The 280438-nt window shown below is 47.3% G+C and overlaps 12 protein-coding genes and 1 pseudogene across 50 annotated transcripts; 4 read left to right on the top strand and 9 right to left on the bottom strand.

Annotated features, from left to right (window-relative positions):
* The first annotated feature begins 18171 nt into the window (after positions 1 to 18171).
* On the top strand, positions 18172 to 22851 carry SMPD1 (sphingomyelin phosphodiesterase 1). Of its 3 annotated transcripts, none has more exons than XM_033207544.1 (6): positions 18172 to 18777; positions 19255 to 20027; positions 21073 to 21244; positions 21472 to 21548; positions 21751 to 21896; positions 22053 to 22851. In XM_033207544.1, the coding sequence occupies exons 1-6, from the start codon at positions 18472 to 18474 to the stop codon at positions 22460 to 22462; spliced, it is 1884 nt and encodes a 627-aa protein (XP_033063435.1). In that variant the 5' UTR covers positions 18172 to 18471; the 3' UTR covers positions 22463 to 22851. The 3 variants fall into 3 exon arrangements, with proteins under 3 accessions (XP_033063435.1, XP_033063434.1, XP_033063436.1); XM_033207543.1 differs by having other exon boundaries at positions 19255 to 20066; XM_033207545.1 differs by having other exon boundaries at positions 18225 to 18368; positions 19255 to 20066.
* A 127-nt stretch (positions 22852 to 22978) lies between these two features.
* Positions 22979 to 47282, bottom strand: APBB1 (amyloid beta precursor protein binding family B member 1). 10 transcript variants are annotated; one of them, XM_033207535.1, is made up of 15 exons: positions 46609 to 47282; positions 37895 to 38626; positions 31541 to 31731; positions 31385 to 31441; positions 31216 to 31301; positions 31042 to 31105; positions 30449 to 30598; positions 29957 to 30084; positions 29852 to 29857; positions 29452 to 29566; positions 29223 to 29307; positions 28866 to 28949; positions 23946 to 24061; positions 23635 to 23811; positions 22979 to 23553 (listed from the first exon to the last, which is right to left on the bottom strand). In XM_033207535.1, exons 2-15 carry the CDS (start codon positions 38610 to 38612, stop codon positions 23386 to 23388), a joined length of 2145 nt encoding a protein of 714 aa, XP_033063426.1. In that variant the 5' UTR covers positions 38613 to 38626; positions 46609 to 47282; the 3' UTR covers positions 22979 to 23385. The 10 variants fall into 10 exon arrangements, with proteins under 10 accessions (XP_033063426.1, XP_033063428.1, XP_033063424.1 ...); XM_033207537.1 differs by having other exon boundaries at positions 31541 to 31716; XM_033207533.1 differs by having other exon boundaries at positions 29452 to 29857.
* A 17472-nt stretch (positions 47283 to 64754) lies between these two features.
* HPX (hemopexin) lies at positions 64755 to 74604 on the bottom strand. 2 transcript variants are annotated; one of them, XM_033206614.1, is made up of 10 exons: positions 74426 to 74604; positions 74217 to 74275; positions 74033 to 74104; positions 73731 to 73852; positions 71934 to 72087; positions 70999 to 71211; positions 70606 to 70737; positions 65487 to 65617; positions 65241 to 65403; positions 64755 to 65101 (listed from the first exon to the last, which is right to left on the bottom strand). In XM_033206614.1, exons 1-10 carry the CDS (start codon positions 74506 to 74508, stop codon positions 64842 to 64844), a joined length of 1389 nt encoding a protein of 462 aa, XP_033062505.1. In that variant the 5' UTR covers positions 74509 to 74604; the 3' UTR covers positions 64755 to 64841. The 2 variants fall into 2 exon arrangements, with proteins under 2 accessions (XP_033062505.1, XP_033062506.1); XM_033206615.1 differs by having other exon boundaries at positions 73731 to 73849.
* Positions 74605 to 82182: 7578 nt separating this feature from the next.
* On the bottom strand, positions 82183 to 107106 carry TRIM3 (tripartite motif containing 3). 7 transcript variants are annotated; one of them, XM_033206601.1, is made up of 12 exons: positions 106915 to 107106; positions 98741 to 98908; positions 91597 to 91828; positions 91224 to 91375; positions 90837 to 91017; positions 89833 to 90565; positions 89608 to 89711; positions 84811 to 84978; positions 84431 to 84599; positions 84106 to 84176; positions 82880 to 83020; positions 82183 to 82756 (listed from the first exon to the last, which is right to left on the bottom strand). In XM_033206601.1, exons 2-12 carry the CDS (start codon positions 98869 to 98871, stop codon positions 82604 to 82606), a joined length of 2235 nt encoding a protein of 744 aa, XP_033062492.1. In that variant the 5' UTR covers positions 98872 to 98908; positions 106915 to 107106; the 3' UTR covers positions 82183 to 82603. The 7 variants fall into 7 exon arrangements, with proteins under 7 accessions (XP_033062492.1, XP_033062493.1, XP_033062497.1 ...); XM_033206602.1 differs by having other exon boundaries at positions 106889 to 107079; XM_033206606.1 differs by having other exon boundaries at positions 91602 to 91828; positions 106915 to 107079.
* A 2234-nt stretch (positions 107107 to 109340) lies between these two features.
* Positions 109341 to 114268, bottom strand: ARFIP2 (ADP ribosylation factor interacting protein 2). Of its 3 annotated transcripts, none has more exons than XM_033206610.1 (8): positions 114052 to 114268; positions 113136 to 113236; positions 112789 to 112885; positions 111959 to 112077; positions 111557 to 111778; positions 110859 to 111016; positions 110537 to 110711; positions 109341 to 110091 (listed from the first exon to the last, which is right to left on the bottom strand). In XM_033206610.1, the coding sequence occupies exons 2-8, from the start codon at positions 113232 to 113234 to the stop codon at positions 109936 to 109938; spliced, it is 1026 nt and encodes a 341-aa protein (XP_033062501.1). In that variant the 5' UTR covers positions 113235 to 113236; positions 114052 to 114268; the 3' UTR covers positions 109341 to 109935. The 3 variants fall into 3 exon arrangements, with proteins under 3 accessions (XP_033062501.1, XP_033062499.1, XP_033062502.1); XM_033206608.1 differs by having other exon boundaries at positions 113136 to 113276; positions 114052 to 114164; XM_033206611.1 differs by lacking the exon at positions 113136 to 113236 and having other exon boundaries at positions 114052 to 114251.
* Positions 113992 to 129647, top strand: TIMM10B (translocase of inner mitochondrial membrane 10B). Of its 5 annotated transcripts, none has more exons than XR_004436059.1 (4): positions 114256 to 114374; positions 114576 to 114683; positions 114861 to 115105; positions 127850 to 129647. XR_004436059.1 is itself a non-coding variant. In XM_033206612.1 (3 exons), exons 1-3 carry the CDS (start codon positions 114339 to 114341, stop codon positions 115035 to 115037), a joined length of 309 nt encoding a protein of 102 aa, XP_033062503.1. In that variant the 5' UTR covers positions 114253 to 114338; the 3' UTR covers positions 115038 to 117439. The 5 variants fall into 5 exon arrangements, 2 of the variants coding, with proteins under 2 accessions (XP_033062504.1, XP_033062503.1); XR_004436061.1 differs by lacking the exon at positions 127850 to 129647 and adding an exon at positions 115655 to 117439 and having other exon boundaries at positions 114576 to 114671; XR_004436060.1 differs by lacking the exon at positions 127850 to 129647 and adding an exon at positions 115655 to 117439.
* On the bottom strand, positions 120421 to 122162 carry LOC117081035 (annotated as a pseudogene).
* A 120-nt stretch (positions 129648 to 129767) lies between the features above and the next one.
* Positions 129768 to 205034, top strand: DNHD1 (dynein heavy chain domain 1). Of its 7 annotated transcripts, XM_033206600.1 has the most exons (42): positions 129768 to 130903; positions 131183 to 132020; positions 135896 to 136069; positions 141751 to 141954; positions 142033 to 142143; positions 144151 to 144307; positions 152612 to 152866; positions 152977 to 153114; positions 153248 to 153299; positions 162459 to 162724; positions 162815 to 163058; positions 166984 to 167141; positions 167604 to 168096; positions 172604 to 172731; positions 172833 to 173031; positions 173422 to 173516; positions 174103 to 174310; positions 177133 to 177258; positions 177579 to 177676; positions 177797 to 180683; positions 180880 to 181057; positions 181227 to 181419; positions 181598 to 181886; positions 189912 to 191520; positions 191699 to 191907; positions 192113 to 192317; positions 192393 to 192495; positions 196197 to 196346; positions 196601 to 196783; positions 196913 to 197344; positions 197553 to 198024; positions 198889 to 199182; positions 199432 to 199584; positions 199778 to 199956; positions 200086 to 201051; positions 201246 to 201432; positions 201646 to 201768; positions 201857 to 202058; positions 203018 to 203109; positions 203256 to 203405; positions 203626 to 204431; positions 204645 to 205034. In XM_033206600.1, exons 1-42 carry the CDS (start codon positions 130771 to 130773, stop codon positions 204993 to 204995), a joined length of 14490 nt encoding a protein of 4829 aa, XP_033062491.1. In that variant the 5' UTR covers positions 129768 to 130770; the 3' UTR covers positions 204996 to 205034. The 7 variants fall into 7 exon arrangements, with proteins under 7 accessions (XP_033062491.1, XP_033062487.1, XP_033062485.1 ...); XM_033206596.1 differs by lacking the exons at positions 172604 to 172731; positions 172833 to 173031; positions 173422 to 173516; ... (24 more) ...; positions 203626 to 204431; positions 204645 to 205034 and adding an exon at positions 168466 to 171432 and having other exon boundaries at positions 129768 to 130361; positions 130644 to 130726; positions 130830 to 130903; positions 167604 to 168171; XM_033206594.1 differs by lacking the exons at positions 172604 to 172731; positions 172833 to 173031; positions 173422 to 173516; ... (24 more) ...; positions 203626 to 204431; positions 204645 to 205034 and adding an exon at positions 168466 to 171432 and having other exon boundaries at positions 129768 to 130361; positions 130644 to 130903; positions 167604 to 168171.
* Positions 205035 to 223530: 18496 nt separating this feature from the next.
* On the bottom strand, positions 223531 to 228083 carry RRP8 (ribosomal RNA processing 8). The gene is made up of 7 exons (XM_033206581.1): positions 227668 to 228083; positions 225502 to 225865; positions 224797 to 225250; positions 224574 to 224703; positions 224320 to 224426; positions 224137 to 224233; positions 223531 to 223916 (listed from the first exon to the last, which is right to left on the bottom strand). The coding sequence occupies exons 1-7, from the start codon at positions 227764 to 227766 to the stop codon at positions 223797 to 223799; spliced, it is 1371 nt and encodes a 456-aa protein (XP_033062472.1). The 5' UTR covers positions 227767 to 228083; the 3' UTR covers positions 223531 to 223796.
* ILK (integrin linked kinase) lies at positions 227965 to 235089 on the top strand. 8 transcript variants are annotated; one of them, XM_033206583.1, is made up of 13 exons: positions 227965 to 228086; positions 228520 to 228654; positions 232270 to 232435; positions 232617 to 232712; positions 232919 to 233015; positions 233105 to 233188; positions 233292 to 233377; positions 233517 to 233626; positions 233730 to 233857; positions 233949 to 234070; positions 234157 to 234256; positions 234369 to 234499; positions 234679 to 235089. In XM_033206583.1, the coding sequence occupies exons 2-13, from the start codon at positions 228566 to 228568 to the stop codon at positions 234826 to 234828; spliced, it is 1359 nt and encodes a 452-aa protein (XP_033062474.1). In that variant the 5' UTR covers positions 227965 to 228086; positions 228520 to 228565; the 3' UTR covers positions 234829 to 235089. The 8 variants fall into 8 exon arrangements, with proteins under 8 accessions (XP_033062474.1, XP_033062473.1, XP_033062481.1 ...); XM_033206582.1 differs by having other exon boundaries at positions 227974 to 228086; positions 228474 to 228654; XM_033206585.1 differs by having other exon boundaries at positions 228011 to 228086; positions 228542 to 228654.
* On the bottom strand, positions 235058 to 236886 carry TAF10 (TATA-box binding protein associated factor 10). Of its 2 annotated transcripts, none has more exons than XM_033206591.1 (5): positions 236166 to 236886; positions 235888 to 236042; positions 235605 to 235669; positions 235406 to 235520; positions 235058 to 235228 (listed from the first exon to the last, which is right to left on the bottom strand). In XM_033206591.1, exons 1-5 carry the CDS (start codon positions 236410 to 236412, stop codon positions 235139 to 235141), a joined length of 672 nt encoding a protein of 223 aa, XP_033062482.1. In that variant the 5' UTR covers positions 236413 to 236886; the 3' UTR covers positions 235058 to 235138. The 2 variants fall into 2 exon arrangements, with proteins under 2 accessions (XP_033062482.1, XP_033062483.1); XM_033206592.1 differs by having other exon boundaries at positions 236181 to 236886.
* A 105-nt stretch (positions 236887 to 236991) lies between these two features.
* Positions 236992 to 243721, bottom strand: TPP1 (tripeptidyl peptidase 1). The gene is made up of 13 exons (XM_033206580.1): positions 243638 to 243721; positions 243450 to 243521; positions 243032 to 243171; positions 241870 to 242020; positions 241544 to 241671; positions 241218 to 241396; positions 240904 to 241102; positions 240563 to 240751; positions 240242 to 240311; positions 239679 to 239799; positions 239408 to 239566; positions 239101 to 239226; positions 236992 to 238921 (listed from the first exon to the last, which is right to left on the bottom strand). Exons 1-13 carry the CDS (start codon positions 243679 to 243681, stop codon positions 238781 to 238783), a joined length of 1719 nt encoding a protein of 572 aa, XP_033062471.1. The 5' UTR covers positions 243682 to 243721; the 3' UTR covers positions 236992 to 238780.
* Positions 243722 to 245552: 1831 nt separating this feature from the next.
* Positions 245553 to 279418, bottom strand: DCHS1 (dachsous cadherin-related 1). The gene is made up of 21 exons (XM_033206579.1): positions 279291 to 279418; positions 263519 to 265426; positions 258356 to 258544; positions 258027 to 258258; positions 257650 to 257886; positions 256282 to 257307; positions 255867 to 256060; positions 255563 to 255659; positions 255305 to 255462; positions 254234 to 255098; positions 253910 to 254149; positions 253690 to 253815; positions 252859 to 253068; positions 251013 to 251891; positions 250776 to 250889; positions 250393 to 250604; positions 250149 to 250303; positions 249825 to 249955; positions 249427 to 249710; positions 248948 to 249086; positions 245553 to 248612 (listed from the first exon to the last, which is right to left on the bottom strand). Exons 2-21 carry the CDS (start codon positions 265304 to 265306, stop codon positions 246001 to 246003), a joined length of 9888 nt encoding a protein of 3295 aa, XP_033062470.1. The 5' UTR covers positions 265307 to 265426; positions 279291 to 279418; the 3' UTR covers positions 245553 to 246000.
* Between the last annotated feature and the right edge of the window lie 1020 nt (positions 279419 to 280438).

Genomic DNA, 280438 nt, shown 5'->3' with positions numbered 1-280438 from the left:
TGTCTGTCTGGATGGCTTCTAAATTATCTGTAAAATAGAAGGCAAAATCAATAAGTGAAAGTGGGTAGTGTGAGGGCAGAGGATGCAGAGAATATGAAAAGATCTACAAAGTTATGAGAAAGTTATTGTAGAAAAAGAGCAAGCTGACTAGAGAAACATGGAAAAATTACCAGGCAGCACTGAGGGACCATGTGAGTCTGGGGATCATGAATTTATCATTATATCACTTTTTCTAGCTATAGAATTTACTGTAACAATTTCAGCTACTCTGGTTCAGAAGAAGAAAATAAAAGTGATTGGGATCATTTGAGACTGGAGTTCAGCCAGATGAAAATGACAGAGGAGAGGGGAACGCAGGAGCTGAGCGTATCTGCGAAGGAATTACTATAATGTTAGATTACAAAGTATTATTTTAAATGGACAGGAAGCCAGGAGCAGGTGGGTAAACAGAGAGAAAAGGAAGATAGATTGGATGCATTGATGAAGTCAGAGAGCTATTGCATTGGGGGGGTGCCCATCCACCACACCACTCATGCACTCGTGTGCACACAAATGTGCATGCACAATCACATATATTGGTTTCCTAGTTTAATTTCTGTTTGGAAGCTGAAAAATATCCCCCCCAAGGATTAGCTTCTTCATAGAATAGAGATGGTAAAATAAAATGTATAACTGTCTAGTTTTCAGGACTAGATTTCACCCTTGTTCAGCCTACCCAAGAACGGGGCTGAGACACTTCCTTCCACATTACACTCCCCTTCCTGTGTGTCAAAGATCTGACTGCTTCAGTGGAGCTTACAAGTATCCTGAGTCATTTTAAGTGAATTTCCACATGAGACAGTGTGGTTGGAGTGTGGCAAGATCTCAGGACACAGAGAGGTGACCTTCATCCTATGTAAGATGTAGGCAGCTGTGGATGAAGAGCCTTCTCCCAGGAATGACTGGAAGATCATCTGTCAACACTGGTGACATTGGGTGCTCATGTGACTGTTGACAGAAAGTCTGCAGGGGACAGCTTCTGTGCTGCTTCCTCATGCTAACTGATGGGGGGAGGCAAGTATGTTATTCTTGCCCCTATCCTCTCCTGAGCTGGAGTCTCCTGTAGGGCAGGGCCTTTCCTACTAACAGGTATATCCCCAGCTTCTTGGTCTGAACCTGACACAGAACAGTGTGTGTGTTGGCAGGGGTGGGTGGGAATAAATGGATGATTCCCTGACAATAGACAGAGCTAAGTTATTGTCATTAAGTAAATATTCCCTACATCTTCCACAGGGCAGGGTGGTGAGGGGCAGTTTTTAACATTTAACTTTTCCTTCGGCCTCCACCTCACTGTAACCATAGATTTCCTCTCTCCTGACAATGAACAGTGTGGATAAGGCATGGAAGACTGGGGAAGTTATCAGCTAGACCTCATTAAATCAATGATAGTCAATACAGATGTAGCATCTACTATGTGTAAGGCTGTAGATACTGTATAGTTGGTGATGAAATACAAGATGCAACTTTATAAGTTTGCCTCAGATACTAAAAGTCTTCCTCTGTCCTATCTGTTGATCTAAGTACTATCTCATTGTATCTTCACAACCTTGTATTATCTCTTATCTCCATGTCACACAGAAAGAAATTGAAGCTCAAAAACTGATATGCTTTGTCCAGGTCACACAACTAATAAGTGGCAGAACAAGGATTCTAATCCAGATAGCTTGAGTTTAAATTGCAGCCCCTTGGCTGGACGCGGTGTCTCACGCCTGTAATCCCAGCATTTTGGGAGGCCGAGGCAGGTGGATCACCTGAGGTCAGGAGTTTGAGACAAACCTGGCTAACACAGTGAAACTCCGTCTCTACTAAAAATACAAAAAATTGGCCGGGCGCGGTGGCTCAAGCCTGTAATCCCAGCACTTTGGGAGGCCGAGACGGGCGGATCACGAGGTCAGGAGATCGAGACCATCCTGGCTAACACGGTGAAACCCCGTCTCTACTAAAAAAATACAAAAAATTAGCCGGGCGAGATGGCGGGCGCCTGTAGTCCCAGCTACTTGGGAGGCTGAGGCGAGAGAATGGCGTAAACCCGGGAGGCGGAGCTTGCAGTGAGCTGAGATCCGGCCACTGCACTCCAGCCTGGGCGACAGAGCGAGACTCCGTCTCAACAACAACAACAAAAAAAAAATACAAAAAAAATACAAAAAATTAGCCAGGCGTGGTGGTGGACGCCTGTAATCCCAGCTACTCGGGAGGCTGAGGCAGGAGAATGGTGTGAACCCAGGAGGCGGAGCTTGCAGTGAGCCGAGATCGCACCACTGCACTCCAGCCTGGGCGACAGAGTGAGACTCCATCTCGAACAATAAATAAATAAATAAATAAATAAATAAATAAATAAATAAATAAATAAATTAAATAAATAAATTGCAGCCCCTACTATTGGGGGTTCTACATACACTGCATTGGAATTGCCTGACAAGAGAAAATTTCTTCCAGATTTCGGCTCTTAAATGTATAGATTACCAGCTTTCCAGTAATCCCTAAAATTTTCACAAGAGGGAGACCTTTCCCCATCAGTGCTAGACTGCTGTCTGGCATTTCGAATTCCATTTGCAGTTTCATAGACAGCTCAAGAATTGGCTGGCCACTTGTACAGATTATTTGTACAGGTTTCCTGACACAACAAAATGTAGATACCCTAAGCGAATGCCTGCTTAAATTACCCCAAATTAACTAGGAAGTTCTCTGTCCCAACCAGGCAGCAGTTTTTTCCCTCTGCCAGTCACTCTCCAAGCCAGGCACTCAGTTCACCACAGAGGCAGGGCCTGTATAAGCTTTAGATCTTTAAATACCTTTCCCTCCCCAAGTTCTAGTCATTATCCAATAGCCTAGAAGCCTCCACAATAGGTTTCAGAAGTTCTAAAACGTTGTCTCACCTTTCCCACTACCAGCCCTGCAGAAAACTTTGTTCACAATGAAATTTTCCACCTCCTGGACCTCAACCATCACCACTATCCAAGGGCTTACAGAGTGTCTGAGCAACAGATATGGAATCCTATCATTTCATACCAGGAACCACTTTTCAGCAAAAGAGGTGTAAAGTGGGCATATGACTATTGTGTCCACTGGTCACATTACAGCAGACCACTTAGAAACTGCCAGCCTAACACAGTGATAGAATCAGCTGGTAGATGCACAGCTAAAGCACAAACATGGAAGTAATTCCTAGAGAGGAGGAGGTGCCATCTTCTAGCATGCAGTATACACTTTGAACCAACAACCTGGTGTTCTGTTCCCAAAAGGTAAAACATAAGGGTTCAGAACCAAAGAGAGAAAGCAGGTATGGCCCTGTTCGCCATCATTCCCAGTAATCTAAGTGGGAAATTTGTGATTTCTGCCCCTACAACTCTAGGCTCTGCTGCTTTAGAGGCTGTGATTCCCATTGGGGAAATGTGTCCAGCAGGGGAATGGGTTATGGTTGTTGCCTAGGAACTCTGGGTTCCTGCGTGCAGAGGCCAGCAGGCAAGAAGAGGCATGATCATGGTGGCTGTAGAGTTGATCCTGATTTGACAATCAGGATCCTGATTGCTGATCCTGATAATACAACTGTTAGAAAATGGAGACATGGGGGAATATGCTTGGCAGCCAGCTGGCCCACTTGGGTGCCTCTTGGTAGTCCCTGCCCTAATTTGATGGTAAAAAGACAAGTGCAGCAGCATGGCTTGAGAAGAGCATGGATACTGGGGCTCAGACCCCCCAGGGAGAAAGTTTGCATCACACCATCAGGTAAGCCACTGAAATCAGCAGAGATGCTCACTAAAGGTGAAGGAAAGCTAAAATGAATAAAAGAAGAAAATGATGAGTATCAGTTGCTGTCCTGAGAGAGGCTTCAGAGAGCTATAATTCTTTCCACTATCTTTCTTCTGACTTCCACCATGAAGAGAGACTCATTAGCATGCTAGAGGAGCTGTTCCAGACTTCCGTGAAATGAATCCAAATGGCACAAGAGGTAGTCTGTGGTGGACACTGTGATGTGCCACATGACCTCCCTTCAGGAACAAAGGGCTTATTCCCCCATGTAAACCAAAAATAAAATTCTAAGCCCCCTGACCAACTGATAGACTCCCCTCTCTGCCAAAGACATTCCAATCTAAACCAGAAAATCTAATTCAGGCCATGATCGAAAGTGGGGATTGGACATGCCTTATCATACTCTCCTCCCTTCAGAATTGGGAACAAGTGACCAGCATTAACATTTAAAAAGGTCTGGCCAGGGGCAGTGGCTCACGTCTGTAATCCCAGCACTTTGGGAGGCCGAAGCAGGTGGATCACGAGGTCAGGAGTTCAAGACCAGCCTGACCAACATGGTGAAACCCCATCTCTACTAAAAATACAAAAATTAGCCGGTCGTGGTGGCGGGTGCCTGTAATCCCAGCCACTTGGGAGGCTGAGGCAGAGAACTGCTTGAACCCGGGAGGTGAAGGTTGCAGTGAGCAGAGATCACACCACTGCACTCCAGCCTGGGCAACAGAGCAAGACTCCATCTCAAAAATAAAAAAAAAAATACTAATAAATAAATAAAATATCTTAATGGGGAAAACCTACATTCTGTCGACAATCCTTTTTTTTCTCCAGGTCTCTCCTCTGATCCAGGAGAAAATTAAGAGTCAGACACCTGTTTAAGTCCGATAAGAGCTCTGATGCCTGCTACATGGAGGTTTCATCTGCAAGATAAAATCTTGGTCTCCAGGTCGGGCTTGGTGGCTCACACCTGTAATCCCAGAGCTTTGGGAGGCTGAGGCAGGTGGATCACCTGAGGTCGGGGGCTCAAGACCGGCCTGGCCAACATGGCAAAACCCCGTCTCTACTAAAAATACAAAAATTAGCCAGGTGTGGTGGCAGGTGCCTGTAATCCCAGCTACAGGAGAATTGCTTGAACCCAGGAGGCGGAGGTTGCAGTAAGCTGAGATCACACCACTGCACTCCACTGAGCAAGGCTCTGTCTCAAAAAACAAAACAGAACAAAAACAAACAAACAAAAATCTTGGTCTTCACAACACCTCCTTATCTTAACCTAGACATGCTTTTTATTTTTTATTTTTTTTATCTTTTTTGAGACGGAGTTTTGCTCTTGTCACCCAGGCTGGAGTGCAATGGCCCGGCCTTGGCTCACTGCAACCTCCACCTCCCGGGTTCAAGCGATTCCCCTGCCTTAGTCTCCTGAGTAGCTGGGATTGCAGGCACCTGCCACCATGCCTGGCTAATTTTTTGTATTTTTAGTAGTGACGGGGCTTGACCACGTTGGCGAGGCCAGTCTCGAACTCTTGACCTCAGGTGATCCACCTGCCTCAGCCTCCCAAAGTACTGGGATTACAGGTGTGAGCTGCCATACCCTGCCGACATTCCTTTCTATTGATTCCAGCTCTTTAGATAATAACTCTTTTCAACCAACTGCCAATCAGAAAATCTTTGAATCTGTCTATGACCTGGAGGCTCCTCTCCCCGACTCCCCCAACCTCCACTGCTTCCAGTTGTCTCGCTTTTCTGGATCAAACCAATGCACATTTTACATGTATTGATTGGCCTCTTATGTCTCCCTAAAAGATGTAAAACCAAGCTGTAACCTGACCACCTTGGGCACATGCTGTGCGTGTGCTCTCAGGGTCTCCTGGGGCTGTATCACAGGCCATTAGTCGCTCACTTTTGGCTCAGAATAAATCTCTTCAAGTATTTTACAAAGTTTGCCTCTTTTCATCAACACCCAGCTGTGAAACCACCTTTTCAAAAATTATAGCTGAGGAAATGATGACAGTAAAAGAGATATGACCTAACTGACTCCACCTTGCTTCTAACCTCCAAGCTGTCCTTGTTCATTCCTGGGCATAAACCGAACTAACCTTGAGAAGGAATTTAGTTTATAGCTTAAATTTTTTTTTTAGATGGAGTTTTGCCTGGGGTGGAATGCAATAGCATAATCTTGGCTCTCTGCAACCTCCACCTCCCGGGTTCAGGTGATTCTCCTGCCTCAGCCTCCCGAGTAGCTGGGATTACAGGCACCTGCCACCACACACAGCTGATTTTTGTATCTTTAGTAGAGAAGGGGTTTCACCATGTTGGCCAGGCTGGTCTTGAACTCCTGACTTCAGGTGATCCAACCGCCTCCGCCTCCCATATAGTGCTGGGATTATAGGCATGAGAGCCACCACACCAGGCCTTATACCTTCACTTTTAAACAAAGATGGTAATAGCCCTTTCCTGAAATAAGGCCCCTTCTTGCCTGAACCAAACTGCCTTTGTAGGACTAACAAATTAGCTACAAGATTAGAAATCACAGTTTGGGAGCCATGCAGCGTTCAGCTGCAAGAGTCTGACCCTCCCCAAATTGCTCTTGGAAATAATATCACTGTTGTAAAACCTAAGATTAGTGCTTGAGATATTTTCCAGATCCTGCATTCTGATGCACCAGCTGATACCACCCAGACCAGTAACCTGGCTCAGCCAACTCTGCAATCCCAACTAGGAACAGAAAACAGCAAGAAAAACTCACTTTGACACCCTATGATTTCATCTCCAACCTGACCAATCAGCACTTCCCACTTCATGAGCCCCTATCCACCGAATTATCCTGAAAAACTCCAGTCCCTGAGTTCTTGGGGAGACTGATTTGAGTAATAATAAAACTCCAGTTCCTGGTACAGCCAGCTAATTACTCTCGCTATTGCAATTCTTATCTTGATAGATTGGCTCTGTCTCTGCAGCAGACAAGGAGAACCTGTTGGGCAATTACAGCTGCTCAGAATGGTCTCAACAGAAAGTCATCAGCTCCCTACAGGGATTTTCCTAAATGAAACAAACTCTCTCATCCCATTTCAGGACAACTCTGAAGGGTCATCCCAACTTCAGTGCTCCTATGGGGTCCAATGAGACCTCTCTGAGACAGCATCACAGATGAGCTTGCCCATTTACCCAAGTCTGCTTTCTTCCCTTTCCTTTCACAAGTGTTCATTTCAAGAGCACTTTCTAATACAATTCTCTCACATTAATCTCTGTCTTAGAACCTGATTCCTAGAGAACAGTGTCATTCATGTTGAGGGAAGAGGGACTTTTGATCATCTATCCAGAAGGATAAGGGCGTGTGATATGGCAGCAAGTGATGGTTCCATCAAAAACAACAGGTATGACAACATTGTATAAAAGAGGATGTGATCAAGAAAGATGTTATTGTTATTGGGTATGTGCTAAGGTCTTGGAGATCAATAAAATTTGGACCATGGGGTCATCGGTGTCCTCCATAAGGAAAGACAGAGTGAATCTCTGTCCTGAATCTACTGTCCTGAATGGACAGTAACAATGAAGGAGAATGAGGCAACTTGAAATCCCTGACAGGGAAATGGGAAATTACGTTTCATAGCAAATCTACCAGGCTCTTTCATGCCTTGTACTTTGTTCATGACATCCCTCCTCCCTCCTTTTCCTACTGCCAAAATTTGAATGCTTGAAGATTATAGATCCAAGCCTACAGTTATGGAAAAGAAGTAGCTATCAGGAAGGAAAAGTCTTTTCCTCTATCCTTTTAGGTTCAGTGGCTGAGGCCTGTAAATTAAACTGGCAAAAGACAAATTTACAGGAGAAAAGGGTTTATTCATATGCACAGGGGAACCACAAAAGAAGTAGCTGGCTCATCAAATGGTTGAAATTATCCGGGTGTAGTGGCTTATGCCTGTAATCCCAGCTACTCAGAAGGCTGAGGTAGGACAATCACTTGAACCCAGGAGGCGCAGGTTGCAGTGAACTGAGATCACACCATTGCACTCCAACCTGAACAAGAGTGAAACTCTGTCTCAAAAAAAAAGGAAGGAAGGAAGGAAGGAAGGAAGGAAGGAAGGAAGGAAGGAAGGAAGGGCAGGCAGGCTTACACATCTAATTTAGTAGGAGAAATGGAAAGGGGAGGAATGTTCTAGGGGAGAAAGAGGTTTCTTAAGGAAAGAAAAAAGGGTTTTTAAAAGAACAAACGTCAGACCAGAAAGTGTGTGATACTGTGGTCTATGCCAGCGTGAGTGGTCTTTCTGTCTTCTTCAGAGTCATTAAACTCCCCTGAAAAGGGTATTTATGTTGAGTTTACTCTGGGTCTCCCCCCTCGGAGTGGAAGCCTTGCTGAAGAGGACATATATGGCAGTCTTCATTTCTGATAAAAGAAAAATAGCTCACGGCCGGGCGCGGTGGCTCAAGCCTGTAATCCCAGCACTTTGGGAGGCCGAGACGGGCGGATCACAAGGTCAGGAGATCGAGACCACCCTGGCTAATACGGTGAAACCCCGTCTCTACTAAAGAATACAAAAAACTAGCCGGGCGACGAGGCGGGCGCCTGTAGTCCCAGCTACTTGGGAGGCGGAGGCAGGAGAATGGCGTAAACCCGGGAGGCGGAGCTTGCAGTGAGCTGAGATCCGGCCACCGCACTCCAGCCTGGGCGACAGAGCCAGACTCCGTCTCAAAAAAAAAAAAAAAAAAAGAAAAAGAAAAATAGCTCAGAGCACTCTGAACTATTTGAGGTATGCAAAATTTATCAGGCCCAGAGAGACAAGAGTATGGGACTTCAGTCATACACTCCACCCCTTACCCCCCACACTTGTTCCCACAAAACCAAGAACTGGGGTGCAATTGTTTGTTCCTAGTCAGACATGCCTCACCCTTCATCTTCACATTCCTGGGATTTGTGATACAAAGAACAAGGTATAGTCAATCAATAGCTTATGTTATTTTTATGTAAATTCTTGGTCAACAACTTAGTGTCTATGAAAAGAGTGAAACTCTGTAAAATATTTGAAGAGATTTATTTTGAGGCAAATGAGTGACCACAGCCCCTGACACAGCCCACAGGAGGTCCCGAGAACATGTGCCCAAGGTGGTCAGGGTACAGTTTGGTTTTATACATTTTAGGGATGTATGAGACACATCAATCAAATTTGAGAAATACACTGGTTTGGTCCAGAAAGGTGGGACAATTTGAAGCGGTGAGGCAGGGGAGAGGGGGGCTTCCAGGCTATAGGGAAATTTAAATATTTTCTGGTTGACAATTAGTTGAGTTTGTCTGAAGACCTGGGATCAATAGAAAGGAAATGTTCAGGTTAAGATAAAAGATTGTGGAGACCAAGGTTCTTTGAAGTCTCATAGTGGCTGCCCTTAGAGACAACAGTTGATAATATTTCCTATTCAGATCTTTAAAAGGTGCTAGACTCTCAGTTAGTCTCTTCAGGATTGGGAGGGCCCAGAAGAAAAAGATCTGTCTGTGTTATTAGAGATTCTTTACAGATGTAAATTTTCCCCCATAAGGGACAACTTTGCAGGGCCATTTCAAAGTGGCCAGGGGAGGTGGCTCATTCCTGTAATCCCAGCACTTTGGGAGGCCAAGGCAGGCAGATTACCTGAGGTCAGTAGTTCGAGACCAGCCTGGCCAACGTGGCAAAACCCCATCTTTATTAACAATACAAAAATTAGCTGGGTGTGGTGGTGGGTGCCTATAAACCCAGCTATTTGGGAGGCTGAGGCAGGAGAATCCCTTCAACCCGGGAGGGGTAGGTTGCAGTAAGCAGAGATCACCCCATTGCACTCCAGCCTGGGCAACAAGAGTGAAACTCCATCCCACCCCAAGACCAAAAAAAAAAAAATATATATATATATATATATGGCAAAGAAACAAGTTTTGGGGTAAATATTTTTATTTTCTTCTTTGTCATGTAATTTTATGCTAGAGTCAGACTGAAAAGTCAGTCACAATATATAGGGTTAAATAAAACCCATCTGATGAGAATTTATGGTTTGTAGGGCATGACTACTCAGACCCTTTCAATAGGAATTTGGGCAAGATAAGAAAAAATCAGAGGTTTGTCCTCATTAGGAATTGCCTCTTCTTTAAAAACCCACTTGTGACTTCTGCTAATTGGGAGCATATACTCAGGGCAACTTGAATCTTTGCTTCCAAGTGCAGTCTTCAAACTTGGCCCAAATAAACTCTCTATAAACAAGGGAGGAGACCACTCCTTATATTCTCTTATGCCCAATTTCTGCCTCCAAAGAAAGAAGAAGTAAAAACTAAAAGGCAGAAATGAAATCCACAAGCAGACAGCCCGGCACCACACCCTGGGCCTGGTAGTTAAAGATCGACCCCTGACCTAATCAGTTATGTTATCTATAGATTACAGACATTGCATAGAAAAGCACTGTGAAAATTCCTGTCCTGTTCTGTTCCATTCTAATTACCAGTGCATGCAGCCTCCAGTCACGAACCCCCTGCTTGCTCAATCGATCACGACCCTCTCAAGTAGAGCCCTTTAGAGTTGTGAGCCCTTAAAAGGGACAGGAATTGCTCACCCCGGGAGCTTGGTTGTTGGAGATGTGAGTCTTGCCAAAGTTCCCGGCTGAATAAAGCCCTTCCTTCTTTAACTCGGTGTCTGAGGGGTTTTGTCTGCAGCTTGTCCTGCTACACTTACATTAAGTTTGCCTTAGATTTTTCCCTTTAGGTCAACATTTCCCAGAAGTTTTAATCAGATGAAGAAAGCTCCCAGATGGTTTATTTCTGCCTCTATTGAATCTGAAATATCTTCAGCTTAAAATAATTGTTATACCAACTCTGGTGTTCTGAATGGATCCCCACACAGCAAAGAATAGAGCCAGAATGTTGCATTTGTGAAAGGAAAATAAAAACTCAGGACCCCAGTTCACTATGCCAAAAGGAAAAAAAATAAACTGAAAACTGAATCATGCAAAAAGCTGCCTTTCCTTTTGTTTCTAAGCAGATAGCTACAGACAAAAGGTTAAATATTTACAAAATTAGCCGGGTATGGTGGCGCATGCCTGTAATCCCAGCTACTCAGGAGGCTGAGTTAGAAGAATCACTTGAACCCGGGAGGCGGAGGTTATGGTGAGCCAAGATTGCACCATTGCACTCCAGCCTGGGCAACAACAGTGAAAACTCTGTCTCAAACAAAACAAAACAACAAAAACAAAAAAACAAAAGGTTAAATATCTCCACAGGCATATTTACTTTATCTTATGTAAAGTGCCAGATGAATACATAATTGAGTATTTCCCTACCTGCTCCTTTTCTCTTGCGACATGTGGATTACCATACCCTTCCTCTTTCCCTCCAGTTCACTTTTCCCCTTTAAATATTGAAGCCCTCAAAATCATCTTTGGAGAAAGCCATAGACCACAGACTGTTTCTGCAATTCCATGTTTATTTCTTCCAGCCATGTCCTTAACCTTGGCAAAATAAATTTCTAAATTGATTGAGACCTGTCTCAGACATATTTTGATTGACACATTCAAATTCCTGTTCCAGCATTTACTAGCTAGCTGTGGGATCTTGAGCCACTTACTTAATCCTACTTTCCTTCTCTGTAAAATGGGGATAATTATACTCCTGACTTTGTTGTGGGGATTAAGTTAATGCAGAGTCCTCAGAAAAGTACCTGTAGAGGGTTATTCAGGCCAAGGGCCAAGGTTGAGGACTGCAACCCAGGGCACACTTGCAAGTTGTCTCGGGGGAGGGCTCTGGACAACAAAAGAGGGGCTCACATTTGTAAAGAATAAAAAGATGAATTAGGAGAGGAAGTGATTACAAAAGTTGTTCATCAGGAATTCTCACTGTTTACAGAAATAACACAGGTTATACATTGTTTAGTGCTTGGCTATACGTTGTTGAACTATCAGGTGTATGGCATTTAATGGCTACTTAGCATAGCAGGTCGTTTCAAAAGATAATTACTTAGCTCAAAGAAGAGGGAGAGTGACTGTTGTTACATTTTAAATGCCTCTCTGGGCCTGATAGTTTAAAGGGCCTCATCTTCCTCAGATAAAATGGTTTTTGTTTTGTTTTTTTCATAGTACATAATCTTAAAAATGCATGGTAATGATTACTGTGAGTACTCTATCTGAGATGATGTCCCCAGAACTGGGGGGAAGAAAAAACACTTGTAGAAAATTATCAAAGGAAAGAACTGACAGGACTTGATAGCTCTGAGGATCCCTCAGAAGCACTCGCCAAACAACTTAGGGTTTAATTGCTGTTCTGCCACTTAACTTCTTTGTGCCTCATCCTATCTGTAAGGAGGGGTAATAATAGTAGTTGTAGTTGTTAGGCAGGAATCTAGACCCAACATGGCGGCATTACCCAGCATAGCAGGCCTTTTATTAAAGACTCCCTTCACCCTTGTACACACCTGCAGACTTACATGCATCAGAGTTCCGGCTGGGCAGTCACACTCCCCCATGACCTGCAGCTCACCTGCATTCCACAAGTTTGTAAACAGCAGTTTTGGTTGACAGTTTCCAAAGACCCCTTCCTCATGACCCTTACTCAACTCCTGCCCTAGTAGTTTCAAGACCCCCCAGGCCCTGTTTGCACAACCAGCTTCCCTACCTCTCAGGCTATAAGAAGCCCCTACCCTCCTCCCTCAGCGTGACTTCCTCGGCCCGCACCTTTGGACCGAGGAACCTCGCCCGCAAGCCCTAATAAAGGCTATTCTTACTGCCATTTTCCTTGTGTCTTCATTCCCGGTTCTGCTCCAGCCTCAGTTTACCTTTACATTTGGTGCTGAAACCTGGGAGGAGACCCCCTCCCCGCACTCCTGCTGGGTCGGGCAGGCTCTTGTCTCCCCGAGCCGGGATCCCCTCCTCAAGCCTGGAGCGGTCTCACCAAATTTGACTCAATTCGATCACTGCTGGGTAAGTTATCCCCCAGTCCTAAAGGCTCCCTCCGGGAGTCCCTGTCCAAAACGCGCAGCTGCATCAGGGGCTCTCTCTGGTCAGCTGTGACCTCGGCACCGGGGACTAGGAGACGTCCAACCTCCCCGGGAGCCACGGTACCCTGTACTCCACGTGGCAGTGGGAGGACGCTCCCATTGCCTATGGACTGCCTGCCTTGAGACCATGGGAACTACCCAGTCCAAACCAAACTGAAAATCTCCTCTGGGGTGCCACTTGGTGAATCTCCAGACTTTAAGTCTCAACCAAGACATAAAACGAAAGTGGCTCATTTTCTTCTGCACAATAGCATGGCCGCAATATAAATTGGATAATCAGTCTCAGTGGCCTGCAGAAGGCACTCTAGACTTTAACATTCTCGCAGATCTGACCAACTTCTGCAAGACACTAGGCAAATGGTCCAAGATACCCTACGTTCAGGCCTTTTGGGACTTGTGTTCTTGCCCAGATCTCTGGGCCCAATGCTCATTAGCTCAAGTTCTGCTTGCAAAGTCTCTTCCCTCGAGCAAGGAGAGGGATGATTCCTCCTCTTTTTCTGAGCCTCCTGACACCCTATCCCGGCCACCCCTCCAGTCTCCTACCCAACCTCCTCCTTACCCTGACCCACCGTTATCCCCGTCCTTGTCAATGCCTCCCCACCCTTCCCCTGCTCCTGTGCCCTTACCAAACCTGACAGATTCTGTCTCCCCTACCTCCACCTCCTCCCCTTCCTCACCTGTCTCAGCCCATACTCGGTCCAGGACCTACCTCCTGCGTCCCTTACGAGAGGTGGCAGGTGCCGAAGGAGTAGTCCAGGTCCATGTGCCGTTTTCATTGGCAGGCTTGTCTAAGGTTGAGGAGTGTGCAGGCTCCTTTTCGGCCAATCCTACTCATTATATCAAAGAGTTTAGGTATCTATGCCAGGCATATGATCTCACTTGGCATGACCTTCATGTCGTTATGACCTCAACCCTGTCTCCTGAGGAGCAGGAACGCATCCTAGCGGCAGCCAGGCAGCATGCTAATCAGGTTCATTTAACTGACCCTGCCATGCCAGTCAGCACTGAGGCAGTGCCCTCGGCTGAGCCCAACTGGGACTACCAGGTAGGGCAGGCAGGCCGCTGCCACCGAGACATGATGGTTCAGTGCCTTCTTGCCCGCATGCAGGCAGCCTCTAACAAATCAGTCAACTTTAACAAACTAAAGGAGGTAGTCCAAGGCGCATATGAAAATCTGGCTGTTTTTCTTAACTGGCTGACTGAGGCACTTATTCAGTACACCCGCCTTGACCCTGCCTCCCCTGCAGGAGGAACTGTCTTGGCCTCATATTTCATTTCTCAGTCAGCCCCGATATCCAAAAAAAAATTTTTTTTAAGGTGGAGGAAGGCCCTCAAACTCCCATCCAGGACTTAGTCAAACTGGCCTTCAAGGTCTACAACTCCAGGGAAGAAGCAGCTGAGGCCCAGTGACAGGCCAGGCTAAAACAGAAGGTACAACTCCAAACCCAGGCTTTGGTAGCAGCCCTGAGACCGGCTGGCTCCAGGAGCTCCCAGAAAGGAGGTACTACCCGAGTGCCACCTGGTGCCTGCTTCAAGTGAGGCAACGACGACCACTGGGCCAGGCAGTGCCCTAACCCAAAGGAGCCAACTCGCCCCTGTCCGAACTGTCGGCAGATGGGCAACTGGAAGTCAGACTGCCCCGGCCTAAGGACAGTCGTTGCGTCTCCACATGACGACCCTCCTCCAGGTATTGGAGGCGCCTTCCAGCTCCTCGACACCGACGAAGATTGAAGAGGCCCAGACTCGGGGACCCCTCTCACTCTCGCCGAGCCCAGGGTTATGCTCCAGGTAGCGGGTAAGTCCATATCCTTCCTTATGGACACGGAGGCTACCTACTCTGTTTTGCCTTCCTTTAGTGGCCCCAGCCACCCCTCCATTGTCACAGTCATGGGAATTGACAGCACTCTCTCCACCTACCACCAGACTCCTCCTCTGTCTTGCCGCCTGGATGGCTCCCTCTTCTCGCACTCATTTCTTATCATTCCTTCGTGCCCAGTCTCCTTGTTAGGACGAGATCTCCTCTCCACGCTAGGGGCCTCAGTTCACTTCTGACCCAACCAGTCCCCACACCTCACGTTCCTCTTCCCCCTTCTCTCACCTGACAAACCCTGCCAGGCTGACCCCCCCACTGCCGTTTCCAGTCCCTATTAACCCTAAGGTGTAAGACACCTCCACCCCGATCATTGCCCAGCACCACACTCCGGTCCACATCCGGCTAAAAGACCCTTCCAAGTTCCTCTCTAGACCCCAGTTCCCCATCTCCCTTGAACACCAACAGGGACTAAAACCTATCATTACACGCCTGCTCTGACAGCACATTCTAGTTCCCGCCAACTCACCATGCAATACTCCTATCCTGCCTGTACGGAAAAGCTCTGGGGCCTATCGCGTCGTGCAAGACCTACGCTTCATCAATGAGGCAGTAGTCCCTACCTTTCCAGTTGATCCTAATCCATATATGCTCCTCTTGTGCGTTCCCCCGACACCACTCATTTCACTGTCCTTGACCTGAAAGATGCCTTCTTTACCATCCCTCTACACCCAGACTGCCACTTTCTGTTTACCTTCACATGGGAGGACACAGACACTCATGTTTCTTCCCAGTTGACCTAGACTGTCTTGCCTCAAGGGTTCCGAGATAGCCCCCATTTTTTCGGACAGGCACTGGCACAGGACATTCTCCTCTGCCCCCTAACCCATAGCACCCTTCTACAATACGTAGATGATCTATTACTATGTAGTCCTTCCTGGGAGTGCTCCCTTGCAGACAGTGCTACACTTCTAAATTTTCTAGGTGACTGAGGTTATCGGGTTACCCTGGCTAAGGCTCAACTTTGCACCCCTTCTGTCACCTACCTAGAAATTCTACTCACACCCACTACAAAAAGCCTTATGGCAGATAGAATAAGCCTCATTAAAACTCTCCAGCCTCCTCAGGATGCGGAAGAGATCTTGTCCTTCCTAGGACTAGTAGGGTATTTCAGGCATTGGATTCCCAACTTTGGGGTCCTAGCCAAGCCCCTCTATCAGGCTGCCAGGGAGACACCCACGGGACCGCTGTCCAACCCCTCCTTGGTTGCCAACTCTTTCAAGAAGCCTCAGGACTGTCTCCTTTCTGCCCCTGCTCTCTCTCTCCCCAACCCCCTTCTTCCCTTTCATCTATTCACCGAGGCGCGCCAGAAGGTAGCCACCGGCCTCCTAGCCCAGCCGGTTGGATCCACATACCAGGCTGTGGCCTATCTCTCCAAGCAGTTAGATCCCACAGTCCAGGCTGGGCAACCTTGTCTGCGAGCCCTGGTGGCTGCCACAGAACTTACCCAAGAGGCCCTCACTTAGGTGGTGGCAGTCGTCTGTGGCCGGTTAAGTCCTACCCTTTCTAAGCCCCTTACTAATCATTGGCTTCTTGCTACTCATAGCTCCCTGTGTCCTCCGCTTCATCCAGAACCACATGAAAGAAATCTCCCAGGTCACTTTCAATCAGATGCTGCTTCACCCCATACCCGAGTTCCGACCTCCGAAAAACCCGATGACCCATACCAGCAGGAAGCAGTCAGATGAACACGTCGCCCCATTTTCTTTTCTTTTTTTTTTTTTTTTTTGAGATGAGTCTCGCTCTGTCACCCAGGCTGGAGTGCAGTGGCCGGATCTCAGCTCACTGCAAGCTCCGCCTCCTGGGTTTACGCCATTCTCCTGCCTCAGCCTCCCGAGTAGCTGGGACTACAGGCACCTGCCACCTCGCCCGGCTAGTTTTTTGTATTTTTTAGTAGAGACGGGGTTTCACTGTGTTAGCCAGGATGGTCTTGATCTCCTGACCTCGTGATCCGCCCGTCTCGGCCTCCCAAAGTGCTGGGATTACAGGCTTGAGCCACCGCGCCTGGCCCCATTTTCTTATTAGAAAGAGGTCGGAATGTTAGGCAGGAATCTAGACCCAACATGGCGGCATTACCCAGCGTAGCAGGCCTTTTGTTAAAGACTCCCTTCACCCTTGTACACACCTGCAGACTTACATGCATCAGAGTTCCGGCTGGGCAGTCACACTCCCCCATGACCTGCAGCTCACCTGCATTCCACAAGTTCGTAAACAGCAGTTTTGGTTGACAGTTTCCAAAGACCCCTTCCTCATGACCCTTACTCAACTCCTGCCCTAGTAGTTTCAAGACCCCCCAGGCCCTGTTTGTACAACCAGCTTCCCTACCTCTCAGGCTATAAGAAGCCCCTACCCTCCTCCCTCAGCGTGACTTCCTCGGCCCGCACCTTTGGACCGAGGAACCTCGCCCGCAAGCCCTAATAAAGGCTATTCTCACTGCCATTTGCCTTGTGTCTTCATTCCCGGTTCGGCTCCAGCTTCAGTTTACCTTTACAGTAGTGACCAAGGGAAACTTCCCCTTCACCCTCTGAAATTCTGCTGAAAAATCAACCCACAAAAAACGGATTAATTGAAGAAAAGGCATACAAATTTTATTAATGTATCCACGGGCAACCAGAGTGACTACCCACTTCACAACTGAGTTCAGAAGCTTATGTGCCATCCAGGCAAAGCAGGTTATGGGAGTGAGGGGAAGAGGAATTCTGCTGAGGGAGAAGGAATGGATCAGGGAACAGATTAACTAGTAGATGATCATGTGAAAGGGTCTGTTCAGGTGTGATTATATTCTTGGTTTTATAGGGAGGGGAAGAAAAAAACAATTATTCCTTTTGATGGGTCTGGATGCTAGGTAAAGGCTTTGGGAGAAAGGGGGTGGGCGTAGGAAGGTCAGAGAGACCTTGAGGCTTAACTTAGTAAGTCAAACCACCACAGTTTGGGTATGGATTTCTGGGCCCCAATATAATAGGTACTTCTTAGCGCTGTTGTGAGAATTGAAGATTATTAATTATAAAGTGCCTGGATTGGTGCTTGGCACATCGTAAACAACTCCATAAATGCTCGCTTTTACTGTCGTGGATACACAGAGGTGGGAGACCCAATTGGGTTCCAGCTCATGTTATTGGCCCCATGGCTATATGGTCTTTAGGGCTTCCTAGTCTCTTCACCATCTCTAAGGTTTGGTTTATTCATCTGAATCAAAGGTGAGTGATTCTCAGGGTGACTCAAGGGTGCTGGTGCCAGTGGCAGAGCATGGGAAATCGAGGGAAGGCGCCTTCCTGTCAGAGGCAACACACCCAGTGGGAGGATCCTGCCGTCCCTGCTCTCTCCTACCCTCCTTTCCCGAGCTAAATGCTGGGGTCGGTCTGGCAGCTATCCCGGGAATCTGAGCTCGGATTCGGACAAAGGAGGCGTCTTTCACCAACCACATCACATGGAGCACCAAAGCACGAGTACGGCCTCCCGCGGCTGTGACCTCAAGGCCGAGCCCCTGGTGACCTCAGGGAGAGTCCCCACCCCCACGGCCCTTGCGCCCTAGGGCAGGGCGGGGGGGCGGGGAGAGGGGGCGGAATCCGGGCGGTCGCGGGACCGCCCAGCCCGCTCCGCCTCCGCAGCGTTGACAGCTGCCGGCCGCCGGGAGATCAGCTGCTGGAGATCAGAGGAAGAGGAAGGGGCGGAGCTGCTTTGCGGCCGGCCGCGAAGCAGTCAGCCGACTACAGAGAAGGGTAATCGGGTGTCCCCAGCGCCGCCCAGGGCCCTGAGGGCCAGCTAGGGCCCAGGCCGGTGGGGACGGGACAAACGAACCAGCCCGGTGTAGGAAGCCTGACAATGCCCCGCTACGGAGCGTCACCCCACCAGAGCCGCCCCAGGTCCGGCCGGGAGCAGGGACAAGACAGGACCTCCGGAGCCCCCGGACTCCTTTGGATGGGCCTGGTACTGCTGCTGGCGCTGGCTCTGGCTCTGTCTGATTCTCTGGTTCTCTGGGCTCTGGCAGAGGCTCATCCTCTTCCTCCCCAAGGCCATCCTTCCAGGTTACATCGCATAGTGCCCCGTCTCCGAGATGTCTTTGGGTGGGGGAACCTCACCTGCCCAGTTTGCAAAGGTCTATTCACCGCCATCAACCTTGGGCTGAAGGTGAGCGCTGAAGGGGTTGCAGTGGAGGAGGCCGAAGAGAGTGCTGGGGCTGGGGGCTGGGGCTGATGCTGATGCCCTGGGGTCAGAATGCATCCCTGATGGAGAGGGTGGCATCTACAATCCGTCACTGAGTTTGCTCCCCTTTGGGGACACCTGTGGCTACATGCCACCACCACCCCATTGTGACCTTTGTGAAGTAAGAAAATAATGCAGACAGTGCCTGAGAAAGTCAGCTTGTCAAGCAAAGGCCTCATGCCACAGGCTGCTGAGCTAAAGAGGAAGTGATGGCCTGGTGCTGCCTGAGTTACAGGGTAGTATCTGGAAGGCAAAGTTGTGCACTGAGCTTTCTTCACCATGGTGCACTGAGTCCTGCCCAGCCCCAGTTTGGAAATGGAAGCCCAAGGGGTGGTGGCCAGGGGTTGGCCTGGTTCCTCTGCTCTGCCTCTGATTTCTCACCATGCACTCCTCCCACTGCAGAAGGAACCCAATGTGGCTCGCGTGGGCTCCATGGCCATCAAGCTATGCAATCTGCTGAAGATAGCACCACCTGCCGTGTGCCAATCTATTGTCCAGCTCTTTGAGGATGACATGGTGGAGGTGTGGAGACGCTCAGTGCTGAGCCCATCTGAGGCCTGCGGCCTGCTCCTGGGCTCCACCTGTGGGCACTGGGACATTTTCTCATCTTGGAACATCTCTTTGCCTACTGTGCCAAAGCCGCCCCCCAAACCCCCTAGCCCCCCAGCCCCAGGTGCCCCTGTCAGCCGCGTCCTTTTCCTCACTGACCTGCACTGGGATCATGACTACCTGGAGGGCATGAACCCTGACTGTGCCGACCCACTGTGTTGCCGCCAGGGTTCTGGCCTGCCACCTGCGTCCCGGCCAGGTGCTGGATACTGGGGTGAATACAGCAAGTGTGACCTGCCCCTGAGGACCCTGGAAAGCCTGTTGAGTGGGCTGGGCCCAGCCGGCCCTTTTGATATGGTGTACTGGACGGGAGACATCCCTGCACATGATGTCTGGCACCAGACTCGTCAGGACCAGCTGCGGGCCCTGACCACTGTCACAGCACTTGTGAGGAAGTTCCTGGGGCCAGTGCCAGTGTACCCTGCTGTGGGCAACCACGAGAGCACACCCGTCAATAGCTTCCCTCCCCCCTTCATTGAGGGCAACCACTCCTCCCGCTGGCTCTACGAAGCGATGGCCAAGGCTTGGGAGCCCTGGCTGCCTGCTGAAGCCCTGCGCACCCTCAGGTACTTATCATCCATGGAAACCCAGGAAGGGAAAAAAGGGTGAATGAAAGTGAAGGGAGAAGGGAACCTGGGGCATTGTCTCTGATTGCTCTAGCATGAGTCCTTAGTGCTCTTCACTTGGCTCCCCTAATCTGACTCCACCTTCCCTTTCTACTCTTGCCACACCAGGCTATTTTTTTTTTTTTTTTTTTAGTTTAGTTTTTGTAGAGACAAGATCTTGCTATGTTGCCCAGGCTGGTCTCAAACACCTAACCTCAAGCAATCCTCCCGCCTCGGCCTCCCAAAGTGCTGGGACTACAGATGTCAGCTACTCTCCCGGCCCTCCTTTTGTTTGGAGGGGGGCAGGGATGGAGTCTTGCTCTGTCGCCCACGCTGGAGTGCAGTGGCACGATCTCAACTCACTACAGCTTCCACCTCCCAGATTCAAGCAATTCTCCTGCCTCAGCCTAACAAGTACCTGGGACTACAGGTGCATGCCACCACGCCCTAATTTTCGTATTTTTAGTAGAGATGGGGTTTCACCATGTTGGCCAGGATGGTTGTGATCTCCTGACCTTGTGATCTGCCCACCTCAGCCTCCCAAAGTGCTGGGATTACAGGTGTGAACCACCGCACCCGGCCTTCCAGCCCTCCCTTTCTACTCTTATCTCCAGCCACCCTCCTTCAAAGGTCTGGCAGCATAACCTCTCCATGCCCCAGCTGTGTCTTTGCTCATGTTGGCCCTCTGGAATTGATTTCCCGTTTTTTAACTGCTCCAATTTTTCCCATCTTATCCATCTCATGTCATCTTCCCACTGTGTGGCCCTTGCTTCCCATTCTAGCTCACTCTTATACCTCCACCATACTCCTGGAGTCCTCTGCCCTCAGAGCCTTTCTTTTGTGTCACACAGACCCAATAATTAGAACTGTTTGGTCTCCAGCTAGACTGTGAGCTCTTTGCAGGTGGGGAAGATGTCGTGTATGCTTTTACCCTCCACCCAAATGCCCAGCACAGGAGGAACAGGATTGGAACAAGTGTTGACCTCTCATGTTTACTTTGTTTCAGAATTGGGGGGTTCTATGCTCTTTCCCCATACCCCGGTCTCCGCCTCATCTCTCTCAATATGAATTTTTGTTCCCGTGAGAACTTCTGGCTCTTGATCAACTCCACGGATCCTGCAGGACAGCTCCAGTGGCTGGTGGGGGAGCTTCAGGCTGCTGAGGATCGAGGAGACAAAGTGAGGGGAAGTGGTGGGAACACAGTGGTGCTGGGGGACAAGCAGGCTTCTGTCGAGCTGGAGCACCTCTGGGCAGAGAAGTTTGATTTTCCTGGCATTCGCAACAAGTGTTCCCTGGGGGTTCAGCCCATGGTCACTGTTGAAAGCCTTCATTCAGTCCCCCTCTCTAGCTAGGGCTGCCTGGACCCCTGGATGCCCTGATTACCATCCTTAACTCTCCCTGCTAGGTGCATATAATTGGCCACATTCCCCCAGGGCACTGTCTGAAGAGCTGGAGCTGGAATTATTACCGAATTGTAGCCAGGTAGGAGGGAGATGAGGGTGGGAGTAGGGACAGGGTGAGTGTCTGAAGGCTGAAGATTCCCTTGAGCATCTCACCATCCCTGTTGTCCCATGGAGTGGGGAGACTCCTCACTAGAACAGGTTGGAGAAAGAGGGCATCCTATCTCCCTAGATCTCTTCCTACCCCTCCCTAGAATCTTCTGAATGTAGTATCTTCTGGCCAGGTATGAGAACACCCTGGCTGCTCAGTTCTTTGGCCACACTCATGTGGATGAATTTGAGGTCTTCTATGATGAAGAGACTCTGAGCCGGCCGCTGGCTGTAGCCTTCCTGGCACCCAGTGCAACTACCTACATTGGCCTTAATCCTGGTGAGTGAGGCAGAAGGGAGCTTCCCTTATCCTGGAGTTGGTGGGATAGAGGAAGGAGGTTAGAGCCAGAGCCTGCAAAGCATGGGCAGGATGTGTGGCCCCTCCCTGGAGTTGCCCTTGTTCCTTTCCCCTCCAGTCAGTCCCATTTCCTTGCAGGTTACCGCGTGTACCAAATAGATGGAAACTACTCCGGGAGCTCTCATATAGTCTTGGACCATGAGACTTACATCCTGAATCTGACCCAGGCGAACACACTGGGAGCTATACCACACTGGCAGCTTCTCTACAGGGCTCGAGAAACCTATGGGCTGCCCAACACACTGCCTACCGCTTGGCACAACCTGGTATATCGCATGCGGGGCGACATGCAACTCTTCCAGACCTTCTGGTTTCTCTACCATAAAGGCCACCCGCCCTCAGAGCCCTGTGGCACGCCCTGCCGTCTGGCTACTCTTTGTGCCCAGCTCTCTGCCCGTGCTGACAGCCCTGCTCTGTGCCGCCACCTGATGCTAGATGGGAGCCTCCCAGAGGCCCAGAGCCTGTGGCCAAGGCCACTGTTTTGCTAGGGCCCCAGGGCCCACATTTGGGAAAGTTCTTGATGTAGGAAAGGATGAAAAAGCCCAAATGCTGCTGTGGTTCAACCAGGCAAGATCATCCAGTGGAAGAACCAGTCCCTGGGCCCCAAGGATGCTGGGGAAACAGGACCTTATCCTTTCTTGGAGCTGGTTTAGCTGGATATGGGAGGGGGTTTGGCTGCCTGTGCCCAGGAGCTAAACTGCCTTGAGGCTGCTGTCGTTTCACAGCCATGGAATAGAGGCCTAAGTTGACACTGCCCTGGGCAGACAAGACAGGAGCTGTCGCCCCAGGCCTGTGCTGCCCAGCCAGGAACCCTGTACTGCTGCTGCAACCTGATCCCGCCAGTCTGTTAAAATAAAGATAAGAGACTTGGACTCCAGACCCCTGTGTGACTGTACCAATTTCTTCCTTCAAGCAGGCAGGGCAAGGAGATCTTTGGAGCAAGATCATAACTGAGGCACAGGGTAATGGGGTTGATGGTGTGGTACAGGCATAGAAGGCACACAGCAGTGCAGACAGACTTTATTAGTGATATCAATACAGTAGAGGTGCCCACGGAGCAAAGGGAAGGGACCCATGCCTGGACCAGTCCCTTCCTCCTGCCCCTGCTGGGTCCCAGGAGGATGAGGCCTGGCCTGGGCCAGTTCCTCCTGTTCCACCTGAAACACATGGGGATGGAGAGCCAGGGCTGGCCTTGCTTCCTGCTCCTCTTGTTACCACACCAGTGTTATGACTTCCTTGAAGGGATTAGATCTCTCCCTCCCCAGCTCCTAGGCAGGGAACCCTAGCTACTGGTGAGGGGCATATTTGGGAGGCCTGAGGCCTAGGAATAGCCTCTAGACCCCTACCTGACCCACACCCTTTAGTTCCCTGGGGCCCGACACAAGCAGGTGGAGGGAAGGCAGAGGCTTCTTCATGGGGTATGGGTCCCCAGCCGTTTGGGCTTCAGGGAGCCCCACAGCGACTGAACACCCCTGCGGACAGTCCACCCTACACGCCGTGCCACGGACTCAGCAGGGGGTGCTGGGAGGCAGGAAGTGGAGGCCTGGGAACGGGCATCCAGACACTTCTGGTAGCGAAGCTGTGGAGGCAAGCGGGGCAGTCACTCTCCAGCCTGCCTCACATTGGGCCACGCCACCACCACGCCACCCTACCGGCTTACCATGCATGCAGCCTGCACAGCCTCTGAGAGGCTGGCAGCATTGGGCTCGCACCAAAACATGTGGCAGCAGAAGGAGGCTGGGCCGGCAGCCATGATGAATGCAAACGTGTGGACATCTCTGCCCACGGCCAGGAAGGAGAGGAAACGCACCCGACACTCTCCCAGCACTGCCTCTGTCTGCATGGAGGGAACTCAGTTAAAAAGGAACACCACCCCACACTGTGTTCCACAACCATCTTAGCAGCTCTTCCCTTCACCCCGTCTCCCCTCCACGGCAAGGCAAAGCCACGACTTCTACCCCAGCTCTTTACCTGCTGGTGCAAGATGGTGAGGGTAGCAGGAGCCACACTGACATGACTTGGGGTCCACTGCTCACGGCTGCTGGAGGACAGGACTGACTCGAGGGCCCCATTAATCACATCTACCCCTAGAACATATGGACACAAGACACCACTGAGGGTAGAGAGAGGATACCCCAGCTCTACCCTAGAACTCTAGCTCCACCCAGTCAAACCCAGGGCCTTTGCCCCATCCCCACTTTGCCAGCCTACATCTTGGACAATGCTGTCCAAGTATCCCTTCCCTGGGGCCCCTGGCTTCAGTAATGGACATTTTCCTACTTTTTAAAATCTTGAATCCTAGGCTCGTTATTTTCACTAGCTCTGCCTATTCCTCCACACTTGTGAACTGACTGACCTCCCAAAGTTCTGACTTCCCCAAATTGTGCTCTCTCAGCGCTCATCACACTCAGACACCACATTGCTTCACACCACAATAACTCCCAAGTCAGCCCCTACAGGCCAGTCCTCTCCCAAGACCCAATTATTTTTTAAGTTAATCTATTTGAGGAGTGATTACTCTGTATCACACTGTGCTAAGTCATCACAGTGTATTACCTCATTTGTGCCTACACAACAACTTCACAACAGATTATTTCCATTTTACAAATAAGGAAATGGTAGAGATAGGTAACATGCCTTAGGTCACATCAAGGAATGGGGACTTGAGCTCAGGCAGTCTGATTTCAGAGCCTGGGTTCTTAGCTATGCCTTTCTCCTACCTCTTCTCTATATTACTAGTTTTCAGAACTACAAAGGCTTTCAAGATCTTAGTTCTACTCAAGAATGTCTATAATGTGCTCAAGGGCCAAGGAACCCAAGGTTCCTGACTTTTAGATCAATCAGATTTCCCTTATAATGCATGTTCTCCTCCACCTCAAACTGCTGTTAAACATTTCCCCTCATGGATCCCACTTTTGCTTGCACTCAGCAAAGCACCAAGGCAGGAGCTCATGGTGTGGTGAAGGCATCAGTTCTAGTCCCCACACTTATAAGCTGGCCATGTGATCTACTGTCTCTGCACAATGCCAGTGCAAAAGGCATATGACTCCATGGTCCACTCCCAGGCCCTCTGCCCCTTTTAGTGCCTCTCAGCTCCCACTAGGAGCGGACCATGTTGACTCTTTGTGGGCAGAGGACAAATGTCTTCCTTGAATGTCTTCTCCCATCTTGGCCTTGCTCATCTTACTTCTGGCTGGAGCAAGGCCAAACTGCTCCCAAAAGCATGCAAGTCTTCCAAAAACTGGCCTCCCCAGAGCTGTCAAGCCTCATATTTTACTGCTCCCTGAGCTTCAGATGATTTGTGTAGCATTATTATTAACAAACAATCTTGGCAAATGGCCTGCAAGGCAGATGGGGAATACAAAGCAAGAGAAGATAATGCCCTTGAGGGACACAGACTGCAACTGAGGGAAAAGCCTCTGTCCTGAGTGCCCTTTCCCCGCTGGACTGAGAAACTCCAGACTGTCATCCTTCAGGGCTCCGACTAGGTGTTCTCTAGGAAGCCATCCCTGCTGCAGGGCAGGGAGAAGACAACTCTGAGACAACTCTTACCACAACATCTTGTAACTGCTGGCAAACTTTTTTCCACCCTGGGCTTTGGCCATCTCAAGAACAGAAATGGAATTTAATTAATCCCTCTGTCCCCAATTCTAACACAGCGCTTATTTGCTGAAGAAATTCCAGATGCATGAGCAAGTCACTCTCAAGGCAACATGAGCAAATGCACCCAAACTGGTAAAACCAAGTGTCACAGAAGTGGATGGGCCAGGTCATATTGCAGAGTGCTTAAAAAGCCAGGCAGAGGGGTGTGATGTTTATGACATTTAGGCCAGGGCAATTGGAAATCTCAAAGTTCAGTTGTGTGAAAGGGACATCGAAGTCAAACTGCTGAGTAGATGGGGCAGTGGGAGATGGAGCCCGGCCTCAGAGTCTTAGGAGGTTTGGCAGGGAAGCAGTGAAAGCAGTGGAGCAAGGTATGGAAAAAGGCGGTCAGATTTGATAACAACTCAGGACTAAAACCTACACCGTGACCTTGACCTCCAGCCCCACATGCAATCCCCCTTATCCTGCTGTGCTTTTCTTTTTTCTTTTCTTTTTTTTTTTTTTGTATCAGTTGTTGCCTTCTAATATACTCCATGGTTTACTCATTTTATTGTCTGTCTCTCCTTGCTAGAATGTAAGCTAAATAAAAGCAGGGATCTTTGTCACTTTTGTTCATCAATGTATGCCAAGAAGCTAGAATAGTGCCTGACACGCATCAGGCACTCATTACCACTTGTTGAATGAATGAGTGATTAATGAATGAATACTGCAGCTTCTGGAGGGGCTAATGTTAAAAAAAGGAGGTTAAAAAGGAGCATAAGATAAAGCAGGAAGTAAGTTTAGAGGCCACTTGTCCAAAAGTGTGGAGCTGATGGAGCAGTCAAGGGTCACAGGCAGTTGATCTGGCATAGGGAGGACCTGAGTCAAGTGGTAGATGGAAAGAAGCACACATGGGAATGGGGGTAACAACCGGAAGAGCCAACAAGGGTTTAGAAGTTGAGGATGAGAAGGAAGAAAGCAAAGGCATAAGGGTCAGCATGCTTTTCTCAACTCTAGCTCCAAGTCTTTGGCAGTGCTACTGAATCCAAATGAAATATCCACTCCACTCTGCAAATCCAAGCCTTCTTTCAAAACCTCAGTTCAATCCCCACCTTTTCTAAGAAGGGTCCCCTCTTTCAATGTAAGATTTTGGACATGAAAGTCAGCACGGTATGAGGGAAAGTGCAGAGAATTAAAGATGACCAGGGTTTGACTCCTAGGTCTAGCTTTCCTGGCCATGTAATCTGAAGCTAGTCTCATTTATTCATTAATTCATTTTTTTAATTCATTCATCAAAAATCTGTTGAGTTCTTCCTATGTGTCTTTTGACATGATACGCCACCACTTCTTCAAGTAGCCTCTTTTCTTCTTCCTGCCTCTCTCCTGTTGTCACTATCCTTGGCAGTTTCATCCTCCACCCATCCACTGAATGTTGGAGGGCCTCAAGCCTATGACTAGCCTCATTTCCCTTCTCACTTCAGGATGCCCACTTTCCAGGGTCAAGCTACTCTACATCCATGGCTTTGATTATCTCTACAACCCAGTAATGCCAAAACTTCTATCTCCAGCCCAGACCTCTCCTCTCAGCTCCAGATCTGTGAATCTAGCTGCCAACCTGACTTTGCCTCTCAGTTTCCCCAAAGGCACCTCAAACTCAGCATGTCCAAATGTTAGCTTACAATCTCCACACTCAAATTGGCCTCTTCTAACATCTGCCACCTTGAAAGAAAGAATCCACTATCCAGAAGGTCCAACAGCCAGGAACCTAGGAGTCACCCTTAATGCCTCTGTCCCTCACCCACACTGAACCAATCACCGAGGCCTGTTGACTATACCTGTTGAAACAGCTCTGGAATCCATGCACTCCTCCTCAGCTCCATTGTTGTCCAAGATACTCTCATTACTGGCCAGGACTACTGCAAGGGCCTCCTAACTAAGCTGCTCACATCCACCTCCACCGGCCTAACAGTCCCCTCCATGAAATAGCCAGAGTGAGCTTTCAAAATTCAAATCTGATTAAGGCAAGTGCACTCTTGGAGACTTCAATAACTCCTTGCTGCTCTTAGGATGAAGAAAAAATCATTAACATAATCCCTGAGATCCCTGACCTGGTAGCCTGGCCACTGCCCGGCTCTCAGCCTCATCTTGCATTGGCCTTCTTTCAGTACCTTGGAAGTGCCAAAGTGCCTCCCACTGTAGATCCTGATCTTCCCCCATCCTACGCCCACCTCCATTCCACTTGACTGCATTCACTTCTATTCATTTTTTGGATTTCAGTTCAAATGTCACTTTCACAGGGAAGTCTTTTACGACCCCAGACTAGATGAAATTCCTCTGTTATATCTTGCTACTTTCTCTCAAGGAATAACTCACACATTTATTTGTGTGCTTATTTTATTAATTCCTGGTTTTTTTCTACCACAACCTTCTATAACCTCTATGAAAATGGGACTGCGGCCACTGTTCTCCCAGCGCCTAGTCCAGGGCCTGCCACATGGTAAGCTTCAAAGGTATTTGTTAAGTGAATGAACAAATAAATAGCAGATACTATGACAGCACTGAAATATAAGAGTTAACCAGATCAGGCCAGGCACAGTGGCTCAAGCCTGTAATCCCAGCACTCTCAGAAGCCGAGGCGGGTGGATCACTTGAGGTCAGGAGTTCAAGACCAGCCCTGGCCAACACAGTGAAACCCCATCTCCACTAAACATACAAAAATTAACCAGGCCTGGTGGCGGGAGCCTGTAATTCCAGCTACTCAGGAGGCTGAGGCAGGAGAGTTGCTTGAACCCGGGAGGCGGAGGTTGCAGTGAGCTGAGATCATGCCACTGCACTCCAGCCTAGGGTACAGAGCAAGACTTGTCTTTAAAAAAAAAAAAAACCTATTTGCAACAATAATGTATGTGACAATTATGCTCACTGTTTCCTTCTCCTGATACTCCCAGCCCACAGCTCATGCTGTAACACTTAACCCAGCTACAGGCTGCTATCTGGTGTCTCCAGTCATCTAATAGCTGCCTCCCAATCCCACCAAAGCTTTTCCATGGGATGAAGGAGTGGGGTCTCCCTCTGTGCCTGGTTCAGCACCACTCACGTGGCTGATGCTCAGCGAAGGCATGCTGACTGCTGCTATAAGCAGGACAGTGAATATAGCTAGGACAGAAGTACAGGGAGGTGGGATGCATTTTAAAGGGTAGGGAGACATGAAGCATGAGGAAGGTCTGGTAGAAGAAGTATTGGAAGGCAGAGGGTAGGGGCAGAGCTTTAGGATCAAGGTAGCAGCCCCTGGGTACAGAAGGACACACATACCAACAGGTTTAGCAACAGGTACATTCCCCAGGTAATAGACTTGGAACTTCTGGACCAACTCATTCTTAGGCGCTGGGAATTCCACTATGGGAAAGAAGAGAAGGTTGATCATGGTGGCAAACCTTGCTCACACCCAGTCCCCACCAGCAGGGCATAAGCTAGACACTTGCCCAGCCGAGGTCCTACTTCCATCTCGTCCCCTGCCTCCCTTTAACCGGAGTCCCTCCACTTATTGGAGTATTCAGTCTTCATGTGTTCATTTTTCTATCAGCGCTGTCCAGGAGCTCATGCCTTTCCTTGAGTCGCCCACTTTTGCCAACAAATTTGAGCTAGACCTGGAGGGGTTTTGACACTGACCTTGGAAAGGGACATCCACAAGTTTAGAGTGGTCCAGGGAGAGTCCATTTACCAAGCAGCGGGCATTACGCCGATCGGCCATGATCTGAGGAAGGAAGGGAGGCGAGGAGCCAGGGAGAATCTATTAGAGCCTCATTGCCCTGGGGCCCCCCCACCCCACTCAGTAACCCCAACCACACCCTTGTAGAGTGAAGGTGACAGCTAGTCCAGGGAGTGGAGGGGGCCGTGCCTTAGAGCAGATCTCATGCAGGCTGGTGGCGATGTTCTTGGCAGGTGCCTCACAGCGAAACACGTGGCACTTGAGCATCTGGGTCAGCTTATCACGAGCTACGTAGGCAAAGTCCCTGTTGGGGGAGGGGCACCTCAGTGTCTCCCAGTACCATCCAGTGCCAAGCCTGGTCCCCACCCCACCCACGTCCTCCCTGCCCGTCACAGCTCCTCCAGGGCTTCTGCCCACAGCTGGTCCCCCATAGGTGCTGTCTTCTGGAGGGAGGGTAGACAGGCAAGCATGCTGAGATGGAGGGTAATGGTGGAGCATAGCGGGTCGGAAGGGGCAGGGCAGAAGAGGGGAGCTTGGGTGCTTCCAGGCATCTGGTCTAGGTGCAGGAGGGGGAAAATAGGCACAGTACCTCTCTCTGGGTCCAGCAGCACAAGAGAGGCAAAGAACAGAGTTAGAGAGGAGGACTCTGATGCTGGATGAACTCCCACCCTGGAATCCCAGGCCCTGTTCCCACCTTCCACTGTCCCGCCCAACGCCCCACACGCGGATGCTGATGATGGGTTGGGCGTGCAGCAGTGCCTGGCTCTGTGGCTCCACTAGCTTTAGCGTCTCGTCCTCCAGCTGTAGTAGCAGATCCTTTCCCTGCAGGCCCAGAAGCAGGCACTCAGTGGGACTCCAGCCAGGATGGTGGCTAATCTCTTACTCCTGCAGCTCAGGGGATGTCAGCCACAGCTCCGGGGCCCCTGCTTTGGTGTCAGACCACCCGCCCTGCAGGCCTCACGCTAGTGGAGGTCACGTGTCATCTCTCACATTGACTCCACTGTTGTTAGGCTACCAACTCGCAAGATCCTAGCCTGGGGTCACTCATCCATCCCACAGGGCTGCCACTTAGGGAGGGCCAATATGCCCCTTTCCCAGCCTGCTTGTGGGCAGGTCAGACCTCCCATCTCTCATAATTCCCTTCACACTCTCTCACAGTACCACCCCCGCTGGCTCAGGTCCTTACCTCCCCCCAGCCCCCAGACATGGGGTCATGCAGGTTGTTTTTGTGGTAAGAGAGCTGACGGATGCAATTGTTGACTGCCACACTGCTGCGTCCAGGGGCCAGCTCCTCCTCGGTCATCTCTACCCAGCCTAGGGAGCGCACGGCGAAACACTGCCAGACACAGAAGAGGGGCAGGAGGTAGAGGATCGGAGTCAAAACTGGAGAGCCCTCAGCACAGGACACAGCAGAGTTCCTGAATACAGAGTATGGCAGGAGGCAGGGTGTTCTGAACTAAGATGGAGAAGCTCCCCAAACAGGATGTGGTTAGGGAGAGGGGGATGTGGTGAGGGTGACGGAGATATCATATGAGACCCTGGCTAGTACTAAAAAGCATCTGAACCAAGACTACGAGGGCCCCCAACGTGTCTGTTGGGCTGGTTGATTTAAAAATTGGAAGTGCCTCCAGCTCACTCACAGGGCTCTTTGCTGAGACTGGAAGAACTCCTAACTCAGGACCTGGGGACTGCACTGAGACCCCTCAGAGCACAATATTAGGGGCTGTCCTACACACAAGAGGGCCCTGGTCTCAGAATGGGTGTCAGTCTTGAACAAACCTTGATCCCTGGGTTGGTATTCCGTGGGGGAAGCTTCTCCTCCTCTTGGGGCAACGGCTCTGGGCTGGAGGCAGATGGTAATACTTGGCACAGGGCCCCCATAAATGGAGCTGTCCCAAGGCCCCTTCCAGACAGATCCATCCCACTGCCAGCCCACTGCATCTGGCAGCTCACCTGAGGCTCTGAGCTGGGAAGGTCAATGTCCCCTCCTCAGGTTCCTTCAGTCCCAGCTCCACGGGGGCCTCATCACTGGGTTCATCCTTGGGAAGGGGATTGAGGAATCAGGATCAAAGCGATGTACCTCCTCCAGCTATCCCGTGGTAAAGCAGGTCCCCTTACTCACCTTCCAAAACTCTCCATCCTCAAAGCCTTCTCCGTGAGCAAAACCTGTCCAGGTGAGCTAGGAGGAGGGAAGGGAGTAGTGAGCGAGTGTCCTATCCTACTCCAGCAGCACATACTCCCTCCCCTGGCCCAAAACCAACAGGCCTGTAAGCCTCACCTGGGACTCCTCTTGGGGGCTGCTCCCTTGTGAGGGAGAGGCCTGGCCGGGGGGTTCCCACTGGGTGGTCCCTGTTGGGATGTGCCAGTAATAGGTCCCTGAGGTGTCCTGGACCCTCATCCATCCAGCCGGCAGGTCGGAATCCGTCTCGAAGGCGGTGGGGTTCCAGAAGGAATCTGCCAGGTGGGAGGCTTGATGAGAGTCAGCCTTCCTAAAGAGCAGACAGCTGGTGCCTATGCCCAGTCCCCTCTGAGACCCCATGGTTGAGAAGGGGTGGAGGAAAAGCTATACCACAATACAATTCCTGCTTCTGCCTAGAGCCTATAGTCTGGAGTCACCACATGTGGGGCCACCAGTAGAGGACATGGCTCAGGTCTCCTTCTGGGCCCTGTTGGTGGCTAATGTGGCCACACTGCAGAAAGGAGGAAGGCAGGGAAGGAGGAAGGAACGGAGCAAGGAAGGTTGGGTGACCCCAATTAACCACCTTTCATACATATCTCTATCTCAGTGAACACGAAGGGGAACACTTTTTAGCTCCTGCACACATACATGTACACACAGACACACAACACATACAAGCCCTACCACACACCTGTGTAGCCACAGACACCAGGGTATGCAACACAGAAAATGCCAGCACAGATGGCAGGTATCACACACAGGTGCACATATACGTGCATGGGCAAACACACACACCAACCTTAGCCATACACTTATGCAGACACCACAGAGGCATGCACATGCAGCTAAACATACGAGCCCCTGTCACACAGGTGTGCAGATACCACACCACAGTGGCATCTAACACATGTGTGGGTACCATACATACAGGTGGACCCACACTCAGACACACGGCATACATCAAACCCTGCCAAATGTGTGCAGACACCACAGACGCTCACTTCCTGACCCTTGCTGTACACAGTTGCAAGCAAACATGTCATGCACATACACACATACCTCGCATCTGTGTCATTCACCCTTTTCTGCCGGCAAAGCCACACCACTCCATCCCTGTAACCCGCTCATGCGTCCTCTAACTCTTCTTTCCCTGTCAGCCCCACCCCACATGATGCCCAGCCTCGTGCTGCCCCTCACCTGGGCTGCTGTCCTGCAGGATGATGGCCAGGAAAAAGTCCTGGGAGAACGTGGCGCTCATTCCCGGCCCCTCCTGCCTCCACCCTCCCTCTTCAAAGCCCCTCCAGCCCAGCCAGCTGGGGCTCACAGCCTGGTGCTGGGCTGCAGAGAAAAACTCATCCCGCCCCCTTCTCACCAGGGCAGAGCGTCTGCCAGGCAAGATCCTCCCCCGCTTGAAGCTTGCTAGGGAGGGGCCAGGACCACCATGCTAGGGAATCTCCTTGAGGGGGTGGGGAAGGTAGGAGAAAGGGAGGTTCATGAGACCCCAGCCCCTCCTGCTCACACCTCTTCTTCCTCACCCTGGCTCCCCTCCCCCAATCCTGAATCTCCATCCCACCCTCCAGTGGTTATCTCAGTGCCTAAGCCAAGCCCCGTCTTAGGGATACCAGGAGACAGCCCCTCAGGAATACCCCACCTGCCTGGGGCCCTGCTGGGCCTATAGCTCTCAGCATAAATAGGGTGTGGTTTCAAGGCCTTCGGGGATCCTGCCCCTGTCCAGAACCTGCACAGCAGTTTGAACCCAAGGGTGGGCTTTGAGCTCCTGAGCCCCAGAAAGCTTGAGGCTGGGCTTGGGGCTTCCCAGCACCACCCCCCCACCCCTCACCTGCCAGGGCCCAGCTAGGCTGCAGCGTCTCCTCGGCAACCGCAGCACCAGGACCGGCTGGGAGCGCCCAGACTGCTGACGTGCTTCCTGTTACCAGGGAAACCAGGAATCCTGACTGGTCCAAGAGGCAGCACTAAGGGACAGGCAGTCCCAAGACCCTGGCTGCTGGGCAACCAGACACAGCAGGGCTGGAAGTGGGCGTCGTTACTCCAAGGTGGCTGCACACCTGATGAGTTATTCAGGCAGGGTGCTTCACCATCTTCAGCTTCCAAATGACATGGGCCCACAGACACCCAAAGAGGAGTGGCTCTTGCCCATCCACCTGCTAGGCAGCCATCACCGCTTCTCCCCGCCCCCACTTCCCCCTAACTCACACCCTATGGAATAAGGTTTTCAATAGGCGCCTGAAACTTAACTGAGGCTCAGGGAATACCTGCTGTTCCCCAGAGACCCTCCATTGCCTCAGGACTCTCGTGCTAAAACCCTCCAGGAACACCACACCTAAGGCCTCCATGCCCTCCACAGCCACAGTCTGCTTCAGGAGGGCTGGACACTTCTGGAATCTGGGGACCAGTTCACCATCTCCTGAGTGACACACACCAACCCATCTGCCATCCCTGACAGCCTGCACCTTCCTGCTTCAAAGAGCTTCATCCTTCCGATCTGTCCTGGAAGGGCAGCTTCTCCCCGCTTGGCCATCTGGGAGGCCCTTCTGGAGCCTGGCACATCTCCCTCCAAGCACAGCCCACCCAGGCCTTTGCTTTCACATACATGCATTTATTCCAGAACATACACCTTCACTCCTGCATCGATTCATGCAGACACTTACACATAAAATATATTAAATGTTCACATATCATTCCTTCCTTCCTTCATTCATTCATTCACAAATGCCTTTAGTGGCAAAGCCAGGTGTACTCACTTGCTCAGGAATCAGTGATTCACTTAATGCTCTCCCCTTCTCTCCACCCCACATAACTAACATAGCCCAGGCTACTAGCATTTTTTTACCTGGATCATTGCAAAAACATCATTAACTGGTCTTTCTCTTCCTGTCTGGTCTTCTCCAATCTCAGCTGCACACTACAGCCCAAATGATTCTTCTGAGATGCTAAACTAATCAAGTAATTTTCCAACTTAATCCTCTTAATTATTTTGCACTGCCCTCAGGATAAAGTCCAAATTCCTCCCCAGGTTTTATGTGTTGTCATGAACCCCTGTCTGCCTCTCAGGCTTACCTCTGGCCACTCCCCTTCTCTCTCTTGGCTTGGGACACGCCCCTTGTCCTCTCCCAGCCCACCTCCCTTTCTCGGGATTTTCACCTGGCTATCACCTACCTCTCCTTCAGACATCAGTATATATGTCCCTTCTAAAACTGACCCATTGCCCTCTCCCCCACCACTCTCACAGGCAGGGTCAGGGGCCCCTCCTGGACTTCCCCAGCCCCAGAGAGCTCATCGTACTGATCATAACCTCCTGTTTCTTTCTTTGTCTCCTCACCAGGATGTCAAGGCCAGGAGGGCAAAAACATCTTTGCCTCACAGTCTACATTTCCAGCATTTAGGACAAGGCCTGGAGCAGAGTATGAATTCAACACAGGTAGTAAAGTTTATTCATTTATCATTCATTTAATTCATGAATTCATGCATTTATGCATTCAATCCATAGCTCTATAAATATCCTACAATAGGAAGGAGAAAATAATTTTTGTTCAATTCTAGCCTCATTTCTGCAGAAGCACAAACCTTCTCTGCAGCCCTCTTGGTCATAGCAACACAGTCATAAAAGAGTAATCAGTGACTTGGCCCCTTTCCTGGGCTGGCCCCCACCTCTATCCTCAATTCACAAAGTTTCCACCAGTGCAAGATCCTTGAGAATCCTCTCGCCCCTCCAACATCCTTGCTGAGGTCACTGCCCAGCAAACCCATCCCAGCTCTTCAGCAATACTATCCTCCTATTCCTAGAAGCTTCATAGGTTATTCAGAGTTGCAGCCACCACAGTGACCAACCCAGGGGCAACTGAGCAACTAGGCCTCTATCTGGTCACTGACTCATACCTCCTAGTCTTGCAAACTTGCAACCTACAACCTGCAGACCGATGCAAGCCTCAGACAGACTGTGTGTGGCCTGCACCGTGCTTTTTAAAAAATAGAATTTGTCATTAACGTTTAGAAATTGGGCTATTTTACACCAATATCTAGTTTTCAGTTTCCCTTTAACTGGCTGCATTGAGACTACATTTTTCCTCACCCCAATCCCACATGTAATCAGCTGGAGTGCAGGAGGGGCTGTTCCTTTTAAAAGGAGTTGAGGCAATGACTGCCAAAGGCCACTAACATCACGAAAAGAGAGGCAATCAGACTTTGCCTTTGGTAGAAGTATTTAATACCACCTATGAAATATTCTTGCAAAAGTAAAACACAAAAATGCTCAAATCTGAATCTGATCAAGGCTCTAGAACTAACTACCAATTTACAGGAAATCCAGGGGAAGAGGAGCATGGTAAATATGACCACAGGAGAGAGTCTGAAAAATCCAGACCATAGAAAACCCAGGACAAACAACATGATTCTTCAGTTAAAAAACAAAAGCAAAACTGCAAGCAAAAAACAAATAGACAGAGGGGGAACTTGATCAAACGAAACTTTAAGAGATAGATCAGGCCAGACATGGTGGCTCACGCCTGTAAGCCTCGTGCTTTGGGAAGCCAAGGTAGGAGGATTGTTTGAGAACAGGAGCTCACGACCAGCCTGGGCAACATAGTGAGACACTGTCTCTACTTTTTTTTTTTTTTTTTTTTTTGAGATAGAGTCTCACTCTTATTGCCCAGGCTGGAGTGTAATGGCTCAATCTCGGCTCACCACGACCTCAGCCTCCCATGTTCAAGTGACTCTCCTGCCTCAGCCTCCCGAGTAGCTGGGATTACAGGCGCCTGCCACCATGCCCAGATAATTTTTGTATTTTTAGTAGAGATGGGGTTTCACCATGTTGGCCAGGCTGGTTGTGAACTCCTGGGCTCAAGCAATCCGCCCACCTGAGCCTTCCAAAATGCTGGGATTACAGGTGTGAGCCACTGTGCCCAGCCTCAATCCAGCCTTTTTAAAAACATAAATATCAACTGGATATTTAATGAGACTAAGAGATTATTATTAAATTTTTGTAGGTACATTGATATTATGGTGGGTTTTTTTAAGAGTTTTATCTTTCAGAAATGCAAAAGTAAACTTTGTTGTTGTTGAAAAAGGGTCTCTGCCATCCAGGCTGGAGTGCAGTAGCACAACCATGGCTCACTGTAGCCTCGACTTTCTGGGCGCGGGTGATCCTCTCAGGTCAGTCACCTGAGGAGCTGAGACCACAGCCGCTGATGCCACCACTCCCGGCTAACTTCTTTGTATTTTTTATAGAGGCGGGGTTTTGCCATGTTGCCCAGGCTGGTCCTGAACTCTTGGGCTTAAGGAATGTGACCATTTTAGCCTTCCAAAATGCTGGGTTACAGGTGTGAGCCACTGCACCCAGCTGTAAACATTTATAAATAAAAGTATTTGCTTCAGAATAACCTACGCTGGGCCTAGGAATGGAAGACAGCATGTAGGTAGCAAGATTAGTTATGTATTGATAATCGGTAAAACTGGGTCATGGGTAAATCAGGCTCATTATTCTTTTCTTTCTACTTTTGTATATGTTTGAAAATGTCCAGAATGAGTTTTTCGAAAAGGGATGGTGTGCAGCCCTAGGCTCATCTGAACTGCACGTTCTCTACAAAGATGGCACAGTTTGGGGTATGGGTATGGTGTCTGCTGCCTGGTGAGGATGGGGGTCTTTCCTAATCTTTCTTAGACCCCCATCTACAGAAATCCAGGGTTGTGACTATAGCCCATTATCTCCACCCTTTGTTCCTCAGCTTTTCCTGTATTCTCTACATGACATTAGAAAATGTGGAGACTCAGCTGATTTAAATGGGACATATTTAATTATTAAGCCCTGGAATCCTAGTATCTATTCTCCGCCCCCTACCCAAAGGGTTTTCTTTTCTAACTTTTAGTCAATATCCTACTCCTGACAGCAGCTCCCCACAGACGTGACCTGTTAAAACGGGGCAGACTGTCCCAAGTGCACCTAAGTGCACTGTGCTCTGTGCTGTGGTGGCAGTGTAACACAGGGCCAAGAGCTCAGACCTGGACCCAGACCTGGTTTAGATCTCAGCTATATTGTAATCTCAGCCTGTCTGTGGTCTTGAGAAAGCTACTAAATCTCTCCGGGTCTCTTTTTTATCTGTAATACGGGGATAATCATAGTATTTACCTCACAGCTTTACTGTGAGGATAAAGCCTGAAAATGCTGAGTAGAGGGCCAGTTACCTAGTCAGTGTCCAGTAAACAAACTAGTCCACTTATCAACCATGGTGGCATGCATAATGAACAGATCTATCCATCCGGGCATGCATGATGGTCAGATCTACCAGAATGTCCAAGCACTCTCTGAACGAGAAAGCCTGCTGTGGCCTCAGGACATGGGCTCTCAGCTCACATCAGGCTGGCACTGGCCTCTATATAAGAGGCCTAACCTCTGCCCTCACACCCTCCCACATGCCCATGTCAAGCTCCACAAGGTACCTGTGTCCTCTGGGGAGCCATAGGAGGGGCTGCCCTGGGATAAGGTAGCCCAGCTTGAGTCCTCGTCACTGGCTGCACTGTTCCGCATGCCAAACAGCAGGCTGGCACTCTTGCTGTGTTCCCGGGGCCCATCTGTAAGGACTTGGGGCCTGGGAGGGGCCTCCACACTCTCCAGGGGCTCAGGCAGCCCTGGGGGAGAAGATAAGTCCTCCTCCTCCTCTTCATCATCATCATCCTCCTCCTCCTCAGCCTCCCCTGCCGCCTTCTCCTCTCCCTCATCTGGCCCCTGCTCTTGAGTGCTGATGATCAGGCCAGATCCTCGTAGGCCTCGGTTGGCCGCGTTGTGGGCTGAGAGCTCCAGCTCAGAGTACAGGTGTATCAGGCCTTTGGGGCCCAAGGGTGCCATCTCAGGCTCCTGGCTGGCCTCCTCCGCCAAGGTCAAGGTCACATTGCGATTCTGGTCACGGTGGGCTGTGGCAGCCCGCCGGAGTTGGTTCTGACCCTCTTTTAGCCACTTGGCATTGGCAGGGCCTGGCTCAGGCCCACCACCCTCCCCCATGGTGCTACGCAGGTCCTTGGGTCCCACAGCTGTGGCCTGCAGCTTGGCGTTGAGCAGCTGGTTATGGGCAGCGTGCAAAGGCAGGGGTAGGCTCAGTGTAGGGCCTCCGTGGCTGTTGGCATTCATGGCCGACTGGCTCAGTGATGATGGAACAGACATGGCCTTGGCAGCTCCTGTGGGGTGGGGAAGGGAGATGCTGTTGAGCCTCCGGTCCAGAACAGCAGCATCACAGCTTTTGCCCCAGGGCTATGCCCTGTGCCTCCTCATCTCCCTGCACTAAGCAGGCTAGCACCCATGGCTCTCTATCCTATGAGAATGACTGGGCTCATCTTCTGTCCCAGCACTATCGTCCCCATCACAGGCCAGGCCCAGGTCTGAGGCCCACCCCATCCCTATATCCCCTGCCCTGAGCTTTCTGGGATGGCACAGCTGGTGCCTGCTCTGCCCTCGATCCCACCAGCAGGGCCTCCACACAATGGCTCTCTGTGCCTCCCCACCCCCCAGCTCATCCACCCGGGGCTTACTGTGCCAGGAACACCGCTGGAGTGGGACTGGCTTGTGTGTTTTGGACACTGATCACTGACTGCCCCTCTCCTGCTGTACTTCCATCCCAAGCCCCACCACTGTAAGCTCCTCCGGCTGTGTTCCTATTTCCATAAATCACTCAGCTCAACCAGCCCCCGAGCCCACCCCATACTAGGGACTGTGAGGACAGGAGCAAACAAGCTGCAGAACCAGCCCTACAGGGCATGGCACAGGAAGGCAGGTCACAGAGGGAGGGTGCTCGGCTGCAATTCATGGCTCCTCTGGCCAGATGAAGCTACATCTTGGTGACAATTTCCATGAAGTAGCTCCCCTTGGGCACCGGTCCCTCTGCCAGCCCTTATAATGCCCTGTCCTGGATCACTATGGCAGCCTTTCCCCTGGGCCCTTCAGCCTTTCAGATCTTTGCTTTTTGGGGTTTTTGTTTGTTTGTTTGTTTTTGTTTTTGAGATGGAGTCTTGCTTTTGTCACCCAGGCTGGAGTGCAATGGTAGGATCTCGGCTCACTACAACCTCTGCCTCCCGGGTTCAAGTGATTCTCCTGCCTCAGCCTCCTGAGTAGCTGTGATTACAGGTGCCGACCACCATGCCCAGCCAATTTTTGTATTTTTAGTAGAGATGGGGTTTCACCACGTTGGTCAGGCTGATCTCAAACGCTGACCTCGTGATCCGCCCGCCTCGGCCTCCCAAAGTGCTGGGATTACAGGCGTGAGCCACTGCGCCCGGCCCAGCCTTTCAGATCTTTGACCAAATGTCACAGCCTCAGTGAAGCCTTCCCTGAACACCCATTTTAAAACCACAGGCTACCTCGGTCCCTCCTCAGCAATCCCTAATTCTTCCCCAGCACCTGTCACCATCTGACAAGCCAATTTGTTATTTACTTTGTCTAATGATTGTCTCCTCACGACTACAATTTATAATCTCCGTGTTGGTGAGGATTTTGCCTTTTTGGTTAAAGGCCTAGTGCCTAGCATAGTCCTGGCACAGAGCAGGACCTCCATTAATATTTATTGAATGAATGTATGAATCAGTCCCCATTTCCTCCAGGCTTCACTTTGGCCTCTCCTCTGCCAGTGTCAGAAAACACTTTGGTTGTGTTACTGCGCCTCATGGTGCCCCACACAAACTCCACCTACCTTTCAGGGAAGTGGACGTCCTGTTCCACAAGGCCAGCTCCCCTCCCGACCCCTCCCTCTGCCTCCTCACAGCCCTTTGTGGCTCAGCTTCTCGCAACCGTTTGAGTCCCAACTACCCTTCCAGCCCGCCGCCTAGGGACCCACCCTCGGCCCCATTCTATCCTCCCCACTCTCCCTGACCTTCCAGCTGCTCTGCTGCTCTCCTTCCCAGACCCCCACAAGAAAGTGCTCTCTCCCTGGACCCTCACCAGCCCCCGATTTCACTTATTTCTCCCTGACCAACCACTGCCCACTTCTCTCTCATCCTGAGCCCTCCATGCAAGCCGTCCTTCAGACAGCCCCTACCACATTACTCTCTCCTCCCTCGATGGCCTGATTCTCTCTTCCTACCCGACCCTTCCACCAACACACAATTCTCCCTCATTGACCATCCCAACAAATACTGCACTGCGCTCTTTCTAATTCCCATTGTACAGACCTTTCTCCTTGATGTCTTATCTGAGAGTTCCCTATCTCCCTGTTCCTCCATAAAGGAGTTCTTTCTTTCCCCGACTCCCCACTACCTCCCTTCCCTCTGTGTCCTCAGCACTGAGCTCAGGTGTTGCAGCTGCCTGAGCAAGGCTTGCCCATCTCTCCAGGCGCAGTGTGCCCAGGCTGGAGTGCAATGGCATGGTCTCGGCTCACTGCAACCTCCGCCTCCTGGGTTCAAGTGATTCTCCTGCCTCAGCCTCCTGGGTAGCTGGGATTACAGGTGGCCACCACCATGCTCAGCTAATTTCTGTATTTTTATTTTTTTTAATTTTTTTTTTTTAGCAGAGATAGGGTTTCACCATGTTGGCCAGGCTGGTCTCGAACTCCTGACCTCAGGTGATCCATCCGCCTCAGTCTCCCAAAGTGCTAGGATTACAGGCTTGAGACACTAAGCCCAGCCCCATAGCTCACCTTTCTATGTCTCTAGTTCCTCAGACCCTAGTGCGATGCTGCCCATACATCTGTAAAATGAAAAAGGTTTATGCGCATGTGTCTGCCTCACGTGTAGCTGTTGATCTGCTCAGTGTGACTCCTCCTAGCCAATGAGAAAACTCATGGCCACTGGAATAAATGAAGAAAAAAATAGATAGCTCTGCCTCCTCCCAGAACCACAGTAATCTTCCAAAAATGGAAACCAGATTGTGTCACTCCCTGGTTCAGAAAATTGGAGGGCTCACCATTGCCTTTCGGATAATGTCTGCACTCGTTAGCAGAACACCCAAGAGCCCCCTTGAGCCAAACTCTATAACCTGTCAGACCTCTCCCCACCTCCCACCTCCTTTATACCTTATACTCCAGCCACAAGAAGTGTGGCAGATTCTGGAACATGTCGCACACTCTTAAAGCCCTAGGTCTTTGTTTATACTGCTCCCTCCGCCTGGAATTCTGTCTCCCCTTGTGAGAACCTCTGCTTGTATTTCAAAACTAACCTCAGCAGTCACAGCTCCTAAGCAGTCTTTCCTGTTCTCTCCCCACCATCAAGTGACTATTCTCTCCTTCGTGTCTCACAACATCCAGGACCACATTCGATCAAAATATCTGAGACGGTGTCTTATTCTATTTCACATTCCCATTACCAAAGAGAGTGCGCCGTGTGCCGCCACAGACTGGGCTGTCACGCAGAAGGAACGAAAGGATGAACAGGACAGACACAGGGGCTGGGAGGATCTATGAAGCTCAGAACTGGCTGGGAATAAATACCAAGAAAGGCTGTGTGGCCCAATGGGCTGGAGAGGAGCAAAGGGAGCATTTGGGAGGGTGTCAGAGAATGCCAAAGGGTCCCTGAGAGGGAAGTAAGATGGGACAGGAATCCTGGAGAGGTGAGGGCTGAAATCTAGGAAAAGGGAGTGAGGGAGGTAGCTTAAACCAACATCTTGGCTCAGACACTGTTCAAGAGTGGCATCTCCATGGGTTTCAGGAAGTAGAAGACTCCATGACTCTGCCATGCTCAGAGGACCTTAAGGATGGCAAACTCTTCTCTGAAGGAGTGGTGTACAGAGCCAGGTTTCTCAAAGGCCAGGCTGAGACTGACCTCCTTGGCATTAGGAGTTATGATCTGAAAAGGGTGCGTGTGCTGTGAGGCTGAAACAATGAAGAGCCAAGTTGACTTCAGGGCAGCCCTGCCAATCTGGTCACCAGGCCAGAAGTATTAGAGGAGGAACGGGGAAACTGTTTAAGTGCTGAAGCCTTAGCATCTAGCCTGAGGTGGTGTGGTCACCAACACCCCACTGCTCGAGGTCAAAAAGATGACCTCAGTCCAATTTTTTTAGAGAAGGAACACAACCTAATCTCTCCCCTCTCACTGGAGTTACCAAAGGATGCAAAGAGCCAAATGGGTTCTGGCTCAAGGCAGGGAGCTGGGCAGGGGCCTCAGGGCAAGAACTGAAAGAAGTAGCCACTAAGCCTGAAGATCCTGGTATCAGACCACAGGGGTTGGGGTTAAGTCTTGCTCCAAGTCAGAAGTTGTCTAATTTGACAGCTTACCATATGCCAGGCACTGTGCTAGACACAGGTGAGAGTGATGAATAAAAAAAAAATGGTTCTTCCTCTGGAGGAGTTCTCAGTTTAGGGGGAAACAGTCATTGAATAACTTGTTACAACGCAGTGTAACGCCAACATCTAGAACAGTGCCTGGCACCCAGAGCATTCCCTATTTGTTGACTGAATATCATGAAGGTGGAAGAGGAGGGCATTACAGGAACCTGGGGCTTGCTATAGCCAAGACATCAGCGAAGGCCTGCCTGGGACAAGGACATAACTCTCTGTGGGCCACCCCTCTCAGAGGATGATCTCCCCTCCTAATTCACAGAGGAAAGGGAAGCCATCCAACTGGGGAACATCTTGAAACATAAAAACCTAACCAAACTTCAGCACCTATCCCTTTCTTTCCTTCCCAAAACCAACTGCTTCACCTATCATTTGGATTCTTCCTATGATGCCTTTCCAGGAATTTTATACCACTGTTTATCTATTTTCTCCTCTATATAATCAACCTCTCCTTCTCAATAGGATCCACTATCTCCCAACTTGACCTGACACTCCTCTAGAGCCACTCACTGCTCTTTCCTCCCCCATACAGGCAAACTTCCTGACAGAGTTGTCTCTACTCACTGTTGCTACTTCCTCACCTCCCACTCACTCCTCAACTCTTTCCAAATCTGCTTCCACTCCCAACACGACTCAGACACAGCTCCTAGCAAGGTCAACATGACCCCTGTGTCATTCAATCCAACAGACACAGCCCTCATCTTGGTTGTCCTCCCAGCAGCATCTGACCCCATGAATCTCTCATCCAGCCTCTATTCGTGGACTCCACACTCTCATCTCCACACTCCTCATCTCATCTCATCTCATCTTTTACACTTCTTGTTACTGTTTGCTGGGTTCCTAAACTCCTCTGCTGGCTCATCTTCCTCTATTGGCTATTACATGCTGGAGTTTCTTATGGCTTATTCTCATGCCCTTTCCTCTTTCTTATCCTATAATCAGTATAAATAGTCATTCATGCCCACAGGTTCAGTTATACACTGATGATTTCCCAATTCAAATCTCCATTTCAGACCCCTCACCTGAGCTCCAGACAAGTACATTAAACTTTCTACTCAACATCTCCACTTGGATGTCTCAAGCTAATATACCCACTCGTGTTTCCCCCTCCCACACACTAACTGGTCCTCTTTCAGGATCCTGCCTCATGGAATGATACAATCCATCCTATTCTGTGAATCTGAAGTAGGGGTACATCTTGACATGTCCTTCTCCAGCACTTGCTATGTTCAGTCCATCCATAGGTACTGATGATTGCCTCTCTGAGAAAAATTTCTGAACTGCATCTACTCTCCACATCCACTACAACCAAGGACAAAGACCTTAAGACAAAATTCTTTTTTTTTTTTTTTTTTTGAGGTGGAATCCTGCTGTGTCACCTAGGCTATAGTGCAGTGGCAAGATCTCAGTTCACTGCAACCTCTGCCTCCTGGGTTCAAGCGATTCTCCTGCCTCAGCCTCCTGAGTAGCTGGGATTACAGGCACACACCACCGTGCCCAGCTAATTTTTGTGTACTTTTAGTAGAGATGGGGTTTCGTCATGTTGGCCAGGCTGGTCTTGAACTCCTGACCTCAAGTGATCCGCCCGCCTTGGCCTCCTAAAGTGTTGGGATGACAGGCGTGAGCCATTGTGCCTGGCCCTTAAGACAAAATTCTTTTTTTTTTTTTTTTTTTTTTTTTTTTCTGAGACGGAGTCTCGCTCTGTCCCCCAGGCTGCAGTGCAGTGGTGTGATCTCGGCTCACTGCAAGCTCTGCCTCCCGGGTTCACGCCATTCTCCTGCCTCAGCCTCCTGAGTAGCTGGGACTACAGGCGCCCGCCACCACGCCCGGCTAATTTTTTGTATTTTTAGTAGAGACGGGTTTTCATCGTGGTCTCGATCTCCTGACTTTGTGATCCACCTGCCTCGGCCTCCCAAAGTGCTGGGATTACAGGCGTGAGCCACTGCGCCCAGCCAAGACAAAATTCTTAACATGGCCTAAATTTCCTGCTCAGTCTGGCGCCTGCCTTCCTCCTCCCTGCCCCTGGCTTTGGTCACTCTGCTCTGCAGCCTCAGTAACCTTCTTCCGATTCCTCAAAGACATCATGTGTTTTCCTTCTACAAGGTGTTTGCACATGATTTTCATACTGCCTGGGACCTCTTCTCCTACTCTCTAAGCTGAATCAACTTCTACTCACCCACTATATTTTAGTTCAAATGTCACATTCTCAGAGAAGCTGACCTCGACCCTCTCTCCCTATCCCTGTGACCAGTTTAGCTGCTGCTCTTGTGCGTTCTCAAGGCACCATACAGCTTCTCTTCATGGTATATATTACATTCATAATGTTATTCTTATTTGATTTTTCTCCTAGATTGTCAGCTCCAAGGACTCAGTCTCTTTTGCTCACAGTTATATCTTCAGGATGTATATAACACAGTGCCTGGCATATATTAGGTGCTCAAATCATATGTGTTGCATGAATAAGTGAGTGGAAGCATTTTTTAAAGGAGCACTCTGGGTGCTGTGTTGAGAACAGTTAAAGGGAGGTAGGCAAGAGGGTATGCTATTAAAGTAGTCAAGGAAAAAAACAAAAGGTGGTGGCCCAGATTAACTTTGGTGGCAGTGGGAAAAGAGCAAAATGAATGGATTTGAGAAATATTTAGGCAGTGGTGACAGAACTTGGTGAAATGAGATGCAGAGGGTGAGAGAGGGGTTAATCTCAAGTCTTGCTCATGACTCCACATTGGCAAATAGCCATTTCTGAGATATGAAGAAAGAACATATTTGGAAGTAGGGTACAGAGAAAACCAGGGCAGATAATTTAGCTTGGAATCTATAGGTTTGGAATTCCTGTTTGTCTTTCAAGGAGATGTCAAGAGAGCAGCTGAATATATGAGTCTGGATTTCAGGAAAGAAGTCTGGGCTGGATATATAAATTTGAGAATCATTAGCATATATATGAAATTTGAAGCTTTGGGAGTGAATAAAATATCTGGGGAGAAAGAACAGAGAACGAGAGAAGACAGCTCGGGACAGAGCCAAGAGCCTTACCAGCATCTAAAGAGAGTAGGAGAGGAAGCAAATGAGATTGAGAAGAGCAGACAATGCTGTAGGGCAGAAAGCAGGAAAACGCTTCAATGAGAGTGAGTTGACATACCCCACCGAATACTACTCAAAGGTAAATGAGATAACAGTGTCTACTGGAGTTCTCCACAAGGAGGTCTCCGGTGACCTTGTCCTGGACAGTTTCAGTAACTGTCAGGGACACAGAGTGGAGTGATTTTAAGAATGAATGGGAAGTAAGGAAAACAGCAAGCGTAGACTCTTAAGGGTAGAGAGAGCTGGGACTATAGCTGGAGGGGCTCAGAATGCAAGAGATACACAGGCGGATACAAAACAGGTTAGGAATTGGCAGTGGGAAAACTGCTCCTACTGAGTATTCCTGCTAGTGCTAGGCCTCCTGGCTGAGCTGTGGACACAGCCGCCCCAGGGCACACCCCTCGGTCGCCGAGGGCAACAGAATGCGGCTTGACAGATCCAGGGCCTGGGACCCCTGCTGGAATCGGCGCGGCCTGCCAGCCCACTCCACTCCACGTCCCCTTCCCGGCCCTGGGCCTCCCCTCCCCCAACCCCCACCGCCCCTGGTTTCGCGTCCTCCATACCCGCCCCTAGTCACACTGAGGGGCAGGAGGTAAAGGGCAGCGGAGGGGGCAGTGTGAGGGCCCGAGTGGACCCTGCGATGGTGGGTATGAGGGGACGCTCCGTTGGCGCGTGGTGAGAGGGCAGCCCGGGGATGGGGGATGGGGGATGGGGCCGGCCGGGGGACCCGGGCTGCCGCGGGGTAGGGGCTGTAGGGTCCGCCGGCCGCTGGGGATCGGGACGCAGCCACTGGGGCTGGGCCAGGGCAGGGACAGCTCCTACCTGCGCGGCGAGGCCCGGGCCCAGATGACGGAGGTGGCTCAGGCTGCGGGGTTCGGGCTCCGCCGCGGCTTCTCCATCACAACATCCCCCGCCCAGGAGCGCGCGGGCCGCGGGGCCGCGCCCCGAGCGGCGGAGGCGCGCGCGGGGGGAGGGGGAGGGGCGCCATCTTGGGGCGGGCGCGGGAGCGAGCTTGGCGGGCGCGGCACTTGCCGCAGCTTCCTGGGGACCTCACCCTGTAGGAGACCCTAGGACCTCGGCGAACCCCGCGTTCCAGCCCTTGCAGCAGATATCCCTGCAGCCGATTCCCTGGGACCCCCGCCTAGCGCGGCGCCATCCTCCACTACGATTCCACAGACTCACCCTGCGCGCCCGGCAGGGCCCTGGCCCCGCACCCCCGCCGGGAGACGCGCGGACGGGGCTGGAGCCCGAATGGCGGTGGCGGTGGCGGTGCTGGTGCCTCGCCGCTGCCGCGCCGGGAGGGATTCCGGGGAGGCAGCCTGCTCCGCTCCTGCTGCACCGCTACCCGACGTCCTGGTGGGGAGGCTCTGAGGACACAGCGTTGCTGATAATAATAGCTGGTATTTATTGACCACTTACACCTTGCCGGTCTCGGTGTTAAACTGTTGACGCGCATTAGTCTTCACATCAGCCCTGTAAAATCACCAGAATTATTATCCTCATTTTTCAGAGGCTGATGCTAAGATTAAGACAGGTAAAGCGACTTGCCCACAGTCACAATAAGTGATGAATTTAGACTGTAACTCCAATGTTTCTTGACACTGAAAGACCTCTGCTGCTGAACATAAAGCTGATATCAAGGCCTGGAAAATATCAAGAATACATTGCTCCCCCGTAGAAATTCACAAGGAAGGGGATATTGTGAATGAAAAGTGTAAAGATGTAAGGAAAGATGGTGGGGTGCAATATTTACTACAGGCCCTCCCTGGATACATCCCAGTGCTCAGATCAGTGACCCAGAGGCCATCAAGGATAATGAGAGGTTATATTACCATCCAGAAAGCCCTACATGCTAATCCCTCTAAGGTGCCTAAAACTAAAGATGTCCAAATCTGAGTTCGTTCTTTCTTTTTCTTTCTTTCAAGGCAAGGTCTCACTCTATCACCCAGTGGCAAGATCATGGCTCTCTGAAGCCTCAACCTCCAGGGTTCAGGTGATCCTCTCACCTCAGCCCCCAGAGTACCTGGACCACAGGCATGTGCCACCGCGCCTGGCTTTTTGTATTTTAGTAGAGATGGGGGTCTCACTATGTTCCCCAGGCTGGTCTGGAACTCCTGTGCTCAAGCGATCCTCCCACTCAGCCTCCCAAAATGCTGAGTTTACAGGCGTCAGACACTGTACCTAGTCTGAGTTCATTGTTTCATCCCCCTTCATTAGTCTTCTAAGGAGTTTCACTGGGGTGAAAAAGAACCCTCTTCAACACACACACACGACACAACACACATCCCACACTGGACACAGCTCCATTCCATCCATTCCAGTGAATGACACCAACTACTGGTGGCTTCTCAAGCCGGAAGCTTCAAAGTAATCTTTGAATATACTTTTATTTTACTTGAGGTAAATATAAATGTTTTAATTTTTTATTATGGAAAATTTCCAATATATGCCAAAGTAGACAGAACAATATAATGAACCCTCATATACCTATCGTTCAGTTTCAACAATTATCAACTCACGGCCAATAGTTTATAATGATTTGACAAATGCCTATGATATATGAACTGTGTATTAGGTCCCAAGCCAGGCGCCAGGGATCCAAAGACAGAATCAGATTTGACTGCATCTCACCTGGAGGAGATGACATCTGACCTGGGTTCTTGTAAGATGAAGAATTACCCAGAAATACAAAGGTGTCTTCATTCATTCATTTTCTTTCAGCAAATAATTACTATGTGTGAGGTACTGTCCTTGGTGCTAGCAACTGGTCAAGAAACAAGATAGTTCTCTCATATAGCTTGAAATTTAACAGGGGAAAGAGACATTAAACATGTAATTAGGAATGTGATGAGTATCTTGAAGGAGACGTACAGGGAGCTATGTGAGTGGGTTTAAGTTGGCCTGGGAAGTTTAGGAGGCTTTCATAGGAAGTGACAGTTCAGTGAGGGAAAGGGATGAAGGGTCAGCCAGGAGAAGAGAAAAGTATTCCAAGTAGCAGGAGAAGTACAGGAAGGTCAGTATGGGTGTTGATATAGTTTGGATATTTGCCCCGATCAAATCTCATGTTGAATTATAATCCCCAGTGCTGGAGGTGGGGCCTGGTGGGAGGTGTTCGGGTCATAGGGACGGACCACTCATGGCTTGGTGCTGTCTTCCCCATGATGAGTGAGTTCCTGTGAGATCTGTTATCTAAAAATGTGTGGCATGACCGGGCGCGGTGGCTCAGGCCTGTAATCCCAGAACTTTGGGAGGCCAAGGAGGGCGGATCAACTGAGGTCAGGAGTTCGAGACCAGCCTGGTCAACATGGTGAAACCCCATCTCTACTAAAAACACAAAAAAATTAGCCAGGCATGGTGGTGGGCACCTGTAGTCCCAGCTATTTGGGAGGCTGAGGCAGGAGAATAACTTGAACCCAGGAGGCGGAGGCTACAGTGAACTGAGATCACACCACTGCACTCCAGTCTGTGCATCTCAAATAAATGAATAGTGTATGGCACCCCTCCCCTCACACTCTCTTGCTTCTGATCAGCCCATGTGGGATGCCTGTTCCCACTTTGCTTTCTGCCATGAGTAAAAACTCCCCTGGAAGCCGAGCAGATGCTGATGCCATGTTTCCTGTATAGCCTGCAGAACTGTGAGCCGATTAAACCTCTTTTCTTTATAAATTACCCAGTCTCAGGTATTTCTTTATAGCAGCACAAGAACAGCCTAACGCAGGTGTGATAGTGGAGAATCGCATAAGATGAAATAGGAAGGTGGGAAAGTACCAGATCAAGGAGGGCCTTGTATGCTGGGCTAAGGGTTTGACCTTTATTTTAAGGGCAATGGAAAATCATGGAAGGGTTTGAAGCAGGAGAGGGGCATGTTCACAGTCGCATTTTAGAAGATCGCTTTCAGCTCCTGAGGAAGAATAGATAGGAGGAAAGCAAAATTGAAAGAATGTAGACCAGTTAGGAAGCACGAGACCAGGTTAAAGATGATGTTGGCTTGGACTCTAGTGGTGGGACTAGGGATGGAGAAAATTGCATAGGTTTAATAAATATTCAAGAGGTAGAATTCCCAGAAATCAGTGATCAATTGGTTGATTAGCTATGGAATTGTAGAGAAAAAAATGATATCCAGATTTATTTTTGATAAAATAAAAAAAAAATCCAGAAGTATCACCCATTTACAGATAGCACACCAAAATATTTGTCTTCCCAATCTCATTGAGCAGGAAGGCTGCAGTATTCAGGGAAATCTCTTCGGGTAAGAAGGACACAGATTGCATGATGAGGTTGAAGGAAGGAGTCTAATTAGCTAGGGATGCCCATGTGCAGTTCACATGGGCATCTTCTTCCTTATGTGTTTGACCCACAGGCAGTCTTTCTGAATTCCTGATCTTCTCTGAGGTCTGCAAAGTCTCCTGACCAATGGGGAATCAACCTGTGCCTTTCACCCATCCTTTCTCTACTATAATCTCTTCCCTCTTCTGATGCTTTCTATGCTGTGGGAGCAACCAATGAATAGCCTATGAGCCACTTCAGATGCTGCATATGGTTCTGACCAATGTGGGTTCCTCTGAGGCAGCAGTTTTGAAAATTATTACTTTGGACCTATCAGGAAAAAATTGAATTATAAGCAAATCCATCTACAGTCACTTACCAAGAGTAGTGGCTTTATGCTATTTGGTTTGGTAGTCTAGCTAATTAGCATTACTAGACAGTTGGCACCCAAGTAACCTATATGAAAGTATAGAGCTTTCATCTCTATTAAAAGTAAAGACACTTCTGGAATGAAGGCAGCGTTATCCTCCACTATATATAAATACTGCTTTGGTATTGTAATTTTTCTTATGATTGATCTGACACACCTCTTTTCTTCTTGATGGTGGTTTTCATTTGGAACATGTATAAGGAATAAAGTCTTCCCACATACTACATGAAGTGGAATTCCTCAGTCAAATTCAAGACCTGGCAAAAATTTTCTCAATCCAATACCCTTCTTCACCAGAACTATTCTTTTGTTTGTTGGTTATGAAGAGATGGGGGTCTCACTGTGTTGCCCCAGCAGGTCAGGAACTCCTGCACTCAAGCAATCCTCCCACTGTGGTCTCACAAAGTGCTGGGATTACAGGGGTGAGCAACCAAGCCTGGTTCAACAGGACTATTCCAACAACCACCTAGAAGAGTATAGGGTGAGAAGAGAAAAGGAATGAAACTGAATTCTGGAATGCCAGTGTTTAGGAGCCAGCACAGAAAAAGACAGTCAAAAAGAAACCTGAGAATTAGCAGAAGGGTAAAAGAAGAATCAGGGAAGAGTACTGTCATGGAAGAAATCCAAGAGAGGAAAGACTTTCAAAGGTGAAGAAGTGGTCAACAACATCAAATGCAGAAAATATTTCCAATAAGGTCAAGGCAAAAAAAAAATATATATATGTCCTTTGAATTTGGCAACATGGAGGTTATGGATCCCCATGATTTGATCTGTATTAGCAGAAAATGGAGGCAGAAGCCACAATGCAATGAATTGAGCAAATGGAAAATGAGGAAGTAGAACAAATAAGTGCAGAGCCCCCTTTTGAGAAATTTGGAAGAAAGAATAGACAATAGTTGCAAAGGGATGTGAGATTCTCCTACATGAATCCTTGAAACAAAAAAAAAATTCAGTTTTTGCAGTGTGGAGGTTCCTCAAAAAACTAAAAATAGAGCTACTATATGATCCAGCAATCCCACTGGTGGGTATATATCCAAAGGAACTGAAATCAGTATGTTGAAGGGATATCTGCATGCTCATGTCCAAGACATGATATCAACTTAAGTGTCCATCAATGGATGAATGGATAAAGAAAACGTGATTATAGACACAATGGAATACTATTCCATCTTTAAAAATGGGGATATCCTGTATTTGTGACAACATGGATGAACTTGGAGGACACTATATTAAATGAAATAATCTAGACACAGAAAGACAAATGCTACGTGATCTCATTTTTTTTTTTTTTTTTGAGACGGAGTCTCGCTCTGTCACCCAGGCTGGAGTGCAGTGGCCAGATCTCAGCTCACTGCAAGCTCCGCCTCCCGGGTTCACACCATTCTCCTGCCTCAGCCTCCCGAGTAGCTGGGACTACAGGCGCCGCCACCTCGCCCGGCTAGTTTTTTGTATTTTAGTAGAGACGGGGTTTCACCGTGTTAGCCAGGGTGGTCTCGATCTCCTGACCTCGTGATCTGCCCGTCTCGGCCTCCCAAAGTGCTGGGATTACAGGCTTGAGCCACCGTGCCCGGCCTGATCTCATTTATATGTGGAATCTAATGAAGTTGAACTCATAGAAGTAGACAGTAGAATGGTGGTTGCCAGGGGCGTGGGGGTGTGGGAGGGGCAGGGGTGGAAGGGAATGGGGAGTTGTTGATTAAAGGGTACAATGTTCCAGGTAGACAGGAGGAATAAGTTTCAAGATCTATTGAACAACAAAAAGGCTAAAGTCAATAGCAATGTATTGTATATTTCAAAATAACAAGAGAATAAATTTCAAATGTCTCACCATAAAATATTGTAGGTAGGTGAGGTGAAGGATATGTTAATTAGCTTAATTAATCATTCCACATTGCACACATATATCAAAACATCACATTGTACCCCATAAATATATATTATGACTTCCAATCAAAAATAGTATTAATAATAAAAAAAGGAAATTAAAAAATAAAATGAAATTTTCTGGTAAAATGAATCTCTCAGGTAAAAGAAAATATTCTGTTTTGTCTTTTTGATAAAAAGATAGTAGAGACTTGAACATTGGGTGTAAACTACTAAAAGCTATCAGTAGATATGATGCATTTGAAAAAAGAGAAAAAAGATGAGAGATCAGGGGATCCTGGAGGTGATGAGAGAGGGTGGGATCAAGGGCTCACATAGGAGAACTGGACACCTTACCTTCACAGACTGAAGGGAGAGGGGTGAGCACAGGGGTGCATGTAGAGCAAAAGGTGGGAGTAGCAGAGGTTGAGGTATTTAATACCTAGTGATATCTCTTTTTTTTTTTTTTTTTTTTTTTTGAGACAGAGTCTCGCTCTTTTGCCGAGGTTGGAGTGCAGTGCACAGCCCTGGCTTACTGCAATCTCTGCCTCCCAGGTTCAAATGATTCTCCTGCCTCAGCCTCCTGAGTAGCTGGGATTACAGGTGCCTGCCAGCACACCTGGCTAATTTTTGTATTTTTAGTAGAGACAGGGTTTCACCATGTTGGTCAGGCTGGTCTCAAACTGCTGACCTTGTGATCCGCCCACCTTGGTCTCCCAAAGTGCTGGGATTACAGGCATGAGCCACCACACCAGGCTGATATCAATACTTTTAAACTCTTTAGCTGAGGAAGAGAAGGAGGGTTGGAAAGGGAACAAGAAGACCTTCACAAAGTAAGTATTATCCCATCATGAACATCTGTTGTTGCCATTATTATCTGCCCAGTAACCCTTCCCCCTTTTACTGGTAATAGCACATCTGTTGTCTTTGGAGACCCATCCCCTCCCCACTCTTTGTCCATGTGGTTCAGATGGGAACCACTGCAGTCCCACAACCCACTTCAGTGCTACGTTCCTAATCCAGGATTGGCCTATCTAAGTTAAAGTGATCAATTCAGAGATAGGCACATGACAAAATTTGAGCCAGTGAAAAATCAGATCCAGGAATTTTCCTGGAACTATTCGACAAGAGGTACTGATAGAACATAAGCCTGAGGGACAACTTGCCACAAGGAAGGATGAACCTTCCTAAGAATGAAGCTAACTCAAAGAAAGCAAAGCAAGGGATGGAGACAGGTGCCTAACAATATGAATTTAACCTGTAGATTTACCTTTTCCATGAAGTTGAAATCTGACCATAGATTTTTTTAGCTCTTTAAATCAATAAATTCCCTTTTTGCTTACATCACTTTAAGTTGGATTTTTTTTTTTTTTTTTACAGCGTCTCGCCTTGTTGGCCAGGCTGCAATGCAGTGGTGCAATCTAGGCTCACTGCAACCTCTGCCTTCTAGGTTCAACTGATTCTCCTGCCTCAGTCCCCCAAGTAGCTGGGATTACAGACGCCTGCACTACACCCGGCTAATTTTTTGTATTTGTAGTAGAGACAGGGTTTCAGCATGTTGGCCAGGTTGGTCTCAAACTCCTGACCTCAAGTGATCCACCCGCCTTGGCCTCCCAAGGTACAGGGATTACAGGCATGAGCCACTGCGCCCGGCCTAAGTTGGGTTTTACTACATGCAACCAAGAGTTATAATGCATGTGAATACACATAGCAGATATTGTCTATTGGTGCTCATTCCCACGGAAGGTTTTCTATAATCTTCTCTGCACCGCCAGGGCTGGAAATCTGAAAAACACATTTCTCAGACTCCCTTGTCAGCTTGGCTCCAATTAGGTCTGAAGGGAAGAGAAACGAAAAAGCCCTTCTGTTTCTGGCAGTGCCTCTGGCACCATCAGCAGCAGTGGCTCCTGCCTAGCGAAAGTGGAGGTGGTTGCATAGCATCAGCAATACAAACCCCAATAGCATCAGTAGCTGGTGCAGATTCATGGGCTCCAGCTTCTGGATCTTTGGGTGATAACTTTTCTCCTATTTGCTCCTCTAAATCCAGATTGGTAGTAGCTTCCAGATTTTGGGGTAACTGCTTTCCCTGGTTATGGTCTCCAAACCTTCTTGCAACTTTGTAACAAACTCCTTGCATTAAATCTTTCTCTACTTAGATTTTTAGAGTGGTTTCTGTATTCTTATTGAACACTGATTGATACAACATACATTCTTATTTGCATACTCATACACACACACACAAGAAGCTGAGCGGTTAAAATTCTCAAATCTAAGCAGTAAGTGGCTTGGCTGGGATTGGAGCTCAGACATGTCTGATTCTAAAGTTTTCAAACTTTCTGACCTACAGTTGGTTTTTGTTGTTGATTTCTTTTTCTTTTTTATACTTTAAGTTTTAGGGTACATGTACATAATGTGCAGGTTTGTTACATATGTATACTTGTGCCATGTTGGTGTGCTGCACCCATCAACTCGTCAGCATCCCTCAATTCATCATTTATATCAGGTATAACTCCCAATGCAATCCCTCCCCCCTCCCCCCTCCCCATGATAGGCCCCAGTGTGTGATGTTCCCCTTACCGAGTCCAAGTGATCTCATTGTTCAGTTCCCACCTATGAGTGAGAACATGCGGTGTTTGGTTTTCTGTTCTTGTGATAGTTTGCTAAGAATGATGGTTTCCAGCTGCATCCATGTCCCTACAAAGGACGCAAACTCATCCTTTTTTATGGCTGCATAATATTCCATGGTGTATATGTGCCACATTTTCTTAATCCAGTCTGTCACTGATGGACATTTGGGTTGATTCCAAGTCTTTGCTATTGTGAATAGTGTCGCAGTAAACATACGTGTGCATGTGTCTTTATAGCAGCATGATTTATAATCCTTTGGGTATCTACCCAGTAGTGGGATGGCTGGGTCATATGGTACATCTAGTTCTAGATCCTTGAGGAATTGCCATACTGTTTTCCATAATGGTTGAACTAGTTTACAATCCCACCAACAGTGTAAAAGTGTTCCTATTTCTCCACATCCTCTCGAGCACCTGTTGTTGCCTGACTTTTTAATGATTGCCATTCTAACTGGTGTGAGATGGTATCTCATTGTGGTTTTGATTTGCATTTCTCTGATGGCCAGTGATGATGAGCATTTTTTCATGTGTCTGTTGGCTGTATGCATGTCTTCTTTTGAGAAATGTCTGTTCATATCCTTTGCCCACTTTTTGATGGGGTTGTTTGTTTTTTTCTTGTAAATTTGTTTGAGTTCTTTGTAGATCCTGGATATTAGCCCTTTGTCAGATGAGTAGATTGCAAAAATTTTCTCCCATTCTGTAGGTTGCCTGTTCACTCTGATGGTAGTTTCTTTTGCTGTGCAGAAGCTCTTTGGTTTAATCATATCCCATTTGTCAATTTTGGCTTTTGCTGCGTTGCTTTTGGTGTTTTAGACATGAAGTCCTTCCCCATGCCTATGTCCTGAATGGTACTACCTAGGTTCTCTTCTAGGGTTTTTATGGTATTAGGTCTAACATTTAAGTCTCTAATCCATCTTGAATTAATTTTCGTATAAAGAGTAAGGAAAGGATCCAGTTTCAGCTTTCTACTAGCCATAGCTAGCCAATTTTCCCAGCACCATTTATTAAATAGGGAGTCCTTTCCCCATTTCTTGTTTTTCTCAGGTTTGTCAAAGATCAGATGGCTGTAGATGTGTGGTATTATTTCTGAGGACTCTGTTCTGTTCCATTGGTCTATATCTCTGTTTTGGTACCAGTACCATGCTGTTTTGGTTACTGTGGCCTTGTAGTATAGTTTGAAGTCAGGTAGCGTGATGCCTCCAGCTTTGTCCTTTTGACTTAGGATTGTCTTGGTAATGCGGGCTCTTTTTTGGTTCCATATGAACTTTAAAGCCGTTTTTTCCAGTTCTGTGAAGAAACTCATTGGTAGCTTGATGGGGATGGCATTGAATCTATAAATAACCTTGGGCAGTATGGCTATTTTCATGATATTGATTCTTCCTATCCATGAGCATGGTATGTTCTTCCATTTGTTAGTGTCCTCTTTTATTTCACTGAGCAGTGGTTTGTAGTTCTCCTTGAAGAGGTCCTTTACATCCCTTGTAAGTTGGATTCCTAGGTATTTTATTCTCTTTGAAGCAATTGTGAATGGAAGTTCATCATGATTTGGCTCTCTGTTTGTCTGTTACTGGTGTATAAGAATGCTTGTGATTTTTGCACATTGATTTTGTATCCTGAGACTTTGCTGAAGTTGCTTATCAGCTTAAGGAGATTTTGGGCTGAGACAATGGGGTTTTCTAAATATACAATCATGTCATCTGCAAACAGGGACAATTTGACTTCTTCTTTTCCTGACTGGATACCCTTTATTTCTTTCTCTTGCCTGATTGCCCTAGCCAGAACTTCCAACACTATGTTGAATAGGAGTGGTGAGAGAGGGCATCCCTGTCTTGTGCCAGTTTTCAAAGGGAATTTTTCCAGTTTTTGCCCATTCAGTATGATATTGGCTGTGGGTTTGTCATAAATAGCTCTTATTATTTTGAGGTACGTTCCAAGAATACCGAATTTATTGAGCGTTTTTAGCATGAAGGGCTGTTGAATTTTGTCAAAAGCCTTTTCTGCATCTATTGAGATAATCATGTGGTTCTTGTCTTTGGTTCTGTTTATATGCTGGATTACATTTATTGATTTGCGAATGTTGAACCAGTCTTGCATCCCAGGGATGAAGCCCACTTGATCATGGTGGATAAGCTTTTTGATGTGCTGCTGAATCCGGTTTGCCAGTATTTTATTGAGGATTTTTGCATCGATGTTCATCAGGGATATTGCTCTAAAATTCTCTTTTTTTGTTGTGTCTCTGCCAGGCTTTGGTATCAGGATGATGTTGGCCTCATAAAATGAGTTAGGGAGGATTCCCTCTTTTTCAATTGATTGGAATAGTTTCAGATGGAATGGTACCAGCTCCTCTTTGTACCTCTGGTAGAATTCAGCTGTGAATCTATCTGGTCCTGGACTTTTTTTGGTTGGTAGGCTATTAATTATTGCCTCAATTTCAGAGCCTGCTATTGGGTCTATTCAGGGATTCAACTTCTTCCTGGTTTAGTCTTGGAAGAGTGTAAGTGTCCAGGAAATTATCCATTTCTTCTAGATTTTCTAGTTGATTTGCGTAGAGGTGTTTATAGTATTCTCTGATGGTAGTTTGTATTTCTGTGGGGTCCGTGGTGATATCCCCTTTATCATTTTTTATTGCGTCTATTTGATTCTTCTCTCTTTTCTTTTTTATTAGTCTTGCTAGCAGTCTGTCAATTTTGTTGATGGTTTCAAAAAACCAACTCCTGGATTCATTGATTTTTTGGAGGGTTTTTTGTGTCTCTATCTCCTTCAGTTCTGCTCTGATCTTAGTTATTTCTTGCCTTCTGCTAGCTTTTGAATGTGCTTGCTCTTGCTTCTCCAGTTCTTGTAATTGTGATGTTAGAGTGTCAATTTTAGATCTTTCCAGCTTTCTCTTGTGGGCATTTAGTGCTATAAATTTCCCTCTACACACTGCTTTAAATGTGTCCCAGAGATTCTGGTATGTTGTATCTTTGTTCTCATTGGTTTCAAAGAACATCTTTATTTCTGCCTTCATTTCGTTATGTACCCAGTAGTCATTCAGGAGCAGGTTGTTCAGTTTCCATGTAGTGGAGTGGTTTTGATTAAGTTTCTTAGTCCTGAGTTCTAGTTTGATTGCACTGTGGTCTGAGAGACAGTTTGTTATAATTTCTGTTCTTTTACATTTGCTAAGGAGTGCTTTACTTCCAATTATGTGGTCAGTTTTGGAATAAGTGCGATGTGGTGCTGAGAAGAATGTATATTCTGTTGATTTGGGGTGGAGAGTTCTATAGATTTCTATTAGGTCCGCTTGGTGCACAGATGAGTTCAATTCCTGGATATCCTTGTTAACTTTCTGTCTCGTTGATCTGTCTAATGTTGACAGTGGAGTGTTGAAGTCTCCCATTATTATTGTATGGGAGTCTAAGTCTCTTTGTAAGTCTCTAAGGACTTGCTTTATGAATTGGGTGCTCCTGTATTGGGTGCATATATATTTAGGATAGTTAGCTCTTCCTGTTGAATTGATCCCTTTACCATTATGTAATGGCCTTCTTTGTCTCTTTTGATCTTTGATGGTTTAAAGTCTATTTTATCAGAGACTAGGATTGCAACCCCTGCTTTTTTTTGTTGTCCATTTGCTTGGTAGATCTTCCTCCATCCCTTATTTTGAGCCTATGTATGTCTCTGCATGTGAGATGGGTCTCCTGAATACAGCAGACGGATGGGTCTTGACTCTTTATCCAGTTTGCCAGTCTGTGTCTTTTAATTGGAGCATTTAGTCCATTAACATTAAGGTTAATATTGTTATGTGTGAACTTGATCCTGCCATTATGATATTAACTGGTTTTTTTGCTCGTTAGTTGATGCAGTTTCTTCCTAGCCTCGATGGTCTTTACATTTTGGCATGTTTTTGCAATGGCTGGTACTGGTTGTTCCTTTCCATGTTTAGGGCTTCCTTCAGAGTCTCTTGTAAGGCAGGCCTGGTGGTGACAAAATCTCTAAGCATTTGCTTATCTGTAAAGGATTTTATTTCTCCTTTGCTGATGAAACTTAGTTTGGCTGGATATGAAATTCTGGGTTGAAAATTCTTTTCTTTAAGAACGTTGAATATTGGCCCCCACTCTCTTCTGGCTTGTGGAGTTTCTGCCGAGAGGTCTGCTGTTAGTCTGATGGGCTTCCCTTTGTGGGTAACCCGACCTTTCTCTCTGGCTGCCCTTAAGATTTTTTCCTTCATTTCAACTTTGGTGAATCTGGCAATTATGTGTCTTGGAGTTGCTCTTCTCAAGGAGTATCTTTGTGGTGTTCTCTTTATTTCCTGAATTTGAATGTTGGCCTGCCCTACTAGGTTAGGGAAGTTCTCCTGGATGATATCCTGAAGAGTGTTTTCCAACTTGGTTCCATTTTCCCCCTCACTTTCAGGCACCCCAATCAGACGTAGATTTGGTCTTTTTACATAATCCCATACTTCTTGCAGGCTTTGTTCATTTCTTTTTCTTCTTTTTTCTTTTGGTTTCTCTTCTCGCTTCATTTCATTCATTTGATCCTCAATCGCTGATACTCTTTCTTCCAGTTGATCAAGTCAGTTACTGAAGCTTATGGATTTGTCACGTATTTCTCGTGTCATGGTTTTCATTTCTGTCATTTCATTTATGACCTTCTTTGCATTAATTATTCTAGCTATCAATTCTTCCACTCTTTTTTCAAGATTTTTAGTTTCTTTGCGCTGGGTACGTAATTCCTCCTTTAGCTCTGAGAAGTTTGATGGACTGAAGCCTTCTTCTCTCATCTAGTCAAAGTCATTCTCTGACCAGCTTTGATCCGTTGCTGGCGATGAGCTGCGCTCCTTTGCAGGGGGAGATGTGCTCTTATTTTTTGAATTTCCAGCTTTTTCTGCCGTGCTTCTTCCCCATCTTTGTGGTTTTATCTGCCTCTGGTCTTTGATGATGGTGACGTAATGATGGGTTTTGGTATAGGTGTTCTTCCTGTTTGATAGTTTTCCTTCTAATAGTCAGGACCCTCAGCTGTAGGTCTGTTGGAGATTGCTTGAGGTCCACTCCAGACCCTGTTTGCCTGGGTATCAGCAGCAGAGGTTGCAGAAGATAGAATATTGCTCAACAGCGAGTGTACCTGTCTGATTCTTACTTTGGGAGCTTCCTCTCAGGGGTGTACTCCACCCTGTGAGGTGTGGGGTGTCAGACTGCCCCTAGTGGGGGATGTCTCCCAGTTAGGCTACTCAGGTGTCAGGGACCCACTTGAGCAGGCAGTCTGTCCATTCTCAGATCTCAGCCTTGGTGTTGGGAGATCCACTGCTCTCTTCAAAGCTGTCAGACAGAGTCGTTCAGGTCTGCACAGGCGTCTGCTGCTTTCCCTGTTGTTTTTTTAGCTGCGTCCTGTCCCCAGAGGTGGAGTCTACAGAGACAGGCAGGTTTCCTTGAGCTGTTGTGAGCTCCACCCAGTTCGAGCTTCCCAGTGGCTTTGTTTACCTACTTAAGCCTCAGCAATGGCGGGCGCCCCTCCCCCAGTCTCGCTGCTGCCTTGCGGTTAGATTGCAGACTGCTGTGCTAGCAATGAGGGAGGCTCCGTGGCCGTGGGACCCTCCCGGCCAGGTGTGGGTATAATCTCCTGGTGTGCCAGTTTGCTTAAAGTGCAGTATTGGGGTGGGAATTACCCGATTTTCCAGGTGTTGTGTGTCTCAGTTCGCCTGGCTAGGAAAAGGGATTCCCTTCCCCCTTGCGCTTCCCAGGTGAGGCAATGCCTCGCCCTGCTTCAGCTCTCGCTGGTCGGGCTGCAGCAGCTGACCAGCACCGATTGTCCGGCACTCCCCAGTGAGATGACCCCAGTACCTCAGTTCAAAATGCAGAAATCACCGGTCTTCTGTGTCACTCGCGCTGGGAGTTGGAGACTGGAGCTGTTCCTATTCGGCCATCTTGCTCTGCCCCTCCTTTTTTTTTTTTTTATAGCTAGATGAAATAGAGGTTAAAGGGGGAAAAGAAATAAAAGTATTATCAAGAAAGTTGTTCAAATAATTGTAATTGTTTTTAATAGAGACAGTTTTCCTCTGTCACCCGGGCTGGAATGCAGTGATGCAATCATAGCTCACTGTGGCCTCAAACTCCTGGGTTCAAGTGATCCTCCTGCCTCAGCCTCCTAAGTAGCTGGGACTACAGGCACATACTACTACACCCTGCTAATTATTTTTACTGTTTGTAGAGACCAGAGTCTTGCTTTGTTTCCCAGGCTGGTCTCAAACTCCTGGCCTCAAGTGATCCTCCCAATTTGGTCTCCCAAAGCACTGGGATTAGGCATAAGCCACTGCACCTGGCCCAGATAATCAATGTTGATGTTTAATTTGGGTAGGAGAAAAATAGCTCTTAGGGAATGGAAGACTGTGAGAGTAACAAAGTCAAAGAGCAGGAATGTGGGAGTGAAGTGAGGGAGGCACAAGGATAAGGGGCTGCACTCACAAGAGAGATACTGGAATTTAAGGAATTTCTTCAACAGGTGGAGCAATTGTGAGTGATGAATAGGTGAATAGGATTAAAGTTGTGGCCGTAGTAATTGGGTAGCTGATGTGGGGACATCAGTCTGCAAAGCCTTCAGCAACTGAGAGAACATAGGCGGCTTGTAGATGATGGCCATTGGAATAGTAGGGAAAATGATATGGCTTGTATCCAAGAAGCTGAAGGAGAAGGAATTTAACAGCACAAAAAGGGGGAAAATGGTGCAGAGGTGCTGATACAGCTTCCCATCCACTGGGGCAGTTTCAGGGGAAGAAAGATGGGCCCTAGGGTACAACCTTTTCTCAAGGCTGGAGGTAAAGACATAGAGATGTTTGTACCCATGGAATATGTAAAGGACATAGGGAAGCTTGTTAGATATGGAGTATGACTCTGAAAACGTACCATGGAAAATCAGGGAAGAAGAGGCATGATGATGAGCCGGGAAAAGGGGCCATAGAGCAGTTTGGAAGTGAGATTCCACTCTCTCTCACCTTCATATCCAATCCATTGGCAAGTCCTATAGATTGTGTCTTCTAAATATTTTTGATCTGCCCACTACTCTTCACCATTGCCATGTGTCCAGGCCGCATGACTTACCAGACTAGCCATAGCACCAACCTCCACAATGGTCTGCCCATATCTGCTGGGGTCTTTTTTCACCCATTATCCACTCTGCAGCAATCAGAGAGATCTTTCTCAAATGTAACTCTCATCACCTCACCTTCTTCCTTCTTGTCTAAAATCCCTCAGTTGGTCTCTATTGCTCCCAAAATAGACAATATCCACGGTTCCTAGACTGCCATGGAAGGCCTCCTGTGAACTGGTATGTTCCTGCCTCCCTCTTCAGTCTCATCTCACCAGTCCCTCACACATCCCCTGTACTCCAGCCCTGTGGGGCCGGTTGCAGTTTGCACTCCTTGTTGTCCCTTGTCTCCTTTCCTCTGCTCACAATGCTCCCTGGTATGGTAATGCATAGTAGGCAGTGAATATATATTTGCTAAAGGAATTGCATAAATTTTACTCATCTTTAAAAATTAAACTAAGTGTTTATCATATATGAAGCCTTTCCTAACCCCTTCTTCATCCTAAGTATTGCTGGCTCCACTCTCCTTTGTATATTGAGTCTTCCATCTTAGTGTCTATCTCACTTTATTGCATTTACTCGATGCTTTGTCTGTGTTCCCCTCCTGACTGTGATAGAATGGCAGATTATTGAGGGTAGAATAGCACAATGCTCTGCACATAGGAGATGCTAAATGAGTGAATGAAAGAAGTATAAGTTGGACCTTTTTATGGTCTGAATATTCGCATATCCCCCAAATTCATATGTTGGAACCAAATGTCACTAATGTGATAGCATTAGGAGGGGGAGACTTTGGGAAGTGATTAAGTCACATGGGTTTCAACCTCATGAAAGGGATTAGTGTCCTTATAAAAGAGCCCAAAGGGAGCTACTTGTCCCTTTTCCACCATGTGAGAATACAGCAAAAAGGTGCCATCTTTGAAGCAGAACAAGCACTCAACAGACACTGAACCTGCTGGAGCCTTGATCTTGGGCTTTCCAGCCTCTAGAATTGTGAACAATAAATTCCTATTGCTGCTAGATTACCCACTCTAAGGTACTCTGTCATAGCAGCCTAAATTGACTCAAACAAACCATTTCTGGGAGTTCCCTGGAGAGAAGCTAGAGGATTCCCTGCAAGAGAACAGGTGGGAGGAGAGGAGAAAGGGGAGACTTAGTACTCCTGCCTCCATAAACAAGAGGAAGTTAACCTTGGGTATCAGAGTTGCTGGATAACTATTTAGACACCTCTAGGCTCCCTGGCATGATGCAGCAGTGGCCCCAAGTGTAGTACATTAACTTGATAAGGCCCAGACCTGAAACTCTGGCCTTGTCTCCACCCCTTAGACTAGCAGCCAACCCCATAAGGGTAGCCATCCAAGACACCATTAGGAAAGAAAAGTAAAGCTCAAGATGCTCCTAAGGAGTAGACCTACAACCCAGCTGCTTGGCCCCTAACCTCTGTTCTCAGCTTCAGTCAACTTCCTAGTTAGACCTAATCTGAGACGCTGTCCCCCAGCTCCCAGCCCTTCAGGCTGGAGCCACTCTATAGCCTGGCCTCCCGGTACAAAGCCTTGTGTGACAGTCAGAGCTTGTTAGCTTCTACTCTACCCATCAAAGTCCTACAGAGCAAAGGGCTGACAGGTTGGGAGGGGCTGACCCTAGATCACATGAGGCCATGAGCCACAGTCTAGGTCTATGTCCAGAGCCCCTTCCCAAGAGAGTTCAAGGGATGGGTTTGAATCTATATTCATTGTCACTGGAAGGTCGGTGGCATTCTATCTATTTTATAGGAAAGGAAAATGAGGCTAGGACATGGAAGCTCAGAGTAAGGGCCCTCTGCTAGAATCTCAGGCTAATATTTGAGCCTGAAGCAAGCCAGCCTCCAATCTCAGCTGGGTTGTAAAGGCAGTGGAGGAATAGGGTCTTGTCTGAGACATAGCTACCTATAGTCTAGGCCCAATCCCCAGTTAAATCGTTGTCAGCAAATTTGGAACCCAAAGCCTTCACCAATTTATGACCAGAAAATAACCAAGCACTGCAACCTCCTTGCAGGTGACATGTGCTGGTCTAGATGGTGCAGATACCCAGGAGGCTAATTGGGTAGGCCAGATCCTCTGTGCCAGCAAAGCTCCTGAGGCTCCAGCAAGACTCCCAGGAGCCGTACTCTGCAAATGTGCTTCATGATGCCAGGTCCCTAAATCATTATTTCTCCTCTCTCTCCAGCTTGCCTCTGACACACAGCTGGTGTATTTCTGTTTTCCCGCTTCAACTTCATTCCACTTGTCATGCCTAACTCATGGCAACCCAAGCCACGAGTGGTGTTACTTGAATCACCCGGAACCACAATTTGAGGTCCCCCAGATTGGAGATCCTCCCCTACAACTCTGAGCCAATCCTCTTTGCACATGCTTAGTTGCCCCAGGCCCTGTTGTTTCTGATGCCTTGCGGCAGGGTTGTGGTCATCTATTAGCAAGCTGAATCAGAGTCCTAGCCCCATCTCTTACTTGCTGTATAAACTCAGCTGTTCCTCTTCCTACTGTGGTTCTCTTTCCTCCCACTATGTGTAGATAGTCTGCAAAAAGCCAGTTTATGATCCGGACCTAAGAATCATCTGTGCAGAGATGAGGTTTGCCCTTTAGTCCTCCCCTTCCTTTTTTCTCACAACCTTGTTTGAGCTCAAGAGCCTCAAAGGAGAAGTCGCTACTTTTCAACTCAAAGAAAGACGTAAGATTGTTTCACAACCAAGGTCCCTTGATTCAAGCAAAGAAGCAATCTGTCTTTATTATGAGGAACTGGGGAGGTGAGGCCAGGCCAGACTCATGTCAGAAGGCCCCTCAGTGAGTGCAGCCCAGGAGACTGGTCACTTTCTGGGGCTGCGGAGGGGACTTGGCTGCATTCAGTTTCTCCACATCACTGTAGCAGTACAAATTGGGACCATGGATGAGGTACAAGCTGGGACCATTGGTGGAACATGAGTTAGGGCCAAGGGACTTTTCCACACACAAGGCTCCGTCCACCTTCTCATGGGGCCAAGGAAGCTCTGTCCACGTGGCTTGAGCTCCTGACTTCAGGTCCAGCCACCACAGCCGCCGTCCTGGGGAGAAGGCACCAAACATAGCATGGCTTCCATGTCATGGGGATCCTGACCTAGGCTTTCTCATGCCCTGGTGGGGATCTATGCTACAGACAGGTAAGAGAACAAGCTGCCCCCTAAGCACCCAGAAACCCCTCACCTGCCATGATATGGAGCCGAGAAGATCCAGGGCAGACAAAGGCCGCATCCACAGAGTCCAGGATAATCCCATGAGGGCTCCCGACTTCCTTCTCCAGCCGCTTTGGATAACCGCTTACTAGGGTATAGCCGCCCTTTGTCAGGAAGACATATACCTGAGTGTCCTGGAGGACAAAGGACAGTAATCAATACAGAGTTGGATATGCTTGTCCCAGTCTCCACCTCAAGCCTCTTCCCCAATACACACCTGGACCAGATAGAGTTTTTCTTCCCAGGAAAAGGCAGCATCCACTGTTGAAGGACCCTGGGGCCACTGATGAGCAATGGGCCAGCTATGCCAGCCATCCCGGCTGGTGTCCAGACGCCAGTAGTGGGTCCCTGTAGAATACCATAGGTTGCTCTAGGGCAGCTGGCAGAAGCCCAGGCAGAGAAGAGACTAGTGATGATTGCAGAAATGAGTCATGAGAGGGAGAGAATGCATCCAGAGACCAAGATGGAAGAGGCCAGGTGAGAAGGAGAAATAGAGCAAGACTTGGTCAGTAATGTTGGGCACTGTGGCCTGGTTGGAACTAGAATCAGCAGGTGCCTGAAAGAAAGGCAAGTGTGAAGAACAGTGGCTAAGTTTCCAGGTAAGGCCAACATCATGGGGTTGGCGGGCACTCCCTAAGGATCTCAGGTGTCCATGTGCAGAGATGTGGTTATAGATAATGAGATACAGTGTCCAAAAGTTAAAAAGGAAGCACTGCTTCTGCTGAATGTTCTCACTCTGGCTGTGTTCTCCAGTCCCTCCCTGTGAGGTGGTGGGAGAGTGAGGGAGTAGCTGGGCTAGCACCCCATTTTTCTTCTCCTCTTTTCACAACAACTTATTAAGGAATTATCTACGCTCCCATTTATCTTTTTTCCTCAATCCTCTTCTATTACACTTCTGTTTTCCTCAACCATTGAAATTGTTCTTATCCAGGTTGCTAGTATTCTCCAGTTTGCCAGATCTCATGGTCAATTCTCTGTTTTCATCTGACCCCACCTCTCAGGAGCACTTGACTGCTCGCTACTTCCTTCTCCTGTAAATGTCTTTTTCTGGAACTTGGCTTCTGTGACACCAGGCTCTCCCAGTATCCCTCTTATCTTTTTTGACTACTCTTTTCTTCAACCTGATATCTAATATTGGAATCCCCTAGTTTGGGCCTCTTCTCTTCTCTCTCTACCCTCACTTCCTTGGCAATCTCACCTAGTCCAGGGGCTTTAAATGCCATCTATGTGCTGATGACTTCCAATCTGTTCTTACCAGCTCTGACTGACCTCCCCTTTGAGCTTTAGGTTCCAAATCAGTGCCAATAGGCACCCAAAACCTAATATGTCCAAACTGATTTCTGCTCCCAACACAGGACTCCCTAGTCCTCCCCAATTTTAGAAAACAAAGCCACCAGCCTCTCAGTTGCCGAGTCTGCAAAAGCTGAGTCATTCTTGAAACCTCTTTTCCCTGATTTATTTTTAAATAAATAAAAAAATCATTTATTTATTTATTTATTTAGAGACGGAGTTTCGCTCTTATCCCCAGGCTAGAGTGCAATGGCGCAATCTTGGCTCACTGCAACCTCCACCTCCCAAGTTCAAGCGATTCTCCTGCCTCAGCCTCCCAAGTAGGCTGAGATTACAGGCATGTGTCACCATTCCCAGCTAATTTTGTATTTTTAGTAGAAATGAGGTTTCACCATGTTGTTCAGGCTGGTCTCAAACTCCTGACCTCAGGTGATCCACTCGCCTTGGCCTCCCAAAGTGCTAGGATTACAGGCGTGAGCCACTGCGCCTGGCCTATCCTATCTATTAGTTAATGCTGTCAGCTCTACCTCCAAAATATATCATGCTGACTCCTCACTACCTCTGCTGCTATCATCCTAGTCTAAGCTGTCATCACCTCTAATTTGGACAACTGCAGGAATTGCTAGCTGGGTTCCTTGCTTACATGATTGTACCTTTATAACTTATATTCTGCAAAAAGTCAGAGTGATCTTTTATAAAAAATGAGTTAGAATATATCACAGCCCTATTCAAGACCTTCTGATGACGCCCTTTTATGGTTGAAAACCCTTACCAGGTCTAGGTAACCTGGCCACTGCCTTCCCTGCTCTTTCAAGTCACCCACCTGCTCTTTCTCTGTCTTCCAGCTTCACCAGGCTTCCTTCTTGATTCCTTGAAGTATGTGCTGCTCACCCTCCCTAAAATGCTTTTCCTCCAGCACATTGTGTGGCTAATTCCTTCTCATCACTGAAGTCTCAGCTCAAAAATTATTTCTTCAGAAGAGGGCCCTCATTCTCCTCACCTCTATGCCACTATCCTGTCTTATTTTCTTTACAATCCTTAATATTACCTAAAAGTATTCTCTTTCTTCCTTTCTCTTTGTCATTGTCCTCTCACTTTAGCAGAGCCTATCAGGGCAGGCATCTCGTCTGCCATGTTGACTACTGTATCTCAGTGCCTAGGACAATGCCCACTACTTATCAGATACTCAACAATATTTGTTGAGTAAACACCTAGTGTTCTTGCTGCAACCACAAGTTCTCTTATTAGCTGTGTACTGAGTATATACTGTTGACTGATATATCCACCTCCCCTGGGAGGTCTCCCACTGAAATTACCCTGCTCAGGAACCGTATTTATTTTATTTTATTTTATTTTGAGACAGGGTCTCAATCTGTCACCCAGGCTGGATTGCAGAGGCGCAGTCATGGTTCACTGCAATCTCTGCCTCCCACACTCAAGCAATCCTCCTACCTCAGCCTCCTGAATAGCTGGGACTACCAGTACATGCCACCACACCTGGCTAATTTTTTGTATTTTTAGTAGAGATGAGATTTCACCATGTTGCCCAGGCTGGTCTACAACTCCTGGACTCAAGTGATCTGCCTGCCTCAGTCTCCCACAGTGCTGGAATTATAGGCGTGAGCCACCACACCTGGCCCAGGGGCCCTATTTTGAGAACCAGAGCTATGCTGCTTTGTGCAGTGAAGTAAGTGATGAGTCCCCAATCCATTAATGTAGCCAATACATAGGCTGGCAATCAACCACTTTAATGTGGTGTGGTCTAAAAATATGGACTGGGCCATTCAGATTCCCTCTCTGGAAATCTTACTAGGAAAAAAGAACAACTGAGGGAGGTATCAGTTGGATCTGAGACTGAAAGATCATGAAGTAGTGAGAAGGTGGAAAGAACATGATGGTCCATGTGCAAGCCAAAGTTGTGAAGAAGCAAAGAGAATACATAAATACCTATGAGGGGCCTGGCACCGTTATTTATGCCTGTAATCTTAGCACCTTGGAAGGCCGAGGCAGGCGGATCACCTGAGGTCAGGAGTTCAAGACCAGCCTGGCCAACATGGTGAAACCCCATCTCTACTAAAAATGCAAAAATTAGCTGGGATGGAGGTACACGCCTGTAGTCCCAGCTATTTGGGAGGCTGAGGCAGTAGAATCGCTTGAATCCGGGAGGCAGAGGTTGCAGTGAACCAAGATTGCGCCATTGCACTCCAGCCTGGGCCAGAGAGTGAGACTCCATCTCAAACAACAGCAACAACAACTACTACAACAACAACAACAAAACTATGAGGCAGAGAAAGAAAAAAGATTTACCATGCTGTAGCTGGGTCATGTTGGTGTTTTTACCAAGATAGTGCATTCTCACTTCTCACCTCAGGTAGGAATATATATATATATAATATTATATTATACTATACTATACTATATATATTATGTTATATATATAATATATATATATGGGTTTTGTTTTGTTTTGTTTTGTTTTGTTTTTTGAGACAGCGTCTCACTCTGTCACGCAGGCTGGAGTGCAGTAGCATGATCATGGCTCACTGAAGCCTTGAAGTGGATGGGACTATAGGAACGCACTACCACACTCAACTAATTTTTACATTTTTTGTAGAGATGAGGTTTTGCCATGTTGCCCAGGCTGGTCTCGAACTCCTAGGCTCAAGTTGCTCAAGCGATCCACCCGCCTCAGCCTCCCAAAGTGCTAGGATTACAGGCGTAAGCCACCATGCCCGGCCTGGATATATTTAATATAAAGTGTTCTCTCTATGCTGTGTTCACTCAACAGCAATGGAACATACATGACAACACTTTTCATTTAGGAGTTCGATAGCATTCTCATTATGGCCACATTGCCTTGAAGTTCTGTGATCTCTAAATGGCTTGATGTCTGTCTCTATTTCTGTGTGTTTCCTGTGGCCCTGCTTTCACAAGCTCTCACTCACTCTCTCTCTTTCTGAATTTCATGTTGTCTGTGTGTCCTCCCAATGGGCTCCCACCATGGCTGCATGTTCTCTTGATACTTATATGTTCTTACTATGGCATATGTTCTCAGTTTAATGTTGTATTTTCACTAGAGGTGTGTGTTTCACCTTAGCTATATGTTCTTATTATAGTGTGCGATTGCACATTCCACTGCTGTGGAGATTTGCTGTCCATGTGGTTATGTATTTTTCAACAGAACTTGATAGTCGTAACTGGTCAAATTCGTCCAAGGGTGAGGAGCCAGAAAATTTTTGTGTGAAAAAATATTTTCACTATCATATATTCTTACCACTGTCCTAATTATACATACATCTTAGGTTGGATATTGATATGCTTGCTCACTACTCTTGGGGATATTCTCAACTGGGCAGCATGACTATTTACTGCCTGACTGAACTCAGAACAGCCCCTAGGTATTATTAGATGGTTTTTACCATCTAATACCATTGATGCCACAGGTCAAGGGAGGGGTATCTCCATTGGCTGCTCAGAGGAGAAACCTCCACAGGCTAGTGAAGCCAGCTTCTAAAGGTCTAAAGTACCCAACACTTCTCAGCTGGTTCTCAGCAAGGAGAACATCTCATCCCCAGGCAGTGAGATACCCAGGGGTCTGGACATAGGAACCAGGAACCTGGAACAAGATGGAGTTCTGAAGATAAACAGGGGGAGTCAGAGGACTCAGAAAGATATGCAAGAACAAAGGGAGGCAAGGAGGTACAGAGACACATAGAAGTCCAGGGAGCAAAGGAGAGCCAGAAGGCTCAGCAGGGCATTGAGCAAGGAGAACACAAAGAGTCATAGGGGCCCAGAGAGGTCCACAGACGGCACAGCCATAGGAGGAGATGGCAGACAGGTGGATGAAGTTAGGGGCTTGGGCAATGACAGAAAAGATTGAGAAATATGCCTCAGAGATAAGGGATGCAGAAGGGCATGCAGAAGGATGGGGACAGAGGGGACAAAATAAGTGACACAGTGATGACAATGGAGAAATGTGTCAAGAATGGGAGATACAAGTAAAAGAGATGTGAGAGCACACTGGGGGAGTTGGGGGCATCTCTCACCACTGAAGGCATAGGTGGCACCATGGTTGTCAGACATCAGTGCAGACAAGACTAGATGTGGGCTACAGCGCATATATTCAGGGCCATGGTGGGTACCGTTCCCATGGCCACTCCCATTCCTGTGTCCATGGCCTGGAGAGAGAAATGGGTGAGGAGAACACAGAAGGAGGCCAGAGGTCAGAGTGAGGTCCAAGGTGGAAGAGATGGCTGGGGTTAGTGGGGTGTGAGTTTTCCCATATGAGGGCAATGGGAAAATTCAGAATGGAAATGGGGCTAGATTAAGGGCCAAGGTGTTGCACACGGAGTTAAGGTAGGAGCTAGGACACATGAGATCCATAAGCTCAGGGAAGGTGGATGAATTCTGACAGGTCTCAAGTGCTAGGACTTTCTCACCTCTGCCAGGGCAGGGCATGAAGTAGTCTCGGACATCCAGCGGGTACCTGGGAGGCACCTCTCCCGTGACAGGGTTGAAGCGCAGGAATTGGTTACCCTGGAAGCAGTAGTAGCGGCCCAGCCATCTCAGGGCAGAGGAGCAGTTCCCAACAGCTGACCAGTAACGCTTCTTCATGGTTCCCGTAGCCAAGTCCCAGAACCATTTGTGGTCACCTTTGTCCAATCAATCAACAGGCATTCGGTGAGACCGAGTTATACCCTCCTTTGTGCTTTCTCTGGGTCCCAGGATGGGCCAGATAATGGTACTGACCACATGGAGCTCACAACCATCAGAGAGACAGCTAAAGGAGAGTGATCATACACCAAAATTCAGCAGCAAAGCGCACAGGATCAGTTCAGCAAAGGCAGTGGGGAGACTCAGGGAAAACTTCCCAGGGAAGATGATACTTCAACTGAAATCTGAAATAGGAGTTAAAAGGCACACAACAAGGAGAGATGGAACCCCATAGAGAGGAAAGATTCCAAAGCAGGAAGGAAACTGAGTGTACAGAGAATAGCGTAGGGTTTCTGGAGCTTAGTGTTAAGGTAAAGGTATGATAAAAGTCAAAGCTGAAGGGCCAGTAGGGATTTAGCCATGGAGAGCCTTGTATGTAAGACTAAGGAGGGTAGATTTGTCTTAAGGGTCATGGGGAACCACGAGGTTCAGGGAACCAAGAATGTAATTCACATAGAATTACACTCAGTTACCTTCACCAGAATGACTTCCTCTCCTTCCCTCACTTGACCTCTAGACCATAAGTGGCTTCTCTATTTCCCTTCCTTAAAAAGCCACATAGTGGCTCCACCACCACCATCACTACCACTATTACCATCACTACTGGCATCACTACCAACCCACCACTACTCCAGGTTCTTGGATTCCAGCCTGGACTAACCTTGGAAGAAGAGGATGCCTTCAGCTTGACATTCTCCACGGTGACATTCCACGGCTGCATCCAGTGGGGATGGGATTCCAGGAAATTTGTCTTGGAGCAACTTTGGGTATCCTTTCTCCTTCTTTTCAGGAGGGTATACCCAGATTTTGTCCCCCTGCATTTAAAAGTACTCTCTTTTTGACTGTACATCCCCAGACACTGCCACTCTGCATTTACACACATTTTTTATCTATTGTGCTTATACAATATCCTCCTGTGGCCCCACACATTCTCAGTCCATCTGTGGACAACAATGTTCTGTCCTTTTGCACAATACACACCCTCAGTTTGTGCAAATCCAGTCACTATTCCTATAACACACATACCTCTAGCTCTGTACCCAGACACTCCTGTGGCACATTTATCTGCAACACCATGAGTGTTGACAAACATATCCACAAATGTTCATCCTGCAATCATCCATACATTAGTACATTCATTTCTTCATTCATTCATTCATTCATTCAAGAAACAGTCACTGAATAACTACTATATGCCAGGCATTGTGAGAGGCACTGAGGATGACAAGACTCTGTCTTTCACTTCGGGAAGTTCACTGTACAAAAGCAGAAAGGACTCCTACAATCCTAGCCATGCAACAACCAAGGTGTAGTGTAAAGAGCGCACTGAGAATATAAACAGAGTGCCTAAGTCTGCCTAGAGAACTTGTGGAAGGTTTCACACCACAGAGGAAGCACTGGGCCCAAAAGCTGAAAAATCAGCAGGAAGTTTCCAGGTTGACAAGTGAGGAAAGGGTGTTACCAGCAGAGGGAGCAGCATGCAGAGCCCAAACATGAGGAAGCAGTGTGCTCCCACTTCATGTAGATTTGTATGGCTGGCACACAGTGAATGTGGCCGGGGAAGAGATAAACCTGAGAAGATAACCAAGGCCCAGATCATGAGACCCTGTGTGCACTTGGTTTGTAGTAATCAGGCACATTTTGGGGTCATTTACTGAAACAGGAAACACTGGAGGAAAGGTTGGTTTGTAAAGAAGATGCAAAGCTTCGTTTGGGGGATGTTGAATTTTAGATGCCTGTGGAACATATAATTGGAAAAAGATGTCTGGAGTTCAGAAGGTAGATCTAGATCCAGTGTCCACAGCATAGATATTCCTCAGAGCCATGGTGATGATTGAGATCACTGAGGGAAGGTATATGGAAAGGCTAGGATGGATCCCCAAGGAACATTAGGGAACTGGTTGAGAAAGAATGAGACATTTGAAAAGAGAGAGAAAAGAGGCAGGAGGGAAAACAAAGTCAACAGTCAGGACTTCCCCAACCACACAGCACCTTTGGCAAGGTAGGAGAAGGCACCCCTTCCTCTGAGCAGACACAGCCTGGGTCACATGGGACTTCGCGAGCACAGCAGACTGGATTTCATGCTCCATATGCTCTTCTGGCCAGGTGCCATTGTGTTGGGAACAATTTGCCTTGCCCTTTGAAGAGGACTTGATACAGGGTCATAGAAGGCAAGAGAAGAAATTGCCAGGGAAAAAAGGATGGCCAGCAGTGTAAAGTACAACGGAATGGTGTAGAACTAAGACTAGGACTGAAGAATAGCCACTGGATGGTGTACCTGCCAGGCCCACATGCATGCACACTCCCCTAGCCTGAGCTTTTACAGGAAAGGAGGGCACATGGGAAAGAAATCTGCTACCTATTGCTATGGGCTCCATGCCAAGGCCATTTGGGGGAAGGGTCCCCAGTGTCAATTCTAGACCTCTCCAGCCTGGCCCTGATTTTGGCCCAGCAGTACCTTGATCAGAAAGACACTGTTGTGACCACGACGGAATGCAGCATCCACAGGGCTGGTGAAATTCTTCCATGTCTCTGAGATTAACTCCCGGGCCCATTTGTGACTCTTCCACACAAACTCTCCTGAAAAAACCCACACTCACTGAGGGGCCCAGTGAGAAAACTTTGACCAACTGAAATAGCTTGAGAGAAGCTGTCAGTGATACCCTCAGATAATTCCTAAGACCTCCCACAGACAGGGATACCCTTCATGAAGGAGAATAAGTCTAAGGTCCTAAATACCCCAACCTCAGTCCCTCCTACCTTTAAAAAACAGCATGGTTCCATTGTCATCCAGGGTGGTAGCATCAAAGCTCCAGCCATCTGAGCAGCGTTCTGGGGCGGAGGTAGGGAGATGGTAAAGTAAAAAACAAACAAACAAATGAAGGTGATAAAATGCAGAGACACAACCAGACAGTTAGATAGACTTTGAAAGTCAGGGCCTCACCAGTCACATCTGGGTCTGGCTTGGTCTCGCCTTCAGCAACATTCCCATGGGCACTAGTCCTAGGGAGAACAAGATAGATATCTGGGTCCATTGGGATTGATTCCTTTCCCATAGCTCCTGACCCCAAATTTGACTGAGGCCTAAAAACTGGCCCTACCTTACCCTAGCCCAGAACTCAATCCCTCACTTCTAGTCCCAGCTTTACTCACGGAGGAAGAGGGTTGGCAATGGCCAGAGACCAGCACAGGCTCCACAACCCCAGTGCAACGGGTGCTCCCAGTGCCCTAGCCATGCTGAGCTGCAGATGCCACAGGACAGCTCTGGGTGACCAGTTGAACTCTCTATATAAAGTTGGCAGCAGCACCACCCCCACCTCCAACTCCACTGGAAATGAGCTGTCTCCCAGGACTAAGCCAATATTGGCTGATTACATCACTGCAAATAAGGTCAGGGTCTGGACAGAAATCTGAATCCAACACTCCCTTTTCCCGGCAGCTGCCCCCCAACCCCCTTCAGCAACTTTCAAGCAGTGACTGGGTTACACTGCTGATGTCCAGCTGTGACTCTCATACTGGCAATGGGTCCAGGTGCCCATAAGAAGCAAGTAGACTGAGGATCACCTTTTATGACTGAGTTTATCTCCACAATGGGGGAGGTGAGAAAAGGAGGGAACTAATGTTTCTCTGTACCGTGTCAAGCCCTGCTCTAAGGCAGCTAGAGACAGCAATACTTACTACATTTAGTAACCACACACACAGATAAACTCACTTAGAAATGCTCAGAGAACAACTTTTTCCAAGCTTCATCAGGGGACTTTCTGGGGCATGCTCAAGCCTCTTCAGCTTTATCCTTGGGCTAGTGAGTCTGGGGACAATAATGTCTCACTGTTGTCAAATATCCAAGCCCCATGCCCAGCCTCTCACCTTCCCTGACTGGCAAAGAGCTTTGCAAAAAGTGCCTGGAAGTGAAGGGTTGACAGTAATGAGACAGGAAGAGGAGGTGTCTCTCTTCCAGAGAGTACCACCACTACTAGTAATTAGTCTTTCTTGGTAGTTTCCACCTTGGGGGAAAATGCTTTATTTACCCAACACAGAACAAATAGAACTGTAACTGGGGTTTCACAATATTTATAACTGACTCCTGCTTAAATGCTACCTTCTCAGTGAAGCCTTTCTTGATCACGTTATCTAGCCATTTCAGACCCTTGCTTGTTTTATTTCACTTACTAAAACTTGAAATTCTTTCATCTGTCTACTTATTTGGTGATGGTTGTTGTTGCTTTGCTTTGTTTTGCCTGTCTTGTTTACCATTATATATCCCTGACTCCTAAAATAGTGCCTAGCATATAATAGTTGTTCCAGAAATATTTGTTGAATGAAAAAAATGCAAAAATGCATTTCAAGTACTGAGTAGTGTTGCTAGTGTTACAGTCAAATTTCTGACAATTCTCCCCTGTCTAGGGTAGGAGAATATTAGGAATTGGGGGTAGGTTATGGTAGTAGGCATAATGAGATCTAAGAGTCACAGACGCCCTTTATCTGACAGTCATGTTTCTCTCTCCAGTGTCTCAGCCCCACATCCTTCTCTTCCTGGGATCTCACCTGCTATCCTCAGTACTTCCTGGACCCACTCCCAAAGCTGACCCATTTCTATGAGAGATTTGCCTACTGAGTCAGAAAAGAATTATGGGCAGACTCAGCTATGGGTCAGGATGAGGTTCCAGGACCCCTGCTCCTTAGCCAAGGCTGAAAGAGCCCTGATCCCTCACAAATGGCTCCATACCCCTGACAGTCCCATATATAATCTTACCAAAAGTCTTAGATCCCTTTTCTACTCTGCAAAGTTTCCTTCCAACAGGAAAACAAAGATTCCGGAACCTCTGGAACAACATGTCACCAGGCCTCTACCATTAGGTTCGATGGACTCTCATGACTTACGAATGAAAATGTGCTGTGAACATCATTCCCTCCTCATAGGTCAGTGGGCAAGGCTGGACTCTCTGAGTCCTTGGCAGCCTGGGCAATGCCATCACTGCTACAGCCAATGTCTCACACTCACCTTCTCCCCATTGCAAGGTATGTCTTGTTTCTGGGTGTTAGGCAATGGGAGCCACTATTCCAAGACTCCCCCTTACCTTTTCTTTCCCTCTCAGCCTCTGAAACCTTATATTCTCCCTCCTGAGCACTCCGTAACCCTCCATCAGGAATTTTCTCAACAACTTGTCTCCAGCTGTCAGAACCCTGCCTGAATCCCATAGATTTTGCTGGGCCTGCCTGGGGAGAGGGAAGCTTTCACCCCAAGAAACAAACACCCCACAGAAAACCCATAGTGAGTCTTTAATAGTCCTACTAGCTGACTTGCCAGTCCAAGGCTGCAGTCTCCTTCTGGCCTAACAGGGCTGTTCTGAAGGCATACAGCACATATACTGGATGATCATTTTTCAGCTTGACCCCTTCCCCACATGGCCCTGGTCCGCCTCACAGCACGCCTGGATCCATCTATCCCAGAATACTACTTTATGGTCCCTTTTCACTGCTGCTTCCTAATTCACCTGTGTACCCCAGAATGGCTTAGATACCATTACTGGAGCTTCCTGCTCCACCCAGGGACTAGGCCAGCAGAGTCATCTGCACTGCAGGCAATCCAGGTTGAAGTCAAGTTTCAGGCAGGAGTTGAAAGTAGAAGATTGTATGCATTTGGGAACCGAGGGCTGTGAATATGTTGGCCACCCTGGTGTTGGTCACAGGGTACAAGCCAAGACTTCTCAGGGTACTCAAGACTCAGCAGCCTTGCTTCTCTTCCCTTCACTACAGGAGGCCCCTTCTGTGGGTCCTCAGTCCTTCCCAGGCTTCCTGCCTGGGCTGAGGAAATAAGCTTGTGGGTACTTGGACCTGAGCACCCCCTGGAGGCCGCAAGAATCAGTGCACTTCCGCCCTTCAACTAGAGGCCAGAGCCCAGGAGTTTTTCCTCTCTGAAACTGGCCTCCATAGTGTTCGTCCCTCACTGCTCTCAGCCCTGTCTGTGCAGCCTTAGTGGCATGCACCCTTCTATGCTTCTTTCCCTTCCTCTGCAAACCTTGCTTCCCAGAATGGATTTGGGGACCCTAATGTCTTGCTTCTCTGGGAACTCGAGCCCAGAGAAATTCAACCATCTCTTTTCCTGTGTAGTCTTCTCAATCCTCCTAACCAGCAGCTTTTTGACTTCTCCCAGAAGGGGTCTGAACATGAATCTGCAAATGTTTTCATGGACAGAGCTTCCTCCTGCGTTGCCAAGAGTCATAAGCTGGACACTGACCTACTATCCCTTGGAATGGCTATGTCCGTGTCCAGCCTGCTCTGCTGTTGATGAGTTCTCTGACCTTAGCCATTTCTCCTGGGTCCACTGAGTGCTAGGTGTGGTGGGCCTGAAGCCTGTGAGTGTATACTCCAGGGAGCAGGAATTGAATGTCCCCTTTCCTCAGGGGTAGGAGGCTTAGGGATAAAGCTCCAGGCAGCCAAAGAGCTTGCTAATCCCAGCTGACCCCTCCAACATAAACATTTCCTCTTGCTCAGTCTATAATGGGCCTTCTGAATAGTCCATTCTTGCTTCTCTATCAATAAATAGTAATAATTTGCTCATATCTATTGGATACATGTCTGGCACTTGATATGAATGATATCATATAATTCATATCATAGCACTTGCTATGGTTTGAATGTTTTTGTCCCCTCCAAATTCATGTGTTGGAAGCTTAATTCCCAATGTGCCAGTGTTTGGAGGTGGGGACTCATGAGAGGTGTTTAGGTCATGAGAGCTCTGCCTGATTAATGGATTAATGCTGCTATAAAAAGGGCTTTCAGAAGTGGATTCTCTCTCTTCTGCTTTTCTGCCACGTGATGAATAGCATTTGTCTCCTCCAGAGGATGCAGCATTCAAAATGCCATCGTAGAAACAGAGACCAGGCCCTCACCACACACCAAACCTGCTGGGCACTTCGATCTTGGAATTCCCAGCCTCCAGAACTGTGAGAAATACATTTTTGTTCACTATAAATCACCAGTCATGGGCATTTTGTTATAGCAGCACAAACAGACAAAGGTCGTACTATTAGTCCCATTTTATGAACGAGGAAGCCAATATTAGGTATCTTAGCCACATCACATTGCTAGCAATTGGCAGAGCCATGATTTAAAACTTGGGTGCCTGACTGCTAGGGGCGTATTCCTACAAGGATAGTGTGTTCTTAGCAAGGGGTTTGCTGGTAAATATTTAACAACTGCTCTCTAGAGGGGAAAAAGCACTGATTTGTAACATTTGCTGATTTTTGTGATATAAATACTCCTACCATGGCCAACTTGAAGCTACCAACAAGACATCACCAAATGTATAGTTGGGAAGGGATATACAGTAACACACTGCATGCAATATTCCTACCATATAGATATAAATAATCATAAGAGCACAGGGGATAGTAAAATAATTAGGAAGTAATTAGTTTTAAGTACCGATTATCCTTGGTTTTAATAGAATGCATTTAAGTTTATATAGTTTGATTTTAAATAATAGCTGTGTTTTAACAACCAGCTCTCAAAATTCTAAATTTGACAATCAGCTCTCATGAGCCAGCTCCAGCACCCCAGTTTACCATGCTGCCTTTGTGTACAGGACAAGGATCCCACCTGCTTTAGTCACTGCTATATCTTCAGCACTGAGAACAATGCCTGAAATACTGTATGTATTTAATAAATATTTAATCCTGTTATTCCTACTTCCTAATTATACATAAAATCTGTCCATTTCTCTCTGCCTCTTTAGTAATACGAACACCATCTTTTCTTGTCTGACAATTGAAATAGCTCTTCTACAACACATTCTTTATAACAACCACAGTGATCTTTAAAAATGTATCTGAAATCACCTTATGCTCCTGCCTAAAATGTTTTCTTGAAGTCAGCTGTAATTTTTTTTTTTTTTTTTTTTTTTTTGAGACAGAGTCTCGCTGTCACCCAGGCTGGAGTACAGTGGCACAATCTCGGCTCACTGCAACCACTGTCTCCTGGGTTCAGGCAATTCTCCTGCCTCAGCCTCCTGAGTAGCTGGGACTACAGGCGCATGCCACCACACCTGGCTAATTTTTTGTAGAGATGGGGTTTCACCATGTTAGCCAGGATGGTCTTGATCTCCTGACCTTGTGATCTGCCCATCTTGGCCTCCCAAAGTGCTGGGATTACAGGCATGAGCCACTGCACCCGGCCTAAGTCAGTTGTAATTCTAATGTATACACAGTCTTCAAGAGGAACAGTTTAGAGATGCTATTTTCTGATTTTCATTCTCAATTCTGTTCCTACCCCACAGAATCACTGTCCAGTTTAAAGTTTGTTTCACAGGGTATCCCTTTCATTCTTATCACTTAAACTTTTCGGTGGTTTACTGTTATACTCCAAACCAAATCCAAGCTCTTTACCTTAAATGATCCAAGGCAGGCCTAATTCTCCAAACTTGTTCCTTTCCTCTCTCCCTCCAACCTCCTTCCTTTCTAGCCACTCCTGGCCTCCTTTCAGATTCTCAAACACATCAAGATCTCAACCCCTCAGGACCTTTGTACTTGTTTTTCCTTTGTCTGAAAATCTCTATCACCTCTTAACACAGCTAGTTCCCTACCCACCCGCTCCAGCCCTACAGGTCGCTGCTTAAAGAGGCCTTTCTTATTCACTCTACTTAACACTATATTCTCTATGATTGTATTCTATTCATTTCCTTCACAGCTTGAACTCAAATTGTTATTACACATTTAGTTCCTTGTTGCTTATTTGTCTGCCTTCTCCACTAGACTGTAAGTTTAATAAGGGCAGGGACCATTTCTCTGTATTCCCAGGGCCCATCACTCTGTCTGACTAATAGTAAGTACTCAACAAATACTTGTTCAATAAATAAATGAACCTGCAGACCACAAATGGCCACAGGGCTGTTCTGATCACCAGACAGCCCTATATGAGCAAAGTGTGAACGCTTGAAGGACCACAACATTCTGACAGCAGGGGCTTTGCTGTGCCCCCCAAATCTGTGACAATCATTCAAGACCTGGCCTCCACTGTCAGGCACTACTTTCATCTACTTGGCCCCAAGGCCTGAATTGGAAAGAAAATGCCCACCACGGCTGGATTTAGAAGGAACAGAATGACTCCACCTTGATGTACCTTTTCCATGGCATAGGAAGACTACCTAATCTGAATCTATGGAAATCAGCCCTAGCAGCCTGTTCTTAGGCTAGTAGAAAAGCCATTTGTGGCATCCCACCCAAGGAAGGTCACCCTTACCGCCTTTTTATTCCCCTGCTACTTTTAGGTGTTCACAATGTAAACATGTGAGAGGTTGAGAGCTGGAAGCTTTGAGTTTCCATTCTGTGTTACTGCTGGTGCCTTGCTCAAGATAGGGATGGAGAAAAATAGAGCATCACCTGAGAGCTCTCGGGGAGGACTCCACTGGTGCTGAGCGACTGATAATTGAGCACACCATCTCTGCTGGCCAGGGCATGGGCTTAGGCAATTCCACTCATAATCAGAGCCAGAAGGGCAGGCTCCATCAGAGCGCCTGCACTAAAATAAATCTTCAGGGAGCTCATCTGTCCCTCCACCTATCAGGTTTCTTTCTTGTGTGTGTGTGTGTGTGTGTGTGTTTTGAGGTAGAGTTTTGCTCTTGTTGCCCAGGCTGGAGTACAGTGGCATGGTCTCAGCTCACTGCAACCTATGCCTCCCAGGTTCAAGTGATTCTCCTGCCTCAGCCTCCCAAGTAGCTGGGATTACAGGCACCCACCACCACGCCTGGCTAATTCTTATATTTTTAGTAGAGATGGGTTTCACCATGTTGGCCAGGCTGGTCGCAAACTCCTGACCTCAGGTAATCCATCCACTTTGGCCTCCCAGAGTGCTGGGATTACAGGTGTGAGCCACTGTGCCTGGCCTATGTATCAGGTTTCAGCCAGTGGGCCAGAAAGGACCAGGGAAGTAAATATAACCAAGATTTCCATATAGTCCAAATGGGACCCCCTTGATCTCTACAAAGCCCCCATGGTCTTAGACAGATCCATGGATAGTCCCTCTTATCCTAGCCCCAGGAATTGTGCTATACCAGATCAATGTCTTGATCTTTTCCATGACTTCTCATGATCTACCTTCCCAGATCCAACATTCCCCAAATCTTGTTGAGTGCTTTCTCTGCCAGCCATCATGCTAGGTGCAAGGGGCACAAGGGTGAACAGGGTGCTATAACTTTACCAGTTAGGAGTATGACAGCTACAGATTCAAATCTGGGCTCTGCTCTTCATCAACAGTATGATCTATTTCTGTGAGCTTCAGTCTTTTGTAGAGAGAAATCATAGTACCTACTTGCCAAATCATCACTGACTGCTGCTTTCAATTCTCTCCGGAGATGGCAGCAAAACCCTGGCAGACTAGAGCCCAGGAGAGAATGTGAGGATCCTCATTCCACTGCAGGGAATGGGCAGGAATCTTGGAAAGGTGAGAAAGCGGATACATCAGGGCTCCAGGGATTCAGGGATGACTTTTAAAATTAGCCATGGAGTCTCCTACACATAGCTACCACCTGGGCTAGCCTCAATTCCCTTGCCCAGACTTGGACTTCAAAGTTGCTTTCATACCCTGAAACTGTTCTCTCTGCACTTACTGGCTGTGTGCTGGGCAGAGGTCATTCCCTCCCCCTACAACCCCACAATTCTTCCCAGCCCCAGGGCAGATAGGCAAAGGACTTGCCTACTTCTGTAGGGCCTGGGGATGGGGATATGGCAGGTGGCTCAGGGTCCCATGGGTTCACCCTTTCTTGCTTCTCTCTACGCAAGTTTCAAAACATCAGGACCTGCTTGGGAAGCTGGGTCCCTTGCCTGCCTGCTTGCCCACCTTTTAGTCCAGAGCTAGTCCCACCATCCCATCTCTTCACTGCAGCCCTGCCCCACAAGAACCCAGCAAAAACATCTTGGTGAAGACATTTATTTAATATGGGGGGGTGGGGTATTGCTGTCTCTGTCAGTGTGTATAGGGTGGTAGGGAGACAACTAGAGGGACTTCTGTCCTGGAGTAGGAGGCTGTTCTGGCCCCAGGCTGGGGGATGGGGAGCAGACTGAGAGGGGAGGGGAGGTGTGAAAGAAGGGTAGGGTGAAGCTCTGCACACATCCTTGGGACCACAGTCCAGGCTCACCCAGTCACCAAAGCAAGAACCGAATAAATAAAGTGCAACCGTGGGGGTGGGGGTAGGAGAGGGAGGGCACCGGGCGCACCCACGCCCACAGCCCACATTCAGTGCTGCCAGGTCTGGCCCACCTCCCAGCCAGACCCTCTTTTGTCCAATCACCCCAATGTCTGTCCCTCCACAAGCCAGGCAGGGCCTCTGTGCAGCTACTGGAGGTAGCGATAGGCTTTAAAGCAGTGGTTGCCAGCATCAGCCACCACCACGTGGCCATCCGAGGTCAGTGCCAGGCCCTGTGGACCATACAGTGGTTCTGCAGATGTGTTGATATAGGACAGGAAGGAGCCAGAGCTGTCGAATACCTGGGGAAGGAGTGGAGAATGGAGGGAGAGGCAAGATCAGGCAGATGAGTCTGTTTTGGGGGAATGGGCATATGGGACACAGCAGGAAACCTCCCCCTCATGTCATTTCCAGGCCTTACTCACCTGGATGCGGCTGTTGCCCCAGTCAGCCACAATGATGTTTCCATTGGAGTCCACAGCTACTCCTGTGGGGGCGTTGAACTGCCCATTGCCTTCGCCATGGGAGCCAAACTTGAAGAGGAACTCTCCATCGGCACTGTACACCTGGCGGGGGAAGGGGCTAGGGACTGGGGACCTGGCCTCAGGCCTTGGAGGAGGACAGGGTGAAGCCCCAGGGCTGAGGACTCCCACCCAGATCTACAGCTAGAGCCCAAATCTGCTTCACAGGCTTCACATCCATGTGCCCTACTGCCTACTGGACAACTCTTGCTGATGTCTGTCGGGAATATCAAATCTAACAGCTCATTTTCTCTGGGAAATCAGTTCTCTCAGTTCTCTATCTCAATGACTGGTGCCACCCAGCTGGCCATGAGTCACTCTTGACTCCAATTTCTTCTCTGCCTGATAAGCCAATGAATTAACACAACCCTTGATTCCATCTCAAATCTCTCTCTCAAATCTACACCCTATGCATACACTGCCATGTCTTTCTCATGGTCCAGGCTCACATCATTTCTCATCTGGATCACTGCAAAAGATTGATCTTCCTGCCTCAGTCTTGCCTCAGCCTGAGTGATCTAAGACACCCAGGACTGCATCACTCCCCTGCCTGCAATACTGTGACTCTCCATAGCTCTTGGGAGGAAGGTAAGCCCCTTAAGGGGGAACACAAGCCTCACCCTCAGCTTTCACGGTCTGCTCCTCAAGTTGAGTCTAAACTACTTGTGATTTCTCAAACACACTATCAAGGTTCCCACCTCCATTCTTGGCTCTTCCTGTGTCTCAAACACTCTCGTCCTCCTCTGCCTTCCATTTAATTCCCACTTGTGCTTGAGGTCCTCCTCACATAGTCTTTCCTGAATCATACATTTCAGTATCCCTTCCCACAGTTCCCTGTACCTTCCTATCACAGAATCTATTACATCATATTGTAATTTTTTGGTTACCTTTTTCTCTTCCCTACTAGACTATAATCAAGAAGACACAGAATACATTTGCCTTGTGCATCACTGTATCTCCAGCTTCTAGCATACTGCCTGGGACAAAGCAGCCATGCCATATATGTGTAAATGTGTATTGTTTGAGTGAATGATCTCAAGGGGGAAAAGGAGGAGATAAAATAGAGAGGAGTCTTGTGGAAGAGGAAAGGATGTTGGAACAGTGGTCACGGAGGGAGGGAGGACACTGACCTTCACTGAATGGTTATGGAAGTCCGTTACTACAATCTCATTCTTGTTGTTCACAGCCACAAAATGGGGCCCTGAAAATACAAAGTGGTCTTCAGGGCAGTAAGCTGGGACACCGAGTGGCATGGGGAAGAGTATCTGGGAAGATAAAGCTAGGGAGTTAGGAGAGGGGTGGGATCTCTAGGACTGAGATGACAGGGCTAAAGTATAGGGAAGTGGGATCTCCAGAGCCAAGATGTAAGAGGAGAGGGCCTTTAGAGCTGGGGTATCTAGTGGAGGTCTCTGGAACAGGGGTATCAGCATAAATCTTGGCGCTGTTCCCCCATACCTGCAAAGTGGCGGTCAGTGGCCCCACGGCCCCCAAAACGGCCAACCAGTTTGCCATTGGGCTGGAAGGTAAAGACGCAGCAAGACTTGTTGTCGACCACAATGATATGTCCATTCCGGTCTACGGCCACTCCCTTGGGGCCCATGAGGCGGCCAGCTCCAATCTTGGTCTGGAGGAAGAGAATATCCATAAGAAGTTTTATTCTGACTAGTGGGGATAGTAGTCCTAACCCAGCATCAAAGCAGAACCTTGGGCTGGGGAAAGAACAGCGAGGAGGAGGAGGTAGGTTTGGATCAGTCCAGACCCTGAACACCAAGAGGCACTAGACTGGTCAGTTCAGCTGGACACCAGGGTAAGTAAAGTGACAGCAGGCCTCTCACCTTGAACTTGCCCTCAGGGGAGAAGATGCTGACCCAACGGTTGTCATAGTCTGCCACAATAATGTCTCCATTGGTGTCCACTGCCACACCTGTGGGGCGCTGCAGCTGCCCAGGTGAGCGTCCTCGGACCCCAAAACGGAACTTGAACTGGCCTTCATTGGAGAAAACCTGGAGCAGGGGAGCAAGGGAAGGGAACAGGTAGGAGGGGTGACACTGTGGGCACAGACAGAAGGGAGTAGGATCTTGAGGGAGGAGACCCCCCACCACCATTTATTCAGTCATTCAACAAGCACTTACTGACAGAAATCAAACATGGCAGCAGGTCTGGGGGAATGCAACAGAGATGTGAATGGGGTTGTGAGAACATGAAGGGATAAAGGGGAATGGTGAGAAAAGGCTCCAAGAGAAGATGTCTCAACAAATATCCTAATAAGGATGCCACATAAACCAAATTCGGCCAGAAAAGGAAAAGGAAAGGTATTCGAGCAGAGTGAGCAGATTGTAAAAGGCACAAAGTCAAGTATGGGCACCACTTGAGGACCTGTCCAGTGTGGCTGGACTGCAGGGAGCACCCAGGTGAACAAAAGAAGGAATTATGTTTTATCCTGGGTGTAATGAGGAGTCTCTAAACATTTCTAGGCATAGCAGTGACAAGATCAATTTTGCTTTTAAGAAAGAACATTCTGGCTGTAGGGAGGAGTCAGGCTGCCCAGTCAGAGGCTGTTGCAGTATTCCAGTTGAGAAACGATGATGGCTTGGACCAAGGAAATTGGCTGGAGGGAAGCAGATGGACTCAAGACACATGTAGGAGGTAGACTCATGAGACTTAGTAGCAGACTGGAATGGGGTAGGTGAGAGAGGAGAATCTATACAAGAATTAGTTCATTCAGGCTATGGGGCTGACAAGGAAACCTTCCTCCTAGACAGAGTGAACCTTTCAACCTCTCCCTTCTCCAACCTCCTCCACTTTAGCTGCCCAATATGCTCAGGTCTCTCTGTCCCAAAAGCACCTCCTTTAATCCTCCTTCCCGCTTTAGCTAAGCTTTCTGGCTTTTCCTTCACAGTCAAAACATTACGCACTACGTAAGTCTCATACACTCTGCTTTGTTATAGGCTCTGGGGACACAAGATGAACGAGAGCCAGGAGCGGCCTTGGAGAACTCAAGTTCTGGGCATTGGCCTTGCTCTTGGATTCAAACCTGTGCCTTCCTTAATGGACTGGTCTCCCCGTCCCTGCCCCACACCAACCCCATCTCTTAGTCCTGCAGGGCTGTTTAAACTGGTACCACCAACAGGCGTCCCTTTCTTCTAATGTGGGCCTTCTACTAAGCTCTTCTCTGGCTGACCAGCACAGCTCTTGGGTTCTGCAGTGGTCCCCTGTGGCAGGACAGCACTCATCAGTATGAGAAGGGAGATACCATGAGCTCCACAAGCTAAATAGAAGTGAGGGGGACTAAAAGGTACAGGTTCAGCAGTGAGGTAATGCCTCTCCAGTTTGAGCAGCTCAGGTTCTGGCCCAATACTGATGAGGCTTTGGGATATCTTGTTCTTCCAGTCCAATTCTATCCCACCCCTGACACCTGGCCAACTCTTACTCATCTTTCCATTCTTAGAATTTCCAGGTCACTTGTTCAGAGAAGACTTTAATGACCACCCTCCACCCTACCAAATCAATATGCACACATCAACTTAGGTCACCAGGATATATGCTTTACAGCTCTCTTCATAACAATTATCTTTTTGCAGCTAAGTAACTGTTAAATATCAGTGTCCCCTTCTAAGGATGTAAGCCTCGCATGGCATAGGGACTGCATCTATTTTGTTTGCTGCTGCATTTGCAGCACTGATATGGCATTTGGCACATAGTAGACATTCAACAAATGAATGAACTCCCCAGCTCAATCTCAGACCTGAACTGGACATCTGCACTTGAATGCTGCATAGCTATCTCAAACATCTGCAAAAGCGAATTCATCAACTTAAACCTGGGCCTGCTCCTGAATGGCAACACCATCTACCCAGTTCACAAAGTCCTGCCATTCTTGACATTTGACGACTCAGCAAAATCTGCCATTCTTGCTTCCTTAATATCTCTAGAATCTGCTGGTGTCCTAGTTTGGTCCTTAACATCTCTTTCCTATACCATGGTATCTGAAAGTAGATCCCTGACTTCAGGGATCTCACAGTCTAGTGGGGGAGAAAGACTTAAACCAAAATAAAACAAAACAAAACCAGACAAAAACAAAAACAAACCAGTGATTCCAGTAAAGTATGAAAAGTACAGCAGCAAAAGGCTGAGGGAACTGAGAAGAATGTGATTTAACATTCTGCCTAAGGGAATGAGGGAATTTTCACAGAAGAGCTTATAAAACTGGGAGCTTACACAATTACACAAGAACATAATATATACAAATCAAATCATTCATTCAGAATCACAAAATGTTTTTTGTCTTCTGTCAACTGATGCTGGTTCCACTCAATGAGGGGGTCTGCCTCATCCTCCAACATAGAAGGATCCTCACGATCATGTCGTGAGGATCCCAATCCCTATGTACTGAGAGGAGGAGGCGGGGGGTCAGACCTCATCAGGGAGCCCAGCCCATGCCAGCCCTAAGGACTCCAGAGTAAGAGAAGCAGAAACTCAACTTAGAAATCTGAGCCAGGCTCTTAGCAGTGGCGACACAGAGGACAGGTGGAAGTAGAAGCAAGAGGAGGACTGCCATAGAAGTAGCAGGTGTTTGGAAGAGAGTGGAGCTATACCAAGTGTTCCCTCTTGATTGCCCACTCTGAAACAATGGGGAGGCCAGGTGCAGTGGCTCATGCCTGTAATTCCAGCACTTTCAGACACCAAGGCAGGAGGATAGCTTGAGCCTAGGAGTTCCAGACCAGCCCAAACAATACAGTGAGACCCTGTCTCTACTAAAAATAAAAATAAAATAAAATAAATTAGCCAGGTATAGTGGCATGCGCCTCTAGTCCCAGCTACTTGGGAGGCTGAGGTAGGAGGATCGCTTTAGCACAGGAGGTCAAGGCTGCAGTGAGCTGTAATCATAGCACTGCACTCTAGCCTGGGCAACAGAGACCCTGTCCCAAACAAACAAACAAAAAATAATGAGGAAGCTCAGCCCCCTCACCAGGACAGACAAAGGGGCATTTATCTGTGCATGTGAGCAGGGAGCACACCTGTGTGTGCGCACAACAGAGAAGGGGTCCCAAATCTCAACTTTTATGCCAGGAAGCATTCCCAGCCTAGCGAGTTGGAAAGGAGCTGGAAGGTGTAACTGAGTAGCGACTCAGCACCACCTCATTACTCCCCTGCAATCCCCTCCTCACTATTCAGGCTGGACCCAAATGCCTTTTGTGCTGCACAGGGCCTCTCCATTCCTCTGCTCTTAGAAATAGGGTAGGAGTAAAGGCAGACTGGACAGAACTGGGAATATGGCCACAGAAGAGTCCCTGGCACTTTTAGACTGTTAGGTGAAAAGCAGGGGTCAGGGAGTAGCCATCACTGAGGGAAAGGACCTTAGCACAGCTGGATCAATGATATGAGTACTCAAGCAGGGTCAGGAAGTTTAAACGTATAGGTGTTGAGAAGTAAGGATCTTCAGCGAAAAGTTTTGCTACCCAGTAAAATGTTTCAAAGAAGTAAAGTGCATGGTAGTTAGAAACAATCCCCTATAGGATAAAATAAAAATTCCACACTCCATCTCCAAAACCATTTACAATCTGACCTCAGCTACCCCCAGCTTCTAATAGTAATCTACCTCCAAGCCTGCTGGGCTCCTTCCATTTCCCTGAACCACCTCCTCCATCTCTTTCACACCTGCTTGCCTTTGTTTACAGCCTCCACCTGGATGATGATATTTTTAACAATAGCTAACATCAGAAGTTTCACTAGATGTCAAGTACAGTACATCATTTAACACTTCCCACAACCCTATCAGATATACTTTTCCTAATTTTACACATGAGTTAACTGAAGCTCAAAGAGGTCATGTGACTTGTTAGTATGTGACACAGCTAGATTTCAAGTTCAGGTGTCTGGTTTCAGAGCCAGAGCTTTTAACTGCTCTGCTGTGTCAACTACCCTGGTACCCACTGTACTAGGCTCTGAGTTTTTACTACAAGAAACAGAGAAAGAAAAAGGCACATTTCCTGGCTTTGAAAAGGAGCTCACAGTGCAGCAGAAACCATGTCCATTCGGTGTGGTGGATGCTATAATCAGCTGTATGAGGTTATGGGAGAGGCAGTGGGAGGAACACCTATGAGGTTATGCTACAACTTCTAGCCACTGAAAGATACCCGCTTTGGCCAAGATACCCCCATGTGACTGTCTAGCCAACCTGATAACTGCAGAGACTCCAGACAGACTACATACATTCAGGAGTCAGGCAAGCATGTTGGAAGACAGCAAGGGAGGGCAGGCCTGCATCCTGGCCACCAGGAGGAAAAGGGAGAAAGTAAGAGGCTCAAGGAGAGGCAGAAGGGAAGGAGGAATGAGCCAGATCTTTGCAGTCCAGGAGCTGACCTGGCCTAAGCCATGGCCTACAAAGTAGAGGCTACAAGCATAGTAAACTCTGGTTTCTGACTGAAGGTGCTGGTTACAGTTGTGGCCTATGGGAATGGGGTGGCCGGTGGGTGCATAAGGGGTGATCCTTTGATTCACCGCTCTTAAGGAACGGTACTATCTGCAGGGTTCCATCTTCCAGGAGGTGACCTGTGCTTTCTATCTTTTCAGGAGGCTGTAGCTTGAAAACTCTTATTTTGGTGGTTGAGTCGAGCGGTAAAGGTGCTTACCTGAATACACTGGTTGTTGCTGTCTGCTACCACGATGCGGCCGCTGCTGGCTGCGGACACACCTTGTAAATTGGTGAATTCACCTTTCTCCCTTCCACGACTGCCTGTGGGACGGGATGAGAGGGAAAACAAAAGAATTCACTCAGAGGTCATTTTGAACCTCCCTTCCCTCCCCACCCACTACCTGAGCCTGGCCCATCTGGCTCTGCCCTGGGCTGTCTGTACCAACACGGAAGACGAGCTCATCCTCAATTGGGTTGTCCTTTCGTTTGCCGCCTGTGCTGTACATGGAACTGGGCCTACGCACTGCCTTCTGGCGCACATGGCTGCCGGGGCCGCCAGGGGACTTGACACGGCGCTTCACATCGTCAGGGGAAGGTGGCAGGTCACCAGGACGCAGGGCACGCACGCGGAAGGGGCTGCCGCGCACTGGCTGCCCATAAAGCAGCACTGAGAGGAGCAGCTCGCCTTCCGTTCGCGCTGTGTACACCAGCTCATATGTGCCATTCTTGTGGTCCACCACTGGCACCGGAAGGCGCGTGCCGTCCGGACCGGTAATCTCTGCGCGCAGCTCAGCGCTGCCTGTGCGCACCAACCGCCCATCCTTGTCTTTGGTAGTGACAGTGAGCGAGGCAGGCTGGCCCACTAGCGCCTGGCGCAGGCCCTCTCCGGTGGCCACCGTCTCGTGTGCAGTGGCGCTCGTGGTGAGCAGTGCGCCCAGATTGAGCACCGATCGCCGCAGCCCGTCCACCTCAAGGACCAGTTCCAGCTGTGCATTCTCGTGTGGCCGCTCCGGGAATGCCTGTGCCGCCAATGCCGCCAGCCGCTCTCTCATATGCTTGCGCACCAGCAACACCTCCGGGGCCGAACCCAGGCGCAGTGCCTGCTCTGCGAAGCTACAGCTACTGCCGATGTGTTCCTGACCCTGGCGCAGAGTGTCCAGCTGGGTTTGCAACACCTGAGGAGGGGTAGGGGGAGGAGTGGGTGAGCAGACTGGCACAGGGGGAGTCTCTGTGATTACTGAAGTTGTAGCACTGTGGCATAAAAGAAATACAGGACGGTGCCTGTGGACAGAGGACACAGATGCCCACAGCACCTACTGAGGGCATGTGAGGAGGCAGAATATCTAGGCTGGGGAATGGGGAGCTGGTGTGGAAGACAGAGGAACAATGGAGGCAATAAAACCATCACAAAGGACGATGGTAGGGAAGGGTGAACACAAGACACACCTTCTGTTTGGCCCCACAAATGGTCTCCAGATCTCTGACCAGAGCCTGCTTGCGCTGCTGCAGTGCTTGCTCCAGGTCTTCGAAGGCTGCACTGATCTGGGCCAGGGCCTCTGCCTTGCGCTCCTGCAGCTGCTGGCTGATGCCCCCAACTAAGGCAATTGCTGCAGACAGCTGTGGCAATCTGGAGGGGGAACATCTCATGCCAGAGTTGCTGAGGGTGGCTTTGCAGAAGTTTCCCTTCTCCCTGGGGACCCTATTGCTGCCCTCGTGGAGATCTCCTTCCTGAGACCTCCCTGTGACTTCTATGTCTGCCCTTCCCAGACCCTTTATTCCCCTCCCACACCATCCCTGTGGCCCCACCAGCCCAGGACCCTGCCCAGTGCCTACCGGCCACGCACAGCCTCAAGCTGGCGCTGCAGGGCCGCCTTGTGCTGCTCCACCACATCCCTCAGCAGCACTGTGCCGTGCTCACGATGCTCCCCGGCACGGCACTCACCACACATGGCCGTCTCACAGGCCTCACAGTAAAACTCCATCGTCTGTAGTACAAGGACTCCAGTTGGGTAATGGCTAGACATCACACTTCTTTGTCCCCTCCCCTCCCCACCTGCCCTCCCTGCCCCTTACTTTCTAAGTGCACCCCCTACCTGGACCACTCATCCAGAGCAGTACCCTTTCACCCAGCCACTCGGCACCCCCCAGTGCCTCTCCTCTCCTCCCACCCCAAGTCCCGGCCTCACTGGGCCTCGCTTGGGCCCACCTTGCCTTCATGGTTGGGGCAGGAGAGAGGGCGGCCAGCCACTGCACTGAGGGGGTGAGGGTCCTCTGGGTCGTGGGACCCATCAGATGCCTGCTGCATTGCCTCCATGAGGCTGCTGATGAAGAAGTTGTTCTGCAGTGCCGAGACACCCTGCTCTGGGAGGATGGACGTCTGCCGGCATACTGGACAGGATAGCGTCAGGCTCTGGGCAGGGATATAGTTTTGGAGACACCTGTCCAGGAAGAAGGAGAGTCGAAGACCAGAGTGAATGGGGTAGCATAAGTGCACCCTTCCTTATACTTCCCATGGGTGCCGACCCCTTCCCTCACAGGTGTGCCATTACACTTCATTTTAAAACCTCTCTGCTTGACACATCTCATCTGCCAGCAGGTATAATGGCCTTGCCTCTTACAAGTGAGGAACACATCCCTGACCCCTCTTAGAAGAGCAGACTATCCACATTCCTCACAGTGTGCACACAGGCTCACCTTTCACAGGTGTTCACAAATGCTTCTCATAGGAATGTGCAACTAGGCACCCCCTGCCCAACTTCTTTAACTCATTAAACATTTACTATCTACTCTTGCCAAATTTATGCCAAGCTCTGGGGACAAAAAGATAAAGCACAGTGCCTACCCTTAAAATACTTCCCACCTACAGAGAAAAAAGTCACAGGAATAGTACAGAAGTAAACAACATGATGATTAAGGGAATGGGTCCTGGAGCTAGGCTGCCCAGGGCAACACCCCGTCGGTCACCTGTTATACTGTGTGACCCCTGACAAGTTACATAACTTTGGCAAGTGAAGGACTCTTCCTTTGTAAGGTGGAGAAGTACAGACTTCACAGAGTGTTAGAGGGTTACATGTAAAGTACGTATTTATATTTGAAGAGAATTAAATGTAAAATGCCTGACTCACAATAGCACTATATATGGTAGGCTACTTGTATTACTTATTGTTAATATAAGGAATGATAGATACAGTGATAAGGAAATGCATCTGGCTCAGGTAGGTGAAGAGGGTGTCCAGGAAAGTCTTCAGAGAAGTTGATGTAAACTAAATCTTCAAGGATAAATAATTGTTAGCCTGACCAAAGAAAGGTGCAGGCAGAGGGGGAAGGGTAGTCCAGATACAGAAGGCAGCAAGAAGCAGCATAGTATGAATAGGGAACTGTGAACAGTTTGATGTGGCTGGCTAGAGACAAAGTCCAAGGCAAGGAATGGTGAGAGAAATCAAGGAGCTTAGAAGTTATCCCACCAGCAATAGGAAGCTGCCACAGAGTGGTATAGTCAGGTATACATTTTACCAAGCTCCTCTTCACCACCTCTGTGTGGGGAGTGAATTTAAAGGGAATGAGACAGCAGATGGGGTGGAGGGGGGGCGGGGGGGAGGGCAGCGAGGGCAGTGGCATCATCAGCTAGTTACCATTTATTAAGTGCATATGTGCCAGGTGCCATGCTTTCTGATTTGTGTTTCTGTTAGCAGGAGGAAGGGCAAGTGGCCCAAGGTAACAACAGCAGTGGGTGCTGAAGCCTGTCTTCAAATGCAAAGTATGTGTTTAACCAGTATACTCTTATAATAATCTAGGCAGGAAGTGAGGAAGACCTGGATTTAGGCAGTAGTAATGTAGACTATGAGGTGGAAACAAATTTGAGAAGTGTTTAAGAAGGAGGGAAGGTGGGAGGTGTTGTCTGATTAGATATGGGGAAAAGGGAGGTGATGAGTCTTCATTGACTTCCAGCTTCCTAGCTTAGATAACTGAGTGGATAGTGGTGACATTCACTAAGATGAGAAACATAGAAAGAGGAGTAGCTATAGGAAAGTTCAGCCTTGTCCTGGTTGAATTTACTGTAACAATAAACATCCAGGTTGAGGTCACCAGTAGACAGTTAGGAGAATGAAGATTAGAGACAAGAGATGGGTATGCCATCAACATTTAGATGGCTTTGGTAGCACTGGGAGAGGATGAGATCAGCCAAGAAAGCATAGATGGTGATAAGAGAGAGGGACAGAGCACTCAGCAAAAACCAAATGAGGACGACAAAGAAGACCAGGCCGAGAGGCAGGAGGAGCAGCAGTGTTAGGGCAGAAAAGTGAGTGGTACATTTCCAGGAGGGAATGAGTAGTCATCAGTGTCAAAAGCAGCTGAGGAGTTGGGTAAGGTAAGGACAGGAAAATGTCTACTGAATTTGGCAAATGCGAGGGTACTTTGTCTGTAGGGAAAACAGGGAGGGAGTGGCAGAAGAAGGAAAGCTTGACTGCTGGAAGTTGAGTGAAGGGGAGCTTGAAAGTTCGAATGAGAAGGAGGTTGAGGGGTTGGATGGTGCTAGAAAGGGACAAGATGACAAAGGGTTTTTATCTGTTTGGCATGGGAGTTTTGAGCTTGCTTATGCATGGAGGAGTCAGGAGAGAAGGAGAAGGGGAAGAGACTAGAAAACTGAGAGGACAAGATCTTGAGGATTGGGGAGTGCAGAGGATTGAGGAGTGCCTCCGATTGGCCTGAAGAGGAGGACTGGATGTCAGTCTCTGAATGGAGGAAAGGAGGAAAGGAGAGAAAGATGTAGAGGGGTACAGGGGACACAGGAGAGTGAACGATGGAGGATTCAGGGGCCTGATGATGGCTCAGATTAGTCACTGACGGGAGGGCAGAGGACACTTACTAGAAACAGATATGAGAACTGAAGGCAGCTGTATTTGGGGACCTCAAATTTGTGGAGTGAAGATCTGCATTGTGCAAACTCTCCCATATCCTCAATCTCATGCCTTAATGTTTCCTATAACTTAGGATCTTAATTAAAATCTGACAAACACTATGTGCCAGGCATGATTCTAAGTGCTTCACAAGTATTCACGTATTTAATTTTTTTTTTGTTTTTTTGGTGTTTTTTTGTTTTTTTTTGAGATGGAGTCCTGCTCTGTCACCCGGGTGGGAGTGCAGTAGCACAATCTTGGCTCACTGCAACCTCTACCTCCCAGGTTTAAGCGATTCTCTTATCTTAGCCTCCCGAGTAGCTGGGATTATAGGCACATGCCATCATGCCTGGCTAATTTTTGTATTTTCAGTAGAGATGGGGTTTCACCATGTTGGCCAGGCTGGTCTTGAAGTCCTGACCTCAGGTGATCTGCCCATCTCAGCCTCCCAAAGTGCTGGGATTATAGGCGTGAGCCACCATGCCCAGCCTAACTTATTTAACTGTGACTTACTTTTCCCTGCAGTCCTCTCAAGTAGAGTGGTTTTTGTCTCATACTCCACACTCCTTAGGGCCAGAAGGTGGGCTTGAGCCTTCCCTCTTCCCAACTGGAACATTTCTAAACTATTCAACTCTAACTCCTTTGAAGCTCATGCCTTCTATCTATATCACTCCTTGTTATTGTCTCTGCTAACCTAATGGTTGCCCCCACCTCCATTTGTGGACATCTTTCTCTTAGCTCACTCTCTTCCTCCATTACCCCCACCACCACTCTGTCATCATTCTCAGTGGCACTAACATCCATCCCCCATTGTGATTTCTTAATTCCTTGACCTTCTCATCCTCAATGATCTTTTCCCCCTTCTCATGCTCCCACTAACACCCATTTCTCATCAACTATCACTGCATTTCAACGATTCCACTCTATTCTTCAGCAGCTTTCTTCCCAGCTCACTGAATCTAGTGTTTCCCCATGCAAAATACCTTCTAATTCAGCAATATCCCCTTCCTATTTGTCAAGTGTACCGGGCTCATGATAGCTTCCTAACTGGTCTCCGATTCCACTCTTGCTCCTTTATAATCCATTCTCTCCATAACAGCTAGGGTGAACTTTTTACATCAGATTATTTCCCTGTATGTGTCTGTGTGTGTGTGTGTGTGTGTGTGTGTGTGTGTGTATTTTAAACTCCAATGGTTTCCCATTGCACTTAGAATAAAATCCAAACACTTTCCGAAAACCTACAAGCTCCCCCTTAAACTGCCCTTATTCTCTGCAATTTCACCTCACTCCCACTTTCCTCCTCACTTGGCCACACTGGTTTCTTTTCTGGTATCTGAACATGTCCTGTCTACTTCTTCCTCAAGAACTTTGCACAGATTTTTCTATTGCCTGGAACAATCTGTCTCCTTCTTATCCTCAGAACTCAGGTCAAATGTCACCTCCTCAGAGAAGCTTTCCTTGATGACTATATAGAATAGTTCTCGCCCCAAACACCCCTACTTCTCTCTGTTTATATCCTGCAAAACATTAATACAAGCTGCAGCTCTCATTTTCTTTATTGCTTACTGTCAGTGACCGCCCACTAGAACATACTCTGAGAGCAGAGACCAAGGGATACAGTGAGAGCTCTGCAGTGAAAACTGGATTCAGACCTCAGCCATGTACTTGTTGTGTAGCTTGGAAATATTTCTTTTATTTTTTTATTTGTTTATTTAATTTGAGATAGAGCTTCTCTCTGTCACCCAGGCTAGAGTGCAGTGATGTGATCACAGCTCACTGCAGCCTCTACCTCCCAGGCTCAAATGATCCTCCCACCTCAGCCTCCTGAGTAGCTAGGACTACAGGTGCATGCCACCACACCCAGCTAATTTTTAAATTCTTTTGTAGAGACCACATCTCACTATGTTGTTTCTCAGGCTACTCTGGAACTCCTGGGCTCAAGTAAACCTCCCACCTTGGCCTCCCAAAGTGCTGGGATTACACGCACGAGCAACTGCACCTGGCCAGAGATATTTCTTAATTACCTACTGACTTTGAACCTTAGTTTCCTCCTCTCTAATATGGGGATACCTGGGTGTGGTGGCCTGTACCTGTAATCCCAGCTACTCGTGAGGCTGAGGCAGGAGGATCACTTGAGCCCAGGAGTTCAAGTCCACCCTGGGCAATACAGCAAGACCCTCATCTCTAAAAAAATAAAATTAAATTAAAAAATTAAAACAAGCTGGGCACAGTGGGCCTGTAATCCCAGAACTTTGGGAGGCTGAGGCGGGTGGATCGCAAGGTCAGGAGTTCAAGACCAGCCTGGCCAACATGGTGAAACCCCGTCTCTACTAAAAATACAAAAATTAGCCAGGCATGGTGGCATGTGCTTGTAATCCCAGCTACTTGAGAGGCTGAGGCAGGAGAATCACTTGAAACCGGGAGGCACAGGTTGCAGTGAGCCAAGATGGCACCACTGTACTCCAGCGTGGGTGACAGAGAGAGACTATGTCTCAAAAAAAAAACCAAAAAACAAACAAAAAAATTAAAATAAAATAATAAAATGAAGTTAATAAAGTATCTGTTGCAGGGATTAAGGAAATCAGTATGTATAAATCACTTAGCCAGTCTCTGGCAAACGGTAAGCATCAATACATGGTAGCTATTGTTATTAAAATTTCTCAGCCACTGATTTTCTCCAGGAGTGCTCAGTGATCTGGGCACAGGAGAAAGTGCAGAGACATCCAATTTTGGCTCTGATCCAACATTGAGCTTCTATTGCATGGGCTTTGCAAAGGATAAAGATGTGAAAGAACTGCAGGGGAGCCAGTCGGTCAGCCACATGGTCCAGGATGGGCAGGAAAGAAAGGGAGGCCAGCATGCAGTTGGTGACTGGGAAAAGAGGGAGCAGTCAAAGGGGCTAGACATTTATATTGTATCAAAAGTGGTGTAATGGGAGTGGGGTAATGGGAGCCAGGAGTGGAACGTTGGAGTTTATGACTACAGATAAGATTCTGGATGATAAGATTCAGGGCATGGTTGGGAGGGAGTGTTAAGTGAGGTGGAATGGGGGACAACCCTGAAGAAACAGTTAAGAACCAACAGGCACAAGAGGGTGGTTGTCCCCAGGTTGACAGAAGAACTTGAATGGACAAGAAAACTGAGGACATTTCCAGTTGATAAAGGAGAGTGGGCAGTGGAGCTGGAATCTCAAAGAGCAGGGCTGTCAGGGAAGCAGTATCCCTGGTGCAGAGCCAGGTTTCAACTGCAGCAGAAGGCAGAGGAAAAGTGCGGATAGAGGCAATGGTGAGAAGACCAAGGGACCAGGCCATCCAAGAAAGAACAATGAGAGATGAAGGCCCAAGAGAATACTGTCAAAATACAGATGCGATCACATATAAAACCCTGCAAAGGCTTCATGTGGCTCTCAGGGTAAAGGCAAAATTCCCTAACAGGTCTACAAAGCCCTAGATGGTCTGGCCTCCACCTGCCTCTCCAGCTTCATCCCATGCTACTCTCAGTCACACTCACTCTGCTCTAGCCCCACCAGGCTTCCTCCAGGCCTCTTACCTGACATATTTTCTCATGTCACATGGGTTTTTCCAATGGTCTTCCTTCTGTGCAGAATGCTCTTCCAACTCCCTTTACCTAGTCAACTCCTATTCATCCTCTGAATTGCTCCTCAGGGAAACCTTCCCTGATTCTCCAAACCATAATAGATTCCATATGCCAATTTCTCATAGCTCAGCACTTTATTTGCAGCACTTACTAAAAGTTCTATTTATCTATAATCTGGCTATATGATTATTTGATGACTATCTTTTTCTTTCACTAGACTGTTAGCTCTTTAAGAGTAAGCATTATAAGTGATGGGTACCTTAAATACCCTACTTGATTGTTACCCATTCTATGCTTGTATCACATGTTGTGTATCCATTTTTAAAGAGTAAGGACCATATCTGTTTTTGCTCATCACTGCATACCCAATGCCTAGGACAGGGTCTGGCACATAGTAGTTGTTCAATAAATGAATATTTGTTAAATGAATAAATGATTGATAGAAGCCTAGAGGCTGGGATGGGTTGCCATTCACTCAGTACCTGAGGACAACAATGAGGACAAGCAGGGAAGGACAGACCTAGCTTCAAATATCCTCCTACTAGTCATAAATTGCTGATGCCAAAGCTGGTTGAGTCTCAACACTGTTTGATTTATCAGGTGGTGTCAAAAGCCGCCTTGAGGTTTGGGAAAGGGCAGAGAAGGCCCTATTCTGGACAGGAACCATGGCCCAGTGTTACAAGCTTATGGTTCTCTCACAGGTTCTTGCCCCCACAACCTCATTTCCTGCAGGTTGGGGTTCACCTGCTCTCCTCCCAAGTAAGCATGTTGCTCTCACCTACTAAAGGTTTACACATGCTCCCTCAGGGGAGCCCACAGGATCCTCATCCCTCCCCAGTACACACATCCCCTCACCTCTCACAGAAGGTGTGCAGGCAAGGAAGAACCTTGGGGCACTGGTACCGATCCAGGCAGATGCTGCATACCAGGAACTGCTTGTCCATCGGCTGGACCTCTGGGCCAGGGCTGTCCTCCCTCTTTGCCATGGCGCCCACAGTTGGCTCCTGCCACTCACACCAGCCTCTGTACGGAGAGATGGTCAGCACCAAGGAGTCCAGCACTTCTTCTCCCCACCCAATCCCCGCCACTCAAATCCCCTGCAAAGAACTTGCCCCCACCTCTTCCCTGCTAGGGGCAAGACAGGGCAGTGACTAGAAGGATCAGGGTGATGTGACCCCTGAGCCTGGTGTTCTGTTTAAGAGCACAGACGTAGGATTAGACTGGGTTTCAAACCTGGCTCAGTCTCTCACGAGCTGTGTGAGTTTGGACAATTCATATAACTTATCTGGGCCTCAGTGTCTTAATTTGTAATTACAAGAATAATAATTTGAAAATGTGACATAGTGTATATTGAGTGCATGGTACAGAGATGTCCATTTTCACTGACACACTTACCCTTCATCTCCTCTGCCTCCCCCAAATCCTCCTCTAAGAGACCTGAATGGAGTGTCTCTCCTTTGACTACCTGCAGCTCTTCCATTTATTCCCTGACCCACCTCTTAGCACAACTACCTGAAACTGCACTCTTTTTCACACCCAGTTGGTATCCAGTTCAGGACTGCTTCCTGAATATCTTAAACCATTGTCTCCAATCCCACAGCTACTCCCCCCCTCCAATTCAGGCGACCATTAGTTCTCTCCTGGAATACAGCAATAGCCTCTTAACTGGTGTTCTTGTCTTCTCACTGATACCTTTCCATCTATCTTCCTTGCAGCCAGAATGAAGCTTTTAAAATACAGATTTGATCTTGTCACTACTCTCTGTTTAAATTCCTTCAATGGTTCTCCATTGTCCAAAGTCCTTAAATTGGCCAATGAGGCTTAACTTTGCCCCATACCTTTTCTACAACCTCATGTCTCATGAGTCTATGATCAATCATTCTTGCTGGTTTTTTGTTTTGTTTTTTTGTTTGTTTGTTTTCCTAGTTCCTGGAAAACTCCTTGTTATCTTTTGCTTCTGGGAGATCACCCATTCGTTCTCTCTGTCCTGAGATCCTCTTCCTGGCCCCTTTTCCTGGCTGATGTGACACCTACGCATCTTTCAGGTCCCCATATAAATGTCACCTCCTTTAGAAGACCTTCCATGACTACCCAGAGTCTGGCTTGGGTGCTGTACCTCTGTGTCCCTCAGCACCCTGTATTTACTCCATCCTAACTCTTAGAAGCTATGCTGTGATTTTCTTGTTACTTCTCTGCTTTCTCCATTCCATGCAGTGTTCTTGAGGGTAGGCATTTTATTTATGTACTTACATTTTATTTTATGTTTTCATTCTTAGCACTTAGCACAGAGTCTGACATAAAGATTGACCTATACTTATTGAACTGATTTCAGGAATTCAATAAATATTTACTGCCTACTTTGCACAGGTGTTAGGAATGGAATGATAAAACAGATATGGTCACTGTCCCTGTGGTGGGGAGGTGGTGGCAGATATTCTAAAAGTAAACAATGGTGGCAGGGAAGTGATATAAAGAAAAAAATGGATGCTGTGAGAAAGAACACTTTTGATTGGGTCATCAGGGAAGGCTCTCCAAGGAGGTAACTTTTAAGCAGAATTCTGGGTGGATGGGAGAAAAATGGTATGGGTGAGGGTGAGAAACAACAGGGAATCAGGAAGGGAAATCATTCTAGGCTGAAGAAATAGCATAAAAAGGTCGTTATGCAGAAGGCTCATGGAGAACCTGAAAGGACTGTGTGGTTGGAGCCAAGTCAATAAAAGCAAGAGGTGAGTTTGGGAAGACAGGTGGAGATGAGATCATGAAGGACCTTATAACCACCATTAAGAATGTGATTTTGGCTGGGTGCAGTGGCTCATGCCTGTAATACTAGCACTTTCAGAGGCCAAGGCAGGAAAATCGTTGAGCCCAGGAATTGGAGACCAGCCTGGGCAACATAATGAGACCAATATCTACAAAAAATTTAAAAATTATCTGGGCATGGTGGCACACACCTGTAGTCCCAGCTACTTGGGAGGCTGAGCTGGGAGGATTGCTTGAGCCCAGGAGGTGGAGGCTGCAGTGAGCCATAATCGTGCCACTGCACTCTAGCCTGGGATGAGACAAAGTGAGATTCTGTCTCAAAAAAAAAGTGATTTTATTCTAAGTTGGAGGGGGGGATGATGTGGTTTATAAATCAGTGAAAATAAATCAGAAAGCTACTCTGGCAGCTGTGAGAATTGAAGACAAAGAGAAGCAAGAGTGGAATCAGAGAAACCAGTTAGGAAGCTACCAAAGTTCTTTGGGTAAGATAATGCAGGGTATCATCTGAGCTACAAGCAAAAAGCTGGACTGATTTGAGAAATATTCATTGACCAGGCAAGATGGCTCACATCTGTAATCCCAGCACTTTGAGAGGATGAGGAAGAAGGTTCACTTGAGCTCAGGAGTTCAAGATCAGTCTGGGCAACATAATGAGACTCCATCTCTATAAAAATAAAATAAATAAAAGAGAAATCAAAAGGACATCAAGATGAACTGGGTGTGAGAGGGATGTCAATTATGACTCCTAGCTTTCTCATTTTAGCAAATGATGGGCCATGAATAGAGACAGTGAGAGCTGAGGTGGAGCTGATTTGGGGCATTTTGTTCTATATATGCTAAGTACGATGTGTCTCTGTGATGTCCAGGTAAAGCTGTCAAGTGAGAAACAGAATACAGGAGCTCAAAAGTCTGGGCTGGTTACTGATTTCGGATCACTGGCATATAAATGGCACTTACAGCAATGAAAACACATGAGACCACCTAGGGACAGAGGGCAGACAGTGATAAGAAAAGGGCCTGGCACAAGGGAGGGGAGCCAGCAAAGGTGACTGAGAAAGAGAACCCTGAGAAATGGTAGGAAAACCAAGCGAGTGTGAAACCAAAGAAATCAATAGAACAGTGCAAGAAAAAGAAGGGGTGAAATAAGAAACAGACTGAAAAGTGTCCACTAGATTTGGCTGTGGTGGGGTGACAGGGGCAGAAGCCACGTCAGAGTGACTGAAGAGTAAATGGGAGATGAAGTTAACACAGCAGATGTAGACAATGCATGTCAGGGATTTGGTCATGAAGGGTGGCAGAACAATAGCTGAATTACTCCAAAATAGGCAGTGAATAGGACCAGGTCACCATTGTCTGTGCTGTTAGATGCATTATGAGCCTTTTTCTAAAGACTGTGAATGAATGAATGAATGAATGAATGAATGAATGCAGGAGGGAGTCTAGATTTGGGGAGGGATAGAAGGGCTGAGTTGCTGTGCCTTTTGTTTGTGTAAGAGTGGACCTGGGTAGAGTGGGAAGGGCATGCCTGAAAGTATCCTCTCCTGATGTGGACACTGGCATCCTGATGTTCTCTCTACAGTTGTAATGGGTTCTGGAGTCTGAAGACTTAATATCAGGAAAACATAGCAGGAGGGAGGACAGATTGAAGGTTGGCAGAAGGACCAGGAGGCGGGAGGCAAGCTGAAGCTTCTGTCTGGTGAAGGGAAAGGCTGGGAGGAAGAGCGGGAGTGGTCTGCTGGGTCCTGCTGGGGTAGCTGGATGCCAGGCTCCACCTCTCTCCAAGCCTAGGGGCTCTCCCAGACTATCACACAGGGGTGGGGATTGGGCTACGTCCAAGGACCAATAGCTCCTCCCCACCTCCTCCCCTTCCTGCTTCAGTTCCCCTCCCAGACTTACTGGGCATGCAGCCGCTGAGGCCACACCCCTGCCTGAATCTGAGATTCTCTTCCTCCCGTGGGGTCCTAGCTCTTCCATCCCACTGTGCTCTAGAGATTTGCCCCCAAGATCCTATAGGTGGTGGTTCAAGTGGACTTGTTTATCACAGCAGACACTTATAAGGCCTTGGTCTCAGAGCTGGACTTCACTCTCCTTCCTCAGACTGCCTTCTGCTATCCCTGCATTGGTTATTCCCACCATCCTTTATGGCTTAGTTCTCAAGGCACCTCATTCCCTTATTCAGCATTCACTTGACACTGCTGCTAGGCCTGGGGACACAAAGACAAATAGTCACAGCTCAGCCTTCATGGATTCCACAATCTAATAAATAGGTTACTGCAATGCAAAGTGGTGAAGACCATGATGAGGAAGCACCAATTGTTCCAGGAGTACAAAGGTTATCTAACCTAGATCTGGAGCAGGGATGGGTCCAGAGGTTGGAGGCCAACCTTTCTCCTAAAGAAAGTAACTTTAGTAACTCCTAAAGAAAGTTACTTTCTCCTAAAGAAAGGACAGACGCTGATGGGAGGGCTAAGAAACAAGATGGAGAGGTAGGCAAAAGACACATTATGCAATGCTTTGTTGGGCTTATCAAGGAGTTGAGACTTCACCCTTACCTGCTAGGGGATGAGGGATTTATCCAAAAAGCAAAGGAAAACCTTGGTAGTGGTGAGGGCTATTATGTACAGAGTGACAAAAGTACATTTTTGGCTGCTGTGTGGAAAATAGTTTAAAGGGCAAGGATGGAAAATTAAGAAACTGCCTTGATTAGGAGAATAGCAAAGAGAGGCCAAGATAAATGAATTTTGCAGGAGGATAGCAACAGAACTTGGTGGCTGGGTATTTACATATGAAGAGTTAGGGGAGAAGAAGGAATTAACAGATGATTCTTTGGAAACTCTCAAAGAAGAGCAGTTTGGATGAGAGGATGATAAGTTCGGTGTTTATCTTTTAAGGTTTTTTCATTTTTGTTTTTAAGAGACAGGGTCTTACTCTGTTGTCCAGGCTGGAATGTGGTGTTATGGTCATAGCTCACTGCAGCTTCAAACTCCTGGGCTCAACTAATCCTCCTGCCTTGGCCTGCCAAAGTGTGGGGATTGCAGGCATGAGCCACAGCACCCAGCTAGAGTTCAGTGTTTAATGTGATGAATCTGAGGTGCCTATGGGATGTAATTCAAGTGGAGAGGTCCAGTTGGCAGTTGGCAAGATACGCTGAAGCCTAAGAGAGACATCTGGCCTGGAGACATGAATTTGGATGTTAGTGTAGAGATGGTTCCTGAAGCCATGGAAGTGGATGACATTACCCAGAGAGGGTAAAGTGAGAAAGGAGGGCCTATCCCCAAGGAACCTCAATATTTAAGAGATAGGCCCAGGAAGCAGAGTCTGCAAAGAAGATTGAGAAGGCACAGCCAGAGAAGCAAGAGAATCAGGAAACAGAGATGTCATGAATGCCAAGGGAGACGAGAACTTCATGAACAAGGGAGTGAAATGCTGCAGAGGTCCCATTATTTAAGCCCAGAGAGGCTCTCATTAACCTCAGAGTGTGTGGTTTTCAGAGGTTGGAGGACAGGAAGCCAGATAGATCCAGGGAGTCAAGCAAGAAGCTGATTGTGAACAAATGAAGACAGCCAGTGCCGACTCCACTAGATCCTGGACATCTGCAAAGCATGTGTTTCAAGGCTTTTCAGTTTCTCCAAATTCTCAAACAGCATTAATTTCCCCCAGGACTTCCTCCTACAATCTCACAGGATTCCCAGTATACATGAATTACACAGCTGTGAATGGAGGTAACCAAGGCATTGTTGAAAATGGATGTGAGAGGCCAGCTAGGCTCACTTGCTTGCTAAAATAACTCACGTCTACTCACTAGCTTCCAGGTTTATCTGATCATTTGAGACCTCAAAAAATTGACAAATGACTGCAGGTTACAGTCTTTGGGCTTTCTCCGAAACAAATGAAGCCTTGGATGAGGCAAAATCCTTAAAGCCAATGAATCCTTTAAATAAGATTGGCAGGGAAGCAAAGCAATGAAATTCATGGCCATCTCCCCCAACACTGCCAGACTGAGTAAAGTGAATGAACCATTCAATCAGACTTCTCTGGGCACATTGTGGGCCAGGTCCTTCAGCTGAGAAATGGAGACACAAAGCTGAATCAGACACACTCCCTGTCTTTCACAAGTTTTTAGACTAATGTGAGAAACAGAAATGGAAACACGTAACTACAATGTGATAAGTACCATGATATTGACATGTTCAAATTGCTAGAGCAGCAAACTGGAGGAAGTATCTAACTCTGAGGGTGGTGTAGAATAAAGAAGGCTTCCAGAGGAAGGGGTATTTGAGCTGTCTTGAGGGACAAATAGGACATGGATACGTACATTGGGGAAACAATGAGTAAAGAAACAGAAACAAGAGAAACTAAGAAATATGGACCAGATGGACAGACTGCAAATCTCAAAAAGGCAGAGGTTACACATGATGCTTTTACATCCTAAAAGCATAAAAATAAATAAATCTAAATAAATAAATATAAGACACCACCACTCACCTACCAACACAAGCCAGAACCCTGGCAGTCTTCTCAATTATGCCTTTTCTTTCGCCTTTCAGATACAAGCTATGACTATATCTGCAATTCTGCCTCTGAAAATGTGGCTAGGTTTAAAAAGTGAGGAGATCTACGATCTAGTCTTGACACTGTAGCTAACACCACTAAGACAAGGTGAAACTCTGGGCAAGTTCTGACCCCATTCCCTTACTTGTAAATTGGGAGAAGAGGGGTGCTTTCTCAAAATCTGAGACTCCCAAGGTTCCCTCTCAAGCCAAGAGTCTCTACAGATACCATGAGCCCATGAATAAATCCCATCTTGTACTACCTTGATGATTTGACTTCTAGTTTTCACTGTTAGGCTAAACGTGTTACAGGATGGTCTTAGTTCCCTCCCCTCCACACTCCCCCACCACACTCCCCCCCCACCCTCACCCCCGGTAAATAAATGTTTGCTGAGTTTTAAGTCACCTGTGACACTCTACGAACGCTCTCTATTCTAACCATAGGGTTTTTTCTGCTTTTTCTGAACCTGGGCTGTACTATCTCAACTATGGACTTTTTGCTCAAGTTCTCTCAGCAAGAATGCCATTGTCTCCTAAGTGGCTGTGGCAGTACCTGGCATGCAGGAAGTACTCAGTATATGTTGGTTACAGGAGAGCCCTGTTTACATCTCTGCAGTTCCCTTTCATCAGAGAGAGATGCAAAAGTAATGGCAGTAACAAGACAGTGAATAAAGTCCCAAGAAGAGAGACCTCTGCTTATATAAGGAAGCTTTTCCACAGCAGAAGGTAGCAAGTGCTCTGTCACTGGAGGCATACAAGCCCAAAGAAACAGGGCTCCTGTCAGGCCTGCAGCTCTGATTCCAATTCTGCAGCAAATCATCCCCTGCTTAGGGGATGAATGGGCACCAGTGAGCTAGACAGACTGGCCAGGAGAAACCTGTGATATTTTCTGCACCTGCTCTGACCTCCCAGATGTGATCTTCCTGCTAGGGCCAGTCCTGAGTTTCTGTTGTCCACATCAGAGAACCCCCACACCAAGAACAAACCCAGGGCCTGCCCTCAGTCGAACTGACCTCCCTGGGGTGCAGCCTGCCCCTCCAACCTGCAACCATCTGTCCCTGCAGGTTTGCAGCCCAGGATCTGAAGCCAATTCCAGAAGGGAGGAGGTCAGAACCAGGGAGGGGCCTGGGGTCCTCCAGGCAGGGCTCAGGCTACAGGAGAACCAGAGGGGTCCTTTCCCACAAAAAAACAGCCTCCACATGAGGCTTCCTGTCCACAGAGCAGTGCATGGAGAGGAAAGGGTGTCCTCCATCCTGACTGGTGGGCCTGTGGGTGCCAGAGGATGGAAGGGGCGGGGGGTGGGTAGGGTGGGGGTGGGGAAGCAAGGGGTGGAGGTGTCTGCGCCAGGGAGAAAAGAGCCCTTCAGACAAGCTGGGCCACAATATTCCAGAGTCCCACTTAGCACCCACCACTACCACCACCCTCGGCCGCAGCGTTCAGCACCCTCCGCCAACACACACAAGCTCCCAAACCCCGCGCTCCTCCAAGGAACCATCACCCATCCACCCGCGCCTCCCCGCCTCAAAACAGGGACCTCACGTGAGCAGCCACAGCCCGAAGAATCCCCCTGCTGCTCTCACGGACATGGACACGCCTCACGTGGGCAGAGAGAAGCACAGCTTTTGAAAATCATCCGTGCCCCCACCCACAGACGCTCGGACCCAGACCCGGGCTGACAGGAATACTAACGCACCCTTGGGGCCCGCCCGTCGCACTCACCGCGTTGGAGCAGGATGCGAGGGCAAAGCCTGGACTCCGGCCACTCTGAGGGGCCCGCGACGCTGCTACTGCTGCCAGCGCCCGTCCGCCCGGCCCTGCCTGCGCCTCCGCCTGTCCCCGCGCCGGCGCCGCCGCCGGACTAGCAGCACAGGCCGGAGGGAGGGGCCGGGGCGGGGCTGCGGACCGGCCGGGGGAGGGGGCGACTCCAGCAGGGAAGACCCACCCACGCCCCGCCCACCGCCGCGGAGGCCCCGCCCACCCTACCGCACCGGCACGCCCCTCCCCAACGTCCCAATCTCCTGGGGACTCTGCCTCCTTGGTGCTGCTGGGGAGCCGGCGAGACGGGATCCCGGATCTCGGATCCCGGATCTCCGCCAGCTGCCTCCGGCTCCAGGAAGGGCGGTGTAGTCGGTCTCAGGGACTGAGATGAGAGTCAAGAAAAGGCAGCTGGGGCAGCAGGGATTTCGGACTCTGGGTGCCTGTCCGGGCCGCCTGCCTCCTGGAGGCGTCCTTTCCGTCTTCCTTGGAGTGCTCCTATGGAATATGCTAGTCTATCGCCTGACCAGGAATATGTAGAAACCGTCTGTACCTTAGCACGATCTCTGGGCGGCAGAAGGGCAGTACCCAGAACTCTGGGAGGAGTTAAGGGGTAGAAAGGTGGGGGATTTGATTAGGCTTTGGGTGCTTCAGGAGCCACCTCCTGAGGAAATTCTGGTTCAGACCATCCAGCGACTCCCTTCCTCACACCAAAGACACTGGGCAATTCTCAGAATCATCACCTTGTGCAAAAAGCAGCCCCAAGTGGAAAATAATTACAACAGTTTACAGGGTTATTATGTGCCAGACACAGAACTAGCCACTTTACATATATTATTCAATAGTCAGTAGGTAGCGTCTTTTATTGGCCTTATTTTACAGTAGAAAATATAGGGATCTGGCTCCCCAGACATTAGCCCTCATCACTCAGCTAGAAAGTGGGCAGAACCTGGAGTTGAGCCCTGTTTTTAGGCCCTACAACCAGCATTTGGAGACTCAGTACCTTACATGTTGAAAAATCCCCAGTGACCCGTTAAGTGGCAGCTCATATGAGGACCACCTTCTTTGCCCCAAAAATCAAGCTCTTGTCAGATGACTGCAGGCTGACCAAAGCCCAGAAGACTGCCTGGGAGCTGCAATATCCATGACAAAGGGCAAACTCAGGCCTGTGAGGATCCCTGCACTATGGGAATCTGCTGAGTGAGTCGTCCCCTTCCTCTAACCTTCCAAAGTTGGGGAAAATCCTGAAAAATTCTAGTTTCCTTGGCCAAAGGTGATGACACCTGAGCCCTGACTAAACCGAAGTGCTGTTAGGGAGCTTTCTTGTGACCTCGCCACAAGGTTCAGATTTAAGCTAAAACACCTGATTGCAGCAGGAGCTTTGGGAACTGGGCAAAAGTCCTTAACCAGCCTGCAGTCTTCACCTAGCCATTCCCTCTTCATTTTTCATTCCAAGCAGTTCCTCCTAGTTCCTATTCAGAGCCTTCATTATATGCTGGCCTCTCTGCCTGGGATGCTCTTCCCTTTACCCTGCCTGTTTGTCATCTACTCACCCTTCAGGTCTCAGCTTTTTTTTTTTTTTGAGACAGAGTCCTGCTCTGTTGCCCAGGCTGGAGTGCAGTGGCACAATCTCAGCTTACTGCAAGCTCCACCTCCTGGGTTCACACCATTCTCCTGCCTCAGCTTCCCAAGTAGCTGGAACTACAGGCACCCGCCACCATGCCCAGGTAATTTTTGTATTTTTAGTAGAGACGGGGTTTCACCTTGTTAGCCAGGATGGTCTCGATCTCCTGACCTCGTGATCCGCCCGTCTTGGCCTCCCAAAGTGCTGGGATTACAGGCGTGAGCCACCGCGCCCAGCCCAGTCTTAGCTTCCAAACTGACATCCTCATTTCCACCCCAGTCCATGCCAGATGCCCCTCCTTGGTGCTCCCATAGCACCCTGTACTTCTGTATCCTAATGCTTATCACTGTTTTGTAGTTGCCTGGTTACCTGTCTCTTTCCCCCAATAGGCCCTAGGCACTTGGGCAGGGACCGTGTTTTATTTACTGATGTTTCCCCAGGGTCTAACGCAGTGCCTGGCAAATGAAAGCACTCAGTAAATATTTGCTGTATGAATCAATGCATTATGGTCAGCAAACCCAACCCCCTCTGGATCTGGTGCTCTTAAGATCCATAGCTATCTTGGTGCTGGCTAAAGGACAAATAAAACTTTGGCTCCAACTGGGGCTGGGAGAGAAGACTGGGCCTTCAAACCATCTGTGAAACCTGTCACTTCAGCTGCCTGGCCCCAGCTCTTGACTTGATAGGGTTCTGGTGTATGATTAGACTGAGCATGTTTCCACCCAGGCCACCCTCCTAGAGCCCCCACAAATTGACCTCGCTGGGCCTGCTTTTATGAAAGGTTTATTCCTAGTGCTAGATCCCAATCTTCTTGGGCTCTAAGCACAATTAAACTGGGTGGGTGGGTGAGGGTAGGCCTATTCAGATGCAAGGCCAGCAATGGGGCTCCCCATTATCCCCACCCCTTTGGTCCCAGTCCCCTTCTCTGCAATGGGCACGCATAGAGGAGAGACAAAGGGTATTAGACGCAACATCATTGGCCCAGGGGAGTCTGAGAAGAGCTGCCATTGGCTGACAGGGCATTTTGAGGCTCTGTCATTGGTCAGGGGGCACACCCCAGCCTGAAGAGTGATGCCATTGGCCAGGGAGTGGTTTTGTCATAGCCGTTGGCTGTGGAGTGGAAGGAAAAGATCTGGGAATGAAGCCCTGTGGCCAGGAAGATAGACAGGGCAACAGCTTCTGGGCCTCCAGGCCCTCTTCCCACCATAGCAATGTGGGCAAAACTGGTGTCAGGCCCCAGCCAGAAAAAGGAGCCCAAGCCAGAGGGCAAGTGACAAGGGATGTCCCATGTCCAATCTCCCACACCCTGGGGCTGCCCTTCCCAATGTCCTTCTTGATAGCCAAGGTGGGCTGGGAGCAGCTCACTGCTCCTCTAGCCAGGAGGGTTTCTCAGCTCCTGGAGGCCGCAGCTTGATGTTGAACTGCTGCAGGGTCTGCTCCAGCTGTTTCTGGTTCCCAGCAAAGTAGGCGGACACGGCATTGTGGAAGAGCAGCAGCTGCTTGTGCATCACCTTGATCTGGGGGTCCAGCAGGGTCAGCTAAGGCTGGACTCAGGCGCCCTTTTTGAGGGTCTATGAGCCTGAGCCCAGGCACAGACCAGGGGCACAACGACTCTGCTCTGATGGTGCTTTTGGGGTAGGGGCTGAACTCTACCCAGGGAGTCAGAGAAGGGTCAGTCTGATGGAAGAGACCTCACTGGATTTGTTGAGCCTAAGGTTTTGGTGCCCCAGCTCAGGGGGTGATTTTTTCCGTTATGTTCCTGGGACCAGCAGCCAAATCCTCCAACGGGAAAGGGCCAGGAATTGGAGGGAGGGTGATCTGGAAAGGCCTAGGGGTTGAGGGGGTAACATTCTACTCCCTAGCTAGGCTGCATTTCCTCATTCAATAATGGGGACGGTCTGAGGGGAAGGTTAGTGTCACAGATGGAAAGGTGGGCTAGGGTCAAGGGGGTGGGGTAGGCACCTTGTTTTCTTCCAGGAACTTGAGCTTGATGGCCACATCTCCCCGCAGCTTCTCATACTTGTCCCGATGGGCCTGGAAAGTGGCCTGGGCACTCTCGAGTCGACCACGTGTCCCTGCATCCCGGGGGCCTAGGCTCAGCTCCTCTAAGTCTGTTCGGTAGGCATCATATTCCAGCCTGGGAAGGGGGTGATAAAGGCTGGTCTCCACCCCTTTATCCTCAAGACATACTCTCCTTTCCTTGCTGAATTCTTATGCCCCAATGCCCAAATTTCCACTCATGCCAGCCAACTCCCCAAACCCTAAGCCCTGCCAGTGCCCACACCTGGCAGCCTCATACTGTTTCACAGTCATGAGCGTGTCTTCCATGGTCTTGGTGACCAGTGTGTTGATGCTAGAGACAAAGAAGTTCACAGCTCCTAGCAGCGTTTCCCCATTCTTGCATAGCAGTTTCTGTGTTTCTGCATTGTAGCCAAACTCCTCCTGAGGGCAGAAGGGAGGAACAGACCTTGAATAATACTACCTACCTGACTGGAGCTGTAGAACCCTTCATTCCCCTCCTCCCCAGGCAGGAAACAGCCAGCAAAACTGGAAGAACCAAGGACTGCCTCCAGCAAGGCTCTTTTAGCTAGAAAGTCTGTGGGGTCACCCTGGGGATACCTGGGGTAGGAATGTGGGTGGTGAGCATTCTTGGATAAGTTCATAAGACTGGAACAGTCTAAGAGCTAGTGTGGCAAGCAGGGCAGGGGCTCTGATTAGGCTGAGCACTGAAGGCATTCTCCCCAATGCAGAGAGGGGTTATTTGTGAAGCACCTAGTGTGCCCCCTCCCCCACCCCCTCCAACTTCTGGACCTCTGTACAAACCCTTAGGCTGCCTCCACAGGTGAGTGCTGCTGGGGGTAGGGCTGGGCCCACCCTGAAGGGGTTCTCCCTGTGGGCTGCAGGAGGGAGGGAGGATGAGGAATGACTGCCTGGGAGGGCCCATGCCCAGTTCCCCCACCCTCTTTGGTCTGGGTGAGGCACCTGAAGCTCTGGGGACTTCTGGCTGAGGTCAGCAAAGGCATCACCCAGTGCATGCTGGGTCTGCAGCAGGCTGTAGAGGTGGGCTGTCAGTGCCCGGCCCAGCTGCAGGACACTCTCATACTTGCGCTTCGTCTCACGCAGCAACTCAATCTGCAGCTCTAGCTCCAGGTCCACAGTCCGTGAGCCTCGACCAAATCGTTCTGATAACAGTTGCTTTGTGCACTGATTGGGAAATGGGGGAATAGATCAGAGATCCTAATAGCCTCCCCACACAACAGGTATCTACCCCAGCACCGCCCAGGCTCCTACTCTCAGCCACAGATGGGATATTACGATCATGAGCAAAGGGGAAAAAGGGACCCATAACGAGTTCTGGGGAAGTGAGAGGTGCTCAAATCCTACCTTATAGGTGTTGATGCCCCATTTCTTGACGATGTCAAACTTTTCTCCAGCAATGCCCCGAGCCACCTCATCTCCAGGGCCAGCAGGAGTGGTGCTGTGAGATGGATGGCGGCCAGACCCTAAAGGATCAAGTTCTCTGACACCAGCCTCTCTGATACACCAGACACCTCTGTGGCCCCACCCATGCTTCTCTCCCAGCACATGAAATTGACTTCCCTGAAGGAGATGCTAGAGACAACTGGATTCTCCTGTTTACTAGGAGGAACTCGGATCTTGCACAGTGATAACCAAATCCTGATATACATATGGCCTCCTTGGAGGCCAGAGGAGGGGTTTGCAGGGAGTTGTTGGTGTATAGGGGCAGAGGAAACAGAAGAAAATACACTGAGTTTGGGGGCAGCAGGAGTCAAGGATGGTGGGTCATGATAACAAGAAACCTGGTTGCATTCCCATGTGGAATCTTAGTGTGAGATTCAGGGCTGTTTGTTCCTCTAAACTTTAGAATCTAAAAATTCTGAGAAGCCTCACAAAGTTCCAACTCGGCCTCAAGCTGTAGAGCGGGGGCATTCCTGTGAAGGAGGTCTTAACTTGACACAGGTGGTGGCAGGGAAAGGATGAATGAGCCATTTCAGGGGCCAAGTGGCAAAAGGGAAATGGATGGACAATGCTGGGAGTTGCTTTTGGGCTGAGGAGAGTCCATGGGGTTCCTACAAGCAGAAGTTCCTAAGATCTCCAGACATAATTCAAGCTTTCCTAGACATATCCTATGCTTCCCCAAACCATTCCTGTCCCCTCCTCCACCCAAGCTTCCTGTTTCTAAACATTCATACCTGTGGGGATGAGTCCATCACCAGAGCCCCCATAGCCACCAGACACAATGCTGGTTTCATTGAGGTTGGGTCCTGACACCATCACTTGCTGGAGGTCCTATAGGCCAGAGAAGAGGGGTTGCTTCCGGAACATAGGGACTGCAGAAGCATTTTGGAGGTGGGAACAAGTTTGGATTCAAGCATCATAAAGACATTACACAAGGGAAGTCTGCACAGAATCAAAATGATATGTAAAATTAAGGGAGTCAGATAAGTCAGGGGAAGGCTACTGGAATGGAGGGTGAGAACCCAGGATTTATAAATTGGATTCCTAAATTGAAACAATTAGAAGAATCAAACAGAAGCACCTGCTCCAGCCCATCATCTTCAGGAAGCTGCCTGGCTTCGCCGTTCCCGTGGATAGGGATCTCCATTGTGGCTGCCTTCCCTAGGATCCCGTCCGTCATGGCTAGGAAAGGTATTGGAGTAAAACTCTCCACCCCAGCACCCTGCAAAGCCCAACACAGAAGTTCTGGGCACTGGCCAGCACTCTAGAAGAAGGAGGCCTCCTCTGTCATTTCTTTAAAGGCTGTCCCAGGGTTTAAGTGTCCCAGCATTTGGTCATCATTCCTTTCGTCAGGTATATGTATTTCTCCCCTCCAAAATGCACATTTGTACACAGGCACACCAAAGCACGGTGTCTTCTCACAAGCCCCCAACCTCACCAGGACTCTGGTGATTATTCTACACTCATTCAGGCATTCAGCAGACATTTAGTGAGTGCCTACTATGTGTCAGGCACTATTTGTGACAATGAAAACACAACAGTGAAGAGGGAAAGTATGCTCTCTTAGAACTTATCTCCATGCAGGCGTGTTTATGCTGAGCAGATGAACCCTTTCCAGGGCTCAGGTCTTCACCCCCCATTCAGGTTTGTTCTCCATTGCTTGGCCTTTCTCACTCCTTTAGTGTTTCTTCCCCCTTCCTTCAGGGGGTCTCCCTTCCTCCGTCTCATACACCTCCTCTTCCTCGGGCCCTCCCCACCAGACCTTAGTTAGATCAGTTGGTGTATGTTCCCAGTCTCTGGCAAAAGCATGTCTTTCCCAGGATATCGGTGATCCCTTCCACAGTCAGTTATGTCTCCCAGGTATGTGAGTCCCCGCCCCCACCCCCATACACCTGGACATCAGGTGTGTCCTCATCCTTCCCCAGGGCTCGGGGCATCTTGCCCTCTGGACAGGTTTGTGCGTTCAACTTCCCGTCGCCCAAGCATGTCCCTCTCACCTCGGGCCGGGCCGCTCTTCCCCTCAGGGCGCCAGGCCCGGGCCGCGCGGGGACCTCGGGCTCCAGTTCCCGTCGCGATCCTAGCAGCAGGTCAGGGACTCGGCGGAAGTGACGTCCTCTCCGGGCAGAAGAAGCCGGCCACGTCGCAGACTATAAGGGCGGAGGTGACGTCGCAGCCGGGGCAGGGCGATACTCTACCTTGGTTCTCGAGAGCAGCGAGAGGCTACTTCCGGGGCGGCACCGAGAAGCTGAAACGGAAGTGGCGTAGGGCATGCGCCCGTGGCGTGATGGAGCAGCAGCAGCAGCAACAGCAACTGAGAAACGTGAGTGAGGACTAAGTCATTTCGGGGCCAGACTTTCAGCTCGCATTCCTGCACACATCGCCGAAACCCCATAGAGCCAGGGATCTGAGGGCTGGAAACTTCGGGTTATGGTGCGCGGGCCTGGAAAACTTTGGGCGGCGCGACCTTGAGTAGAAGTGTGGGGCACATATCGCTGAGTTCGTGGTCCCCGTTTTCTCCCAGCTGCGTGACTTCCTGTTGGTCTACAATCGGATGACAGAACTCTGCTTCCAGCGTTGTGTGCCCAGCTTGCACCACCGAGCTCTGGACGCTGAGGAGGTGGGGAACTGTGTAAGGAGGTTACGCTGCAAACAGTTTAGCGGTAGACTGCTTCCCTCCTCACCCCACTTCCCCTGCCTCTGGTCCTGGCCTTCCCAGACCCTCACCCCTAGGCTGTGCATGGGGAAGGAAGGAGGCGGGCCCGACAGGACACCTTTATCCTCCGCTTAAACCCTATCTTCCTTCTAGGAGGCCTGTCTGCACAGCTGTGCTGGGAAGCTGATCCATTCCAACCACCGCCTCATGGCCGCTTACGTGCAGCTCATGCCTGCCCTGGTACAGCGCCGCATCGCAGACTACGAGGCTGCCTCGGCTGTGCCAGGCGTTGCTGCTGAGCAGCCTGGGGTCTCTCCATCAGGCAGCTAGCCATCACCAATCCCAGGAGGGAAGGCCCTGGATGGACCCTCAGATTGAAGGACCCAGTGGACCTTAGGGTTGGTGAATCCTAAACGGAGAGAATTCGAGGTTGCCTGAAAGCTGGGTGTCCTTGCTCCTTTTCCTGGAGCCAATATAGTCGCTTTTTACTCTGTTTGATTTATATTCTGGGCAAGGAAGCTTTGCATGCTTTATTGGCATAATCCTTTGTTCTGTCGTTTAGCCATATCTGCTGGCTTCAGCCCTGGCAGCTGATAAATTGTCTTCTATATGTAGAAGGAAAACCTGAGTATTTGCAGGCATCTGGTTAAAGCAGGGTCTGTGTGTACAATTTTAAAATGAGTAATATGTCAGGCTTTATCTTAGTTTATCTTTACAACAAAACTACGAGTAAGCGGTATTAGCCTCACTAAACAGATGAGGAAGCAAGATTCCAGAATGTACCAGAAGGCCATTTGATACAACAGGAGATTGGTTCCTGCCCAGGTGACAGAAAATGGGAGCTCTGTCTAGTTGTCCTTAAGTCTGACTTCAATGGCTTATAACCGTGAACCAAGTATTTGTTGGTTCATAACTGTTGTTTTGTGAACTATGTCTTATATGTCTAGAATTCTGCTGGATCTAGGGAAAGGAGAAGCTGTCGAAGTACAACGGATCAAAAAACCACAGGGCTTTTGGGCACTGCCTCCTTGAGAAATTAGTGGCCACAGAAGAGAGATGAAACCTGTAAGAAGTCTGGAGTCTTGGAACTTCAGCCATTTCCCCAGGTTGTTACTATCTTAGTATGTACAGTCTTCTCAGGATGAGCAGTAAAACCTTTGAACAAAGGTCTGTGTGCTTGTCTTCACGGGCAATCGGGAAGGGAGAAAGTTGGGGACCATATCTGCAATACAGCCAAATCTGAGGAAGAGAAACTGAAGGGAGAAGTAGATGGCAATGGTTATGATAAAAAGGATAAAACAAAATCTTCGGGACTTCCTTAATGCTACCTTAATGTTTCACTGCTTGTCTAGAATCTCCTAATTCCAGCTTTCCATCATCCGCCCCACATTGGTCTCATTGAGTACATTCTGTGATTTCTAATTCCAGCCTCTTCATTTTTTTCTCATTATTGCCTCCCCTGCTCCCCAACTTTGTGTAATTTACTTCTGTATTCAGCAGCCTGAATAGCATATCATTCCATCACCCCATTTTCTTGCCACCCTTGGCCACCTTTTTGTATCATTCCACTTATTCTGTCTTTTCTATTCCTGCTAGAGAAAAACAGTTGTGTAATGAATGCCACTAAATATTCAAGGCCTCCAACCTCGGCCTAGTCCTCACACCAACACGCACCTTTATGGGTTCCTGGTCCATTTCCTTCTCTAATTACCATGGCAGTTATTTTACACCTTCACGGCTGTCTTTAATCCCATACCCCACGCTCATCAGGTGACCCTGTTTCGTGATTTAGAGGAATTGAAGCTCTTAGACATTGGTTTCCACAGTAATAATTTTAAACCTTCTTAAAACTACCCACAAAGCAGATGTTCTGTCCTATCTACAGAGCAGAAAATTGAAATTCTCAAGTAGGGTATTAAAGTGCAGATCTGACTTTAAAGTCCATGTTCATTTTAACACACCAGGCTGCCTCTTAAGATAGTATTTATTGAGCACCCACTTTGTGTAGGTTCTGATTTTCGTAGATATCATGCTTTATCTTAATCTTTACCACAACTATAAGTAAGAGGTATTAGCCTCACTTAACAGATCAGGAAGCAAGAATCCAGAATGTGCCAGAAGGCCCTTTTATACACAGTTTCTTTTTCTTTTTCTTTTTCTTTTTTTTTTTTTTGAGACAGTCTCGCTCTGTTGCCTAGGCTGGAGTGCATTGGCGCGATCTAGGCTCACCGCGACCTCTGCCAACCGGGTTCAAGCAATTCTCCTGCCTCAGCCTCCCAAGTAGCTGGGATTACAGGCATGCGCCACCACTAATTTTTTTGTATTTTTAGTAGAGACGGGGTTTCACTATATTGGTCAGGCTGGTCTTGAACTCCTGACCTTATGATTCGCCCACCTCAGCCTCCCAAAGTGCTGAGATTACAGGCATGAGCCACTGCGGCCGGCCTATACAAAGTGTCTTATTGAGAAAAGTGGTTCCAATCATGTTTTTTGCCCCCTTTAGCTGCCATCTCTTGAACAGAGATGTTAGGAGGGTAAAAGTTGCTGACCAGGACCTTACCCACTGAGTGGCATTCTGTCCTTGGGAAATATAAATGCAAGTAAAACAGGTTTGAACTTCTTAACTTCCAGAAGACAGGAGGATGGGACCTGTGATACTGTGCTGCTGGTGAGAGGACCCTTCCACATCAACATGTGTGTGTATCCTTGGAATCAACTTCCATTGTGAATTATCTGTGCTCCCGTCCTTCCATGTCACATAATAGTAATTGCTAAAAAAGAGCTAGGAGCATATATCTGTCTGACTCTAAAGCCTTTGCTCTTTGAACTTTGAGAGCTTCTGTCTATACTTAACCTGCCTCTAGGCATGAAAAAACAAGTGTCCATCAGTCTGACCTATCTCTTAATCCCTTTCTTAAAATCTCAATCTCTTGTCCTGGTTCTTTCCTGTTTCTAAAAATGTTCAATGTTCAGGAGAAAAACTTTATTCCTACCACTCTGCCTTCCATAACCTGGTCCTCAGGTCTTGCCATAAAGTGATAGCCATTGGCATAATGGGAGCAATGTGATATTCCAGGCACAGCACTAAAGAATAGATGTTAACAAGCTTTATCATATTATCATAAACATAAACATTGGAGATACTCTGGTGTTCCTGCCATTGTGACTTCAGAACTGCCCACTCCTTTGCGAAGTCTCATTCTTTTGAGGCTGTTCATCCATACAACCCTCTCATTACTTGTCTACCACTCTCATTTAGTACTACTCTCCTGCTAGTTTACTCTGAATAGCTAGCCCTTGGTCTTCCTATCCACTCCTTGATATTTTAACATTTACATAGACACTTTATTTGGTGTTTTGTCTCTTAGTTATTTGGCCCAATCTTTGATGATTTCCACTCTGTCTTGGCCACTCACTCTGTTTGTCATGTCTTGGCCATTATCATCACCACAAACTGCTCTGTCTTCAAAATACTTGCACCTTATTTATTGACCATATTCCTTCCACTTGGTTTATTGAACTATTCCATCATTCTCTGATTTCACTGCAACCAATGCTTCTACTTTCCATTAGTACCTTCCTTCTTTAGCTTCCTGTATAGCTTAAACTAGTGGTTTTCGTGCAATAGGCTGAATTTCCTTGCCTTTCATCTCTTTTTGAACCCTTAAATAAAGTGAAACTTATCTGTACCTGCATTTGGACAGCTAAATGCCACCCAAGGAAACAACTGTGGAGCAGATTGATATCACTGAATCCATGGTTTTCAGCTTCAAATGTAGTCTCAGCCCCATAGTCCTAGATTTTTCTAGTCATTTTAACTTTTCCCTGCAATAACTATTTCAAACCAACATTCTTAAATCTTTTATCACTCCCCCACACCATTATCTTCACTTTATGCAAGTAACTATTTCTTACCTCATAGACAAAAGTAGAAGGTATCGGTAATTCTGTCAACATCCTCCAACTTACTTACCCACACGTATGCATCATTGTTTTTCTTGTCTAAACAAGGCAAGCATACCTCTGTCTAAGGCCAGTGCTTATTCCTGTTTTTGGAATCTTAGTCCTTCCCTCTTGGAGGATCTTTGACTTCCTCTTTACTGAATTCTTCTCATCGGTGTTTAAACATGCTAAAGACTCCCCTGTTAATAAACCACTTCATATCTCATTTCCCCTCCAGTTATGCTTCCATTTTTTCTACTTTACAGTTAAACTTCTCAAAACAGATAGTTTGGGCCTCTCCATTTTACGAGTCATTTTCCATTTGCATTCCTCAACCCAGTCCATTTTGACTTCTACAACCCTCATTCTATTGAAATGATTCTTACCAAGGTCACCTTGGTGATCATCTTCCAGTGGTTATTTCCCAGTCCTTACTACCTCACTTTTCAGTAGCATTTGGTGTAATTTTCTAGTTTCTTATCATTGATACTCTTCCATTGGTATCTTATTGTACTGTCATGGTTTTACTACTACCTCTTTGACCACAGCTGCTTAGCATCCTTTGCAGGCTCATCTTCCTCCCAGCCTTTAAATTTAAAAGTTTCTCTAGGTCCAGTTCTTCTCAGTCTAATTTTCCTAGGACAGTTTCATCCCCACTCTGAACTTCAGTTACTGATAACTTCCAGATCTCCTCCAAGCTGTTTGACATCTCCACTTAAGTATCTCAAAAACATCCCAAATTCAACATGTTTCCTAATAAACTATCCTCTGCCTGGTACTCATCCAGTTGGAGAAGATAGAAGACATTTCCCTTTTTTTCCTATCACTCAATTGCCAAATCTTGTGAGTTTACATTTCTAAATATCCCTGGATTCTCACTACCTCTCTCCACCCTCACCGTAATCTCCCACTAGGATTATTGCAGTTGCTGCGCTTCCAATACACACTTTTGTATCCCTTCAATCTTTTCTTCACTCAAGCCATAAAATAAAAACTAATGCTTAACCTTTGTAATAGCTTTCCATTCTTAGGATAAAAACTGAGATTCTAAATATGACCTACAAAGCCCTGCATGATCCAGCCTCTGTCTACTTCCAGCTTTATCTTATCGGTAACAAACAATGGACTGTCAATACTATTTGCTGAATTTATCAAATCACACTTCACTCTTTCCTTCTGTGCTCTAGCCACACTGGCCTTCTTTCACCTCCTCTAAATTGTCATATACTGTTTCATCTCAAGGCCTTTGTATGTGCTGCTTCCTGGCTTACAATGCTTTCCGCCTTTATCTACTTCTCATTCTTGAGATCCTAGTTACTATTTCCTCAAATAACTCTTCCCCAGACTCCAGCTCCCATAATTCCTCATGCTTTTGGTATATCACACTTTTTTCAATATATTTTTCAAATTTTACTTTGAATGATGTTCATTATAGCATTTGAAGGGGAGGATCTAAATTCACACAAAATGGAAGACTCTAAAATACACCTATTAAACTGCTAAAAAATAAATTGAGTGGTGAGAATACAGCAGAAGTCCAGTTTAGATTCTGAGTGTTGTCACCATGTGATTCTTCCAAACTTATATCTGGAACTCCTGGAAGCTATTTCATATTCTGGTGGAGGGGCACAAAACCACAGCATGAGAAGGAATTAAGTCCTGAATTATTGGCTTCATCACATCCACTCTCTTTACCCCGGAATGGCACAAAACAAACAGTTACCACACCCTGCAGACATTTCGGTGTAAAAGAGGTGATGATTAACTGGGGTGGAAACAGATCATGAAGATCTGTCTAAAAGAGTCCCTTTCAAGTGAGTTTGCACACACCATCAAGCAACAAGCCTATCATGAATTAGGGTTAGGAAACCAAGGTTCAATTCTCAGGAAGTCACAATTTCATTCATTTACTCAATATGAATTTACAAAATGCCTACATATTATCAACTTCCACGTGCAGTCATTTCTAGATAAAAAAGAAAACTGGCTTCTGAGGAGGGGCCACCAAGTTGCCTCCCCAAGTCTATAGCTGAAAGGACGTTTTTTGGAATTGGGTTTCTTCTCTATCTGAAAGGGTAACATTTTAAAACTGAATTATCTTTAGCCTGGAAATCTAACATACTTAGCCTGAAAGTCTAACATTTAGCAATGCTTGCATCCCAAACATACAGTAAAAGATACACTAAATTCTCAAGGTAGCTCTGCTGCAAAATAATGTAAAAGTAAATAATTGTACAGTATTTATGCTCGAAATTTCAGTTCCAGACCTAGTGTGTAACCACTGGCATTGTTATTCTTGCCATCCAGGACAGCTGACAGTGTCATTTTGATACCTGGCTTGAGGGTCTCAGTGTATTCTAAACCTATTAGGCAAGAGTTGTTCACTTAGCCAAGAAGGAGGTGTCGGGGTTGATCAGATACTTGGGTATTCCAAAGTGAGTGTTTGTATTAGTCTGTTTTCACACTGCTGGTAAAGATATACCTGAGAATGGGTATTTTATAAAGAAAAAGGTTTAATGGACTCATAGTTGCACGTGGCTGGAGAGGCCTCACCATTGTGGTGGGAGGCGAAAGTCACATCTTACATGGTGGTAGGCAGGAGAGAAAATGAGAGCCAAGTGAGAGGAATTTCCCCTTATAAAACCATCAGATCTCATGAGACATTAACTACCATGAGAACAGTATGGGGAAACTGCCCCCATGATTCAGTTATCTCCCACCAGGTCCCTCCCACAACACATGGGAATTATGGGAGCCATAATTCAAGATTAGATTTGGGTGGGGACACAGACAAACTGTATCAGTGTTACTGTTTCCTGCTGTCCAGGTGAAATTGACAGTGGTCTCCAACTTGTTATTTACCTTCTGGTAAATGGAACCACCAAACTCTCCCATTTTCACATTAGTGTGAAGTTGGAGTTCATCAGACTCGTAGCCAACTGCAAAGTTGCTCTGGGTCACTCAGGATTTTGCAACCTCAAAATTTATCTGGTAGCCAGCCAGCCACCCTTGTAATCCAGCACCAGAGCGCCCCAGATTGAAGGCCGAGCGATGTCAAAATCCAGGTTACAGCCCAGGTTGATGTGTTCCTGCTTGTACCTGGTGTTGATGTTAGCATTTTCCCCCACTGTTAGGTGACAAGGATGAATCGAGGGTCAGCTTCAGTTCACTTGCAAGATGATCTTCCACAGTAATCTCAGTCCTAGTGTTGTTTGTTTCACTTCGTAAACATCAGGCCATATTCAGTCCATCTGTACTTGGTCTCCAGACTGCCTGTCACTTTGGTGAATTTCAGTGTTGGTTGAGCCTAAGCTTACAAATTCCAATGCATTCTCAGATTTTGTTTTCAAATCAAGTTTTATTAGGCCATATCCATAGCCCTTGGTGAAGACATTCCTGGCAGATTTGCCAAGATTGGCATACTTGGGTGGCACAGTCATCTTCTGCTCAGAGGTGGTGGTGGCAGGCTTGGCGGCAGCTATGGCAGGGGCTCGTCGGGGAGGCATGGAGCAAAGCAAGCAGCCGGTGTGTAGTGCTTTTAATGGTGTTTCATTGTATACCTCATAAAGTCAGAGTCCATGACTGTATTGCTCACCATTGTATCCTTATCACAGTGCTTGGCATATAATGTGTGCTCAACAAATATTTGTTGAATGAACATCCTTGAATCTCCTCCCAGCTCAATTTACTATTAATATAACTAAGAGAAAGGCTTTTTATCAGAAGAGACAGAAGTGAACCTGCATATCTAACCTTTGATGTTATGTCAATGATTTAAAGATGTTTTACACCCAAAATCTCAGTAGGTGGTATCTTCTACCCTTAATAAAGTCACAGATCAGCCAACATCTAAAAGACCCCATCTGGAGCAAATCACTCTGCCATTCTAGTTTCCATAGTTTCCACCTAATTTCTAAGTCCTATAGTTCTGCTTAAATATCTCTTGAACCCTTTTCCTTCTCTCCATCTTCATTGTTATTACCTTAACCAAACTTTTTATCAGCTCTTCTTTTTTTTTTTTTAAGATGGCGTCTTGCTCTGCCCAGGCTAGTGTGCAGTGATGTAATCTTAGCTCTCTGCAACCTCTGCCTCGCCTCGCAAGTCTCCTGCCTCAGCCTCCCAAGCAGCTGGGATTACAGGTGCCCATCACCACACCCAGCTACTTTTTGTATTTTTAGTAGAGATGGAGTTTCACCATGTTGGTCAGGCTGGTCTCAAACTCCTGACCTCAGGTTATCCACCTGCCTCGGCTTCCCAAAGTGCTGGGAGTACAGGTGTGAGCCACTGCGCCTGGCCCCTTAAAATTTTATCAGCTCTTATACAGATTACAGCAGCAGTCTCCTAACAGCTTTTGTTGTTGTTACACTTTAACATTTTTTTAATTTAATTTTTAAAAAAGGAGCCCCTCCAGCTCCAGCACAGAGACATAGGCTCAACAGAGTGCTTCCTAATAGCTTTTTGTCTTGAGTCTGGACCGCTTTTGATTAGTTAGGAATTAGCTTAGTTACATGTAATAGAGATTCTGTTTTTCCTTTTCTGGGTATGCCCCACATTCATCTATATATTCCCATATTCCACAGATATTTGAGTGACTGGTTTTACCAATTTTAGCATAAGCCCTGCAGATACAGAGCTGAACAAGAACATTTAATCCGTGTTCTCTTGGAACTTAACGTAGTTATGTGAAGGTTAATATAGGACCAATAATCACAACTGTGATGAATGTTATAAAGAAGAAATGTGTCTTGTAATGGAAACATACAGTAGTGCAAACTTTTTCTGTTTGAGGAATGAAGGAGAGCTTCACTGGAAGTGATTTTGAAGCTGAAATCGAAAGGATGAATTAAAATTAACCAGACAGACCTGTCATGGTGACTCACACCTATAATCCCAGCACTTCGGGAGGCCAAGGCGGGAGGATTGCTTGAGCTCAGGAGTTCGAGACCAGCCTGGGGAACATAGTGAGACCCCCATATCTACAAAAAAAAAAAAAAAAATTACAAAAACCAAAATATGCTGGGCATGGTGGCACATGCCTGTAGTCCCAGCTACTTAGGAGGCTGAGGTGTGAGGATTGCTTGACCTCGGGAGATTTGAGGCTACAGTGAGCCGTGGTCACCTCACTGCCCTCCAGCCTGGGTGGCAGAGCAAGACCCTGTCTCAAAATAAAACAAACCAGACAAAAGACAGGGAGAAGATCGGTCCTCCTTTCCTTCAAGTCTTTGCTCAGATGTCACCTTTTTATTAAGGCTTACTCTGATTATCCTATTTAAATGGTAACCCATACTCCCCTTAGACATTCCTGATTCCCTTTGCTTTGTTTTTTTTCCATAGCACGTATCACTTCTCACATGCTATGTAATTTATTCATTTTATTCTTTTTTTTTTTTTTTTTTTTTTTTTTTTTTTTTTTTGAGATGAAGTCTCGCTCTGTTGCCCAGACTGGAGTACAGTGGCTTGATCTCGACTCACAACCTCCATCTCCCAGGTTCAAGCAATTCTCCTGCCTTAGCCTCCCAAGTAGCTGGGACTACAGGCACCCATCACCACACCTAGCTAGTTTTTTGTATTTTTAGCAGAGATGAGGTTTCACCGTGTTAGCCAGAATGATCTCAATCTCCTGACCTTGCGATCTGCCCACCTCAGCCTTCCAAAGTGTCATTTTATTCTTTATTATCTGTCTCTCCCACTGGAATGTAAGCTCTGTAACTCAGGAATTTTTGTCACTGTTTCTGTTTTGTACACTGATATAACTGAACATTGTTTTGTACACTGATATTACCAAACACTGAAAACAGTGCCTGATGCAGTTGATACTTAGTAAATGTTTGTTGAGTGAAAGGAAGCAAGAAAGAATAGTCCCAGAACAAATGTATAGAACTTGCCTTTAGAGAGAGAAAGAGCATCTCTAATTGGTAACAGGAAGGAGGGAGGAATGGATAAGAGCAGATCTAAATGTTTTTAAAATTTGGCATTTGGAGATTGAGAGAATTCCTTTTATTTTATTTTATTTATTTTATTATTTTATTTTATTTTATTTTGAGACAATCTCACTCTGTCGCTCAGGCTGGAGCGCAGTGGTGCCATCTCTGCTCACTGCAAGCTCCGCCTCCCAGGTTCACACCATTCTCCTGCCTCAGCCTCCCGAGTAGCTAGAACTACAGGCGCCGGCCACCATGCTCGGCTAATTTTTTGTATTTTTAGTAGAGCTGGGGTTTCACTGTGTTAGCCAGGATGGTCTCGATCTCCTGACTTCATGATCCGCCCGCCTCGGCCTCCCAAAGTGCTGGGATTACAGGTGTGAGCTACCACACCCGGCCCCGAGAATTCCTTTTAAATAGCATGTGATGGTTAGTTTTGTGTGTCAACTTGGCTAGGCTATAGTACCCAGTTATTTAATCAAACACTAATTTGGGTGTTACTGTGAAGGCATTTTTATAGGTATGGCTAACATCTACACTTAGTTGACTTTAAATAAAGGAGATTACTCTTGATAACGTGGGTCAGTTGAAAGCCTTCAGAGTAAAACTGAGGTTCCCCAGAGAAGAAGAAATTCTGCCTCAAGACTCCAGCATCGGGCCAGGTGCAGTGGTTCACACCTGTAATCCGAATGCTTTGGAGGCCAAGATGGAAAGATTGCTTGAGTTCAGGAGTTCAAGGTTTCACTGAGCTATGATCTGCACTCCAGCCTGGGCAACAGAGTGGGGTTTTGTCTCTAAAAAAGTAAAAATTTAAAAAAATTAAGAGGAAAAAATAAGACTGCATTATTAACTTCTGCGTGAGTTTCTATCATGCCAGCCTACCCTACAGATTTTGGACTTAACTAGCCCCCACACATGTGTTAGCCAATTTCTTAAAATATATCTCTTTATATGAATGCATATTATTGATTCTGCTTCTCTGGAGAATGCTGATTGATAATACAGCATCTCCTTTTTTCAAACAGAAGATAAAGTCATCATCTGAGAATAAAGCAGAAGGAAATGGAAGATGAGAGAGTACAAGAGGTTTGAAATACTCATTGCCCAGAATGGAGGAGTGAACTGACAAAAGAAACAGAGTTTTAGGCAGTGTTGAGGGTTCAGCAGAGCTTACTGAACAGAAATCCTTTCTGTCTTTGTCTGAAGAGCTTTGATTTTGTTTTGTTGTTGTTGTTTTTGTTTTTTGAGACAGGGTCTTGCTCTGTCCCTCAGGCTGGAGTGCGGTGGTATGATCACGGCTCACTGCAGCTTTAACCTCCTGGGCTCAAGTGATCCTTCCACCTCAGTCTCCCAAAGTTTTGGGATTACAGGAATGAGCCACTGCACCCACCTTTTTCTTGTTTCAGGCCTATTGTGACTCAGGTACTCTTCCTTGCCCTTTCATGAAAGAGTTGTCCATGCTCTTTATTCATACCCTCACTGAATCCTTTGTCTTGTTCATGGTTATGTCAAAATGAATAACAATCAAATACTTAACAATTATATCAAATGTCAACTACTTACCAGGCTCTATTCTAAAGCATTTTGTGTGCATTAATTCACTTAATCCTCACAACAATACTATAAGGTAGACATTATTATCTTCATTTTCAAAAAGTGAAACTGAGGTAAAATATCCCATGACTAGTAAGTGATGAAGTTAGGATTTCAATCCAGGCAGTCTGATTCCAGAGCCTATCTTCTTACTCACAAATGAAGATTGTTATACATTCATGTATTTTTTTCCATGAATATTTTCTGATCACGTACTCATGGTGCCTAGTATAGGAGCTGGGGATAGAGTAGGCAGCAATCAGAATCTCTGCTACCATGGAGCTTATATTTCTAGTCAGGGGAAATAGGAAATAAATAAGTGTTTATATGAAATGGTAATAAGTGCTATGGAGAGAAGTAATGCAGGTAAAGAGGATAAAAATGTTGGGGAGAGAGTTGCTATTTTCTGTTGGGCGGTTAGGGAAGAACTCACTAATAAGGTGACATTTGAGCAGAGAATTAAAATGAAAGAGTAAGCCTTGAGAGCATCTTGAAGAAGTGTTCACTCTTCTACTGTTCAACTAGTTGTGTAAGCCACTAGTGGTTCCCTAGTATCCACTGTCTCCCTCTTTCTTTACGAAAAGAACCTCTAAATTTTCTTTTGGCATATGACCACTGAAAATAAAGATTAGATTTTGTAGCTTTCCTTACAGCAAGGTTTGATCATGTGATTGATGTATGCAGTTGCCAGGCTGTGCCCTTAAAGGGTATGCCTTCTCCTTTCCTTTTCCCTCCATCTTACTAGTTGGGATGGGACCCGGCACATGGTGGTAAATTACTCTGGACCTTAAAGATGAGAACTACTTCCTTCGAGAAGGCAGAACAACTAAAGGCTACCATGGTAGCCTCAGAGTACTTATATTTGGATGGTTATATGAGAGAAAAAAATAAACTATCATGTTTAAGCCATGATATTTTGGGTCTTTTTATTACAGCATTTGTGTGGTAGGTAGAAGTTTTAGATCGGGGTCCCCAACCCCCAGGCCTCAGACTGGTACCAGTCATGGCCTGTTTGGAACCAGGCTACATAGCAGGTGGTGAGTGGTGGGTAAGCAAATGAAGCTTCATCTGTATTTACAGCCACTCTCCATCACTCACATTATTACCTGAGCTCTGCCTCTTGTCAGATCAGTGGTGGCATTAGATTCTCATAGGAGCATGAACCCTATTGTGAACGGCACATGCTAGGTGGCATGCTCCTTATGAGAATCTAATGTCGGATGATCTGTCACTGTCTCCCATCACCCCCAGATGGGATTATCTAGTTGCAGGAAAACAAGCTCAGGGCTCCCACTGATTCTACATTATGGTGAGTTGTATAATTATTATATATTACAATGCAATAATAAAATAAGTAAAGCTCACAATAAATGTAATGCATTTGAATCATCTCGAAACCATTAACCCCTCCCCTGGTCCATGGAAAAATTGTCTTCCACTACACTGGTCCATGGTGCCAAAAAGGTTGGGGATCACTGTCTCTGAGATTTCCTGCTCTCTAGTATATATCTCCCTAGTATATCCTGCATATTCCATGGGATTGTGAATATGACAAATTTTTCTTACGTGATTAGATTATAATATATGGCATAGTTGACTGTAAGAGCGATTGTCTGGGTGGGCCTGATCTAATCACATGAGCCACATGAGCCCTTTAAAAGCAGAGTGTTTTCTTTATGGTTGCAGAAGGGGACATCACAAAAGTGTGAAGCATAAGAAGAGTTTGAGGCACTATTGTTGGCTTGAAAATGGAGGAACCACATGTCAAGGAAGACAGGTGTCCCCTAGGACCTGAGAGTGGCTCCTGGCTAATGGCCATGAAGAAAACAGGGACATCAGTCTTACAACTGCAAGGAACCGAATCTTGCCAACAACCATAAGAGCTTGGAAGTGGATACCCCCACACCCCCCACCTGCTAGAGCCACCAGATGAGTAGCCTGGTCAACATCTTGACTTCAGGCTTATGATACCCTGAGCAGAGAATCCAGTCAAGTCATGCTGGACATCTGATCTACAGAACTATGAGATACTAAGTAGGTGTTGTTTTTAAGCTGCTTAGTTTGTTATAACTTGTTATGCAGCTCCAGAAAACTTGTGTATTAGTGAGGGTTCTCCAGAGAAACAGAACTGATAGGCTGAGAAGTCCCACAATCTGCTGTCTACAAACTAGAGAACCAGGAAATCTGGTGGTGTAATTCAATCCAAGTTTGAAGGCCTGAGAACCAGGAGCACTGATGTCCACAGACTGAAGATGAATGTCTCAGCTGAAACAGCAAATCCACCAGCTGCCTGTTTAAATTCTGTTTAGGCAACAGATTGTACAATGTCCATCCACATTGGTGAGGATGATCTTTACTTAGTCTACCTATTCAAATACTAATCTCTTCCAGGAGTACCCTCAAAGACACACCCAGAAATAATGCTTTACCAGCTATCTGAGCATCTCTTAGCTCAGTCAAGTTGACAAATAAAATGAACCATCACGGCCAAGCATGATAGCTCGCACCTGTAATCCCAGCACTTTAGGGGGCTGAGGTGGGAGGATTGCTAGAGGCCAGGGGCTCGAGACCAGCCTGGGCAACATAGTGAGACCCTGTCTCTACAAAAAAATAACAGTCATAACTTGTGTATCTCCAAACTGATACATAAGCAGACAGCACAGCATGTATGTAGTCTGTGAGGTGGGAGTATGTCTGGTGTGATGCAGGCACAGCTGTAGTAGAGCGTGAATATGGACAGAGAAGGCTACAGAGGTAGCAGGCAGTTATCAGCAATTTGTAGGCCATGATAGGACTTTGGCCTTCAGTTGAAGGAATTAGATAAGGGGGCATTAGTGAGCTTTGAGCAGAGGAGTGATAGGATCAGCCTATATTTGAAAAGGATCACTGGCTGCTCTAAAAAGAATAGATTATAGGGGCAATGATGAGAAGCATGAGAAGGGTTTTAGGCAAGGAGAACAGTTCGAGGGCTGTGGAAAACCCGGGTGAGAAATGACAGCAGCATCAGACCAAGGTTGTCATACTTAAGATTATGGGAAATAGTTGGATTCTGGATATATTCTGAAGGTACAACCAACAGAATTTCCTGAAGGATTACTTATGGAGAGAGACAGAGAGAAAGAGAAAGAGGGGTAGAGAAGGGGTTTGGAAGAGGTCTCAAAGCTGACTCTAGGGTTTTGATGTAAGAAACCAGAAAGGATGGATTTGCCATTGACTGAAGTGGGGCAGACAGTGAAAGGAGCAGCATTTCTTCGGTGGGGAGAGGGTGGTTAGGAGCTTGCTTTTGGACATTTTAAGTTTGAGATACCTATAAGCTCTCCAAGTGGAGACATTAAGTAGACAGTTGGATATAGTAATCTGGATTTCAGAGGAGAGGTGGGGCTGAATTTGTTTTTTTTTTATTTTAATCATTCACTTTTTTTGTTTGTTTGAGACGGAGTCTCACTCGGTCGCTCAGGCTGGAGTGCAGTGGCGCAATCTCACCTTCCGGGTTCACGCCATTCTCCTGCCTCAGCCTCCCGGAGTAACTGGGACTATAGGTGCCCACCACCACGCCCGGCTAATTTTTTTGTATTTTTAGTGGAGATGGAGACGGGGTTTCACCGTGTTAGCCAAGATGGCCTCGATCTCCTGACCTCGTGATCCACCCGCCTCGGCCTCCCAAAGTGCTGGGATTACAGGTGTGAGCCACCGCGCCCGGCCTCATTCAACTTAATTTTTAAAAAGCCCCTCCATAAGCTCTCCCCCCAAAAATCCCTCCCCCCGTGCCAAATAGATGTTGAACTCCTTGAGATCAAGGATTTTGTTTTATTCGGGCTTCTCGTGGGGAGGTGGGATAGGGTAGATGGATACGTTGGGGGTGGGGATGGGGAAGTACCAAAGACCTGGCACTAGTTTAGACAGTGTATGGATATAAACACCTGCTTACGACACCCTCTGGATTGCTAGTCTCCTGAGTCAATCGTGCTGCACGTTCAGACCCGGCCTGGTCACCTGCAGATCCCTGTCCCAGGCAAGCCTCAGCGCACAGGTTCGGCCTGGTTCGGCCCCTCCTGGCTCTGGCTCTCCCCTCTCGGCCCCGCCCATATCGGACCCTGGCCCCTCCTCTTTCTGGCTCCCCCGGATGTTCCTGGCAAAGACTCAGTCCTTCTGGGATCTTGTAACGGTTCTAACTGCTGGGTGCGGGTGGAGCTGCGGGGTGAGTCCTCGGCTCGGGATCCGTTTCCCTTTGTTCCCCAGGACCCGCTCTCGCCCCTGCGCTCAGGACCCCCTCCCACAGAGTCCGCCTCCTCTTCCCCGCGTTCCCAGCCCCCCTCCTTTGCCCCTTCTTAACGTCTTCCCCTACCCGCATCCTGACCGTCATTTGCCGTGCCTGCTCCTCGACTTTCTGTCTTCACGATCTCCTTAGCCTGTGGGCGAAGATGTCATGGGACTGGGGCTTTGCAGCCTCTGAGTGACGACCTGTTAACCCGTTTTGCAGGCGATCGCCAGCTCCAGTGCAGATTTCTTGCTGTGACTGAGGTTCAGAGTGAACTCTGTCAGTGTGTCAGTTTGCCTCTTCAGGTGATTGCACGTGTGTGTGCCAGTCTCTCCGTGTATGGGTGGCTATGATTAGGGTGAGCCTCGGACTGGAACTCAAGTCTAAGTTCATTCACTGCTCCAACAGGCACTCTTCCATGAAACCTCATCAGAAGATCGGGCTCTCTTCCCTTGCCTTGCCTCCTAAATCCCCTAGGCCAGGTGAGGGGGACAGGGTATTGGGAGGTAAGAAGGAACTCTTCTGCCAGGAGGGCTCTCACCTCTGTCTTAGGCCTGCGCCTTACCAGAGTCTTTGGGGAAGCAGTAGGGAGGACCTGAGGGTCTCAGGAAAGGCTCTCTGCTGATCTGGCTCTGCTCTGTAGCTCCATCTATTTCCTTGTCCCAGATCCTTTCTTCTTCCTAACCCCATTGACTCTGACCATCCCCTGCCCAGAACTTGAGGTCCCTTCTCTGGCCCCTCTCCTGGGCTGTCCCATGCAGGTGAGGCCTGGCATCTGGCATCCTGGAACTGGCAGTTGGAGCCTGAGCTGTGGGCAAGGTCACTTCGACAGCAGTTGAATGCCCAGCTCCTCATGGTCCCAGAGGAGAAGAGGGTAGGTTTGTCTTCTGATGAGACATCATCTGATGCCCTTAAGTCTTGGCACTCCTTATGTGTCTTGGACAGCAAAGAAGAGCCCTTGGCCTGTCAGCAGAAACAGAGGCAGTTCGTGAAGCCAGCGACTGAGTCAGAGCAGCCCACAGTGCTGGAACTCCTGCTAGCTGAGCTCCGAACTCTGTTCTCAGCTGTGTTGCAGGACAGTAGCCCTGCAGCTTGGCGCTATCTGCATGCAGTACTGGGTCTACTGCCTCCATATCGTGAGTTGCTAGTTGGCCACCTTGATTTTCTGCCCTTCCTGGAGCAGCTGTACTGCTGGGCACCCTGGGTCCAAACCCATCTCCATCTGGACCTGCTAGGTGCCATTAACCAGGCCTTTCCTCCAGACAGCTCTTTGTTAGACAGTGCTTCCCATGCTGACTGCTGTCCCCAGAAGCAGAGGCTCCATCACAGGCCCCCATGCCCAGCTTGCCCTTTTGTGCAGGCCCGGTGGAGTAGGCAGCAAGTAAAGGAGGAGCTGGCCACCTGGCTGCGACCATTGACACTGCCCGAGCTACAGCGCTGCCTGGGCATTGTTGGTGCTCAGGTGGCCCTAGAAGAGGCTGTGTGGCTGGATGGACTTAGTCTCCTTCCCTTGGCACTGGCAACGGACATCCCTGTACAGTATGAAAGCAGTGACACTGACAATGCAGAGGAGGAGCCTGTTGGAAGAAACGAGACCAGGTAAGTGAGGGACTCAGTCTAGGGCTTTGAGCAGAGGAGAAAAAGGAGCTGTTTTATGGGTGCCTGTAGGGCCACTTGGAAATTTAGATCCAGCTCTCTGTTGATCATAGGGATTAGCCCAACTCCACACAAAGCTAGTGTAAGGCTACTTTTCTCGTCCTTTTTCTCTGCAAAATAAACCCAGTGGTGTTAGTGTTAATCCCCATGGAGAAATACAGAAATTAATGAAAATCAGAAGTCAGCTATGAGGCAGCCAAAGCTTTAGAATAACAGCTTGACTTTTCAGTTTCCAGGCTTCTTTCTTAGATGATGCCAGAAGTCTCCTTAATTCTTTTTCTGTAATTCATTCATAATCACTTAACATTGCCCAGGCCTACCGTGACTTGATTCCTGGATGCTGGGTCTTTCCCTCAAGGTACCCCTAGGGAATGCATGTCTGAGTGTCCTTACCACATGTATGTGGGTTAAAACAGCTCCAAGGCAGAGTGGAGTTGGCAGCACTACTGGATAGAATTTCATTTTGACACTTCCAGAGTCTTCTTGTCCTGCCGATGTGGGCACTCTGGCCCCTTGAGTGATTTTTTTTTTCTTTTGTTTCTTTTTTTTTTTTTTGAGATGGAGTCTCACTCTGTTGCCCAGGCTGGTGTGCAATGGCGTCTCACTCTGTTGCCCAGGCTGGTGTGCAATGGCATCTCACTCTGTTGCCCAGGCTGGTGTGCAATGGCGTGGTCTCGGCTCACTGCAACCTCCGCCTCCCGGGTTCAAGTGATTCTCCTGCCTCAGCCTCCTGACTAGCTGGGACTACAGGCATATGCCGCCATACTCAGCTAATTTTTGTATTTTTAGTAGAGACAGAGTTTCACTATGTTGGCCAGGCTGGTCTCGAATTCCTGACCTCATAATCTGCCCACCTCTGCCTCCCAAAGTGCTGGGATTACAGGCGTAAGTCACTGCGCCCAGCCCTGTTTTTTTCTTTTTAAAAATATCTGGCTATCAGAGCTCTCTACAGGATTTCAGAATGCTTACAGAGACCTCTTCTCAGTGTTCTTTAACTGTAGATTTTTTTTTTTTTTTTGAAACAGAGTCTCACTCTGTCACCCAGGCTAGAGTGCAGTGGCCTGATCTTGGCTCACTGCAACCTCTGCCTCACAGGTTCAAGTGATTCTTTTGCCTCAGCCTCCTGAGTAGCTGGGATTACAGGCTCATGCCACCATGCCCGGGTAATTTTTGTATTTTGGGTAGAGACAGTGTTTTGCCATGTTGGCCAGGCTAGGTTTCCAACTCCTGGTCTCAGGTGATCTGGCCACCTCGGCCTCCCAAAATGCTGGGATTACAGGCATAAGCCACTGCGCCCAAGAGAGTTCTTTAACTTTAATCTTGGAATTCTCCTTGTCCTCTGACCTCATTTTCTAGACAATGCTTTGCAGCTGTCTGTGGCACATTTACTGTTTGGGAAGAAGGCTAGTTTTACCTTTAATTAAGCTTGACTTCCTCAGTTTTTGCTGTTAGTTTATGGCTAGGTCAAGTCTTTCCATTAAAGCCTAATGTTGGATAGATAGGTAGGCTCCTGGGGTGCTGATGGAAGGTGGCCAATGCCACAAATTTATGGTAGGCCTATCGGAATCTTTTCCTTTTTCAAAGAGCTGCCCTGTGCCCTGAGTACAAGTTTCATTTCCTAGGGGAACTTAACTGAATTGGCTTGGGCTGAGATGTTGGGAAGGGATCAAGTTCTTTGTCCTACCTTTGAACCTGGCAGTAAACCTCTAAGGTCTAGCTAATATGGCTTCATTTGCATTACGTTCTCCAGGAGTGGCTTCCCAGGCATTCATTCATTTAATAAGTGTTGGATAGCTACATTTATTAGGAACTGCAAGATTCTAGGGATACAGAAGTGAATGAGACAGACTCAATCCCTTCCCTTGAGGTATTACAGTTTAGTTAGGGAGAGATAGTTAAGTTGATAACAAGTAAAATATAATTACAAATTGTAATAAGTGCTATAAAACAAAAGAATACTGTCTTTTGCCTGGCTGCTCCTCTGGGAGTGGGAGAGAGAGAGAGAGAGAGAGAGAGAGAGGGAGTGTAGTTAGGGGAAAGTACTTGTGGGGAATGTTCAGTTCTAGATTAGATTAACAAAAACATTGTTGCAGGTTAGGAGGTGAAACAGAGTTTCAAGGAGGAGGGAGCAGTCAGTAGTATTACATGTTAAATGAGACAAGTAAGAAGAATGAAAGTGTTCATTGGCTGTAGTAATAAGGAAGAGGTTAAGTTTTGTGGGGAGGAAGCTAGATTGTGGTGCATTGAAGAGTGAATGGAAGATGAAGTGGAAATCGCATTTTACAATTTTTTTGTGAAGCTTAGCTTGAAGGGAAAAGACAAATAGCAGGGCAGCAGCTTGAAAGAATTTTGGTGTCTGGGTAGGAATTTTTTTTTTTTTTTTTTTAGAGAGAGATGTTGATAGCCCTTAACATAGTGCTTGAGAAGTAGGTGCTCAATAAATATTCATAGACTAAATGAATAAATAGACTAAGGTAACAAGAAGAGTAGATTAAAAATATGTCATAGAGAATTAGGGATCCAGAGCACTGATGGAGGAATCAATCTTACAGAGAAGAAAGGATACCTCTTCCTCTGAAATTGGGGGACAGGTAAGTGTGTGGGAAGGCAACTGAAGTTGAGGGAATTGGCTAATGGCTAAAAACTTCAGCTTTCTCCAGGCAGGGAAGGAGACAGAGAATGGGGTGGAACTGGGAGCTCAGCAGGGCTTGCATGGGGTTAGGGATAGCAGTTTGAGAGGCCTGAAAGAGGTAACTGCCTGAGGACTTGTGTGAAGACATCAGAGCAGAATGAGCCCACAGCTGATTGGACACCAGGAACCCGTAGAGGAGCAAATGTCCTTGGTTTTGTGATCTTCTGAATATACCATATCATATAGGACTTTGTTGAGAAAATGAACCTATAAGAGCAATTATACCATTTAAGATGTCCTGATCTAACACAACAGTTAATCAAGGACATATTTGTAAAGGTTATAAACCATATTGTTGATATGAATTCTAGAATAGGATTGCACTGTTATCCCTGGGGAAATTTGTGTTGATCTAAGTTTGGGTCAGTTAATGATACTGGTATATTCTGACTGGCTAAGTCTAAGTTAAATCATTCCCGAGTTTTTTTGTGTGCGCTCTCAGGTCACCCCGACTAAAAATTATTAGTCATTCGCTTTTGAGTTATTGGTAACTAATTTCCATACCAATTTTCTTGACCAGAATGCAGAAGAGTAAGAGAATGAGCGTATTGGTGCAGGCTTGAGGGGGCCAGCATTAGATCTTGGCAGGAAAGGAAATAATATGAAGCTAGAGGTTGGGTAATGGTGGGGGAAGAGCAGAAAATGTAACAGGCATGAAGATCATTCAGGGTTGGAAAGCACGTATAATGGAATCAAAGATAGAATGTTAGATCTGAAAGGCTAAGAAGGTTGAGCTGGGAGGGGAAATCCAGTACTGTGGGCTTACATAGCAATGAGTTGCGAAAATAAAGTCTTCCCATTATTTGTACACAATGTTATGTAATACTGACTTCACAGTAATTACAATCAATCCAGAATGATTATTTGTTTATCAGAAAGGGAGAGGTTGCTCACACACACTTTTGTGCCAATATTGTTGCCTAACTGTGTTGCGTAATGCACTATATTTGCCCAGTATGTGGTATCTTTGAATATAGATGGTAGTCAGGCTCTGACAATGCCATGTCAGGTCTCCTCAGGCACCTGATCTAGCTCCTCCTTTCACTAGTCAACAGTGGCAAGGCCTCCCTCTAAGGTACTTGACCTTTTTGCTCTGCCTTTTCTCTCCTGACTTTTTGTCATACAGGTCTCAGCTTGACTATGAAGTTCCCAGGGAAAAGACCCTCCAAAAGAGCAGCACTGGCTTCTCACCTGAGACTTCCTTCCTGGGTAGCCAGGTGATGACTACTCTGAAGACAGAGAGATACCTGAAGAAGATCCACTTCCTCTATCTCAATGTGGCTCCCAGCCGGTACTTTAGGTGAGAACCTATGTCCAGGCCCCTTCTCCTCTCACTGCCTGGTTTCCTTCTGTGCTATCTTCCGCCTCTTCTTTCTCCGCATGTGCACCCCTCTCCCTGTCCTTTCTCCACATACTCCTCCTCTGACTCCAGTGTCCCTCTCTCTTCCCTTCTCCTCAGCCTCCTCCTCCTTTCCACTCTCTACCTCCCCTTCACTCCCCTTTGTTTTTGCAGTCTTTTGTCTTACACATCCTTTTCTCACATTTTGCTCTTCTTTATTCTATCCTAGAATGATAGAAACATTTGTTCATAGCCTCAGAAGTAAATTTTATGGTGATCTCTTCCACCTCCAATGGAAAAATCATGTGTTTGTTTAAATCTTTGCAGTGTCAGGAAAATTTTTTTCCAGGCATCTTGTTCCTTAGACTGAATCAAAGTCTGCGTTCTTTTAACTTCTACCTCCTGGTTCTGGTTTATCTATGTGGCTGTAAAAACAGGTCTTCTCCTTCCCCATGACTCAAGAGGCATTTATTCACTTCCTCTCATTAGATCCAAATCACACCTACTTTTAAAAATTTATTCTTCTTCTTATTATTTTGAAGCAAGGGCTCACTCTATCACCCAGGCTGGAGTGCAGTGGCACAATCATGGCTCACTGCAGTCTCAATCTCTCTGGCTCAAGCAATCCTTTCACTCAGCCTCCTGAGTAGCTGGGATTATAGGCATGAGTCACCACACTCGGCCAGTTTTCTAAAATTTATTTTTTGTAGAATGAGGTCTCACTATGTTGCCAGGCTGGTCTCAAACTCCTGGGTTCAAGCCTCAGCCTCCCAAATTGCCAGAATTACCGGCATGAGCCACCATGCCCAGCTCAAATCTCACCTATTTTTAAAAGCCCTATTCAAGTCCATCTGCTCCCAGAAATAATTGTAGTAATTGCCTTTAACCAGGCTCTTCAATATATTAGGCACTGTGCTAATAAACTCATGACATGGGTTACCTAATCCTCATCTACCAGGTAGGTGCTATTATTATTTCAGTATATGAGATGAGTGGACTGATACATAAGAGAGGTTGAGTAATTTATCCAAAGCTACATAATAAGTGGTGTAACTAGGATTTAAACCTAGGACTATCTTAATCCAAAAGTTTATGCTCTTAAGCAGTATCTAATACAGTCTCCCAAAGAACCTTATTTCCTGTACACACTGATCTCTTGAACTTAGGTAGCACTAATGATCAATATCATTTATTCATTTACTGATCAATTCATTTAATAAATGTTCACTGAGAGCATCTGCCAGTTATTAATTGATTGTCTGTTGATTCTAATTCTCCTCCTCCCTCTCTGCTTTGTGATACCAGGGCTGAGATTCTGCAAACTTTTTCTCTTTTTTCAGCTGGCCTCCTATTAGGTTTGATTAATGGAGAGTGCTAGGAGACTGGACAGCAAGATAAGAGGGGAAGGGACTTGCTGCTTCGTTTGCTTGCTTTTTCTGCCATCATCGCCTCAGCAATGGTCTTTCACCCTGGCATCAGCACTTTCTTTTTTCTTTTTTGAGACAGAGTTTACTCTTGTTGCCCAGGCTGGAGTGCAATGGCACGATCTTGGCTTACAGCAACCTCTACCTCCCTGGTTCAAGCGATTCTCCTGCCTCGGCCTCTGAAGTAGCTGGGATGACAGGCATGTGCCACCACACCTGGCTAATTTTGTATTTTTAGTAGATACAGGGTTTCATCGTGTTGGTCAGGCTGATCTTGAACTCCTCACCTCAAGTGAGCCACCCGCCTCAGCCTCTCAAAGTGCTGGGATTACAGGTGTGAGCCACCGTGCCTGGCCCAGCCAGCACTGTCTGAATCAGCCTTTTCATAACGCTGAGAGGTACCAACACCAGTTGGTAGCCCCTTTCCTTCAGAGTTCTTTTTGTTGTTGTTTTCTTTTTTTAGACAGTCTTGCTCTGTTGCCCCTGCTGGAGTGCAGTGGCAGGAACACAGCTTGCTGCAGCCTCTACCTTCTGGGCTCAAGTGATCCTCCCACCTCAGCCTCCCATGTGACTGGGCCCACAGGTGCCCACCACCGTGCCTGGCTAATTTTTAAATTTTTTGTAGATATGGGATCTCACTTTGTTGCTCAGGCTGGTCTCGAACTCCTGGGTTCAAGCTATCCTCCCTTCTCAGTCTCCCAAAGTGCTGGAATTACAGGCATGAGCCATTGCACCCAGCCCCATTCAGAGTTTTGAGTCTCAACTCTGCAAGGCCCCTCCTCCAATCTCAGCTTCTAATAACCCGAACCTCTTTCATTTGTTCCTCTAGTTCTGGAGCTTTTTTTTTTTTTAAATGGAGTCTCGCTCTGTCGCCTAGGCTGGAGTGCCATGGCGATCTTGGCTCACTTTAAGCTCCTCCTCACAGGTTCAAGTGATTCTCCTGCCACAGCCTCCCAAGTAGCTGGGATTACAGGCACCTGCTAATATGCCTGGCTAATTTGTGTATTTTTAGTAGAGTCAGGGTTTCACCATATTGGCCAAGCTGGTCTCAAACTCCTGGCTTCAAGTGATCCACCCACCTTGGCCTCCCAAAGTACTAGGATTACAGGCGTGACCCACCGTGCCTGGCCTCGACATCTTTTCAAAAACATATTCTCTTTATTAAATTCACTTTGTTGAAATGCCTAGTATGGTTTCTATTTTACTGCCTGGACCCTGTCTAACACGGTATCTGGTATTATGAGTGGCCCCAGGAAACTAGCCTCTAATATAGGATCTTCTTTGATTTGGTAATATCCTTGGCCTAAAACAGTATTAAATTCCTTGCTAATGGGAAATAGGATACTAGTAATCCATGACACATAGTGGCATCACAATTAATTAAATTATCACTTGTGGTTGAATGTGATACTGACACCTAGTAGCTGCTACACTTGACTGTCATGGCTGTAATGATAGTAATGGTGACAATGTGGGATGGAATGCCTATAAACCATAGTGGAGAGCTTACAGAAAGCAAATGACAAGCATAGGGCTTTAAACTATTAGCATCTTTTATAATCAGAGAAGCATCACGATCAAAGACAATGAGGCACATAAAGAGACAAGAAACTATTGACAAGAGAACTAAAAAGGCAATGGATGATTACAGGGCCAGGATCTGCCAAAGAAGGAAACCCGTTGCAATGAGTTCAGTATTTGGTGCTGCTTTTCCCCAGACAGAGGCACCTCTCAATTCCTCTCAATATAAAGGTAGTTAAATGTCAATTTTGCTATACCTTCCTGAGATACTGAAAAGAGGAGCCAAGCTTTCAACAGACTCAGGGAACTAAATGAGCAAAAGTTGCAGTTCAGGTCCCATACCAAGGAGGAGGTATATTTCTGGTTCCACTTTACTCGTGTGTTGTAGCCATTTGGGGTCTCGACCCGAAGCCTGGGGGATTACATTTTTGGGTTCTCTGATGTGTTATACAGATATTATATTTCATGTATTATCCAGTTTCATATGTTATCCAGATAGTTGGCCTAGTTTTTCTAGTTGTTCTCAAGTGGGAATGTTGGTCCAAATTTCTAGTGCACCATCAATAGAAAGAACTTTTTCACTTGTTTCATTTTATTTCTTTATTTGCTATGTAATAGGTTTTTTAAATGTGTTTGAATTTATCAACATTTTAATTGCATTTTCTCCAGTGTTTGATTTACATTTAGGAATTTATTCCTTCACCTCCTTTATTCCTTGAGTCTTTGCTCAGCTGTCACTTCCCCACCCTTACCACCCCATTTAAAATTGCACTTCTCCCCTGGCACTGCCAATCTCCCTTTGCCTGCTCTTTTCCCCCCTCCCTGTTGTTAATGATGTTTATCATCTTCTCTAGTAGAATGAGAGCTCCATCGGGGAGGGGTTTGGGTTTGTTGTGTTTAATGATGTATCCTCAGGGCTTAGAACAATCTGGCATAGAGTAGATACTCAGTAATATTTGTTGGATGAATGAGTGAACTAATTGCCCAGATTAGGGAAAGATTTGGTGGGAGTAGATACTGAGTTTAGTACAGAACTTGCTGAGTTTCAGATGCAAGCAAGACGGTTGAGATGTTGTGAAAACAACTGAATGTTTGGGTCTGGGACTCAGGAAGATATTGACTTCCCCCATCTGCTCTCTAGTATCTTGTCATACTCCAGTTGATTCTGAGCCCTTCGAGGACAAGGACTATATAGAAGTCATCTTTATGTCCCCATCGCTGACCACAACACTTGAACAGAGGTACAACTTGATAAATGGTTTAACTAAGTTCCATAAAGGCAGGGAGTGAATTTTTCTTGAACACTGCTGTATCCTCAGTGGCTTACACACTGCTTACCTTATTAAACATTTGTAGAATGAGTGAATTTCCTCCAAAGGAGTAGTGGCCATTGTGAATGAGAAGGGTACTCTGTAACTCCTGGCCCTACACAGAAACAGCAGCCTCCATTAAGTAGGTCATAGGAAAAGGAAATACCTCTTGGGAAGAGCCAGGGCTCAGTTAACATAGGCAGTCTCACTGTGGGAAGCTAAATGGCCCACTGATTAAAGGAGGGGCATGAATCAGGTAACTTTGGTTTTAAATCCTGTATTGTTCCCTTAACCGTCTTGGGCAAAGCTTTAACTTCTCTTTGTTTCAGTTTTCCTATCTGTAATTTGGGGATATTAGTACTATACTTGAGACACTTTAGTAACTTTGTCAAAAACAAAGCAAGGTTTTAATATGACTTGACTTAGTGCGTCCATTCTGGTATCTATCTAAATGTTCTTAAGTCACTTGCTTAACAATGTTTTCTAGAAAGCTGAGAGAGATAAGAGATAGAGGAGGGCTATTTTATCTCTTAGGTATTATAGGACCTATGATACAGCTTTTAAAGTGCTAAAAATATATGTAATACTTAAAAATATTGCTGGCTCTGAGTTATATAAAGAAAACAGAAAAATAAAAATAAATGCTTTATTAAATGTATCTAAACATAGCATTATGCTAACTGGCCTACTGTAACTAGATACACCTATTATATCACTACGTATATATTGCATTTAATGTGGGATATAGGTGCATTTTGCTGAAGTAAGAGAACCCAAGACCAACTAAGATTTTTAAGATGGCGCTGAAGGTACTTGTCTAGTTAACTAGGTTGCAATTTTCCTCTTTATTTGCCTGTTTCTAATTTTCTAGTCTTCCTCTGCTTTTCTCCAATCTTGGTTACTCCACCAAATAACATTCTGATTATCTCTGCATGCATACCCAAGTATGTATGTATTTTGTCATTTCTAGAAATGAGAATTTTTCACATTTATCATCTCTAAAATTGTGATGCATCTTACAAATTGATGGAATATCTTATTAGAAGCATTTTTATCTTAGCATTTCATAAGATAATGCTGCAGCTTATGGTGGACAGTGTCTTAGTTTTGATGGGATGTAAGATATCTGTGTGTGAAGATATTCATTTCTTGGAACTGGCGAGCTGCCTTTTTCTTTCTTCCCATCTACCTTTGGCTTCGGTTTCTTAATAATATTTGTTTCATCTTTCTAGTTTAAAAATCATTCTGTTCTCTTTCCCCCTTTTTCTCCTTTCTTCTGCCTGCCTTCCTGTTTCCCTTTTTCATCTCCTCTATCCTCCTTCAGTCTCTTAAAGTCTGACCAAGTTCCCAGGGCCTTCACTGATCAGAGCTCTTTTCTTTTTTAAAGGCCTTACAGCCTGATGGTGGTGCCACCCGACAAGGTGAATCCCGAGCACTACATCTTCTCTCCCTTTGGGATCTTGCACGTACATCCTGTGGAAGGTAGCGAGACGATGACACTGGGTACCTGGCACCATCACTGTGTTCTCTGGCAGCAGCTCCAGTTCATTCCATTCTTTAAGTATTACCTCTTACGCAAGTCCTTTACCTGGTAGGTAATGACAGATATGTGATTTGGTAGGAAATGGATGACAGCAACAGTATATTATCACTGACCTCTAATTTCTAGTTGGAAGAAGAATGTGAGATTGCAGGGGCTGCATCGACTCCGGAATTTCCTAGAGAATCATCTGCTCTTGGCTGTGCCCCACTTTGGAGCTGGGCTACTCCATATTAGTAGGTGAGGTATTAAAAACACAACTTCATTGAGTTTTTAAAAATTAGTTTTACTAAAGGTAATAGTATGTTTGTTGTAGAAAATCTGACAGATACAAAAAAGCACAAAGAAAAAAACCTTTAATCCTTCCAGCCACTATGAACATTTTGTTGCATATCTTTCTAGTCTTTTTTCTATCACATATACAAAATGTGATCATACCTTACATACTGTTAAATAACCAGTTTTTTGTTTGAATATATATTCTGAATATATATTCTGAAAAGATTATATTCTATTTCATGAATAGAATATATTCTCTATGGAGAATATATGCAATATTCTCCAGGTAATTATATATCTTAAACCACTTGCTCTCACGTAATTATGTGTAATGTCAGATCTGGGGGTCTAATTCAGTTGTTTGAATCCAAACTCTCTGTTCTTTCCAAGATATTACTTGGATACTTTTTTCTTTTGGAAAAGGTTGGTTATTCCTATTTTCAGTATTTCCTTGCTTTCCCTACACGACTCCTCAGCTACTCTTAGGTATATTCTGTGATAAGAGTTGCAAATTCAGATGCCTAAAGGGCCTAAGCAGGAAGTATTGAAGGAATGCAGTGGTTTAGGTGGAAGACATTAGGGAGCATGGGAAGTGCAATCTGGAGACTGCATCTAAAGAGGATAGTCACTACTCAGTTCCAACTAATTGTTGCCATTTGGGAATATAGGTCCAGTGTGATCAGCCACCTTACATTTCAGGATTTCCTAGAAGTCCACATTTTGTTGTGAAATTTCTCACTTTTAACTCAAATTTCAACCCAATTTTAACTCAATTTTTTTTTTTTTAACAGAGTTTCGCTCTTGTCACCCAGGCTGGAGTGCAATGGCGTGATTTTGGCTCACTGCAACCTCTGTCTCCTGGGTTCCGGCAATTCTCCTGCCTCAGCCTCCCAAGTAGCTGGGATTACAGGCATGCACCACCATGCCTGGCTAATTTTTTTTATTTTTAATAGAGGCAGGGTTTTGCCACGTTGGCCAGACTGGTCTTAAACTCCTGACCTCAGGTGATCCACCTGCCTCAGCCTCCCAAAGTGCTGGGATTACAGGCATGAGCCACCACACCAGGCCTTCAAATTTTTATTAAAACACTGTATGCTAGCCAACTCTTAGTGACTCATTTTGAAAAACTTTTCCACTGAATTTAACCCAGTTTGCAACTTCTGCTCTAGGGGGTTTCATCCTCCAGTCTAGCCTAATCATCATAGTGTAATTAAGAGCATAAGGGCTTGGGAGGCTGGACAGATCTTATTTAGACCTTGAGTACTAGCAAGGGACTTTAGTATTTGAACCTCAGTTTCCTGATCTTAAAACTCAGATAAAGATTTCTACATTTAATTCTGTAATGAGAATTAAACAAGACTGTGAATACGAAGTGCCACATTCAGTATCTCTCAGTTGACACTGAATAAGTGATGCCCATTGTGACCATCCTGTCTGATTGTTAGGAGTCTTTTATCTTTTTCAAGGATGTTTACAGATGTGGAGTTCTCTGGGGCTTGGGAGGTGTGGATAACAGGATTGGGCTTCCTCAGGGATGGACAGCCCATAGAGAACTTCCAGTTTCATCACATTTGATCCTAAAATTTACCTGTCCACCTAGACTTTTAGGACCCTTAGTTTTCTCTATTCCAAGGAAGAAGGCTCGGCTCTTAGAAGAGACTCATGCTCTTCTAAGTCAGATCTTGGTACCTATTTGACCCTCTCTTCTAGCAGAGAGATCACTAGGTATAAGCACTTGCACATACCCCAAGCCTTTTCTCAGCTTGTATAGCTGAGAAAGCAGCTTTCTGGGCTTATACTCTTTCAGAGAACTCTCAAGAGGGAGCTGTCACTATTGGTCACTGTTGGTAATGTTACAAGCTCTATAACTATTTGTGCACTCTGAGGTAAGTTAGGCTGAGAAGAGGTCAAAGGTATCCAAGGAAGGATTGGGATGCCAGCTCTGACCAGCTTAGTCCTTGATTCTAGGCTTCTACAGGAGCTACACTCTGTATCCTGGCTACCCCAGGAACTGGATCGGTGCTATGAGCTGCTGGACCTGCAGAAAGCTCTAGCCAAGGAGAAGCATAAGGCTCTACGACTGCTCCATCATTGCCTGAACCTCTGCACATCCATTCTTCGACTGGTAAGAGGCTCTAGTTTATTGTAGACCTTTTCTCCAAGTTGAGCTCCCCAGAGTTTCAGCCTCCTTTCATTAAGTTTCTCCTGGAATCCACTGTGAGACCTGGACTCTGCAGTTGAATCAGAGCCATTTTCCTGCCCAGCAACAGCAGTTTCTACTCTCGGATGGATGAATCAATAACAGGTGTGCAGAGGCTTAGACTCAGCCTTTCCCTACGGGTTGATCTTGATCTAGGAGCAGGGAGGAGAAGGAATATATCAATGTTTATTTTGTCTGTTGTTTATGCCGACCTTTGGGAATTAGGGAATTTGAGAACAGGAATCCTGTCTTTTATGCTGCTGAGCTTATCTTTGAACCTATCTTGAACCTTTGGAAGGCCACTGTGGTTAGTGGAAGGATGCAGTGATGGAATCCTTCCTAATTATGCGTATGTTGCATCTGCAATGCACACCCCCTGCCTAGAATTCTGGGAGGCCCTCCTGTATACTTGCCTGTTGCCCATGGCCTGTTATCATGGTTTGTTGTCAGGTGGGGCTGGATATTCACACAGGACTATGGCTAATTACCATGTATAGACAGTCCAGTTCTGAGAGAGGAGGCCCACCCAGATTTTGTGAAAATAACTAATTAATGTGAAGGAGGTATACCTTGCCTGGCTTGAGCCAGGTTTTGGGTTCTACCTGTTGCTTTGAACTGCATCAGAGGAGGTTAATCACAAAGGACAGAACTCTGAAGTCCAAAAACGGCCTCAACTGCAAGGAATTTCCTCCTTTTTTTTTTTTTTTTGTTTGAGATGGAGTCTTGCCTGCCTCAGCCTCCCAAGTAGCTGGGACTACAGGCGCCCGCCACCACGCCCGGCTAATTTTTTTGTATTTTTAGTAGAGACGGGGTTTCACCATGTTAGCCAGGATGGTCTCCATCTCCTGACCTTGTGATCTGCCCGCCTCGGCCTCCCAAAGTGCTGGGATTACAGGTGTGAGCCACTGCACCCGGCCAACTGCAAGGAATTTCTATTCCTAGGAGGAAGCAATAACTTCTGTTCATTGCTCTTGGATGAAATCTTAAATATTTAAAAATACCTATAATAAAACATTTTCACAAAATTTTGAATAGTCAAATTCCTTCCCCTTCTAAGAATTACCTATCCTCCTTATCCTACTCTGTTTTCCTTTTTCTGTCTTCCTTCTCACCTTTAAAAATACTATATAATTTGCTTACTATTTTTACTAATGTCTCATGATAGATTGTAACCTCCACAAGGGTAGAGATCTTTGTTTCATTCATCTTTGTTTCACAAAGACGTTCAATAACAGCTCCACAGAGTTTAAAACCTTGGATTTAACAGAACCTCTGCATATTTTACAAGTTTGTATTGATTGGACTCTTCAGTGATATCTTCTTTGGATGTTTTAGAAGTGTGGCTAAAAAGGAAATTCATAGTCTGTCTTCAGGAGGTTTAGAGGAAAGGGGCTAAAGGCATCAGCAATGTCAGGATCCTAAAGCCAAGGTGCAGGAGTGAAAAGGAGACAACAGCCTTTAGCCTCCAGGTAATAAATGCTGGACCTGCCGTTCTACCAAGCTGAATGAGGCAGGAGATGGGGGGTGAGCTGCTCCACAGCCTTTCTCTACCTCTCAGTTCCTCAATCCTACCTTTAATGCTACAAAAATAGTTATAAATTTTTGAAATCCAGTAGTCAATTTTTTATATGAAGGTATAATTCATATACAGTAGACAAATTTTAACTGTACAGTTGAATTTTTTGCATTTGTATTTGTATTGCTATATATTTGTATACCCGGATCATGATAGAGAACATTTCCAGCACCCCAGCAAGCTCTCTGGTGCCTTTTTCACTGATACCCCCACAGAGGTAACCAGTACTCTGACCTGTGTCACCACAGGTTAATTTTGTCTCATTTTGAATTTCATATAACTAGAATTGGACAGTGTGTGCTCCTTTTTGCCTGACTTTTTTCAGTCAACATTATGTTTGTGAGATTTATCCATAACGTTGTAGGTATCAGTGGTTCACTCTTTTTGTATAGCTAGGTAGTATTTCACTGTATGAATGACCACAATTTATATATTCATTCTCCTATTGTGGACATTTGGGTTGGTTCCAGTTTTTTGCTATTATGAATAATACTGCTATGAACATTCTTGTACATGCATGTCTTTTGGTGAACATAAGCATTTATTTTTTGCGGATATATATTCCAGGAGTGGAATTGCTAGAATAGAATATATGTATGTTTTACACTGCCAAACAGTTTTCCAGAGTGGTTGTACCAGTTTACATTTCCATCAATGATTTTGATTTCCAGCTGCCTTTCTTTCTTTTTTTTTTTTTGAGACGGGGTCTCACTCTGTTGCCCAGGCTATAGTGCAGTGGTGCGATCTTGGCTTACTTCAAGCTCTGCCTCCCAGATTCACGCCATTCTCCTGCCTCAGCCTCCTGAGTAGCTGGGACTACAGGTGCCCACCACCACGCCCGGCTAATTTTTTTTGTAGAGACGGGGTTTCACCGTGTTAGCCAGGGTAGCCTTGATCTCCTGACCTCATGATCTGCCCGCCTTGGCCTCTCAAAATGCCGGGATTATAGGTGTGAGTCTGGCTGTGTCTCCCAGACTGGAGTGCAGTGGTGTGATCTCAGCTCACTGCAACCTCCACCTCCCGTGTTCAAGTGATTCTCCTGCATCAGCCTCCCAAGTAGCTGGGATTACAGGTGTGAGCCACAATGCCCAGCTAATTTTTATATTTTTAGTGGAGACAGGGTTTCACCATCTCAGCCATACTGGTCTTCAACTCCAGATCTCAAGTGATCCACCTGTCTTGGCTTCCCAAAGTGCTAGGATTACAGGTGTGAGCCACTGCACCTGGCCTCAGTTGCCTTTCATTCTTACCAACACTTATTTTTTTCTTTTCCCTCCCTCTGTCTCTCCTCTCCATCCTTTCCTTTCCTTTCCTTTCCTTTTTCCTTTCCTTTCCTTTCCTTTCTCCCTACCTCCCTTCTTTCCTCCCTTCCTCCCTTTTTCCCTTCCTTCCTTCTGTGATTTTGTATTTTGTTATAATTTCAAACTTATTAGAATTGTGAGGATAGTAAGATAAACTCTCACATATCCTTTATATAGATTATTTTTCCCATTTGCTTTATTGTTTATGCTCTTTCTTTTTGTCTAAACATGTACACATTATTTTCTAAATCATTTGAGAGTAAATTGCAGGTATCAGCTCCCTTACCCCTGTCTTAGTTTTTTTTCTGTTGCTATAATAGAATACCAAAGACTGGGTAGTTTATAAAGAATAAAAGTTTATTTGGTTCATGGTTCTGGAGGCTGGGAAGTCCAAGAGCATCTGGCAAGAGTCTCATCCCATGGTAGAGGGTATCACATAGTGATGAGACATGAATATGAGACAGAGAGAGGAGAGGGGAAATCAGGCCAAACTCATCCTTTTTATCAGTAATCCATTCCCATGATAACTAACCCACTCCCATGATCAAAACATTGATCCTTTCATAAGGGTTGAGGCCTCTTGGCTAATTACCTCTTAAAGACTCCATCTCTTAAAATTGTTACTATGGCAATTAAGTTTCCAACACATTAACTTTTGGGAGACACATTCAAATCATTCAAATCATAGCAACTCCTATATATGTCAGTATGTTTTTTCTGTGAACGAGGACATTTTCTTTTATAACTATAGTACAATGATCAAAGATTAGGAAATTTCACTTTGATACAACTCTGTTATCTAATCTCTAATCTTTATTCAAAGTTTGACAATTATTCTAATAATGTCCTTTATTACTATATGTTTTCGTTCTTCAGGATCCAAACCAGAATTATATATTGAATTCAGTGCTCACTTCTCTTTAGTCTCTCTCGTATGGAACAGTTCCTCACCCTTTTTTCTTTTCCTTACTTGCTTCAAGGCATGACAACTCTACAGTACGACTGGAACATTCCAAAGCCTCCTTCCCCACTCCAGATCAGATCAAAAATAGAATTTAGCTGAGATCTTGCTGGGTACTTTCCCCTTCTCTTTTCTGCTTTGTTTACTCCCTTAGAGGCTCTTGTTTCCCTGAAGATCATTCCTTCAATAAATCACATTTCTCCAAATCCCTGTCTCAGAGTCTGCTTCTAGGAAACCCAACCTAAAAGAATATGTATTAGGCCAAGCTTATTCACTGTTGTATTCAAATATTCTATAGACACAATTTTTTTTTTTTTTTTTTGAGTCAGGGTCTCACTCTGTCACCCAGGCTGGAGTGCAGTAAGCCATGATTTTGGCTTACTGCAACCTCCACCCCCTTGGGCTCAAGCCATCTTCTCACCTCAGCCTGCTGGGTAACTGGGACTACAGACATGGGCCACTATACCTGGCTAATTTTTGTATTTCTTTTGTAGAGGCAGGGTTTTACCATGTTGCCCAGGCTGGTCTCGAACTCCAAGCTCAAGTGATCCTCCCACCTTGACCTCCCAAAGTGCTGGGATTATAGGCATGAGCCACCACACCCAGTCAAGACATAATGATTTTTTAACCTACTTTGTCTTTCAGTTTCTGAGAGATATATGTTAAATATCCCTTCCTACCTACAACTATAGATTTGTTCATTTCTGCTTGCTGTTCTTTCAGTTTTTGTAACATGTATTTTAAAATCATTTTAAAATACATGTTTTCACTCTCTTTTGTTTTGTCATAGTACTCTAATCACTTTGTTTGTTTGTTTGTTTTGTTTTTTTTGAGACGGAGTTTCATTCTTGTCGCCTAGGCCGGAGTGCAGTGGCATGATCTTGGCTCACTGCAACCTCTGCCTCCAGGGTTCAAGCAATTCTGCCTCAGCCTCCCGAGTAGCTAGGATTACAGGTGCCCGCCACCACACCCGGCTAGTTTTTGTATTTTTAGTAGACATAGGGTTTTGCCACATGGGCCAGGCTGGTCTCAAACCCCTGATCTCACGTGATCTGCCCACCTCAGCCTCCCAAAGTGCTGGGATTACAAGTGTGAGCCACCTCACCCCGCCAATACTAATCACCTTTTTTTTTTTTTGAGACGGAGTCTCACTCTGTCGCCCGGGCTGGAGTGCAGTGGCCGGATCTCAGCTCACTGCAAGCTCTGTCCCCCGGGTTTATGCCATTCTCCTGCCTCAGCCCCCGGAGTAGCTGGGACTACAGGCACCCGCCACCTCGCCCGGCTAGTTTTTTTTTTTGTATTTTTTAGTAGAGATGGGGTTTCACCATGTTAGCCAGGATGGTCTCGATCTCCTGACCTCGTGATCCACCTGTCTCGGCCTCCCAAAGTGCTGGGATTACAGGCTTGAGCCACCGCGCCCGGCCAAATCACCTTTTTATGTACACCATAAATTATGTATTTATTATGTTTGCTGTCTCCCTCCTCCTGGAGGGGCAAGGACTTAAGTACTCATTCACTAATATAGCTCTAGTGCTTACTGTAGGGTATGCCATTTAGTAGGTGCTCAATTGAGTGAATGAATGGCAAGTATGAATTTTTATCCATATCGTTCCCAAGAAGAATAAGAACCTTGGCATTATCGTACTTTTCTTTCCCTTCTCTCTTCCTCCCATTATGCTTATATTGACATCTCCTGGAATTTTCTTCAAGATTGTTATGAACATTCTTGTTTTGTAACCTACTCATTTGCCTTAGTCCACTCAGGCCTCTATAACAAAATACCATAATCTCAGTGGCTTTCAAACAACAAACATTTATTCTTGGAAGCTGGGAAGTCCAACATCAAGGTGATGACAGATTCAGAGTCTGGCAAGGGCTCAGTCCTCATAGGTAGCACCTTCTTGCTGCAGAAGGGACTAACCAGCTCTCTGGGGCCTTTTAAAAATAAAATTAACAAATAAAAATTGAATATATTCAAGGTGTAAAATGTGATGACTTGATAGATGTATATATTGTGTAATGATTACCACAATCAAATTAATTAACACATCCATTACCACACAGGCGGTACATTAGATTCCCAGAACTTGTTCATCTTATAACTAAAAGTTTGAACCCTTTGAATAGAACTATCATATGATCCAGCAATCCCACTTCTGTGTATATGCCCAAAGGAAATGAAATCAGTATCTCAAAGAGATATCTATACCCCCATTTTTATTGCAGGATTATTCACAATAGCCAAGATATAGAAACATCGATGTGTCCACTGATGGATGAATGGTTAAAGAAATTGTGATATTAATACATATATACAATAAAATATTATTCAGTCACAAAAAGAAGGAAATAATGCCATTAATGGCAGCACATATGAACCTGGGGACATTATGCTAAGTGAAATAAGCCAGACAAAGAAAGACAAATACTGTATGATCTGGGAACTTTTTTTTTTTTTTTTTTTTTTAAGGGCACTAATCCTATTCCTGAGACTGGAGACCTCATGACCTAATCACCTCCCCAAAGACTCCACCTCATAATACCATCACCTTATGGGTTCAGATTTCAAAATATGAATTTTGGAGGGACACAAACACACAGGCCATAGCACTATTTAAAATTAACAATATATCTCACAAATTTCTTTACCCACCAGATCTTTTGTAGAGTACTTTATCTTCTTGGATTCATTTTCCTCTGCCCGGAATATATTAATACTATTCCTTATTTTTTTTAAGGGAGAATCCGTGGATGGAAAATTTTCTGAGTCTTTGTATATCTAAAAAATGTTTTTATTTATCCTCAAACTTCAATGATACTCTGACTAGGCATGGAATTCCAGGTTTTTTATTATTTTTGAGACAGAATCTCACTCTGTTGCCCATGCTAGAGTGCAGTGGCATGATCAGGGATCATTGCAGCCTCGACTTCCCGGGCTCAGGTGATCCTCCCACCTCAGTTTCCCGAGTAGCTGGGACTATAGCAGTTGATACCACGCCCGGCTAATTTTTTGTATTTTATGCAGAGATCAGGTTTCACCATGTTGCCCAGGCTGGTCTCAAACTTCTGAACTTAAGTGATCCACCCTCCTTGGCCTTCCAAAGTGCTGGGATTACGAGCATGAGCCACTGTGCCAGTCCTAAACATTTTTTCTTATAATTTGGACGTTATCACCCCTAGTATTGGTGCTTTAAAAATATATACTGATTATATTCTATGGTATTAGCAATTATTATTGTTGTCATTGGTATGGTTTTATCCTAATAGCACTCAGTAGGCTCTTTCAATGTGAGATTATACATTATTTTTACAAACATTTACTGTGAAACTACCCCATGCCAGGCCCTGTGTTAAGCAATAGAAAAATGAAATAAGGTGTAACAAGATCGCCTCCTAAAGGAGCTTACAGTGTAGTCGATGAGTTATATAAATAACAAAATCATGGTGCACTGGACTAAGGGTTATGAAGTGGGAAGCACTGGGTATTGGGGAGTATTTTTAGAACATGGAAGAGAACACTTAGTCTCATATACAAAATCATCATACGCATAGGGCATGTCTGTATTTGATGTCCCATGCTTAGGACTTAACTGTCTTATGCTTGGGTCTGAGAAGATTGGGGCTTGAGCTCATGGATACCAGAAGTACAATTCACAGACACCAATCAGTTCTAATCACAAGCTCTAGGGAGCATCAAAAGGGACAGGAGAGCATGGAAGACAAATGATCCATCTGGCCAAGCATAACTTTCTGGTACCTCTTCTCTCTTCCTCAACAATGAAAGCCCAGAGTGTTGGCAATTGTCAGCAGCCTTTATAGGCTGAGGAACCTCCCAGATCTGAAAGAACCCACAAAAAGGCTCCCAGGCTCTTATTCCACATTCCCTCTCCTCTAATAGAAAGTCTATATCAGTGCCCAGAAACAGCTTCTATTGTAACATAAAGCAATATCATTCTACTCAGCAGGCCACATCACTTGGCCTAATTATTACCCAGAGTCCATATCCTGAAATTATTATTTAGCCTTATTCATCCCATCTTTTTTTTTTTTTTTTTTTGTCTCTTCTATGCATTGTGAACTTTTACATTTACATATACACAAATTTTCTATTTGAGTTTCACCCTGGGGGTTTTCAGTAGACAGGCCTGGCCTACCGTATTAGCACATTGTGACCTCTCAATATATGTTCTCTATTTCATATCTTCTCTGGTCACTTAAAAATTGAGGGGGTCAGGTGGGGTGGGGGTAAACTCTGCTAAAAAGGAGCCCTCCATGTGTATATCTAGGTTCTAGGTCCCAGACTCCAGGACCTGAGAGGTTGCACAGACTAGTGGGTGGCTGGTTTGCTCTCCATCCCCCATCTCTGGTGAGTTTCCACTCTATGCTTACAGGTTCACGAGGACACATACCACATGCAACAGGGCCTACAGGAGCGAGTGCAAAACTGCGACAGGATCAGGGCAGGCCAAGGCTCCATATACCTTCAGAGGGTACAGCACAAACAACTGGAGCAGAAGCTGAAGCAAGCAGAGGCCTGGTGGCTGCAGCTGGGAAAGTTTGCCCGCCTGGTTGACTACATGATTTGTCAGAGCCTCATTTCTATCTTGGAAGAGCAGATAACCTCTTTTGTGGCCAACATCCTTCAAGTGAGGTGGTGGGTGGCATATGTGGAGGTGGCAGGCAGTCCAGGGCCAGATGCTGAGGAATGTATACTGACATCTAGCCCCTCGACCTTTCCTGACCCTTTTTTTTACAGGCCCCAAGACAGAAACCCTTTCTCTCATCACAGCTGGTCTTTGATGATCATGACCAACTGTCTCATGTGCCCTGTGTTGAAAATATGATTCAGATTCTAACTGGAGGCCTACAGTCTGTCAAGACCTCTGCCTTGCAGGTATTCTGGATTGAGCAGAAAGCTGGCTGTGGGAATTCCCAGTTCCTATCCTCTGAGTAATCAGATTCACAACCTGGTTTGAATCTCTCATTGTTTTCCCATTTCTGCCCCTTCTCCATATCCTGACATGAAGGTAGTACAGTCTGCAGACCTGAAGACCACTTCGGATTCCCTGTATTCTGAAGGTATTTAGGGAGACCTAGGCAGGGGGTAGGAAGGCCGAAGGAGGGTAAGGGCACAAGTACGAATGGCATGGGAAGAAGATAGGAGGTCCAGGCTATAGAGTCAGGCATTGGGTGTGGATGGAACAGCTCTAACCTGGGTACTGCACATGTGTGTTGTGGGTAGAAAGGTCAGGGAGTGTTTTTGCTCACAAATTCACGTGCTTCTGTGTATGTGCGTGCAGTGAGAGGGTGTATGAAAGAGTGTGAGTGTATTGTCCTTCCAAACCTGGTTCATCCAAAACTCTGTGAGGTTTTTCTCCAGTGCCATAATTGCATTTCATTTACTACTGAACTTTATTGCTAAGTAAATTTGTTCTTGTTTGAAGAGCTCTGCTTGGTCAACACTTGCTTTATGTCCTATAGCTCTCTTTCATTTCATATGGATTAATTCATTAGTATTATTGAAACATTTCATGGTTACTAATTATTATTGATTATCAATCTTCACACTTATTAACCATCAGGGTGGAAATATATCTTCACATTTCCCTTATTTAGGATACTAATGCTGTCACAAATAAAATCATTACATGCAATCAGTCACATCTGACTCATCGATACTTTTTAATTTCCCCATTCAACTTCTATCTGTTCATTAAGAAGAATTAAAGACATAACATTAATTTTAGGAAATAGGTGACAAGGAGCAAAAAGGTTCATTGCAAGGATTCTGTGTCTTTTACAAATTATACACCAGTTGGGGCACATTATTTTCCCCATATAAATTTAGGTTAATTGATAGAGACTATTGATATTTGTTTTGTTTTGTTTTGTTTTGTTTTTGAGAGGGAGTCTCGCTCTGTCGCCCAGGCTGGAGTGCAGTGGCGGGACCTCAGCTCACTGCAAGCTCTGCCTCCCGGGTTTACGCCATTCTCCTGCCTCAGCCTCCCGAGTAGCTGGGACTACAGGCGCCTGCCACCTCGCCTGGCTAGTTTTTTGTATTTTTTTAGTAGAGACGGGGTTTCACCATGTTAGCCAGGATGGTCTCGATCTCCTGACCTCGTGATCTGCCCGTCTCGGCCTCCCAAAGTGCTGGGATTACAGGCTTGAGCCACCGCGCCCGGCGATATTTGTTTTACATGGTGCTATGGAAAGAAGTAAGGCTCTGGAGTCAGACTCATTAGTTTACTAGTCTGCAAAGTGGGAATAACAAACATACCTAACCTGAAGAATTATTTTAAAGATTAAAAGAGGTCATGTGTCTAGTTTGGTGCTCAGCACATAGAAATACGTGCTACAGATGTGCCTTCTTACTTTATTAGTGTTAAAGATGTAGATAAATCAGACATTTCACCATATTTTCTCATCATATGCAGTACTAATTCATGTTATAAATATGCTGTAGTATTTTTTGAATGGTTAAAAGGAGCAAAAAAAACCTCTTGCATTTTTATTCTAAATTCTAGTGAAGCTGAAAATATTCACCTTCCATGTCTTAGGTTGTCCCTTCTGCTTTTAAAAAAGCACACAGACTGGTATGTTTAGGGGTGAAATGTCATGATGCTTGTATCTTACCTTCAAAATGTTTAGGGGAATGAAAAGATAGAAGGAAAAACAAATAATGCAATGTGACAAAATGTTAATTGTTGAATCTAAATGGATGGATAAGGGTATTCATAGTACCATTTTAAAACTTTTCTACAAAATTTGAAGAAAAAAGGGATCTGAATGGAAAATCAGATTAATAGAATGGAGTAATCAAAACCAAAGTTCTTTTTGTTGTTAGTTTGTTTTCGAGACAGGGTGTCACTCTGTCACCTGGGCTGGAGTGCAGTGGTACAGCCTCAACCTCCTGGGCTCGAGTCATCTTTTTGCCTCAGCCTCCCAAGTAGCTGCAACTGCAGGCACATACCAGCATGCCTGGCTAATTTTTAAATTTTTTGTAGAGATGGAGTCTTGCTATGTTGCCCAGGCTAGTCGTGAACTCCTATCCTCAAGCGGTCCTCCTATCTTGGCCTTGCAAAGTGCTGGGATTACAAGCATGAGCCACCGTGCCCAGCCAGAACCAAAGTTCTGTTGTCCTTAAATTCTTTAAAAAAAAGAAAAAGTTTTGATTTGCCTTTCTCTAATGATTGATGATATTGAGCTTTTTGTTCATATGCTTGTTGGCCGCATGTATGTCTTCTTTTGAAAAATGTCTGTTCATGTCCTTTGCCCACTTTTTAATGGGGCCATTTTTTTTCTTGTAAGTTTAAGTTCCTTATAGATGCTAGATATTGGACCTTTGCCAGATGCATAGTTTGCAAATATTTTTTCCCCTTCTGTAGGTTGTCTGTTTACTCTGTTGATAGTTTCTTTTGCTATGCAGAAGCTCTTAAGTTTAATTGGATCCCATTTGTCAATTTTTGCTTTTGTTGTGACTCCCACTTATAAGTGGGAGCTAAATGATGAGAACTCATGGACACAAAGAGGGGAACAACAGACACTGGAGCCTACTTGAGGGTGGAGGGTGAGCAGAAGGAGAAGAACGGAAAAAAACAATTATTGGGTACTAGGATTAGTACCGTGACAAAATAATCTGTACAAAAAACTCCTGTGACACGAGTTTACCTATATAACAAACCTGCACATGTACCCCGGAATCTAAAATAAAAGTTTAAAAAGTGGAGTACATTTTGAATAAATGTAAAGAAGTAGCAGTTAAAACACTACTAGTAGTCTTTAAGAAGGATGCATCCAACTGAGAAAACTTTTACTTAAATGAGGCAAAATTCGTATGGCCTTTTAACTAAATTACAAAATAATTTCAGTAGCCCCACTTACACATAAAAGTATGAAAATTAACTCCTTTTAAATATAAATGTATACATTGACTAGATTCTAATCACTAAAAGAATACTCAGTGTATTATTAATAAAATAGTTGCAACATATTCTCCAGTCTTAAACTGTGTTCTCCAATATTTTCCAGAGAACATTTTACAACTAAACAAGAGAGTATTACTATTACTATCTGACGTCCTTACAATCTTATCAGATGTTTTCTGCAGTTCAAAACTCGGAAAGCACAATCAGATAATCACTTTTCTCATCTGTCAGATGTCAAATTCAAAAACCTTAAACTTTAATATGGCAATATCCTATTAAGATTGGAATAACTTTTTGATATTTGCGGTAAGATAAATCTGTTACACTGAAAAGAGACGAAGAATTGCTTAATTTTAATTATATAATCTCTTGATATACATTTTGGTTGGGATAGCCGAAATTAGCTTGGAGATGTAATGTAAAAAATGAAAACTGATTCTTTGCAAGGGGACTGCACAGGGAAGGTCTCTTTGAAGTATGAGGTATGAGCAGTAGGACCAGGAAAAGGAAATATAGAGGGAAGCAGTATGATTGTGAGTAGATTCATAGATGAGAGAGAAGGAAAGATTTCTTTTTTTTCCTTGCCGCTCTGTGAGAAAGAAACTCTGGAGATATGAGGAGTCATATAAATATGTTTAACCAGAAGCTTTGCTCTGTGTGGAATGTCTGAGTCACTCATTCAAGGAAATCTATTTTAAAGATCTATATCATTGAAGCCTTTCAAGTTGGATTGATATTTTAAAATTCAACTCCATGTTGACTTATATTGACTTATATGTATTATATCAATACATATGAATTTTCAATTGAAGTCCCAAATCCCTTAGAAATGGCAGGTAAATTACATTTCTTTGATTTAGTTGATTTCAAATTTCTTCTTATGTCCAGGCACAGTGGCTCATACCTGTAATCCCAGCACTTTGGGAGGCCAAAGCGGGAGGGTTACTTGAGGCCAGGAGTTCGAGATCAGTGTGAGCAACATAGTGAGACCCTGTTTCTACAAATTTTACAAATTAGCCAGGCATGATGGTGTGCACATGTAGTCCCAGCTACTCAGGAGGCTGAGGTGGAAGGATTGCTTGATCTCAGGAGTTTGAGGCTGCAGTGAGGCGTGATCACAACACTGCATTCCAGCCTGGGTGACAGAGATACCATATCTAAAATTTAAAAAAAAAAAAAAAATTCTTGCTGGGCGCAGTGGCTCAAGCCTATAATCCTAGCACTTTGGGAGGCCGAGACGGGTGGATCATGAGGTCAGGAGATCGAGACCATCCTGGCTAACACGGTGAAACCCCGTCTCTACTAAAAAATACAAAAAACTAGCCGGGCGAGGTGGCGGGCGCCTGTAGTCCCATCTACTCGGGAGGCTGAGGCAGGAGAATGGCGTAAACCTGGAAGGCGGAGCTTGTAGTGAGCTGAGATCCGGCCACTGCACTCCAGCCTGGGCCACAGAGCGAGACTCCGTCTCAAAAAAAAAAAAAAAAAATTCTCATTATAAGCAAAGTTTATTTCATTCTTACCTTGGCTATGAAGTTAGTGATTTTTGTTTTGTTTTGTTGGTATGTTATTTTGCCAAATTCCGTTAAAAATAGACTAGCTTTTCTTTCCATTGCTTGGAATCACAATTGACTTTGTATAGCACCATATTGCCTGAGCACTCTCTCATAGGTCTTGGCACATTAAATCACTGCTCTCCAACTTGTCTTATATTTTGGAGCTCACAAAACAGACAATTACTAAATTCAAAGGTAGAGAAGAAGTAACAGCACCCATCTTCACAGAATTTGAAACTAGAATATCAGGAAGAGAACCCCTGTCTCTCAAATTTCTGATTATCCTTTTTTCATCTCTGTGCATCTTTCCAGTTCCCCTGCCCCGATTCCTGAGACCAGTTATCTCTGCTTCCTTTGGGCTTTCTGCTCCCTTATAACTACTTCTTTCAAATAACTTAAACTTTTTATGATACCAACTCCATACTTGACTTTATGTGATCTTTAAGTTTTCCTGTCCGTGAGACTGATTTAGTTCAAATTTCAAGACAAGGAGTATGATTGATTCAGCCTCTCCTGTAGATTGCATGATTTATTCATAAGCTATGGCAAGGGGATATGTCATGGTGCAAAATAACTGGCTTTTAGCTACGGGCAAGGGCAGATCCTCTTAGAAGGTTGTGTATGGTGGGGGAGGTTGCAGTCTTCAGCTATGCTTGTGTTTGGCTATAAACATCTATTATATGGGCCTGAGTATGGGGGTTGATTTTGGATTAAGTAATCTTAACTCAAAACTATGTACACACCTATAACTAGAAAATTCATGATGCAGCTAGATTCAGCCACAGTGGCCTAAACAACGACAAAAACAAAACAAAACAGGAAGTCTTGAAGTAGGTGCTTCCAGAGCTTGTTCAGTGGCTCAGAAGTGGTCATCAAGTATCAGGTTCTTTGTATCTTTCCATCACTCTTTCCTGCTTTTAGCTATATTTAAGAGCCAATTCTGTAAGAGAGGTATGTGTGGCAGAGGAGGCCACAATAAAATGGTTTTTGTTTTTTTGTTTTTTTCATTCTCAGGCTTGTTGCCTCATAGTTGCAAGACAAGCTGCAATGTCAAGCATCCCATTCTCAAGCAAAATCAGGCAGAAAAGGAGAGGCAAGATTAACAAGAGAGCTCTGTGTCTGACTCTCACTTTTTGCCAGGAAAAGGAACCTTTTCCGGAAACTCCCCGTCAGACTCACTTTTACATCTCACCATCAAAATCTGCGTCATGTGTCTACCTCTAGCTGTAAGAAAGGCTGGGAAATCAAATGACTGACTTTCTCAGTGTCTTATGGAAGGCAGTTCTCCAACCATAGAGGAAGGGAGAAGGGAATAGCTATTGGGTAATCAACCAATGTGCCTTCAGAGTTCCATTCTTCAGGTAGACTCTGTTCACCTGGCAAGCAAGAGAATCACCAGCAATCTCTACATCGTCATTTCATACTATACTCTTTCCCTTCTATCCCTCACTTAATCTTAGTTCAATATCTTTAAGCCCACCAGCAGTCCTTGTGTTGAGGTATTTCTAGTGATTTTGTTTGTCTGAAGGTCACTTTTTACTAAATTTCTCAGGAAGGGCTTGTAGGAACAAAATTCTAAAGTCCTTGTATGTTGATAACAATTTGTACCTTTTGAAAGTTAGTGTTGCTGAATATAAAGTTGTTGGTTTATACTTTTTTCCTTTGCATATCTTAAATATGTTATTCTGTTTTCTTAGGATATTATGAGTTGGTATCAAAAAGCCTCTGATAATCTAATTTTATTTTCTTTACAAAATCACTTGTTCTTTTTGCCTAGATTTTTTTTCTTTTTTATTGAAATCTAGTTATTTTAGTTAGAATATGTGTTGGTATTGAACATTCTGGGGAAGGATTCTCAGGTATGTTCTTTCAAAATGTGGCTTTATATCTTTTTTTAAATTTCAGAAGAATTTTTCTGAATTACAATTTTTAATATTTGTTCTCTTCCCTTGCTTTGTTTTCTTCTTCGGGGAATCCTGTTACTGATACATTAGATCATTTTCACCCATCCCCAATATTTCTCCCTTTCTCTTGAAATCTTTTAAAATGTTTTAATTTCCTTTTTAGTTGTATAGTTACCTTATTTTACCTTCTATATTTCTTAAGAAATTATCTTTTGAGTTTGTTTGCTCTTATGTCCCATTTTAGTTAAATTTCTATTATGAAATTGTTTATTCTTTCATTTCTAATTCTTTCCATAGTTCTGTCACATAATTTCTGAGTTTTTCTAATTCTGATATGTGTCCTCTCATGACTTCTATCATGTTTCTAGTGTCTTTTAGCTTGTTTTGAAATAGGCTATAGTTTTGCTCTGTTTTTCGACATGCTTTCATTGTCTCTAGGGATTTATTCTATGCCTTGCTTTGTTTTTTTCTTATAAAAGCTTGGTATGGGGTTTGATGTTGATACTTTTCTGCTGCTCATAGAAAACTGGAAATTTTAGCTTTTCTTAACTTTCAAAAGAAGACTTGGTTCGAAATACTTCTCTGACCTCTGAGTTTCACTTTCTGTTGTTTTTCTGTATTAAAAAAAAAAATGATGGCTTACTTTTTGAGGTTTTCTGGTTTTCCTCTGCTACCTTCATCTAGACTTTTCCTTTTTTCTCTATGGCTGCTCAATCCTTATTCTACTCCCAGGATTTTCTCCATGACGAGCTCTGTCCCAAAAGGGAGTCCTGACTGTTTGATTTCAAGAGTACACAGGACATAGATTACTTAAGCTTCTATAGACCTTACCTCACCTGTTCTTGGAGGGGTAAAACCCCCTTCCAGTTTTACCTGCTATTCTCAAATGGGCCCTCTGCCTCCCCGTAAATGCTTAATGGCTGTTTGGGGGTTTTCTTATTCTTAGGTCCATCTGTTGCTTCATTGTTTCCCTCTGCATCATTCATCACAAATGGTGATGCCATGTGTGTTTTGAGGTTGCAGGTGGTTTGACCCTACCTACTTGTATTTTGGGATTTATGAGGATCCCTTGTCCTCATTTGTTAAAAAATGTTATCCTTGCATTTTTGGTTTTACTATCTAATTGTTCTGTCATTTTTATGTGGGCATTTGGGGGAGATTTCAAAATGATGCTGCCATTGCCATCATCTTCTCAGAATCTCTTCTGGCATTTTTTTTAAAGGATCGTTCTTGTTCTTATATGGAGCAGAGACTGCAAGGTGTAGGAGCCAAGGGCCAATGCAGGGAGAAAAGTTAGAAGGCTTTTGCAATAATGCCGTAAGAGATGATGGTGACTTGGGATGGGGGAGGAGGGCAGGTGGTGGTAAATGTGGTGAGAATTGGTGGATTCTGGATGTATTTTAAAAGCAGAGACAGCAGGATTTTTAAATGGGGGGATGTGTTGTATGTGAAAAAGAGTCAAAGGTGACTATAAAGATTTCAATTGGAGAAACTGGAAGAACAGAGTTTCCATTTACTGAAATTGGAAGACTGCAGTTTTGGCGGGGAGGAATTAGAGTTCATTTTGGCTCTGTTAAATTTGAGGTGCATGTTAGACACCCAGATAGAGAAGTGAAGTAGGCAGTTATTTAAATGGGATTGGAGTTAAGTGAGAGATCTGGGCTGCAGATAAATTTGGGAGCAAATAGATGGTACTTACAGTCATAAAGCTGGATGAGATTTCCTGGAGAGTGAGTACAGTTGGAGAAGAGAAGAGATCAGCTAAGAGTACTACAGGGCTTGGGTGTGGATAGTATGGCTCTTATTTTTGGACATTTTAATTCTTTCCTTTATTTTGTGTGAAGTTTTAACACAAATACTAAACTTGTCAATTAACCTGTTCCTAAAGAGTTAATGAGTGGCTAGGTTCAAGAATATTCTTTTTTTTTTTTTTTTTTTTTTTTGAGACGTAGTCTTGCTCTGCCACCCAGGCTGGAGTGCAGTGGCCGGATCTCAGCTCACTGCAAGCTCCGCCTCCCGGGTTTACACCATTCTCCTGCCTCAGCCTCCCGAGTAGCTGGGACTACAGGCGCCCACCTCGCCGCCGGCTAGTTTTTTGTATTTTTAAGTAGAGACAGGGTTTCACCGTATTAGCCAGGATGGTCTCGATCTCCTGACCTCGTGATCCGCCCGTCTCGGCCTCCCAAAGTGCTGGGATTACAGGCTTGAGCCACCGCGCCCGGCCAAGAATATTCTTTAAGACAGGTAACTGAGGACTGGCATGTTCAATATTCCTTCCCACCAACTCCTATGTTCTGCAGATGCCGGAGACTACAAACTACACTTCCCAGACTCACCTGCAGCTAGGTGTCATATACAATTTAGGATCCACCAGTTAGAGCTACAAAAGACTTTGATTCAGAATTGAATTAAGTGGGGGAAAATCAGGGCATATGCCATCCATTCTGTGGATCATAGCAGAGGCAGTGTGTTTTGTAGTTGATGGTGTGACAGTGACATCCCATTTTGCCAGGCAGCATGTAGCGCTAGATGCTCAACCTAGAGTGGTTTTGTATCTTAGCTCTTCTAATTATTCTGCAACCCATTTAATATTCTGTAATAAGTCCCTCCCTGCTTAGACTAGCTAGAGTAAATTATGTTATTTGCACATGAACCCTAACTAATAAATCCCCTCCATGGGTCTGGTATTTTACATTTGTAATATAGATGTATGTGTTAACTCACTCATGAGCAGAGAATGGGTGTGTGTGTGTGTGTGTGTGTGTGTGTGTGTACACACTGAGGGCAAAGAGAAGGGAAGATTGTTTGTGGGCTCTGGAGGGTACTCATGGACAATTATGGCATGTGCTCCACTAGAAGAAGATGAAGAGGAGGACTCAAAAACCGAATTTCTGATGCCCAAGTTCCAGGGCCAGCCCAGCGATGCTGTGAGCATCTTCTGTGGCCCGAATGTAGGATTGGTATGGCCCTGGAAGTCTCACCCAATTGCTGATATCTTGGAGGTCCACGGGTATCGGCTGCGGGGCCAGTACTTCCCCCGCAATTATAAGCAGCTGGAGGAAGACCTGAACAACAACCCTCAGATCCAGCAGGCACTGAATATACAACAGGTGCTGCTGGAGGTGAGAACAGTGGTTTAAGGGATAGGGTACTGCCCACCAATTCCCATTATAGCCACTTGCCTCTGCTCTAAACACCTTGTCTGCCCTTAGGGTGTGCTGTGGGAGGTACAGGAATTCTGCGGGGAACATCATTGGATAACAGGCATTTATGAATTCCTGCAATCCTGGGTGCCTCAGAAGCTGGAAGACATGAGAGGTGGTCCCATCAAGAATTACGTGACACTGGTGAGCCGCCTAAATGTTTGGCAGGCCCGTGTCTCCAGTATGCCTATCGAGTTGCTCACAAAAGGCAAGTTGCTGCTACTTCGCTGCCGTGATGTACAGACAGAGATGGGTAAGCACTACTTCTCTTCCCTTTCCTCCTTCCCTTTTCTGTACGTCTATTCACATGGCCTGCCTTGGTCCTGGAATGTCCTCCAGAGACCTTTCGGTGCGGGCCTCTTATTGGACCTATGAAGCCTTCCAAAGCCCGATGGCCCTTTCCTTTGCCATCCAAGGTATGCTCACTGCAGAGGCCAGCCTCTCTGTTTTGTCTCTGCTCATATCCTGTATTCCTTAGGAATCATGTTCCTGTGCTTGGGCTACTAAGCTCAGTGTCTTTACAGAGATTCTTGGGAATCTAGGGTGCCTTCTCTCTGCATGTAGCAGAGTGAAATTTATACTACAATTTGCATGTGTAAAAAGCTACTCTCTAACTGATCTTGTCTTACTCTGTAGTCCTAACTTCTACTGGTAGTGAAAGAATGTAACCTTTCCAATTAAAGAAAGCTCCTTTCATTTAAAGCAGTCACTTTTGGTCTGATTCAGTCTACTTGGGGTATCTGGGCAACTGAAAATTTATACTATAAGTTCTGGGTTGTTTTTACTCTCAAATGTCTTTTGCTCCCTGTTCCTTCCCAAGGTGCCACCTGTACTGGGGAAGGCTGGTGGGCTGGCTTCTGAGGTGTAATACTTCCTTGCCTGGTCTCTGCCCTCCTGACATTGCTGCTTCTGGTGCTGATGTGTCCTGGGCTGGTAGAGCTGGGGTGTGTTTTCTTGGCCTTATAGGGACCTGGAGTGTCTATCTTTGCTGACCCATCCTTGCCTTGGCATTTGCTGGCATAGCTGATCCTTGGGGTTTTAGTGAATCCTTCATCCAGTCTCTGTCTTAGGCTGGCTACCCCCACGGCTTTTGCTTCAGGGTCCCTAGCCCCTCAACACAGGAACTTCATCCAGAGCACTGGCTATCAATTCTCTGCTCTCCTCTGTATTCCCTGCCATTTGGGAGTTGTGGGAAACTGGTAAGCATCATATCTGCCCCTCTTTTTACTACAACACATAGCACTATGATTTCTACTCTGCTGTGACTATTTCATGTTAGCAAGGGGCACCCTAAAAGATAGTCTCTTTGCAAAGTTCTATATAGAAAGTGGGGCTCAAGAGCATTCTACTATCTATTTTCTCCTCATCCTATCTCAGGTTCCCTCCTCTTGCCACTTCCTACCCCTACTAAGCCAATGCCCAGTTGTTGGTATCCCTGGGTCTCTGAGAAATCTGGTTTATGACCTAGTCTTTTGTCCTCTTTCTCTCTTCCCATGGGAAGGATATCTCATGCTATTGTGTACTAGCTGGTGCCTCAGCCTAGGAGTTCACCATAGAGAGGCTCACAGTGGGGTAGATTGGGAAGCCAGTGATTTGTTCTTTTCGGAAATATGGAGGTTGTTCTCTTTCCTCACCTAGCCTCAAGGATGGCAATAGCCAATAGTATCTACTTCCTGTGAAGACTAGATTCTGTTGGACCCATGGCTTCCCAGGCCTGCTTTCTTTATGAAGGTTAGAAGCCACTGGGGCCTGGAAAGAGTTTGCTTGAATGCTCTGCTTGCTTAGCCTTCCCTGTCTTGGCTCTCAACAGAGGAAAGCCCATGTATCATTAGGTATCCAATAGGCCACTGAAACTCCCTGCTCTTGTACAAGGGGTTCGGGCTGGCAAGGCAGAAACGGGGAGGACCTATGATTGTTTTGCCTTCTCTCTGGTCCTGTTTCGGTCAGGCTTTACTTCACTGCTGCTCCAGAAAGCTCATTGTTGTTCTAGTTTTTTAGCTTCTTGATCCTCAGTTCAAGACCCACTAGCCTCTTCAAGAGGAGCAGGTGGAGAGAAATAAGCACTGGATTTAGAACCCTGTCTCTTTTTCACTTGCTTGGTAACTTCAGATTACTGTGTTTTAGTTTCTTGATTTGTACGCTAGGCATGATAACACAGTCACTCACAGGGTTATAGTAGGGATGATTAAGTGAGATATTATTTGCATTGAGTGTAGTAGGCAGTAGGTGCTCAATAATTTTTTTCATTTCACCTTATCCCCTTGTGTCTACTCTCATCCTTCTTGCTGATCGAATTTTATCTAACCCTCTAACTTAACTCTGTTGTTTCTCTTCTTCCTGAGCTCGCTTGAACAATGAATGGCGTAATTATACACTCTGATGAATTAGCTTCACCAGAAACTTGGGGTCACCCTTTACTCCTCCCTCTCCTTGATGTTACTACATCCAATGTGTCACCAAATCCTTGTCATTCTTTTGCCCCCTAAGTATCTCTTAAATCTGTTTTTATCCATTTCCAACTTCTAATCTCAAGGGAGTCCTGGTGTGTGTGTGTGTGTGTGTGTATATATATATATATATTTTTTTAATCAATGCATTGCTCCTTTATACCATATGGTGTCACTGTTGAGCTCCCATCTGCCTTCATCTGCCTGTTGCTACTGGTCCAAAAGCAGCACCATAAAAAAAAAAAAAAAAAAGCGGCAGCATTGCAGTGGCCTAGTTACTATTATGTTCCAAAGGGACAGTGTGAAAAAGGATGAGTTTAGATCTTTGTGTTCTGTCTGACATAGGTTGTCCCTCAATAGACTTCCTCTCAGTAGGTTTTCTCAATCTCAGGTCTTAGTACCCAGTCATCTTGGTTACTTCCTCCAAGTCTCTGAAAGTGACATGCCCAGTATGTCTCAATTATCTGTCCCCCAAACTCACTATTTTACCTTCTAGTTGCAGAGATGCTAATAGAGGGTTGGCCAGTTTACTTCACACATAATATAAAATATATTTTTAAATACTTTATATAAACATATTTTATATATGTTTACATTTATATTTATAACATAAACATATTTGTATTTAAAATATAATGGAGTGGAGCCATGCTGCCTGAGTTTGAATCCTTGCTCTGCCACTGTGTGATGTTAATCAAGTTACATAACCTCTCTGAGCTTCAATTTGCTTATCTGTAAAATAATAGTATTTACTTCAATGGGAATTTGTGAGGATAAAATAGGTTAATATAATTAATGTACTTGAAATAGTGTCTGGTATGTAGAAAGCACTCTATACTCTATTTGGTGTACCAGATTTCTATATTGTATTTTCCCATCCTGTGCATATTTTAACATCTCTGAACTTTAAAGATGTCTCCTGATTGAAGACGTGTTAGAGTTTAGATGGCATCAGTTTTTTCTTTGTTAGTGGTATGTAAAATAATGGTGCTTCTTACAAGCAGATCTTAGATTTCATGAGGTATCATATGAGTGTTATCCCTGCCCTCTGAGATAATAAAGTTGTTCATACTGCCAAGGGCAACTTCCAGGATTACTTTCTAGCCCCTTTTCCACCTGAGACATTCTTTACTTTAATCCTTAAAAACAAAAGGCAGATCATACTACCTTCTTGGTCCCACTTCTTCTAGAGCAAGGGCAGTAAGGCTCCAAAAGCAGAATATTTTTATCTCTGCTAGGGTATTCTGCTATTCACAAACATGTCATTTCCATACACTTGCACACACCGTTCCATCTTTTTGGAGCATTAACTACTCAACACATCCAACTCCAATGTTCCTTCTCTGAAGGGGCCTTGCCCAGCCTTCTCAGGACACCCCCTGGCACCCCCACCTCTTAACTATGCTGGCTGAAGGCTCCCAGGCACTCACAGTAGATTTATCATTCTGATTTGTGATTGCTCATTTATGTGTCTGTCTCTGCCTCATATTATGAGCTTTTCAGGGTGGGGAAACTTTCTGTCTCATTCATTTGCTCTTGTCTACCAGTATAGAGCACAGTCCTCAGTGCATAGCAGCTGACTGGACATTGCGCAGGGATCCAACAAGCATTAAATGAGATAATTCATGGTCCGACCTGCCATTCAGCCTACTCCCACTCTGGATCACAGCACTGTCCCCAGCACCCCTTCTTTTTTGTGCATCCCCTCACACCTTACTCTCCTGTCTCCAGAATCCAAGCTGGACAGCATAAGGAAGGACATTCTTGCACAGGTGCAAAATGAGTGCTGGAGCCTAAGTCAAAAACTCATGACAGAGCTCACAGATTTCATGCATGTCTTCCGAACCATCAACTCAGATATTCACGCCATTGCACAGTGCACCCAGAAGGTTGGCTCTCCCCATCCATCCTTCCCAGCTTATTCAGGGCCCATCCTGCTTAAAAGCTCAGTGCACTGTCTTCAGGTCTCTGCTGAGCTCCCAGCAGGGCCCGATGCTCTTAAACTGCTCACCTAAGAGATCTACCCTTGCTAATTCTTAGCCTGTCCACGTGGCCCTCATGTCACAGGGAGGCCCTGGTGTGATGAGAGAGTTGTGCTCTCTGTGAGTCAGATAGAAAATTGTTGCCTTGTCATCAAGGTAATGGGGTGGTGGGTGAGAAGTGGACCCTTCACCAGAGAGATCTGGGTCAGAGAAGGATTTGATCCTAGATTGCCCTGGATACCAGTTGATTACAAGGCTGTAACTGGGTCTGGAGACTTTACTCCAAAAGGTGGGAGTTGCCCTCAGGGGTGGGCCCAAAGAGGCACATAGGGTTGTGGGGTTGCTGGTCTCATGCTGTAGTTCCTGCAGTTGAATGAAGCCAATGAACAGTACGTCGAGCTGGAGGAGCGAATGGAATACGTACGGGCACTCCATGAACTCATCCGCAACCATTTTAGCCTCTTTAGTGCTGAGAATGAAGCCCTGGACATCTCGGTGAGAAGGCAATTCGGGGAGTCAACCATCCCTCCCCGCCCTCCTCCCCCACGACCACATCTACTCCACTGCCCTCTGCTTGCCCCACAGCTTTTGGATATGTGGGAGGCATTTCAGTTTGAGAAAAGCCAGGCTTCAGAGTTCCTGCTCAGCAAGCGACATGTCATTATACCCAAGCTGCAGCAGCTGATGGCAGCAGCATTGGCAGAGCTGGAAGGCCTGCTTGGGAAGGCCCTCTCCGGTCCCTTTATGGACCCCACACAAGATCAGAGGAGTACTGAACACCAGCTCATCTCCCTAGAGCATCAGTTCCAGAACACAGTCAGCGACCTCAGTGAACTGCACCACGCTTATGCCATCTTCACTGGTACTGAGGATCCCCGTCACCCTCCATTATCACTCTGTGATAGACCCTTCAACTGAAACAAGAGTTGGAACTCAGGCTGTAATCCCAGCACTTTGGGAGGCCGAGACAGGTGGATCACGAGGTCAGGAGATCGAGACCATCCTGGCTAACACGGTGAAACCCCGTCTCTACTAAAAATAGAAAAAACTAGCCGGGCGAGGTGGCGGGCGCCTGTAGTCCCAGCTACTCGGAGGCTGAGGCAGGAGAATGGCGTGAACCCGGGAGGCGGAGCTTGCAGTGAGCTGAGATCCGGCCACTGCACTCCAGCCTGGGCGACAGAGCAAGACTCCGTCTCAAAAAAAAAAAAAAAAAAAAAGAGTTGGAACTCAGGGTTCTGTGTCCTGTATGATCCCAAGCAAGCCTTGGGAATCACATACCTTCATTGGTGTCTTTTATAAATGAAAATTTCAGGACAAAAACATCATATATTGACCATGGCAGGTGTTGTGCTTAGGGTGGGGGCATGGGGGCTCACAGTCTGATAAGGAAGGCAAACGAGTGAATGTTCCATCAGAATGTGATAGGGTCCGGGGCTAAAAGCATGTGCAGGAGAAATGTAAGGGTGCCCTCCTTATAGAACTTAGCCTTTGTGTAGCCCTGTTCAACACAATCCTACACCAGCCAGCAGACCCTAGATAAGAGTAGGTCTTGATGTTCTAGCAGATTACTTCCTCCAGCCAATGTGGTATAGAGAGGAGGCTACTTGAGTACCTCACTAATACACAGGAGGAGACCAGGACATAACTATTGGTCTCAATTCTTCCATACAGTAGTGCAGGTAAGCTGGTTCCCTTCTGTTCTTAAACAACTCTGTGGGCTCTGGAAGGAGACCAGAGCAAATATAAGAATCGTTACCAAACAATTGAGACAGGATCTCAGGCTAGAGTGCAATGTCATGATCACAGCTCACTGCAGCCTCAGCCTCCCAGGCTCAAGCAATCCTCCCACATCAGCCTCCTGAGTAGCTGGGACTACAGGTGTGTGCCACGATGCCTGGCTAATTTGTGTATTTTTTGTAGAGATGAGGACTCACTGTGTTGCTTAGGCTGGTCTAAAACTCCTGGACTCAGGCAGTCCTTCTGCCACAGCCTCCCAAAGCACTGGGATTACAGGTGTAAGCCACTGCGCCTGGCCTTCCTTCCAGAATTCTTATGTTTGTTGGATTTACTGAATCTCTCTCACTCACTGATTTTATCTTCTTTATCATCACTCATTCTTTTATTTTTCTCTGAGTTCTGGAAAAATGTTGTGAGTTTGTTTTATAAGCTTCCATTTCCTATGGCATCACTTTGTATTTCTATTGCATTTTAAAACACACATTTTGCATGTGTATGCATGCTTATGTACACATGTATATGCATGTAACTGTATGTTTATGTGTATATACATGTGCACACATTTGCTATCTCTATCTGCTGAAGAGGACACGAAGCAAAGAAACCACTGTAGCAAGAATCCATATTGTGCTCAGGTCTTAGTTTCTAATACCATTCCCCATTAAAAGGAACCAGAGCTCCTTAGAGAAATGGATGATTCCAGGGCTGTGGCAGGGTAGGTACAAGATGAACCTAGAGTGTCTTTTTATACCAGAAAGTAAGAAAGTATTAAAGTGTTTTAAAAAGTGATGGGAGCATATCACAAGGATTCAGAAGGGATACCAACTGGCTAACTCTGGAACAATTTGATCACCAAAGTAAGTAGAGTAATAAATTCTAAGCTATTGAAGTAAAGGCATTTATTATCCCTAGTAATAATAAATAGATAATAAGAGAGAAATGAAGACTCATGCTTACAGTAAAATGGCAGGAGCTGACTGGCAAATGTGGAAGGAAGGCTGGAGTGGGAAAATTATTATTTTGTAGCCATCATGGTAATTACCAAATCAGATAAGGATCAATGGATGCCAAATCTAGGGCAAATTTGATGAGGAGCAGAATATTTACACTATCTTAGAGAGTTTCTCCCAGAGATCACTTATTCGTTGTACAAAAAAAAAAAAAAAAAAAAAAGAAAGAAGAAAAAGAAAAAGAAACAACAATTAGTGGAGAAATCAGACAATTTGACCAGCTGATTAAAAATTAACATCACCAATGAAGGACATAGGGACGTCATATGCCTTCAGATGTAATACTGGAGAAGGATACAATATCATTTATGTAGTAGTCCAGCTGAGCATGAGTATCATTTTTAAAAATCATAAAAACACAACATGAGGAACTTTCTGTGAACAAAAAAATGGCAAATAGGGACCGTATACTTCAAAGATGTCTGTTACAAAAGCAAGAAAGGCTATGGAAATGTTCCAGATTAAAGAAACTAAGTGACATGGCAAATGCAGTACCTGACCCTGGACCAGATGCTATAATTGAGGCAAAAAAAAAAAAAAAAGCTATCTAGGACATTATTAGGTCAACTGACAAAACTGAAATATGGACAGTAGATTAAAATATTGTGTCAATATAATATATGAATTGGGAATTGAACTGTGGTTATATAAAAGAATATCTCTATTCTTAGGAAATGCATACTCGAGTATTTATGTAACTTGCCCTTAAATAGTTCAGAGAAAACATTGTGTGTGTGAATATGTGCATACACATGCCCATGCACAGAGCATGTGAATGCAAATGATAAAGCAAATGGGTAAAATGTCAACAAAAGGCAAAGATAAACAGTATAGATATATAGCTATACCTATGGAAGATAGAAGGTACACAATTTTTTTTTACTACTTTTTCCTACAACTTTAAAGATCGGAACTCATTTTCAGATAAAAAGTTTTAAAATGCATCGAAATTATCAAGTAGATACCACAAAATGTCCATCAAAGGACATTTGCTCTTAATCCCCACTTTGTTTTTATCTTTTCATGTGTTTGGCGATATCATGTGTGCTCTTTCTTACAGATGAAGTTGTTTATTTGTCCAATATTTGATGTTGAAACAACTGCTGTCAAAGATTATATGGGACTCTAGCCATATCTTTGAGTTTAGACAAAGACTGGAAGAATTCAGATTTACTGTCATTTTACTTTTTGTCAGATCAGAGCTTTGATAGCCTAGTGATTCCAGCTTTTTAATATTCTGAGATCTCCAAAATGGATGATGTGCACATGTGTAAGATGCATGAGGCCCAGCGTTTGGGTGTGACTCTATCACTTTCTGTCCCACTCAAGTTAATGAGATGTCTGTTGTCTTTTAATTGCAAACCTCGATACTATAATTATTGTTAATTATAAATTCCTTTTGACACATATCTCACAACTGACTATAAATAATTGATTTAATTGATTAAGAACTAATGTAGTACCCTGTGAGATGAAGGGGTGGAGGATAATGGCCAGAGGTAAACATGACAGGTCCTCTATGTGGGCCAGATCTTTTTTTATATTCATCTTGCTGAACTTTCTCTTGGGCTGGCAGTTCATTCACTCATTCATTCATTCATTCATTCAACACATATTTGTTGACAGACCACTGTGTACACTAGGCTTGAGGTACGTCAGTGAACAAATGACAAAACGCTTTTCTTGATGAACCCAAACTTCTAGTTGGGAGAGAAAGACAATAAACAATGACGATAACCAAATTCTGTAGTATATAAGAAAGTGATAAGTGATAGAGAAAAAAAAAGTAGAACAGGGTAAGAGGGGTCTAAAATGCCAGGGAGGGTATCTAGGAATTTTTAACCAGATAGCCTGCATAGGCCTCATTAAGAAGATGCTGTTTGGCTGGGCTGGTGGCTCATGCCTATAATCCCAGCACTTTGGGAGGCCGAGGCGGGCAGATCATGAGGTCAGGAGTTCGAGACCAGCCTGGCCAACATAGTGAAACCCTGTCTCTACTAAAAATACAAAAATTAGCCAGACGTGGTGGCATGAGCCTGTATTCCCAGCTACTCACGAGGCTGAGGCAGGAGAATCGCTTGAACCCGGGAGGCAGAGGTTGCAGTGAGCTGAGATCACACCACTGTACACCAGCCCAGGTAACAGTGCAAAACTCTGTCTCAAAAAAAAAAAAAAAAAGAGAAGAAGCTGTTTGAACAAAGACTTGAAGTTGGTGAGGGCATGAGCCATGTGATTCTTTGAAAGAAGAGTGTTCCAGAAAGAAAGAAACTGCCAGTCAAAGGCCCTTAGCAGGAGAGTGCATACCTGGTGCATCTCCGCAATAGTAAAGAGTCCGGTGTCACTAGACTAGAATGGAGTGAGTGAGATGGAGACTAATAAAAGAGGAACTCTTCCCTTTCACTGCCATCACATTTTCTCAGATGGTCTTTCCTTGGAGTAACTGTTCCTTGGATTAACCCCACCTCCATTGTTGAGCCAAACAATTTGGAACTCCACTTCCCCTATCCCCAACCATCACTTTCTGGACCCTACCTCTGTCATTATGGGCTCTTGACTGATCATTCCACCACCCCCCTCCCAACACTGCAAGCAGCCCAGGTCTCAGTCAGTCCTCCCCCACAGAGGATGAGACTCCTGTGCCCTTGCCAATCTGTGGGACACGTCCTATTGTGCAGCAGCAGCGCATATGGCACCTGTACCGAGTCATCTCTGAAAACATCAGCGAGTGGAAGTGCATGGCTTTTGCCAAGGTGCTGACACCCTTCCTTGGAGCTCTTGTCTGGGAGTGGAGGACTACAGTGGTGCGGAAGGGGAAGAGTCTAAAGCTGACAGTGAGCTCTCCTCCCTGCAGTTCAGCTTAGCTATGGCCCAGGAGAAGACAGAGGGCTGGCTGACAGAGGCAGCACGGATGAGCACAACGCTGGGGCTGAACAGCCCTGTGCTGCAGCACTGTATGCGCATCCTGGGGGAGTTTCGCAGCTACCTGCCCCTGCTCGCTAAGCTGGGCAGCCTCCAGCCACAGAGTCTCAACTGCCAGTGTCTCCTGCGAGGTATGTTTGGTTAATGTCAGAGGAGGGGGAAACGTTAGAGCGATGCAACAACTCAGTTTCCTGCTGCTCCTGCTGGAAATACCTTTCCTCCCCAGGTTTGTCCCTACCTTTCCCACATATTACAATCTCTTTTCCTCAACTGGGACAAAAATTTTTAACTTCCCTTACTACCTCCTCTCTGCTGATGGTGGCTGGGCTTGGGCTGGGGCCTTACCTCTGGGCTCTGAGTTGTGCTCTAGACCTTGGGTTCTAAGCTGTTGACTCTGTGTTGTGCTCTAAGATCTGCTATCTGGGGTCTGAGCTGGGCTGGGCTGGGCTCTGGGATATGGGATATGGGCTGGACTCTGCCACATACTGGGTGTTGCTCTGACTTGTTTTCTCTACCACCAGCCCTTGGACTGGGCAGTCTCCAAACTATAGAACTCCTAACGCTGGGCCAGCTGCTTACTTATCCACTGCTGGAGTTTGCAGATCGAATCAACCAGGTGGGGCCTGCAGTATGGGGGTGAGAGAAGTGGTCCAAAGCCAGGACCTGTAATAAAGCCAGTCAAGGCCCAGCAGTCCCTTTAGACAAGAGGGTGGTGGGTGTTTGGCATGTGCTTTAATGGGGGTTGAGACTGCTAACCTGTCTGAAGGGCAGGAGCAGTTTCTTTAAATCTCCAGATGGGGATTCCCTGGGTGCTTCCAGACTCCCTGTGACTGAGAGTATGTCCCTGATGGGGGAAGGAAGTGGGTGGCAGCCCCGAAGTTGTGGGTGAACAGAATGGCAGGTGCCCCCCAACACTTATCTTGTCCCCAGAGGGCATGAGCTGATTGAGGTATTTGCTCAGCTGGAGCCTTGCAAAAGTAGGTGGGGGTTCCAAAGCAGTGACCCCAGGGCAAGGTAGTTAGATGCTGCTGATGGTCTATCTTTGAAGCCTGATGGTCCCCCTCTCCCTTCATCTCTGAGACCTCCACTCTCCTGAGCCCTGACCCTTGAGTTCTGCCTCAGATCCAATCCCCAAGTCCCAGCTCCAAGCCTATCCCCTAATCAGTTACCCAATCCTGGTTCCTAAGACCCAGCTGTTCCAGGTCTGGCAAAATGAAAACGAACGAATTCATGCCCAAGAGACTATACGGCAGTTGCAGCGGTACTGGGAAGTGCGCCAGCTGCGCCTGCTCAACTTCATCCTGCATGTACCCTACGAGCCCCCAGCCTCAGAGCGCTCCAAGAGGCAGGTGCTCCGCAGCCCCCAGTGGGAGGTAGTGGACAAAGATAGTGGCACCTTCATCCTCTCAGGTGAGACTCAGTCCTTGTGACCTAGTGAAAGCCCCCTGCTGGGGGCCATTTTCATCCACCATATCCATCAAGCCCTGGCAGATCTGATTCTCTAGCCAGGGCCCCATCCTTACTAGACAGCCTGAGACAGTCTGTTCTGAGACAGTGTCTTCCATGTAGCCCCCTACTGTCTTAGTCTCCTTATGATCCCCTTCCCCTAACCTGTCTCTACTCAATGCCTGGGTCCTTCAGCAAAGGTCCTTCCTCCCCTTTCTGCCTACACTCAGAAATTCCTCATGGTCAGTTATCTACACCTTTCAATGCTCTGTTCTCTAGATTGCACCCTGCTGTCTAATTTTATGCCTCATTCATTAATTCATTTCTTTATTCTCTCCCTCATCAAACCTGCATCCTCTGTGCTAAACTTTACACAGGAGACCTTGAGACTTACAGACAGTATCCCTGTCCCTCAGAGATTTCTGAGTCCAGTGAGAGACAGACAATATTATAGGGATAAACAAAATGGAGCACCTTACCGAGGGCAGTAGAATCTCAGAGAGAGGACCAGCTCAAAGAACCACAGAGAGAATCAGAGAAGTCTTCTTTAGGCAGAGGCCTTATGCTGACTCTTTGAAGGAGTAAGAGTTTGCCAGACTTGCCAGGTGAGAAGGGCAGACCAGACAAAGGGAACAGCATTTACATAAGCATCCAAGATGATATAGCTGGGGCATTGCCAATAGAGGAGAAATTTTCTTATTCAACACAACTGGAACCCAGTTGGTGAATCCAAAATCTAATGATGCATACATAGTTTAAGATTTTTATTTTAGCAAAATATATGCATGTACATTTACTAACCTTTTAAGCTAATGACAAGAGCTTTTATTTGATTTGATAGTTCCTCACTGCCTTTCTTGCATTAATGCATTGTCTACTATTTCTGCTTTCACTTTCTGTAAAGCTGGGCAGCAACATGAAGACACTTTTAAAGTCCCTATGAAGGGAAGGGCCTTAGCTGCAGGAGCTGGGCACTGTGTGGAGAGAGGGATGTGGGGAGAGGACTTCCAAGGAGATTGAGACAGTTGGGAGTTACATAGAAGACACTGTCTCAGAGTCCAGAGCTTTTCTAGATTTTTATTATAAGTTCCCAGTTTATAAAAAATTGACTTGCCTATACCTAATAGCATATGTTTAATCAGTTTGCCTTTACTGAAGCTTTCTGTGGTTTCCATAGAAACAGCAACTTTTCCCCCACCAATGTGTCAGTGGTTGTTACAATATTAGATTCAACTCTTTACTTACAATCACAACATAATTGACATAAATAGATTTGCAAACACACTCTTATTCTTAGTGTGCACACACTTTTTAACTAGTGGAAGCAAAAATGTTTGTATCTTCTAAAGAATAGCTTGAAATCTGTGAGTTTCAGTTAAGTTAGGGCTTTAGTCGGTATATTTGATGGTAAGAATGGGGAGCATGAGCTTCTGTTTCTATTTCTCTGTGGCTGGATCCCAAATAATAGTGGAGGAGGAGATGGAGCAGATGGAACTGGAGAGGATCAGATCATGCAAAGTCTTGTGGGTCACATTAAGAATTTACTCAATAACATGAAAACAATAGAGAGTCACTGTATGTTTTTTGTGGGTAGTAACATAATCAGATTTTAGTTTAACAATGTCATTCTGGTTTCAGTATGGAGAATGGATTGAAAGGAGGCAAGGAATGGCAATTGAAAGATCACTTAAGGGATGACTGGTATAACCCAAGTGAAAAATATAGAACTTGAGGTCTGTGTGGATATGCAGAGGAAAGTACACTTACACAGGTAGCTGTGTGGAGGGCTGTGGCCTGCGTCATATCCCATAGGGCATAAAAGATGAGCCTCTTTGCCTCCTCACATGGGGAAGAGTAAGGGAAGGGGATAGACAGTTTTCTTCCACCAGGGATGTCTGGAGAATTCTACATCTGTCTGAGTAAACCTCCTTTCTTGATTGTTCTCTCATTTTTACCCCAATTAGTGTCCCTACCTCATTTCCAGCCCTAGTCTCACCAAGCACTTGTGGCATGAAGGGATAACTCTTTAAGCAGCACCAGGGAGCCAAGTCCTAAGACTAGAGAGAAAAGTTTGTTCTCAGCTTCTCTACCAGGACCCCTTTTAAGACAGAATGGGCATTTTTGCTATAGAAATATGATGTAGGGTCCTGGAGCCATTGAGCCCTCTTCCCAGGCTACAGGCCCTAGTTCTTACAAAGCACTTTCATGGAGTTAGCTTGATACTCACAGCAGCTAGTCAGGGAACTCAGCTGGCCTGGAGTCTGCCCACAGTGCCTTGGGAAAGGAGGAGCTTCTTTTCTCACCATTTTGAGACCCAAGTGCTTTATAGGCTCTACATATTGACTGATGGAATCCTTAAAGGCAGAAAGGGCAGCTGGGCATGGTGGCTCACCATGGTAATCCCAGCACTTTGGGAGGCCGAGGTGGGTGGATCACCTGAGGTTAGGAGTTTGAGACCAGCCTGACCAACATGGTGAAACCCCATCTCTACGAAACATACAAAAAATTAGCCGGGTGTGGTGGCACACACCTGTAATCCCAGCTACTCAGGAGGCTGAGGCAGGTGAATTGCTTGAACCCAGGAAGCATAGTACAGTGAGCCGAGATCGTGCCATTGCACTCCAGCCTGGGCTTTTTTTCAAAAAAAAAAAGGAAAGAAAAAAGATAGCAAGGGCATCAGGGTCTGTGTAACTGCCTCTCCTGGAAGGTGCTCCTGGTCTGCTCTTCTCTCCCCCAGCCCCAGCCCTTGCCCCATCTGACTGCCAGTTCAGCTTTTTCTGTCTTAGATTACAGCAACCTGCAGGATTCCATCCAGGAAAGTCTTCAGGTGTTGTCCAAGATCCTGGCCATCCAAAAGTCAGGAGACTTAAACAAAATAGCTTTGGAGTGGATGGCCATCATGCATGGCCTGGGTAAGTGCAGGCCTCTAGTCGGGCTGATGGGTGAGACCTGAGGCAGGATGTCCCAGAGGGATGGGAGTGAGAGGTGGAGGTTGGGTGGGAGAAGATATGAAGAATAGAGTGAGGACCTCCTTCAGGGCTGTTTCTTGGGATGAAGAGACCAGGTTTTTATTCACAGTGAAAATTTTTTCTCTCTCAAGCAGAGTCCCCGAGTCCTGCTGGGCAGAGTATTTTGCTTGGGCTGGCGGGGCACCTGAGAGGTCAGGAGCAGGGTGGACTCCTCTGCAGAAGGTAGAACCCTAGTGTAAGCATTTCTCTGGCTGCTTACACAGGTGCCCTGCTGGAGGTGTGGCTGACTTTCCAGCAGAAGTGGATTTTTCTGAATAAAGTTCTGCATGAGATGAAGATCCAGTTTCCTAATGCTGACCTGGTAGGGAAGGGGGTTAAGGCAGAGAGGGCAAAAAGGGTTCCTGAATAGCAGGGTTCAGCGTGGGAAAGGGGAGCTGCCACTTCATATTGGCCCTCACTTTTATCCTCTCCCCCACCACAGAACTCTCGTTTCAAGGTCATGGACGACCAGTATCGAACCCTGATGCGCATCTCTGTAGCTGACCCCATGGTTCTGTCACTTGTAGTGCCCAGTGCCAAGAGGAGCCCTTACTTCCAAGGCCAGCAGCTGCAACAACTGCTGCAAGCAGGATCGGTGGAGCTGGAGGGCATCATCATGACTCTGGAGAGCGTGCTCTATGGAGTGTGTGCTCACTTCCCCCGCCTCTTCTTCCTTAGTGACAGTGAGCTGGTAGCCCTGCTGGCTGCTCGACTGGAATCATACGAAGCCCAGCTATGGGTACGACGCTGCTTTCCTCATGTGCATGGTGTGAGGTTCAAGTCTTGCCCAACTGGTGAGAAAAACAGGGATGACTGGGAGTCAAGCCCAAACGCACAGACTCAGGTGGAGGCACTTGCAGTGCTAGGGGCGGGTGGGGAGGAGGTGAAGCTGCAGGGTCCCCTTCCTCTGCATCCAGATCTCCCTAAGTGGCTGGCCTCTCTGGAGAAATGTCTGCGCTTGGCACTGGTGCACATGCTGCAGAGCTGTGTGACTGCTCGCCTTGCTCGAGGCCCATCTCTAGGTGAAGCCCTCAAGCAGCTGCCCAAGCAAAACAAGTTGTACCTGCAACTGTATGTCCAGCACTGGATCGATTTAGTCCAGACCTTCCCATGGCAGTGTGTGCTGGTGGCAGAGGAGGTGGTATGGCGGGCCGAGATGGAGGAAGCTCTGCTTGAGTGGGGTACCCTGGCCATGGTCTCCGTGCATATGCACAAGCTTGAGGTACTAGTGAATTTTATGCGGGCCCAGAGGGCTTCCCAAGGTGGACAGTCCCTGCCTTCTGTCCGCCAGACCAGCCTGCTCAGTGCCCTGCTGGTCATGGCAGTGACTCACCGGGATATAGCACAGCTGCTGGAACAGCACCAGGTCAGTGATCTCACAGACTTTCACTGGGTCCGCCAACTCAAGTATCACTTGGGTTCACCTCACATAATCCCCAAAAGCCCCCTACAGAGTCTTAAGACTACTGCATCTTCTGAACACTCTCTGTCACCAGCAGCATGCTGGATAGATGTGCTAGGCAGGTCCTTCCTGTACAATTATGAGTACTTGGGACCTAGACTAGGGCCTCTACCCAGCCTGCTGCCTGAACGGCCAGCACTGGTACTATTATTGGCCCTAGAGGAGGTGGCCTGTGGGACCCTACTGGGTCCTAATGGTGTGGGCAAGAGAGCTATAGTGAATAGCCTGGCACAGGCCCTGGGCCGCCAGCTGGTGATGCTGCCCTGCTCACCTCAGATAGAGGCTCAATGCCTGAGCAACTATCTGAATGGTGCCCTGCAGGGTGGTGCCTGGCTGCTGTTGGAGAAAGTTCAGCAGCTTCCCCCTGGCTTGCTCTCTGCCCTGGGCCAGCGCCTGGGTGAACTACACCGCTTGTATGCCCCACTGTACCAGGAGGCTTCCCGAAACACAAGCACCATAGACCCCACCCAGCCCCAGCTCCTTGGCAGTGGCTTCTTTGAAAAACATCACGTGTCTATGCGCCTTGGCTATGGCTGTCTCCTGGTACTGCGTGCCCTGAGCTCTGCTGTGCCTGCCAACCTGCACCTGCTGCTGCGACCTGTGGCATTGGCATTGCCTGATCTGCGGCAAGTGGCAGAGCTGACTCTGCTAGGTGCAGGGATGCGGGATGCCTTCCAGATGGCTACCCGCCTATCCAAATTCTTCTCTCTAGAGCGTGAGCTGGTGTCTGGGCCCCTACCCTGCCGCCTGCCACTGCTCAAGCAGATACTGGAAGACACAATACAGACACTAAACGTGACCAAGGAGGAACCAAAGTGCCAGCAGCTTCGCAGCCTAGCTGCCATTGAGGAGGCTGCCCTACTGCATGCCCTACTGCGCTCACCACTGTTTAGCGTTCTCAATGGGCTCCACCTGCACAACCTCCGAGGGCTGCTGTGTGTGCTTTTCCCTAGCGCCAGCCAAGTGCTGGCAGAAGCTATGAGTTACAAGCTGATGAGGGCACTGGTGGTGGAGGAACTGCAGCAGGTAGGTCTGCATCCCAGCCCTGACATTTTGGGGTCCTTGGAACAGTTGAGCCAGGCCCTGAGCCGGGCCTCAGGCATTCTGCTCCTAGGCCCTGCAGGCAGTGGCAAGACCACTTGTTGGCACAGCTTATTTAAGATCCAGAATCGGCTGGCAGCCATGGAGGACACCTCAACCCAAGGCTGCCAGCCTGTGGAAATTACCCACCTGTACCCCAGTGGCCTCAGCCCCCAGGAGTTCCTGGGATGGCTAGAGGGCTCCTGCTGGCATCATGGCATCTTCCCCAAGGTACTTCATGCAGCCGGCCAGTGTAACAACATGGGCCAAAAGAGGCAGACAGAGGAATCAATGGGGATCCAGCACTGGATAATATGTGATGGAGCCTCCAGTTCTGCTTGGCTAGACTCCATCACTTGCCTCCTGAGTGAGCTGCCGCAGCTTAGTCTCCCCAGTGGACAGCAGATAGCACGACCCCCAGGCACCTTTCTCTTGATGGAGGTGGCTGATGCAACAGGCATGTCCCCCACAGTGGTAGGCTGTTGTGCCCTAGTCTGGTGTGGTGGAGAGCAGACTTGGCAGTGTATACTTAGTGCCCTGATGGCATCCCTTCCCTATGAGTACCGCCTGCAGCACCAGACAGTCGCTGAGCTCAACCACATGGCTGAAGTTCTGGTGCCTGCAACATTCCGATTCCTCGCGCGCCAAGGTGTCAGCTCTCTGCTGCAGGTACACGGGCAGCAAGCTGTTTGTGCAGGTGTGGCAGAAGTTACCAGCATGGCACGCATCTTGCATAGTCTGCTTGACCCCCACCTGCGCCTAAAGGAGGAGAAGGCCCCTGGCCCAGGTGGGAAGATGGAAGGGCTGGCTTGAGAGAGATGGAGCCTTAAGGGTAGCTGGGGTATATGGCTGGAGCCTGGGGCATGTGTTCTTTGGTGGACCTGGGCCAGGAGTGAGAAGTAATAGTGTCAACGTTTTTTCTTTCTTTCACCTTCCACCTTCTTCTACTGGGGCTCCTATCGTGGCCCTGGCAACTTTTGCAGAGGACCTCAGCTGTAGTGATCCTGTGGCCCAAAGCTTCAGGTCTTCAAAAAGCAGCTTTCTAAATCGGTCCCAGGTTGACAGTGACGATGTGCCAAATAAGTGCAGGGAACACTTGCTGGCTGTCAGCAGTTTTCTTTTTGCCTTGATCTGGGGCTTTGGAGCCCACCTTCCCTCCAGGTACCTACCGGGATGGGGGATGGGAAATGCAGAGGGCTGAGATGGACTGGCTCATGGAAGTAAAAACCCACATGACATCACTGTTAGGGTATGGTGGAGTGTGTGAGTGTGTCATAAATGGAAGTGTTGTAACTGTCTGACGCTTTTGCCTGTGTGCCCATCTGAGCAGGTTCTGGCCCGTCTTTGATACCTTCATAAGGGATTCTATTAGTCGCCTCTCCAACTACCCTGAGCCACCACCCTCAGCCTTGGTGTTTGATCTACATGTAAGCCCTGAAGATGGAACACTGGTCCCCTTCACTGGCCAATACCTGAGCAGCCACATCAAAGGAACTTTGGGCACCTTTCACCCTTCTATCCAGGTATGAGGACAGTAAGGCAAGAGCTAGGGTTAGAACTTCAGGACTTACTTTTGGGGGTAATCCATGTTCGAAGATCAGCTGAGGCCCACTCTAGGACAAGTCCCCTAGAGTTTTATTTTCAGCTAGATTACTGTCTTATACTGGAGGTGCTGCACTAAGTCCCACTTCTGTCCTGCAGACTGAGCGGCTCTTGTATGTGGTGGACCTGCTTCTGTCAAGGGGGCAGCCAGTGCTGCTGGCTGGAGAGGCAGCAACAGGGAAGTCAGTCTTTGTGGAGGTGCTGGTAGAGCCACATCACCCTTACATATACAGCCCCATCCACCCTGCCCTCAGTTCCACCCACCTCCGTCTCCTGCTGAGCAGAGGAATCCAGGGCCAAACACAAGCCAGCCCACAGCCTGGGCATCACCAGGATTCTAAAGCCTCCCTCCTCTTCTTGCTGGAGGATCTGCACCTGGCCACTTCTGGTGAGGAGTTGGGAGGAGGGAAGGAAGGAGCTACTGTCATCTCTTGAGATTATAAAATCCCTAGCAATATTCACTGACTCTCCAATATATGTCTATAGATCTAAATTTAGTGTTCTGTTCTTAATATCTTCTCATTCTCCATATGCTCCCTGAATAATCCCATCCACTCTCGTGGCCTCTTCTCTGCTTTGACTGCTAAATCTCTGTCTCCAATCTCGCCTGTTTTCTAAGCACCAGATCTGTATATCCAGCTGTCTACTGTACGTCTCCGCCTTGTTGTCCTGTTGGTACCTCAGATCCAACCCTGAGCTCATCATCTCCCCGCTGCCAAAATCTGCTCCTGTGTGTCCTCTTAGTTTCACCATCCAACCAGTCATGTAAGCCAGAAATCTTGTTGACATCTCTTTCTTCTTCACCAATATCCAGTCACCATGTCTTTTCAATCCTACCTCCTACATATTTCTTGAATCTTTCCACTTATTTCCATGGTTCAGATGATCTTTACTTGGAAATCTGACAAATGCTCTTACAAAGCTTTCTGTGATGAGGCTTTCTTCTGTGTCCTCTTACACTCTCTCTAATTAGGCTCAACAAGTCAGGCTTCCTTTACACCCTGGGATTGCTGTCTTCTCTGCCTTCTTTATGTGGATAAATCCTACGTATTCTTTCTAAATTACCTAAGGCAGTAGCTTCTCCAGGAAGCCTGATCCATAGGCTCGGTTAGATATCCATCCTGTGCTCTGTACAATAACCTGTGATAACCATGATTTCATGATTGTATGCTTGCCTGTCTGTCCCTTTCGCCACACTTGGAGATTTATGAGAACGGAGAACAGAAATTTGTCTCATTCATTTTGATAGACCCAATAGGAAGTAAGTGCTCAATAAAAGTTTGTAGAAAACAAGATAACAAAGGAAAGGAGAAAAATCGTGATGAAAGTTTGGGATACTGAAGTGTAAAGTTTCTAAAGTGGTGTGCTTCTAGATGATGACAGCTTCTAAATATGGCCATGGGATTGGGAAGTGAATTTTAGGTAGAGGTTGTTGGAGTCAAGGAAGTCAATGGGCTAAAGCATTGGATAGTCTATCCAGTTAAACAGCGAAGTCTCTTATGAGATGTAGAAAACTTGAACCAGATGTATTAGTACTTAATAATAGCCGGTACAATTTATTGAATATCTACTATGTGCTATATGATATGTCTGTGTCATCTTCAGTGCTCATAAAAGCCAAGTAAGATGGAGAATTTTTGCAATTATTTTAAAGATAAAGAAACAGACACAGAGATTTTATAACTTGCCCAAGATACCTTAGCTATTAAGTGTCAGAACCAAGATTAAAATTCAAGTGTATTTGGTTCCAAAACCTGTAGTTCCTTCCAGCTATATTATTTGGTCTTTGTAGTGAATTTGCACAAAATTAGAGACAATAGAAGGAGTAAAGAGTGGTACAGTCAGATATGTGAAGAGATTTCAGCTGAGAAGAGACTTCAGCAACATTGTAGAGTGAAGAATATTACTACTGGCAGAATGTAAAAGATGTCCTTGAGTGACAACCACCAAAACATCTAGTATAAAATAAAAAATGAATAGACATGCCAACAGAAACCCCCAGAAAATAATGTGACCTGCTGTCAAGAAGAAGCAAGCAATAGAATAGAAACTCACCCTGAGATCTAGCTATATGCTGTCCAAAAGATGCACTTTAAATATTAAACACAGATAGATTAAAAGAAGTTTTTTAATGCAAAATATTTACTGCAGAAATAGTTTGCATAAGGAAGTTGATGTGGCAATATTAGTACCAAAGCACTTTAAGACAAAGGATATTACCAGAGATAGAAAAGGACATCTCATAATTAAAAGATTCAACTCATCAGAAAGACAAAAGTCTTAAATGTGTCCACACCTAAAACAGACATTTAAGTATATGAAAAAAAGCCAATAGAAACAAAAGCGAGACAGTAAATCTGAAATCATAGTAAGAAATTAATATGCTTCTCACAATAACTGGTAAGACAAGGAGCAAGAAAGTATGGACTTTAAAGATCTGAATAACACTAGCAACACACTGACATTTACAGAACATTATACTCACCAACTGCAAAATGCACCTTCTTTTCAAATGCACATGAAACATTCACCAAGATAGACCATATGCTGGGTTATAAAATAAGTCTCAACAAATTTCAAAGCATTAACATTTTAAATATTTTATCTGACCATAACAATACAAATATTGATAAGATGCCTAGAGAATTTCCAAGTTATTTAAAATTAAACAACACACTTCTAAATAAATTACATACCAAAAAAGAAATTACAAGAGAAATTAGAAAATGTTTTGAACTAAATAATAATGAAAACAAAGCATATAAAAATTTGTAAGATGCAACTAAAGGTTATAGTTCTAAATATCTATCTTAGAAAGAAAAGCTTGGAATCAATGACCTAAATTTTCAGCTTAAGACTCTAGAAAAAGAAGAGTAAGTTATACCCAAAGCATTTAAAAGGAAATCAATAATAAAGATCAGAGCAGAAATCAGTGAAATAGAAAAACATACAAACAATGGAGAATATCAACAAAGCCATATTTTGTTTCTTTGAAAAAGATAAAATTGACAATCACCTGTTAACACAAATCAAGAAATAAAAAGGAAAACAAAAATTTTGAATATCAGGAATGAAAGAGTTTTTATTTTTTATTTTTTATTTTTATTTTTATTTTTTTTTGAGGCGGAGTCTCGCTCTGTTGCCCGGACTGGAGTGCAGTGGCCGGATCTCAGCTCACTGCAAGCTCAGCCTCCCGGGTTTACGCCATTCTCCTGCCTCAGCCTCCCGAGTAGCTGGGACTACAGGCGCCCGCCATCTCGCCCGGCTAGTTTTTGTATTTTTAGTAGAGACGGGGTTTCACCGTGTTAGCCAGGATGGTCTCGATCTCCTGACCTCGCGATCCGCCCGTCTCGGCCTCCCAAAGTGCTGGGATCACAGGCTTGAGCCACCGCGCCCGGCTAAGAGTTTTTATTAAAGATATTTAAAAGTATAAAAAGGGAACCAGGGCCAGGCAGTGTGGTTCATGCCTATAATCTCAGCACTTTGGGAGGCTGAGGAGGGCAGATCATGAGGTTAGGAGATTGAGACCATCCTGGCCAACACGGTGAAACCCCGTTTCTACTAAAAATGCAAAAATTAGCTGGGCATGGTGGCATGTGCCTGTAATCCCAGCTACTCGGGAGGCTGAGGCAGGAGAACTGCTTGAACCAGGGAGTTGGAAGTTGCGATGAGCTGAGATCGCACCACTGCACTCCAGCCTGGCGAGAGAGTGAGACTCCATCTCAAAAAAAAGAGTGGGGGGAGCCAGGCATGATGGCATGTACCTGTAATCCCAGCTACTAGGGAGGGAGGCCTAGGCAGGAGGATTTCTTGAGGCCAGGAGTTCAAGACCAGCCTGGGCAGCATAGTGGGACCCTCATTTTTAAAAAGAAGAGTTTTAAAAAATGGGTAATAAGGGAAAATTATGAAAAACTTTATGCTAATAAATTTAGTAACTTAGATAAAATGGATACATGCTGTATTAGTCTGTTTTCACACTGCAATAAATAACTCCTTGAGACTGGGTAATTCATAAAGAAAAGAGATTTAGGCCGGGCGTGGTGGCTTACGCCTGTAATCCCAGCACTTTGTGAGGCTGAGGCAGGTTGATCACTTGAGGTCGGGAGTTTGAGACCAGCCTGGCCAACATGATAAAACCCCATCTCTACTAAAAATACAAAAATTAGCTGGGCATGATGGGGATCACCTGTAATCCCAGCTACTTGGGAGGCTGAGACAGGAGAATCGCTTGAACCTGGGAGGCAGAGGTTGCAGTGAGCCAAGATCGCGCCATTGCATTCCAACCTGGGTGACAAGAGTGAAACTCCGTCTCAAAAGAAAAAAAAAAGTAGGTTTAATTGACTCACAGTTCCGCATGAATGGGGAGGCCTCAGGAAACTTAAAATCATGGCAAAAGGCGAAGGGGAAGCAAGGCACGTCTTACATAGCAGTGGGGTGGGGGTGGGGGGATGAGGAGACGTACCATCAGATCTTGTGAGAACTTGCTCACTATCATGAGAACAGCATGGGGGAAACTGGCCGCATGATCCACTCACCTCCCACCAGGTCCCTCCCTCAACATATGGGGATTACAATTCAAGACAAGATTTGGTTGGGGACACAGAGCCAAACCATATCACATGCCTTACAAAAACATAACTTGTCAAAGCCTGACCAAAAGAAGAAAAATAATAGAAAATGAACAGCCTCATACCTAAGAAAAGTTTGAATGCATAATAATAAATGTTTCCAGTCCCAGATGGTTATACAGTTGAATTATATCAAGTATTTAGAAAAGGAAGTACAACTTACACATACTTTTTCAGAAAACGGAGAATACTAAGCCATGACGAAGACATTTCAAGAAAAGAAATAAACTGTTATCTTTCATAAACCTAAATGCAAAAATAAATCCTCACTGAAATATTATTAAATAAAATTCAGCAACATACAAAAATAATAACATCTTAAGACCAAATGGAGTCTATCCTGGGAAGGCAAAGCTGACTAAACATTGAAAAATCAATCAGTGTAACTCACATTAACAGAATAAAGGAGCAAATGAGTAAGTAATGTTAGTAGATAAAAATCACTTGACAAAATTCCAACACTATTCCATAACTCCCAGGAAATTAGGAATAGAAGATAACTTTCTCAATTTGATGAAGACCGTCTATTATACTTACAGCTAAATACATACTTAATGGTTAAATATTGAATACTCTCCCCCTAAAATCAGTTAAAAGGCAAGAACATACTCACTGATTCTATTCAATATTGTACTGGAGACCACATCGATGCAATTAAGAAAAAGAAATAAAAGCTTTTAAAATTAGAAAAGACAAGTTAAAACTGTCTGTATTGGCATATAATATGATTGTCTACATAGAGACCCCAGAGAAATATTTGTCTAAAACCCCATAAAACTACTACAATAAATAAGTCATCAGGGTCACAGGATACAGAATCAATCCATTGAAATCATTTGTATTTCTATATCCTAGTAACAAACCATTGGAAATTGAAATTTTAAAATATTACTTAAAAGTCATTTAAAAGGATAAAATACTTAGGAATAAATTTAATGAAAAGTATTCAAGATCTGGACACTGAAAATGACTAAATATTGCTGAGATAGAGGAAACTTAAATAAATGGAGAAATTTATGATGTTCGTGGATCAGAAGAGTAAGTATCAATAAGGTCCTCGTTCTCCCCCAAATGATCTATAGATTCAATGCAATGCCAAGCTAAATCTTAACAGATTTTTTTTGGTAAGTTGACAGACTTATTCTGAAACTTACATGGTAATGCAAAAGATCTAGAAGAGCCAAGCAACTTTGAAAAAGAATGAAGTTGGGACACCTACACTAGTGATGTTAAAACTGGCTCTACAGTTGTAATGAAGAGAGTGTGGTATTGGTATAAGGATATACATATAGACTAATGGAATAGAACAGAAAATCTGATAAGTAGTCATATATGGCCAGTTGATTGTTAATAAATGTGCCACGATAATTCAATGGGGGGAAAGGATAGCCTTTTCAAAGAATGGTACTGGAACATCTGGATATATGCATGGAAAAAAATGAACCATGTATTCTACCTCATAATATAGATAAAAATAAATTATAGATGGATCACAGACCTAAATGTAAAAGCTAAAACTATAAAATTTTTAGAAAAAAAGTGGAGAAAAATCTGTGTGACCTTGGTTAGGCAATGATTTCTTAGGGCACAAAACCTAAATTTTATCAAAATTGAAAACCTATGCCCTTCAAAAGACACTCTCACGAAAATGAAAAAAGAAGCTATTGACAGAGAAAACACTCATGATACATGTATCTGACAAAGGACTTGAACCCAAAATACATAAAAACTCTTACAACTCAATAAGAAAACAAACATCATCCCAATGTTTTAAATGGACAAAAGACTTAAACAGACAACACTTCACAAAAGATGTATGAGTGGCCAATAGTATACGAAAAGATGCTTGATACTATCAGGCATCAGTGAACTGCAAATTTAAACCACCATGTGATAATTAAGAAGACTGACAATAACAAGTGTTTTCAAAGATGTAGAGCAACTGAAACTCTCTCACTTTGATGGTGAGAATGTAAAATGGTACATCCACTATTAAAAAAATGCCAGTTTCTTAGTAAATTAAATGTTACTTAACATATGACCCAGCAATTCCACTCTTAGGTACTCACCCAAGTAAAATGAGAACCACATATCCTCAAACTTAGTATACATGAACGTTCACAGTAGCATTGTTCTGTATAATGGTAAATCCACATATACACCCAAATGGCTCCAGGTGGTGGCAAGAGATAAGAATTTAGAGGCACCTCTCCCACCTAGCCAACTAGTTCCCTGCTTTCCCTCCTTTCCTTTAAAAACAGGCATTCAGGCATTTGCCTGAAAACTTAAAATGACCCACACCCTATTTCCTTATATATACTGCCAGTCCCTCACTCCATTCCTCCTTTCCTCCCGCATTCTCTCTGTCTCTGTCTCTCTCTCTCTCTCTCTGACTCTTCATTGCTGCCTCAGGTGACATGAGGATGGAAGACTGACCTCCTGGGCTCATTATGCCCTCCTTGCACAGGATTAAGTAAAAATCTTTGAACTTGTTTCCTATTGTTGCGGTGTATTGAATTTGTCCTTCTATCTAAAGAATCAGAGCAAGTTTTCTGTGTGAAGGACTCTCTGGTCACAGGTCAGACAACTAGGCATTAGGCAGTCCATCAGATAAAAGAAGTATCCTGTGAAAGGCACACTGTAAACCCCCACACTCAGCTCCCCTTTATTTCCTGTTAGGGCAGGGTTGTTGATTGCTCTGGTACTAGAACACCAGTTTAACTGGGGGCTCTCAGAAAAATATTACCCAGGAATAAAATGGAACAAACTACAGAAACACTCAAAAACGTGGATGAGTCTCAAAAACCTGCTGAGTAAAAGAAGATAGACATGATCAAGTATATACTGTATGATTCTATTTATTTGAGGTTCTAGAACAGACAAAGCTAACCTATAGTGATGGAAATCAGATCAAATAACAATGCCTGTGATGGTGGTGGCAGGGGGATTGATTGACTTTAAAGGAGCATGAGGAACTTTCTAGGGTGATGAAAATGTTCTAAATATCATTGGGGTGGTGATGACACAGGTGTGTACATTAGTCAAAACTTGCTGAACTGTACACTTAAAATGTATACATTTTGTTGTATGTAAATCGTGTCTTAATAAAGTTTGTTTTTTAAATTATTATTATTATTATTATTATTATTTAGAGACAAGGTCTCACTCTGCCACTCAGGCTGGACAGTGCGATCAGGGCTCTCTCAAGCTCTTGTGCTCAAGTGATCCTCCAGCCTTAGCCTCCCAAGTAGACAGGTCTACAACACACGCCACCAGGCCCAGCTATTTTATTTTTCATTTTTTGTAGAGACAAGGTCTTGCTATGTTACCCAGGCTGGTCTTGAACTCCTGGCCTCAAGAAATCTTTCCATCTCAGCTTCCAAAAGTGTTAAGATTACAGGGGTGAGCCACCACACCCCAGCCTAAATTTGATTTTTTTGTGTGTACATGTGATATAACTCTATTCTCTTTGACTGAAATGATTGTGCTTTCTCCCTAATTGTGGTCAGATCTGGTTTCTATCCTTCTCAGCTTCCAAATAGGATAGGGAGCTAGGATCTAAGGAGAAGGAGAAGAGATAGGAACTAGGGAGAAGGGAGAAGAAATTCCTCAATTTTAGGGAGAATGTGGGGGAGGGAGAATAGCTTACTCAAATGTGATCGAGTCTCAACATGTCAGATTCACAAAATTCCTTTAGAACCATGTGTGGCAGGAATAGAAGGAACAGACTGATACTCTCATGTGGACTTTTACATGTCCTCATTATTATTCCTCATGTCCCATAGACCCAGAGAAGAGCTGCCAGCCAGTGTTGGAGACTCTGCGCCAGGCCATGGATGGCACTGTGTATGCCCACAGCACCTTGGAACTGCAGACACTGCAGCCTACAGTCAATTTCCTTGCCACTGTCACAGTGCCAGGCTACTGTGAGCGCCCACTGTGTCCACGCCTCTTCCGACTCTTCACAGTCCTGGCCCTGGAAAGCATGACCCAGGCCACCCTGCTGGACAGACATGTGCCTATTATTCAGGCTTGGCTTGAGCGTTTCCCTTCTGTGGAGCGGGAGCGTGCTCTGGCACGAGCCCTAGTTAGGGCCTCAGTAGAGGCTTGGGAGGCTGTGTGCAATTGCTTCATGCCTTCACCCCTCCACCCACACTACCACTTCTCCCTACACTCTGTGAGCCACTTACTGAGCAACCTGCAGCTGCTGTCTAATAGAACAGGCTCCCGAGGCTTTGTGGACTATCCCAACCACCAGGAGCACTTGCGCCGGGTGTCAGGCCTGCGTGGCACTCGTCTGACCAGTATGATGGCCACACGCAACGTGGTGCGTCTTTGGTTGCATGAGGCACAGAGAACCTTTTGTGACCGGCTGGACAGCCCTAGGGAACGCTCCTATTGTGCCAAGCTGCTCCTAGTAGTAGCTCAGAGTGTCTTCTGCTGTGGTCCAGGGCCCCAGAACCTGGGCAAGGACCATGAGGAGGATGAGGAGGAGGAGGAGAGGGTACCCGAAGTAGAATCTGAAGGGGAGTTGGCCCAGTGGGAGGACTTCAGCAGCAGCAACAGTGAAACAGAGGAGGAAGAGGAGCCTTATGGACTTCAGGTCACCACAAGCTCAAACTCCAGTGACCCAAGTCTAACACCATCTATAGGACCAGTAAGCAGAGGGATGAGGGAAAGCATAAGTCACAAGATAAGGCAAGAGAAAGGCAGAAGGGCGTCCAACTATAGGCTCCAGGTAAGGAGATCATTCAAGACTCGGTGGCAGAAGGCACCCCAGATGGACCTGGTCTCACCCCTGTTATTACCAGTGCTACTACTACATCCCCAGGAAAAGCCCTCAGACGTGGTCTTCAGTCAGGAGCTGACACTGGGGCCTAACTCTGAAACCCCCAACTTGTACCTGGAACGGCAGTGGGAGAAGCTAGAGGAGCAGCTGGCCACCTCAGCTGCTCAACTGAAGCTGAGCTCCCACCTTGCCCAGTGTCATTCCATGGCACAGCATGTGGCCCGCCTGGTCCGGGTGTTGGCCAGGCCCCGGCAGCATGGCCTGCTGCTTTCGGGGGCTCTGGGTACTGGGCGCCACACTGCCATCACTCTGGCTTCTAGTATATGTCAGGCCCATTTCTTTCATCTACCATCTGGGTCAGAGGAGGCCATTCTCCAATGTCTACGAGATGCCAGCTGGCATGCTGGCTTGTTAAGCCAGCCAGTGGCTCTATTGGTACCCAGTGGTGTGGATCTCACTACACTTCATCGCCTCCTGGCCCTGGCAACCTCAGGCAGTTTCCCTGGCCAGTACACAGAAGCAGATTTGGACCGCATTGAAGAACACTTCCCCAGGGAGAACCTTGGTGTCAAACAGAACATCAAGAAGGAAATGGTGCTGCAGAGGTGAGGCCAAGAACCCCATACCCGAGTCTGCTCTGCTTTTACTCTATCTTGGCCAAAAGGAATTCTGTGGGCTGCCATGAGGACTGAGAGATTGGGGCTAAGTGGTCTGGTTGGGACTAGGGCCAGGAGGGGCAAGCAAAGGTAAAGGGGAGGACATTAGCTGAGCCCTGGCCCATAGGTTCCACCAGCAAGTGTGCAGCCACCTTCACCTGTTCTTCCTGATTGGAGATAAACAGGCCCACAAGCAGCTGCCCTCCACCCTTTTCCTGAGGCTCCTTCAACTGGCCACTGCCAGCATTGACCGCTATGAACCCTGGGACCAAGCTTCCCTGGTCAAAGTGGCCCAGCATCACCTGGAGGGTGCTCGGAGTCTACCCCTTGATGATGGTGAGCCCTTTTTACTTGTCCTTACCACTCATCTTTACCAGGCTCTAATGAGGGTTATTACCTAGGTCAATCTCTCTCTCCCTCTCTAGAGCCTACAGAGCCCCCTTCACATTTCCTACCCTTCTTCTTGAGCTAGGAGAGGATCCCTTTCCTTTCCTGTTTTCCTACAAGCTCACGAAGTGAGGCTAAAGCATGCCCATTGCAGGCTCCTGGAAGTACCCAGACCTCCAGGCCTCAATTCCCAGTGTGGCCAAAGCCATGGCTCTTATCCACCTTTCGGCCACCCACTACCATGAGCACCTGTGCCCTGCATTGCCACTCGTCACCCCTAAGACCTTCCTAGACTTCCTGGACACTTTCCTGATGCTGCAGCAACAGACAATCCTGAAGATTAAGAACAAGGCCCAGCGGTGAGTGGTCCTGTCCCCTGCAATGGAGCTCCTTCTGCTCCTTTGGGTTTCCTCACCAGCACATTGTATCTCCAGGGTCCAGAATGCCTTGGAGAATCTGAGAATGCTGATTAAGGAGCATGGTACCCATGCCAATCTGATCTCTGACTTGGAACAGCAGCTGAAAGCCTCCAGCAAAGTAAGGAGACGATTTTGAGGCTTCCATGATGGTGTCAAAGCAGAAGCCCAAAAGGGGACTTGAAAGGAAGCAACCAGAATGAACCTTAGTTCTTGTCCCCCTAAGCTTCCCCTTCCCCTAGGAAATCTCTCTAATCTCTGCTGCCTCCTCCTTTACAGCTTAGGTTCAAAAGTTTCCCATGACACAGCTAAGATCAGATTGATTCTTCATAACGTGTGAAATCCAAGCATCTGCTTCTGGTTTCCCCTAGTACCTTGATCATGAGAAGTTCAGTATGCTGTAGATTCCCATTGGGGTTGGGGAAGGGATTACATCTCAGTCACCACTCACTCACCTCTTAGAATTATCCTCTTTTTCCGTAGCACTTTGTCCCTATACCCTTTCTTCCACAAAAGCACCAAACAAACAAAACTGTTGTGTACAGTGAGGACATGTAGATGGGTGATGGCAGCAGGGAGAAATTTATGCTATGGCATAGAACCAGAAGTAGATTTATAATGGTATACTAGATAAGAGTGTCCTGAATTTTCTTATTCACCCTCCTCTACCAGGCATTTTCCAGTGACCAACTTTTCCTTTCCTCTCTCATCTCTCTAATACCTGCTCTACAATGTTTCTGAGCCGTCCCATTTTTCCTTTAGCACGCCCTTCTAGTTGAAACCTCAAAACCTTTTGCTGTCTTATACAGAACAATCTTATTCTTTGAATAAACAGACTTCTTACATTTGGCTCAAATTGGTGATGATAGGGCTTATCATACCTTCTAAAGCCAAATACTCCCAGCTAAAGGTGTTTTCCCAAACTAAAGAGCAGTTTTGCTTTTAATAAGAGGAATTCTAAAATAGCACCTTTTCTTCCTACTACACAAGATTTTGATAAATGTTCTGGTATAACTTCAGAGCAGTGAACTAGTGCCCATCTCACACTCAGATAATCTTTCTACTAGGGTTTCAGGTCTTAAGCTCCTAATACCTAGCCAGCTCTTCTGATGACTGCCCTTAGGACTATCATCCAGTGCCACACAACTCCAGATACGTGGCATATGTCGTGTCTACTAATATGATTTTCATTGTGTTTGATGTAAATGGTGTCCCCTGGAGTTTTAAAGGTACTGGTGCCCCCCTACTATTTACCACCTAGGATGAACAGCTTAGATTAGACCTCAAGACTCAGTTAAGTTGCAAAGAAAGAAAACAAAGTCAAAGAGCAACAGAAATCCCCTTTCCCAGTTTTTTGCCCGACATTTTCCCAAGATGATTAATACCAGGATTGTTGATCTGGTTTAGGGGTGCTAGTATTCCTTGATCTGTGAGTCAGTTATACCAGAGCAGAACACAGTAAGCCAAAGATCTGGATAAGAGATGTTCGTAGTCTCAGGGTCATTCAGAGTCAGATCCCTTGGTCATTCAATCAATAGCCGTAATAGTGTGTACTTGTTCCAGTGTTCCACACCCCAAGAAATGGCATTACCATCCACTGAGCCAAATCCCAGGACTCAGTCTGGGCCCCTCCATCTCTTTACTCTCTTATATTCGACTGGTTAATTTTTTCATTATTGCACTCAACAAAAATTTATTTTTTGTTCAGGCATTTCTTAATATTTATGTCTATATTAATAAATGCCTACATTTACATCTAGATGGAGGGATAGATAGATAGATAGATAGATAGATAGATAGATAGATAGATGATAGAATCCTTGCCACACCTTTCTGAGGTAGCTATTCTTTTCTCCCTTTACAGATGAGAAAACAAAGATCCAGAAAGGTTGGGGAGACTTCCCTAACCTTGTAAGGTTGTAATGAGGATTAAGCAAGATCTTACATGTATAGTATTTAAATGTGCTGGCACATAGTAAGAGCTCAATAAATGTTAGTTACTATTAATATTAGGTTAGGCCAGGCACAGTGGCTCACGCCTGTAATCCCAGCACTTTGGAAGGCCAAGGCCAATGGATCACTTGAACTCAGGAGTTCAAGACCAGCCTGGGCAACTTGGCAAAACCCTGTCTCTACAAAAAATTATTCAGGCATGGTAGCACCTATCTGTAGTTCCAGCTACTCAGGAGTCTGAGGTGGGAGGATCACCTGAGCCCAGGAGGTTGAAGCTGCAGTGAGACATGATTGCACCACTGCACTCCAGCTTGGGTGACATAGTGAGACCCTGTCTCCAAAAAAAAAAAAAAAAAAATAGGTTAGGTTGCTTCCTAATAAGAAGAGATAGGGCACTATCCTTACCTTCATGGTGCTTATAGTTTAGCAGAAGATATACTCATCCAGGCAATGACAAAACCATGTTATAACGGAGTAAGTTCAGAGTGCTCTAAAATATTAAGAAAAACTTTCTAGAGAAAGCAGAATGCCCTGCTATGCAGCACAGAGCATGTATATAACATGGTAGGAGCTCAAAAACATTCCCTAACTATGTAAACAAAGGAATAAAGTACATGAAAGTTGATTACTGAAACTTAGGTCAGATTTGATCTGTGTTTGAAAGGGGCCAGGTTGATGTAACAGCATGTGAAAGGCCTAGAGGCAAAAGAGCGTGTGCCATGTTGGAGGAACTGAAAGTCAGGAATGGCTGGAAAGTAGCGTGCTAGGAGAGAGAAAAGAGATGAGATTGGAATGATGAGTAGGGGTCTGGTCATGGGGGTATTGTCAATCAAATGTAGAAATGGCAAGTGTTAATGACAATGATTCAGCTTTTAGAAAACCAGCCAGGCTGCAGTGGGGGGATAAAAGGAGGGGAGTAAGAATAAAAACTGAGAGACTAGTTAGGAGGCCAGTGCAGAAGGTGAGGAGTGAGAGGGCCTGAGTGTGAGTGACCAACGTTGGGAAAGGCAGTGTACACGAGAGGCATTTAGGAGGTAGAATTGAAGGGCCTCAAAGATGGGCTGGATTTGGGGGATACAGGAGATGGAGCCAAGCGTAACAACTCAGTTTGTTCCTTGGGAAACTTGAGTGTATCTTGCCACCATTCTCTGAGAAAAAGAATACACAGGAGAGGAGTCAGATTGCAGGAGAGCTGAGAAGGCATAACCAAATACATTCATGTGGGGACATGTGGAATCTGAGGGGCCTGTGAGACACCCAAGAGATTTCCACTAGGCAGATGAATACGTGGTATGGGGCTGGGAGGGAACCTAGCTGGAGAGAGAGATTTGGCAGTTGGAACATAAGTAGGAATCAAAGCCATTAGATTGGAGAAGGCATTTATAAGTGTAGAGTAAGAAGAGAAAGGAAGCTCTGAAAAAATTGATGAGGAATAGTTAAGCTCACAGAGGAAAAGAATGAGAAAGAGCAGCCAGAGAAGTTAGAGAAAGCCCAAGGAGAACACAGTATCACGAAGGCCAACAGAGGGGGATGCCTCAAGAGGGAGGGAACTGTCTTCTGTGATAACTGCTGCTAATGGGTCAACTAAAATATAGAGTAATGTAACGTAACTGTTACACACATAGTCTTTGGGTGAAGCGGCTGCAGAAAAAGCAACCACACATTTGGGGCTGCATTACTAGATATGTAACTCACGGACTAATAAGTGACAGACCCAGAGCTCAGCCTCTCTCTGTGGCCTACTTGGAGTTCAACGTTGTCAGTCTTTCAAGTGAGGAGTATGCTAGAGTCCCGGGATCATAGGGTCTTCTGGGGTGTTCCCACATGGCTCAGGATCTGGAACTGCAAGGCCTGGATATCTCTCTGCAGAGCCTCAGCATGTTTCAGCAGCAGCTAGAGCAAAGCAAGCTCCTATACAAGCAGCAGCTGGAAGAGTGTAGGCATCAAGAGAACCTCATTGAGAACCTGGCCAAGCAGCGGGATGCCCTGCAGGCTCAGCAAGAGGCTTTCCTGGAGCAGGTAGGCTCTTCCTGCCGCCTGCCCTGCACTGCTCCTCTCCTGAAAGAGGGCAATCCCTCTAAGGATACCAAGAGGAGAGGATGGAGTGACTCATCATGGAGTCTTCTGGCGGGGAGGGGACAAAGGTAATAGGATGGCTTGGGGAGTGACCTCTCATGGGGACTCCAAGGAGGAGATGATCCCCCTAGAAACACCTTGAAGGAAGAACAGAACATCTCAGGAGCTCACTTTAGAAGGTATCTCTCCTCGTGTAGATGAGCAAGGCATTTCTGGAGCCTCTGAGCCAGCTGCAGGTGGCTGACTTCGAGGAGATACGGAGCTATCGAGCACCACCAGAATCTGTGGTCCGGGTGACTGATGCAATGTGTGACTTGTTCCACCGTGAAACAGGCTGGGCCAGTGCCAAACAGCTGTTATGCACTGAGGATTTTTATCAGGTAGGAAGGGTGGAGCACAATGAAGGAGGATAGGGGAGTCATAAAAGGGAGACTTGGCAAGGCTAAACTGTTGGGTCAAGGTCCAGAGCATCTGTGTCTTCCCCATCCCTTTAACATACATCCTTCCAGGAGCTGGTGTTCTTCCCCAAGGAGAAGATAACAGACTCAGAGCTGATAAAGTTACATCTAATTCTGAAAGCTCCAGGTATGAACGATGCAGCCCTGCGGGCAGTGAGCCGACCTGCAGCCAGCCTGGCAGCCTGGCTCTGGGCTGTTCTGCACTATGGGCTGGCACATTGCCGGGGACTGCCCACGGGCCTGCTGCTGCAGCAAGTGGAGGCAACACTCATTCGGGAGCAGGCCCGCCTGGGCTACTACCAGTTTCAGGCCCAGGAGACCCTGGAGAATAATTTGGCCCTGGCTAAGATGGTGGAGGATGCCCAAGCTTCCCACAACTGTGTGGCAAAGACCCTCAATCAAGCACAGCGTGGGCAGTATCACAAATGGCCCATGAAGGCTGCACTGCTCATGCCTATGCATGCCTGGACTATACAGCTCCAGGTAACCATCCCTCTCCCAGATGTCTCCCCCAAAGTTCCTTTTATGCCACTCCCCCGCTCCTCCCTGTGCCCTCATTGCCTCCCTCTGTCCCTCTCTGCACTCCTTGCCATGTTTTCCTCCACACCCCACCTTGCCCTCCCTCTGCCATATCTCTCCCTGCACCCTCCTCACTGGCCTACACAGCCTCTGGTCTTCCTGTCCACTCCAGAAGCTGAAGGGACGCTGCATGACTGTGTTCGGAGATGCCCTCCTATGCTCAGCTGCCATCATCTACCTGGGTCCCTTCCCACCACTGCGGCGCCAAGAGCTACTGGACAAGTGGTTAGCTCTGTGTAGGGGCTTTCAGGAGGCCCTGGGCCCAGATGATGTGGCACAGGCACTGAAGCAGAAGCAAAAATCTGTCAGCATACCACCAAAGAACCCCCTGCTGGCTACACACTCTCCCTTCAGTATTCTGTCTTTGCTGAGCTCTGCATCTGAACAGTACCAGTGGGACAGAAACCTGAAGCCACAGGCAAAGTCAGCCCACCTGGCAGGCTTGCTTCTGCGAAGCCCCACCCACTACAGTAGTTGCCGTTGGCCTTTGCTGCTTGACCCCAGCAACCAGGCCCTCATCTGGTTGGACCCGCTACCTCTGGCAGAGAATAGATGCTTGGCACCAGCCCCCACTGAGGGTAGAGGTAAGCAGACATAATAAATGCAATGCTTCCGGAGTATCTGAACTGCCCATCACTCAGCCTCTTGTGGTCTTTCCCTTCATAATGAGGACACTGCATTTTTGTGATCAGGATGTCCCAGATTGCACCAGCCTATACTACAGGAATCAATTTGGTCACATTTATTTTTTCTCTTTATTACAATGATTCTGAATCTACATGACTGATTGGTCCATGATCTTCCACTTCCCTGGTCTACTCAGCACTACCCAAATGTATCCAGTGTTCAGAAATCCTGGGTAATATTTCTATTGGCTCTGTTTGGATCGGGGACCCTTCTGGGTGGAGTATTGGAAGGAACATTTTCTAGGAGAAGGAATAGAGTATTTCCCAGAAGAAGAGGCTGGGGATTGAGTTTGTGAGAAAAATGTGACCTTATTTGGAAAGGGGTTCTTTCAGAGTAATTAAGTTAAGGACTTTGAATGAGATCACCCTGATTCTTATCTGGATGGGCCCTAAATCCCACAAATGCCCTTACAAGAGGCAGAAGAAAAGGCATAGAAAATACAGAAGAGAGGCTGTGGGAAGATAGAGGATGAGTAGGATCCCTCCCTGGAATTTTAGAGTAATAATTTTGAGAGCCAACATGTATTGAGTGCTTACTATATGCACATCTAAGTGTTTTCTATGTATAATTTAATTTAATCTTCACAGTAACCTTGTGAGGTCGCCACTAATATCAACCTCATTTTGCAGATAAGAAAATTGAGTCATAGAGAGCTTAAGCAACTTTCCTAAGATGTCTTCCCACAGACCTTCCCTCATGAAATGGAGCCCTTGAGTGAATTCCTCCCCTAAGAAGAGCTCCTCCAAATCTTTCTGCCCCAGGGAAAGGCCTCATGAGAAATCAAAACAGAGAGAGTAAAATGGACATGAAAGAGGAAGATGATGATAGTGAAGAGAGTAATGAGGCTAAGGACCAGACAAAAGAGCAGAAGGCAGAGGAAAGAAAAAATGAGCAGGAGAAAGAGCAAGAGGAAAATGAAGAGAAAGAGGAGAAGACAGAGAGCCAGGGGTCAAAGCCAGCCTATGAGACTCAGCTTCCGTCTCTTCCCTACCTTAGTGTTCTTTCAGGTGCTGACCCGGAGCTAGGTTCTCAGCTCCAGGAGGCAGCTGCTTGTGGTGAGAACTGGTCCCCACCCACCCTGGACCCCTTTTGACTCGCCCCATTCTGTGACCCCACAGGCCTCCCACACCTCAGTCTAACCTCAGTTCCCATCCTTCATCTCCGGCACTAACTATATTGAAGCGTCTTGTGGAAACCCTCCTATCAGCCACAGGGAAGCTGGTCGGAGCCAGACCTCGTGGATGGGGAATGGGGATCATGGGCGCTGGCATCGTGGGTAGGGTTCCTTTGCCTCCCTCTCACAGGCCTGCCTGTGCTACTGACCAACGTGGAGCTGGGTCTAGGGTGCCAAGAACTGCAATGGCTTCTGCAGCGGGAGCAGCTGAGTCCACCCCAGGTGCAGCCTGGCTTCTGTCTGTATCTCAGCACCACCCTCTCCCTCTGCGCTATGGAAAAAGGTGAGGCCCAGAGGGCAAATTGTCCGCACAGTTGTGTGGACACACTAGGCCCTCAGCACCAGCCCTAAGAGGGCTTCACTCAACCTGGCCCAGAGCAGGCTCAGGTCTATAGCAGGGAGCCATACTCTCTGTCTACTCTACCCCCTGGCTCTGCCAAGGGGAAGAGGTTAAGCATCTCCCATGTTACCCCAAGTGCTAGGTTGTGAACTGCTAAAGGGGCTGAATGTGCTGGATCTGGGCCTGAACATGGAAATACTGGAAGAACAGATGCTGCATGAAATCTTGTGCAGAGAGTGTCCTGAGCTCGAGACCCGCTGGCAGGACCTAAAGATCAGAGCCCTAGATACCTGCAAGGCTGTGGAGGCTGCTGAGGTGCTTAGGGGCTCAGTCTGTGGGTTGAGATGAGTATTGGATGGACCTGGGTAAGGGGATGGAGATGAATGTAGATGTTTGGGGACTGTGGGAAAGGGCCAGATCCATCCAACAAATGAGTATATGCAGGAGCGGCTGCTGACGATGCTGCTGTTCCAGAATCCAAAGCGTCAGAAGCCAGCCAAGTTTCTGCGGAACATGGTGAGGGCCCAAGGAAAGCTATGCCAGCTGCGTGCCCATTGTGAAGAGCTAGAAGGGCAGAAACTACAGGAAATGGTATCATGGGCACCCTATCGGCCTGTGGTTTGGCATGGAATAGCCATGGTAAAGGCCCTAAGCCAACTGCAGAACCTGCTGCCACTTTTCCGTATGAGCCCAGAGAAGTGGCTGGCAGTCACCAAGCAGGCTCTGGATAGCATGAAGCCACGTGAGATTAATCACGGGGAGGACCTGGCCAGTCATCTACTGCAACTGAGAGCACACCTGACCCGCCAGCTGCTGGGCAGCACTGTGACAGCACTGGGCCTTACCCAGGTACCGTTGGTGGGTGCATTGGGTGCTTTGGCTCTGCTGCAAGTGACAGGGAAAGCATCAGAGCTGGAAAGACTGGCACTCTGGCCTGGACTAGCAGCCTCTCCCAGCACAGTCCACAGCAAGCCAGTCTCAGGTGTGGCTCGACCGGCCTGGCTTGGGCCAAAAGCCTGGCATGAATGTGAGATGTTAGAGTTGCTGCCCCCATTTGTTGGCCTGTGTGCCTCCCTGGCAGGCCACTCCAATGCTTGGCAGGCTTACCTGTCGCTGTCATCCACAGTGCTGGGTCCTGCACCTGGGCCTGGGCCTGAGCCACTTAGCCTCCTCCAGAAGCTGATCCTGTGGCGCGTTCTGCGACCTGAGTGCCTGGCAGGTGCCCTGGCAGACTTCACCACCAGCCTCCTGGGTCGGCCCCTGGATGAAAACATGGGCGCTCCCACCATGCCCTTTAAACATAGTCGGGCTACTCAGCCCATGCTGATCTTGTTGCCACTGCCCGGCCACCCCACAGCCACTCTGCATCCTCTGACTGTCATCCAGAATCTGGCTGCCAAGTATCAGCAGGTTTGAACCTAATCTTTTGGTCACGGAGTGACCAGGTTCCTGTAGGCTGGGGAGTGGGGACCCCCTCCAGGCATTTTCATGGATCTTTCTGTACTACTCAGGGACTTTTGGGATACTGGTAGCATTAGTTTGGGTCCCTCGGGTCACCCTAGGATCACTTTGAGTCATGCCGCCATCTCTTTTTTGGTCCACAGGGGCAGAAGCATCTGCAGGTGATAGCCCTGGGCTCTGAAGTCTGGGACCCAGTCTCAGTTGTGGTCAGCACTCTATCCCAGGCTATGTATGAGGGGCACTGGCTGGTGCTGGACAACTGTCATCTGATGCCCCATTGGCCGAAAGAGCTGCTACAGCTCTTGCTGGAACTGTTAGGCAGAGCCAAAGGTGAGTTTATTGCCTAGATTGGCTGCCAGGATCCTATCCTACACTTGGGCCTTAGCTTGAAATCTCAGGACTCATGGCCAGTGACCTAGCACCAAACCTGTCCACTTGGCCTTGTAGCTGACTCCTGACACCCCTAGCCTCAAGTCTGATCCCTAGACTTCTGCCTGACCCTCTTTACCCAAGGACTGATCTCAGACCCTTGTCTGACTCTAGTGGTTGCAGACCTGGAATCAGAACAGCTTTTAGGCCAACCTGAAAGCAGGAATGTAGCCACTGTTCACAGAGATTTTCGTCTTTGGCTTATTGTGCCTGCAGAGTCTAGTGCTTCTTTGCCAGGTGAGGAGCTTAACCTCCTACAGGCTCTCAAATTGGAAGTGGGAGGGCAACTGTGCTGTGCTGACTCAGCACTCTCCTTCCTCCCCAGCTGTACTGACTCAGCACTCCATGCCTGTTTTCTGGAACCAGTCCCTGGAACTGGGCCATGTTTTGATTGACAGTGTGGAGCTAGCCCAGCAAGGACTCTACATGCAAACCCCCACCCAGGCACTACCTCTGCTTCTCCTCCATGGCCTCCTGCTACACCGGCAGCTCTATGGAACGAGGCTGCAGGCACACAGGGGGCGTTGGTGAGCTGCTCAGTCAATCACTCAACAAACATTGAGTATCTTCCGTATGCTGGGATGAGTAAAACTAATTCATCCTTGGAAGCTCCAAAGACCAAGGGCAAGGGGAAGTCAAGGAAGGCTTCTCCAAAGACTTTGAGATTTTACTTTGAATTGAATCTTAAAAGCAGGGGCAAATCAGGTAGAGATGGACCTTTCTGAGCAGAGGGACCTAAATTCAGCAGAAGGGAGGAGACCTGAGTGTGGTTGACATGGACATGCTGGATGTTGAGGAGGGAGAAGTAAGGCTCATTATAAAGGGCCTTTAAGACTAGGGCAAGGTAGGCCAGGCATGGTGGTTCACACCTGTAATCCCAGCACTTTGGGAGGCCGAGGTGGACAGATCACGAGGTCGGGAGATCGAGACCATCCTGGCTAACATGGTGAAACCCCATCTGTACTAAAAATACAAAAACTTAGCCAGGCATGGTGGCAGGCACCTGTAGTCCCAGTAGAAGAATAAACAATATCCTTTTTGTGTGTTGGAAAGATCACTCTGGATGCAATGTGGAGAATGGACCAGAGGAGACAGGACTGGGGACAAGCAGAGCAGCTTTAGGAGACTCTGGAAGTCTCCAGGGAGGAGATTGTGGTATGGGTGGTAGGGTGGTAGCCATGGAAGGAATAGAGAATAAATATGGGGTGAGGAGGAAGGAGGAGTCAAGGATGACTCTCAGATTTTTGTTTTAGATAATTGGGTGGCTGGTGATACCTCTCACTGAAATAGGAGGTGAAACAGGTTTTATGGGGGGAAATGATGATTTCAGTTGAAAGCAAGTTGTATTTGGGGTGCCAAGCAGCAATGACTAGTGAACCCTCATGGGCCTGAAGCTCAGGAGAGAGGTTTGAACTCAAGAGAAGACTTGACAGTCCTCAGCATACAGATGATATGTGAAACCCTGCTTTCCGCTCCCCTTCTCTAGGAGTCAAGTGACCCTAACCCAGGTTCTTCAGACCCAAGACCAGCTGTGGGCAAGTCTTAGCAATCCCCGTGCTGCCATGCAAGAGCTGGCTGGTAAGACCCTTCCTGTCCCCCTTGGAGTCATCAGCCCCCAGGAAAGCCTGGAAGAGGGTGGGGGTGGGATATAATTCACAGCTTTGGTTTTGGGAATGGTGGAAACTGAAGGTACTGGAACTGAAAGGCTCTAACCTCATCTTCAGCTTCAGTTTTCTACGGGGGTCCTCTGGGGGACACTGAGGACAGGGAGGCCCTGTTTAGCCTCACACAAGCCTGCCTGAGCCCCAGTAGCAGGAACTGGGTCCAGCCACACACACCCCAGTCTTTGCTGGCCATGCTCATGCCCCTCCCAGGTAAGCTTCACTCAGTTATCTGTTTTGGGGTAAGGAATAGTACAGTGCAATGCTACCCACCACAGAAATGTGGACAGCAGTCTCAATAAAGGTATATGGGGGTAATATTCATACTGTTATGGGGGGTGATGGCAGTAAAGGATCAGAGGAAGGCTTACTCTCTGGAGTCTAGGGTGGGGAGAGTCCATCTTGTCCCTCACCCGTCACCTCTATCCCCAAGAGCTAAGGGAGCTGGATGCAATGGCAGAGTGTAAGGCCCAGATGCACCTACTGCCCTCACCACCTGAACCCCGGCTCTGCGGACTCAGTGAGGGCCCCCAGGCCTGGCTGTTGCGACGCCAGAGTCGCCTTCTCTTGAGTGCGCTGCAGCGGAGTTCACCCGTATGGGTTCCTGAGACTCGAGGAGGCGCCCAGCTCGCAGAAAGGCGACTGCGGCAACGCCTAGTGCAAGTCAACCGGAGGCTGGAGTCACTGCAGGATCTGCTGACCAACCTGGTTCGCCAAGACGAGTCTGGCGCCCCGAAGTCAGTGCTGGGGCCGAATGCGCGGCGGTCCCTGGAGGGCGTCTTAGAGACAGAGGCTCTGGAACTGAGCCGGTTGGTGGGCACGCTACAACGCGACCTTGATTGCCTGTTGCAGCAGCTGAAGGGCGCACCCCCGTGCCCCTCCCGCCGCTGTGCTGCAGTGGCCCACGCTCTCTGGACTGGCCGCCTACCCTTGCCTTGGCGACCTCATGCGCCAGCCGGTCCGCAGCCGCCCTGGCACTGGCTGCGACAGTTGTCGCGCCGTGGGCAGCTGTTGGTTCGCTACTTGGGCGTGGGCGCGGACGCGAACAGTGATGTACCAGAGCGCGTCTTCCACCTGTCAGCCTTTCGCCACCCGCGCCGCCTGCTGCTGGCATTGCGTGGGGAAGCTGCCCTGGAACAGAATGTGCCCAGCTCGAATTTCCCTGGTAGCCGAGGCGCGGTCTCCAGTCCGCTCCCGTATAAACGTCTGGAGATGAACAGCAACCCTCTGCACCTCAGGGTATCTTAGCGCCACCCCTCGTTCGCGGTTCCAGTCCCCTCAAAGTCTCTAATTACACCTCGCAGTTACCCCTGCTTGGTGATCTTGCCCCTGGGTAACCCTGCTAGCTTCTCTGATCTCGCTCTACCACGACGTCCCAACCCCCAACCCCCACTCCCCACCTGCCACCTCCCAGCTTCCTAGCCTTGCCTGACCAGCTTCTGACGCCCCCAGGTGGAGAATGGTCCAAACCCCACGGTTCCAGAGAGAGGGCTGCTGCTGATCGGGCTACAGGTCCTACATGCGGAGTGGGACCCGATAGCTGGAGCCTTGCAAGACAGTCCTTCCAGCCAACCCAGTCCTCTGCCTCCAGTCAGCATCAGCACACAGGCCCCAGGCACCAGCGACCTGCCACCCCCAGCCGACCTGACTGTGTACTCCTGTCCTGTGTACATGGGAGGGCCCCTTGGCCACACTAAGCTGCAGAGCAGGAACATTGTGATGCATCTGCCCCTACCCACCAAGCTCACCCCCAACACCTGTGTCCAACGGAGGGTCCACGTGTGCAGCCCACCCCTGTCTTGAGCCCATCTACCAAAATAAAGTTGTAGTGATTCCATGAAAGATTTCTGAGATATGGGGGTAGAGCAGCAATCCTTTCCAGAAGGTTTTCAATTTACTTTGCCCAGATCCATTGGAGGAATCACTATCTATAGTGGTTCCTATAGCAGTAATAGTCTTACAAAATGTATTTCTTTTGGTTTTTTAAATTTTCATTTCTCTACAAAATGAATTTCTTAATAAGACTATAAGGCTATAGCAGCAATAGCCTTAGAAATGTATTTCTTAATAAGATCTGAAAGTCAAAGATCTGCCTTATTCACACCAAGAAGGCAGAATGTGACACACTAGGGAAAAGGTACAGTGTGCATAATTGAGAAAAGAGGGGGTATATTCACACTGAAGGTAGAAGAGGGCATGTGCCTGGCAGCTGGGAAGGGGAAAGTGTGGGTACACTTGGGGTGGAGTGGGGCTTGGTATTAATCACGCATCCAAGAAGCTAGGCAGACCCAGCAGTGGCTGACACACGGAATCCTAAATCCTTGCCCCGCTCTCTACTGTGGTCTCAGCACTTGTGCTAAATCCACAATGGATATGTTTGAAAGGAGAACATTAGCACTGAAAATTCTTTCTTAAGGCATTTAGTGGTGTTCTTGGCAATGCCTCAATCCTGCCCTACCACTCGTTCCTCTCCTATGATGGATTCTCTCAGTGAGTCATGCATATGAAAAAAACCAAGTAAGATACAAGGTCCTATGTTCATTCAACAAGTATTCATGGAGCACTCCTTGGAACCAGGTATTCTTCTGTGTGCTAATAGGGTTATTCTAATGTAGGGCAACAAGCAATAAAAGGCCAACATATAAATAAGTTTGATGATTTTGAAGTCCTACAAAGAAAACAAAATAGACCGATGCGTCAAGAGGATATGTGATGAGAGGGGAGCAGTTAGTATAATTTGAGTGGTCAGGGAAGCTTTCTGCATATTTGAAAGTAGCTATTTAAAGATCCAGAAGGAATATTCATTCAGGTAGAGCCCTCAGTAGGTACAAAAGTCTTGAGGTGGGAACAACCTTGAAGTGTTCAAGAAACAGAGTATGCAGCCAGAGCATGGTGGGTGAGTGAGGGGCAGAGTGACCCAAAATGATGGAAAGATATAGAAAGGGGTGGCTCACGTGGTCGTGGTAATGAGCTTGTATTTTTCAAAAGTATAATGAGAATGTATGTCAAATAGTAGGTGGGAGATTATATGACCTAATTTGCATTTTTTCAAAGGTCACTCTGCCTGTTCTATGGTGGATAGATACTAGAAAAGCCAGGGTAACACGGCGGAGGATCTATTTAGACCCAATTGAGGTAATTCAAGTAAGGGATATTGGAGTTTGGGCAAGGGTCTTAACAATAGAGATGAAGAATTGACAGATTTAAGAAATATTCTGGAGGTAAAACCAGCAGGACTGATGGAATGGATGTGGAGAATAAAGGAAGAGGAAGAATCTAGGGTGATTTGGATTGTAAGCTTGAGAAACTAGGTGTATCATGTGTCATTAACTGAGATGGGAAATTTGAGGGAGCAAGCAGCTGGAGCTAAGGAATCAAGAGTTCTGCTGCTTTGATATTTTCTGTTATTATTAGTTGCATGACTGCATGCTATGCCAGGGCAAGCCTGTCTGACAAAACTTGAGTTAGAGTATGGCAGTACTAAAGTCCTATATGAGCTTCACTCCTTGCCCCCAAGCACCAAAACTTATGTAGTATTATTAAACTTAGCTCCCTTGCTCTTTGGCTAGGTACCAGCTACATGGTGGGAGGAAATGCAAACAGAAGTCTATATAGGCATACTTTGAAGCTATTGTGGGTTTGGTTCCAGACCACCACAATAAGGTGAATATTGCAATAAAGCAAGTCACATGAACTTTTTGGTTTCCCACTGCATATGGATTACATTTGCACTATATTGTAGTCTATTAAGCATGACATAGCATTATGTTAAGTTAAAACAAAAAAACAAAAAAACAAGGTATACCAGCCTGGCCAACATGGCGAAACTCTGTCTCTACTAAAAATACAAAAATTAGCCAGGTGTGGTGGTAGGCGCCTGTAATTCCAGCTACTCAGGAGACTGAGGCAGCAGAAGAATCTCTTGAACCTGGGAGGTGGAGATTGCAGTGAGCCGAGATTGCGCCACTGCACTCCAGCCTGGGTGACACAGCAAGACACTGTCTAAAAAAAAAAAAAAGTACATACCTTAGTTTAAAATACTTTATTGCTAAAAATGCTAATAATCTGAGCCTTCAGCAAATAGTAATCTTTTTGCTATTAATCTTTTTTGCCTTAATATTGATAGCTGCTGATCAGGGTGGTGACTGCTGAAGGTTGTGGCAATTTCTTTTTCTTTTTCTTTTTTTTTTTTTTTTTTTTGAGACGGAATCTCGCTCTGTCACCCAGGCTGGAGTGCAGTGGCCGGATCTCAGCTCACTGCAAGCTCCGCCTCCCGGGTTCATGCCATTCTCCTGCCTCAGCCTCCCAAGTAGCTGGGACTACAGGAGCCCGCCACCTTGCCCGGCTAGTTTTTTGTATTTTTTAGTAGAGACGGGGTTTCACCGTGTTAGCCAGGATGGTCTCTATCTCCTGACCTCATGATCTGCCCGTCTTGGCCTCCCAAAGTGCTGGGATTACAGGCTTGAGCCATCGCACCCGGCCGACAATTTCTTAAAATAAGACAACAGTAAAGTTTGCCACATCAGTGGACTCATACTTTCTTGAAGAATTTGTCTGTGGCATGTGATGGTGTTTTACAGCATTTTACCTACAGAACTTATTTCAAAATTGAAGTTAATCCTCTCAAACCCTGCTGTTCCTTTATTAACTAAGTTTATATAATATTCTAAATCATTTGTTGTCATTTCAACAATGTTCACAGCATCAGAAGTATAGATTCAAGAAACCACTTTCTTTGCTCATCCATAAGAGCAACTGCTCACCCATTAAAGTTTTATCCTGAGATTGCAGTAACTCAGTCATATCTTCAGGCTCCATTTCTTATACTAATTCTCTTGCTATTTCCACCACATCTGCAGTTACTTCCTCCAATGAATTATTGAACTCCTCAAAGTCATCCATGAGAGTTGAATCAACTTCTTCCAAACTCCTATTAATGTTGATATTTTGACCTCCTCTCATGAATCAAAAATGTTCTTAATGGCATCTAGAATGGTGAATCCTTTCCAGAAGGTTTTCAATTTACTTTGCCCAGATCCATTGGAGGAATCACTATCTATAGTGGTTCCTATAGCAGCAATAGTCTTACAAAATGTATTTCTTTTTTTTTCAAATTTTCATTTCTTTACAAAATGAATTTCTTAATAAGACTATAAGACTATAGCAGCAATAGCCTTAGAAACGTATTTCTTAATAAGATCTGAAAGTCAAAATTACTCTTTGATCCATGAGCTGCACAATAGATGTTGTGATAGCCGGCATGAAAACAACATTAATCTCCTTGTACATGTCCATTAGAGCTCTTGGGTGTATTGCCAATAGCAGCAAAATCTTTAAAAGAATCTTTTTGTTCTGAGCAGTAGGTCTTAACAGTAGGCTTAAGATATTCAGTAAACTATGTTGTAAACCGATGTACTGTCATACAGGCTTTGTTGTTCCATTAAGAGAGCACAGACAAAGTAGATTTAACATAATTCTTAAGGGCCCTAGGATTTTCAGAATGTTAAATGAGCATTGGCTTCAACTTAAAGTCACCAGCTACGTTAGCCCCTAACAGAAAGTCAGCCTGTCTTTTGAAGCTTTGATGCTACAATAAGTCGTAGATGCCATCTCCTTCCAACAGAAGGGTGTTTCATCTATATGGAAAATCTGTTGTTTAGAAATTTTACACATTTCTCAAAAGAAGAGACACAAATGGCAAACAGGTAAATGAAAAGGTGTTCAGCATCATTAATCATCAGACAAATGCAAATCAAAACTACAATGAGCTATCATCTCACCTCAGTTAAAATGGCTTTTATCCAAAAGACAGGCAATAATGAATGCTGGTGACGATGGGGAGAAAATAAACTTTTGTATAGTGTTGGGGGGAATGTAAATTAATACAAGCATTGTGGAGAACAGTATGGAGGTTCCACAAAAAAGTAAATAAAGAACTACCATATGATCCAGAAGTCTCACTGTTAGGTACCCCTCTCCCCAAAAAAGACAAATCAGTATATGGAAAATGTATCTACACTCCCGTTTATTGTAGCACTATTCACAATAGCCAAGATACGGAAGCAACCTAAGTGTCCATCAAAAGACGAATAAAGAAAATGTGGCACATATACAGAATGAAATACTATTCAGCTATAGGAAAGAATGAGATCCTGTCACTTGCAACAACATGGATGGAACTGGAGGACAGATATTAAGTTATATAAGCCAGGCACAGAAAGACAAACTTTGCATGTGATGGCAGCGTCAGGCCGTCTGGAGCGGCCGCTGCCATCACTCTGGCTGCACAGGGAGGCACAGCCAGGGCTGCATGCTCCATGGAGCCAGCGGAAGCTTCCCAGGTGCTGTTACAGCCGCCCAAACCACAGCTGTGGACCCAGGCATCCCTGTGCTCTCGGGACCAGGAGCAGGCGGGAGCCCCGCCCTCCTGGGCACAGCTGCAACCACCCAAACCAAGGCTATAGATCTGGGCCTCGGGCTCCAAAGAGCAGGCAGGAGCCCTGGTCTCCTTGCGTGGCTTTTCCCTGCTGTCGGCACTTCTCCGATCTCACAGCACAGTAGGAGCCAAGCCCAGACATTGTTGTCATGGCCCAGCCGGGTGTGCACATGCTCAGGGCAGTGCTGCCACGTCAGCCCCCTGCTTCCTCGGCCCCCTCTGGGCTTTGGGCACCAACGAGCATAGGAGGGAAACTGAGGGAGGGGCTGAGAGCAGCTTGGTGCTGGCCTGCAGGCGCCCCTTGGCACCTATAGCCTGGGCGCCATGAACGGTAGCAGGAGGCAGACAGGTTCCTGGGCAGAAGTGGGTAGGTCCTGGGTGAGGGCCTGAAGGCTGGGGTCTGGGTTGCCAGTCCCACTGACAGCAGTGGGAACTCGTGGCGCTTTTCCCGGCCAGCCCATGGTCGCCATGGACCAACTGGGGGTCATCTCTCTGCTGAGAGCTGAACATTTGTTGGGATGACTGGCCTAGTGGAGAGGAGCTACCCTCTCTGCTAGGAGGTTGGGATACCCTGGCTACAGAAAGGAGCTGCCCGCTGCGGGGTTCCTCTGAGCTGTTCTATTGCTCAATAAAGGTCCTCTTTGTCTTGCTCACTCCCCACTTGTCTGCATACCTCATTCTTCCTGGTCGCAGGACAAAAACTCGGGACCCACCAAAGGGCGAGGCTAAAAGAGCTGTAACACAAACAGTGCTGAGACATGCCCCTGGCTCACCACACTAGATGCAAAGAGAAGGAAAGAAGAGCTGCAGTCCTTCAAAGAGCCCAGATCTGGGAGATCCCCAAGCCAGGGCTGTGACCCTCTCTCTGGGACCCTGCAATTCCTGGTGTCTCCAAGCTTCCGGGCACCAATGTGTTCCCTGGTGCCAGCCGTGGAAGCTGCTTGCAGTGCATCTGGTCCGGCTGCAGACTCGCAGAGAGCTGGCACCTGTGCTGGCAATTGGAGCTGGTTGCCTTGCTGCAGCAGCCAGCATGTCTGACTGTGTGCAGTAGCCAGACCCTGTGCTTGCTCACACACCCCTTGCCATTCCATGCCTGACTTGTTCTTGACAGGCATGGGATCCAGGCCAGCAGCGTGAGCCAAGTGCAACCTGCCAGGCTGAGTGGGTGAAATGAGCCCAGCGGGCCTGAGCAAAACTTGGGCCAAGGAGCTACTGGCCACAAAGGTTTCTGGACAGAAAAACAACACCCCAAAGATCCCGTAATATACGGTCTCACTCATTTGTGGGAGCTAAAGATTAAAACAATTGAACTCATGGAGATAAAGAGTAGAAAAATGGGAAAGATAGTGGTGGTCAGTGCGGGGGGTGGACAGACAAATGAGGATAATGGGTACAAAAATATATTCATAGTTTGAATGATAAGATCTAGTATCTGATAGCACAACAGGGTGATTACAGTCAACAAAAATTCATTGTACATTTTAAAATAGCTAAAGGAGTATAACTGGAATGTCTGTAACACAAAGAAAAAAGGATAAATGCTTGGTGTGATGGATACTCCATTTACCCTGATGTGATTATGCATTGTATGTCTGTAATAAAATATCTCATGTACCCCATAAATATATTCATGTACTACTCATAAAAATTAAAAATTAAAAAGAAAGTAGACATTGGAAGAAAGTAAGAAATAACATAAGGAGTAGGAAATGGGTGCATCTGGGTTATGAAGCACTGCATTGGGAAATTGTTTGTTTTATTTGTTCTTTTGCTTTTATTAGACATTCTCAGGAACCAAAAGTGCTATAGATCAACTGGCCTTACTTCACTGAAAAGTTTTCCCATGACAATCTCAGACACTGCTGATGAGAATTTAAATCTGTTTAATTAGTCTGGAAGGCAATTTAGCGACACATATAAAAAAGCTTTAAAATTGTACATAGCCTTTGATCCAGTAAATCCACCTATAAGATTTTTTCCCCTAAAGAATTGATTAAAAAAAAAAGTCCTTAAACATGTATGTATAAGGGATATTGATTGCAGAGAACATGAACATTTATAAAAATCAGAGAAAACAAATATCCAATAATATAGTATTAGTTATATTATAATATATCCGAATAAAGGGATATGGAGTAGCCATTCTAAAAACAACATTCATATTTGTAGATTATGACATGATTATTGTTCTAGTTTTTTATAATGCTTTAATAAATGTGTACCCATTCAGTTCAGTTAATTAAGTTATAGAATCTCCTATATCAAAAAAAAAAAAAAGGAATAAGTTAGACATATTTGTGTGGCTTTATTTCTGAGTTCTCTATCCTATTGATTTATGTATCTGTCTCCTTCCTTCCACCAATACTACACAATCTTGATTACTGTAACTACAGTAAGTCTTAAAATTGGGTAGATTCATTCCTCCCTTTATTCTTATTTTTCAAAATCTTAGCTATCTCATTCCCTTACCTTTCCATATAAATTTTAGAATAATCTTTTCTTAGTCTACAAAAAAATCTTGTCTGGGATTATGATAGGAATTGTTAGACTTTATCTGTGTGAGGATAATTGATGTCTTTACTATGTTGAGTTTTACAATCCATATACATGGATTTAGATCTTTGTTTTCTATTTAGATCTTTGTTTCTCTCTATTTAGATCTTTGCTTTTCTCTATTTAGATCTTTGTTTTCTTTCATCAGTGTTGTACAGTTTTCAGTATAGAAGTTTTATACGTTTTGTTAGATTTACAGCAAGTATTTTTTTTGAGTGTAAATGGAATTTTATTTTTAATTTTATGCGTGCACTTCTAGTATATAGAAATACAGTTTTGTATTTTGTTTTTATGTTTTGTTTTGTATTTTGCAATCTTGCTGAACTGACTTATTTTTGTTTGTTTGTTTGAGACAGAGTTTCACTCTCATTGCCCAGACTGGAGTGCAATGGCTCGATCTCGGCTCACCGCAACCTCCGCCTCCCAGGTTCAAGCGATTCTCTTGCCTCAGGCTCCTGAGTAGCTGGAACCACAAGTGCATGCCACCACGCCTCATTAATTTTTGTAGTTTTGGTAGAGACGGGGTTTCACCATGTTGGCCAGGATGGTCTTGATCTCTTGACCTCGTGATCCACCCGCCTCGGCCTCCCAAAGTGCTGGGATTACAGGCGTGAGCAACTGTGCGTGGCTGACTTATTAATTCTAAAAATTTTCTGTAGATTCCTTGGGATTTTCTATGTGGACAAACGTGTCATCTGCAAATAGGGACAGCTTAGTTCTTCTTTTCTAATTTATACACCTTTTATTTCTTTCTTGCCTTATTGCACTGGCTAGAACTTCTAGCACTATATTAAACTCAGTAAGAGTGATGAGTGTGAAAATCCTTTCCTTCTTTTTAATCTTAATGGAGAGGCATCTGGTTTTTCACCATTAAGTGTAATAATAGGCCGGGCTCGGTGGCTCAAGCCTGTAATCCCAGCACTTTGGGAGGCCGAGACGGGCGGATCACGAGGTCAGGAGATCGAGACCATCCTGGCTAACACGGTGAAACCCCATCTCCACTAAAAAAATACAAAAAACCTAGCCGGGGGAGGTGGCGGGCGCCTATAGTCCCAGCTACTCGGGAGGCTGAGGCAGGAGAATGGCGTCAACCCAGGAGGTGGAGCTTGCAGTGAGCTGAGATCTGGCCGCTGCACTCCAGCCTGGGTAACAGAGCGAGACTCCGTTTCAAAAAAAAAAAAAAGTGTAATAATAGCTGTATGTATTTTTATAGATGGTCTTTATGGAGTTAAAAAAGTTTTCCTCTATTCCTAGTTTTCTGAGAGTTTTCATCATAAATGGGTATTATATTTCGTTAAGTACTTTTTCCTGCATCTATTGATATAATCCTATAATTTTTTTCTTCTTTAACCTTAAAATATGATGGATTACATTGATTTATTTCTATTATTGAACCATCCCTAGAATAAACACCACTTGGTTATAATATATAATGCTTTTTTTACATATTGTTGCATTCTATTTTGTTAAGAACTTTGTGTCTATATTCATCAAAGATATTGGTCTGCAGTTTTCTTTGTTTATACCATCTCTTTCTGGTTTTGGTATTAGAGTAATACTGGCTTCATAAAATGAATTAGTAGATGTTCTCCTCTATTTTCTGAAAAAGATTTTGTAGAATTAGTGTTATTTCTTCTTTAAACATTTGGGAAAATTCCCCAGTGAAACAATCAGGGCCCGGAGTTCTTTTCTTGGGAATTTTTAAATTACAGATTTAATTTCCTGAATAGTTACAGGGCAACTTAAATTATTTATTTCATATTGCATAAGTTGTGGTACTTTGTGTTTGGAGGAGTTGTTTCATTTCATCTAAACTGTCAAAAACATGTGCATAGAGGTTTTGCAGTATTCCCTTACTTTTTTATGTTTGTACAGTCTACAGTGATATTTAATTTCTGGTATTGGTAATTTGTCTTTTCTCTTATTTTCTTTCTCAGTCTTGCTAGAGGTTTGTAATTCTATTGATCTTTTCAAAGAACCAGCCCTTTGTTTCATTGGCTTGCTCTACTGTTTTTCAGTTTCTATAATTTTATGGATTTCTGTTCTTATCTTTATTATTTCCTTCCTTCTGTTTGCTTTGGATTTATTTTGCTATTTTTTTCCTAGGTTATTGAGGTGAGAGCTCTGATCATTATTATTATTATTTGTGGTGACAGGTTCTCACAATGTTGCTGAAGCTAGTCTCAAACTCCTGGCCTCAGGCAATCCTCCCACATTATATTTTAATGGAATTACACTATAAATCTTTAACTCATTGCAGTCCACTTAGGGGTAATAATATAAGTTGTTTCAGGTAAAATATGGTAAACTTGCAGCAATATAACTCCAATAAATTCTCCCACCCCACCCCACCTTCTGAGCTATTGCCTTGTATATATAAACAATATATAAGTCCAATACAAAAGTATTATACTTTTTCTAAGTAGTCCTATGTATTTTAAAGAAATAGGAAGAGAAAATAGAGAGATTTTATATTTGTTCACATATTTGCCATTTCAGGTGCTTTTTATTTTTTTCTGTGGATCTGAGTTACCATCTGGTACCATTTTTCCTTAGCCCAAAGAACCTAATTTTTTGTAATGCAGGTCTGTTAGCAATAAATGTCTTGTTTTTATTCTTTCCCACCCTGTTCAAGATGTCTTTATCTTGTTTTCATGTTGAGTCCAGGCAACAAAACTGCTTGATATAGAATTCTTGTTTGACATATTTTTTCCTTTTTAAGCACTTTGAATATGTCATTCCAATATCATCTGTTCTCCATTGTTTTTTGATCAGACATTGGTTTGTAAGTCATACCCTTGTTCTCTGTACATGTGTCTTTCTCTCTATTATTTTCAGTGTTTTATCTTTGGCTCTCAGCAATCTGATTATGATATGAGGGACTATGCATAAGAAAATTTAAGGAACCAAGTCTGGCAATAACATACATTAGTTTCACTACCATCCAACTGGTTAGATTCAATCACATGGCCACTCTTAACAATAAGGGAAGCTGGGGAATACAGTCCAGCTGATTTCCCAGGAAGAAAATGGGTATTAGAAACAGCTGGCAAGTCTCCGCCACAACATACATGCACCAAAACCACCATATATGTTGCCAAAGACGCGTATGTGTCTAGGGACATATAACAAATGCACTGTGGGGGAACACAAGAGGAATTGATGTGCAAATCAGGAATGAAGGGAACAAATAAACGAACAGGAGAGAGGCCTTTCATGGACTGATCCTAACGTAGTGTCATGAACTTAGGAGGAGGATTAACTCAATTCTCATTGAGAATTCTCATTAATCTGTGTACCAAGAGCAAGAGAAAAGACCAATAGCAGTGGTGCCAGCAGTGCCATGCTTACTAGACTGATTCTAACATGTTACCTTAGATTTTGCAGTGGTTCATCCTCTGTTGATTCCTGTTTCACGCCTCACCTCCAGACTTCACAGTTCTCTGAATTACTTATTGCTATCCTTCCAATAACTTTTTTTTTTTTTTTTTTTTTTTTTTGAGACTGAGTCTTGCTCGGTCATCCAGGCTGGAGTACAGTGGTGTGATCTCGGCTCACTGCAACCTCCACCTCCTGGGGTCAAGCAATTCTCTTGCCTTAGCCTCCTGATTACAGGCATGCACCATCAGAGCCCAGCTAATTTTTGTATTTTTAGTAGGGATGGGGTTTCACCGTGTTGGCCAGCTGGTCTCAAACTCCTGACCTCGTGATCCGCCCACCTTGGCCTCCCACAGTGCTGGGATTACAGGCATGGGCCACCACGCCTGGTCAATTTTTTTTCTTAACCAGTTTATTGTAGTCAAACTTATACTATTACAGAGTAGATTTATTTTACCTGTTGAATGTCCAGTCCTGGGTTGAACTTAACCCATCACAGTAGGCATCCTCATTTTGTTCTTGGCCTCAGTGGGAATGCTACAGGTTTTCAAAGCTGGAAAACTGTTGCAGAAAGCTCACTATCTACATAAACTTGCTTTCCAGCAGCAACAACCAAAACAGCAGAAAGACAGCCTTTACCTCCCAAATCTCAAATGAAGAAATCTAATTGGTGGAACTGATCTTGTACTCAGAACCCTAGCTTCAAGGGTTTTAATTTCTCCAGGTAGCAAAGAATTTGAGGCAACCAGGTGAATGGATACATTTACTATGATGGATACATACTATGGAATACTCCTGCAGCTGATGGAAGCAACAAACTAGATGACCAGCTACATGGATTACACTGGTTTTTTATCTTTTTTTTTTTCCAGCTGCTAGCCTCTCCCTATCTCCCCCTGCAACTCCCCCAATTCCCTCCCCTACCCACCCCCACCCCCACATTCTGGCTGTGTTGCTGTAGCCAGGATTCTACAAACATTTCCCAGAATCCATTGCCAAATTTCCTGTTAGGGTCTGCCAATAGGATGCCCTAAAGAAAACCTGAAAGAGAGGAGACTTCATTCCTGTTTTCCAGTTGTCACATGTTCTCAGCTGCAGACATCTGGCTTCTGCTAGCCAGTTCTGCACTCAACATCAACTTGCCACATATCTCAGAGATATTAGCAGCAGTCTGACTACCCACTTGGCAGTCTGAGATCAGTCATCCCTTGCTTTCCCACCCCCAGGGCCAGGCCTTTCCTCAGAGTTTGTATAAGCTTGCTTTCCCACCCCCAGGGCCAGGCCTTTCCTCAGAGTTTGTATAAGCACCAAGATACCCAGAGGGAGCTTCTCCCATAAAAGTCAGTATCAGTCAAAGAAGACCACTTCTCTGAGCTCCTAGTTTCTGGTAATCACATCATCTCTTCCCTTTTGTTTTCCCAGGCCTTGGAATATTCTGATTTCTGCAGTTACTAATTTTTGAATTACAACAGCAACTTCTTTCTACTCTTTTAGTCTTCTAATACTTGTAATTAAGTATCTGTATTAAAAGTCCTCCTCTTGAAATACTTAGTGTGGTTTCTATTTTCCTGACTGGGTCCTGAATGATAACATGAATGAATATTAAAAACACAGTTGAGTGATTTTAAAAAGAAGACAAGATTTGTAGACAATACTCCATAGAAATAAAGCACACACAAAAAATGAAACTTCACATTTAACAAGAATATCTGTATAAAAGAGGAAGTTAGAGTTTTTTAGTTGCCTAAGATCTTTGGATAACATATCGAAACTAATGACAGGTGATAGAAACCAACACATTCCAAATAAAGGTACTAGATATATCCACATGAAGTTTATTTTAAGAAAGTAAAGCTGATCCAGAAGACGGCTACACTTTCTATTGTATATGAGATTAGAAATAAAAGATTCATTGATGGGAATCTTTAGGAATAGGGATAACTTCTCCCTGCAAGACAAAGGAGTAGTATGCTCCCTTCATTCTAGTGGAGCCCTCCTGAGTGAGGAGGGCTCCAACAGAACCATTTGTAGATATTAGTGTTCCCATGTGAGGGAGAGGCATTACATTCATTCAGCATTACATTCTCTAGACAGAGACTTGCTAAGCTCAGAAATGTATAGACCCATCTCCATTTGGCCACCAGGGTGGAATGTGGCATGGAGGATTCTTGGGAGAACATAACTTGAATCACTTATTAGGATTTGGAGCCATGTGAATTATAGAGACTGGCACTTCTCACATATGTAAGAGTCAGGCTGGCTGGGACAAGGCAGGGTGAGAAAAGCAAGCCGCTGGCTGGGTTGCACTTATAGTTTGGCAGGACAAATATGTATGCATTTCCTGTAGGTTCCATGAAAGGTAACCAGTCATGAGGGTTTACTGGGGCCATTCCCAGGAGGGCTGTGTACGAGGGTGAGGCACTTTAGCACAAGGAGGCTGTGGATACATTGTCAGAGTCAGGGGCTGAAGAGCTGAAGGGCAGTGTGGGCTGTACATCAAAAAGAGGCAACCAAAGTCAGTTAGTGCTCCAGTCCTCATGGAGAGCTCCAGAGAACCCAAATAGCTCAAACAGGAGTCAACATTTAAATGCTTGTCTGCACAGAACACACCAATGGTACATTAATCACATAAGTTGAGACTTTATCCTCTAATATGCCCTCCTCCATTCCAATTCTAGAGGAGACAGAGGAGGTAAAGAATGAGTGAAGTAATGACCACGTTCTCCCAAACCATTGAGGTAGAGGAACAGCAGCTTTAAACTGGATGAGTTGCTGGCAGGTCCCTGAGATGTGGCAAAGGGTGGGGATGAAAAACATACATACATACATATGTATCTGTAATATTATATATTATACATATAATTGTTTTATTTATTTATTGAGACAGGATCTCAGTTACCCAGGCTGGAGTACAGTGACACAACCATAGCTCACTACAGCCTGAAACTCCTGGGCTCAAGCAATCCTCCCACCTCAGCCTCCCTAGTAGCTGGGATCACAGGTATGAGTCACTGCACTTGGCCCAAAAACATATTTAAAATGTTAACACTTTAGATTGGTTTCAGTCATGTTATAGGGAATAATGGAACTTATTTATACCAGAGTATTAACAATGTAGAAGGACCCTTGAAATGAAGCCAAAAAAAAGGGGGCTGTGGCAATTAGGGAGACTTCCAAGAAGTCTAATACTAAATAGGGCATCCCTGCTTAATCAATAACACTTCATTTCGTGACTGTGAGACAAGAAAACTACAGAGACCTCATCCCTAACATCCTTCAGCTCCTGAACCAATGCCAAGTCACCTAACTCCAGGTTATATGAGAAAAAAAAAAAAAATAATCTGCTTAGGGCATTCTTTAGTGGGACTTGTTTTTCTGGTCACAGACACAATGACTGATTTTAAAAGAGTATCTCAACTCCCTATTGGGAGTATATGTTTTCCCCTGATTTGAAATTCAAGGGACAAATAGAAAGTGTTGACTGGCATCTAGCAAGATAATTAAATATTTGAAACACCCTGAAGGAAACAAAGAGGGTATTGTGGTCAAGAGTAAGGTGGACAGGATACCATAGAAGATATATCCAGGGTATATAATAACTGCTAAAACACCCTCAAAATTCATGAGCAGAATGTAATCAGGTTTATTTTCTTGTTCAAAGTCCAACATGGATATTCTTGGTCAAGTAGCTGTTATGCTCTAAATAGTAACTCAGGTATTCAGACTTCTTCTATGCTATGACTTCAACACCGTCAAAACATGTGCTTCAAGGTCACCTTGAAGAGGAAGGAGGAAGAGAACACGGAAACGGCTCAGCCACCCTTTAACTGCCTTGGTCTAGTATTGAAACATCACTTCCACTCGTTTTCCACTGGTGAGAACTACTCACACATGCCTAGATGCATGGAACTGGGAAATGTAGTTTACCTGTGTCCACAAAGAGGACATTTCGGTGAGCATCTGCCAGTTTCTTCCACAGAAGCAAAGGTAATAGTGGTATGAAGTCAGGAAGATGTAAATGAGCATTCAAAGAAGATGGAGCACGTGCAAAGACTCTCAGTACAAACAGTTTGGAAAGCTTGAGGAGTACAAAGCAAGTCTGTGTGGCTGGAGTTTTGTGAAAGGGGAGGAGTGGGTTAAGATGCAGATGGTGATGGTGATGGAGGCCTGGGCAAGATCACATAGGGCCTGAAGAGTTTGTCTTTTGTTCTCGAGGCAGTGAGAATCCACTGAAGGACTTTACGCAGAGAAGTGACATAAGCTGATTTGCATTTTAAAAAGATCACATGGCTGTGTGGAAAATTAATTGCTTTGGGGACAGGAGTAGAAGCAATTAGACCAGTAAGGCAGTTACTGCAGGAGTTGGGTATCCTAAAACCAGATGGCTGGTCAGAGAATTCACCTGGATGAGAATTCATCTGGAAGGAGGATGACCTATGGATCAAAGGTTCTAATTACTGGTCTCTGTGAAAAGCTGTCGAGTTTTGTGCAATTACATAAATGGTTGGGTTTGGAGCTGAGCGGTGTCTCTGCCAAGATCATGTTGTTTCTTTTAGAACTGTGTTCCCTTAGGACTATATTACGGGAACAGAAGCTGGAGCACACCAGTAACTGCAGAAGCAGTAACTATTTATTTGGAGAACTCTAAAAGGGACGCTGAACAAGCATGAGGCACGGATAACCAAACCCAATTTTATTCTTGTCTCTTACCACCCCTCCAAATTTTATTCACTGGGAGGTACTCTCCCTGCTATGGAGAAAAGTTGCAGCTAGGTTGTGATGTTCTTGATAGTCCTGTGATCAGTTTAAGGAGCAAACATCTCAATTAGAATGTCTAATCCTGTGTAACAATAATCTGCACCTGTTGTAGTTTTAAATCTCTTTTCCCCTCCCAGCTCTGCCCCAGCTAAGTCTAGAAGCCTGCATTGGGAAAGGGAGGAGGGATTGGTATGTTCTTTGCTCTCCTCAGCTCCTCTCTACCTAATCACTGCTGATTGCTCTGGGCCCAGGTGATGAGGAGAGGTAAGGAGATAAATCAGTCTGGCCTGACTGGGTATTTCTATGCCCTGTGGGCCTGGAAGATACCTCCTCTCCCCCATTCTCACTCTCAAATGATAAACTGGCTTCCTGCTTCCTGAAAAAAAAAAAAAAAAAAAAAAAATCAAAGCAACCAGAAATGAACTTCTGGGGCCCTATCAGGAACTCTGAAGAGGGCTTTCACAATGGAGCAACCTCTTACCACTCCCATTTACCTCAAACAGGCCCTCCACATTACTCAGCAATCCCTACCCCGCTGCATTCTGAGTTCTCTCTCATCTCAACAGCACTCGACAGCTAACCTGCCCATCCTCCCATATTAAAAAAAAAAAAAAAAAAAAAAAAAAAATCGGCTGGGCGTGGTGGCTCACGCCTGTAATCCCAGAACTTTGGGAGGCTGACGCAGGCCGATCACTTGAGGTCAGGAGTTCGAGACCAGCCTGGCCAACACGGTGAAACCCTGTCTTTACTAAAAATACAAAAATTAGCTGGGTATGGTGACTTGAGCCTGTATTCCCAGCTACTCGGGAGGCTGAGGCAGGAGAATTGCTTGACCCAGGACACAGAGGTTTCAGTGACCCGAGATCACGCCACCGCATTCTAGCCTGGGCCACAGAGCAAGACTCTGTCTCAAAAATAATAATAATAATAACTCTCCTGGTTTTACTCCTACATCTTTGGGTGAACCTTCTCCTCTTCCATCACCTTTACTAGTTCATTTTCCTTTATCCATCCATGACAGGCTCCTCAGTTCTAATCTGAGCCATTTTCTCTTCTCATTGTCTTACCCTGAATATCTCATCTATTCTGACTTTAATTACCACGTCTAGGCTGCTGATTCCCAGACCCCTAGCACAGATCTCACGCATGTCCCACTTCCTGAAATCCAACACTCTGAATGGCATCACCAGCCTACCCACAGTTGCTCAAGCCAGAACCCTGGAACTTACTTCAGATTTCTCTCTTACGATCCTCGGCATCCCACCAATTCTACCTAATGAAGTTCTCCTGTCTGCCTACTTCTTCCACCATGACTAGTCAACAGTGCCCTCATCTTGTGCCCTAGAACCTGGGTTTCTATAACACCCCTGTTCTCATCCATCTCACTCGAGTGGACCCTGTCATTTCTTATCTCTCCCTAGGTGAATAAGTACACTGGCAATATCTCAAATGACAAGCTTTGGGAATATAAAGATAAATACAGCTTGAGAAAACTACAGCCAAATGCACAAACGAATCACAATGCAATATTTAGAAGTTGAGTAGCACTCTTCACATAGTACTTTCAGAGTACAGATGAAGAATTGATTTTGCTTTGGGAGTAGAATAGGAAACAACTAGGTTATTTGGAAAGGTGAGCAAACTGCCTGTCAGATGAGTATTCAGCAGAAAGAACAGTACATGTAGAGGCACTGTGCAGTGCCTGCTTAATGATTCACAGCCCAGCCTCCAAACATGCCCTCTGGCCTACAGCCTGTTTCAAAACTTCCATCCCCTTATTAAAGGCATCCAACTGGCTTTAGGGCCATAGAACCTATGGTCTCCCGATGGGTACTGTCAGGTATTCCTGGAAACAAGTACAAGAGACCATATCTTTACACCTAGACACATGGCAGATACCTTCTCGGGGAGGCCTAGAATCTATCATTCAAACTCACCTTCCTTCAGCACCTTGCCTATAGCTTTCCCAGGACATGCTGATCTGAGTCCACTGCAAGGCAGAAACAGTGGACAGACTCTTCCACCAATGAACAGCCCAATGCCCCGAACCCCACACGGCATCAACAAGTTGTTTATGAACAGAGACCCAGCTCCCTCACTACCCCTCCAAAGACAGAAGCTCAGAATCTATTAAGAGTCATTAAATAGCCTATGAAGTAAGTCTGCTGAAAGGCCTAGCCTCCTCCAGAGGCTTCCTTAGTCAACAAACCCATTCTTTACCCCTCAGCCTCCAACCAGCCTAGGGAACATCTTCAAAAAACAATAAGGCTTACAACATATAATAGTCATAGCTAGTTTACTGAGCACCTCCTATGTTCCCAGCCCTGGCTACAAATTTCCCCAGTTAATCCACACAACCATCTTGCAAGATAGAAATTCTACCATTTTCCAAATAAGGAATGTGATACACAGAGATTAAATGACTTTAAGTGCCTCTAGGTAGCAGGCCAGGAATTAAATCCAGGTCTACCTGATTCCAAAATCTGTGCTCTCAGCCATAAACATTCCAAAGTCCCACAGGATAAAACGTGTTGGGAGTGCCTTGATGCTATATGGTTCCAAAGATGGAGATGAGGGGAGAGGGGAAAGATAAACCACTAGAAATGCTCAGTACAGGGACATCCAAACAGTCTCAAGCTGGTGGCTCAGACTGATGTGTTGAGCCAGGATGTTGGTGGACTACCAGTTACCTCAGGGTCAAGCAGCAACAGCTGCCTGTCTGCAACCTTGAAGGCCTGGGCAAACTGAAGCTGAAGGAGCAGAAACTATGAGTGAGCAGAGGAAGCTGATCTGTAGACAGATCAGATGACAGCAGAGTGGAGATGACAGGACAGAAAGGCCATGTGGCTTCTTACTTGGAAAGAGGAGCCAAACCTAAAGATGCCTTGAATTCCAAACCATCTAATTTTCATGACACCTAAAGTGTCATGAAACAGACAGATATCCCCATGTTCTCACAATAAACTCTTTATTGTTCAGCTAGACCCAGTGACTTTATGCATATTATAACCAAGAAGGCTTCAGTAGAGCAAGTCTGAGAGGTTTTTTTCTTTGTTGAGACAAAGTTTCGCTCTGTCGCCCAGGCTGGAGTGCAGTGGCTCAATCTCGGCTCACTGCAAGCTCTGCCTCCCAGGTTCACACCATTCTCCTGCTTCAGCCTCCCAAATAGCTGGGACTACAGGCGCCTGCCACCATGCCCGGCCAATTTTTTGTATTTTCAGTAGAAACGGGGTTTCACTGTGTTACCCAGGAGGATGGTCTTGATCTGCTGACCTCATGATCCGCCTGCCTTGGCCTCCCAAAGTGCTGGGATTACAGGCATGAGCCAACGTGCCCGGCTGAGTCAGAGATTTTATCACACTTTGTCCTCGGGGTCCACCAGGAACCAGGTCTTGGCTTACAGCCAGGCTGCAAACAGTCCTCACAGTTCTGAGCCTGGAGTTTGAGCTCTGCCTCCCCTTTCAAGGAAGATCCAGAGGTCACCTGCGCTTGTAGAGACATGGATGAAGCTTCAGGCCTGAAAGTTGAGCCTTGGGTCCTACCTGAGGGGGCCCAGTCTTTTGGAAATCAAACAGGAAGAAATGGCTGTTGGTCAGGTCCTAGGGGCAGAAAAGACCCAGTGAGAACCAAATCCTCATCCCTACTCCTTAAAACACCTCCCTCTACGTACTGCCTCTGCTCAGAAAGCTTCCCAGGGCTCCCACCTCCGTTGGGGAGCAAAATGTCTGTTCCTGTGCGTGAAGCCTCCTTCCTGAACACCAGTACCCTGAAAAGGGCCACATGAGACAAAAAAAGGTACAGACTTCTTGGGGCCCTCACCTTGGAGACAATCTTGAAGCCCAGCTTGGTCATAGCCCGAAGAAAGGTCCAAACATCCTCAAAGCGGCTGCTGACCTCAGCCACTTTCAGGAGACCCCTGAGAAGGACAGAAAGTTCTGTGTAAATGCACAGAGCCATGCATGCACACTTACATACATCCATCTGTGTCCTGGGGGCTCTTACCCTGGCTTCAGTACTCGATTTGCCTCCTCTAAGAAGTCCCTGATGTTGGTTCCCATCAGTGAAAGGCAAAACACAGCCACATCCACAGACTCATCCTCCAGAGGAACCTGTGGAGAGTGAGAGTCTTGTATATGGCACACAGTGCAGAAGAAAGCCAGCACTGAGACACAAGGATGGGAAAGGGGAAGGAAGGGTTAGAGATTAGCATATGGAGGTTGGGCCTAGAGCACAAGCCAGGTAACATGTAAGTTTACCTGGGCCATGTCACACACAGTGACCCGAGGATCCAGAGAAGCCAAGTCAAAGCAATGCACAGGGTTCCGGATACTTGAAGCCAAGCGGCAATCCCCACAGCCGAAGTCAGCCACCACTAGGGATGCAGGCCTGAGAGTGGAAGGCAAGGGTCATATATTGGTCTGATCTGGGCCTATTACTGACCCACCACATGGCTTCTCACAGTGCCTGACCCCCATTCACCGCTGGCGAAGATCTCTGGCGATGCGGTCCACTGGCTGCAGTGGCCACTTCTTCACCTGGCTCTGGAAGCCGCGGTGGTAGACAAGAAAAGCCTCAGGGTCTTCCTGGAAGAGACGCTGTGCAGCACTGCTGGGCCCTGAGTACAGCTGTTCATTGAGGTAGCGAAATCGGGCGCCATCCAGCCGCTGTGCCATGCGGGCTCGCAAATCCCCTGCCCGAGCCTCATGGCTGTCTGTCTTGGAAACAGGAGGCACCTCTGTCTTCTCTGTGGGGGCCTCAGCTGGAGCCTGGCCTGGCACCTGAGGTGGCCGAAACTTGTTCTTATGTCTTCTTTTGTTCTTTTGCTGGTTCCGCCACTGCTTGCGGCTTAATGTACGAGGGGGTTTAGGGGAAATGGACCCAGGGCTTTGCTTCAGTGGATCATTTGTAGTACTACCGTTCCAGGCTTTGGGACCTGCAAGGAGGGAGATGGGAAGATGCACCTGAGGCAAAATCTCTTACATTGAGAGTCATGGCAAATCATTCCAGCCATACCTCTGTCTTTGAAACAGTGACTGTGGCCTGCATAAAAGTACTTCTTATTGCCTGAGTACACCATTAGCCCCAATTCTAATGGCAGTCGATAATCTCTGTTGTATGTAGAATCAGTTGACCTACTCCCTACCCCCGCCCCCGACACACACACATATACACATCCAATGGTACCTGTTTGGTCAACACCATCCAGGTGCTGGGCTGAATTTATAGGGGCATGTTTCTGGTACTTCCTCTTTCTTTTCTCTTTTTCAGCAGAGTCACTGCCAACAAGAGCCTGTTTGTGGCATTTCTTCTTCCTTTCCACTTCTTCCTCAGAGTCACTGCAAGGTGGGCCCTGTTTTTCACATTTCTTCTTCCCTTTCTTCCCTACTTCAACAGAGGCACTGGCAAACGATGCCTTTTGGGGGCATTTCTTCTTTCTTTCCTCCTTGTCCTCTTCAGAGTCACTGCTAGGTAGGCTGGGGGGATGCTGGGAAAGAGATGCTCCCTCTAGAGCCCGTAATGTGGCCAAGAGCTGGTGGTGCTTGGAGCCCTGGGGGAAAACAAGGGGTGACAGTGGGCCTAAAGAGAATGGATGAGGGCCGGGCGCGGTGGCTCAAGCCTGTAATCCCAGCACTTTGGGAGGCCGAGACGGGCGGATCACGAGGTCAGGAGATCGAGACCATCCTGGCTAACACGGTGAAACCCCGTCTCTACTAAAAATACAAAAACTAGCCGGGCGAGGTGGCGGGCGCCTGTAGTCCCAGCTACTCGGGAGGCTGAGGCAGGAGAATGGCGTGAACCCGGGAGGCGGAGCTTGCAGTGAGCTGAGATCCAGCCACTGCACTCCAGTCCGGGCGACAGAGCGAGACTCCGCCTCAAAAAAAAAAAAAAAAAAAAAAGACAATGGATGAGGCCTAGAACAAGAAGGGAGAGATGTTGACCTGATTCAGACTAGCAGAAGCAGCTGAATTCTTCCCAGTCAAGCCTGCCAGAATCCAGAACTTCACGTCACCACCCCAACTTCTGGGAAGCTGAAGAGCAGAGAAACCACCTATCCCACTTTTTTCAATGTGTAAATGAGTTAATAGAGGTTTTCCCAAAGGAAAGTGCTAAGGCCACAAGCAACAAGACCAAGGCCAGAGACCAGGAGTTCCAAACCTTCACCTTGAGCTTTTGCCTCCAGTTGATACAGTGCCAAAAGAGGTAAGGAGGTTTCTGAACAGGAGGTACATGATTACACACGTATATTAAATATTTAACATGTCTCTAGCTGCAGTGTAGAAAAAAAACGGAAGGGGAGAAATTGCAGAGAGGCCAGCGGCTTGGACAATGGTAATGGGGCTAGGGGATGAAAAAAGAGGAAACAAAGCAGGTCGATTTCAAGTTGGAGGCAGACTGAAGCCTAAGAAAAGCCTGAGGAAGTACGGCCCTCACATCTGAGAGGCTCAAAGGAGAAGGTGTACTGTTGAGAAGGCTGGTTCTGTGTTGCAGTCCTACTGGGTAATCCTAGGCCAGGCACTTACCTTGATTCTAAGTTTCCCACACCCTCCCTTGAACAATGATACTGACAACTCTTACTTTCTCCAATCCATCCTCCACACTGTAACCAATGATCCTTTCAAAATACAAATCTGAAGAAATAATTCCATTGCTTAAAACCTTTCATTGGCTTCTATTCTAATATATGCAAAACTTCTTCTTTTTTTTTTTTTTTTTGAGACGGAGTCCTGCTCTGTCGCCCGGGCTGGAGTGCAGTGGCCGGATCTCAGCTCACTGCAAGCTCCGCCTCCCGGGTTTACGCCATTCTCCTGCCTCAGCCTCCCGAGTAGCTGGGACTACAGGCGCCCGCCACCTCACCCGGCTAGTTTTTTGTATTTTTAGTAGAGACGGGGTTTCACCGTGTTAGCCAGGATGGTCTCGATCTCCTGACCTCGTGATCCGCCCGTCTCAGCCTCCCAAAGTGCTGGGATTACAGGCTTGAGCCACCGCGCCCGGCTATGCAAAACTTCTAATCTACCTCTTGAACTTGAACAGCATCCCTTCTCATTTACTCTGTATTCCAATCACAAGGATCACTTGTGTGTGTGACTCTAACAGAACATGCTCTCTTGCCCCAGGGCCCTTGTATGTACTCTTCCCTGTCTGAAGAACCCTCTTCGCTTCCCCAGCTTCTACTCAACAACTCTCTCTGACCCAACGTCAGTTTCTTTTGGAAATTCTCGGATCTTCAGATCAGGACTCGCCCTCAACGGTGCCACAGGTGTCCCTCCCTGCAATACACACAGCGCTGGGATCCACCAGCGTCCGCTTCGCGGTCTGAAACAGCTCCCATCGCCTCTGAGGGTCACTCACTCTGTTTTGCAAGGCGGCCGCAGGCTGAGGTCGTGAGATTACGGGCCCGAGGCCCGCGGCTACTGGAGCCGCCTCGGCCCACTCAGGCTCTTCGAACATGAGGGTCGGGAGGGCAGTGTCGCGGAGTCCCCGGTCTTCTCCACGTGCAGAGCTCTTCTCTGGGAGTCGGAGCGCTCAGACCCGCCAGAGCGGAGCCGGAAACCAAAGCGTGACACCGAAGGGTTGCTAGAGCGGCCTGCGCGGCGCAGCGAACCATCGAGTTTAGCCAGCCGCGGCTAGAAGGGCAGGGAGGCGGTGGGAGGGGAGGGACGGAGGCCCGCGCTGCCCAAGAGCACCAGGGGCGGGGCGGGGCCGGCGGCAGGCTGCGGGCGCGGCCGGACGGGAGTTCCCCGGAGAAGGAGCCTGCAGCCCGAGTCCCGGTGAGTGCGAGAGGACCCGCGCCCCCTGCCCACGACTAGGGGTCCTGCCAACCTGTCACCCCTCACTTCTCCTGAGTTCCAAGTAAGGAACGGAGCCAACCCTGGGGAGGACCCCCAGTCCCCTCCCCCAGCGTATACGGATCCTGAACCTCCCCACTTCCCCCAACTCTATTCGCGGATAGGGTCTAGTTGCCTACTCTCGGACATCCGTTCAGGAGACACTACCTCTTAGGAGACACTACCTGCCTCCCCTGACCCGCCTTTACCTCGCGCCTAGAGGACACAGCCGGGTATCATCCCGCAGCCACAAACTCCTTCACAGACCCCCACTAGCCGGGGACGCAGCTCAGGCCCCTTACCCCCAACACAAACACTTCTCTCCTGTAGAGGATAAAGCTTGGGGTTCATCCTCCTTCCCTGGATCACCCCACAGTCCTCAGGCTTCCCCAATCCAGGGGACTCGGCGCTGGGACGCTGCTATGGACGACATTTTCACTCAGTGCCGGGAGGGCAACGCAGTCGCCGTTCGCCTGTGGCTGGACAACACGGAGAACGATCTCAACCAGGGGTGAGCTGAAGCTCTTGGTGGATGAGAAGAAGGCTAGATATCTTTTGGCTACGTGGAGTGGAGTGCTCATGTCTGGTGGGGGCTCCTGCCTTTGCTAGCCAGTGTAATGAGTGCTAAGCACAGCCTGTGGCGGGGCAGAGGGTCTTCACAGAGGACGCAGTTTGAGCTGAATCTTGACTGCTGAATGAGAGTTTCACAGGGAGAGGCTCCAGTCTCAGTAAACTGCATGGGCAAAGGCTAGGAGGCAAGGCACAGAGCAGAGAGAACAGGAAATTGTCTGGAGTTCCATATAGCTGGAGGATAGATTATCTCTGTGGGTGGGAGCATTGGGTACAAGAGGAGAAGAACAGGACATAAGACTGTAGCGGTCTGCAAGGATCAGCCAGATCATGCAAGCATATTTAGGCTATAAGAAGGTCTTTATTTTAAAAGCAAGGTTTTAAAGCTGTGTAGTGACATAACGAGATTGTCCATGTTTCAGTATCATCTTGGATGCTTTGTGAAGAGCAGGTGGAAAGGAGGCAGTTGCCTAGTTCATCGTAGAAGTAATGATGTCTTGGACTAGAATTAGGGTGAGTGAAAAAGAGGAGTGATCAAATTCCAGAAGTCTTTAGGACAAAGAATTGTGGAACTTGGTGGGGAGTGAGTAAGGGCAAAGATGAGGACCAGGGTTCTGGCTTGGGAACTTGGATAGATGGTGGCTGTTTTTACTGAGATGGAGGATGAGGCATTCTGTTTTGGACATGTTAAAGTTAAGGTGACAATGCAGTAAGGTAGAAATGTTGAGTGTAGTTGTTAGTTACGCAGAATTGCAATTCAGGAGAGGAATCTGACTTGGAGACACAGATTTGAGAGCTATCAGCATATAGATGATACTTGAAGACATGGGTGTGAAGGAGAATGTCTCAGGAGCATGGAAGGCAAGAGGTCAGGGGACAGGAAGCCTGCACGACTGAAAAGGAGCAGCTGTAAGTTGAAAAAGAAATAGGAAAATGTGTCAGTAAAGCTTAGAGAATGTTTTAATGAAGGGGAGGTGGTCAACAGCAGTTCAGGCTACTGAGAGATCAAAGAACATTAATATTTTAAAATAGCCATTGAACTTACAATTGGGATTTTTTTTTTAAGTTCAGGGGTACATGTGCAGGTTTGTTATATGGATAAACTCGTGTCATGGAGATTTGTTGTACAGATCATTTCATCACCCAGGTATTAAGCCATAGTACCCATTAGTTGTTTTTCCTGATCCTCTCCCCCTTCCTATCCACCCCACTCTGGTAGGCCCCAGCGTCTGTTGTTCCCCTCAGTGTGCAGTTAGGATGTATTAGATGATCTGAGTATTGTTTCAGAATAATGGGTGGAGAAATCAGACTACATTGGGTTCCTTCATTTAAGAGACTATGATGAACACCTTCTGTGCTGGGTGCTAGAGTCCAGAATCTGACATAATCTCTGCTCTCAAGACAGCAGATTTGTGGCAGATTGAAAAGTAGGCCAGTTGCGGTGGCTCATGCCTGTAATCCCAGCACTTTGGGAGGCTGAGGCGGGTGGATGACGAGGTCAGGAGTTCGAGACCAGCCTGACCAACATATTGAACCCCTGTCTCTACTAAAAATACAAAAATTAGCTAGGTGTGGTGGTGTGCGCCTGTAATCCCAGCTACTCGGGAGGCTGAGGCAGGAGAATCGCTTGAACCCGGAAGCAGAGGCTGCAGTGAGCCAAGATCATGCCACTGCACTCCAGCCTGGGCCACAGAGCAAGACTGTCTCAAAAAAAAAAAAAAAAAAAAAAGAAAAGAAAAGAAAAGTTGGGAGGTGAGCAAATAGTGAAAGGGAATGTAGACCAGTTCAACAAGGTTGGCTGAGATAGGAAGGCAAGAAGAGCAGTAGTGATGGTGACTCAGGGTGGCAGATTCAAATTCTTTATTTTTTAAGATTGGTAGAGTTTAGTTTTTAGGTTTGACAGGTCAGGATCACCTGTCATCTTAGTCTAGACTTCACTGGTTCCCATTAGGTTCTACACTATTTCTCTTTAATACTTTGCAGTCATTTTTTCCATTTTTCACATAATTCTCAAAGGGTACCCTGATAAAGACAGTAAGCACTGTTACTGTTTTGTTGGTGAGGAAATATAGGCTTAGGCAGTTGTCCGGTGGACCTAGCATCTAGGAAGACTCTAGGAAGATGTTGCCAGAAGGAAAAGGGGTGGCATTAATGAAACTGGATGGTTGTGGTGCTGGTTTGAGGGGTAAAGTATGGGGGCCTAAGTTGGCTGTATGCTGGATATGAAGAAGGGGTTAATTCCTTGCAGGATTCCTTGAGATAAAAGTCCAGGCCCTGAGGTGGCAGGCAGCTTGATAGTGAACAGAACCCTTGTGCCCATACTTTTGCCCCCAGAGTTTGGCCTGCCCAGTACTGGAAGCTGATAAGTCAGGGCACAAATTAAAGGTCTAGGAGGCAAGACCAGCTGATAAACGGGGTGTAATGCTTCCTGGGGATATCCTACCTCTAGGGAAAGCTTTTGGCTATTTCTGTGTTAGCAGATGCCTGCAAGTTGTGGAGGAAAATGATTAAGTAAAAGGCCACACCCCCAACCCCTTCAGCTGTAGGGCATCTGGATGGCCAGACCCCTGATCAGCTCCAAGCCTTGCCTAGAGTCGCACACAGGAAGTGACCACAGCACTAAGGCATCCGGAGGCTGCTGGCCCAGACCACGGACCGCCCCCTGTTCCACCCCTTGAATCTGCATCCCCGAACTAGAGGGAATTTCCTTTTATGGCCCCAGGCTGTCAGGCAGGCCCAGCTCCAAACCAATTGTTTTGTTTTGTTTGTATACTTATTTTACTTTATAAAATACATATCTCTTGGAAAAGAAAAAAATAAGGTATCGTTTTCATCCCAAAACAGCCATTCTCATTTTCTTCTGTTTTCTGTGCACAGGATTGCTAAGTAAGGGAATCCTGCTTTGCATGGTGGTTTGTTATCTGCCTCATCAGTAGTCAAAAGGATTTCTCCTTTTCAATATAAACCCTTCCAAAAACATCATTTAAATTCCATTCCATTTTTAGATGTTAGTTTCAGTACCAGAGCCAAATAGTAAGTTTGTTCCCTCTCCTTTAAGTTGTGGCCTGCCTTCTCCAAGACACCCTACTCCCCCACTAACATGCACCGAACAGCTGCTGTCAATCCATTCCCTCACGAAACTTAAAATCTAACAGACAAGACAGTCCACTATCAGATTTTTACAATCCAGTGCGACAAGTGCTGAAGTAGGGGGATATATAAGATGTGGTAGAAAACGGAAAGAACCAATAGATGTTGCAGAAGGGGTGCAGGAGAAACCAGGGGAAGAGCGCTACGACCTAATGAAATGAGATGTGGGATATAGTGAAGATAACAATTTTTTATAGAGGTCGTTGAGGTATATAGGTGGTTGGTTTGGTTTGAAGCTCAGGGGAAGGTCTGAAATGGACGGCTTTGGGAGTTGCTGGCATGAATGAGAATCAAAGTCCTAGAGAGGTAAGCCTTCCCAGAGAGTATGTAATTATCAGTTTTTCAGGAATCAAAACCTTTGCCCCATCCCACCTCCAGCTCAATGACCATTGCCCCTTCCTCAAAGGGACGATCATGGCTTCTCCCCCTTGCACTGGGCCTGCCGAGAGGGCCGCTCTGCTGTGGTTGAGATGTTGATCATGCGGGGGGCACGGATCAATGTAATGAACCGTGGGGATGACACCCCCCTGCATCTGGCAGCCAGTCATGGACACCGTGATATTGTACAGAAGGTACGTACAAACCCTTTCGTCATCCACATCACATACATGCCATGAGGGTCAGTCACAGGCACTGTAACATACAGCAGAAAGTATGTGTACTCTTCCCCCTTTTCCTGTGCCTGACACCAGTATCTCATTTGAGACTGACTGTACCTTCTGCCTCTTCTTTTTGTCTGGCCATGGGGTCCAGCTATTGCAGTACAAGGCAGACATCAATGCAGTGAATGAACATGGGAATGTGCCCCTGCACTATGCCTGTTTTTGGGGACAAGACCAAGTGGCAGAGGTGAGTACTCAGCCCTCAAGTCCTGAGATGGGTAGGAAGTAAAGTCAGCCTGGGTGGGAGATTTTGGAACCCTCAGGGTTGAGGTTCTGTCAGTACTACTGTGTGACACTCACAGGATTAAGTACTACATTTGTGCATTCATGGTTGGTTCATTGACTGCCAGCGAGGCAGCAGTGGCTCTCATCATAATGGCCTTTTCATTCCAGGACCTGGTGGCAAATGGGGCCCTTGTCAGCATCTGTAACAAGTATGGAGAGATGCCTGTGGACAAAGCCAAGGCACCCCTGAGAGAGCTTCTCCGAGGTCCATCTCCCCACCCCTAGCTTGTGTCTTGTCCCTTCCCACCTGTCTTCTCCCTCTGTACCACAGCTCACGTTGGTTTTCTTCCCTAGAGCGGGCAGAGAAGATGGGCCAGAATCTCAACCGTATTCCATACAAGGACACATTCTGGAAGGGGACCACCCGCACTCGGCCCCGTGAGTCACCACTGTGGGAAGAAGGGTTGTAAAAGGAGATAATCCTGGCCTCTTGGGACTGGGTTAGGGTGAAGCTGGGTACCTGACCTGCCCACACTCTTAGGAAATGGAACCCTGAACAAACACTCTGGCATTGACTTCAAACAGCTTAACTTCCTGACGAAGCTCAACGAGAATCACTCTGGAGAGGTGACCCCTGCCCTTGCCCTTCCCTCACTAAACCCCCATAAATTACCTGCTTTGTACCTGGTTTAAGTTTTTCCTCCAGTTAGTGGGCAAGGAAGTGGTAGCAACAGTAAAAGCCTCCTAACCTCTACCTGTTCTTCAGCTCTGGAAGGGCCGCTGGCAGGGCAATGACATTGTCGTGAAGGTGCTGAAGGTTCGAGACTGGAGTACAAGGAAGAGCAGGGACTTTAATGAAGAGTGTCCTCGGCTCAGGTAGTGCAAGGCGTAACCTGGAAGCTGCTAGTTCCAGGGAACCCTGAATAGCACTGAAAGAGATCTTTTATACTGGGTCTCAACCACTCCCTCCCTCTTCCAGGATTTTCTCGCATCCAAATGTGCTCCCAGTGCTAGGTGCCTGTCAGTCTCCACCTGCTCCTCATCCTACTCTCATCACACACTGGATGCCATATGGATCCCTCTACAATGTACTACATGAAGGCACCAGTGAGTAGGGATGTTGAATTTCCTTGGGGAGGAAACGGGAGAGAGGGTGCATGAGCCTCTCTGAACTATTTGAACTTTTGCCTCCTCTCAGATTTCGTCGTAGACCAGAGCCAGGCTGTGAAGTTTGCTTTGGACATGGCGAGGGGCATGGCCTTCCTACACACACTAGAGCCCCTCATCCCACGACATGCGCTCAATAGCCGTAGTGTAATGGTGAGGCCACAAGCTCACTCCTGGCCCAGGCCCCAAAAGCCCTTTGCCTATCTATGACTTATCTCCTTCTGTTTTCTCTTCCTCAGATTGATGAGGACATGACTGCCCGAATTAGCATGGCTGATGTCAAGTTCTCTTTCCAATGTCCTGGTCGCATGTATGCACCTGCCTGGGTAGCCCCTGAAGGTGGGTGAAGTCATCATGTTGGGAGGTGAAAAAGGACCACCTCAGAAGTAGTGGAAGGGGGCAGAGACAGGAAAGGCCAGGGGGCCAGAACAGACAAGCCCTATCCCTCTAGCTCTGCAGAAGAAGCCTGAAGACACAAACAGACGCTCAGCAGACATGTGGAGTTTTGCAGTGCTTCTGTGGGAACTGGTGACACGGGAGGTACCCTTTGCTGATCTTTCCAATATGGAGATTGGAATGAAGGTGAGAGCAGAACAGTATACATTTGTGTTGGGGGAGTGGTTGGTTATGGTGAAAGTAACTGTAGTGGCCTGGGCTCCTCCCATATTTATTCAGATATAGTTATCCTGTCCCAGGGCCAGTGGCTTCTCTCTACATGACAGACTCAAATTGTGAGGCTCAGTTTTTTCTTGTATTCACAGGTGGCATTGGAAGGCCTTCGGCCTACCATCCCACCAGGTATTTCCCCTCATGTGTGTAAGCTCATGAAGATCTGCATGAATGAAGACCCTGCAAAGCGACCCAAATTTGACATGATTGTGCCTATCCTGGAGAAGATGCAGGACAAGTAGGACTGGAAGGTCCTTGCCTGAACTCCAGAAGTGTCAGGACATGGTTGGGGGAATGCACCTCCCCAAAGCAGCAGGCCTCTGGTTGCCTCCCCTGCCTCCAGTCATGGTACTACCCCAGCCATGGGGTCCATCCCCTTCCCCCATCCCTACCACTGTGGCCCCAAAAGGGGTGGGCTCAGAGCTTTGTCACTTGCCACATGGTGTCTCCCAACATGGGAGGGATCAGCCCTGCCTGTCACAATAAAGTTTATTATGAAAACAGGCTGGTATGGGGACATGGGGACAGACAAGTACATTTAGGTTGGGTGGCTCAGGTGAAGTAGTGCGGCTTCTTCACATTGATGCCATACTCGCTGAGGGCAGGGGTCAAGTCCTCCATGGTTAAAGTATACTTGCGGTCCTGAGGGAAGAGGGAAGAGCACCAACTGAGCACAGGAATCCCAGCCTTCAATCCCAGATGGGTGACCCTGAGTAAGTCTTACACCTCCCCTAGGATTCAGTTTCCCCAAAGGGGTGGCAGGATAAGCTTCCACTGTTGTGGAAAGTAATTAGTGATTCAATGAGCCTCCCCTCACACCTTGCTCTTGCTCCGGGAGCTGCCGGAGGCTGTGCCCTTCATTTTGCAGTGCTGTAGGGCATCATTGGCAATATCTGAGATGAATTTCTGGGCAGCTAGGGAGATGAGCCGAATTCTAGAGAGAAAAAACTTAGATGAGAAGGAGATGGACAACACACTGCACAAGCACCCAAAACTAACCTGCCCTGGGTTTACTCACATGCGTGGGTCTGAGGCCTCAAAGCCAGCACGGTTCAGGTAGTAACCAGTCACTGCATCTGGGATCTAAGAAATCAATTAAGAGAACTGTCAGCAGAGTGGGACGAGGGTGAGGGAAATGTCGGATAGACCTGGTTATCAGGAAGCTCACGGTTTGGGTGAGCAGAGGGCAAAAACAGAAGAGTGACTAGGGGAGCAAACATCAGAGGATGCTGAAAAGCACGGAGATGTGGCTGAAAAGTTGTGACAGCAGGCTAGGTGGCCTTGTTGGGGCGGAAGCCCACCGTAGGCGTGTAATCCTCCAGCTGCATCAAGAAGTCCACCAAAGGCGTGCTGGACACCACCGGCTTCACGTCTCCGTTGGCCGCGCTCGGCAGTACGTAAATCCCGTTAGACATGGCCCCCTCTGGGGGCGCCGCGCCACCCGCCGACACCGGAGCTGGAGGAGAACCAACAAAATAAGACACAGAGGTGGGTGGCGCAGGGCCCCAGCGAGGTCTGTCTATATCCTCTGCCCTCACCCCCTGCTGGGCCCAGTCCAAGACGCTTCCCTTGCCCTCACCCGTCCGGCCCTCACCCGCCCCACGCCGCTCAGCTGGCTCCCCGGCCCGCGCCGCCAAGGGTCCCGTGACCCCAGCAGCTGCTCCAGCCCCAGGCCCCCCGGCTGTCCCCGCGGGGCTGGCCTTGTTCTCCGCAGCGGTGCTGGCGGGCAGCGCGGCGGGAGCCGAGACCGGGGGCGCCGGGCCCGGGGCCGAGGCGGCGGAGGCCGGCGCCGCCTCGGGGTCCGCGCCGGAGCCGCTGCAGCTCATCGGGCCGGTGGCAGAGGCGGCGAACAGAGCCGCTTCCGCTTCCGCTCGCGCCGCGCACACCCCGGGGTGACGTCACGCGCCCACGACTCGCCCCGCCTGTCACTGTTAGTGCTCTCCAGCCCGCTCCCCGCCTCCTCCGGTAGTGGGTCTGCGGGTTAGAGGAAATAGGCTGAAGGGCGGAGACCAAGCCCTGGCGAACTGCGCTGCCGTCGCCATTCCGCCCTAGCCTCTGCCGTGCTCGGTGGCGATTCCGTCGAGACCGGAAGCAGCGTGGCTCCGGGACTCTTCCGCCGCTCTGGGACACCTCATTCTGTCTGACGCTGAAGACCTTGCTTCGAGGTTTATGGCCGTACATCCCTCTACTACAGGTTGCCTGCCTGTCTGCATCGTTTCAAGTTCCCTTATTCAACCTTGTAAGGATTCATAGTGGATTTGGAAAGCCCCCCGCCCTTCTCCACCAACTGCCGCGAGAGGTGGGGGCAGCAGTGGGGCGGCACACAGTGCTGCTGTAGGAGGAGGAGGGGTTTCAACCTGAGTCAACGTGTGCAAAAATCACGAGTGAAAGGCGTGAGGTTTTCAGTGTAGCAGATATTTAATTCTTATTTGCCAACGCCTGAGCTAGGACTTGGGAATACAAAGTTACATAGAACACGATTCTAGTCCTCTAAGCACCAACGGTCTTGGAAAGGAAGCCAGACGAGTAAAGTGGCTATTTCAATACTATGTGGTCGTTACAATACTAGAGGTAGACACAGGGGTCGCAGTGCAAGGGGGGAAGGGCGTTAACATTTGCCACCTACTTCCAGGTGCCAAGTACTCTTATCAACATTATTCCACTTTATTCCCTGGTGATTATGAAAGGCAGGTATTAATATTCCCACTTAACAGACGAGGAAACAGCCTCAGGGAGATAAACTTGCTCGACCCAGTCTCTCTCCTAGTCCATATCAGAACCAAGATTCAAACAGGTTTTGTTTAGAAAATCTAGGATTTTTCAGCCATACCAAAATAAAGTAGCCTCAGGGAATCAAAACATTCACGAGAGAAGGTGACTTCTGAGCTGAGTCTTGTAAGAATTCTGGAAATTAACCAGGCAGTTTGTATCGGGGTGGTATTAAGGGGACAGAACAGCTTGAGCAAGAGTGAGAGTTCCTTGGGGTTTGGGGAGGGAGGAGGAAAAATGATTTGTTACTTAGGAACAAATAGCAAGGAAGGTTTGTGAGCTATGATTGGGGGAAGAAAAAAAAAAAAGCCTGAACTCTATCCAGTAATCCTTGAAGGGTTGTCATCCAAGTGGCCTGATGGGATTTGCGTTTTACTCTGGAAGATGATTTGGGGATTGGCCAGAAGTAAGGACACTGTATTTTTCAAGAGAATGTAGCCCTAAACTAATGTAGTAGCAGTGGGGATATAAGTGGGTAAGTTCTAGATATACTTGGGAAATATCATTGGAAGGACTTGTGGACTGATAAAGATATATTTAAGAGGTACGAGGTGCAGTCAGTAGGACTTGTTGATTGAGGACTTGTTGATTGAAGATGCGGTGGAAAGATGACACGGATTCTGGCTTGGTTGGAAAAAGCATAGCATCATTTACCAAAAAGAAACCAGAGATGGAATTGTTTGGGTTTGGGAAGGTGGAAGATGAAATGTTGAGTATCACACATCTTACATTTGAGGTATCAATCACTATTGGATAGAAAGTCTTATTTAGTGAGATGGTAATGGTTGTAGATGTCAGTGATTTGTTCCAGGGGACAATGAGTAAACTGAGAAGAGCAAAAATCTACAAATGGAGCAATGAAGGTCAGCATTCTATGAAGTATCAGAAGCTGATGAGGGAGGAAGACAAGAGTGGTCAGAGAAGTTAAGCCATGGAAGCTAAGTAAGGAGAGGGAGTGGGCAACTATGATGGAAAGGCCATAAAGCAAAGATTGAGAAGTATGCATTGCAGGCCATTGTTTCTGGATGTCAGGGTAGGAAAGGGTAAAAGGTGAGAGTAGAGATCTCCTTGCAGTGAATTGGGTAGTGAATATGAAGTGAAATAGTGCACAGAGTCTGTACACAACCCTTTGGAAAAGCCTGATTGAAAAGAGAAAGATGAGATACAGAGGGAGATGCATTCAAAAAAAATGCTAGTTATAGCATCTTATTGAGGAATCTAAGGCAGGAGTAGGGAGACCTGAGTATGATGGAGCATGGTAGGGTTGGGAGTCAAGTCAAGCTCACAGCATTTCAGGGTTAGGCAGATAAGCTGTCTGCAGCAGTCAATAGTTGAGGGTTCAGCAGGGCTTCCAATAGGGCAGAATAAGGGACTGAACTGCCAGCTTCAGGGCAGGGGCAAGCCATCTCTCCTGATAGGAAAAGGTCAGGGGTTGAGTAGAGTCTTCAGCAAAGCTGGGAAGTTGGGTGTTCCCCAGCCTGTTACAGGATCCCAGCCAGGGCCAGAGCAGAAACCCTGGCCCTCCACCTCTTCATCCAGACAGGACGCATGGCAGCCATGGGTTACCTAGGGAGGAGACTGGCATCAGATCTGGGCCTGCTAGTACCAATACTTAAAGAGTATACCTCCTCATCCTGTATTCATATTTCAGAGGCTGTTCCATACCACCCCAACTGCCCCCAAGTCCCCCTTAGTACTCCCCATAGCTGTATGAAAATGTCCACACCCTTCCCTTCCATACTCACATCAAAGAGTCCTGCCCCATGCTGCTGGTAGAGCCTTGGGTTGAGAAAGCCAAGAGGGGGGCGGCCACTGAGGATTCTGTGCTCATTGATCAAGGATAGAAGCCCCCCAAACACTGGAGTAGAGGCCTGCAAGAGTGAAGGTACAAGTAAAGGTCAGGGGTTCAGAGTGACTGGAATTTTTAGGGGGGTGATGCTTTAAAGTATCAGACATCTTTAAGGAGTCAGGGGTTCTGGGTGCAAGGTACTCAAGGTGTTAGGGGGTAAGGATAGTTCCTGAGTGAGAATTTGGAGATGGGCTGATTCTCACCGAGGTTCCGGACACCCATGGAATGGGCACTCTGTTGCTGACCACCCAGTAGCCATCGGAAAGTGCAGCCACATCTGGGTAGGCACGGCCACTGGCATTGAAGTAACTGGATGGTGGAAGGTGGGGGCTAGAGCTCAGGAACTTGGCTACAGCTTCCTCCTGAAAGGCATTTTTGAGTGAGTATTGGCATGTGGCCTGCCCAGCAGTCAGCTGAACTGAGGATCCCCCATCCTCACTCTTACCCTGCATCTATGCACATAAACACATGTACCTGGTATGAAGGCCGTGGGAACACATTGCTGAAGCCACCACCACTGATATAGTCAACAATTTCATTTGTGATGAGGAAAGGTTCCTGGAAGGATGTGCCTCCCACTGTGGTGACATAGGGGCTGAGGGGAGAAGACAGCATTCAGATAGTAGGGGACCCAAGGGGACCTCCAAGATATGTGGGGAGGGTTAAGTATAGCCCAGATCTTGCTGGAGGAACTAGACTCTATGGGGAAGCATCTATATAGGATTGACTAAGAGATTTTGAGCCTTCAAGGCATGGTCCGAGGTGACTGTGCACACATTTCTCTACAGAACATCCACCAAATCTTCCACTAAAATGCCTGGGGACTGAGGAAAAGGAACAATGGGAGCTATATCCCACACAAGAGATTTGGGGCCTGGGACCTACAGGAAGAAGAGACAGGAGTGCAGCAACCAGGGCAGGCAAACCTTAAGGCTGAACCACAGGAGCACATGGTGGGGTCAAGACAAAGGTTCTACATCATGAGATCACAAGTGAAAGGTGGTAGTTATACTTGAGTGGTAGGCTAGAGTACTTACCTGGAGGCAGGGAAGGTAGGGCGGAACTGGTGTCTTCCAGAGACAGACCAACACCCAGTCCCACTGTCACCTAAGAGAGACCAAGTGTAGCACTCATATTAATTGGTCAGGGCTTAGTATGTGGGTTCAGATGTCAGAGAGGAAATTTATGTGTCAGCTGTTACTGCAGGAGGTCAGAGTGTAGAGGTCAGGTCAGTGGTCCCTGTTGGAAGGTCTAAGTTCAGATTATGAGTCAGAGACCAGGCTCAGGGGTCACTGTGGGGTCAAAGCTCCCAGGTTGCAGGGGTGGAAGGGTTGTCTAAGTTTAGGGTAGGAGGTCACCTGAGGCGAAGAGCAGGGTGAGACCCCGAGCAGCAGCCTTCATGAGCTCCGTGTTGACCCGCTGGATATAGGCGCTGCTGAGGGAGTCCTCCTCATCTCCATAGCTCACAGTATGCACATGTGGCAGGGCTGACTCGTTACTGAGCAGTATGAGCCACTGCAGGAAGGGCTCCTGTCCCTCATGCCGGCCTGGATTATTATTTTTTTTTTGAGGGATGGGCACAAAGATAGTCACTGAGGGTTGTCAGGATCTCTCTCCAGCTTATAGCATTCCCTTGAGGGGACAGGGATCAATACCCATCTCCCCCCACTTCCCCACTGTCCAGTCCTCTTGGCAGTACCAGGACTACTGTAGACCCAGGTGGAGATGTTGGCGCCAGCACTCATCAGGTACTGCACATCTAGACTGGCCTCAATCCCGGCCCGGCCCCGGCCTTGTTGTCCAACCACACGGGTTACTGATGCCTGATGTGCAAAGTTGCCACCGAAGAGGCGCATGAACTGAGCCAGGTCTGAGTCATGGAAATACTGCCCCAGGAACTATGGAGGGAGTCAGAGCAGAGGTCGTGGGTCCGAGGATGAGTCCCAGTGTGGCAAGGCACTGAGGACACTGTGTGGAGGCTCTGAGGACCCTGGGGCTCTTTGCTTGGCTCACCTGGGCACAGGCTTGGCTGTTATTGCTGGTGCCAGAGCCCACATCTTGTGAGGTCAAGTTATATCGCTTACGGATCACAGAGGGGGTCACCCCCAAATGCAGGCCTACAGTCCCTGTCACCTGCGGCTCAGGACGTTGCCTCAGGGATGATGTTGGGGGAAAACGGTGCAGTCCCCCCACTGTAGGGAGAAGTCAGGCTTGAGGAGATCTTATAGACTGTAATGCCCACCTTACTACTCACCCTACCCCCAGTCTTCAAAGGCATCTAAACTTCCCCAGCCCCTGAATCTGTCTGCCCCAACCCCCATTCACCCCATAGGTGTTACCAAAGTCCACATGGGGGGCCAAGGCCTGTGGAAGCTGGTAGGGACGTGGGGACCTTACAACATGGGTCTCTGTAGGTCCTCCCACATAGTGATGAAACTCAGCCCCAGGGAGTAGCAGCTCTGCTTGTCTGGAGGTCAGAAAACAGAGGTCAGAAAGTTCAAAACGGAACAGAAGAAGCTGCCTCTGAGCATCCCTGGGCAGTCAGTCACTGTCTTCCCCATGCATCAGCTCCCACCCACAAGCCCCAGCAAGCTCTCAACTCCCTTCCATCCATCTCACTGAGGGGATGACTGGTGCCCTCCATGGAGAAATCATTTCCTCTCACCGGATGCTCAGCCAGCAAGTCAGAAAGTCCTGTGTGATCACAGAATGGCACTTCTGGGCTCCGGCTGCCAAGAGCCATTTTTGCACCGTGTGGAGGGTCAGTGGGGATGGCCTCACCAGATCAGCCACATTCTCTAGGGTCAGGTATTTTCCTGCAGGGATTCAGAAGAGGCACTTGCCCTCATTCATTGCTTTCCCAAACTCCCTGTTTTAGACCTCAACTATGAAACATCAGGACTTCCCAAAGCCTGGATCAGGGTAAAGGAGGGTTGTGTGTACAGGTGTAGGGTATACTTGGGGAGCAGAGGAAGAAAACGTTGGAGACACTTGAAATGTCATGGCCAAGAATATGGATTTACCCTAAAGGCCAGTAAGTTGCAAATGTCGCACCACAGCATGTATTGCCATGATCATGAAAATGAATGAGATTAATACATACGAATTTTCCAATTTAATTTTAAGCTTATGTCCAGTAAATGTTTTCAAATCTTTTGGCACTAGTTATCCATTTTAGCTCAAATTTGCATACTTGTTGATTTAAAGCTTAACACGATGGTGAGTCACTGTTTCCTGCCATGCACACTAGTGTCACACTGCCCTGTCCCCAGCCTCTGCAGTTCACATGTGCACACTCCCCCTGCTGTGAAGGGCTTTAACCAGGAGAAGGAACCAATCCATTCTGACTGTTGGAGAGACTGTTTTGAAGCAGAGTGGGGGAGTACAGTGAGGGGTGGGGTGGAGGGAGGAGACTGCAGATCAGTTGGGGAGCTGGGCAGTAGTCCAGGAGTGGGAATAAATGAGTGAGTTGGTAGTAACAAAGGACAGCAAGAAGTAAACTAATCCAAAGGCTCGTTGGGAGTTAGAACTGGCAGCCTTAGTATGTGAACAGAAGAAATTAGAATGGACTCGAGGGTAGGGGAAGGAACTTAAGTTGTACTAGATGCTATTTTCCTGTTTGCCTGGTAGCTAGTAAGTAGCAGAGTCAGAATTTGAGTTCATATTTGATCATAAAGCCTATATGCTGAACCACATCCCCTTTTAGGTTTCTAGCCTGAGGAACACAAGTGTCTTGTCAGGCCCTGACATGATCACCATCCCATGCCCAACCCAGGCCTCTGTCCCTCCACTGCATCCCACATCCTGTCCTCAGTCCCGAAAGGCACCGTATTGAGGAGAGTTGGGATCCGACACAGCCTGCACCAGCTCCGAGAGTCTTTCCAGGTTCTGCTGTCTCAGGGCAAAGGTGAGACTCAGCTCTTCCTCAGGGTCCGCACGGCCCAGGGACACCCAGCCTGGGGGCAGCCTGTAGGGTCAGGGGTCAGGGACATGGCTTTGGTTAGGGTGGAGATGGAAAATATTGGTCATGGAAGGTTCCAGATTAGGAGCTGAGACCTTGAGTAGGATCCTAGGAGCAGATACAGATCACATGAGGTGAATGATAGGGGACTGAGCCTAGGAACCTAGAGATGAAACTATGGAGTGTGTACTAGGAGCTGGCATGGGGGTGAGAAGCTAGGACCAGGACAGTGAGAGACAGAACAGGGTATGGGGAAGGGGGTGGTCTGTGCTAAGTCAACTCACGTTCTCCGCTGGTCGGGCTCCGGGCTGTAACTGCATTTGCCAGAGAGGATGAGGGCAAAGAGCCCCAGGAGGCTGTAAGGGCAGCAGGTGGGTTTCAGTGGGAGCTACATTGTCCTTGTGTTCCCACCCTCCCAATGTATGCTCCCCCCAACGTGATCCCTTTCTCCCCAGCCCTCTCAATTTCTCACCAGGCTTGGAGTCCCATTCTGCCCTTCCGCAGATCTGCTGTCATGTGACAGATCACATGAACCCTATATTCCACCACCACTAACCCTCTGCCTAGTAACTAGTGACGGTACTGGCTCCTCCCTTGTGTGGGTGGTCCTGAATGCTAGGCAAGGGTGGGGCCGCCACTCGGATTCTCCCCTCTGGCCAGTCAAGTGCTGAGTAAGCCCAGGGCTCCCCACCTGCGTCCTGAGCCTGGTCCCCTGGGAATCACCACAAGTGAGTAGGCTCTAGAGACCTACAGACTGGGGTTCTTCCTAGCTATATGATATCAGCAAAATAACCTCTCAGAGCCTAGGTTTCTGCATTTACAATATGGAGACTTATATAAAAGTGATCTGCCTTGAAATATTGCAGTGAAAAAATTTTTTCCTCCTTTATCCTCATGTCCCCATATTATCAATTTTGTGTTCATTTTAGGACTACATTTATGAACAGAGTAGAGTTTTTGCAAGACCAGGATCCTTTTATTCAAATCAGTTTCCAGTTTTAAGTAGCTTCCCAGGAGATCTACAATCAGCTGGGGTCCTGTTTATTATGGGTTCCCAAGGTTTTCAAGGAAATCAACTTTGTTCCAAGGGCCACGGAGGAATCTTGCATCTTGTTTAGTGGGCTCAGGTGGATAAAATGGAAACAGACCTTTGCTTCTTTCTAATGGTAACTCAAAGCCCACAAGGTCTGAGTTTACTCCTTCGAATTGGGGTCATTACAAGAAGATTTTCAATGAGAGTTAAAACCCTGAGGATTCAGTTCCCTTCCAGTCTTCCTAAGTATTATTTTCCCCAAAAAATCCATATGGAAGATGGTGTCAGCAGTGTCATTTTAACTTCCAAAACCATTAATCCTATACTCATGTGAAATCCCTTGTTCTGACCTCAATACTTTTTAGATAGATCCCTCTACTCTTGCTGTTGTCCTACAGGCCACTGACATCCATTAACCTATAGATCATATCCCCACGCTGAAGATTACGGCACTTCCCTTTTCTCTCCATCCCAATTCCTGCGATCATTTGACCTAGATGATCAAATTATCTAGGTAAAAGACCCATTCAACACCCTAACCTTCCATTTCTTCATCTCATTAAACCCAAGCAAACCAGTCCCATGGCTACACTTGGGCTTGCTATCTCTCAAAACTGCTCTACCTTTGAAATTATAATTATAGAATCCTTTCTTAGACTATAAACTTCTGTTTTTTCAAGCTATTGTTTTTCCTCACTCCTATTAATCTGACTTCCTCCTGTCCATTGATTCCTCCAGTTTCCCCCTAAGCTTGGATCCTAGAGCTGTATTTACTAGCGTCATGCTCAGAAACATTTCTCTTTGACCACTTTTTTTTTTCTCTAATTTCCTCAGTCCCATGAACTTCTCAAACATTGGCCAATCGCCTTTCCCTCACAGCCTGGCTCCCCCAAAGAACGGTCTACACCGGTGGTTCTCAAATCCCTTTGTATGACTTGAAAGTTTACACTGCGATGAAGCAAGACAGCCACCTGCAGAAAGCCTGACATGACAAAGGCTCAATAAATTGAGCTGTTATTACAATGTGGATATTTAGTGGCCCCAAGAAAAACAAATAAACCCCTTGACTGCTCTTGTACCCACCCCGACTTATTTTAAAAAAGAATTTCAGGCCTAGAGCTGGTCATCCCCAAGATGCCCTCTCCCACTCAACTGATCCCTCTCAAGGCTCTGCTGGCCTCTTGCCCATATTAGAAGGAAAAGATTAGCTGCAGAGAGATGTGATCATCAGCCTCAGGCTAGGCTCCTGAGCTCCCAGTGCCATCCCCACCCCACCACCCCTCTGTGCCTCCTGAGGCATCCACAATACTCTGCTAGGTGTCTTCCAGTCATCCCTATAGAACAAAGCTGGAGACTGGATACAAATTGCAGTTTATTAAGGCTCCAGAGTGAGAATTGGCACTTGGTTCTGGGCAGGGGCAGGGGTGTCAGTGGAACCCAGAGGAGCTAGGTCCAAACATGTTGGAGGGACCTCCTCCATCCCCCTACCCCCAATAAATAAAGTCTCAGCTCCATCTCAGGGTGCTGGTGCAGGGCAGGGAGCCCTCACTGAGGAGAACCCAGGGCTGCTACCTCCTTCATATTTCTCCCCACATTGGATCTGGTCACAGGTCAGTGACCAACAGGACTTCTGTGGTCCTAGTGCTCTGAGGGGGCTGGGGAGTTCAGGGTGGAGAGCTGGGGCCTGGTGGTGGCCTCCCCGTAGCCAGTCATAGTCCGAGGCTGCCCAGGGCAGGCTCAGAGTGGGACCTGCATTGGGGACACTATGCGCATCCCAGGTCGGGGCCCAGCCTGGGCCACAGCTAGATGTGCAGCTCCGTGTCATCAGGTGGCTCCAGGCCAGACTCTGTGCTGAGTGCCGAGGCTGAGGGACCCTGGGCCACCCCAAATGGTGAGACAACGGGTGAGCGAGCAGCCAGAGGAGACAGAGAGGGTGAGAAGCTGGGGGACATGGCAGCTGAGGACAGGGAGCCTTCATGGCTGATGGGGGAGCGGTGAGAAGCTGGTGGGAAGATGGCCCGGGCTGCAGCTGTGTTTGCTGGCTTGGGGGGCACAGACTTGGCTCCTGGGTGGGCCACGGCAGTGATGAGGGGTGGTGGGTCGATACGGGGAGCTGGGGGACATGGCCGAGCTTCATCCTTGAGCCGAGCGATCTCTGTGAAGACACTGGCCAGTGGTTGGAACTGAGGGCACCAGCTCAGCAGGTAGTCCCAGTTATAGCTGCCACGGAGCTCCTCCTCACCTGCCACAATGGCTGTCAGTGCACCTGCCACACATGGCTTGCCATCTGCTGGGAAGCCGTAGTCCCCAGTGGGTGCAGGGCTCAGGCCACAGCCCCCCAGGAAGGCTGTGGCAGTGGCTGGGGGCCCCTCCTCTCGATAGAGAGTGGCTCCTGCACCTGGCAGCAGCAGCCCTGCCTTTCGGCCCTTATACCAGGTGTCAGGGGCAGGTGGCTCGCAGGATGTGTCACTCAGTCCATCTGCATCCTGCTGGATGCCTGAGTCAGGGCCACGGGCAGCCAGAGAGGAGGCCACACTGGCCACACGGGGGAACTCATTGATCATGCGGATCTCATCATCCTCTGCAGCCTCTGCTGAGCCTCGGCCACTTGAATGTGAAGGGTCCAAGGAGCCACCACGGGGGTAGGGTCCTCCAGCTCCTGGCCCACCATAGCTGGGAAGAGTCTGGTGATAGAGGTGCTCAGAGGGTGGTGGACTAGGTGGCTCCCGGCCCACTTTCTGCAGTGAGCCACTGGCTAGGGGTGCCGCCTGTGACATTGGGCCAGGGGCTGCCTCAGCCTTGCGGCTACGGGCCCGAACAAGTCCTAGGACAAGGGCTGCCAGTGCAAGCACCACCACAACTCCCAAGGAGGCTGCTACAGCCCCTACTAATAGCAGGTTGAGGTCAGGTGCCAGGCCCAGTGCGGTGTGGGTGATATCCACGGTCACAGGCACTGTGGCACTCCGGGAACCAGGCAGAGGCCCCCGTGCTATCACCTCCAGCCTCAGCTCCCGTGGTGCTTCCCGCCGGGTCCGGCCCCCACCCCCAGTGGTGGCTGTTCCACTGCCTGGTGCTCGACTGTCCACCCGCAGGTACAGGGCACCTGTTGTCTGGTTAATACCAAAATAGGGTGAAGAGGTGGCAAGGGAATACAGAACCAGGCCATCGGCACCCCCATCCTCGTCTGTGGCCTGCACATGACCCAAGCTGTGGCCACGCCGGGCACCTTCGGGCACTTGGAAGTGGAAAGTTGGTGCCAGAAATACCGGGTCATACTCATCCTCTCCAGTCACCAGCACTGACACAGTGACAGAGGCGGAGAGATTCCCAGCATCGGCAGCACCCACCAGCAGCCGGAAGCTTTCTGTGTGCTCGTAGTCAAAGGGCATTCGTGCACGCAACTCCCCTGTTGAGCTGTTCAGTGCAAATGCCTCACGGCCCTCAGGCCCTGGCCCAGCCTCCAACAGGCTGTAACGGAGCTTCCCAAAAGCCCCAGCATCCCCGTCGATTGCATGCAGAGTGGTCACGAGAGTGCCTGGAGGCTGATTCTCGGCCAGGCTGGTGCTGAGTAAGTTCAGTGGGAAGGCTGGGCCATGATCATTCACATCGTGGACCTCAATTGTCACTGGTGCCAAAGCAAAGTGTGCACCAGCAGGGTCAGCAGCCTGTACTACAAGCTGATGTCGAGCCTGGGTCTCACAGTCCAGGGCATGGGCCAGTCGCAAGGTGCCTGAGCTCTCATCCAGTTCAAAGAGCCCTGATGGGTCGCCTGAGCTGACAGTGAAACGCACGAGGCCATGAGGGCCAGGGTCAGCGTCAGAGGCCTCTACATGCAGCAGCTCAGCTCCAACAGGTGTGTCCTCAGGTACTGCCACACGGTAGGATGCTCGGGTAAAGACAGGTGGGTTGTCATTGACATCTAGTACAATGACAGTGACTGGCACGACTGAGGTTTGGGGTGGCTGCCCACGGTCAGCTGCAGCCACTGTTAGATTGTACTGTGTCAGGCTTTCAAAGTCTAGAGGTTCAAGCAACACCAGGCAGCCCAGTGCCTGGGGCCCTGGTCCAGCACTCTCCCCAGCCTCAGCCAGCCTGGGTTCCAGCTGGAAGACTCGGCCCCAGTTGCCACTGATGATGCTGTAGTCCACAGCGGCATGGGTGCGGCTTCCATCAGCATCTGTAGCCTCCAGGGTGAGCAGAGTGGAGCCAGGGGGTAGGTCCTCAGTCACAGCCACACGGTAGTGTGGCAATGTGAAGCTCGGGGCGTGGTCGTTCTGGTCCTGCAGTTGCACATGCACTGTGGCTCGTGCTGCCCGGCCTGGAGTCCCATGGTCTCGTGCTTCCAGCACCACATCCACTGCTCCTGACCCGTCGTGGCCCAAGGCCACTGTTCCCACTATTGTGAACAGGGTCCCTGAGATGAGAATGGAAGGGAAAGAAACATATTCAGCAAAGGCTGTGAGTGAACAGAAGAGTGACCCTTCAGGATCTAGAAAATGGTTTTGGAAGTTAGACTCAGGGAATGGCCTATCTGCTGGGAGACAAGGGGATGGCCTCAAGGATTCACAGCTTAGGGAACAGCTTCTAGACATTCACTCAACAAGGGGCTTACAATGAAGACAGAGGGGAGGAAATGTCCTCCCTGGGACAGACATCCAGGAGTTAAAGAGTTTGAGTAACAAATTCAAGGAATGAGGTCAGATTATAGCGTAACACAAAGGCAAGTGGCAGATCCTGGGAAAGACGCACCATTGTTGGGGTCAACACTGAAGCCATCAGCAGGGGAAGCCAGGTGGTAGGAGATGTGACCATTGGCACCTGAGTCCCGATCAGTGGCAGAGACGGAGAGAATGGCACTGCCTGGGGGTGTGTGCTCAAGCAGCATTACCTGAAGTGTGAGGAGAAGTGCTTACGGCCAGGCTTCCCATTTGCCCTGCTGTCCATGCAGCCTGTTCTGGAGCTCGCTTCCTTGAGCCCTGCTTGGTGTCCATTCCAATACTTGGAGTACTTGGAGCCCCTATTCCTAAGTATTCGAATGGGAAATGCCCACCTTCTCCCCTTTGTGGGTACAGGATGCAAAACCAGGATGTAGTTCACAGGACTTGGGACCTCCCCATTCCCAGATCAGCTCCAACGTCCAGCCCACCTCAGCAGCTGCTAGCTCTGATACTTCCCTCCAATAGGAACAACCCAGGCCCAGGTGAAGGTGGATCCGGGGGTGTCAATACCTGGTAGAGGCTCTGTGAGAAGGCAGGTGCATTATCATTGACATCCTCCACAAGTACTGTGAGGTTGGCACGGCCCTCATGAGGCCCATCATGCGCCAGCAGCTGCAGCTGGTAGTGGTCACACTGCTCAAAGTCCAGGGGCCCCGTGAGGGAGACACGGCCTCCATAGCGGCCAACACTGAAGGGATCCTGGGGCCCAGATGGGCTCAGCACATACCACAGCACCGGTCCTGAGTCCACATCATTCCCTGTTACCTGTGCAATCTCTGAGCCCAATAATGCATCTGAAATACACAAGACAAATGTGTTTGGCATGGACACAGCCCCACCTTGAGCCGCAGGGTGGAGAAAAATGTCTCTCTGCCACCTTTTATGCCACCCACTTTACCCAGTCTCACCTTCTGACACTCGGAGCTCCCAGGGCTGGGGGATAGTGGGGCGATTGTCATTGGTGTCGATGACCATCACCGTCAAGGTAGCTGAGCCCACCAGGGCTGGGCTCCCTCTGTCTGTGGCCATCAGTACCAACCTGGGTACAAAGCACAATCATCGGGTGGAGCATGGCAATAAGGGGGAACACTGGGCAGGGCCAGGAGGACTCAGGACAGACCTTAGGGCTGGGGAATTCAGGATGTGGCCAAGGGACTGAGATGGGTTCAAGGCAGGGCTTTAAACTGGACAGGCCCAAGATAGGGTCTTGGGTCCACAGGGCCAGGACTCACCGTGTTTCGGCCCAGATCTCACGGTCCAGGATGGCTGTGGTAGTGATAGTGCCTGTGGCTGGGTCTACGTGGAACAATCCACGTGCCAGCTGGGATGCAGCCAGACTGTAGGAAATCTGTCCTCCAGAGCCTTGATCCAGGTCATCTGCCTCCACCTGGTGAGGGTAGGAGGCTGCTGGGACTGGTCTGGCCATAGACAAGTCTGACTAGCCCTGCTCCCCCATCTTTCCATCACACCCCACACCTGCAGCAGGGGCCCCTCCAAGGGCCGGGACTCAGGAAGGAAGGCCACGTAATGGGGCCGCAGGAAACGGGGAGCATTGTCGTTGGCATCTTGCAGGGTCAGGGTCAGCACAGTGAAGGCAAAGGCTCCTCCACTCTCTGCCTGCAGCACCAGTCGCAGTCGTGGACTCACCTCGAAGTCCAGCCCCTCTGCTGAGAGAACTGTGATGGCACCTGGGGGAGGCAGAATGCATCAGTGACAGCTCCCTTTGCTTGCCCTGGAGCCTCCTTCTCTGAGACCCCTTACTCAAGGATAGCCCTTCACCCATCAAAGGCTCCTCTGATGCAAAGAACCTGCTTCCCCAGTAGCCTGTCCCGCACAGAGCCCCTGCTCCTATTCCTTACCCGTACTAGGCTGGATGGAGAATGTCCCTTTCTCATTCCCACTGAGAATGCTGTAGGTGATGGGTCCATTTGTGCCTCCTGCATGGACAGCCCTCGGGGAGACAATAGGAGTCCCTGCAGAAAAAATGGTATTGTTGGACTGCGAGCGTGAGACTGGGAGAGTTTGGGGGACATTTTCAGTGGGCAACCCTGACCCATTTGGGAGTTTGAATCTGGGAGAAATGGCTGGGAACCCACCTGGGGGCGCATTCTCACGAATCATAGCCTCACTGCTAGTCCGGGGAAAGCGGGGTCCATGCTCAGCTTCCCCCTGCAGTCCAATAATGATCACACCAGTGGCAGAGCGAGCTGGACGGCCAAGATCAGTGGCCACAATGAAGAGGACACGATCCCGGGGGCCTAGAACTACAGGAGAGCGGGCCACACGGATTTCACCAGTGTAAGAGTCCACAGTAGTGCCAGGAGGTGGTGTGCCCGCCAGTCGGTACAGAATGGAAGCATTGGCACCAGCATCACGATCTTCAGCTCTCAGTGTGGCCAGAGCCAGAGTTGGGGTACTGAAGATGGGGCCTGGGCGGGGCAGGCGTAGGCGCAGAGGACTTGTGGGGAAGGTGGGTGCATGGTCATTGACATCACGCACCGTGATGGTGACAGATACTGTGGTGCTTAGGGGCCCAGCAGCTGCACCATCCACTGCACTCACAGCAAAGGTGTAGCTGGGACACTGTTCTCTGTCCAAGGCTGCAGCTGTGCGTAGTTCTCCAGAGCTAGGCTCCAGCAGGAAGGCTCCTGCTGTACCGGCACCCAGGTAGTAAGTCACACGGCCATTGGCTCCAGCATCAGGGTCATGTGCTTGTAGCTGCAGCAGCAGGGTCCCTGCAGGCACATCCTCCGGCACCTCCACAGAGTAGGCAGGCACAGGAAAGGCTGGAGCATGGTCATTGGCATCCAGCACTGTCACTGTCAAAAGCAGCGTGGCACTGAGAGCTGGCTGGCCTCCATCCCGGGCCTCTATCCTCAGCTGGAAAGCTGGTTCCACCTCTCTGTCTAGTGGCCTCATGGTGCCAAACTCTCCAGAAGCAAGGTCGAGGACAAAGGCTCCTGATGGGTCACCATCTGCAGAGAAGGGCATGCACATATAAATATACATGTGTCATGGGGATGGGGGTGATTGACAGACAACAGCAGAGAGAGTGAGCATGTGCACAAAAGCAACTGAACTTATGAAAGAAAGGAAGAAAAACAGAAAAACAGAAATGGAAAGTAACAGAAGATACTATAAAGCAGCTGGTATCATCTGTGTGTGGTCTGGGAACCCCAGGAGTCCCCCAGGTCCTTTTCATATGCATAAGATCAAAATTATTTCATAGCACTACTAAGCCATTATATGGCCTTTTTATTCTCGTTATCTCACAGATGTACAGTAGAATTTGCAGATGCTCTATGACATGTGATGACATAATGTCTTGGTTAATGGAATGTGTGCTTATGTATTCTTGTGTTTTCTAGAATATTCTAGATAGAAAGTTTAGAGCATGAATGTGTGTGTCTTCAGAGATTCAGTTTGTTCTGGCTATCTTCAGTTATACCTGCTTTAATCTCTGAAATTAATTACTGTCCAACAAATTGTTACTTGAAATCTTAGTATTTCCTTGTGCTTACACAGAAATACCGGCAAGCTGTATACTTCATTGGCTTGTTTCACAATCATATTTTAACATTATCTCAGTTTTATTACCTAATACAGTAAATACTGATATAATCCACATAAAAACTCTTTAGAGTTCTCAAAAATTAAGAGTGTTAAGGGTTTCTGGGACCAAAAAGTTTGAGAACGACTGCTCTACAGGGAGAAACAAATGAGAAAGAAAAGAAATAGGAAGATAGAAACAGAGACACACAGGGAGATAAAGGGCATGGAAAGAGATACCCAGAGACACTGGGTGTAAGCATGAAAGAAAAGGTGGACGATATCACGAGGGAAAAGGAGACCCAGACACATGCACTGAGGCTGACAGCAGCCAAGGAGGAGCAAGAACCAGGCAAGTGGGTGCTGAGTTAGTGGGAGTGGGAAGGTTCTCACCTAGGATGCGGTACTGCAACTGCCCATTGGCTCCCACATCTGGATCAGAAGCCCGAAGCATGGTAAGGGTTTGGGGGTCCTGGCCCTCAGGCACCTCCAGAGAGAGATGGGTACTCCCAAAGGTTGGTGCATGGTCATTCTCATCCTCCACAGCCACTCGAACGGTGGCATGAGTTAACTGGGGAGGTGAGCCCCTGTCCTGGGCATACACTGTGGGAAAGCAAAATCAATGAAGTCTAGTCTGCTCTCATCACATGGAGAAATCCACACCACATAGTGGTCATATATGTTCATTAGGTGCACACAAACCAGAAAATGTCCATCTCTCCATACTTCCCAGGCACACATGTGTCATGCATACATAAACATACATGTGTCCTACCTCCCATGCTTGGTGCATGCAAGATATATCTTGGACTAGTGGTGGTGTAACAGGAAAGGCACAAAATGAGGTATGAAAAGATCTGGGTTCAAGTCCCAGCCCTGCCACTTCCAAGCTGCATGAGCTTGAGCAAGTCACTTGACCTCTCCAATATTCAGTATCAATATGCTCCTCTGTTAAATGGCTGCGGTATCTGAGGGAGGCCTGGAGGGCATAGCTGTGACATTATGCATTTTAGAATTTGTATGGTCACAGTTGTGGCAGTCTAGAAGTCAGTTCACCTTGCACCCTGCCAAACTCTTGACTTCCCAAAAGGGTCCAAAAACGTAACAGGAGCTTTGTGGCATTAGGCAAAAACTTCTAGAAGGTAGTACTTTGGGTATTCTGTCCAGGTAATACTGGTGTTTACAACACCTCACTCAGGCTTTTGGGGTGCTGTCAACATGTACCTGTCAGGTTGATCTCCTCTTGCTCCTCTCGATCAAGGGCCCGAAGAGTCGTGAGAACACCAGTGTCAGGATCCAGAGAAAAGCTTCCGCTAGAGACGCCTCCATAAGTCACTTGCCCGTTGGCCCCTGAGGCGGGACAGCATGGAGGGCGATCAGAGGGTAAAAACGCTCTTTCTTGCCCCAGTCCATCCCACTCATAATTCATCCCCCGAGGTCTTACCCAGGTCGGGGTCGGTTGCTCGCAAGGTGAGCAGAGATGTGCCAGGCGGGCTGTTCTCACGCAAGAGGACGCTGTACTCCTGCTGCTGGAAAGTAGGCGCCTCGTCGTTGACGTCAGCGACACTGACGGTCAGCACCTGAGTGGCCGAGCGCGGCGGGGAGCCGTGGTCTGAGGCCACCACTGTCAGTACGTGCTCAGCTCGTTGTTCGCGATCCAACGGCTGCACCACGGACAGCGCTCCTAGGTGAGCAGTAAGGCAGGTTGGTGGGGACCTCAACACTCCACATCAGCACCTTCCTCGCCCTCACCCTCAACCAAACTCACCAGTGCTTGAGTGCAGCCGGAAGTGTCCGTCCCCGCCAGATGTCAGCCGATAGGACACGCGTGCGGCCTCGCCCAGGTCCGGGTCCCGGGCTACCACGTGCAGCGCCGCGGGCCCAGGCGGCTGGTCCTCTGGGAGGCGCACGCGTGAGGGCGAGGCGAAGACAGGCGCGTTGTCATTCTCATCCGTGACGAAGACGCGCGCAGAAACGCGCGCTGCACGGCGGCGGCTGGCGTTGGCTGGCCGATCGATGGCTTCCACCAGCAGCAGCAGCGCGGGAGTGGTCTCTCGGTCCAGGCCGCGCGGAGCGCTGAGCGCCCCGGTGCGCGCGTCCAGGCGAAGCGCCGGCACGGGCGGCTCCTGGCGCAGCAGGCGGTAGCGCACGTCACTATTGGGGCCGGGGCCGTCAGCGTCCGACGCGCGGAAAGTGTACAGCGCTGCGCCGGGCTCCGGGTTCTCGGGCAGCGCCAGCGCCAGCGGATCGCGCGCGAAGGCGGGCGCATGCTCATTCTCGTCCTGCACGCGCACCTGCACTCGCAGCAGCCGCGCTCCAGCGCCTCCCGGCCCCTCAGCGCGTACCGTGAGCGCGCGCCACGGTGGGCCTGCTTCGAAGTCCAGGGGCCGCGCCAGGTACAAGCGCCCTGAGGCCGCATCCAGCGCGAAGGTGCCCTCGGGATCGGCACCACCCACCAGTGTGTAGGTGAGTGCGCCCAAACCTGCGGGCTCTGGCGGTGCTACCGAGCCCAACAGAGAGCCGGGCCGCAGCCCCTCAGCTGCTGTCACCGTCAGCACGACAGGCACTGGTGCTGCTGGGTCCCGCTCTGCGAGATCTGGGTGCGGCTCGCCCAAGCGAGCTGAGGGAAGCACCTGTTGTGGACCGGGGAGGGAGAACAGAATTGTGAGGGCCAGTGTAAAAGGAGATCTGGGCTGGCTTCCCAGGTGGTAGGAAAGAGTGGTCAGAGTAACCTTACTACTACTGGAGCCCAAGGACTCCCATGAAGCTGGAGCTACTGAAGGGGACCTACAGCGGTAGCCAAGGGGAGGTGGGCAGACTGTGGGAAGGGCAGCCATACCTGCACCAGCAGCTGGAGGCTGGCACTTCGAGGAGGGCTGCCTTGGTCGTGAGCACTCAGTGTCAGCACATAGTGGAGCCGCTCTGCTCGGATCAGGGGAGCTGCAGTGAGCAGCTCCCCTGAGTGAGGGTTCAGAGAGAAAAGTTCTGAGCCGGGACCTGGGGACAGGCAGAGGAAGATGAGGGCTTGGGGCCCAGAGTTGGGCAGGCCATGAGGGCATGCCATCACCCACCAATTCTCTTCTCTCCACTCCCATACCGGTTAGCGTGTACAAGATGGTCCCATTCTCCCCCTCATCTGGATCCCTCGCTTGCAGAGTCGTCATCAGTGTTCCTGGAGGCACGCGGTCTGGTACCTGTGGGAACACAACTCACCTAGTTGTCTCTTTCCTGTTCTTCAGACAACTCAGGATAAAGCTTCCCTCACCTGTGGGCAGGCAGAACCTCTTTTCGGCTCTCACACCCGATCCAGGAGGCAGTCTCTTACCTACGTCTACAGCTCTGTGGGGAGATCCCTACTCCCTCTCACATTTTTCAGGACAAAGTCCTGCCACTTCACATACCTGTATAGGGAGGCCGCCAGCAGCAGCTCCTGAAGCCTGCAGGAAGGTGGGGCTGTTGTCGTTGAGGTCAAGCACTGCAACATGCACAGTGCCTGTGGTGCTGTGGGATGGACTCCCTCCATCCTGCACCTGCACCAGGAGCTGATAGGTGCTTTGCTGCTCACGGTCCAGGGTTTGGAGTGTGGTCACTTCTCCTGGGAGTGCAAGAAGGGGATCATGTACGAGATATTTAGGGATGCAGAGCCTGAGGCCTGCACCTAAGAAGCTGGGGTTTGGGGAGTGGGGGAGGGAATGCCAGGACTAAATTCTCATTCTCAGGGGTGAGATGGGAGCTGGGGGTTGGGAATACTGTCTGGATGTTCACCAGGCTGGGGATAAGGTTATGGGGTCTCAGGATTTGGGTCTCTGTGCTCACCAGTCTGAGGGTGGATGCGGAAGGCCTTGCTGTCTTCAGACAGTTGTTGCAGGCTGTAGGTCAGACGTCCATTGGGTCCCGAGTCTCGGTCAGTGGCAAAGACTCGGCCCACGCTGGTCCCTGGGGGCTGGTTCTCAGCCACAGCCAGGAAGGTGGGATCCTCAGATAAGCGGGGACTGTGTTCATTCTGGTTGAGAATGCTGACCCTCACAGTGGCTGTGCCTGTCTGCTGCCCCAACTCAGCTTTGGACCCAGACACTGCCATTACCTTCAGTATGTACAACTCCTGGGCCTCACGGTCCAGCGCTGCCCGCACCCATAGCCACCCACTCTGTGGCTCTAGGCCAAAGGGGCTACTTGCTCCCTCTGCTGCAAGGTGATAGGTGACAGGGCCCCCATCTGGTGCTTGGGCCTGCACTTGCAGGACCTGAGTTCCAGGGGTGGTGCCTGAGGGCAGGTCCACACGGTAGGTAGGGCTGTCGAATTGGGGAGCCAACCCACGGGTTCCCACATCCTGTACCACCACCCGCAGTCGAAAGTGGCTGGTGCGTGATGGGGAGCCCCCATCCCGGGCCTCCAGCTCCAGCTCATGGGCTGGCCCTCCTGAGGGTCCCAGAGGCCTCATAAGCCGTACATGGCCTGTGGTGGGGTCCACGGTGAAGGCTCCACCACCCCCAGCAAGCAGGGTAAACGTGACTCGACTGTTAACACCTGAGTCGGGGTCAAGAGCCCGCAGTGTATAGATGGGAGTCCCTGGGGCAGTGTTTGGTGGTAGCAATACTGTGTCTTCAGGTGCAGGAAAGGCAGGGGAGTTGTCATTCACATCATCCAGCAGCACACGCACCCGAGCTACAGCGAAAGCTGGGGGGACTCCACTGCCTGCTCGCACCTCCAGCTCCAGTACCGGTCCCAGTAGCTCCCGGTCCAGAGGGCGAAGTGTTTGCAACAGCCCCGAAATCACATCTAGGGAGAAGAGTCCTCGGGGATCCCCACCTGATAGGGAAAGGGTCACAGGTGCCAAGCGACCTAGGGAGGACGAAAACAGGATCAGGAAAAAGTCCCTTATTGAGTCAGGACCCAGATTCTGATCCCAAGAAGGAATGGGCAGTGCCCATACCCATGCCTTTCAAAATATTAGGAGGAGGGGTAGGGGTTGGCAAAGAAGTTGGTTGGCACTGAGATGACATTCCTGTGCCTCATGAAGCAGTGTGCCTGCACCGTGCCTAAGGTGCTGGGCATTGGTACCAGAGTGTTTTATACTCCGGGGCTATCTGCGCTGTGATACTCTAAGGTACCTTCAGATGGTGCTGGAGGGTTATACTGGGTTATTTGGGTCTGGCACCAAGTGGGTATAAAGCTAAATGATACCTGGTGGGTTGTGTGCCTGGACTATGCCCACACTGGTGCCTGGTGCCACATCCTCTGGCACAGAAAAAACATACTGTAGTTGCTCAAATATGGGTGGTGTGGGGGTTCCAGGCACAATGCTGATGTTCACTCGGGCACTGGGTTCTGTCTGCAGGCCACCTCCATCCTGAGCCCCAATCTCCAGCTGCACCACAGAGTTGGCCCATCTGGCCAAGGGCCAAGCTACTGTCAACAGCCCTGGGAGGAAGGATAGAAGCAGAAATATATAATGAAACTTACTAGGGCCAGAAAGGTTATGGAAGAGGTGGGTAGGACATCATTTAGGCAGGTGGGGAGGGAGACCTGGGGGAAGGCCCCAGGAATGGGAGGATCCTCACCTGATTGCTCATCCAATGCAAAAAGTGGGGGGCTATTGCCAGCCAGGATATGGTAGGCGAGTCGCCCATGGGACCCCTGGTCAGGGTCATGGGCACGCACCCTCAGCACAGCTGTTCCTGGTGGACTCTGGGCACTTATACTGGCAGCATACTCCCGTGGATAAAACTGAGGAGGGTTGTCGTTCTCGTCTGACAGAAACACCTTCACATATACCATGGACTTGAGGCCTCCCTGGTGGGACATGCAGCCACAGGTCGGGTGAGCCTTTTCTGGCCCCGGTGAGTGCTCTACCCCAACATCCCAACCTACCCATGGTCTACTGACTCACCCCATCCACAGCTGTCACTGTGAAGTCAAAGCTTGAGGGCCCCTGGTCACGGTCCAGGGTCCGGGTTGTGCACACATCACCACTGTGGGCATCAATGCGGAACGGGGGAGATCCGAAAGACCCAAGTCCAGCACCCAAGGAATAGGAGAGGAGGCCAAATAGGCCACTATCCGCATCTGTGGCTGTCACCTAGGGAGAGACTGGGGTGAGTGGTGTCCCCTCTTCTTTGCCTAGTACAGTGCAAGGTACACAGTAGGTGCTTTACCCGTATTTTTTTTCACTGAGTAAATCGACAGTCTGATCATCCTGCTTTGTAACAAAACCTTCTTTCACACTAAGTTTTATACATTGGGTACACATTAGACCCTCAATAGTGGGTTAGCTGGTACTGACAACTGTAGCCTGTGACAAAGTGCTCTTTGTGGATATAAGGACCTCAGGGTCATGATATGCTGCAACAGGAAGCTGGAGAGTTCCCCTTTCTCAGCCAGAAAATGTGCTTAGAGAGAAAGCTGGCCAAGGACTTCTGATTGTTGCCCAGACCCTTGATAGAAATGACCTGTGCATTGTTTAGCCTCCTGAGAGACACCAAGACCCTGCCATGGCTGAACCCTGGAAACAGCTTCTGCTCCAACTCTCTACTGTGGCTGTGGGCCCGGATATCCCAGGAGACAGACTTCCCCTGCATCAATCCTGGCAGGCAGCAGTACAGCTGCGGCACCATCTCCAGAAGCTGTTAATGACCTTTGCCCTCTGACTCGCTGCAGGAAGAAAGCAATAAACAGTGGTCCGGGGAAGTTGTCAGGAAGTGACCCAAAAGGCACAGGGGCCACTGATTGGAAATGAGCAAGGCAGAAGTGAATTTCCTGACCTGCACAACCCCTGCTCAGAGGTTTCACTGCAAATATAGTCTCCTTTTTCAGCAGATTCTCAGCTCAGCATCTCAGTCCGACCTTGGTCAGCTCCCTCTCCCCTTCTGCCCCAAAGCCATAATAAACTTCATCCCTCTCCTCTTGCCCCCATCCCATCCTTTGCTCTCACCAGATGCACTATTTCAAGGAGAAAAGAAAGACATTTATCTGTGAACTCTCTAAACTTCCTACCAGCCTCCAAACTTACTCCATATGCCCATCCCAACCTCCTTCCCAGGTGTACCTCCTGCTTTGACTTTTTAAAACATAAATTATTTATTTAATTTTATTTTTGAGACAGGCTCTCTGTTGCCCAGTCTGGGGTGCAGTGGTGTGATCCTAGCTCACTGCAACTTTGAACTCCTGGGCTCAAGCAATCCTCCTGCCTCAGCCTCCTGAACAACTAGGACTACAGGTGTGCACCACCATGCCTGGCTAGTTTTTTATTTTTTGCATAGACAGTTTTCAGTATGTTGCCCAGGCTGGTCTCAAACTCCTGGCCTCAGCCAGTCCTTCCACCTTGGCCTCCCAAAGTGCTGAGATTACAGGCGTGAACCACTGTGCCTGGCCTTTATTTATTTTGTAAGACAGTCTCTCACTATGTTGTCCAGGCAGGTCTGGAACTACTGGGCTCAAGTAATCCTCCTGCCTCAGCCTCCCGAGTGGCTTGGATTACAAGGATGCATCACCATGCCCATCTCTCCTGCTGTGACTTCTTGACACTACTTTTCCTGCTTCTCCACCCACTGCTTCCCCCACCACCACTGCCAGTCTTCCTCCATCTCCCCTTATCTGCCTGTTCTTAGACACTGTTCCCTGGAATCTCTCCTTGGCCTCTTCTTACTTCACACACTCTCTCAGGGCCTTGTCTTTTACTTCAACCATCGTTTATACTTTCACTCTAGACCACTCCTCTGAGATTTCCAAACTTGTACATCCAGATGGCTGCTCAGCACCTCCACTTGGATGTCCCACAGGCACCCTAAATCCAACCAGCCCAAAACTAAACTCATGATCATTCCAAACCTGCTCTAATGATTCTTCCATCCACACAGTTGCTAAAGCCAGAAAACAGTTCTTCCCTTTTTCTCACCTGCTATATCAATCAACCAGGGATTAAGTAAGTCCTCATTAACTTTATTTGTTTGTGTCTCTCCATCACCATTATCACCATTCTGACTTAGGCCTGAGTTGTCCTGAGTTATTGCTCCCCTGCATTATTTTGACTGCCTTCTTATAGAGGTCTGACCCTCTGATCTGTACTCTACACCAGAGTTTCTCAACATTGGCACTACTGACCTTTTGGACCAGATAATGCTTTATTATGGGAGCTGTCAAGTGCATTACAGGATGGTTAGCAGCATTCTCAGCCTCTACCCACTAGATGCCAATAGTATACCACCAGTTGTGACAATCAGAAATTTCTGTAGATATTGCTAATATCCCTTCTGGGGGGCAAAGTCTCCCATGGTTATAAACCACTGCTCTACATCGACTACCATTTGCATAAACAAATCTGATAATATTGCTCCTCTACTCAAAATCTTCAGTATTCCCTATAGAAAAAAGCTCAAACCCTCTGACTTGACTGAGCCTCCCTGCACTCTCATCCCCCACCCTCCCATCTCCGGTCTTAACTCCAGATATCCTGAACCCCTAGTAGGCCGTTGAACAAGCTGGGCCCTCCCACACCTCTGTGCACCTCACCTCTGCTTGGAAGCCTTCCCCCATCTGATACTCTCATAAATTGCTCATTCTTTAAGTCTCAACTCAAGGGTCCTTTCTTTCGGGAAAGCACTCATACTGCCTATCTGTACCTCATATATATCCCCAAATGGAAATGTTTTTATTGGAATGAAACTATTTCTTTGCTCATGAATCTCCCCTCTATAAACTCCTTAAGATGAGGGGAGTGATGCTTTCATGACTGTATTCCATGTCTCTAATACAGTGACTGGCACATGGTAGACATTCAATACATTTATATTGAATAAATCAAACATTAAGACTTCTTGTAACAGCCGGGCGCGGTGGCTCAAGCCTGTAATCTCAGCACTTTGGGAGGCCGAGACGGGCAGATCACGAGGTCAGGAGATCGAGACCATCCTGGCTAACACGGTGAAACCCAGTCTCTACTAAAAAATACAAAAAATTAGCCAGGCGAGGTGGCAGGCGCCTGTAGTCCCAGCTACTCGGGAGGCGGAGGCAGGAAAATGGCGTACACCCGGGAGGCGGAGCTTGCAGTGAGCTGAGATCCGGCCACTGCACTCCAGCCCAGGCACAGAGCAAGACTCCGTCTCAAAAAAAAAAAAAAAAAAAAAAAAAGACTTCTTGTAACAGTTGTAAACCCCAAATGGTCATTTTTACCCCCCCCATTCCCTATGGTTACTAATAGTAAAAACTCCAGGAAACCACCTGGAGAGTTGCCCTCTTGCTTCAGGCACTAGTGAGGAGAGAAGTTTGGAAGCCATAGCCCATTGGTCCTGGCCAAAAAGGAGAGTAAACACATGGAAGAGTGGGTGGTGGAGCTGCACAGCAGCAGGCGAGAAAATATGCACAGTCTGGCCAGAGGACAAGAGGTCAGCCAGGCCCAGAGCTAGCCTGGAAGTCTATGCCGTGAGGAGATGTTCAGGAGTCTGGTGGAGTTTGGTGACATAAGGACACCAAGCACCAGCCTCCTAAGAGGACTCCCTGCCCGCTATCCTCTCTTCTGCAGCCATACTCCACAGTGCAGTCAAAGCAATCTTTCTAAAAGACATATCAGATTTGCTTAGAGTCCTTCACTTGCTCCCTATGATTTTAAAGATAAAGTTGAATTTGTGACCTGGCTCCTATCTACTGTCTTGTCTCATCTCCCCTGACTCTTTCTCATCAGTACAGCTGATGCCAGCCTGAACAATACAATCTCCTGAACACGTCCTGGTATTTGGTCAGCAGCTCTTTCCTTAGGCTTGGAGTCTCTGGTCTGCACAATTCATATTATCCATTTGGCAAAGTTTCATTAGTCCTTCAAGTCCCCTCCTCTGGGCTTCCACAGCATTTATATGCCACCTGCTGCAGCACTAGTTACTGATGTGTCTCCCTATCTAGACTGTGACCACTCTGGGAATAGGACTATCTCTTTTCTTTGTTCTCTGGGCTTAGCACAGTGCCAGGCTTACAGTAGGTAAATAAAATCTTGAACATACGAATGAAGGAATGATCTGTCACACACCTGCTGATCCAATCACCCTTAAAGCCAGATAGCTAACTTAATAAAACCAAACCTGATCATTCCCTTCCCAGATCAAAGAAATTCAGTGAGCTCCTTGAGGTCAGGAGATCAAGACTATCCTGGCTAATATGGTGAAACCCCATCTCTACTAAAAATACAAAAAATTAGCTGGGCGTGGTGGCAGGCTCCTATAGTCCCAGCTACTCAGGACGCTGAGGCAGGAGAATGGTGTCAACCCAGGAGGCGGAGCTTGCAGTGAGCTGAGATTACGCCACTGCACTCCAGCCCGGGTGACAGAGTGAGACCCCGTCTCAAAAAAAAAACCAAAAAAACAAAAAAAAGAAGTTCAGTGAGCTCTTTTGCTTTCCAAGTAGTCCTAACCCCTCAGTGCTTGGTGTTCAAGGACTTCTGCAGCCTGGTCTCAGAGTGCCTTTCCCGTTTCATGTTCCCTCCACTTTTCCAGGCCTGACTTGCAGCCAGTCTCTGTCTTTCTCAGCCTATCCGGGGTTCCTGCCTCTTCCCCTGAGAGGACTTCCTGCTCTGGATATCGAGATAATTCTTGCTATCTCTCATTCTCATGTCTCATCCAAAGTGTCCTATTAAGGCTCAGCTCTGAGGGCAGGGATAAGGATTTCTTCCAGCACAGCCCAGCACTTTACAAGAAATGGAGGGCCTCATAAATTCTGGTGTCTTCTTTGGGGAACAGAAGCCACATCGGTATGTAGAATCTCCATCTCTGCCCTGCAGAACAGCTTTGAGACTTTCACTTCCTGACAACACAAATCATTTCTCCACTATATCCAATCTTAATTTCCTCACCTGCCAAGACTATCTGCCTCAGCTCTTGCACCCTGCTTTCTCATCTTCTCATTAACCCTCACCCTCTGCACAGATTTTGGAGCTTACAACATAGGGCAGAACCCTCTAGCATAAGTCACCATCAATAGATGACCTTGTAAGACTTTGTTCCTGCTCTGAGGTCCCCTGTGGCTCTCAGATGCCCCCAACTGTATCTTGCTATGTGCCAGGCCTACCCACCTGAAGGAAGCAAGTTCCAGGCTGGGTACCCTCAGGCAGCGAGGCATTGTAGAAAGTCCTCTGGAATTGGGGCTCATTATCATTCACGTCTTGCAGGGCCACGTTAACTGTGGCAGAGGAGGCTAGAGGGGGCAGGCCACCATCTGTGGCCACCACAGTCAGCTGTGGCTGAGGTTCCAACTCATAGTCCAGTGAGGCAGCTGTAGTGATAATGCCTGAGGTGGGGTCAATGGAGAACCAGTGGGTGTGGGCGCCAGGGGCTAGGCTGTAAGTGACCTGACCATTGGTGCCTTGGTCAGGATCCCGAGCAGTCACCCGCACTACAAAGCTGCCAGGCAGCGCAACCTCAGGCAGGGGCTCAGGTTGGTAGAACTGGCGGTCAAAGGCAGGTGCGTTGTCGTTGACATCAGTGACGTGCAGCACAAAGGCAGCCTCAGCCCGCAGCGGAGGTGAGCCTGAGTCTGTGGCTGTAACCCTCAAGTTATAGGCATCCCTCTCTTCCCGATCCAGCCGTCGAGCCACACACACCAGATAGATGACACTGTCTTGGGTGCTTAGGGCAAAGTGGCCCTCTCCACCTTCCAGGGACACATTGACATGGGCAAAGTCACCATCATCTGGGTCTGACACAGAGATGCGAGCAACGAGCTGTCCAGGTGGGGCGGCCTCAGACACTTGGGGGGAGCCATCTGCACTAAGAAAGATGACAGTCATGGAGGGCTGATTGTCATTGGCATCTCGCACATGCACAGTCACAAAGGCCGAGCCCAGCTCAGGGTGAGCCCCACCATCTCGTGCTTGCACCACCAGTTCATGGACCCGCCGTTGCTCAAAGTCGAGTGGCCGCTCTAACTGCAGCAGCCCCGTGTGGGCGTCGATGGAGAAGGGTCCGTCACCCTCGCTCTGCCTCCGGTTGATCTCATAAGTCACAGCCCCATTGGCACCAGCATCGGCATCAGATGCGAACACCTGCAAGACAGGACTGCCAGGGGCCAGGCTCTCAGACACCACAGCATGATAGCGGCTCTGATTGAAAGCCGGAGCATGGTCATTGATGTCCAGCAGTGTCACGTCCAGCAGGGTCTGGGCCCTCCGGGGGGGTGAACCACCATCATAGGCCTCCAACTGTAGCATATAGTGTGAGCGGTTCTCTCGGTCCAGTTCCCCAGTAACTACCAGCTCAGGCACTGGGGCCCCATCTGGACCGGGGTGTGTCTCCAGCCGGAAGGTCTCTCCAGCCCCATCACCAGATAGCGCATAGCCCTGGGTTCCCAGATGCCCAGCATCTGCATCACGAGCAGGCTCTAGTGGGTAGCAGGTGCCAAAAGCTGTATGCTCAGGTACCTGCAGGGCAGCCCGAGCCTGTGGGAAGGCTGGAGCATGGTCGTTGATGTCAGCCACTCGCACTGTAACTTCCACGGTGGCACCATCAGGAGTGACTGCAGTGAAGCGGTAGCGGTCCCGCTGCTCACGGTCCAAGACACGGGCTGTACGGACGACCCCACTGTGTTCGTCAATGGCCAGGTCTGTGCCCACACCGCTGCCCTCCTGGGCGGAGATGAAGTACATGAGAGGAGCTGCCGTGCCTGCCGGAAGCCCCGCACTGATGTCCCCAATCAGTGTACCCGCTGGCTGCTCCTCATCAATCTGCAAGTCCAGGCTCCCAGCCTGAGCCCAGGCACCTGGCACCCCAGCTCCCAGCAGCAGCAGCAGCAATGGTAGCAGGAGGCGGGGCCTGGGGCTTTTCATGCCAGGGCAGGAAGGCACAATGCCCGGCTCCTTCTGCATGACAAGGGTAGTCCAGCTGTGCCTTGGGCTCCAGCTCCAGGCCAGGCTCTGGGCCCAGCTTGACCTCAGACTTTGGGTCAGGTCCCACTGAGGCAGTGGCTCCAGCTCAGACTCCTTGACCTGGGAGAAAACAGAAGGAAACAGGTCATGACAGAGGAGGGATCAACAGTCCAGATAACGTGAACAAGGCCACATCAATATTCAGACATGCTCAGCCCCCAGCAGACCCTTGTGCTGACTCACACTCATCTTGGGCCACATGGATCTCTGCCTCAGGACTCTTTGGGGCCACCCCAGTCTTCTCCTTGGCAGATCCCATCCTTTCCTACCCTCAGCAGATTTTTCTGCATCCTATTTTTTTTAGGTCTGAATGCCCACAAACTCCCTTCTTCCTATTTCTAGGCTTAAAAATATGGACATTCTTTTCTCATTTTCTTCTCATCCAGAATTAATACTCGCTTTTTCCAGCCTCTATAACCATGTATTTGGTAACCTTTCCTGAACTGTCAACCTTTTCCTCTCTCCTGGAGTTTTCCGTCAGTACTACATATGCTCAAGTCTCTCTCTCTCTCCCCACCCCCAACTCTGCTAGAAAGGAATGATGTTGTTCCCTTAGCTCTACTTCCCTACTCCCCTCTCCATTCAATAAGAGATTGAACACCTACAATGTGGAGGCACTGATGATACCACAGTGAATAAAGGAAATGGTCTCTGGCTTCAGAGAGCTTATAGTCCATGAGTTGAACAAGTAATTACAAGTGTGATAAGAGTTTTGAAGAAGACGTACATAGAGCAAGGAGGAATATAAGAGAAGCAACACAGGCAGGGAGTCAGGGAGTCCGTGTTTTGCCTAGGAAGTGACATTGAAGTTGAGATATAAATGACTAGGCGCTAGGCAATGGTGGCCAGAGAAGGGGATATAGAAAGGAGAGAAGGACATTCTAGAAGAGTGAGCAGAATGTGGAAAGACTTAGAACCCACAGTCAAGGTGGGGCTCAGAGTGTCTGAGGGTGGGGTGGGGTGGGGTAGGGGGGCATGTGTGTGAAGCATAGTGCTAGGGGCAGAGGGTATGAAACAAGACAGGGACTTGCAAGCTGCATTAAAGATTCTGACATTATCCTAAAGGCAAATGGAAACCACTAAAGCACTTCATGGAGGAGTGCCAGAATATGACCTATATTTTGTGAAGATGGCTATTGCAGTCCTTTGGAAAGCAAAGATCATGCAGATCGGACAGTGAGGAGGCACTTATGGGCATCCAGGAGATGACACTGCTTTGATGGTAACTTGGATGAGTGTAAGCAATGAACATGGCAAGAAGTGGATAGGTCTGTGGTGGGGTTCAGGAGGTAGAGAGGCCAGGCCTGCTGACTGCTTGAAGGCAGAGGATGAAGGATTGGGAGAAGCCAAGGATGATGCCCGCATTTCTGACCTGAACTACCAGCTGGATAAAGGTGTCCTTAACTGCTCAGAAAGAAAAAGAGGCAGGGCAAGGGACCAAAGAGGGGTGGTTCCTCTGGGTCCAAAGGGAGCCAGGGTTTCAAATGATGCTTAAGATCAGGAAGGAAACACCCTAGAGCCCCTTAGTTTAGTGAGTAAGTGAGAGAAGAATCTGTGGATAAGTGAGAGCAAAGACTGAAGATGGGACGTAGTCACCAGAGGGAAGAGGGACATTCAGAAGCTACAGCCCTTTCTGAAAGGTTGTTTCATTTCCCCCATTTTCTCACTTCTCACACTCTCCTCCCTTTATGCAGTGAGGCCTCCTCTCTTGTGACACTGCTTTCACTAAGCTTCCAAACATCTTCATGTTCTACGTTGGCGGCCACCTTTTTATCTTCCTTTTATTGGGTCATTATGGAACACTGAAACACTGATCACTGGCTCCTTAAAATTTCTTCTCTTAGGTTTCACATTGTGACCCCACCTCTTATTTCCATCATGCTTCCCTGCCCACTCCTCCATCTCCTTTGCAAGTTCTTTTTCCTCTGCCCACTCCTTCACAATTGGTGCTCTTGGGGTTCAGTCCTGGGCAGCGTCTTTTCCCACTCTCCACACTCTGCCTGGGTGATCTTACCCACTCCCATGCCTTCAGTTCAAATGTATCAATCATTTTTTATGTGCCATCTATTTGCTAATGACTTTCCAATCTCCAGCTCCAGCTCTGAAGAGCTCTGGAGACACATGTCCAGCCATATACTGGGCTTTAGTATCCCCAGCCATCACCTCAAACTGCTTCTCCTCCATTCCTATTCCTGTGAATAGGGCCACCATCTATCCAGGTGTCCAACTAGCAGTCCAGAAGCTCTCCTTGTGTCCTTGCTTATCTTCAGTCCTGATTTCCAATTAGTCACGTAAACCCCACCACTTCAACTAGACATGTCTCAGGTCTTTCCTGTTTCTCCTAACTGCCACATCGCAGTCCGAACATCTCTCCTTGTGATTCCTGTAACAGCTCCTCACTGGTCTTCCACTTCCTGGCTTGGGCCTTCTGATCCATCTCCACCTGACTGGAGATACCCACAAAACTCTCACCAAACCACTCCTGATGAAAGGTTTCCACTGGTTCCCATAACTGACGGCAGAAAACAAATGCCCCTCTACAGAAAGAAAGGCAACCACACAAACTTGTGTCTACAGTGTCAAGAGGTTCATGGACACTAACTAGGTATAGAACTTCTGATCTACAAGATAAAGTCCAACTTCCTTAACATGTCTTCATGATCTGAGCCCTGCCAACTTCTCCACAGTCCCTCACCTTTACTTCCCCCACCATACCTTGCACTCCAACATGAAATCTATTACCATGCTCCTTCCTTGCTGCTTCCTAACTCCTTGCCTTGTATTTGCTACTGTTTTGTCACGAGATATCCTCTAAAAATCCTCTCCACATAATCACTCCCTCCTGCCCATGCAGAGCCTATTATACGCACTACTGGGCTCCCATTACTTTTGGTAAACACTGACAATAAATGGCACAGCAGCCTCAATTTGTTCATGTGTCTGCCCTCTGCACTGGATTGAAGACTCCTTGAGGGCAGTGACAGGTCTTGGTTAGTCTCTTGATTTTCCAGCATTTAGTAGAGTTATAGCAAGAGCAGGCAGCCCGTGCTAAATGAATGGTCAGAGTCTCATGCTTCCACACCATCATACTCACATAACACACTGATAGAGACACATCCATGGTCATGCCAACTGAGACAACATACACAAACACATGTGAGCCCAGGACCCTGAGGCACCTTAGTCAGTCCTGTGACTACACAAATGTGTCCTCAGGTCTTTACAGATTTGCTGTGCTGTAGGACCTTCTTTCCACAAAGAGAGGTGGGCTTCTGACTCCCCTATTTACACTTCTGACCCACCTCCTCTCTCCCATCCGTGTGAAGCAATAAAAAGAGCAGGGGCTTTGGAGCTTGGACTGGGTTTGAGCCCCAGGCTGGGCATTATGTCCGTAATCTGTAAAATGGCTATGGTGACACCTATCCTGTGGGGTTTTGTGAAAATTAGAAACAATGTAAGAAAGGAACACAGAGCTGGGTATTTGCTAGACTCTCTTTCATGAATTCCCAGCACCATCCCCTGATAGGCCTCCTCTCTGCCTTCATCCCAGCTTCAGAATGCTGGGGTTGTATGTGTGCCGCATGGAATAACAGGTCAGAGGGATTCAGAACAAGGAGGTCAGGTGAACCCAGGCCTGATTCGAAGAGGGGAGAGGATGAGAGTACAAGGATGGTTCCAGGGCCCAGATCAGGGGTCTAGGCCCAAAGGCTGGGCTAAGAGTCAAGGGGTAAGAATGGCCCTATTGATTTAATCAGTTAGTGGAGAGAAAGCAGTCATGGTTTGGAGGGAGGGAAGATAATAGTGAGGCCAATGTGATTATCATACTCTGTATTATAGTTACCTGTCTTCCTACCCAGACAAGTAGCTGTTTGTCAGCCCAGACTGTATTTTATTCATCTTTGTGTAGCATGGAGCATAGCATATAGTACATGATAAACACGTTTTCTGAATGAAGGAATCTATGAATGGTATGAGATAAATCTCAGGTGAATGATTAGCCTTCAAGAGGAGAGACTCAGGTCCAGGCAGATGCCCTGTATGAAAACAACTCCTTCTCCCAACCTGTGCTCCTTCCACTGCAAACTCTTGCAGAACACTTTCACAGTGGACACACAAAGGTGCACACTCACAAAGTCACAGCCCCATGCATTGCCTGGCACTCCCTCTCTCACGCTGTCAGGCTTACGCAGATGCATTCTCATGCAGGCAGATTCACATGCACACAGGTACATTCAACACATGCTCATACACACGTGCACAGAGCCTTGCTTTAACATATACACAGCCAGCGCACACACACAGAGACTGTTTCCCATATATATGCAGAAGCACATTTTCCACACAGATGAACCTATTCCTTCATGTGGAACCCACTCACACATATATGCAGGCTTACATACACACACACAGAGAAATACACACACAGAAAGACATTTTCTCACGGCCCTCACACCAAGAGGTATGTTCACACCCTCTGTTATGCCCCCACATACACACACACACACATCCTCCACATACACAGGCCCAGTGTCATGTATGCACAGACTGACAAGGCGAGCATGCATTCACACTTGAAGATCCACCCACACGCAGGCATGCTCTCACACATGCTGCTGGGGCACTCGTGGTCAGCTCTGCGGCTGCAGCTGTGACCTCCAGGTCCCTGGGGCCTCTGTCTGGACTGTGCCTCATCACTTCCTGCTGCAAGGCTTCCAGTTCCAAACTCGAACTCCAGACTCTCTCCCGAGACCGTCTCATGCTCACTCCAGCTCTCCTCTGCACCATCTCCCCAAGTCCGTCCAGTGTTTCTCACTCCTCTTCTCTGAGACTGGCTCCTCCTCCCTGCTCTTGTCTCTTTCCCTATCCAGGTCTGTCCCGTCACTTCCCCCAGATCTGGCCTGCCCCTCCGTCTTGTCTCTTTCCCAGTATGTGCTGCATCCTGCCTAGATCTGTCTTCTTCCTTCCCCCAAATCTGTCATGGCTCTTCTCCCACCTGATTCTGCCTTGCTACATGCCCTCACTCTGTCCCCAGTCCTGCTACTTGGTCCTCTGACTCCGTCCTGCTCTCCTCCTCCATCCCCACATCTGGGCCTCTGGAACCACAGCTGGTTCTCATTAGGAAGGGGAGGGGCAAGACTGTTCATTGGGGCCTGAAACGTGATGTCAATTCCCCCTCCCTCACTAACAGAGCCCCCCTCACACCCCCAGCCTGTGTGTCTATAGGACCTGGAAGCAGGGTGAACATGGGAGAGGAAAGAGAGGTGGGCTGGTGGGGAGGAGCAGGGGGACTACAAGGGAAGGGGGTGCTCCAGGAGGAAGTAGAGGAGTGACCCGAGACGCTGAAGGGGAAGCAGGCTGGGGGAGCTGGCACCACCCAGGCCTCTTCCCTCAACTTCCTGTCCCAGGGCCAGCAAGGGGCAGAAAGACAACAGGGGTGAGGAGGGGCGCCACGAAAGGCAGATAGGCTAGAAGTGGAGGAAGAAGAGGGTAGCCTCAGTGAGCAAAGGGGTGAGGATACAGGGCCAGGCATAAAGGAAAGAGGAAGTGGGAAGAGGTTCCGGTAGGGGGATGACAGGGAGCAAGACTGAGGGAGAGTGACTGTGTATGGCAGAGGAAAAAGGGAGCGGCGCTAACTCAGAAAGGGGAGGTGAGTTGAGGCAGGAACAGCCCCAGCCCCACCGGTGCGTGCTGGGCCAGAGCTGGAGGAAGGAGGAGGGGGCTCAGGAGGGAGGAGGAGACAGCTGACAAATTAGCTTCCCTGGATATCCCTGGGACAGCCCCATAGGACGGTGGCCAGAACAATGCCCGGGCCTGGCTCTGTCCCTCCTGAGGACTAGTTCCCAGGAAGTACTCCAGGGAGAGGCTGAGGACAGATGTGAACAGAAGAGGCAGAGGAAAAGTCTATTTTCTGAGCTTTTATGGTGTGCTGGGCCCTGTGCCAAGCAATTCACAGACAGTATCTCATTTAATCACCATAACAACCCTGTGAGGAAGGAATCCCGGCTTCCATTTTTAAACAAGGAAATTGAGACTCAGAGTGAAACAATTTTCCTGAGTTAACACAGCCTTAATTTGGTCCCAGGACTATGTAGTCTATGTTGCCTGAGATTTCCCTCCTCCTCAGGGAGGAGGGAAAGATGGAGAGAATAAGAAATTACAGGGAAGTTGAGGGGACAGAGTCCTGGCAGGACAACAGAGGCCTGAAAAGGAAGATAATCTGGAGGAGGGAGGTGAAGAATGAGGCTTCTGGGAGAGTCTGGGTTGGCAGCGGTAAGGCTGAGGATACAGATGTGAGGAGGTGAAGGTGAGAAGACTTGGTCACTGACTCTCCAGGAAGATGAGGGAGTAGAAGGACTCTAGACTGCAGCCTGCCTACCAGGGTTCCGGCCAGGTTACTAAAGTGGTTCCATTCGGACACTGCAGAGGAAAAACCATTTTGGGGGGTGACTGTTGGGATCTCCATGTGGAGATATTCAAGCACAGTTGGGTTTGCAAGCCTGCAGCTTAGCATAGAGACCAGGGTTGGAGATTTGGACGTCATGGGGTAACTGAAAGCTGTGGCCTTAGAGACTCCATCAGATAGAATGTGTAGCGTGAGAAGAGAGTCTTGGACAGAACCCTGAGAACTAGTTACATTAAGCGGCAGGTTGAAGAGATCTTTATTTTTCCTGGGGACAGTATCACAGAAGTTAAGGGAGAAAACATTTCAAAAAAAGAAAGGGATCAATAATGTCCAATGTTGCTGAGAATTCAAGTAAGATAGGGGCTGAGAAGTGGACACCGAATTTAGCAGTGAGGCAGTCTCTAGTGATCATGGCAGAAAATTGTGTCAGAAGAGTACTAAGGGTGCAAGCCTCTTGCAGTGGGAAATGAGAAAGAATGGATCAACCAGTAGCTAGCCATAGACCAGACATCAGCACGGATTCATTCACCAATACATGCTTACTACACCCCTAGAACAGGGAGACAATATATCATAGCAAGGCAGGACAGGATAGTGGTTAAGATGCAGACTCCAGGGCCAAGCCAGCTGGATTTGGTTCCCAGTTTCACTTACTGGCTGTGTGACCTTGGGTAAGCCACTTAGTTTCTCAGTGCTTCCATTTCCTCATTTATAAATAAGGACAATAATAATACCTACTACATTGTATTTGGCTGTTAGAGCAGTGTCTGGCACATAGTAAACTTCATAAGTATGTGAGCATGAGATATTATTGTAGTGGTTAAGAAGGCAGGCTTGACTGTCAGGCTGGAGTTCAAATCCTGACTCGACCACTTAAGCATGAGTCTAGGCAAGTTACTAAACATTCTAAGTGTTAGTTTCCTCTTAAACCTCTGGGGTTTAAAGTGCTTAACTTAAATGGTTGATATGAGAGTTAATGAAATAATTCTAACAATAAACATAGCACAATGTCCAGCAACAGTGAATGCTCATTAAATGTTAGCTGCTGCTGTTGTGTGCCACACACACACAGTAACTCTGCAATGTGTTATTTCAGAGATGAGGAAACTGAGGGCTCAAAGAAGGTAGCAGAGAGATATTTAGAATGATCTAGAATGCAGTTCTGACAGACTCCAAAGCTAGTGCTTTCTATTAGACCATATTGCTGCTCTGCTGGAGGGCTCAGGATGCCCAGATAAAAGGTCATATAACTGGTCAGGCAGCAAAGCAGGGAAGGAGAATGATCAAAGTTCTGTTTTAGGAGAATACATCTGGCAGTGTGTGCAGGGTGGGTGAGAGGAGGAGGAACTCAATGTTGAGAAATTGTCAGTCCAGGTAGAGGGTCAGGTGAGCATGGGGACAGGTGGTAAGAGAGGGGACGGAACATGGAGGATGACTGGAGGCCTCCAGGAGACAAAGAAAAAAATGGAGAGGGGAGAGGAGGTCCTAGGGTATGCATGTCAAGTGATTCAATGATAAATCTGTTATTCAACAAATACTTGTTGAAGACTTACCATGTGCCAAATGCCATACTAAGCACTAGAGATAGAAGTGACATGGACAGATCAAGTCCTTTCCTTCATGATGTTCACAGGTAGGGAGACTTGGCAGGGATAGGCAGGGCAGGGTGAGGGAGCTGGGGCACGGGGTAGTGACACTCAGCAAGGTGCCCTAAATTCTGACCCTGACAATCAGGGTCTAGGCTGTAGAAGAGGTCAATGAGGCCAGAGCTAGCAGAAAAGTTGGAGATGTAGCAACCAGAGATGTCAAAATAGAAGAACAAATTTGGAAAAGTGGGTGGCTGAGGGTAGGACAGCATAGTAGAGGGGCTGAGATGTTAGAAGTAAAATTAACTAAGTTAATAGTTGAACACTTAATAATTTTCCTTCTGAATCCCCAAAACAACTCTCTTAAGGAGATACTACTACCTCCCTTTTCACCTAATGAAAGGGGAGCTCAAAGAAGCTAAGTCATCCAGGCCATAAATAGTGTGGCTGGAAAGTCTAAAGTGTGGCTCCCTCTCCCTTCTTTCTTCTCTTTCCTCCTTCCCTTCTTTCTTTCTCACCATCCATAGAGAGGTGTGTTCTAGGCTCTGAGAGATAACAAGCTTCTTCCATCCAGTAGCTTAGAAAGAGAAAAAAATAACAAGGACATCACAGCGTACTAAGTGAGCAGAGAAGGGCTTGGAAGTTCCAGGTGGACCTCCTGGAGGAGGTGCCCTCTCACCAGGAGACACAGGGAAATGGAAGCCCCTCCCAAGTGGCAGTGGTTGAAAGTGCCCGGTGTCAGAAGGTTACCTAGGGAAGATGGATACGGGAAGATGAAGGAAGGAGGGTCAGCAGGAAGCTGGGAAGAAGATGGGAGACAATAGCGTGAACCCCTGGGAGGAGCTTTTGCTAGCAGATACCAGGGCATCAGAGAAGAGAGAGTCCAGTCTTGCCTGTGTTACCACTGATAGGCAGGACAGGGAAGAGGAAAAAGGTACAAGAATCAAGGAACCTAATATGGGGAGGACCGAGGCCAGGATGCCAGGAGTTGGAGGGCTCAGGGCGGGTGAGTCCGCAGGGTAAAAGGGCATTAAAGGAAGGAGCAGCCTGGGACACCTCTGGGGAAAGAATCTGGTGAGGCACTGTAATGCCTTGTTGTCTGGCACAGCTTCTGTGACAGGTCACAGTTTCTGCTTCTGTCATCCCTTCCCAGAGCCCCAGTAGACACCTGGCTCAATGGATTTGGGTCTGCAAACTTCTGGTACTTCTTAAATATTTGCTAACTGAATGAAAGATAAAGTACAGATAAGGGTGAGGAAGAGGTTTGAGTGAGACGAAGGAAGGATAAGTTGTAGGTGAGGGAAGTGGAAGTGTCTCCAGCAGAGTAACTGGGTAGTGTGAAAATTTCTTAATTATGTGGGCAGCTCAGACTAGGTGTCAGTCTTCTGAAGAGTGAATGCAGGTGAGGGATGTGCTGTGAGGTACCCATGTATTCATTCATTTTGTTCACAGCAAAGCACCTGTGTGGGACCCTGAGTTACAAAGATGAGTAATATGCACTCTTGCCATCAAGGAGGTCCCAGCGTGGTTTAGGGAGACAAGACAGGGAAGAGGTAATGACAACAATGAAACACAGAGTTCAAGCCTGCCTGGTGGAGTCATTAAAGGCAGGGTTTGAGACCAGATATGAGGAAGGGAAGGGATAAGCCAGGAGGAGAAGGAAGTGAAGGGCCTTTCAGGCAGGCAGAGCAGTATTTGCAAAGGGCCAGAAGCATGGAAAAATGTAGTGTCTTTAGTGAACTACAGGAAATTCAATATGGCTGAAACTCAAAATGTGAGGGGGCTAGGGAGATGGGACAGGTGATGAGACTAGGAGGCTTGGGGAGGTCAGGCTATGATCTCATAAGCCTCATTAAAAAGAAAAGATTTTGTTCAAGGAAAATGGAAGGCATTTGAATAATGCTGAGCAGGGAGTGACATAGTTGGATTTGTACTTTAGGAAGCTGTCTATTACTGCAATGAAAAGAATGGATTGAAAGAAGGAAGAGAAGTGTAGAAAGAAAAGTTAGAAGGCTCTTACAAAAATTCATGTGAAAAGATGGTAGATGAGGGCAACAGCAGAGGTTGATGGAGAAAGGGGATGGGATATCAGAGATTGCTGGAGAGAAGATAGAACCAACAGGTTCCAAGGGATTTTTGGATTATGGGATATGTGGAGAAGGGAATGGTTATAGTTAATTTCTGGGATTATAGCTTGCAACTGAGTGGGGATGGTCATTTGAGGGAGGAAGGAATGATGAGATCAGGTTTGCACATGATAAGGGGTCTGCGAGCTATACAGTAAACAGCAGGCATGCAGCAGGTATGCAGAAATGGGGCCTAGAAGAGAGATGTTTGTGAGTCATCAGCCTATAGATGTTAATTAAAGCCTTGCAAAATGAATGAAATTGATTACCTAGAGGTGTGTATACAGTGAGACAATAAGAAAGTCCAAGTCAGAACTTTAAGGAACAGTGACATTCAGGGGGCATACAAAGGATCCCTCAAAGCAGACTGAGACAGAATAGCTAGGAGGAGCTCCAGGGGAGACATGTACCATACTGTAACTTTCCGCTTATTTGCCTGTTAAATGTTCATGGAATAAAATCATGGCTCAGAAGCCAAACGACAAGAACAACTCAAAGAGAAAAGAATGGTCAATAATGTCAGCTCCTCCCGAGAGGTCAGGCAGTTAAGGACTTTTGAAAAGATACTCCAGATTGAGCAGAAGAGATGCTACTTTCTCCTAGGGAAAGCAGTTACATTTGAGAGGCAGGCACAAATGGGAAGTGAGGAAGTAGGAACAGCTATATGCAGAAGACTTTCACAAAATGTGACAGTGAAGAAAAGTGAGGAAGCCTCTTAGCTAATGAGGTATTACAGGGTTAAAGAAAGATAGGAGAGGCTGGAGGATCTTTATGTCCTCCCAGGAGGAATGGGAGAAAGGAAGGAACTGGAGACATGGGAAACACATGGAATAATCAGTTGAATGAGGTCCCTGTGGAAGGGGAAGGGGATGGGATCTGTAACACAGGTAGAGGATTGGCCTTAACTCGAAGAGACACCACTTCATTCTTATAGGAAGGAAGGAGAAAAGATTGAAGAGGATGCAGATAAAATTTGAGGGAGGAGGCAGAAATCTGAGGGAATTCAAACCAGATGGCCTCAATTTCCTCAGTGAGCCAGAAGACCAGGTTGTCCACTCTTAAATCCTTCCTTTCCTTCACCACCCCCGCCCCACGTCTGCTTTGTCACTGAGCCCTGCTGATCCCACTGCCTAAAGAGCTCTTGAAACCATCCACTTTCTCCTCTACTGCCACTACTCCAGTTCAGGCCAGTGTTATACCCTCCTGAGTTTCTGCAAGAGCCAACTGTGCTCCTTCTCAGGGTCCTTCTCCAGTCACCTCATGGCGGTCAGAGTGGTATTTCTAAAATGAATCTGATCATATCGCTCCACAGCTTCCAATGATTTGGTAACTCTCCATTATTCTTGGGTTAAATGAATTTCTTTCTGTGGCCTCCTGGACCCTGCATGGTCTAAGCCTCCATTTACCTCTCCCACAGACTCTCTCCCTCTCGTCACCTCATGTTGTAAGTGTCAGGCTCACTGAACTGCTTTATCCCTCACATGCACACTATTTTCCTTTACATGGGCTTTTACATGCTGCTCCCTTGGCTTGGCATATTCTCCACCCACTCCATCAAGTTTAAGTTTAAATGCCACTTCCTTCAGAAAACCTCTTCTGACTTCCTTATATTGGCCTAGGTTACTCTGCTGTGTGCTGCTATATTACAACACTAACTTCACAGCCTGTAAGCTCCATGAGGATAAGGACCATGTCCATTCTGTTCATCCTTGTGCTGCCAACTCCTGTCACAATGCCCAGCAGAGTAGGTGCCTAGTATGTGTTTGTTAAATGAATGAATTAGTGTATTGATTAATTCATCTATTGAAAATAATGGTGTGAGGTATGTGGGGTAATGAGTGTGAAGAAAATAGAAAAAATTTCATCTATTTATTTATGAAGGGCCCAGTTGAGGTTGGAATTTTTTAGAAGTATGAATTTATAGAAGCATCCCCTCGTGTAGTTGAGAAATCATTCTAGTTAGGGGCAATAATTTGAGGGATGAGTTTGGAAGACAAGGAAACACAGTGGCCAAGGAGTGGTTAAAGGGATGATCCCTCGCATGTGAGCTGGAAAGAAAGCACAGAGTCAGAAAGGAACAGAGTAGGAGAAAAAAAAGAAGTCAAGGGCAAGAGGTCATTATGAGGTTAAAGAGTGTGATAGGAGTGAGAACATTTGAAAGCTGGAAGGATATAGGAGGCTGTGGGTAGAGAGGGGAATGCAAGAGTTTAGAATTTTAAAAGTGGAATAGTTCTACAGAGTGGTCCTGGGAGGGAAGAAGAAGGTAACAGGAGCTACAGAGGTCGAGAATCTGTGAGGCTGTGGTGTTGAGGGACACTGAGAAACCATGGCAGGATACACTATCCAGATCTCGAAGTTTTCAGGGAACAAGAGGGTGTGCCTGGGAGATCTGCGTATGAGAAGGGGTGATGGTGTGAGCATGATAAGTTAAACACAGTTTATTCAGCAGATGGGACAGTTCTTCCTGTGGTGTGCATGTCATCCAAGACTATCTCCTGGGTTTGTACAAGTGGCTGTGTAGTAAGGGCAACTGTGGCACAGCCTCCTGTTAGTGACAGGCCTCTGGGACATCCACTATGTATGTGCAGCTCCAAGGAAGTAAACCTAATAAGATGTGCTGTGACAGTGCTTCCAATGGATGTGGATTGCAGTGACAATGTATCCTGAGAGGTGCTGGTCTATTTGTTTGTTGCTGGTGACAGTGTCTCTGGAGAGTGTTGGCAGTAACAGTGTCTTCCATGGTATGTGTTGGCCTTGACAATGAGCTGGTGGGAGTATGTTGGTTGCAACATTTCTGCTGTGGGTGTGTGTTGTCACGAGAGCATTTTCCATAGGTGTGTGTTGGCTTGATAGAGTCAGCTGTGGGTGTGTGTTGGTTCTGACTGGGGGTGCTTCCTGGGGGTGGGCTTCCTGGAAGCGTGTGATGGTTGTGAGGGTATCTCTCGAGGATGTGTGCTCCCTGGGACTGTGTCCTCTTGTGGCTTGAGTAGGGCTATGACTGTGTCCCTATGGGTATTTGAGAAGTTGACATAAGCGACAATATTTTTCTGGCCTATGACCTTGTGGCTGTGGGCCCAGCCTGCCACACTGAGTTCATTGTGCTTCTAGACCTCCCTCTCCCCACCCCCTCCACGTGGGACCCACGCCTGTGGTGACCTTGCTCTGTCCCCTGCACGGGATTCTGAGCTGGGTATCCCGGACACAAACTCCCAGTTGCTCGAATCTCCCACTGTGTGACCCCCCTGCATCCACTTCAGGCTGTGCCTTCCTCTCCTCTGCTTCTCTGTACTTCTCCCCGCTCAGTTTCTTTGTCTCTGTCTCAGTTGGTCTCTGTCACACACCCATCCTCCACATTCTGACACATGGGCTCCCGCAAAGCGGGCAACACACCCTCACAGGGACTCCCTCACCATGACACACGCTCCTTCTGACCCTCACACCCTCTGAGTGACACGCACATGCACATACAGTCAGAGAGACACCCAAGGACACACAACCTCACAGTGACACGCACTGACACACTCCGACGATGCACTGGCACATAACACTGTCGCACCCCACAACCCCGGCGCACGCTCACGCCGCCACCCTCCCCGACTCGATGACACACGCACACAAAGACCCCCAGGCCCTGCCCCCACGCTCACGTTCACGCCTGCCCGGGTCCCGCAGGCCCAGGCCCCCCCTCCCCCATTGTCTCCGGCTAAGAACAAAGCCCCCGGCTCCGCTGCCGCCGCCGCCGCAGCCCCGGGGAGGCCGGTAGGCAGGGCGGGCGCGGCCGGACGGGCTGGGCGGGCGCGGGCACTGACCTCCGCGCGACTCCGGCTCCCTCGCCCGGTGCTGGGGCGCCGTCCGGCCGCGGTCAGCCCCCTGGGCAGCGCCCGCCCGCGCGGGGCCTGGGGCCGCGCATCGTCCGCAGTCGCTGTCTCCGAGGCCCGCGATCCCCTCCTGGCAGCCGCCGTCGGTCCGCGCGCCCTTGGCCGTCGATCGGTCCGTCCGCTGACGCCCGGGCGCCGCCTCCTGCACAGCAGCCCTGCGGAGGATGCGAGCCTCGCCGCCGCGGCCCCGCGCCCCCTCCCCTCCCCTCCCCTCCCCTCCCCCCCCCGCCCTCCGCGTGGTAACCCGAGCCCCCGCCCCTCCGCCCGCTGAGCCCCCGCCCCCGCCCCCACCCGCGCTCCGCGCCGCCGTCTCCCGCTTTTCCCCCGGCGCCCGCCCGGCCTCCCTCCGCCCCTCCCCTTCCCGGCCCCAGGCCCCGGCTCGGGATCCGGCCCCAGCGCCGCGCCGCGCCGCGCCGCGCCGCACACCCGTCCCGGTTCCCTTCCCGTCTCCCTGTCACTTCTCCCGTCCTCTCCTTCGATTCGGTTCTCTACGCCCTCTCGTCTCTTCCCCTTCTCTCCGCTCCCTGCTGCTCACCTCCTCCTCTTCCATCTTCTTTCTATCCCCTATTCCCCTCTTCTCCCTCACTGCCCTGGTCTCCCTCTCGCCCCTTCTTTTTCCCAACCGTTATCTCCATTCCCCTCTGCCTTTCTCCCATCCCCTTCTTCTCGCCCCTTCTCCATCCTTTTCTCCCCACTTCTTCTCCCCTTTCTCTTCTCTTTATCCCTTCTGCTCGATCTCTCTCCAGCCTCTTCACATCATATTCTCTCCATCTCCTTCCCTACCTCTTCTCTTACCCTCTTGTTCCTATCCCTTTCTCCCTGTCTCTCCTCCCCACCTCTTTCTCCCCATCCCCTTCTCCCTGTGTCTTTCGCCTCACCTCATCATCCCCTTTTCCTCACTTCTCCCCATTCCCTTTTCTCACCCCTGCCCTTTTCCTTACCCGATTTTGCTTCCCCTTCTTCCTTCATAACCTCGGCCTTCTCTCCTGTTAGTCACTTTTCATTATCCCATGATTTCTATCTCTTTTCTCTCCTTCACCCCCAGGCTCCCTTTTCCCCACTTTCTCTTTATCCCAAAT

This window comes from Trachypithecus francoisi, unplaced genomic scaffold (assembly GCF_009764315.1).
Source record: "Trachypithecus francoisi isolate TF-2019V2 unplaced genomic scaffold, Tfra_2.0 Lachesis_group8, whole genome shotgun sequence".
Taxonomy (NCBI): Eukaryota; Metazoa; Chordata; class Mammalia; order Primates; family Cercopithecidae; genus Trachypithecus; species Trachypithecus francoisi.
This window is presented reverse-complemented; position numbering and strand designations above follow the sequence as displayed.

Bases quoted from the DNA above. Each gene is read 5' to 3' on its own strand.
- DNHD1 (XM_033206600.1), top strand. From the start codon at position 130,771: ATGATTAGGGTGAGCCTCGGACTGGAACTCAAGTCTAAGTTCATTCAC. The intron at 192,496-196,196 runs GTAAGGAGACGA...ATCTCTCTGCAG, and splicing joins AGCTGAAAGCCTCCAGCAAA to AGCCTCAGCATGTTTCAGCA. The intron at 203,406-203,625 runs GTAAGCTTCACT...TCTATCCCCAAG, and splicing joins CATGCTCATGCCCCTCCCAG to AGCTAAGGGAGCTGGATGCA.
- TRIM3 (XM_033206601.1), bottom strand. From the start codon at position 98,871: ATGGCAAAGAGGGAGGACAGCCCTGGCCCAGAGGTCCAGCCGATGGAC. The intron at 91,376-91,596 runs GTGGGCCCAAGC...CTTGTACTACAG, and splicing joins GCCCCAACCATGAAGGCAAG to ACGATGGAGTTTTACTGTGA. The intron at 84,177-84,430 runs GTATGGGGGAAC...TTGTATTTTCAG, and splicing joins CACTGACCGCCACTTTGCAG to GGCCCCATTTTGTGGCTGTG.
- ARFIP2 (XM_033206610.1), bottom strand. From the start codon at position 113,234: ATGACGGACGGGATCCTAGGGAAGGCAGCCACAATGGAGATCCCTATC. The intron at 111,017-111,556 runs GTGCCTCACCCA...TTCTGCCCTCAG, and splicing joins AGAAGTCCCCAGAGCTTCAG to GAGGAGTTTGGCTACAATGC. The intron at 110,092-110,536 runs GTGCCTACCCCA...CTGGACCCCCAG, and splicing joins AGTTCCTGGAAGAAAACAAG to ATCAAGGTGATGCACAAGCA.
- TAF10 (XM_033206591.1), bottom strand. From the start codon at position 236,412: ATGAGCTGCAGCGGCTCCGGCGCGGACCCCGAGGCGGCGCCGGCCTCC. The intron at 235,670-235,887 runs GTGGGCTTCCGC...TTGATTTCTTAG, and splicing joins TGGAGGATTACACGCCTACG to ATCCCAGATGCAGTGACTGG. The intron at 235,229-235,405 runs GTGTGAGGGGAG...CTCTTCCCTCAG, and splicing joins GCTCCCGGAGCAAGAGCAAG to GACCGCAAGTATACTTTAAC.
- SMPD1 (XM_033207543.1), top strand. From the start codon at position 18,472: ATGCCCCGCTACGGAGCGTCACCCCACCAGAGCCGCCCCAGGTCCGGC. The intron at 18,778-19,254 runs GTGAGCGCTGAA...CTCCCACTGCAG, and splicing joins CCATCAACCTTGGGCTGAAG to AAGGAACCCAATGTGGCTCG. The intron at 21,897-22,052 runs GTGAGTGAGGCA...ATTTCCTTGCAG, and splicing joins CTACATTGGCCTTAATCCTG to GTTACCGCGTGTACCAAATA.
- RRP8 (XM_033206581.1), bottom strand. From the start codon at position 227,766: ATGTTCGAAGAGCCTGAGTGGGCCGAGGCGGCTCCAGTAGCCGCGGGC. The intron at 225,251-225,501 runs GTACCATTGGAT...CCCTCCTTGCAG, and splicing joins GGATGGTGTTGACCAAACAG to GTCCCAAAGCCTGGAACGGT. The intron at 223,917-224,136 runs GTGAGGGCCCCA...TTCTGCCCCTAG, and splicing joins GCTTCAAGATTGTCTCCAAG to GACCTGACCAACAGCCATTT.
- TIMM10B (XM_033206613.1), top strand. From the start codon at position 114,039: ATGTCCCTCTCACCTCGGGCCGGGCCGCTCTTCCCCTCAGGGCGCCAG. The intron at 114,375-127,849 runs GTGAGTGAGGAC...TTATGGTTGCAG, and splicing joins AGCAACAGCAACTGAGAAAC to AAGGGGACATCACAAAAGTG.
- APBB1 (XM_033207533.1), bottom strand. From the start codon at position 38,612: ATGTCTGTTCCATCATCACTGAGCCAGTCGGCCATGAATGCCAACAGC. The intron at 30,599-31,041 runs GTTTGTTCAAGA...TGTGTCTGGCAG, and splicing joins ATACCAACCCAGGGATCAAG to TGTTTCGCCGTGCGCTCCCT. The intron at 30,085-30,448 runs GTAAGGACCTGA...CTGGGCCTGCAG, and splicing joins TGTCTGGGGGCTGGGGGGAG to GGAAAGGATCTGCTACTACA.
- DCHS1 (XM_033206579.1), bottom strand. From the start codon at position 265,306: ATGCAGAAGGAGCCGGGCATTGTGCCTTCCTGCCCTGGCATGAAAAGC. The intron at 249,087-249,426 runs GTATTGACACCC...CTCACACTTCAG, and splicing joins TCTCACAGAGCCTCTACCAG to GTAATGCTGCTTGAGCACAC. The intron at 248,613-248,947 runs GTGCGTCTTTCC...TTCTCATCTCAG, and splicing joins CAGTGTTGACCCCAACAATG to GGACCCTGTTCACAATAGTG.
- ILK (XM_033206583.1), top strand. From the start codon at position 228,566: ATGGACGACATTTTCACTCAGTGCCGGGAGGGCAACGCAGTCGCCGTT. The intron at 233,189-233,291 runs GTGAGTCACCAC...CCACACTCTTAG, and splicing joins GACCACCCGCACTCGGCCCC to GAAATGGAACCCTGAACAAA. The intron at 234,257-234,368 runs GTGGGTGAAGTC...CTATCCCTCTAG, and splicing joins TGCCTGGGTAGCCCCTGAAG to CTCTGCAGAAGAAGCCTGAA.
- HPX (XM_033206614.1), bottom strand. From the start codon at position 74,508: ATGGCTAGGGCACTGGGAGCACCCGTTGCACTGGGGTTGTGGAGCCTG. The intron at 74,105-74,216 runs GTGAGGCCCTGA...CCTCCGCCCCAG, and splicing joins GCCAGACCCAGATGTGACTG to AACGCTGCTCAGATGGCTGG. The intron at 72,088-73,730 runs GTACTGCTGGGC...TTTTAAATGCAG, and splicing joins ACAGTGTCTTTCTGATCAAG to GGGGACAAAATCTGGGTATA.
- TPP1 (XM_033206580.1), bottom strand. From the start codon at position 243,681: ATGACAGCAGATCTGCGGAAGGGCAGAATGGGACTCCAAGCCTG. The intron at 243,172-243,449 runs GTGAGTTGACTT...CTGACCCTACAG, and splicing joins GAGCCCGACCAGCGGAGAAC to GCTGCCCCCAGGCTGGGTGT. The intron at 241,397-241,543 runs GTAACACCTATG...TTCTCCCTACAG, and splicing joins GGCCCCCCATGTGGACTTTG to TGGGGGGACTGCACCGTTTT.